General features: G+C 46.9%; 8 protein-coding genes and 1 pseudogene across 30 annotated transcripts; 6 read left to right on the top strand and 3 right to left on the bottom strand.

The window, feature by feature from the left end:
• The first annotated feature begins 2,509 nt into the window (after nucleotides 1-2,509).
• Nucleotides 2,510-12,549, top strand: SEMA4C (semaphorin 4C). Of its 8 annotated transcripts, none has more exons than XM_053925361.2 (16): nucleotides 2,510-2,874; nucleotides 4,984-5,025; nucleotides 5,199-5,351; nucleotides 7,077-7,225; nucleotides 7,569-7,631; nucleotides 7,822-7,920; nucleotides 8,010-8,106; nucleotides 8,230-8,346; nucleotides 8,439-8,590; nucleotides 8,674-8,849; nucleotides 9,144-9,288; nucleotides 9,377-9,599; nucleotides 9,730-9,842; nucleotides 10,578-10,735; nucleotides 10,824-10,894; nucleotides 11,025-12,549. In XM_053925361.2, the coding sequence occupies exons 3-16, from the start codon at nucleotides 5,243-5,245 to the stop codon at nucleotides 11,855-11,857; spliced, it is 2,505 nt and encodes an 834-aa protein (XP_053781336.1). In that variant the 5' UTR covers nucleotides 2,510-2,874; nucleotides 4,984-5,025; nucleotides 5,199-5,242; the 3' UTR covers nucleotides 11,858-12,549. The 8 variants fall into 8 exon arrangements, with proteins under 8 accessions (XP_053781336.1, XP_045060713.2, XP_045060712.2 ...); XM_045204776.3 differs by lacking the exon at nucleotides 2,510-2,874 and adding an exon at nucleotides 3,160-3,304 and having other exon boundaries at nucleotides 5,202-5,351; XM_045204775.3 differs by lacking the exon at nucleotides 2,510-2,874 and adding an exon at nucleotides 3,160-3,304.
• Nucleotides 12,550-14,001: 1,452 nt separating this feature from the next.
• On the top strand, nucleotides 14,002-33,152 carry ANKRD39 (ankyrin repeat domain 39). Its single transcript, XM_024571842.3, has 4 exons — nucleotides 14,002-14,134; nucleotides 19,601-19,704; nucleotides 20,313-20,516; nucleotides 32,755-33,152. The coding sequence occupies exons 1-4, from the start codon at nucleotides 14,047-14,049 to the stop codon at nucleotides 32,896-32,898; spliced, it is 540 nt and encodes a 179-aa protein (XP_024427610.2). The 5' UTR covers nucleotides 14,002-14,046; the 3' UTR covers nucleotides 32,899-33,152.
• Nucleotides 33,153-35,496: 2,344 nt separating this feature from the next.
• Nucleotides 35,497-41,415, top strand: ANKRD23 (ankyrin repeat domain 23). 2 transcript variants are annotated; one of them, XR_006657024.2, is made up of 10 exons: nucleotides 35,497-35,590; nucleotides 36,783-36,929; nucleotides 37,063-37,191; nucleotides 37,858-37,983; nucleotides 38,692-38,790; nucleotides 38,877-38,975; nucleotides 39,089-39,187; nucleotides 39,614-39,712; nucleotides 39,806-40,144; nucleotides 41,237-41,415. XR_006657024.2 is itself a non-coding variant. In XM_024571889.4 (9 exons), the coding sequence occupies exons 1-9, from the start codon at nucleotides 35,564-35,566 to the stop codon at nucleotides 39,899-39,901; spliced, it is 921 nt and encodes a 306-aa protein (XP_024427657.2). In that variant the 5' UTR covers nucleotides 35,497-35,563; the 3' UTR covers nucleotides 39,902-40,257. The 2 variants fall into 2 exon arrangements, 1 of the variants encoding a protein (XP_024427657.2); XM_024571889.4 differs by lacking the exon at nucleotides 41,237-41,415 and having other exon boundaries at nucleotides 39,806-40,257.
• A 9,593-nt stretch (nucleotides 41,416-51,008) lies between these two features.
• CNNM3 (cyclin and CBS domain divalent metal cation transport mediator 3) lies at nucleotides 51,009-67,714 on the bottom strand. 2 transcript variants are annotated; one of them, XM_024571828.4, is made up of 8 exons: nucleotides 66,226-67,708; nucleotides 60,047-60,190; nucleotides 58,926-59,075; nucleotides 58,358-58,527; nucleotides 58,090-58,186; nucleotides 57,556-57,689; nucleotides 57,002-57,140; nucleotides 51,009-53,467 (listed from the first exon to the last, which is right to left on the bottom strand). In XM_024571828.4, exons 1-8 carry the CDS (start codon nucleotides 67,559-67,561, stop codon nucleotides 53,403-53,405), a joined length of 2,235 nt encoding a protein of 744 aa, XP_024427596.2. In that variant the 5' UTR covers nucleotides 67,562-67,708; the 3' UTR covers nucleotides 51,009-53,402. The 2 variants fall into 2 exon arrangements, with proteins under 2 accessions (XP_024427596.2, XP_053781856.1); XM_053925881.1 differs by lacking the exon at nucleotides 51,009-53,467 and adding an exon at nucleotides 53,493-54,042 and having other exon boundaries at nucleotides 66,226-67,714.
• Nucleotides 67,715-69,971: 2,257 nt separating this feature from the next.
• On the bottom strand, nucleotides 69,972-109,055 carry CNNM4 (cyclin and CBS domain divalent metal cation transport mediator 4). 2 transcript variants are annotated; one of them, XM_045204691.2, is made up of 8 exons: nucleotides 107,553-109,055; nucleotides 79,614-79,757; nucleotides 79,158-79,292; nucleotides 78,042-78,211; nucleotides 77,687-77,783; nucleotides 76,064-76,126; nucleotides 72,769-72,950; nucleotides 69,972-72,502 (listed from the first exon to the last, which is right to left on the bottom strand). In XM_045204691.2, the coding sequence occupies exons 1-8, from the start codon at nucleotides 108,952-108,954 to the stop codon at nucleotides 72,305-72,307; spliced, it is 2,391 nt and encodes a 796-aa protein (XP_045060626.2). In that variant the 5' UTR covers nucleotides 108,955-109,055; the 3' UTR covers nucleotides 69,972-72,304. The 2 variants fall into 2 exon arrangements, with proteins under 2 accessions (XP_045060626.2, XP_053781855.1); XM_053925880.1 differs by lacking the exon at nucleotides 76,064-76,126.
• Nucleotides 109,056-123,795: 14,740 nt separating this feature from the next.
• On the top strand, nucleotides 123,796-150,292 carry LMAN2L (lectin, mannose binding 2 like). Of its 5 annotated transcripts, none has more exons than XM_045204736.3 (9): nucleotides 123,805-124,034; nucleotides 125,261-125,379; nucleotides 128,252-128,369; nucleotides 129,401-129,483; nucleotides 143,978-144,010; nucleotides 145,008-145,169; nucleotides 145,254-145,368; nucleotides 148,399-148,518; nucleotides 148,833-150,292. In XM_045204736.3, exons 1-9 carry the CDS (start codon nucleotides 123,842-123,844, stop codon nucleotides 148,973-148,975), a joined length of 1,086 nt encoding a protein of 361 aa, XP_045060671.1. In that variant the 5' UTR covers nucleotides 123,805-123,841; the 3' UTR covers nucleotides 148,976-150,292. The 5 variants fall into 5 exon arrangements, with proteins under 5 accessions (XP_024427634.1, XP_045060671.1, XP_045060672.1 ...); XM_045204737.1 differs by having other exon boundaries at nucleotides 123,815-124,034; nucleotides 149,815-150,292; XM_024571866.3 differs by lacking the exon at nucleotides 143,978-144,010 and having other exon boundaries at nucleotides 123,796-124,034.
• Nucleotides 150,293-151,036: 744 nt separating this feature from the next.
• Nucleotides 151,037-202,492, bottom strand: FER1L5 (fer-1 like family member 5). Its single transcript, XM_024571827.3, has 53 exons — nucleotides 202,408-202,492; nucleotides 200,837-200,889; nucleotides 200,136-200,227; nucleotides 199,307-199,415; nucleotides 198,098-198,152; nucleotides 197,551-197,660; nucleotides 195,562-195,690; nucleotides 194,830-194,892; nucleotides 193,810-193,860; nucleotides 189,678-189,708; nucleotides 188,940-189,055; nucleotides 188,616-188,736; nucleotides 188,151-188,203; nucleotides 186,884-186,952; nucleotides 183,642-183,685; nucleotides 183,466-183,548; nucleotides 183,293-183,387; nucleotides 182,314-182,442; nucleotides 180,477-180,654; nucleotides 168,842-168,966; nucleotides 167,877-167,977; nucleotides 167,035-167,212; nucleotides 166,805-166,960; nucleotides 165,579-165,710; nucleotides 164,527-164,690; nucleotides 164,087-164,201; nucleotides 163,148-163,250; nucleotides 162,424-162,587; nucleotides 162,154-162,306; nucleotides 161,774-161,918; nucleotides 161,573-161,650; nucleotides 160,468-160,649; nucleotides 160,136-160,297; nucleotides 159,772-159,873; nucleotides 158,590-158,736; nucleotides 158,350-158,512; nucleotides 158,207-158,229; nucleotides 157,566-157,616; nucleotides 157,355-157,456; nucleotides 156,899-157,018; nucleotides 156,209-156,370; nucleotides 155,889-155,980; nucleotides 155,298-155,468; nucleotides 154,951-155,099; nucleotides 154,593-154,732; nucleotides 153,443-153,531; nucleotides 153,095-153,190; nucleotides 152,754-152,895; nucleotides 152,457-152,556; nucleotides 152,188-152,381; nucleotides 151,917-152,026; nucleotides 151,480-151,627; nucleotides 151,037-151,369 (listed from the first exon to the last, which is right to left on the bottom strand). The coding sequence occupies exons 1-53, from the start codon at nucleotides 202,490-202,492 to the stop codon at nucleotides 151,142-151,144; spliced, it is 6,153 nt and encodes a 2,050-aa protein (XP_024427595.2). The 3' UTR covers nucleotides 151,037-151,141.
• LOC139440892 (ferritin heavy chain pseudogene) lies at nucleotides 190,810-191,357 on the top strand (annotated as a pseudogene).
• A 6,565-nt stretch (nucleotides 202,493-209,057) lies between the features above and the next one.
• On the top strand, nucleotides 209,058-250,426 carry KANSL3 (KAT8 regulatory NSL complex subunit 3). 9 transcript variants are annotated; one of them, XR_011651224.1, is made up of 23 exons: nucleotides 209,058-209,129; nucleotides 210,105-210,371; nucleotides 213,048-213,218; nucleotides 224,223-224,313; nucleotides 224,418-224,603; nucleotides 230,884-231,015; nucleotides 231,263-231,379; nucleotides 231,608-231,709; nucleotides 231,818-231,889; nucleotides 234,629-234,703; nucleotides 234,874-235,031; nucleotides 236,429-236,492; nucleotides 236,927-237,127; nucleotides 237,332-237,488; nucleotides 238,922-238,999; nucleotides 240,380-240,571; nucleotides 241,000-241,084; nucleotides 241,508-241,638; nucleotides 242,498-242,607; nucleotides 243,022-243,244; nucleotides 243,586-243,719; nucleotides 247,788-249,038; nucleotides 249,880-250,426. XR_011651224.1 is itself a non-coding variant. In XM_071221511.1 (22 exons), exons 2-22 carry the CDS (start codon nucleotides 210,157-210,159, stop codon nucleotides 247,806-247,808), a joined length of 2,715 nt encoding a protein of 904 aa, XP_071077612.1. In that variant the 5' UTR covers nucleotides 209,058-209,129; nucleotides 210,105-210,156; the 3' UTR covers nucleotides 247,809-250,426. The 9 variants fall into 9 exon arrangements, 8 of the variants coding, with proteins under 8 accessions (XP_071077612.1, XP_045060665.1, XP_071077614.1 ...); XM_071221511.1 differs by having other exon boundaries at nucleotides 247,788-250,426; XM_045204730.3 differs by lacking the exons at nucleotides 247,788-249,038; nucleotides 249,880-250,426 and adding an exon at nucleotides 243,992-247,768.
• The last annotated feature ends 6,632 nt before the right edge of the window (nucleotides 250,427-257,058 follow it).

Genomic DNA, 257,058 nt, shown 5'->3' with positions numbered 1-257,058 from the left:
TGGAAGGGGGTAGGGGTGGGAGTAGGGGGAGTTTCCAGGTCTCTAAGCTGCCCCATGTGGCTATGAGAAAGGGATGGAGCTGTCCTTCAGCAGACACATCTACAGCCCTGCTCCCCAGTCCCCGTTCTCGAGCCCTGCCTCAAACATACTCATCTCCCGGGGAGAAATAGACACCAAGGAGAGAGGAGGTGTTGGTGTCAACCCAGTCCCTCCAGAGACCTAGCTGTAACCTGAGCAGATGTGTGGTTTGAGGTCACCCAAGGGTGTACACCATCCCCTGGGACACGTAATGGGCCCCCTTGGAACTGGCCACGAGCAGACCGTATCTTTTAAAACTAGTCTGGGATCAGTTAGAGACGCAGCCTCCTCTAGGCCAAGAATTTCACAATGGTGCTGGTATCTTCACCACTTGCCCTTTCCAGCTACAGGCCCCTGGGGAAAGGCTGAGGGATATCCTGATTGAAGCCCCTGGAAAAGCAGCATCCGGGGTTGTGATGACGGATGTTTTCCTGCTTCCTTTTGGTGTGGTGGCAGGGAGGGGCTGGGAAGGGAAAAGCGTCCCAGGTGGGTGATTTTGATAACTCTCCTTCAGGAGGAAGTAGAGAGGAAGTCCTTTTCCTATGTCCCCATTGACCTCAGTCCCCAGGCCCTCAGAAAGATCCTTGAAGGGTGGCCCACCCAGGCTTTTTCATTTCCCCCAGTGGCTTGATAGCAGCTCTGGGCTCCCAGGGAAGTAGCCAGGCGGGGTTGGCTAGAGAACCCCAGTATGAAGCCTGGCCCCTCTGGTCAAAAACTGCCTCAGAAGAGCTAGGGAGCAGGAAGCTCAAATGAAGGCCACTATGGCATAGGATCGATATGTGGGGGAGAGAGGAACCTTGCTTTTCAGGTTTGACTCCTGAGCCCACCTCTAGGGGCCAGGCTCAGCTGCTACTGTATCCTGGAGCAAACCTCAGAAGGCATTTAACACCTCTCTGTTTTTCCTTGACTTGGCCTCAAGCAGCTGAGTAAGTGAGGCAAGCAGAAGTGTCAGGGCCTGAGGCTGAGGGGGGGGGGGGTACCTTCCACAGAAAATGCCAGACAATATGCCAGGGAGGTTGGTAGGTACAGGAGCCTTTTTATGGTGTGTGTGTGTGTGTGTGTGTGTGTAATTTTGTTTCCTAATTTAAGACCTAGGAATTGCATTTTCAACCAGTTGTGCTTATATTAAAAAGTATGAATCATAAGCAAGTAGTCATGCAGGAAACTTTATCCCCTGACCACCCACCCATGGAAAAGGCCAGTACTGGAAATGAATAGAACCCAGCAGGAAATGGGCACAGGTGGAAAAGGGGTGTGGAGAGTTGCAGCCTTATCTTTGGGGAGCCTTTGGAAGGGAAGGGCTCCCTTGACTCTGTTACTAGAATACAGAAGCCTGCCTTGAGGTATGGAAGACTGTCCCTGCCAATGAAACCAAACCACCTTTTTAAACTTTCCACTGGGGCCATCTTGCAGGTGGAGCCAGGAGCTCAGGTCTCTGCCTGGTAACCCTTACACCTAGAGGGTGGGGCTGGGGGGCAGGGCTGGAAGGTGAGGAAAACCTGCAGGAAATGGAACTTTTGGGTCCCAAAAGTTGTCAGGATCCACTGTGACTTAGTGTAAAGATGGTGGGATTCCCAGGGCCTGATTTAACATTCTCACCTGTTAATATACATGTGAGTTCGAGCAGTTCTCTCTGAGACTCATTTTATCTACAAAATGAGAAAAATAATACCTAGTTTTGCAAAAGTGGTCTTGAGGGTGGAGCAAAAGAAAATGTAGCGGAGGCAGGTTGCAGAGTCTACAGCGCAGAACAAAGGTGAGGGGATCTGAGTATCAGGCCATCTTCACCTAAATAGACACTGGGTGCGACTTTACCAGGGTCACACTCTTCCTCTTCCTCTCTGTCTGTTGAGGTACAGAGCCTACTGCCCACCCCATGCTAATAGCTGGCTCACTCCCTATCTCCAGTATGTCTAAGACCACAGCTTTTTCTCTGGTGGAAAGGAGCTGGGAAATGTGTCTTTGGCCAACGCAGGAGAAGGGGCCTTTATTTGCACCAGCAAAAATCTAGTTGTTACTGAATCCAGACTGGGCTGCCTCCTCAGTTCTCTCTACCACTCTCTGGTCTCCGCTCTCAGATGCCAAGTCTTAACTCAGAACAAAAGCTTCTGTCCGGACTGATTTATAATCCAGATCTGCTGCACAGGGCCCTAAAGCTTTTCTCCCCTGCTGGGCTGCAGGCAACCACCCGAGCCTCGGTGCCTCGGAGCCTCGGAGCCTCGGGGCCTGTCTCTTCACCTCTGCCCTAGCCAGGAGGTGTAATCTGTCTCCGGGTGCTGGCCTCTGTGCACCTTTCCAGTTCAAAGACAGCCCAGCCAGAGCTACCAGTTACTTCTAGGAGCGGCTGTGGGCGGAGACTGGAGGTTCTGAAGGTCGTAGATCTCCCGCATAGCTGCCCTCAGCCCCTTTCATCCGAACATCGGGGCTCAGGTCGCTTGTTATTCAGCCTACCAGTGGCACCAGGAGTTATTCCCTGGGAGGAGGCTCTAGGCCCAAGGGATAGAAGGTGGCCACCGGGAGCTGGGCAAGGGGCACTGAGTGGTCCCTGCGCCCGCAGAGCGAAAAGCAAGGGCAGTGTCTCGGCTGACCGGGGTCTTCCTGGTTGGGGAGGCCCGTGCAGTCTCACAGGCGCCAGTGGGCGTTGGGGCCAAAAGGCAGACCACTCTGATCTGCCCTAAGAAGACGGGTTTCCCCTGCGCCCCTCTCTCGGACACTCACCCCAAGGCCCTTCAGCCCCTGCCCGAGCCCGGCCGCCCAGGCGGCGGTGGGCCTGAGGAGACACTTCGGAAAGGCCGGGTGAGTCCGCTTCCTCCTGACAATGCCCGGAGTCCCTACCCTGCCGCACCTCCCGGCGCGGTGGCGCATCCGCGACTCCCAGGAGCAGGACGGCAGGGCCGGGGCAGGGACCGGAGGTGGGGGGACTGGACCGCGGGGACTGAAGCCGGGGCTGGCGTGTCGCAGCCCCCTCCTAGGCTGGCTTTCGGGGCCCGCCCCCGGCCTCCGCTCCAACACCCGCCCGCCGGCTGACGTCAGGGGAGGGGCGGAGTAGCGGCGGTCAGAGAAAGAGCCGGCGCCCGCCGCGGTGGCGCGGGGAGCCCGAGCTCAGGGGCGCCGAGTCGGACTGAGGGGCGGTGGCGCAGGGGACGCGGAGGAGGCGGGCGGGGGCGGCCCCAGGTCGGAGTCGAACGTGAGGGCGGTGTCCAGACACTCCAGCCGTGAGGAGAGGGTGAGTGAGGCCAGAGCGGCGCGGAGTTGCAGCCGCGGGGCACCAGCGCGCCCCTTTGTCCCCCGACTCTGGCAGGGGCCGCTTTAGGCGCGAGGGACAGGGTCTGGGGGCGCAGGGAAGGTCGGGGGTGGGACAGTTGTCCGCCCAACATCCTTCCTGCGTCCCCGGCCGTGGCTCGTAGTGGGGCAAGCAGTGCCCGCAGCCAGGGGGTGCGGAGGCGCGGACTGGTCTGGGGAGAAGGGCTAAGAGGAGGGGTCCCTCGGGTTTTCGGGTCTGGGGCCTGGATCCTCTCCAGGCCCCAGAGCTGCCCCCAGCTCCCCCACCCCCGACGGAAAGTTTGGGGCGGGCTTGGACCGAGGCCGATGTTGTGGGATCGGATTTCCCCGCCGTGGCCCCCCGCCCGTTCCGCCCGGGAGGCGGGGTGTCCTGGGAAGCCAGCTCCCGTACTCAGCTGCCCTTTCCCCGGCTGGAGCTCTCGCCCAGAGACCCCTGTTCAGGGTGGGCAAGGGTGATGGGCTACTGCTGGGACCCCGTGCCCCTGCATTAAACCCGGGGTCGCCCCGATTTCCCCGCCCTGGGAGGAGTTGGAGGTGGGGGCACCGCTGTGCGCGCACGTCTGAGCGGGCGCATCCGAGCGCGCAGCGGAGTCCGACCCGGCCTGCGGTAAGGGGCAGAAGGAGGGGTAGGGGGTGTTGGCGGACTGATAGGGTAAGCCTGCCCCCAGTCCCCCGCCCTTCCCGCGTAGGGTCCTGGGCCGGCAGGGGGCGTCGGCAGGCCAGGCAGGCTCCGCCACGCTCCCAGTGCCGCCGCTTTGTTTGCATTCAAATCCCCGACCTGGGGGAGGGGAGAAGGGGGGGCCAGGTTTTGGTGGGGGGCCCTTTGTTTTGGGGTGGGCAGGTCCTCAGCTTCTGTGTCTCTGTGACCGGTCTTGGAGGCCTGGAGCGGCGAAAATGAACCCAGATGGCCTGGCCGGGCGGGAGGCGCGATCCCTGAGTGGGAAGGCTCCTCAGACCCTGTGTGGGGCCGCTCTGCGGTTTACTGGGAGTCCCCTCGTGCCACCCCCGCCGCCCAGGCCAGTCCCCCTCCCCGCCCCACCTGAGTGCGCCGCCGGGGGATTCCCGATCGGACTAACTCGGCTGGGGTCCCACTGCCCCCAGCCCGAGGGCCAGTGCCTCTCGGAGGCTGTTGGAGGAACGGAGGAGGCGCTGGTCACTTCCACGCCCATCCCATCCACTTCCTGCCTCCCTTCTTGGGCAACAAAGGGGCCTCGGGAAGCGGAGCCCTTTCATCCGCAGGCCTGCTTCAGCCCTTTTGGTGTAGAGCGGGGTTTCTGGCTCTGCCAGGCCATTGTCTGCGCTGGGGGAGGGGAGAGGCTGGGGCAGGATCCCCGCGCCTGATGCATCAAGTCCCCTCCCCCCCACTACATGCCCCCTCACACTGCTAAGGGGGTTCACCTCCCAGAATGGACTGGCTGGAGCTCCAGTAGGGTCAAGTCCTTGCTTCCAGAGGTTATTTTAAGAAATCATCGAATCTGTCAGGCCTGAGTGTGGGGGAGGGGTCCCCTTTTTATTTTCTTAAATAACTTCCTGTTGAGGAGAGGGATTGGGGGAGGGACTGGAGGCCAGAGAAGGTGTCTTGGAGTGTCCACTCCCCCAGCTAACTCAGCTCCTCCCCTTCAGGGAGATTCCATGGTCCTTTGGAGGAGCAGGGGCTGAGGCCAGGTATGAGGGGACTCTATCTCTGCTCCAAGGATGGGGCAAGGGGGCTTGAGGGGCTCCTGGGGAGGCCTGCTGAGGTCTTCTGTCCTGTCATTGCCTCCTGGCGTGGGCCTGTGTGGGCCCCCTTTTGGTCTGTTTGCTCTGGCTGCTATTCTGACCCTCTTCTTTTTCCCCAGCAGGGCAGCTGGCCTGGAGCTTAGAGCCGGCGCGGGTGTGTGCCATGGCCCCGCACTGGGCTGTCTGGCTGCTGGCAGTGGGGCTGTGGGGCCTGGGCATTGGGGCTGAGGTGTGGTGGAACCTGGTGCCCCGGAAGACAGTATCTTCTGGGGGTGAGTGTCTGAAGTCCGAGGAAACATATACCACTTTGGGGAGAGGGGCCAGGAGGGGCTTCTGGGGGAAGAGAGATGGCTAAGGAGTTGCCCCTTAGAATGGGCCAGCTTTATTCTGCTGTCAGTCAGGCTCAAGGCTCCCCAATGCCTGTGACCCTGCTTTCTAAGAAGTGTGACTGAGTGACCCCAGGGACTTCGAACTGGTAGTCCAGCTCAGGACCTGGGCTATCCCCTGCCTCTGATGCTTAGGATCAGGCAGCCCCCGGTTATGCAAGGGAGAGGGACCATTCTGCACCACTCCCCCCATGCCTCACTCCTGAAATTGTTCCTGAGAGTCTGGTGAGAGAAACCAGAGCCATCATAAGCATAAAGTCGAGGGTGCCCCCTCCCACCAAATCTTTCCAGCTCTCTGCCCCTAGGAGCCTCCTTATCAACTTTAATACACCCCTCTACTGCCCTGATACCCTTGCCATCTGGTGGCCCTAGGTGGGTATGTATGTGCAGGGGCTCATGGGGAGGACAATGGACCTTACAACCCTCACTGTTCACACACACACACACACACACACCTGTATGAAGAGGTGATGTCAGGTGTTTGTATCATCTCTGCACTCTGGGGACCTGGGATGAGCTCACCTCCACAGGCTGTACTCGGGTGCTAATGAAGCACTCACTCCCTTACCAGCCTGTGTCTGGGCCCACCTTTGGCTCCAAAGACTACGTTGATTTAGCAGCTATTTTGGGAGTCAACATAGGGATCCTGCAACTATATGAGTGTTGCGGTGCCCTCCGTGGTGAATGGCAATGAGGCTTCCCAGCCCCCTGGCTTCAGCGCCATCCCTGGCCCCAGCCTTCATTTTCCCCTACCATCCCTGCTTGTACCAGTGGCCAGCTGTGCTGGTGTCTCTGGCAGCCTGGATTTTTGGGGGTGGAGTGGAGCTCTCACAACTTCTGTATGTCCTGCCCTGCTGGGTCAGGGGCCAGGGTCTGGCTGGATTGTGATGTGGACAGCTGGCAGCAGAGCGTAGAAAGAAGAGACAATGAAGGAAGCTGGGAAGGAAAAGTGCTCAGCTCTGCAGCCAGAGTTGCTGCTGGCCCTGAGAGTCAGAGCCATACGTCTGATGGCTTCCTCCGGCCGGAAGCTGTGGCTGAGATGTCCTTCCTTCCTTCCTTCCTTCCTTCTCACAGCTCAGATTTGCCCCTCCCAGGCTGGGAAGGCCTAGGAGGCCCGTAGGAGCTGTCAGCCAGGCAGCGATTCAGCAACTGCCCTTTATTGCCAGTCAGGGGGCTGGGCTGCATTGCTTGTGGGGTGCTATCCCTGGTGTGGGGAACAAGGATGGTTAGGCCCAGGAGACCATTGTATATAGCAGTGATTTTCAACCTTTTTCATCTTACGCCACACAAACTAATTACTGAAATTCTGTGGCACACCATAAAATATATTTTTTGCTGATCTGTCAAAAAAAATAGGTATACTTTTGATTCATTCACACTGGACGGCTATTGTTGGCTGTTGTCATTTTTTCATTTGACAATCTAAGGGAGAAGAAGTCAGTGCTCCTGACTACATAGTCAGGTATTGCATGTTTTAAAAATTCCTGTGGCACAGTGGTGGAAAATCTCTGGTATAGAGGAAGGCTGATTCAGAGTTGGGGGGTGGGTACCTAGAGCTCTAGTAAGGCCTGCCCATCCACAGCCATGCTCACTTCCATCTTGTCCCTGCAGAGCTGGCCACAGTGGTGCGGCGGTTCTCCCAAACGGGCATTCAGGACTTTCTGACGCTGACCCTGACTGAGCAGACCGGGCTCCTGTACGTGGGGGCCCGGGAGGCCTTGTTTGCCTTCAGCGTGGAGGCTCTGGAGCTGCAAGGAGTGGTGAGAGGTGGGGGAGCGGGAGGCACACAGGCGGGTGACCTCAGGGGCTTCTCTGGGTCAGGCTGCTGCTCAGCCAGGCTGGCCCACCCCACATCCTCCCCCGTGGGCGTCTTGCTGGGTCTGCAAGGCAGCCTTTGGTAGAGGGCAAGAGTTGCCTTCCCATCTGCAGCACTTACTGGGTTCTGCTGCTGTGGGGGGGTGTTTGGGGCCTATGTCCTCTACTGAAATAAGATCCCAGGGAGTGGGGACCATGTACTATCACTTGGTGTCTTCATGTGGCTGCCATATGCCATGCTAAGTCTGTACCTATGATGTTGCTGATGTACCCCCTCCTTGTCCCCAGATCTCATGGGAGGCGCCTGTGGAGAAGAAGACCGAATGCATCCAGAAAGGAAAGAATAACCGGGTGGGTGCTTGGACAAATGCAGAGGGGTGGGGGTGGGCAGGACCCTCTGCTTCCCCCTGGCTGGGCGTCATGGCTCACACTTTCTGCCTGGGACTCCCTTTGTCCCAGTACTGGTCTGGGACCTGGTCTTGGTCCCTGTGACCCCATTCTCAGGCTCTCGTCTTTTAACTGAATCCATTTCTCTCCCCAGACGGAGTGTTTCAACTTCATCCGTTTCCTACAGCCGTATAACGCATCCCACCTGTACGTGTGTGGCACCTATGCCTTCCAGCCCAAGTGCACCTACATCGTGAGTGCTGCGCTCTCCCTTTGCCCTCCTTGCACTGCTCTGGGTGCCGGGCCTTCTGCATCTCACTCTACGTATCTTCATTGTCCCAGGACATAGTCACCTTCACCTTGGAGCGTGGAGCCTTTGAGGATGGGAAGGGGAGGTGCCCCTATGACCCAGCGAAGGGCCACGCTGGCCTCCTTGTGGGTGAGTGGCCTGCCCTGCTATAGGCTGGGTTATGCCCCTAGGACTCGTTCCCATCTGGGGGTACGTGGCCTGAGTGTAGTACCTTCACTTCTCTCTGGCCTGGCTGACCCTGTTTCTCCGCAGACGGCGAGCTATACTCGGCTACGCTCAACAACTTCCTGGGCACAGAGCCCGTTATCCTGCGTAACATGGGACCTCACCACCCGGTGAAGACAGAGTACCTGGCATTCTGGCTCAACGGTGAGCCCCGAGGAGCTGGCATGGGGACTGGGAGAGCTTTGGGGGAGAAGGCTACCACTAGGGCCTCGCTAAGCCTCTTCCCCTTCCCTTAGAACCTCATTTTGTTGGCTCTGCCTATGTCCCGGAGAGCGTGGGGAGCTTCACGGGGGACGACGACAAGGTGTACTTCTTCTTCAGTGAGCGGGCATTGGAGTATGACTGCTACATGGAGCAGGTGGTGGCCCGCGTGGCCCGAGTCTGCAAGGTACAGCAGTCTGGGGTGGTGGGCACTGGGGTCCCTGCTGCCTGCTCAGGGCTGACTGCCAGTGTCCCTTTGTCATCTGCCAGGGAGACATGGGGGGTGCACGGACCCTGCAGAAGAAGTGGACCACCTTCCTGAAGGCACAGCTGGTGTGCTCAGCCCCCAGTCGCCACCTCTACCTCAACCAGCTGCAGGCCCTGCACACCCTGCAGGACGCCTCCTGGCACAACACCACCTTCTTTGCGGTGTTTCGGGCACGATGGTGAGCTGGCCAGGAGTCCTTGTGGGTGGGAAGAAGCAGGTCTTCAGGTTAGGGGTGGTTTACGGTACAGGCCTCTGGGCAAGTCCAGCTGGCCTTCCCAAGTTTTCTGGAAGCCAGGGAGGATGTTGGCGGGAGATGGGCCAGTGCGCTGCCCTGACAGCACACGACAGCCGACTTCACGTTGTGTGTGCCCATAACCGCTTTGTGCCGGGCCCTGCCTTCCCCCGCTTGTCCTGAGCTGGGGTAAAGTGGGCCCCAACCCTGACCCTTGGGGTCCCTCCCTTGCTGTGACAGGGGCGATGTGGACCTGTCGGCCATCTGCGAGTACCAATTGGGAGAGATCCAGAAGGTGTTCGAGGGTCCCTACAAGGAGTACCGCGAGCAGTCCCAGAAGTGGGGTCTCTATACTGACCCCATACCCAGCCCACGGCCGGGTGCGGTGAGTTGTCCAGGGAGGGGCGTGCTGCTGCCCTCACCCCAGTGCCGTTCCCATGGGCTGACCATTCTTCCCCAACCTCCACCCCCAGTGCATCAACAATTGGCACCGGCACCATGGCTACAGCAGTTCTCTGGAGTTGCCCGACAACACCCTCAACTTCATCAAGAAACACCCGCTGATGGAAGAGAAGGTGTGGCCTCGCTGGGGCCGGCCCCTGCTTGTAAAGAAGGACACCAACTTCACTCACCTGGTGGCGGACCGGGTCATGGGGCTTGATGGAGCCTCCTATACAGTGCTGTTCATTGGCACAGGTGGGCACGCGGGCACACGGGCCTGGCTGCCAAGGGCTGGCTGAAGGCCTCTGTGTCAGATAGGGTGATCTGGGGATGCCCCGGGGCCTTTGTGCCCTCCTTGATATCTGTCCTTCCCCCTCCCTCCCAGGAGATGGCTGGCTGCTTAAGGCTGTGAGCCTGGGGCCCTGGGTCCACCTGATCGAGGAGCTGCAGGTGTTTGACCAGGAGCCCATGAAAAGCCTGGTCCTATCCCGGAGCAAGGTAGTAACCAGGCCCCACCGGCAGCTGTTCCTCCACCTTCCCTAGTCCTGTGTGTGGCTCCTTCAGGGCTGGGGAGGCGCTCGAGGACACCTCACTTAGCTTGGGACAAGTTCCAGGAAATCAGAGTCCTAATGGATCTTGCGCTCTGTAGGCCTTGTATACAGCCAGACCCCTGCGTGGTTGCGTTGCCCCCCGCATCCCCGACCCCCATACCTTTCCACTTCCCTGAGTGCTGCAGGCATCTTACCTTTTTCTGGCCTGTTGTGACACCCTGAACTTCCATGAGCTCGCCTTTTACCACCTATTGTGGCTTAAATTGTTCCCCAGAATTTGGAATAATGGCAGATTGGCAATCACCTTCCAAATAGGAAAACAGCTTATGCTATGCTGGTACTATTTTGAGGGCTTGGTGGGCCTCACAGAAAACATACTTCCCGCGCTGTTTATACTGTGCTGGAGCTGTGTGTGGGTGTGAGTACCTGTGTGTGTGTCTACACTCAGCCCCACAGGACTGCTGTTCCTCTCCAATAAGGTCGTCTCCAAGGTGCTTAGGATGGCACCTGGCTTGTAGAAAGCCCTCCACGGGGTCTTTGGTGCTTGTATTTCCATCCTTGCTTCTCCCTTCTTTTGGCCTCTTTTGCCATGTGCTGCCCCCCAGCAGTCCCACCCATGAAAGACACTGCCCAGGCTGTGTCTAGGCCTGGCTGACCCTACTATGCCCACTGCTTCTTGCAGAGGCTGCTATTTGCGGGTTCCCGCTCGCAGCTGGTTCAGCTGCCCCTGGCCGACTGTGTGAAGTACCGCTCCTGTGCAGACTGCATCCTCGCTCGGGACCCCTACTGTGGCTGGAGCGTCAATACCAGCCGCTGTGTGGCTGTGGGTGGCCACTCTGGGTAAGCAGGGCTCTGGTCCTGTTGGGACCAGGAGGGGAAGGCCGGTGGTTGGAGTGGGGATGCTGACGGACCCTGCCTCCCCAACCAGATCCCTGCTGATCCAGCAAGTGACAGTCTCAGACACCTCGGGCATCTGTAATTTCCGTGGCAGTAAGAAAGGTGAGTTAGTTGTCTTCTGTCCTCCTCCCAGTGGGATGGGCCCTGGGCCAGAGCTGGGGTGTCTGTACCTCCCCTTGGCCCTGGGTTTCCTGCACTAACTCTGGACCTTCTCCTTTCCTGGCCGTTGCAGTCAGGCTCACGCCCAAAAACATCACAGTGGTGGCGGGCACGGACCTGGTACTGCCCTGCCGCCTGTCTTCTAACCTCGCCCATGCCCGGTGGACCTTTGGGGGCCGGGACCTGCCTGCGGAACAGCCTGGCTCTTTCCTCTATGATGCTCGACTACAGGCCCTCGTCGTGATGGCTGCCCAGCCCCGCCACGCCGGGGCCTACCACTGCTTTTCAGAGGAGCAGGGGGCACGGCTGGCTGCTGAAGGCTACCTGGTTGCTGTGGTGGCAGGCCCTTCATTGACCCTGGAGGCCCGGGCACCCCTGGAAAACCTAGGGCTGGTGTGGCTGGCTGTGGTGGCCTTGGGGGCCGTGTGCCTGGTGCTGCTGCTGCTTGTTTTGTCACTGCGTCGTCGGCTGAGGGAGGAGCTGGAGAAAGGAGCCAAGGCGGCAGAGAGGACCCTGGTGTACCCTCTGGAGCTTCCCAAGGAACCCACCAGCCCCCCCTTCCGCCCTGGTCCCGAGACCGACGAGAAACTCTGGGACCCTGTTGGCTACTACTACTCAGATGGCTCCCTCAAGATTGTGCCTGGACATGCTCGGTGCCAGCCTGGGACTGGGCCGCCTTCCCCACCTCCTGGCATCCCTGGCCAGCCCCTGCCATCCCCAACTCGGCTTCACCTGGGGGGTGGGCGGAACTCAAATGCCAATGGTTATGTGCGCTTACAGCTAGGTGGGGAGGACCATGGTGAGGGGCTTGGGCACCCCCTGCCTGAGCTGGCAGACGAACTAAGGCGTAAACTACATCAGCGCCAGCCCCTGCCAGACTCCAACCCCGAGGAGTCCTCGGTATGAGGGAGCCCCACCACGTCGGTGGGGCAGCCTGGGAGCTGTGGCTCCTACTTTTGCACAGGCACCAGCTACCTCAGGGACATGGCGCGGGCACCTGCTCTACTGGGACAGACGCTGCCCAGCACCCGCCCGCCCATGAGGACCTGCTCCGCTCAGCACGGGCACTGCCACTTGGTGTGGCTCACCAAGGCACCAGCCGCCCAGAAGGCGTCTTCCTCCTCTCTGTGAGGGGCTGTGAATCACAGATATATGGGACCCCAGCAGCCAAAACTTCAAGGCAGAAGTTGGAGATATGGGTGTGTTTGTGTATGTGTGTGTGCACATGGGTGTGTTGGTGTGACACAGTCTTCCTGTTTCTGTGGAGTCTTCCCTTGGCCTGGGGTCCTCCTGGTGAGTCATTGGAGCTATGAAGGGGAAGGGGTCGATCACTTTGCTTCTCTTACCCCCAGCTGTCCCCAGGGAGGGGCAGGGATGTACATATGGGGGTGGGCTGGGCAGGGTGCTGCACCCCTGGGGGAGTACAGGGCTCTGGGGTGGGCCTAGTCCTGCTCCTAGGGTTGTGAAAGTTTTCAGGGTTCTGGGGAGGGAGTGGAACCTCCTGTGTGTTTGGGGGTAAGGGGGGAGGGGCCTCCCACTTGGCCCTGGGGTTCAGTGATATTTTATACTTGGCCTCCTTCGCAGGGCTGGGAGAGGTGTGGGGGAGGGGAGAGAGGGTGGGCATGCTACAGAAACGGCATAACCTCTCCCAGCCCTGGAGGAGGGCTTCTGACTGTAACTTATTGTGTCCCCACGTATTTATTTGTTGTAAATATTTGAATATTTTTATATTGACAAATAAAAGGGAGAAAGTAAAAGTGATTGGGATGAGACGTTTGGGCTAAAACCTGGGTCTCAAGAGGGAAGGCTCCCTGTGGGCTGAGTCAGGCTGGACCACCCCACCTCCCCATAGTGGTGGGGCAGCCTCCCTTCTGTGGGAGGGGGACAGCCCAGGCTCCAGTGATTTCCCACAGTGCTGGCTGTGGGGCTGGGAACCAGCCCAGGGCCGAGGCCTATTGGGAGCCAGCCTTGGCCTCTGGCCAGAAGGAGAGGTCGGAATTGGGAGTCAAAACAGAAGAGGAACTGACTTCTCAGAACTCTGGGAAGGGAAAGTGGGAAGGAGGGTGGAAGGAGGGGAACTTCCTGGAAGCCCCTTAAGGTTGTGTGCATTGGCTGAGAGGCTGGGGCTCCCAAGGATCTTAGGGGGAGGAAAGGTTATTTCCAGCCTTATACTTGCCAGGAATGCTTCAGCTTTTTGGAACATGAGACTTGACCCAGGGCCACCCAGCGCGCACCAAGCCACTGTCTTATGCGATGAGTGGTACAGGGCACAGATATAAGAACAACAGGAACCAGCCTGGACTGTATAGATTGTTCACAGACAGGCCGTGGAAGTGAAGTGTCCTGTAAACATGACTGGTCTGGGGGTTTGCTGTGGCCAGAAGAGGCTATAGCCCTGAGTGTCCTAGGCGCCCACTGTGGGAAGTGGGGGGGCGGGGGTCCCACACAACCGAACGCCCTTGCTCTCGGGTTTATTACCATCGCTCTTGGTGGCTCCTGGCTTCCATGGGTTTTCAAGAAACAGGCCATCCCGGCTGGTGTGGTTCAGTGGATTGAGCACCGGTCTGTGAACCCAAAGGTTCCCCGCGGTTTAGATTCCTGGTCAGGGAGCACACACAAAAAGAAAAAGGGGCCGAAATGGGCCAGAAGAGCTGGAGGAGGGGATGATGTCGTGAGGCCTTTCAAGCGGCCGCAGTGAGCCGTCTTCCTGGGCCTTGGGTGCTGCGAGAAAGGTGGGGAAGGACCTGGAGGCGGTGTTTCCCTGCCCTGGAAGCCCCAGGGAAGAGGAGACACACCTGGAGGGCGGGCTCTAGAGAGCGACACTTAAGTGCTCCGCCTCGCGCCCACCCCTCCACGGCCTGCTGGCTGGGGGAGTTGGTCCCCGCCCCAGGCGCCGCAGCCACCGCTAAGCATGGGGCGCCCTCTTGCGGCCGTCTGGGGAGAGGCGCGCAGCCTGGGTCCCGCCTCGCCGCCCGATTGGCTCCCGCGTGAGAGTTGGGCGCCTGATTGGACATCGGGTTCGCAGACGCCAACCGGTCACGTCCTGCAGACGGCTGGGTGGTGCCCACCCTACAGCTGGACTGTGCCGCGCGGGCATGGCGGCTACCCGTCACTGTGCGGACGGTCTCTGCTGCACTCACTCGGGCGTGCGGCAGACGCTGGACGAGATGGATTTCGAGAGGGGTGAGGCGGGCGCGGAGCCAGAGGTGGCCCCGGGCGGTCGGGGACTGGCGGCCCCGGGTCGCAAAGAGGTCGTCGGATCCTGGCACGGGCTCGGGCACTGGAAACACGGACCCGCGCGCAGGGAGAGAAGTTGGGCCGCTCGGGTGTCAGAGAGGGGCGCCTGGGGATGTGCGCCCATGCTGGGGATGGAGCTGCTGGGCAGGCGGCAGCACTGTGCGGGGAACTAACCTTTCTGAGCGGCTGTGTTATTTATCCGTGGGGTCCGATAAATAACACTTTTCGTACCTGCGTTTTTTCCTCCACCTCTCCCCCACGGTTCCTTAACGGATGTCACGAGTACTGAGAACTAGTAGATCTCAGCTGGGACAGTTCTGCCCCTTGACATTTCTAGAGTCATTTAAGTTGTTACAACTGGGAGGGTGCTACAGGTCTCTAGTAGGTAGAGACCAGAGATGCTGCAGGCAGCCCGCAATGCACAGCACAGCTACCCAAAACAGAATTATCTGGCCCACACTGTCAGTTGTGCTGCTGTTGAGAAAGAAGTCTTGCCTTATGCAAAGTAGGGCACTTTGCCTCCACGTTACTCTGACAAATCACCTTGCTTTCATCAGAGCAATTTTTACAATCTGACATTATGGACACACCTCGGATATACTGCAGGTGTGATTCCAGACCACTGTAAAAGGGAGTCTCTCAATAAAGCGAGTTGTAATCTTTTGCTGATGGAGGGTCTTCCCTTCAGTTTGTAAAATACAAAACATCTGTGAGGCACTATAAGGTGAAGCGCAATAAAAGGTGTGCCTGTATTTTGTTTGCTCATTATTTTGCACACATGGAAAATATCCTTATCTTTTTTGTTGTGTGTATATTTTTCCTTCATATCTTCCTTCTGAGTTCATTTTTCTTTTTCCTGAAGTATATATATCCTTTAATAGTTTTTTCAGTGGGCATGCTTTCCCACCATACACACACACACAGACACAGTTGAAGGGTAGTTTAGCTGGTATAAAAGTCTAGGTTGACAGTTTTTTTTTTCACTCAATCCTTTGGAAATATTATTACTTTATATTCTTGTACGTGCCGCTGCTAAGAATTCTGCTGATAATCTGATCATAATTCTTTAGTGGGTGAGAATTTTTTTTTTGTAACTTTTTAATTCTTTTTTTAAAAAAAGATTTTATTTCTCTTTAGAGTGGGGGGAAAGGAGAGAGAAAGAGAAACATCAATGTGAGAGAGAAACATTGATGTGTGAGACAGACATCAATTGATTGTCTCTTCTACACACCCCAGCAGAGGACTAAACCCAGAATCCAGTCATGTACCCTGACCAGGAATCAAACCAGTGACCTTTCGATTTGCAGGATGACACCCCACCAACTGAGCCACGCCAGCCGGGGCTTTTTTTTACTCTTGATGTTCAGTCATTTCACCATGCCAGATATGTTTTTATTAATCTTCCTTGGCATGTAATGTAGTTTTTTATCTGATAACTTACTTTTGTCTTTACTTCAGGATAATTCTCAGGTGTTACCTCTTAAAACATTTCCTCTCTCCCATTCTATCCAGTTTCTCTCTGTGTTTTTTATTTTTTAAATCTGTATTAGACATATTTTGGTACATTCTGTCTTCTGTGTTTCTTTACCTCTTTAATGTTTTTCTCTTTACAATTTCTTATTCTGGGTGATTTCCAAATCATTAATCCTCTCTTCAGCTGGGTCTGCAGTACTGTCGAACTGTATTGTTTTATTTTAATGATTCTACTTTTTAATTTATTGACTTTTGTTTCATCTGCCTGCTCTTTCCCCCTAATGTTCTGTTGATTTGTGGATTCCATCCCTTCATCCCCATGAAACACTAAATGTTTTGAAGTCTTGGATTATACCATTATGGCCAGGTTTTGGAGCATGCATTTTCTCATTTTGCTGAATGTCTTGCATGGCAATGGATTGCTTCTTGCTTGCCACCTTCTAATCTTTGAGCTCACTGGAGGGGGTGTACCTCTTCTGTAAGAGATTCTCATAGATGACCTTTGCTGGCTAATGGAAGCATTCTTATGCGGCACTTCTAAAAAATTAATTTATATTTTTTATCCTCACCCAAGGACATGCTTATTGATTTGAGAGAGAAGGGAAGGGAGGAAGAGAGAGAGGGATAGAAACATTGAGGTGAGAGAGAAATATCAATCAGTTGCCTCCTGTACACGGCCTGACTAGGAACTAAATCTGCAACCCAGGCATGTGCCCTGATGGGGAATCAAACCCATGATCCTTCGGTCTATGGGATGTTGCTCCACCCAACTGAGCCACAGTGGCCAGAGGGCTTATAAGGCATTTTTAAAAGTTGCCTGTCTGGCCCTTCTAGGGTTCACTTGTCTGGATCAGTTTTATGACAGATTTTAAATTGGGGGTTTGTTCTTTAAGGGTATGTAAGTAGATTAAGTCCCACACCTCCAAGTTGTGTAGGTAAGAGCATTTGATTCTTTAGGTTTTTTTCTGCCTTTGCTGTCTTTGCACACGTATTCAAATGGTGTTTCTCATTGCCTATAGGTTTCTGTTCAAATGTCACCTCATCAGAGATGCCATCCCTGACCACTGCCTGTACCCCTTCTTTGCTTTGCCCATATTTTGCCATGTATTATGCGCTCCTGCATATAATGTGCACCCATGTTTTTGGCCCAACTTTCAGGGAAAAAAATCTTTCCTTTTATTTTTTTAATTCAATTATTTATTTATATTTAGATACTTGGTTGTTGGGTTTTTTTTTTTAAGATTTTATTTACTTATTTTTTAGAGAAGGGAAGGGAGAGAGAAAGAAAGGGAGAGAAATATCACTGTGTGGTTGCCTCTCGGGTGTCCCCTACTGAGGACCTGGCCTGCAACCCAGGTGTGTGCCCTAGACTGGGATTTGAACTGGTGACTCTTGGGTTCGCAGGCCAGCACTCAATCCACTGAGCCACACCAGCCAGGGCTAGATACTTGTTTTTTTGTATTATAAAGGAATTTTAGCATTTATTTTCGAATGTGTCGTACAAGAAATTTTATGTAACAAATAATTACAAAGCACAAGAACAGATAGAAGGTATTTCAGGTACTACTCATAAATAGTGCACATCATAGACAGCAAAATATGGTGTTCCTCTTCATTGCACTTAGCACCACCTGACTTACTTCGTGTGTGTGTGTGTATGTATGTTTATATTTTCCCTGTCTCCATAATTAAAATTAGAATACAAACTCCATAATTCCAAAGTTTGGGGGGAAGGTTTTTTTCTCAGCTTACCTTTAGTGTGCAGAATAGTGCCAGATGCATAGTAAGTATTCACTAAATATTTGCTGAAAGAGCAAAGGGCCTGGGCATGGCGACTTGCTTCCTGCTGGTACTCAAGGTAGGAGAATGGAGATTTTTCACTTCCAGTTTATCCACGTCGGGCCTGCTTCTGGCTTTGTGCAGAGAACCTCATCTAGTTCCCTGCCATGCACAGGGCGTGCAGTCTTTGCCCCTGACTCTGCTCCAGCGTGGGACCCAAAGCCTCTGAGGTGTGTGTCTAGTTCCGAGGACTCTTTGGATCTGACAGTCTCAGTGCTGGCTCACCACTTTGGCTGTGGTTTTCACCTTGTTCTGGCACCTGGCAGTGTCCTCTTCTTGCTTTTGCATTTGACTATATATTTTATTATTATTTTTTTAATGAAGAAGTTGAATGTTTTATTATTAAACTGTCTTATTTCCCTCAAGGCTGCTGCTTCACTGTATAATAATAATACCAGCAGCCCTGGCTGGTGTGGCTCAGTGGATTGAGCAGCAGCCTGTGAACTAAAGGGTCACCGGTTCAATTCCCAATCAGGGCACATGCCTGGGTTGTGGGCCAGGTCCCCAGTTGGGGATGCACGAGAGTCAACCACACATTGATGTTTCTGTCCTTCTCCTTCTCCCTCCTTTTCCCTCTCTAAAAATAATAAATAAAATCTTTAAAAAAATTTTTAAAATAGCACCAGCAAATCAGTATATTGCTAAATGAAGACAGTATTGTTCGTCACCTGACCCTGTAACAGCTAACAAAAACTTTTCTCCATTGCCAGTCATTTCCAATGGAAGTTCATTAAGTATTTTGACCCGAATCCAGAGACTGATGTAAGCAGGTTACAGTATTACATAAGGCTTAAGACAATGTTATCCTTGAAATACGTAATTTTTATTACAAGATTTCACTACAAGTAATTTTGGGAATTCTGAATATTATAACTGTAGCCTAGCCTAAAAATCATAGGGTATTGTAAAAAAAAGATGTAAATTGTGCTTATCTGCAATCATTGGAAAGTTAAGGGGTATTTTCTTCCAATAGCATTATTGTACTTTTTCCCCATTGGTAGGACTAAAAGTTGCTGTTTTAAAATTTCTGTCTACCACTAATGTAAGACACCAGTGCTGGATTAAGTTGTTTCACTATTTATGAGGGTTCCGTTTCCACGCCAGTAGATCTATGTATTTCTCATATGCTTCTTCATTCATTAGTTCATTACTTCTGAAGGGTCACTCAGTGTCATCTTGATCGGCCAACCATCTTCATGACAAGATTTGTTGACAAGTCCCGGATTTTCTACCAGAGCTTCATTATTTTCAGTTACTTCTATTAGAGGAGAATCAAGTTCACCAGCAGCTTTCACACTTTCCAAAGCACCAAACTCATCTTGTTTGTTCAATTTTGTCTCAATTTCAGGCAGACTGCAGTAAACCACATCTCCCAAATATTCCTGTACAAAATTTCTGATTCCCACTGTTCCACTTTCTGTTGTTACCCATTCATGTTTCTCTGTGAATTTACACACACACAGCAGACTGGGCCATCGCCAGAACCCGAGGGCAGCTCCTGCCCTCAGGCCCCAGGGCTGGGCTGGCGCGCAGGCTGCAGGCCAAGGCCCACAAGCTCCGTGCTGCTCGGAGCTCTGTGCTCCTCAAACGTGTTAAACATTACTCAACATTTGTGTGTTTAGAGTGAGGAGAAGGGATTTCTGTGTCTGCTCAGTCCTCCTGCCCTGGTCAACAAGCTCCTTGTCTGGTTCACAGCTGTGTCACCAGCCCCTGGGACAATCCTTGGCACATTGGAAGTGCTCAGTTAATAGTTGTTGAATGAATATTAGCCAGGAACCCATTTTTTATGATTTACTGGACGAAAACAATGGAGATCAAGGGGTAAAGGAAACATTGAAAGTCCTCATTCAGCCCTGGCTGGTGTGGCTCAATGGATTGAGTGCAGGCCTGTGTACCAAAAGGCCGCTGGTTGGATTCCCAGTCAGGGCACATACATGCCTGGGTTGCAGGCCAGGTCCTCAGTAGGAGGCGTGTGAGAGGCATCCTCACATTGATGCTTCTCTCCCTCTCTTTCTCCCTCCCTTCCTGTCTGTCTAAGAATAAATAAATAAAATCTTAACTCATTCAGCATCATTCTGTACTTTGGTTGTCTTTCCACAGGAATCTGGTCAGCAGCCCTGAATGGAGACCTGGGGCGAGTGAAGTATTTAATCCAGAAGGCAGTAGACCCTAGTCAGCCGGACTTGGCTGGCTACACCGCTCTGGTGAGCTGGGAGGAACTTGGGGTGAGCTTGGGGACCCCTGCATCACAGAGGGATTGAAGTTTACCTTTGTCTTTGTCTTCTCCCTTCCTTTCTTCTCTCTCAGCAGGGTTTCTCTTACTCTCTCTTTCTTTTTTAAGATTTTATTTATTTATTTTTACAGGGGGAAATGAGGGATAAAGAGAGGGAGGAAACATCGATGTGAGAGAGAAACATTCATCCGTTGCTTCGCACATGCCCCAACCAGGGGCCTGGCCTGCATCCCAGGCTTGTGCTCTGACTGGGAGTGAATGGAACTGTTGACCTTTCACTTTGCAGGACACCCAGCCCACTGAGCCACATCAGTCAGGGCAGGGCTTCTATTTTAAGTGTCATGTGGACCTGGGTTTTTAATTAGGATAAGTGCCTTACATTGGTTATTTACTTTCATTTTCATAGCACTCCTGTGAGGTAGAAATGATTGAGGAAACTGATGGCAGACATGAAGACATTTGCCCAAGTCACATAGCAGATGGCGGTAGTCCTTGGAGGACCCAGGGCCAATCGCCACCCGTCCCGCCCAAGTCACCTGCCTGCTTCTGCTGTCTGAGCTCAGCCTCTGTTCCCTGCAGCACTATGCCAGCCGCAATGGGCACTACGCAGTATGCCAGTTCCTGCTGGAAAACGGGGCCAAGTGTGACGCCCAGACACACGGGGGTGCCACCGCCCTGCACCGGGCCAGCTCCTGTGGGCACACTGAGATTGCACGGCTTCTGCTGTCACATGGGTCCAACCCTAGGCTGGTAGATGACGATGGCATGACCAGTCTACATAAGGTAGGCCTCCTCTCTGTCTTCAAACACCTGGTCTTTGTCATTATAAAGGTATAACATATTCACCATAGGAAACATGGGGAAAATGGAAACGCATGAAGTAGAAAACAAAAATCATTTCTAATCTCAGTGTTTACTTTCATACTTTGGGATTAATGTGTAATTTTCCAGCATTTTTTCTGTGCCTGTAGATAAAAAATATGGAACAATTCACAAATTTGCATATCATCCTTTCATGCAATGCATGTAAACTGGAATTAAATGTAGTGTCAACTTATTTTTCTTCCCTTTAGTGATATGTGCGAGTGCTTTTCTCCTTAATTGTTCCCTGAAACTTCCACCTACTCTCGCCCATCCCTGTAGTCCACTGTCCGTGCTACAGCGGGACTGGTCATTTCAGTACATTCTGACTAGAAATCCCTACGCGGGCAGACAGTTTCAGGAGTCCAAGATGGTATGCTGCGCAAATGAATTTCCCGTCAGCCCCCGACCCTAGTCTCTCAGTATCTCTTAAGGCATAATTTTTACCCATTTTTTTTGTTTTAAATGATATTTTATTGATTATGCTATTAGAGTTGCCCCAGTTTTTCCCCTTTGCCCCCATTACCCAGCACTTCCCACTCCCTCAGGCAATCCCCTCCCCTTTGTTCATGTCCCTGCTTCATGCATATAACTTCTTTGGCTGCTCCATTTCCTGTACTGTACTTTACATCCCCATGACTACCAATTTGTACTTCTTAATCTCCTCACCTCTACACCCATCCGCCCACACCTCCCTTCCATCTGACAGCCACAAGATGCTCTCTGTTTCCGTGATTCTGTCTTTTCTTCTTCTTGTTTGCTTAGTTTGTTTTTTAGATTGAATTATTGATACATATGTATTTATTGCCATTTTATTGTTCATAGTTTTGATCTTTTTCTTAAATAAATCCTTTTGACATTTCATATAATAAGGGCTTGGTGATGATGAACTCCTTTAACTTGACCTTATCTGGGAAGCACTTTATCTGCCCTTCCATTCTAAATGATAGCTTTGCTGGATAGAGCAATCTTGGATGTAGGTCCTTGCCTTTCATGACTTGGAATACTTCTTGCCAGTCCCTTCTTGTATGTAAGGTTTCTTTAGAGAAATCAGCTGACAGTCTTATGGGAACTCCTTTGTAGGTAACTGTGTCCTTTTCTCTTGCTGCTTCTAAGATTCTCTCCTAATCTTTAATCTTGGGTAATGTAATTATGATGTGCCTTGGTGTGCTCCTCCTTGGGTCCAACTTCTTTGGGACTCTCTGAGCTTCCTGGACTTCCTGGCAGTTTATTTCCTTTGCCAGATTGGGAAAGTTCCCCTTCATTATTTGTTCAAATAATTTTTCAATTTCTTGCTCTTCCTCTTCTCCTTCTGGCACCCCTAAAATTCGGATGTTGGAATGCTTAAAGTTGTCCCAGAGGTTCTTCAGCCTCTCCTTATTTTTTTGAATTCTTGTTTCTTCATTCTGTTCCGGTTGAATGTTTATTTCTTACTTCTGCTCCAAATAGTTAATGTGAGCCCCAGTTTCCTTCCTTTCACTGTATATTTTTCTGTATTTCACTTTGCATAGCCTTTCCCCTCCATTTTGCAACCATACTCAACCATTTCTCTGAGCATCCTGATTACCAGTGTTTTGAACTCTGCATCTGATAGGTTGGCCATCTCTTCATCACTTAGTTCTTTTTTTGGAATTTTGGTCCGTTCTTGCATTTCAGCCATGTTTCTTCGTCTTGGCGCACCAGGCGCACCAGTTAAGTTGTAAAGGGCAGAGTCTTAGGTAGTGGCCAGGGCAGGGCAACCCCCTTTGCTGCTTTGTGGCACTTATGTGGGGGAGGGGTCAGAGAGGGAACAATGCCACTTGCTCAGCTCTCAGGGCTTTCAGTCACTTCCCCTACTACCCAAGCAAATTGGGCCCTTCTGGTGCTGATTCCCCAGGTGGGTGGGTTTGTATACATTCTAGGACTCTGTGGGTCGTTCCTATGAACTCTCCTGTGAGGCTGGGAGTTTCTCCTGACGCTGCAACCCCCACAGGTTGTACAGCCACAAGTTTTGAGGCTTTATTCTGCACTGGAACCCTGGGTTGTACAGTCTGTCTCACTCTCCAGTTGTTACCCCTGGTTTTACCCACATGCAAATGTAGGAAGGCCAGCTGCCGCCACGCCGCCAGGTCTTCCAGCTGCCAGCTTGCTGCACATGCTCTGTGCCCCGGCTGCCAATCTCCACCCCCCCTACCAATATGGATGAATGTTTCTTCTTTATCTCCTTGGTCATCAGATTTCCACACAATTCGATTTTCTGGCAGTTCTGGTTGTTTTTTTTGTTTTAAATGTGTTGTTGTCCTTTTGGTTGTGCAAGGAGGCAAAGTGTATCTACCTACACCTCCATTTTGGCTGGAAGTTAGATTCTTTTTTCTTGTTGTTGTTCTGATTGGTTGTTTTTTCCTTCCTTATGTTCCAAATCATTGATTTGATTCTAGACTTCATCCATTCTATTGTTTATTTCCTGTAAATTGTTCTTTATTTCCATTAGTATATCCTTCATTTCTGTGTCATTCTTTTTTGTGCTGCCAAGGTCCTCACAAAGTTTCTTGAGCATCCTTTTTATCAGTGTTTTGAACTCTGCGTCTGATAGATTGCTTATCTCCATTTTGTTTTGCTCTTTTCCTGGGGTTTTGTTATGTTCTTTCATTTGGGCCATGTTTCTTTGTCTCCTCAATTTCGCAGCCTCCCTGTTTGTTTTCTATGTATTAGGCAGAGCTGCTATGACTCCCTATCTTAACAGTGTGCCCTAATGTAGTAGGTGTCCTGCAGAGTCCACTGGCAGGTGTCCTGCAGAGTCCACTGGCACTATCACCCAAGCTGGGTACTCAAGGTGCGGCCTTTGTGTGGGCTGAGTACACCGTCCTCTTGCAGTTGGTTCTTGATTGCTGCTGGCAGGTCAGTGGGAGGGATATAGCCAGGCCAGTCAGTTGCAAGGACTGGCCATGACAACTCACCACAAACCTCCACCCTCCATGGAGGATCAGTGTGCAGGGGCAAGGTGGTGGTGCTCTGACATGGCCTATAGCTGTCCACTTGGTGCACTGGCCCTAGGGTTTCCCAGGTGGTGCAGGCCAAGGTCAGCCCCCTCCTGTGTTCTCCCCTGGGCCACCCAGGATGAGCTACGAAGCAATCTGCAGATGGCTGCTATTTGTGGTGGGCTTGGAGGTTCCAAGGTGAAGCCCAACTGGGATTCAAATCTGGTTGCTGCTAGTTCCTGGCCTGGGGCCATTTAGCCAGAGGTACAGGTGGTGGGGACTTGCTGAGGCTGGCGGTGGTTTGTCTGAGAGGATTTAGGAAGATGTGAAGCCCGAACTGAGACTAACCATTAAGAGGCACTGCTTGGGAATCCAGTAGTTCCTTTCACCAACTCAAACCCCACTGGTTTTTACAGCTGGAAGTTATGGGGGCTTATCTTTCTGGCACTGGAACCCTGGGCTGGGGGGCCTGGTGTGGGGCTGGGACACCTCGCTCCTGAGGTGTCCCTCCTGAATTTTTATCCACCACACCTTGGTGTGGGGTCAACCTGATCTGCATCTCTGTGTCCCTCCTACCAGTCTGGACGGATGTGGTTTCTTTAGCTCTGTAGTTGTCATACTTCCACTCAACTTGATTTCTGACAGTTCTGTGTGATGGTTATTATGTAGTTATTTGTAATTTTGATGTGGTTGTTTGAGGAGGCAAGCCATGTTTACCATCTTGACCAGTTTTTATGCATCTTTGAGAAGTGGTTTATGCAAATTTATTGGATATGTATGTAAATTTCTTTCTTTCTTATTCCCACTTGGTTTTCCCCAGAGTGATATTTTTAAAAATTTACTTTAATTTTAGTTTTTAAATTAAATTTATTTTTTAAAAGATTTTATTGATTTATTTTTTAAAAGATTTTATTGATTTATTTTTAGAGAGAGGGGACGGAGGGAGAAAGAGAGGGAGAGAAACATTGATGTGTGAGAGACACATCAATTGGTTGCCTCTTACACGCCCCCAGCCGGGGACTGGGCCCGCAACCCAAGCATGTGCCCTGACTGGGAATCAAACCTGCAACCGTTCAGTTTGCAGGAGGACACCCAACTCACCGAGCCACACCAGTCAAGGCAAATTCGTTTTTATTTATTTATTTATTTATTTATTTTTGTAGCATATTTCTCTGGGTTTGGTATCAGAGTAACATTGGCTTCGTAGAATGAGTTTGGAAGCGTTCCTTCCTCTTCTGTTTTTTGGAATAATTTAAGATGGATAAATATTCTATACATGTTTGGTAGATTTCACCTGTGAAGCCATCTGATCTTGGACTTTTGTTTTTGGGGAGTTTTTTTGATGACTACTTCAATTTTATTGCTAGTAATGAGTCTGTTTAGATTTTCTATTTCTTTCTGGTTTAGTTTTGGAAGGTTGTATGCTTCTAGAAAATTATCCATTTCTTCTATGTTGTCTAATTTATTGGCATATAATTGTTCGTAGTATTCTTTAATGATCCTTTGTATCATTGCAGATTTGTTTACCTCATTACAAATTTGGTTGTAATGTCTCCTCTTTCATTTTTGATATTATTTATTTGGGCTCTTTCTTATGAGTTTAGCTTAAAGTTTGTCAGTTTTTATCTTTTCAAAGAACCGGCTCTTGGTTTCATCGATGTTTTCTTTTTCTTTTCTTTTTTTAATCATAATTTTGTTTATTTCCCCTCTGATGTTCATCATTTTCTTCCTTATTTTTACTTGGGGTTTTGTTTGTTCCTTTTCTAGTTCCTGCAGGTATAAAGTTAGATTGTTTATTTGGGATTTTTTTAATGTTCTTTTTTTAAAATATATTTTATTGACTATGCTGTTACAATTGTCTCAATTTTTTTTCTCTTTGCCCCCCTCAGCCAGGTACCCCCTTTCCCTCCAGCAATTCACTGCCCCTTAATTCATGTCCATGTGTCACATGTGTAAGTTCTTTGGCTTCTCCCTTTCCTATACTGTTCTTAACCTCCCCCATCTATTTTGTTCCTTGAAATTGTGCTTCTTGATCCCTGCACCATTTCTCCCTCTCTCCCCCCCCCTCCCAGTTAATCACCCTCCCAGTGACCCCCATACCTACTATTCTGTTCCTGTTCTGGTTGTTTGCTTAGTTTATTTTTGTTTTTATTTTTTAGATTCACTTGTTGATAGTTGTGAGTTTGTTGTCATTTTAATGTTCATAGTTTTGATCTTCTTTTTCTTAAATAAGTCCCTTTAACATTTCATATAATAAGGGCTTGGTGATGATGAACTCCTTTAACTTGACCTTATCTGGGACGCACTTTATCTGCCCTTTCATTCTCAGTGATAGCTTTGCTGGATAGAGTAATTTTGGTTGTAGGTCCTTGCTTTTCCTCACTTTGAATACTTCTTGCCAGCCCCTTCTTGTATGTAAGGTTTCTTTAAAGAAATCAGCTGACAGTCTTATGGGAACTTGTACGTAATCCTCTGCTTTTCTCTTGCTGCTTTTAAGATTCTACCTTTAACTCTTGGCATTTTAATTATGATGTGTTTTGGTGTGGTCCTCTTTGGGTCCAACTTGATTGGGACTCTCTGTGTTTCCTGGACTTGCATGTCCGTTTCCTTCACCAAATTAGGGATGTTTTCTTTCATTATTTTTACAAATAGGTTTCCAATTTCTTGCTCTTTCTCTTCTTCTTCTGGCACCCCTACGATGCAAATGTTGGACCTCTTGAGGTTGTCCCAGAGACTGCTTATACTACCCTCATTTTTTTTGGATTCTTTTTTCTTCTTGTTCTGATTGGTTGTTTTTTGCTTCCTTATGTTCCAAATCATTGATTTGATTCTAGGCTTCACACACTCAACTGTTGTTTCTCTGTAAATTATTCTTTATTTCAGTGAGTAAATCCTTCATTTCTGACTGGATCTTTTTTATGCTACTGAGATCCTCACAAAGTTTCTTGAGCATCCTTCTTACCAATCTTTTGAACTCTGCATCTGATAGATTGCTTATCTCCATTTCATTTAGCTCTTTTTTTTTTTTGGAGTTTTGTTCTGTTCTTTAATTTGGGCCATGTTTCTTTGTCTTATTTTAGTTTGTTCTCATAAATTAGGTACAGCTGCTTTGACTTCATATCTTAGTAGTGTGCCCTAATGTAGCAGGTGTCCTGTAGGGTCCAGTGGCACAGTCTCCCCTTTCACTGAAGCTGGGTATTTGAGGTGCACCCTCTGTGTGGGCTGAGTACACCCTCCTCTTGTAGTTGAGCCTTGGTTGCTGTTGGCAGATCAATGGGAGGGATTTACCCAGACCAGTCAGCTGCAAGGATTGGCTGTGACCACTCACACTTAACCTCCCTCCTCCATGGAGGATCAGCTGTGCAGGGGTAGGGCGGTGGTGCTCCAACATGGTCTATAGCTGTCCACTGGGTGCGCTGGCCCTGGGGTTTCCTGGGTGGTAGAGGCCAAGTTCAGCCCCCACCTCTGTTTTGCCCAGGGCCACCTTGCCTGAGCTATAAAGCAATCTGAGATGGCTGCTTGTGCTGGACTTGGAAATTACCAGGTGAAGCCAAGCTGTGAAGCTAATCTGGCTGCTGCTGGTGCCCAGCCGTTGCTTGTTTGAGAGAATTTAGGAAATTGTGAAGCAGAATCAAGACCAGCCATTCGTATGGAAAAGCAGTTTGGGTGGGCCTGTAAATTGGGTGGGACAGATGCTCTGGGATCTCCAAGGAGGGTCAAATAGTGTTAGCCAGGTTGACGAGTCTTGGGTATGGCATCAGCCTGTCGGCTCCATGGCTCTGCAGGGGGAGGGCTCAAAAAAGGGACAATAGCCTGTGCTTGCCCTGATGGCAGGCACTTCAGCCTCTCTCAGTATGCCTCTGGTGCCCTTCAAGCTGCCACCCGGGTGCTGGAGCTCAGAGGGAGTGAGTCTGAGTAAGTATGTGTGTGGGTTCTTTAAGAGGAACTGCTTGGGGCTACAGCGTCTCTTCCACTGACTCAATCCCCGCTGCTTTTTCAGCCAGAAGTTGTGGGGACTTATCTTCCTGCCACTGGAACCCCGGGCTAGGGGGCCTGGTGTGGGGCTGTGACCCCTCACTCCTGAGATATCCCTCCTGAATTTTTATCCACCACATGTGGCGGGGAGACTAGCCCATCAGTGTCTGCGCCCCTCCTTCCAGTTTCGATGGATGTGGTTTCTTTAATGCCATATTTGTCAGACATCCATACACCTCCATTTCTGATGGTTCTGAGTGATGGTTCTATATTTTAGTTGTAATTTTTAAAAAGATTTTATTTATTTATTTATTTATTTATTGAGAGAGGGGAAGGGGAGTGAGAAAGAGAGGGAGGGAAACATCAATGTGTGGTTGCCTCTCGTGCGCCCCCTACTGGGGACCTGGCCCACAACCCAGGCACATGCCCTGACTGGGAATCGAACTGGTGACCCTTTGGTTCGCAGGCCTGTGCTCAATCCACTGAGCCACACCAGCCAGGGCTTTAGTTGTAATTTTGATGTGGTTGTGTGAAGAGGCCAGCCATGTCTACCTATGCCGCCATCTTGACTGGCCCATATTTGGGAATTTTTGTTTGTTTTTTGGTGTAAACCTGTGTAGCTATAAACCTCCCTTTTGCTATGTTCCATAAATTTTGAAAAGTTGTGTTTTCATTTTCAATTGTCTTAAGGTAGTTACTGATTTCCTGTTCAGTAGCATGTTGCTTAGTTTCCACATATTGGTGTGTTTTCCAGTTTTCTTCTTGCTGTTGGTGATTTCTAGTTTCATGCCATTGTAGTTAGTTAAGATTCTTGATATGATTTGAATGAGACTTTATTGAGAATTTATTGAGACTTGTTTTGTTGCATAATATGTGGTCTATCCTGGAGAATGTTCCACGTGCACTTGAAAAAAAACGTGTATTGTGCAGTTTTTGAATGAAACGTTTTAAAAATGTCTATTATGTCAATCTGGTATAATGTGACATTTAAGGCCATTATTTCCTTTTGAATTTTCTTTCAGAATTATCTGTCCATTGATGTGAGTGGGTTATTAGAATCTACTATTTTTGTAGTAGATTTTATGCAATATAGATTACAGTATAGTACAGGAGATCACTGTATATCTCTCCCTTTATGTCCATTAATAATTGCTTTATGTACTAGGTGCTCCTGTGATGGGTGCACAGATCTTTATGACTGTTGTATCCTCCTCTTGAATTGACCCTTTTATAGTTATGTAATCTCTTTTGTCTTCTTTGTCTTTTTTTTTACACTCTCTGTTTTAAAGTCTACTTAGTCTGATATGAGCATTGCTACTCCAGCTTTCTTCTCATTTCTGTTTGTATGAAATATCTTTCTCCATCCCTTCACTTTCAGTCTGTATGTGTCTGTCAATTCCAAGTGAGTCTCTTGCAAGCAGCATGTAGATGGTCGTGGCTTTTAGTCCATTCAGCCATCCTTTGTGTTTTTATTGGCGCATTTAATACATTTAAAGTCATTGTTGATAACTAGTAGTTATTTCCTTTTTGTTGTTATTTTGGTTGTTTTTTTAGTTCCTCTCTATTCCTTTCTTCTTCTTCTCTTGATTGCTTCCCTTATGGTTTGCTGGTTTTCTTTATTCTTTTGTTTGGAGTCCTTTCTCTTTATTTTTTTGTGTACCTTTTGTAGGTTTTGGTTTGTGATTACCATGTCGTTTACATATATTATTTTGTATATATAGCTGTCTATTTTAAGCTTATAGGTGTATCAGTTCTCATTTATTCTTTTTTTTTCCCCTCACCCCCCAGTTCTCATATATTCTAAAAGGACTACAGTTTTACTCTCCTTCCCTCCACACTTTACATTTTGATGTCATATTTTAGATATTTTTGTTTTGTGTATTTTCTAACTACTTGTGGTTTTTGTTGAGGTTGGTACTTTTGTCTTTTGTCTATCTTAGTAGCTTTTTAAATGGTTGATTTGCTATGTTTATTAAATATTTGCCTTTACATGAAGATATTTTTCCTTTTTCATATTTCTTTGTTTGCGGTTATGGTCTCTCCTTCTCTGCTTAAAGAAAACCCTTTAACACTTCTTATAAAGCTGGTTTAGCGATGATGAACTCCTTAAGTTTTGCTTGTCCAGGCAACTCTCTCTCCTTCAATTCTGAATGATAACCTCGCCTGGCAAAGTATCCTAGGTTGTAGGTTCCTTTCTTTCTGCACTTTCAATGTGGCCTGTCCCTCCCTTCTGCCCTGTACGGTTTCTGCTGAGGAATCAGTGGGCAGCCTTAGGGGGTTTCCCATGTATGCAACTTGTTTGCCTCTTGCTGCCTTTAAGATTGTCACTTTAACTTTTGCTGTTTTAATTATAATATATCTTGGTGTGGGTCTCTTTGGATTTGTTCTGTCTAGAACTCCATTTCCTGGACCTGGATGTCTGTTCCTTTCCCAGGCTAAGAAAGTTTGATCCTTTCTCTCTTTCTCATTCTGGGAAGCCTGCAATGTGAACGTTTGTGTGCTCAATATTTTCCCAGAGGTCCCTTAAACTATTCTCTCTCTCTTTTTTTTTTAATTCTTTTTTTCTATTTGCTGTTCTGATTGGTTGATTTCCACTAGTCTGGCTTCCGGGTTGCTGATCCATTCTTCTGTGTTAGCTAATCTGTGGTGGATTACTACTAATGTATTTTTCATTTCAGTTATTGTATTCTTCAGGTCTGCTGGATTCTTTTCCTTTAAAAAAATAGAATTTATTTATTTATTTTTAGAGAGAGGGGGAAGGAGGGAGAAAGAGAGGGAGGAAACATTGATGTGCGAGAGAAATATTGATGGGCCGCCTCTTGCATGTACTCTGACCAGGGACCTTGCCTGCAACCCAGGCATGTGCCCTGACAAGGAATCGAACCAGCAACATTTCACTTTGTGGAACAACACCCAACCAACTGAGCCACACCAGTCAGGGCTTCTTGGTTCTTTATTACTTTTTCTCTATGTTGAAATTATCCCTAAGTTCCTCTATTTTACTCTGAAGTTTGGTGAGCATGCTTATAACCACTTCTTTGAATTCTTTTATCAGGTGAATTGTTTGTTGTGTTTCATTAGGGTTTTTTTCTGGAGGTTTTTCTTGTTCCATCACTTAAGAGATATTCCTTCATGTTCTCATTTTATTTGACATTCTAATTTATATAATTAGACAAAATAATTATCTTTTCCAGTCTTGAGAAAGTGGCCTTACGTAGAAGCAGCCTCTGTGTAGGCTGTGTGTGCTGGGTGGTTTTAACAGGCCATTGGAACCAGACGAGCGCTTATAGTACCCCGGGCACTGGCCTGCTGGGCTAGAGCAGCTCCAGATGGGGGGCCAGGTGCATGTGGTAATGCCCTGTGGATCCTGCTTGCTCCCTCGGTGCAGAGCTGAAATGGGCTCTGGGAGATGCGGTTGGAAACCTACTGCAGTGACCTTCCGTGTAGGCCAGAGTGCCTGGATAGAGCTCCTGCCTGCCCTGTGGAGGTGGAGGGCAGGGCAGATGATGGCACTCTGACCCCGGAGAGTTCCCACAGATCTTGGAGGGCTCCCAGGGTTCCTGAGCCTTCTCTGTACAGTTTCACTCTGTCATTTGTTATGCAGAAGCTGTTCAGTTGCCCTCAGTTGTATCTTAGGAGGAATTGCTCTCTCTATCTTTGGGCATGTATTTCAGTGTGCTTATGGGAGGGGGTGAATTCAGCCTCTTCCTATGCCACTGCCATCTTACACCCCTCATTCTTCCTTTAAAAAATTAACTACTTGCTCCCTGGCCAGCGTGCCTCAGTTGTTTGGAGCGTTGTCCTGTAGACTGAAAGGCCGCAGGTTCGGTTCCCGGTCAGGGCACATGCCCAGGTTGCAGGTTGCAGGTTTGATCCCTGGTCAGCATGCATATGAGAGGGCCTCTGATCGTGTTTCCCCCTCACATCGATCTCTCACGCTCTCTCCCCCTTCCTCTCTCTCTAAAACCAATGAAAAAGTGTCCTTGAGTGAGGATGAAGAAAGAAAATAATTTAAAATCCTGACTTTAAAAAAGAAATAAACAAACTACTTGCAAACACTGGGGTTTACTTATTTATTTATCTTTGGTAAAACATTACTTGGAATGTACCTCACAGTTGCTCACAACACACCACTGGCCGAATTGAGGCAACAGAATGGAGAACCTAGGTCCGTGCTTATCAAGAGTACCTGCTACAAATGACCTGGATGCAGATTTGTGTAATGGTTGCTAACAATATTAATTCCGATACCTTTCAGAAACTCCTGTCATTATCCGTTTGTCTGTTGGGAGGAGTAGGGAATACAGTGGAATACCAGTTGTTAGGAGTTCAGACTTTGAGGACAGACAGACCTGCTTTAGAATCCCCAAGCTGCCACACTAGCTTTGTGACCGTAGACAAGTCACTTAACTTTTATAAACCTCACTTTCTTCATATACATAATGGGAATAATGATAGTTCCCACCTCTGATGGTTACTGTGAAGGTTAAATAAGATAACTTGTGTAAATCACTTAACTCTTATTTTTTGGAGATAGGTTAGAGCAGGGGTGTCAAACTCATCCTCACTGGGGCCATATCAGCCTTGCGGTTGCCTTCAAAGTCGAATTGAATTTTAGGACTGTATAAATGTAACTACTCCCTACCAGTTAAGCAAGAGCTCAGCACTGCTATTGGGTAGAAACAAGCTGCCAGGCCAGATAAAACAAGGTGGAGGGCCAGATTCGGCCCGTGGGCCTTGTGTTTGCTACCTGTGGGTTAGAGATTGACATCCAGATTGGGATCATCTGTCTCAAAGGAGGAGAGGGGGAAGCTGGGAACCTTGGCCTATTTTTCTCTGCTCATCTGGAAGTTCCCAGAGGGCGGGGGCCATGCCTGATGTCCCTTGTGCTCATGGTGCCCAGCACCCTGCTGATGATCAGAATGTTTGTGAGAGACACTTAGAGGCTCCAGGTTCTGTACTTGTCTTTAATGTGCAGCCTGGACAAAGAAGAACAGCCATTGAACAAAGAACACAAGAACCAAAAACTTAAGCTAATTGCCAGAATATCACTAGAGTCCTCTAACCATCTGTATGCAAGTCATGGGATTTCATAGGAATTAGGGGAAGTCTACTCAAACAGGCAGTGTCTCCATTTCCATGAGGACCAAGAGAATCCCAGAAGTAGAGAAAGAAAGAGCAGGACCCAGTAAGGGTGCGACTTTTGATTCAGGCTGCTCTCTCCACAGGCTGCTGAGAAGGGCCACATGGACATCTGCTCCCTCCTATTGCAGCACAGCCCAGCCCTGAAGGCCATCCGGGATCGGAAGGCACGACTAGCATGTGACCTGCTGCCCTGCAACAGTGACCTGCGGGACCTGCTGGCCAGCTGAATCACCACCCTTCTGTCTCAGGCTGCCATGCAAGGATACACAGACTAGGTCTCTGGGCCTCAGCTTTGGTCAGCATCCATGCTGCTGGTTGGGAAACTGAGGCCTGAAGACCCAGGAAGTGCCCAGTTTTGGCCACTGAAGTGAGGGAGTAGATTTGGGGGCTGCAAGTGCTTAAGCCTGGACAGATGATCCTATTTTAAATTAATTCATGTGGAAACAGCTACTCATTTGGAAAAAATAAAGTTATAGTCTTATCTCATCCCATGCCAAAATTTCAATAGGTGAAAGACCTAAATTGAAAAACACGAAACTACGTAAATATTAGAAGAAACCATGGAAGAAGATACAACACATTAAAAGCTTCTGCCAGCTTAAGGACCTTGGTAAAAGTCACCTTCCCTGTTGCCATTCCCTCACCTGTAAGGCGAGAATAATTATAATGGGGCCATCTCAAAGGCACGGCAGGGCAGGTGCCTGAGTACATGGGGAGCACTGGACAGAGCTCCTGGCCTGCTGCAAGCAACATATTAGAACACCCACTTCCTCAAAACCTGATCAGCATGTTTTTATACCGTAATTTCATTCATCTTAATAATCTGCTAGATTTAAAAGTGTTCTTGCTTTGTTTTATTTTAAATTGCTGAGTACTAATGAGGTTGACACCTATCTTTTGTGAACTTCTGTCCATATCCTTTGCCCATTAAATTTTTCTCTTTTTTATTGACTCACGGGAGTTGCTTATGTATTCTGGATATTGATCGCACGTTTCATGTGTATACACTTCTTCCTTTCATGCTGTCATTTGTCTTCGTCGGTATCTGTTCATGGAGATCGGTACAGCCGCTGTAGACGGCAGTTTGGCAGTGTTCACTAACATTTAAATGAACAGAGCCAATAATCTGATTTCTCTATAGCTACTTAGACAAACATTCATCCATATCTACCAAGATGCTTATTTACAGAGGCATTTACAAAGATGCACGTTGGAGCCTGGGGTGTAATGTTAAAAAAGAAGACGACGACGACCAGGGTTCTCCCTGGTAGGGAGATGGTGACCTTCTAGTCCACACACGAGCTGAATGCAGCGCAGTGCAATGGTATATGCTGACGTGGGGGCGTGCGGAGCTGTGACCACGGTGTGATGCACCTGCAAACATGTCTGTAGAAACGCGCGCGTCCACAAAATCACAGGAACAAAGTCAGGAGGGAACAGGGCAAACGGGCCGCGGCTCCTGGCCACGGAGGTGAGAGTGCTTGTAGTGCAGCGCGTCTTCCTGGGCCGTACTCATCACGTGTGGGCTTTTCACAAGGAGCAATTTTATCATAAGGCAGAGTTAACGCCAGCTTGTTTCCTGGGGTAGAAACAGTTCTCGGCTGAGTTTCAGATGAAGCCCATCAGGTACTGCTGAGGGACGGGAGTATGAGTATGTGGCCGGCAGTGGAGCCCAGAGCCAGTCTGACCTTTTCTTGTCTGTTCACCTTCACTTAGGTCTAAGAAACCCTTTCCTTCTTCATAAGGAAAGGCAAGAAATCACCTTTGACAGGACACCCTGAAGCATAAAGACTGAGTTTCTTTAAAAAACCTCTGGTCTCAGAACTGGCAAGAACTGACAAATTAGCCAGCCAGCCATGGGTGGGGCCAGTGACAGCCCTTCAGGGCCGTGGGCTGTCCTTGGCCCGCATTTCCCCTCCCTCTCTTTTGGTCATCTCTGCTCATGTTGCTCCCAGTCTGGAGTCTTATTTACTGGCTATCACATTTCCTTTCAAAGGTTAAGGCATAATTAATTCAAGGCACAGCTGGTTGAAGGGCATGCTGGCACACTAGGGATGCTTAGTTTGACTTTGGGGCTTGTGACAGGTTGCTTCGTGACTGGGTTAATGGTTTCCATTGTGTATTTGGGCCTGGAGCGGATGTCAGTCTCTCCTTCCCTACGGAAAGACATGGCCTACACCAGGAGAGCACCTGGTAGTGACCTGCATGCAGGACGAAGATGGATCTTCCAGGGCCAAGGTGTCGATCACAGGCTGTACTTGGCCCCTGATGGTGTAATCAAAGATGCTGGCCCTCAGAACGGTGAGGGAGAAGTGGGGGCAGCCTTGACAATGGCTGGCAGCTGGGAAATCCCTTGATGCCTGATCTCTTCCTGCCAGTGCCATGAGGGTCCCTGAAGCAGAAGGCAGCCTCCAGGGCCTGCCCTTCCCAGGTCCCCTAGGGTTCCGGCCTCCTCTTTCACTAGGACACTTGGGCTGGGCCTTTCATGGTCTCTGGTGGCCAGATCTACAATAACATGGAGGCTCACATCTGACTTTTCAGATCAGGTATCTAAACACAGGGAAGTAGGAACCATCTCCCCCTGAATCTGGGCTAGGGGCCCAGGCACCCCAGGACACGTCTATGGTAGAAGTACTCAGGAGCAGGTGTGGGGGATGGCGCAGGCGCAGGATAGGTTCGAGGATACACCCGATTCAGCTCAGAACAGCCCCTCCTCCTGCCTGCATGGCTGTGGGCCATGCTGGTATTTTGGTGGGTGTTACAGAGCCACAAAGTCATCTGGGCCAGGTGCAAGCCTCGCCGCCCTGCCTGCCCCCAGGAGACAGCCGGCCTATAAAAGGGCTGACAGCTCAGCTCTTCTCACTGGGGGTTGGAGAGCGGGAGGGGGGGACCATGGACATCGTCAGTGTTCGGCAGCTGGTAAGGATGTGGGAAGAGGGGCGGGAGGTTAGGCAGTCATCTGGGACCCCCAGACTGTCTCAGCAAAAGGAGGGAAGGCAGCTGCTTCTGTGGTCTGAGGATCAGGTTTTCAGAGCAGAAACTTCTCATTTGCCTGCTGGTTCTTATGGAGGTGGCGAGGGTGGGGTTAGGGAGCAACAGAGGGAAACTGATGGTGCAAGATGTTGGGTGACAGTGACATGAAAATCCTGGAGTTTAGTAAGCTTTGCCCTGGGCTGTGATGGCTAAAGAGCAGCAGGAAAGGGCGGGCTCCCTTGGAAAATGTGACTAGCTGGGCCTTGGTTTAGCTCAACTGTCAGGATTGCAATTGCTCTGGAAATGGCCCGGGAGTCTAGATGCCTTGGTTGGGGATGGAGGACGGTGCTCTCCAGTTCCCTGGACATTGAGAGACATAGGAACACCGGTGACACTTTGGGGATGTTTTGGTGAAGTGGGACATAGGAGGCCCAGGATGTCACAGGGGCCACCTGGCCCCAGCCTGGCACAGCCTCTGCAGGAGCAGCTGCAGGGCCCACGTGTTGGGTTGCCAGCGTTTGCTTTGAAAGGGAATACGGTTCTCTGTGGCTAGAAGCCCCAGGCCCTGACTTCCTGTCATTCCAACCTTTTTCTCCCCTCATCATGTTCCTTCCTTGGTGCTCCCAGCTCCTAATGCCCTGGGGGAGGGTCTGGAAGAACAGGCTGGGTGTAGCATCAGGTGGTGGGCTCTGCCCCAGCACAGCAGTGTGAGTTATGTGCTCGTTGTACACCATTTCACTGATGAAGCAGTGCTGTGAAGAGCCAAGATTTGAACCCAGAAATTCAGGCTTTTACCCATGCGGCCCTCCAAGATTGGGGTCAGGTGGCAGTGTGGCGTGATCTGGTAGGAATGTAAGGGCAGCAACCCCTAAGGGAAGCTGAGGTGTCATGTGCCCAGGAGTAAAAATAGATGTGGGGTCACACTCCCAACCCTACGCCCTTGCTGACACGATAGGGTAGGTGGCTGCTGGTGAGAGCCAGCGGCAACCCTGGCTCCAGGAGTTTTGAGAAGGGCCAGGCCAGCCCTCAGACCAGGACACTGACCTGTGTTGGTCAGCTCTTGTCAGGACCCCCACTGCACAGCTAGGTTCTCCAAGGACTTGTAATTTCCTTCTTTATCCTTATCCTGTTCCCACAGGTAAGTGGAGAAAGAGAAGAAAGGAAAGTGTTGGGACGTGGACATGAAGTTCCTGATCCTGGAGTCTGGCCGAGCAACTGGAGGCTGGGACCCCATGATGCCGTGGCCCAGGAGAGGCAGAAACTGGGAGAAGAGAAGAGGAGGAGAGTGAGTGGTGCAGGGTGGCAGCCAGAGCAGCTGGTGGTTCTGCTCTGGGCAGGAAAGATGGGGCTTAGAGCAAGAGCCTGCCCCCAAGGCCCCAGCACCTGTGGCTGACAGCTGGCATGATCTTTTGCCCCAGCTTGAGAGATTTAAGAGTTCCAGACTTAACTTGGAGAATCTGGCTGACTTGGAAAACCTGGTTCAAAGACGAAGAGAAAAGAGACTGAAACGCAGAGTCCCCCCCAGGGCACCTGAGTCCGTGGTTAAGGTGGGTGAGAAGCTGGGTGGTGGGGGGCTCGGGGAAGAGTGGACACTGTAGCCACACCTGCACAGCAGCAACTGATGAGCTGGACAGCCATTCTGGAGCCCCCCACCCTGTGTTCAGTTGCCGGGGCCACTGGGGCTTCAACAGTTCTGGAGGTTGCAAGCCTGCGGTCCTGGTGTCAGCAAGATGGGCTCCTTTCGGGGCTGTGAGGGAGTCTGTCCAGGCCTGTCCAAGTTCCTAGGGCTGGTGGCAAAGCTTGGTGTTCCTTTGCTTGTGGACACATCACCCCAATCTCTGTCTCATGCTCGCATGGCGCTCTCCCCAGGTGCATGTCTCTGATTCCAAATGTCCCTTTTTTGTAAGGACACCAGTTACACTGGATTAGGGCCCACTCTGCTCCAGTATGACATCTTTACAGCTGCAGTGACCCTGTTTCCAAATAAGGTCACATTCTGAGGTTCTGGAGGTCAGGACTTCAACATATGAACTTGGGGGACACAAGTGAACCCATAACTCACCATAACCCAGAATCTCCTGGGGTTTTTAAAAAACCTATTATTTGTACAAGCTGACAGTGTCTCTGTGGGGACCACCTGGTGTAACTAGGGAAATGGTGACATCCCTGAGGCCCACCATTTGTGGATTTGCTCTTGTCCTTAATTTTTCCAGCCACAGCCCCAGGTCCAGCTGGAGCCTGTGGGCCTGGAGATGTTCCTGAAGGCAGCTGCTGAGAACCAGGAAGCCCTGATTGACAAGTACCTGACAGACGGAGGGGACCCTGATGCCCATGACAAGGTAGTGAGGGTGGAGTGAACTGGAGAGCAGCTCAGCAGCTGCAGGGGTCTTTGGGGTGCTTTCCTGTTTTATGGGACATAAACCCCTCGTGCCTCCGAGCCAGAGGAAGGGGCCCTTTGCATGATTCGGGAGCAGGCAGCTCTGTTCAGGGCACCAATTCGGACGGGATTAGAGGTGGGACCTCTAGTGGTGCCCATGTTCCATCTACTTACCGTATTTTGCCATATATAATGCACACTTTTTTGCCCACATTTTTGAGGGAAAGATCACCTCGAATACCTTGTATCTGTTTTTGTGTTTTGTAGTTATATAAAATTTCTTGTACCATAACATGTTCAAAAAATAAATGTTAAAATTCCTTTATAATACCAAAAACAAGTATATCAAAATAAGTGATTAAAAAATTAGCCGTGGCTGATGTGGCTCAGTGGATTGAGCTATGGCCTGGGGCGCTCCTGGGGTGAGCCAGGGGACTGCTGGTTCGATTTAGAACACATGCCTGGGTTGTGGGCTGGATCCTCAGTGGGGGCGCTGCAGGGGCAACCACATATTGATGTTACTCTCCCTCTTTCTCTTTCCCTTCCCCTCTCTAAAAATAAAAGCTTTAAAAAAAATTAAAATTTTTTACCTGAAAGTGAAGGCCAAAAACATGGGTGCGCACTGTACACTGTAAAACATAGTAACCCCTGCCCCGTCTCCACCCTCCAGCTCCACCGCACAGCCTTGCACTGGGCCTGCCTGAAGGGTCACAGCCAGCTTGTGCACAAGCTGTTGGAGGCAGGGGCCACAGTGGACACTCGCGACTTGGTGAGCATCAGGGAAGGCCCCATTCTCCAGGCAGAGGCTCTACCTGGCACACAGCGTGTCAGAGTGTCAGTGCTTTTGTTCTGCAGCTGGACAGGACGCCTGTGTTCTGGGCCTGCCGCGGAGGACACCTGGACATCCTGAAACAGCTGCTTAACCATGGAGCCCAGGTCAATGCCCAGGACAAGGTGAGGGCAACCACAGTGGGGCGGCCTGTTAGGAGCAGGTGAGCAGTCACGGGACAGAGTTTGTTCCTGGAGGAGACACAGCCCTTTGGACACATTCTCACTCACACCCTTAGATCTGGAGCACCCCCCTGCACGTGGCTGTGCGCACAGGGCACTGCGAGTGCCTGGAGCACCTCATCGCATGTGGAGCCCACATTGACGCACAGGACAAGGTTGGCACTTACTTGAGGCAGCTCCAGTGGGGGACAGTGACTGAGGGCACCTGAGCTCAGGGACAGCACCTGTCATCCCAACCCTTCCCATGGCTGGGGAGGTTAAGAGGATGACATCCCCCCTTTAAAAAAAAAAAAAAAAAAATCTGGGCACAGTGAAACCAGGGCAGGCTTAGGATAGAAGCAACAGGAGAATGCCTAAGTGGGGCTGCCTTAGCTCACTGGGAAGTCAGAGAAAAGGGGCCTTGGGGCGGGGTCAGGGGTCAGCCTGCGATGAGCTGCTGCTCCCATTGCTGCCCTGGTTGCATGTGTCATGGAGACCCTTAGACTTCAGGAGATGCACGCCTGTGGGGGAAGAAGAGGGAGCCGGGGCAAGCGTGGGCGGGCTCCCAGGAGGCGGAGCACCAACACTTCCTTTCTTGGCAGGAAGGGGACACAGCTTTACACGAGGCTGTGCGGCACGGCCACTACAGAGCCATGAAGGTGCTGCTGCTCTATGGGGCCCAGCTGGGCGTGCAGAACCAGGTGAGTCCCAGCAGGCCCCAGACCTGGCCACGGACCCAGGAGGGTGGCTGGGCCGAGCACCTGAAAGGACTGACCCAGCAACCTTGTTCTCAGGCTTCGGTGACCCCAGTGCAGCTGGCCCGAGACTGGCAACGAGGCATCCGCGAGGCTCTGCAGGCCCACGTGGGGCATCCCCGCACACGATGCTGACGACAGCAGACCTGCAGGGCCCCTCACAGCCACCATTCCATCCCCTTCTCCTATCCTCACACCTGTCTGTGGTTCTGACCTCACTCCTGAGTCCTCAGGCCTCCAGGGCAGCCCTGTCAGGACAGAAGCAACTCAGAGTCCAGGCCGGGCAGGTGGATGAAACAGCCTCCCTGGCTTCGCATCTCAGGGATGACCTGCTCCCTGCCGGGGCACAAGCTAGGAAGAACTGGAGTAGAGCCCTAGGTGAGCAGGAAGAAAGCAAGGTGGGCCCAGACAAGGGACAGCAGAGAGGATGGAGCAAAAGCTAAAGTGTCCTACACCTCAGGCACCCCAGGGTTGGTGCTGGTCTTCCCGTGTCCAGTGAGCCTCCATCTAGGCGACTGCTTATGTCTCAACCTCCACCAGGGCATTTCCTGCCAGGTGGTGACTTTGGCATGGCCAGCAGCTGCCATCCAGGCCAGAGACGGCAGGCATTTCTGCAACTGGCCAGTGCCCTTGGGCAGGGCTTTCTCAGGGACTCTACTCCTGCCAGCAAAACCCTGATGGTGTTGGGAGTGGCTCTAGACCACTTTGGTCTTAGGGACTTTGGTGTTGGGTCTGGAGGGGGCTGCCCAGCAGGTCTGAGGCCCCGCAGCACAAATTCAGTACCAACCTGGTTTCCACAGAAACCCTAAGACGAAAGAGCTGGAACCATACGTTAGAGAACCCCCTGCCCACTGCTCTCTACGTGGCCAGCCAGGAGCTCTCCTGGTAGTGACTGGGGTGCTGGGGTTGCCTGTGGCCCACTCATCTTTTGGGGCAGTGGCCCCTAACCCTACTTTGCCTCAGGCACTAACGCCACCCTGGTACTAGTGCTTGAGCTCTTGCCTGAACCCTGGGGCTATTTGCCTTCTGCAACCGCAGAAGCAGGACACGGAGGGGCTGAGCTCCACTGTGAAGGGGGGCGGAGGAACTCACCGGCTCCTGTCCCCCAGCTGCTAGCTGGGGTACATTTACGACCCGGCTTGGCGCAGGCTCTCCTAGAGGCTCCTCCTCTTTCACTGTCCTTCATACTTCAAGTTGTGCTGGTGCAGACGTGCTCCTGGCAGGGCTGGGTCCTTAAATGCCAGAGAGGGAACCTCACAGACCTCAGCCCTAAACTGAGAGCTGTAGGCCGAGGGACGGGCTGCAGGATGAATATCTAGCCTCCCTCACATACGTAAGCACTGGACAGACACCCATTCTACAGCAGTTATTTTTACCTAACATTGGGGGCCTTCTCAGGCCAAGAACAAGCCTATTCTTATTGTGTGAAAAAGCTGACTACAGCCCCATGTCTTCCCTTCCCACGGGCAGCTGCTGCACTGTGGACAGAGCCAGCATGCACCCAGACGCTGGGGCCATGGGAGAAACAGGTACTCTGGCCCATGGAGAAGACAACTCCCCATCTAGAAAATGGGGTTACTTAAGTGACAAAGTACCTTTTTATACGCATCAGTATTTTGTGTTCAGTATTAAAACTGGTTGGTTATCGATCACAGTCTACTTGCATGTTCTGGGTTGGAAGGGACCAGGCCATTACGCGCAGGGCCTTGTCTTCCTCAGCAGCCAAGTGCATGCTGGTTAACCATGCCGCCTGTCAGCAAGAGTGTCCCCTAGTGCCCAGGGGGCAGTCAGGGTACTTGGCCCTCGCGCTCAAGGAATCTTTGCTTGCTGACAGGCTCAAAGAGCAGTGGTTCTCAGCCTTCGCTGCTTATCAGAGTCACAAGGGAAACTGTTTAAAGTCCTAATATCCAGACAACTCGATCCAAGTTCCTGGGTTGGGACCCAGGTATCAGCATTGTCGTGCAGGCGACATCTATCTATGTAGGATCCTAAGGTATCTACAAAAAACCACCTAGATTATGAGAGTTTAGGGTGTAAATAAACATACAAAAACCTATTTCTACATCATTAGCAAGGACCATGTGAACACCACAATTAAAGTAGTACCATTTACAATTGCTTCTGAAATGAAAATGCTTAGGTGTAAATCTAACAAAACATATACGGACTTGTATGTTGAAAACTACAAGCACTGATGAGGTAAGTCAAACAGGGTTTTAAACAAATGGAGACTTACCAAATTCACGGACCGGAAGGTGCAACATAACAGAGATATCAATTCTCCCCAAACTGATAAACAGATTTAATGCTGTTCCTGCTGAAATTCCAGTGAGATTTTTTGTAGAGCCAGGTAAGATTATTTTTAAACTTATAGTAGCTCAATTAATTTTGAAAAAGAATAAAGTGGGAGGAAGGAGTCTACTGGATTTCAAAACTCATTACAAGCATATCTTGGAGATACTGCAGGTTCGGTTGCAAACCACTGCAGTAAAGTGAGTTGTAATCTTTTTGCTGTTGGAGGGCCTTGCTTTCCATTTGTAACCCGCGCTACACCTGTGAAGCCAGGAAGGGGACGTGCAGTAACATGAGGTCTGCCTGTGGACAGCTGCAGTAATCGGGACAGTGTGGTACTGATGGAGAGAATCTCCAATAGAACAGAATGTACAATTCAGAAATGGACACAAATATGCCCAAATGACTTTTTGACAAAGATACAAAAGTTAATTCAATAGAGGAAAGATAAAGGTGCTGGAGCAGCTTGACACCTATAGGCTAAAAAAAAAAAAAAAGAGTGATACCTGCATTGTAGTTACAAGTCAGACAACTATAATTCAACACACAAACACAGCTGAGACCTGCACATGGAGCCCTCCGAAGGTGGCACTGCAGCAAGCTGGGGAGGCAGGACAGGGAAGGAGAGATGGGGCTGCAGTTGCAGTCTGGTGCCCACCACGGCCCCAGCTGACGCAATGGAAGGAAGGAGTCAGGCTGCACCTCTCCACAACAGCAGGGGGCAGAAGCAACATTCTAGCCTGAGGGTAGAGCACTACTGCAGCTCAACCTGCAATATTCCTGTCTCAGGAATCCAACGGCACCTAAAATCCAGCAGGCTCCAACTGCACCTAAACTGGGCTGCGACACAGCACAGCGGTGTTGTGGCAACAGCATATTGGTGGCCACCATTACTAGCAAGAAGGCAAAGCTGCAGACTTGTAGACCGCCCCCTCCACGCCCCCAACTCACTCACCCATCCTCGTGGAACCAGGTATGGAGACACCTAAGATAGCACAGCATGGCTGGCAGCCTCCCGTTACAAAAAGGCGGCACTAGGAACTCACAGGCCTGGAGCCCCACTGTCTGCCACATCCCACTACAGGGGTGGTACTCTGAGAACGAGGTAACCCGGACACAAGGGACACCAACCTCCTTGGGAAATATGGGGTATTTTCCACAATTGAGGCAACACTGCCCTAGGGAGATCCCAGAGATGCTGGCAGAGCAGGTAAAATGAAACAAAAACTTGCACTATAGCACCATCTGCTGGAATACAAAAGAAAGACCAGAATCTGCAGTTACCTGAAAAAGAAGAGTTCACTACACCAGGTGCCCAGGCAGATACACAATCCATCAAGCACCATGAATAACCAAGGTAACAAGGAAGGTCAGAAAGAAAGTCTCCAGAAACTAAACTCGAAGACATAGAAGACTGATTTAGATGACAAGAGAATTCAAGATTGCAGTTATGAAAAAAACTCAGTAAGGCAGTTCAATGAGCTAAGGAATAGAATCAACAAACAAAAGAAGAACCTCACCAAACAGAAATTCTGGAGCTGAAGAACTCAAATGGCATAAAAAGGGCTGCTTTGTGACAACGGAAACATAAGGGGGGGGGGGGGGCTACTTAACTTGCACAGGTGAATGCACATGCAATCAGAGGAAAAAACTATTGTATGTATGAAACTTTTATTTTTACATAAACCTAAAAAAAATCTAGTGCTGAGACATGTACCATAAGAGAGAAAATTAAGGGGAAAAAAATCATAGAAAACCACCAATCTAAAATAGCAGACAGAAACACAAGGGAAAAGAAGTAATGGAGATACAGAGCAACCAGCAGAGAAAAAGATAAAATGGCTGTAGTTAAGTCCTCATACAGCAATAATCATCCTAAATGCACTGAATGCACTGAACTCACCAATAAAAAGGCACAGAGTAGCCCTGACTGCTGTGGCTCAGTGGGTTGGGCATTGTCCCACAGACCAAAGGTCGCAGGTCTGATTCTGAATTCCCAGTCAGGGCACATGCCTGGGCTGTGGGCGGGGTCCCCCATTGGGGCACATGAAAGGCAACCAAGCAATGTTTCTCTCGTACATCGATACTTCTCTTCCTCTTTCTCCTGCCCTTCCCCTCTCTCTATAAATGAATGGATGAATGAATGAATGGATCTTTCTTTTAAAAAGGCTTTAAAAAAACGGCACAGAGTAAAAGATGGATTAAAAACCAAGACCCAACTATACGTTGCCTTCAGGAGACACATCTCAGCTACAAAGACAAACATAGGTTCAAAGTGAAGGGGTAGAAGATGATAATCCAAGCAAAGGCGTGAAGAGAAAAGCAGGTATTGCTATACTTATATGAAACAAAATAGTTTTTTTTTTAAATAATGATTTTATTTATTTATTTTTAGAGACAGGGAAAGCGAAGGAGAAAGAGAGGAAGAGAAACATCAATGTGTGGTTGCCTCTTACATGCTCCCCACTGGGGACCCGGCCTGCAACTCAGGCATGTGCCCTGACTGGGAATCGAACCGGTGACCCTTTAGTTCGCAGGCTGGTGACCAATCCACTGAGCCACACCAGCCAGGGTGAAACAAAATAGATTTCAGGACAACAAAGATAATAAGAGATCGAAGACAGACAGACATAATGATAAAGGGGATAGTTTGTCAAGACAAAACACTTACCAATATATATGCACTCAGCCAGGAAGCACCAAAATATATAAAGCAATGCTAACAAACCTAAGGGAGAACCTGACAAAAACATAATTACAGCAGGGGACCTTATGAATACCCCATTGACATAATGGATCATCCAAACAGGAACTCAGTAAAAAACATCAGCCTTAAATGACACATTAGGCCAAACGAACACAATAACTATTTACAGAGCTTTCTCCACCAAAATGACAGAATATACATTCATCTCAGGTGTACTCAGAACATTCTCAAGGACAGACCGAATGTTGTGGCACCAAACTAGTCTCAATGAAGTTTTAGAATACTGAAATCATACCAAGCATCCAATCATAACAGTATAAAACTGGAAATTAACTACGAGAGGAAACCTGGAAACAACACATATTATGTGGAGATTACACAACATACTACAGAACAATGACTGGATCAAAGAATAAAATAAAAGAGATCAGAAGATACATGGAGAAGCCCTGGCCAGTGTGGCTTAGTTGGTTGGAGCATCGTCCCACAGACTGAAGGGTCATGGGTTAGATTCCCGGTCAGGGCACATACCCAGGTTGTGGGTTTGATCCCTGATTGGGGCACGGATGAGAAGGTAAGCAATTGATGTTTCTCTCTGGCATCAATGTTTCTCCCTCTCTCCCATCCTCTCTAAAAAAATTAATGAAAATAAATTTTTAAAAAGACTGAGACAAATGAAAATGACAACACACCAAAATTTGGGGGACGCAGCAAAGCTGTACTAAAAGGGAAGTTTACAGCATTGCGGGCCCACCTCAGGAAACAAGAAAAATCTCAAATAATCTAACATTACACCTTAAAGAACTAGAAAAAGAACAAATGAAGCCAAAAGTCAGTAGAAGAGAGGAAATAAAAATTAGAGAAAAAATAAATGAAATAGAGAACAAAAATAGGGTAAAATTGACAAATACCTGGCTTGACTCACTAAGGAAAAGAGAGACTCAATAAAATCAGAAATGAAAGAGCGGTTACAGCGGACATAGCAGAAATACAAAGGGTTGCGCAAGAATACTAGGAAAGGCTGTATGCTGTCAAATTCGATAACCTGGAAGAAATGGACAAATTCTTATAAATATATGTAACCTTCTTAGACTGAACCATGATGAACTGGAAAACCTAAACAGACCAACCACTAGTAATGAAATTGAAATAGTAAGCCAAAACCTCCCAAAATAACAAAGCCCAGGACCAGATGGCTCCACTAGGAATTCTACCCAAACATTTAGAGAATACTTAATACATATCCTGCTCAAATTCTTCAAAAAAAATTGAAGAGGGAATACCTCCTAACTCATTTTATGTAGCCAACATTACCCTGATACCAAAATCAGGCAAACACACCACAAGAACACTAAAGACCACTCTCTCTGCTGAGCATAGATGCAAAAATCCTAAACAAAATCCTAGCAAATCAAACACAACAAAACATTAAAAAGATCACATGCATCATGACCAGGAGGGTTTATCCCTAGGACAGAAGGATGATTCAACACATGCAAACTGATTAATGCAATATACTGCATTAACAAAATAAAAAAAATAAAAGTCATGTAACTGTATTAATAGATGTTGAGAAAGCATTTGACAAGATGCAACATCCACTAATGATTAAAACAGTCAAAAAAATGGGTATAGAAGGAAAGTATCTCACATTAAAAAGACCACTTTTGACAAACCCTCAGCTAATATGCTCAGTGGTGGAAAACTGGAAGCTTCTCTTCCAAGCTGAGGGACAAGACAAGGATGCCCACTCTCACTCACCACCGTTACTCAACATAGTACTGGAAGCCCTAGGCAGAGCAATTAGGCAAGAAAAAGCAATACAAGGCATCCAAACTGGGAAGTAACACTGTCACTATTTGCAGATGACATGACACCGCATACAGAAAACCCTAGACGCCACTGTTAAGATTATTAGGACCACAGCCAAGATGGAGGCATAGGTAGACACACTGTGCCTCCTCACACAACCAAAAGGACAATTTAAAAAAAAACAACCAGAACTGACAGAAAATCAAACTGTACAGAAGTCCAACAACCAAGGAGTTAAAGAAGAAAACATTCATCCAGACAGTAGGAGGGGTGGAGAGGACTCAGGGCAAGGTGGTGGCTGGCAGACCCAGCAAGGTGGCGGATTGTGGAGCTGGGTGGGCAACACTGCAGCTTGCCAGCGAGGCAGCAGCTGGTGGACCAGGTGACAGACCATGCACCCCAGAGCTCCAGCACGGGGAAATAAAGCCTCAAACTGTAACAGGGTGCAGTCAAGAGGGGGGCCCCAAATAGGGATTTGTAATGGGGTCCAGAACTCAAGGTGTCCAGGAAATATTAGAAAAAAAATACATAGGATGTCTTCACCCCCACAAGCCTGAGCTGGGGGAAGGGACACTTGGAGCAGGGCCATTCAGAGCTGTTTTATATAGCAACAGCTGTGCAAATAACCTCTGGCATGGTCATTTAACATATCTATAACCTTTAACTGGTTTCATAGATATTTTAAATAGCTATGGCCATGCTGAGCCAGGGACATGTGAGTGACTTCCACCCAAGATGTAACTGGGAAGCAACTCCACCTGGTTACAGTGCCTGCGTGAGAGCTTGAAGACTGGCTCCATCTTCATTGGCACACCTGCCCAGACTTACTATGGCAGCCCAGTAAAGCTGGAAGAATACGGGGATGCTGGCAGGTGTAACCGATTGTAGGAGGAGTCGGAAATAGGGCTGCAGAGGAAGACTGTCACTGGGATCGAAATTGAGGCGCAGCAGCCATACTGGGGGGAGGACCACACAGCTTTGGCAGAGTGGGGACCCTGTGGCAGCAACACAGTTGATGGTGCCGGGAGCCTGAATCACGGACTTGTACTTCTTCTCCTGATATGGTACCCCGGACTGGGCAAAGGAGAAAGGACTGTGTGCACCAGTGGGTGTTCTAAAGGACTTTAGAATTTTAATGAAGACATTAAGTCACTAAGTCTATATAACTTTTAAATAAATAATTTCTTTCCTTTTCACCAGCCTCTGGCATTGAGAGACGCTTTCCTCTAGCAGCAGGCAAGGTGAACTTAGTAGGTGCAGGGGGGACCCCTAGAGTGAGAAAAGGGGGAGGTCCTTTCCGTAATAGTGTGTTGTCCACCCTCCCCAAGTCTGTTCTGTAACAAAACTACTGATTGAAAACACACGTGGGGGCTGAGGCGGCACTGGGAGAAAGTCTCAGCCTCACAGGAGAGTTTGTTGGAGAGACCCACAGAGTCCTAGGACGTACACAAACCCACCCACTTGGGAAGCAGCACCAGAAAGGCCCAATTTGATTGTGGGTAGTGGTGGGAGTGACTGAAAACCGGCAGAGAGTGGAGCAAGTGCCATCGGTCCCTCTCCGACTCCCTCCCCCACATACAGCAGTCACAGTGCAGCTACAAGCGTTACCCTGCCCTGGGTAACCTAAGGCTCCGCCCCTTTACATAACAGGCACGCCAAGACAAAAAAATAGCCCAAATGAAAGAACAGATCAAAGTTCCAGAAAAAATACAACTAAGTGACGAAGAGATAGCCAACCTATCAGATGCACAGTTCAAAACACTGGTAATCAGGAAGCTCACAGAATTGGTTGAATTTGGTCGCAAATTAGATGAAAAAATGAAGGCTATGCTAAGAGAAACAAAGGAAAATGTACAGGGAACCAACAGTGATGGGAAGGAAACGGGAACTCAAACCAACGGTGTGGTCCAGAAGGAAGAAAGAAACATCCAACTAGAAAATAATGAAGAAACAAGAATTCAGAAAAATGAGGAGAGGCTTAGGAACCTCCAGGACATCTTCACACGTTCCAACATCCGAATTATAGGGGTGCCAGAAGGAGAAGAGGAAGAACAAAAAACTGGAAACTTAGTTGAACAAATAATGAAGGAGAACTTCCCTAATCTGGCAAAGGAAATAGACTTCCAGGAAGTCAAGGAAGCTCAGAGAGTCCGAAAGAAGCTGGACCTAAGGAGGAACACACCAAGGCACATCATAATTACATTAGCCAAGATTAAAAATAAGAAGAGAATCTTAAAAGCAGCGAGAGAAAAGGACACAGTTACCTACAAAGGAGTTCCCATAAGACTGTCAGCTGATTTCTCCAAAGAGACCTTACAGGCAAGAAGGGGCTGGAAAGAAGTATTCCAAGTCATGAAAGGCAAGGACCTACATCCAAGATTGCTCTATGCAGCAAAGCTATCATTTAGAATGGAAGGGCAGATAAAGTGCTTCCCAGATAAGGTCAAGTTAAAGGAGTTCATCATCACCAAGCCCTTATTATATGAAATGTTAAAGGGAGTTACCTAAGAAAAAGAAGATAAAAAATAGGAACAGTAAAAATGACAGCAAACTCACAGTTATTAACAACCACACCTAAAACAAAAACAAAAGCAAACTAAGCAAACAACTAGAACAGGAACAGAACCACAGAAATGGAGATCACATGGAGGGTTATCAACAGGGGAGTGGGAGGGAGAGAGAGGGGGGGAAAAGGTACAGAGAATAAGTAGCATAAATGGTAGGTAGAAAATAGACAGGGGGAGGGTAAGAATAGTATAAGAAACGTAGAAGCCAAAGAACTTATAAGTATAACCCATGGACACGAACTATAGGGGGGGAATGTGGGAGGGAGGGGGTGGGCAGGGTGGAGTGGAGTAAAGGGGGGAAAATGGGACAACTGTAATAGCATAATCAATAACATATTTAAAAAAGATTATTAGGAACAATAAAAAATATAGTAAAGATGCAGGACACCAAGTCAATACACATGTGAGCATCTGATTTATGAGAGAGGGCAAAGCAGAGCAGAGGGGAAAGATGTGCTCCTCAAGTGTGTGGACCCAGAATAGCTTGGTTATCCATTTGGGGAAAAATAAAGGGGACTGAACGGTGCACATACCTATCAATTTCTGGTGACTCTGACATTTAAAAGTGTGTCTATGTGTGTTTATAGACAGATAATGTAGCAAAATATTTTTATGACCTTAGGATAGGGAAGAATTTATTAAGGCACAGGAAACAAACCATGAAAGAAAATACTTGATAAATTCGACTGCAGAAAAATTAAGAATAACTATTTACCAAATGACTCAGTAGGCAGAATGGTAAGCTAAACAAACTGAGGTAACCTTTTGAAACACATTTATCCTACAAATTATGAGAATCCAGGATATATAAACTATTGTGAATAGGAAAAAGGGCAAAAGACATGAACCAGCATTTCCCAGAAGAGAAAACATGAATTGCCCATCAACATATAAAAAGACACTCAATCTAATTAGTAAACAGAAAAATGCACATTAAAAAAAAAGCCTGCCCTGCCCTGGCTGGTGTAGCTTGGTGGATTGAGGGTCAGCTTGCAAACCAAAAGGTCGCCAGTTCCATTCCCAGTCAGGGCACATGCCTGAGTTGCAGGCCAGGTCCCCAGTTGGGGGCATGTGAGAGGCAACACACATTGATGTTTCTCTCCCTCCCTCTCTCCCTCCCTTCCCCTCTCTCTAAAAATAAAATAAAATCTTTAAAAAATTAAAAAAAAAAAACAAAAAAAAAACCTTGGCCTGTGTCATACCTCACGCAAAAATTAACTCAAAATGGATCAGACATAAATGTAAAATTTATAAAGTTTAGGAAAAAAACATAGGAAATAATCTTCAGGATCTAGTGGGAGATAAAGAATTCTTAGGCATGACACCAAAAACATAATCTATAAAAGAAAAAATCAATAAATTGGACTTGATCAAAATTAAAAATGTTTGCTCTGTAAAATATCCTGTTTAGACAATGAGAAAATAAGCTAGAGTGGGAGAAAATATTTGTAAACCAAAACCTTGAGAAAAGACTAGTATTTAGAATATATATTAAAAACTCTTAAAACTCCACAGTAAAAAAAACAATCCAATGAGAAAATGGGCAAAGACATGAACAGATATCTCACATAGTGAAAGCACATGAAGAGATATACATTAGGCATTACATTAATGCAAATGAAAATCACAATGAGGTATCACTACATAGCTACCAGAATGGCTAAAATAAAATATAGTGACAGTGACAAATGCTGGTGAGGATTCGGAGAAACTGGGTCACTCCTACATTGCTGGTGGGGATGTAAAATGGTTCAGCCACTCTGAAAGTTTTTAAAAACTAAACACGCAACGGTCACATAATCTAGTAATTACAGTACTAGATACTTATCTCGGAGAAAGAAACCAATGTTTACACAAAAACCTGTAAAGAATGTTCATAGCAGCTTTATTTGGGAGAGCCAAGAACTGGAAGCCACCTAGGTGTCCTTAACTGGAACAATGAGCACACGCCACGGAACACTGTGCCACCACTGAAAGGGATGAACTGCTGACACACGCCAACCACCTGGATGAACCGCCACGGCAAGCGCCCAGAAAAGCCACTCCCAATGGCTGCACACTGTGTGATCCATTTATGTAACGTTCTTGAAATAAAACTATAGAGATGACAAACACATCAGTGGTTACCAGGGATTGGGGACGGTGGCCAGGGGCGGGGTGGGGGCAGCTCCGAAAGGGTAGTTGGAGGGCCATCCTGATGTTGATGGGACAGTTGTGTCTGGATTGTAGTGGGGGTCACACAAAGCTCCACGTGAGATGATACAGAACGATGCACCCTCCCTGCCCAGTGTCTGATTCCTGGCTTGATACTGTATTATAACTAAGAAAGATGTAACCATTGAGGAAAACAGGGTGAAGGGTACCTCTATCTTTGCAACTTCCTATGAATCTATAATTATTTCGAAACAAAGAGAAAAATAAGGCAATAGCTCTAAATGCAAATTGGTATCCTGGATTGGATCCCGTGACTGAAAGAGGACATTAGAAAAACTGGTAAAATCCAAATAAAGTGTAATTTAGTTCTCTTTGTACCAATGTTAATCTCTTAGTTTTACTAAAGGTACCGAGGTGATGTAAGATATTAACATTAGGGAAAGCTAGATGAAGGGTAGGTACGTGGAACTCTTCTACGAATCTAAAATTATTAAAAAAAATAAGATCCTGATGCTAAATCCTGGGGTGGGCCCAGGTCTCAGTGTTTTTAACTTGCCAGGTGATTCTAATGTGCAGCCAAGGGAAAGAACCACTGTTCTGGAGAAAGATGATTTTGAAGTACAGTAAGTCCTCACTTAATATAAAATAGGTTCTGCAACTTTAAGCAAGCTGACTACAACAAAATCAATTTTACCACAGGCTGACTGGTATAAGCAAGAGTTAAGTTCCTAGGGCATCTCATCCACATTAGAAGGAGACATTATTCAAGGACCTGCTGTGTCTGTTTCCCCCCTGGGAATTCGCTCTAGGAGTAAATTCCGTAAGAACAACTTCTCAGCAAGCATGCCACTGTGTTTGAGACCTGCATTCCCATTGATCCCAGATAAGGACCCAAATTCCTCTGAGAAATTTTCCAGGAATCCTCCTCTCACCCTACCCAATCTAAGATTCTTAGGTCCCTGTCACGCCCCCGTTTCTACTCAGCCAAAGAACTGTGGACGGTAAACAGAAGTAAACCAGAAGAAAAAGACATGCCTTCTTGTTCCTGATTCTCTAAAACTCAATAGCTAGGGATGGGAAATAGGCAAAGAGCTTAAAATGTTTCAGAGGTATAGAAAAGCTCTGATTTCATGGTTTGTTTTGTTTTGAAAGAAAGATGACGGTGACCCACCTGGTCCTCCTCCAGCCCTTCCCTCCCTTGCTGTCCTCCATGCATTCACATGCACGGCCCCCCACCAAGGGCCAGGAGGACGGTGTGACAGGGTCTAACAGTTGGTTACTCTCCCTGGATCTGACAAGGAAGGAAGGATTAGGTGCAGCAGAAGAGCCCTTCCTCTCATACATGACCTCTTATTAAAACACAAAGTGACAATACTGTTAATGGCCACCAAGCAGAACAGGCAGAGGCACAGCAGGAAGAGCAGGCCTTCTCAGTCCCCTAGGGGGCCAGCCGGCATGCTTGGGGCTCTGGAAGGGTCAGAGAAGCCACCTCCACAGGAGGGGCAAGACTAGTGGCACAGACTTGTGAAGAATCGTGCATCCAGGTTTGGCACATAGGACAGGCTGGGGTGTGCTCTGAAACGTGGCACTGTCAGGAAAGCCACAAAGTTCGCCATGGCCAAGGCCATGGATTTGAACCCCCAGACAAAACTGGTGCTCTTGGTTTGCTCGGACAGTGCTGCCAGCAGCAGAAGATTGGCAGATCAGGAGCAAAGTTGAGTAGAGGTCACGGCCACACAAAGGCAGTAATTGTGCACTCACATCCTGGGTTGGCCCAAAAGGTACAGATACACTGTACCGTCACTGGGAGGAGGCTGGGCCCGGAAAACAGAAATGATGGTGTTCCTCTGACTCCCTTCAGAAGCAGGCCTGGGGGGCTGTACCTAGCGGACCCCCATTTCCTAAAGAAGGCAGGACCTCCTGAAGGCTCCTGGCACTGACGCCTGGTTCTGAGAACAGCTCAGGACCCATATCTGTAAGGGCCATCTAAAACGTGGCCTGGAGGGGACGAGGACAGGCTGGTAGGAAGCTACTCCACAGCTGGACTCTCTCCATTCCCCACGTGCTTGTCTATTCCCCAGACCTGGCGCTGCCTGGCAAGCAGTTAAACTCCTGGGTTCCGCCCAGGGCTCTCCTCTGCTGGGAGGCTGGGTCTGCTGTGGTTGGACCCTACAGGAGAGAAGGAAAGGAGAATATCAGTCAGTAAAGTGTGACAACCCTCTTCGGGACACAAAGCATCAGGTCAGGCAGAGGTGCTGCAGCAAGTATCCTGGCAGCCTTGGGAGTGATTGGTTAGGAAAACAGTCAGCCTGACTCCACCTCACGGAGTCAACACTTCAAGGACAGGTGTCATCACTGAGAGGTGGCAAAGCAAGGGCTGGGGGTTCTGCTCACTGGAGGCCAAGGCCATAATGCTGGGCAAGGGCAGCCTGCCCTGGAAGGGAGCTTTAGGTTTCGTGGATGGGAAGGTTTTCCATAAGTCCTCCTATCTTCTAGAAAAATGAAATGAGAAGTAGCAAGAAGGGACAGGAAGGACCCAGGCCCATCCTCAGAGAAATGCCTCCCAGGCTGGGGAAGCAGTTTCTGTGCTCCTCCTAGCAGCTGAAAGGCTGGGAAAGGAAAGCAAAGCAAAAGAAAGATATTTACCTTGGGTGTTTTCTTAAAACAAAAAATGCTCGCTAGTCCAGTCAATTATCAAATGCAGTTCCCAAATGTGCCAAAGAGGGAAACATCTACTGGGCGGGCTGGAGAGAGCAGAGAGAAAGAGAGAGGAGAAGGCAGGCTATTGAGGCGACCCCGCAGAGCCTCTGCCCACAGCCCCGAGCAGACCGACACTTGCTGGGCAGGAGAGCCAAGGCAGACACACACAGACACTGTTTCTGGCTGCTCAGAACAAGAGGGTCAGGGCACACAGAGTCTTCAGCGGACTCTCCCTGGGAAATCCAGTTCTGTGAATGCTCGGTGTGGAGGTGTTACTTCAAATTTGAAATGGCAGGTCAGACGCCAGAAAACTGTTTCTGTAAAGGACTAATATTTTTAGGTTTTGCAAGTCATATGGTCTCTGTGACAATTCGACTCCATTGTAGTTCAAAGGCAGCCATATACAATCTGTGAATAAAGAGTTGGATCCTAATAAAACTTTATTTACAAGAATAAGCAGCGTGCCAGATCCAACACTTTGTCCACTTTGCCAACCCTGGTATAAGCAGTCAAAAATTATCATGCTTTCTAAGCATGTAAATACAGGCACCTCTCTGCATGGGAATCCAGTGCCAAAGTCACCCGGCAGAGGCTCTGACCCATCCCACTGAAGCAGTGCACGGTGAAACCTTCATGCGTGTAGCAACAGGAAACCCTCCAGGGTAACAGAGAAACTGCAGCGAGATGCCAGAGGTCCAAGGCCAGGAGCAGAAAGACAAGGGCCAAGCCTAAGCGTCAAGCCACATGCAGGAGGAAAGAACCCACAACATGACTATAGAAGGAGATGATAACCCGTTACAAAGAAGAAATGACCCACGGAGCAACTACAGGTTACTCTCTTACACAACCGAGCAGCTGAAGCCAAAAAAGGGTTTTAAAAACCTCTGAGGAGGCCCTGGCTGGTTAGCTAAGTTGGTTAGAGCGTTGTTCCAACACGCCTAGGTTGCAGGTTCAATCCCTGGTCAGGGCGCACACAAGAATCAACCAGTGAATGCGTAAATAAGAGGAACAACAAATCAATGTTTCTCTCTTTTACCTCTCTCTCTCAAGTCAATAAAAAAACAAACAAACAAAACCTCTGAGGCCCTGGCCGGTGTGGCGCAGTTGGTTGGAGCATCATTCCATAACCAAAAGGTTGCACATTCGATTCCCACCAGGGAAATATGCCTGGGTTGCTAGTTTAATCCCCCATCCAGGTGTGTACAATCCCTGAGGCGATTGATGTTTTTCTCTCTCTCTAAAAGCAATTAAAAAGTATCCTCAGGTGAGGAGTTAAAAAAAGAAAGAAAAACCTCTGGGTATCTGGTAAAAAATAAAACGAAGAGAAAGCCAGCACTCTCCGATTTACCCGGAAAGTGACACACGCAGCCTGGGCAGCGGACAGAGCCAGGAACGGCTCCCATGCAGGAAACCAAAACCGAAAGGCTTGCAAGCAAACGTCTTGGGTTTTGAGACACAAGTCTAGTGCAATGGGGAAAACCTCTATGCAAGGGGATGTCATGAAGTCAAAGGACATCACAGTGGTACACACGGGAGTGTCACCAGCCCCAGCAGACGGCAAGGATGTTCACCCGGCAGGGGTCCTGGGCCAGCCGCCATGCAGGACTGAAGGGCACAGACCATCTGGGGCCCTCTTTTCCCAGCACCCAGGGATGGGGCACTGGGCTAAGCCATCAAAGTGGCCCAACATGGGGTCCGCTGTCCCTTGCATCTGTGTATCACCTCTCAGAAAGTACCTTTCTGCTACAAGAACACACCTATGTTCTCAAGCATGGTTCTGAGTAAGCAGAGCTGTTCCACCACAGCCCAGAGACCAAGGGCACACACCGGCTCCAGGCCAGAGCGCCTGAGTCTGTCTCTGCCTCCAATCCTTCATCTGGAAAATGGGCACAACAACTACCCCTTCTCAAACTTCAGGGAAGTGCTCTCACTTGAGTGAGGATAAAGAAAGTGCTGAGCAGCGCCCAGCACACTAAGGGTTCACTAAAAGCCCAGTGTCCCCACTGCAGGTGTCAGGCCCTGAGGCCTGCATTCCCTCCCACAGCCTCTCCAAAGCCCCACATACTTCTCCAGGAACGCCAACCACTGCAGGAACTCTCACCCTAACCCAGGAGCTCAATCAGAGTAAAAGAACCTGATTAACAAGATCAAGGAAGTTCCCAGGCACTGACCACTTCTCCCCAAAGCCGACCCTTCACAGGCTGCTCTGCACCCTCCCTCCTTACACATGCAGGATGGGGCTGCTGTCTCATCACACAGTCTGAGCCTTCCAACACCCTCCTCTTTGTCCTGCACACACTGGGACCCAGGAGGAGAACTCGGGGCCTGCTTTAAACACGAGTGGGATTTAACCACAGGCCTCAGGTGCCCTTTCTAGCTGGGATGGTGCCCACCAGCCATCCACTTTCTGAGCCAGACCCACTGGTGACCCAAATCTTCATTTTCCAGGTGACCTAACCCTAAACCTAAATGGCCAACAGAGATTCTGAACTTGCTCTTATTCCCACTTAACAAGTATTCTTTAATTCAGTCAACCATCCTAACAGGCCCTCAAGAGAAAATGTTGACTTCATATACTCAAGTACCTGCTGATCTATATAGCTCAGTATCATCTGAGCTATCAAAAACAGCAAGAAGCCCTGAATGGTGTGGCTCAGTTGGTTGGGTGTCATCCCTTGAAGCAAAAGGTCGCCAGTTCGATTCCCAGTCAGAGCACATGCCTGGGTTGCAGATTCAGTCCCTGGTCGGGGAGCACATGAGAGGCAACCGATGGATGTTTCTCCCCTCTCTTTCTCCCTACCTTCCCCTCTTTCTAAATAAAAATAAAATTAAAAAGAAAAAACAGCAAGAAAAAAAGAGGCTGGGGACAAAAAAGGAGGAAGACAGAAGAATGCAGGGTGGAGTGAGGACAGAGAGAGCAAGTCTGTGTGTGCCAGCAGCAAGGACCGAGAAGGGCACACGCCTTCTTGGCTGACACATGTGGAATGTGGCATGCGGGCTCACCTGCTGCTGAGGCTGTCCTGTCACTGAGGAGCCTGGTCTGGCTGCCTGAAATGACCTGGAGGTCCAAGTTCTCAGGGGATGGTGGCAGGTTCTGGGCTCGGGTAGCCAGGAGCGCATTGAGGTACTGCAGTCGTGTGACCTGGAGGACAGAGTGCATTACTGGGCAGGTGAGGCATGTGCTCACGCACCCCCATGCCCACCTCCTGCCCTCAAGCACCTGAACCAGGTGGGAGAGTCACACTGGGCAGGATAAGGAGAAAGAACCATAGCCCAGCTAAGGGCAGAAGAGAGCATTCAAGCAAAGTGCCTTTAAGATCTCAGCTACACACTGGGTGCGCATGCCCAGAGATGGGACCAGATCAGCAGTGGTCAGAGGGGGCCTCTGGGGAGCCAAGGCCATCATTATGCATAGCAAGTTCAAGGTTTGCTCTGGGACATCCTCAGACTGATTCCACTGGAATTTATTCTCAATCCACATAAACTGATGACTAGGTAGTCTAGCCCCTTGGGGACACAAAGCTGATTAGAAGCCAGCACCAATGAGCTGCCCAAACCTTGATGAACTGCAGGTCAGAGAGGGCCCTCACGGTGTAGTCAGGACAATACGTGGACAAGTGGGTGCCGTCAGCTGGCTCGGGCTGCAGGTCACGGCGGAGGGACTGAAGCGAGGACACTGGGGACTGGTTAACTAGTGAAAGGAACAATCAGTGAGGGGGAAGCCATGCTGGGAGCTGGGCACGCCCCACTCTGGTGGGGACAACTGCACAGCCTCTAAGACCCACCCCACAATCACACCGGGGAGGGACTACGACCAGAACTTTGGAGAGTTGGCAAACATACTTCCTCTGGGGAAAGGTTTTACAGGGATGGGGGTGAGCAGCAAAGATGAGCCCTGAAAAAATGCTGCCCCTTCCTGCTGCATGACACTTAAAGAGTAGGAAATCCAGCAGGTCCTGAAGTAGACCACCTTGAAGGAGGCTCAAGCGCTGGAGGAAGAAAGGGCAGAACCCTGGCCCAGGGGCCCCAGCTAGAGCAGGGAAAGAGCCCCATGTCCAGTCCAGCCTTCACTCAGGAGGGTTGCAGCTTACCTGAGGACGGCACGGTCAGAGCAGACACGCCGTAATAGGTGAAGGCCCCATTCTCGAACTTCAGGCCCTCCTTCCCAATCTCCACCTCAACCCTGCCCTGAGAGGTGGGGGGAGACAGAGGCGCACACATTACCATTCCTGCCAGAAGGGCACACAAGCAGAAAGCACCCACTCTGGTTATGCAGGGATGCACCTAGATGTGCCTCCTTCTCTCAGACCCTTCCCTGCTTTCTGATCAGGTGGGGGCCTGGCCCAGGCTCCTGGTTACCTGCAGAATGAGGATGAAGTAATCCACAGGCCGGCTGCGCTGGTACAGGTAATGATGTGCAGCCAGGCGGTTGCTCTCATCAAACCTCACCTCCTGGTTGACGCTGGGGTGCCTCAGCAGGTGCAGTAGGACCTTCTCGGAGATTCGTAACGGGCTAAACACATCCACCTCTGCCCAGGGCCGAGAGAAGAGAAGTGGCCACTGGGCCCTGACTGGCCTGTGTAACCACACTGACTCCTGCTGCCCACCTGGAACATCCTAGCTGGCCCTCAAGCCAAGTCCCCTTCCCAACACGGGGACTGGGCAGCCATATACACCATAGGGGGCACCAGCCTGGCCCTGGCTTTCAGCTGTTTGACACAGAGGAGCTGCCCCCTCAGGCAACCGGAGTGTCCAGAAGAGTGTCTCTGCTGACAGGGCAGCCAGGAGAAGCCCCAAGGCTCTCCTGGATGCTCTCCTGCTTACTGGGGATGACACAGTCTATGTCTGCTCTGGGGGACAGGGGGGTCACCTGACCCACCGGATGGCTAGCGGGAGAGTGGGAACAAGGCACGCCCTTCACCCTCACCTCGGGAAAGGAAGCGCTGGGTGGCCAAGAGCAGCTGAGGCGAGATTTTCACTTTATACTCATCGTCAGACACCTTGAACAAGGAAAACTCCTCTTTCCGTCTGAGAGGGGTGCTGAGAGAAGCAGGCTTCTTCCTCACCGTGGTGTCTCCTGGGACGGTGAGCAGAAGGGGCTTAGGCACCCGCATGTTGCCCGCACCCCCTCCACAAGCCTGGGGACTCCTGGGGGACAGCTCTGATCCCCAGAGACACATTCTTGGCTCCCAGGATTGTACCCAGATGTCATTGCCACCACACAGTAATCCTGACACCAAGGACAGAGGGAAAGTAGCCTATTGCAGCCACACGCCGAGGAAGTACCAGAAAGGCTGTACCTCTCCTTGGAACTGGGAAAAGACAACGCTGACATGACACAAAGCAGCAGCAAAGTGACAGGCACCGGTGGTCTCTAGAAGACTGCCCCCCAGGAAGTAGGCACTGGAGGAACCCCGGTGCAACACGACGGCAGCTAACCTAGTGGCCCTGTGCCTGAGGCAGTCAAGAAACAAAACTAAAAGTGCTGCATTGTGGGATGCATGCGTGGGCAAAGCAGTTCACCTGACAGCACACACGGCTGGGTGGCCCAGTGTCCCAACTGCCATGAGAGGCCCCAGTCATGGAGCACGGGTTCCATGTCAACCCTGCAGACCTAAGCCACCATCCTAAGAGGCAGATGCTTCTAAGACACAACCATGGCCCCAGGAACATGTTTTGGGAAGACCTCCTTAGCAAATAACGGGTTCTTTGAGGAGACACTTCTGTAATATGCAAACCACGTAAGAAGCAAAAGGTGTGAGGAGAGTCTGGGAAATGCGCATTAAGGGCAGAGCCCCTCAGTCCTGGAGAAAACAAGGGGAGCCCCAAGCACTGGGACTGCAAGTGCACCAATGGATGGGCCACGACTCTGCATCCATGGGCAGGAGCGGGCCCTCCTGTAAAGGGGCAATACTGGTCCACGCAGGGGCAAGAAAAACAGAGATAACAGCTCTGATCAGAGACCCACCATCCCCTGAAATTGAAACACACATCTCAGTGAACCCAAAAGACCAGCTGAGCCACCAAACTGCAGGAGGCAAGACTCACGGTAGTCCTCAGACTCGTCCAGGATCTCGGACTTGATGATCTCCTCAATGACGTCCTCCAGGGTGACCAGGCCCAGGACCTCATAGAAGGGGTCCCCTTCACCCTCGTTATTCACCTTCTGCACGATGGCCAGGTGGGACTTCCCTGGGGGAGGGGAGGTGATGTTACAGTGTGCTGGAGGTGCCTATGTTTCTCAGCCCCATCCCGCACAAGCCCACCAAAAGGACAGATGCTAATATCTGTGTTCCCATGAAGCACCAAGCACTGGACATGACCTTTCTAGGATTTTACTCAAGATTCTCAACATGCTCATGAGGACTGGCCTCACCTAACATTCAAGGAACCTCAACCCCAGACACTACACTCACCTGAGCTGGAGTCAGCCCCGGGTCTGTGTGGCTCTAAGCAGTGAATATGGCTTAGGCATGGACACATCACACAAATTGCGGACACAAAGCACTAAATCCAGGAAGGCAGGTTCCTCGGAACCATCTAGGTGGGGGAGCCACCAGGGCCCTCCCAACCCTGGACTCACTCTCCTAGGGCAGTTTTCCTAATTCTGAAGGCTGCCCTTTATTTCTAGAAGCCAAGGTCTATGAAGATCATCCAGGGGATGAAGATAAATGGCAAATCAGCCCGTCAGAGCCCAAGCTGTATGGTAGGAAGAACAGCAGCAGGGAACTTCCCCCTTCTCCTGTCTTTCTCGGTTACCTTCTTAATTGTTTGTTTAATAAGGAAATGTAAGCTTGAAAAAAAAATCTCACACTTCTCAGTGCCGGGGAAACTTCAGGAATTTACTCTGCTTCAGGTAAGTGCTCTTTACCTATAAAACTTTATACCTATACAAAAAAAAAAAAAAAAAAAAAAAAAAAGACGGCACAATGCAAGCCACATATGTAATTTCAAATTTTTGAGTGGCTACATTAAAAGAAAAAAGATCCAGGTGAAATGAATCGACAATACGTTGTAATAACTCAACATAGCTAAAATATCACTTCAACATGTAATCAATATAAACATATGAATAGATGTTTTACTTTTTTGTGCCAGGTCTTTGAAGTCTGGTGTGTGTTGCACCTACAGCACATGTCAGTTCAGGCGAGTCAGTTACCTTTCAAGAGCACAGTAGCCACACATGGGTGGCAGCAACTGGGCTGCGCAGGTCGCGGACCTGAGAGCAGTCTGATCTCAGCCGCACCCTCCTCTGTTACTAGTGAAAACAGCTTAGGGGGGAAGCTGGCCTGGACCTCCCCATGAAGAGGGTACTTGCTTCAAGAAACTTTTGGTTAAGCAAGAAGTCAAGTTCCCTTCTTTGTGTGAATCAACATTTACATTCCGAGGGTTTAACTACAATGCAATGAGTAGAGCTGAGAAACACACTCTGTGGAACTCGATCTGGCAGGCTCGCCCCATTCCTACAGCATCCCCCACCCCGACCCCAGCAAACAGGTATAGGAAGACCTCTACTCCAAAGGTGGATGAAATGCAAAAGTGTCGAGACTCAACCAAAAGCTACTAGTGTATTAGTACTAGTAGTAAACCACTAACAGGATGACCAAGAAAGGAATGAGGCTGTAAAAGAATAAAAAGATAACATTTACTGTATTTTATCAAACCTGAGATGCCATCAACTGAAGCACAGCCTGACTGTAGAGAGGTTGAGAAGCACATTCTAGTGATTACTATGTGCTGGCCACCAATGGCTTTACTCACTTATTACCTGAGTCTTTCCAACAACTCTCCGAGGCATACAGTACTATTATCCCCATTTACAGTTTACAGAGAAAACAAGGCCCAGGGAGGTTCAGTAACCCACCCAAGTGTAAAACCAGGATTCGAACCCAAGCAGCTGGCTCCCGAGTTCATTTTCTTCACCACCATGCTTCACTGGCTTTCACTGAGAACAGACTGAGTCTTAGAACAGCCTCCCCTCAGGTGATTCCCACAGGGCCCACCTAAATAAAAGAAAAAAATCATTCTTTCTTTTTCATCTCAAAGATGCTCTAATAGGTTCAGACAAAAATTAAAGGTGGAAATGACACATTACATGTCTTGCCCTTTCCAAAGGAAAAGGCTAGGGGCCCCTGCAGGACCATCTGCTCACTCCTGCCGAGATGGGCACTGAACGGGGGTTGCAGCATTTCTAGATGCTTTCTTCCCCTTGGTATTTGTGTTGGGAATGGCTCACACCAGAAGGCAGGCGCTATTTCTAGAAGGGCCATGGGAACCCTGCCACATGATACCTATCTGTCAGGCCAAATCAGGAAAGCCAAGACACACGGTTTTGGCCAGCAGTCTTCTTGGATTCTGGAACCAAAGCTCAGGCTCTACATGGCCATCTAAGAGCACAGATGACCCATTTCAGCTCCCTTCTTCCAGGAAGCTATTTGCCTTGGCAGGTTATCTGCAGAATGAACGAACTTCTCTCTTGTCTTCAAACTTCTATGAAATAGGCACAAGTTTCTCAGTGACCTGCCACATGGAAGATCCCCTAAAACAGTGGCCATGTGATTTCATCAAGACAATGTTTGAGGGGACCCAAAAGGCAACTGTGAGAAAGCAGTGGAGGTACACAGAAAAAGGGCAGTTGGCAGCGTTATGTCTGTGTTTCATCTGAGAGGATAAACACTCTGAAAATATGGGCCCTGCCAGCAAACATGGCCACAGGCTCGCCTGTGCCAGAGCCACAGGCAACAGGCAGGTGGTGCATCTGAACATCGACCAGAAAGCCCTGAAAAAGCTCTAGAGTTTAACTTTAGTTAGTTAGCAGGTACAAGGATACTCATAAATTATATGCATGCTCGAGGACTCTTGAAATTCTCAGTTTCTAGGATATTCTTAAAAATTCAGTTAAGAGTCTAAACCCCTCTGCCCTCCTTCTTTTGTTTTTTAAAGCAACTGCTTGAATCTGTCCCATGAGAAAGAACACTGCTAACATTCCCCATGGGAGATCTGACTCTTCAGAGCTGTGGCTTTTGACAATGAACCAGAACTCAGGTGCTTTAAAGCAGAGACTGACAAACTCACCTATCCTAACCCCTCCCTGGCTGAGGTCCTTGAATTGTCTCATGGGGGGTTGACAAAGAAGGCAGAGGCTGATGACTTTAAAGGAAATACATGTTATTTACTCTAGGTCCAAAGTACTATTCCTGGTAATGTTTGTACAAAATAATTGGTGTCACCTTAAGTCTGCACACTGACTGAAGGCTCCTCACTGGGGAAGGAAAGTGAGTCTTCCAGACTATAAAACCCCAGAGACAGGGCTCTGGAAGCACAACAGAAACAGAGGCCAGCATGACAGCTGCCAAGATGCCAGGGATTCCACCTTCGGGAAATCCAGAGGCACCACCACCTCACACTCCTGGCAGAGAGGTGTGATGGGAACAGAGTTCTAAAAGCTCATCAAGACGGCAACATGCCTTTTGCTCATAAGCAGAATAAAGAAAGGGAATGGGCTAAAAAGAAGATATCCACCAAAGAACTGCACTGCACAAGAAGCAGAGAAAGCTCCAGGATTTCAGAGAAAAGATGAGGTTGTTCTGCCCTAAGAATGGCCCTCACTCACCACAGGAGGAGGAAGGCCAGGGAAGGACGCACTCCCTACTCAACCTCCAGGTTGCAAGTCGCCCCCACTAGCAGCAGCAGCAGCAGCAGCAGCAATAGCTAGTAGTAGTAGTAGTAACAGCTAGTAGTAGTTGCTAATAGGCAGCTACAGGGTTAGCATCAGGCTGCGTGAAACCTGCCTGGCTGCCTAGGGCTGCTCCGAGGCCACCCCCAGCACAGGAGTGGCCCACCCTGTGGCCATCCCTACCTACTGGCTCCTTTCCAACAACATCTAAACCTAAACCCACTTGCGCATCTCCATCCCCAGCGCATCCTCTCATGGCCACTGCTCTCTGGCTTCTGCAGTCATACTTCACGGAAAGCCTGTCTTTTAATACCTGTTGCACCTCTCATGCCTCACTCACTCCATCCAACTCCCTACACCAAAACACCCAGCCCACTCGTGCGAAGGTCAAGGGAACCCTGCTGGCTGGATCCGGGTGGCACAACACTGGCCTCCTCTTCTGATCACTCTCCTTCCCTTGGTGAGTGGTCTCTTCCCCAGCTTCCAGATGTTCTGAGCCACTGGCCCTTCTCAGCAGCCTCTCCTCCGCTGCCCTCACAAAACATGCATGCACCCTCAGGGTTAGGCTCTCTGCTCCCCTTCTGTGGTTGAGGGACCACTGCTACACCCAAGACCAGATGTTCACCTCCACTCAGGTCCTTCCAATTTCACATCACCTGCTCTCTAGGACTTGGCCACAGGGCCACTGCACAAACTCCAATGTCCAGAACAAACTCGTAGTCCAGCCCCACTCCCTCTCCCCCGACCTTGTTCTGCCTCAGGGAAAGTGAAAATCGAGGCCTCTTCCCCAGCTCCTTCCTCTTGCCCCCAAGCCCCTGACAACCACAAAACCCTCCCAATTCCACCTCCGAAAGCCCTCCTGGGACTCCTTTCCAGGCCCTGTTCAGCCTGCTAACCTCTCCCCCCTGCAACTCCCACCACCCATCCACTGTTCCCCACACCAGTCATGGCAACAAGCTCTGCTCACAGGCACCACCCTGGCGTCAAGTCTAGCCTCCCAGGGTCTCAAGCTGGGAGGTGGCAGGGGAGGGATGGAATGAACCCTCCCCAACTGACTCCAGGGCCACCTCATAGACCACAGTGACGCAAATGAAGTACTTACCACAAGCAGGTTCTGTCTGGCCCCTACCCTGGGCTCCCCGCCCCTGAGAAGGGCTGCATGGTCACCCCTCAGATTCTCTAGCAGGGCAGTCAGAGCTACCCATCAAAGCCTCCTGCCCAATATAAGGCACATTAATAACAGTAACCACCCAACATGCAACACTCAGGCCTCTCAAAGCACGAAAGGTGATGATGCATGTGCGCGCTCACTAGTCTGGCATACAAGCAGTGCTAACACAGGAGTAACACGGTCATTATCACAAAGCTGTCTTCTTGCCATCTGTCAAGGGCTCACAGAGCACCTCCCAGGCCAGCCTGCGGTGGAAGACCTCACAGCTTCCAGAAGATCAGGGGGCTTTGCTTACTTCCCGGACTCAGTCTTTAGGATCAAGCCCACCCAGAATCCTGGGGTGTCCCCTGTGTCCATCCTGCAGGAGTTTAAGCTGGCAGCCAAGGAGCAGCCAAGCTCTAAGGAGCACACCCAAGCCTAGCAATGGAGAGGACTGCAGAGAAGCACCCACACCTTCACACTTGGAAGGTAGGTCTTGGTTTTACCTACAACCTTTGAGTTGCTCATATATATCAAGGTGAAAGAGAGGGTGAAATATGTAGTTGAGGGAAAACTTGAGAGACCTTAGGGTTAAAAAAGGGAAAGTTTTCTAAAAGATGGAGGAAGTTTTCTAAAGACAGCTGAAGGGGAGGCTAAATCAGTATCCATGAAGTTGCTTCTGGCAAAATCAAAGTGGACACTTCATCCACACCTGCAGAAAGGTATTTGCCAATCACTCACTTTTCTGTAATCAAGAAGGCAGCAGCCCATTAGTGATAATGCTGACCTGGAAACAGGCCAAGCTATTTTGACATTACAGGTGTCCCTTACTTTACTGCTCTTCACCGATCCTGTATTTTTTACAAATTGAAGACAAGACCCTCCACCAGCAAAAAGATTGACTCACTTTATTGTGCTGGTCTGGAACTAAACCCACAATATCCAAAGTATGCCTGTCCATGTCTATAGATAATAGTTTCAAGTTATCTGGAGAACTAGTTTTTAAACTTTTTAAAGTTTCTACCCACGAGTTTGAACCTGCTTCAAAGCCAAAACACATAAAAATGACCTGGAAAGGGAAAGAGCTGCGGGTTGGAGCCTAGTGGACATACCTCCCAGAACTGGGGGCCTACCACGAAAAGGGAGGGTTTGCTATCTCTAGAAATGTCACCCTCTGAACGATAGCCTTTAAATAATATTTCAAAAAGTCACTCAGAGCTGCAAGGCCATATCTTCTTTAAAGGCCACATTAAAAAAAAAAAAAAAAAAAAAAGGCCACTTTGAGGTCTCGCTGCCCTCCACAGGACTGGGACCCTCTCCCCAAGGCTTCCATAACCCTCCATCCCATTTCTAAGGGAGGGCGAAGGCCTTCGGGTTCCCTCCACGATTCCTGGACTTTACCTCGCTTGAATTCCTCCAGAACAGCGTCTAGCTTCGTGTCGTTGAAGACAAAGTGGAGCGGGTGGTTGTAGAAGCGGGTGATGGTGCTGAGCGGCGTGCAGTCCTCGGGGTCCACAAAGGCCAAGTCCTTGAGGTAGAGCATGTCCACGATGTTGGAGCGCTCCTCCTCGTACACAGGGATGCGCGTATGGCCGCTCTGCATGATGCTGGCCAAAACGCCGAAGTCCAGCACGGTGCTGGCGTCTAGCATGAAGCAGTCCTCAAGCGGCGTGAGCACTTCCTCCACCGTCCGGTAGCGCAGCACGCCCTTGCTTAGGTCGCTGTAGGGGTCGCCACCGCCTCTAGCCAGCTCCAGCACTCGCTCTCGCAGACGCCCAGGTCGCGCCGCCAGCTCCAGCAGCTGCCCCACCGGCAAGGCCACAGGCAAGGTGAGCAGCACCGCCAGGCGGCTGAGCGCCAGAGCGCGCGGGGCCAGGACCAGCGTCCAGCGTCCGCTCACGGCGGCCGGCAGCACCTCGGCCACCAGGAACGCGAGCCCTGCGCTGCCCAACACAGCGGGCAAGGCGCGCTGGCCGGCCGCGCTGTACAGCAGCACAGCCAACGCCGCCTGCGCCAGGCTGGCTAACAGTAGCAGCGCGCCAAGGGCGCAGCCGGCCCAGCGCCTCGCTGGCTCCAGGCGCCGCGCCGCCGCGCGCTCAGCCTCTGAGCCGTTCTCGCGCAGCACCTGCACCTCGGCTGGTGCCAGCACCAGTGCGCTCAACTGGAGGCCTCGTGCCAGCGCTGCCAGCGCCAGCAGCCCCGCCGCCCCCAGGCCAAGCACCCACGACGGCACAGCCTCCTGGAACGCCGCCGCGACGCTCGGCTCCGCTGGCACGGCCTCCGCACGCAGGCGCAGCAGCGCACGCCACTCGCCCGCGGGGGCCGCCGCCGCGTCTCCAGCTGCTGTGCCGCCTGGCTCCCCGCGCATCGCCTGCAGCGTCGAGTGCGGGCGCTCGGCCTCGGCGCGCAGGCGCAGCAGCGCACGCCACTCGTCTGTAGGGGCCACTGCCTCCCCAGGCGCGGCAGCCGGCCCGCCCTCGGGGCAGCCCGCCCCCTCGGGGGCCGCCCAAGACCAGGAGCTGTTAGCGAAGCCGGAGCCGAAAAGGCGCAAGCGGAAGGTGGCCTCGGGCGCAGCCGGCACCTCCCCTCCGCGTGCCCACGCCGCGCCCGCTGCCCCGTCCTGCTCCAGGCAGACGCCCAGCACTCGCGGGCCCTGTGACGCCTCCCCGGCGGCGTGGCCCAGGCACAGCGCGGCCAGCAGCCAACCCAGCAGCCCCGCCGCCGCTGCTGCCGCCATCGCCCGCTGCCCCTCTCGGCCTCCGCGCAGCCTACCGCAGCCTCTGCCGGCCAATCGGTGCCGCGCTCGCACCCCCTGCGCCAATGGGCGATGCTAGGGGGCGTGACCAGGGTCGGATTAGGCTGCGCCAAGGCGTAAACAGGCGGCGCGGGCGGGGCGAAGCCGGGCTGGTGGGGTCGGTGGGCGCGGCGCTCTGGGCGGTAGTCCCGGTGCGGGAGACCTGTCTCGATCTTTGAAAAGTTCCGAGCGGGACTTCTGAGAAGTGCGGCTTTGGGAACTGCCGACAAGAGGCGAGCATGTTAAAGAGAGACCCGGCGCTGGGCTCAGGGAAACTAAGGTTCGGAAGATGCTTGTTGACGACGCCCAACCTCGCTGTAGTCTGGGGACGACGACATAGCCTTTGGAAGAAAAGATATAAACACACGAGATCACTATCCCCCGGGACTCCTGCCGCTACTTCATGTTGTTTTCTAGGAGAAAAGTAAAGCCCGACTCGGCGTGGATGTTGGATTTCAACGCCACCTACCTAATATGGCGTCACCCACCCAGGTCACCACCTAGCCACATTCGGAAACAGCGGCTCTGTCAGGAATGCATGGACCTGTCATTCCACTTGTACTTCTTCCTTGGTCTCAAGCTTCCTGGCGAAAGAACCTATCACTTAATTTTGTTGGGGAAACCTTTGGACAGACACTGAGCAATTTGGATCACACTTGGAAAGCACAAATGGTCATTTGAACTGTCAATATCCAAAGACAGAATCCAGAACATGACGAAGCTGCTCACTGAGTGCTTGATTCCCTGTTAACAGTAGAGGCCTCAACTGTATTTTCCCAGCTCTTTCCTCAGATCTGCGCCATTTCCCATCCTCTGGTTAGTCGCAGCACCAATGCCACTTGACCTTCAGGTCCCTCATTGACCCTTCATGGGCCATTTTCCCTACTGGTCATTTGGTTCAAGACATTTCCATGTTTTATTCAAATATTTGGTTTAAACCCATAGCTATTGTGACTTCACTGGCTAATTCCTGCTTGCTTCTTGTCTGCAAATGTTACTTCCTCCAGCTGGTCTTCCTCCACCATCTTGACTAGGTTGGGTCAAGATTATGAGAACTAGGTATCTCTCCCCAAGAGCATCCAGTACTTACCTATGGTGGTAAGTACATTAATTCAGCAAGTATTTCCTGTATGGAGTGCCTGCAATGTACCAGGTCCTGTTCTAGTTCTGGTACTAAGTGGAAATAAGAAAAGTTGCTGCTCTCCTACAGCTTAGGTTCCAGTATTGGGACAACAGGGAACACATAAATCGTATTTTAATATCTGGCTGTAACTGCTATGGACAAAAACAAGACTAGAAGAGACAGGGGCTGGGACCATGCTGTTTATGTAGGGTGATCTAAGAAGGCTTCTCCAAGGAGGTGACATTTGGACAGGGCCAGACCAAGCAAGGTAAACCTCGCAAAGAACTGGGGGAAGCATATTCCAGGTGGAGGAGACAGTGAATCCAAGGGTCCTTGTGTGACTATCTCCCTCTAGGGGTCTTCCTCATTAAACTCACTGAGGGGCTGGTGGCACCTGGCATGCAACAGGGGCTTTAACTTGTGGAACAAGTGGGTGGATAACATTTATTCTTCCCATCTATACACAACTTTTTGCATTTGTTATTTATTTTACCTGGAATGTCCTTTCTGCCTACACAAGTGCCTCCCTTTCTTTAAAGGTTCCCCCCAACTTGGTGGCTCTGTTAAGCCTCACTGGCTTGAGCCCCTGGCCTCAACCTAATCATGTACTATGGGCAAGGCACCTGTGGGCACTGCAGGAGTGGATGTGGTGAGGTCACTCTCAGGTGGGCTCCTCAGGAGAAGAGAACACTCACTCTGAGACCAGGAGGCAACTGCACATTATAAAGCAACTTGATCCTATCTCTGGATTAAGCTCCTTTCTCCTTCAGCCTCACTGGCAGAAGACCCTGAGGTGTCCATTTTACAGGGTTTCTAATTGTGGTAACTGAGCACATTTGCCAAGTATGTCTAGCAACTCCTGTGAGGCCAGCCTTGATTATACATATTTTGTAAATTGTATTTCTCCTTCTTTAAAAAAAGATTTTATTTACTTATTTTTAGAAAGAGAGGAGGGGAAGGGAAGGAAACAGAGGGAGAGGAACATCTGACCCGCAACCCAGGCACATGCCCTGACCAGGAATTGAACCAGCAACCTTTTGGTTCACAGGCCAGCACTCAATCCACTGAGCCACACCAGCCAGGGCTCTGCCTCTTTTCTACTGCTAAACTATCCCAGAATACTGGCCCCTTGCCCTGACACAAGTGACAGCCAATCACAGTCACTTCTATTTCTATGACAGGTACTGAATATTGACTAACTCAAAAAGGCAAATTTTAGACTCACCACGATTTCCTATTTCATTTTTTATTACCAATCAAAAATAAATTCCATATATTGTTTAGCAAATACCATTGTTTTGTGACAAAAGACACGAGTCATAACAACAAAACTCCCCGAGAGTCAAACTCATAACAATGCCAAAATAAATCACAAAAATATACAAATTAAAATCTTACGCAAAATAAATATGAGTTACTTGCTCTGGTGGCTGTGACCTGCCTACCCATTTGGTGGCCATCTGCAAAGGCCTCCCTTACACAGGAAGATGTGCAGGAATGGGCCAATTCCAGGGCAGACCTCAGCTCAGGAACCAGAGGTGGGAATAGGAAGCGAAAAATTGCACTGGGAAGAGGAAGTCATCGGACCAGGAATATTTGGAAATAATTATCACCCTATGCAAGAAGTGATTATAAAAGGGGAAGAGGAGTGGGTGGAGGAAGAGGGACCATCTGTTGATAGTAACTATGTGTGCAAAGAGGTAGCTGTGGAAGTATGTGCGCCTACTTTTACTTCACACACACTCACTTGGTTCAGGCCAATGTGCTTGGCCTCACCTGGCACTCGGGTCTCAAAAACACAACTCTGCAAGCTTCCATGTGGATCAGCAAGCTGCTCCTGTAGAAAACTAAGGGGTTTCCCCCACAGGGAACAAAGGTCCAGTGTCTTTTTTCCTTCTGGCTGAGAACCCATGGGTGTCACCACCTTCTCTGACTTTTAGGAATAAATTCTGTGACTGGCCAGGGGCAGGCATACTTGGTGCTAGACATTTCCTGGTCCCAAGACAGGATTCTCCAGGTACCTGAAGAGTAGAGCACTTGGGGTGACAGAACTCACTGGCTGAGCAAAGGACAGTACTCAGGTGGAAGGCCTGCAGAGTCTGCCTCGCCTGATCTCGGGCCCCAGCAACTGTTCCATCTGACAAAAGGGCCAACGTGGACCTTGGTCCCGCAGTCTCCCCAGCAGTGGGAAGCCTGAAGCTATCTATGTAGCAGGGACTGATTCATCCCCAGGGAAAAGGTGGTGGGGTAGGATTTCCTGTGGGCGTGGAGCTCCATACCACCAGCTTCAGCACAGGCCATGATGACATCTCACACTAGGATTACAGACATGGGGGAAATGTGGCCACCAATTGTGTGCCTTTAAGGTGGAAACTTTTCCTGGGTCCTAGAAGTGTATAAAGAGGACACATAAGCCTCATCTACGAGGGAAATAGCATGGGCATGAAGAACTCGTTTAGGCTGGCTTCCTACATGTTCTGTTCTCAATCTCCAAGAGACCTTGGGGTTTGGTCTAGAAGTAGGGAGTCTGGAAAGCAGAGTACAGGGGTCAGACCGGTCTTTGGTTGTGGGGTGGGAAGGGGATGGTATTACTTGCTAACAACGCACATACCCAAGAGATTCCCTCTTAGAACCTAAAGGAGTATCGCAGACAAGTCACCTCTAGTGTAGATGCTGTCCCAACACAGGGGGAAGCCTTTGGTAAAAGTGAGGGCAGCCTGGGGAGCAGGAGTGAGCAAACTGAAAGGTAGGAGACCCTGCCTAACCCATCAAGTCAGCCCCATTACAAGGGGACAGCTGTCCAAAGGGGCAGATATGAGGCAAACCAAGGGAGACAGTGGTGACAGTAGCCCCAACTCACCAGGAGAGCTTATCATCAGGGTTCCCAGAAAGTCCTGGATCCACCAAGTGACAGGAGCAGGGCTCCTCTGCTGTAGCTGGGAGTATCAGTCCCTGCTCACAGTTCCTCAGAATCCCCCAGCCTTAGCAACGTCAGACTAGCCTCTGTGCACACGTCCAGGCGGTTATCCTCAATGCTATTTGGTTCTTTCCTTCCTGGGAAGAACAGGGCCTCTGGGACCCTGCTGTCTTTGGAAGGCAAGGAGGAGGAAGAGTGGGCTCCCTGAGTCAGGGACATAGCCAGAAGGTTGCAGCTGGGAGAGGTAACGGCTATTGCTTCCTGGAGTGAAAAACCCTTTCAAAGTTTTTGTGGAAAAAAAATTTTTTTAAAATAAAGTTCCTTAACCCTGTCTTCCCTTCTGCATTCCCTTCCCCAAATGATATTTTAAAAAAGGAGCAATAAGCCTAATTTAGAAAGTCTCCAGTAAAAACACAGCCTTTCTTGTGGTGGCTGCTCCACGCCACAGTCCAGGGCTGGGCAGCCACTACTTCAGAGCTGTTCACAGGTCCCTGTCAGAGGCCAGCCTCCCCACAGGCTGGGGGCCACCTGGCTGCTAAGTAAGACAGGCTCTCTGCACCCCATCTGGCCTGACAGGCTCCCTCTCTTCAGCTGGGCCCACTGGGGCGGCCCCCGTGGAGCTGGCGGGGGGCCCCGGGCCCTCCTGTCAGATGGTGCTCTCAGGACCAGCTTTGTGCAGCGTGGCATTGCGCTCGTTGAGGAGAGTCGTGGTCTCGTCCACCACAGGCAGCTCAGGCTTGTCCACCAAGTTCTCCGTGCAGATGGTGCACCCATCCAAGGGAAACTGAGGGCAGTTGTCCATTCGTGAGGCCAGCAGCCCGTTCTGGTACTGCTGCCGGGTGATCTGCAGGAAGAGGGGGGAGGGTCACTAAGGGCAGGGCTGGGAGGCCAAGGCCACCAGAGACCTGGGGAAGCAGGACAGAGGCTGGAAGTGCAGAAGGAGGATGAGAGCAGAGTCTCTGGAAACCCATCAAGAGTAAGCAGCAAGACTAAGTACGACACTCATGTCAGGCCTGGGCCCTGCGTTCTGGGTGGTGGACGGAAGAAAGAGTTGCTGGCTCCTGAGGCAGTGATCCAAATGCCCAGACCACGGCCACGGGTAGCACTCACCTTAATGTACTGCAGGTCCATGAGCGCCCGGACACAGAAGTCAGAGACATACTGGCCCAAGACAGAGCTGCCAAACTGGTTGCTGCTGCCTGTCAAGGGGGCTGCGCTTGAGAGGTCCGTGCGGTCCGGGTAACTGAGGGAGGCTGAGCGGCTCAGGGGCGTGGGGTGCGATGGGGAGCGGTCTGTGGGGAGACAGAGGCTGTCAGGCCCCACCACCCTGCTGCCCTCACAGCCTCTTGTCTAGCCTTGTCCCAAGGATGCCCCAGGGATGCTGCCCCACCAGGAATGGGAACACTTCTTAAGGACAATAAGAAGCTCTCACCGCAGAAGCTCTGACCTCATCAAAGCAAGTGAGTTAGTTTGTTTAGCAGTGTTGCGCAATAACTATTAAAAAGTCTACCAAAATAAAACAGAAAACAAAACCAAAAACTCAGGAAGTTTATGGCTACAGAACCCAAACAACTGACCAATCAAGGGCAGCACAATGGTTACCCTCGTCTCAGTAGCGCCTCGTGTCAATGGACACAAACCACATACCTTTAAATTACATTAAAAGAAAGATTACACAATTTGCACTCTCACAACATACACATACACACACACACCTCAACATGACACCCTGCTCACAACTAAAAATGCTCTTAAGAGGTCAAAAGTTTGTTCTGCACATGACCTGTTCTGTGTGGACAGTCCTACCCACTGGTGTCTGCTGAGCCCCAGCCAGCCTGACAGGTGTCTGCAGGCAACAGGTTCCTTTCCCAGGAACTAGAGGCTCCAGAACTTCAGGCTTCCTATTCCCAGTTAGTTCCAGTCCTCCTCCTGGGAGGCAAAGCCTGGGCAGTGTTGGCGGTGCCTCTTCCCGCCACCAGGGGCAGCTCAGGCCTCATTCCGTTGACTGTAACCAGAAAAGGCGGATGATTCAACCTCAAATGAGGAAGGATCACACTCCTTATTTTGAAAAACAAACCGCACACATTATTATGCATCATTAGCTCTAATTTTAAAAACACTTAGAAAACAATAAAATCCACGAGGAAGTTAACTGTGAAGGCATGCTGGCTTGTTTCAAACAAACAGGAAGTAGACTAAGCTGATTTGCTTAGTTAAGTACTAAATTACTAATTACTAAATTAGTCATTCTATCAAATAGCTCAGTGAAGAGAGCAAACATCCGGGTGACTGAATGACCAGTAGCGCTTTAACAAAGTGGGAATGAATCAGTAATGTGCCATCTTAGCACTTCATTCAGAAGACAAGGGAAAGCTGTCTGGACATTCCACCACGGGGTGGTGCACAATCATTAGAGGGTCATGTGCGTGTATCTCTTACTGCGTTACTTACTCAACCTAAGTAACACCACTGATGAAGTTCTAGAAGAAAGCAAATACTGAGGATATCAATATTCCACATTAAGGGGAACATCTGAGATCTTGCTTCCTGGCAACTGTCATCAATTCAGTTCAAATAAACTCTTATAAAAATTCAAAAAATACGTCACATTAATCATTTGGGTCATGGAATGCTTTTAATTAATGCTTATTTACATTCCAGAACAGGAAGTGAATTTAAAACCAACACAAATTGGTGACATGGCCTATTAAAAATAGAGGCCCCAGAGAAAAATACAATGAAATATGAAGTGTTTGTTTCTGAATAATGAAATTACAATGCTTCTTAATTTTCTTAAGACTCTTTTCTATTTTCCCAATAAGCTATGTTACTTTTATGATTAAAACAAAACAATATATAGAAAGCAGGAACTTTTAATTTGGTAATTCTACTTCTAAAAGAATATTCCATGGACATAATCTCAAACACAGAAAACATTCTGCACAAAGCGGTTCACACCATGGTAGTATTTAAAATGCGCACCCCCGTGCGTGAGGGGGGTAACAAATGAAGGCACATCTGCTTGATGGGACCCTGTGGCTCTAACTAGAAAGCTTATGGAAAAGCATCTCTGGTCCCATGTCAGGTAAAAATATCAGAATTCAAACCGTGTATGCATGAACTCCTGGCCATATGTGAAACAAGAAAGTGCAGAAGAGGAAGAGGGAGGCTGCTCAGTGAAGGCCAAATGGCCCGTCTGTTCTCATCAGACGCCCCCTGCTCAGAGGCCATTACCGGCTTCCAGCTTCCTCTCACAGCCAAAGGTAGGTTGTGTTTGAAAGGGACCAGTGACTTTTTAGTCACCTTTTAAATTTTATGGTATTTTTTAAGAAGAGGATCAATAGAAAAGTGTGCTTTGATACAGTGAAGAAGAAAAAAAACAGATGTAGGAATGTAAAATGGGAAACAGTTAAGTAGGGTGCTAGGTCCTTACGCCTGTGGAGGCTCAGGAGCTTCTCTAGGTGACACACTGGGACTGGAGCTCAAGGCGCGAGCCACGCTCTCGACCTCCTCAGGGAGCACCAGGCCAGGCCAGGATTCCGGTGATAAGGCCAGCATCCCCTGCCACCATCTGGCGTCTGCTGCCTCAGAACATAGGGAACAGAGATCCCTCGAGTGAGCAGGAATAAGTCTGGCCAACGCAGTCCCACCAGTCCTGGAACAGGGCTCAGGAGTGCAACATACCAAAGGCCAGAAATACCATATGGCATTTGGCTTTTTCCTAAATACTTAAGACTGCCACATTTTAGCTGTAACAGAGAAAAAACAAATAATAATTGAGCTCTAACTAAACATTTACATCAATTCCCTCATTGCTCCCAACAATTTTAAGGGCGCATATGAGGAAACCAAGACTTAGGGAGGCTGAGTCAGTCCCTCAGATCATTTGCTGATAGCTGTGGAGATGGCGATCCCAGGACAGTCTGACTGTGGCTGCACCGCTAACTGCCCAGCCACTGCCGCCCCTGCTAGAAAGACACCAGCAGTCACAGAATGAAAAGCAAAGCCTGTGGAGACGGTTGGAACGTTTTTTAGAGAAAGCTAGTATGACCAATCTGTGAGTGGCCTTGATCAGGGTAGCTGAACAGCTAGGCGCATCTGGCCTGGCTAGGAGTAACCCTCCATCCTAGCCTATCACCTGAGAGACAGAGAGAGTGAGTGAGAGAGAGTTTATGTATGGCACATGCATGTGTGCACACCTTTTCAAAGACTAAAGAACCTTCAGGGAAGCCCTTCCAGGACCAGGGCAAAGCCACCTAGTAACTAGGCCCCAGGCCAAGCTGGCCCTCAAGTGTGAACAGGTAGGAAGAAGCCCCAGTGCCTAGTGGGGCAGGTTAATGCAGCTGCAGTGTGTGGGCTCAGGCGACAGGTGGCAGTGCAGAGTTCTCCAGCCATGCCATGTTACCTGAGAGCCAGGAGAGTAGGGAGTTCCGCTTGCCAGGCGGACACCCGACCTGGGTTGAAGGCACTGGAGCAAAAGAGGAAAAGGTCAGTGGTGGGAGGGGTCCAGGTCAGGAGGCAGGACATGGAGCCAACAGGAATGGGCTGGAGAAGCAGACCTGCTGTCCAGGCTCCCTATAGCAGCGAGGAGGCACAACGGAAAAGGAGACACGGCTTTGATAGGGAGGGTGCACAGGGGATGCTGGTGGACTGGGCCCAAAGTTCCCACAGGGAATCCAGAGCCCTGAGAAGTCATCTCCTTTCCCGTCTGGCCACTCCAAATGGAAACTGAGGGTCTCCAGGTCAAGGAAGAGAGCCCAGGGGCATGACCCGGGTCTCTGAGGCACTGCTGCAGAGAGAGTACCTGGAGGAAATGTCCCATAATTGTGTGCCCTTCTGAACAAGATTTCCCCAAGCTGGATGGCAAGAGGTGCTCTTAGGAGGGGCAGAGAAGTCCTCCCCAAGGCTCTGGAGTCTTGTCTCTCCTCTTCCCCTCTTCCCTCCCTCATAGTCCACTCATGCTGGTGGAGGGGCAAAGCTCTGTCATGCCCATGGATGAGCTGAACTGTGTCAATAATCATAGATGCCCCAGGTTCCCACACAGGGTCCTCTTTGTCAAAGGACAACAACTGGCACTGCCAAGGCTCCCAGGAGCTGCAGCACCCCCTTCACCGTGTAGCCTGTCCCCCAGCACCAAAGTGGGCTTCCACTCCCCAGCCCGCAGCCACAGGTGCCCATCTTTTGAGGCTTGGAGGGGTCCCAAGACGAGTGAGGAGCTGCGCTGGCCCCTTTAGCAAGGGGTATCCGAACCACCCAGGAATGAAGAAGCAGAGGGCACCGGGGTGGCAAGAGGCCCTTCCTTGGTCTTGCCAGAATCTCTCCTGGAGGTTGTGGCAAGTACTCTTTTTGCCCTCAAGCCCCTTTATTCTATCACAGCTGACACTTAACCAAGAGGCAGCAGCTAAGCCCTAAGAAATCAAACCTGTCTGCAACCTGCTCTGGCCTGGCTCCCAACTGCAGGCACCTTGGACCCCTTCACCCCCATCCCTTGGTTCCCCTCTCCCAGTTTTCATAGACAAAGCCCTGTAGCTTCCATCCACTTGCCTCCTCTCTCAACTCTCCACCTGCCATGATGGCCAGTGAGGGCCACCATGGCCTGCTTACCAGCTGGCCCATTCTACTATCATACTTCCCCTGCTCAAAGGCCATTAACAGCTTCCTGCTTACTATCACAACCAAACACCATCAACTTTCTGGGGCTCCCCAACTCATCCTTACTCCCCCGTTTTCCTGCCCTCTGGCAGGCCATTTTCCCCACTATCTCAGGACACGCTCTCAGCTCCTTCCAGGCCTTTGCTCAGAATCCCGCCCCCGCCCATCCCATCCTCTGAATTCTGTCCAAAGGAGCAAGTGACTGATCTTCCAGGCCACCTCTTCTAGGCCCCAGTGGTTCTAGCACTCACTGGTTTCCCTCTCCTCAAACCACCTAGGTTATGAACCATCTAGATTCCAAGGTACTGGGGGCCACTAACAGCCGCTCCACTCCAGGGCCACTGGAGGGCAGCACCGGGACAACCCAGCAACTCACCAGGGGGGCCCGAGGACAGGGCCATGGTCCCATAGTAGGAGAAGGCACCCGTCTCAAACTTCATGTTCTCCTTCCCAGCCTCCACCTCCACCTTCCCCTGAAAGAACACAGGGTTAAGGTTACAAAGTGAGAAAAAAAAAATGAGGCAAAGGGAGACATGAGGGGTAATGGCACTGTGAGCCCAAGGGAAGAGCTCAGGGGCCCTGACCTGAGGGCTCAAGGGTGGTCACTCTGAAGAGAACAGGCAGGAGGGAACACAGGCTCAGAGCAGGGCACACACATGGTCTCAGGGCAGGAAAGCCCTGCGTCCCCACCATCTCAGCAGTGGAGAGAGCAGATGCAGGCAGGCACTCACCTGCAGGATGAGGATGAAGTAGTCAGCCGGCTTGTTCCGGGTGTACAGATAGTGGCGGACATAGTATTTGTTGTGCTCATCAAACTTGAGTTCCTGAATGACGTCTGGGTACTTGAGCAGCCGAAGCAGGATCTTCTCTGATATCAGAGAAGGGCTGAACTGGGGGACCTCTGCAGGGGGAAAGAAGGGGATTTCATATGGGGCCAGGCTGGGCCCGCGGGGACACAGTCACTGCAGTGCAGGGACAGTTCGCTCACTGCCAGGCCCTTCCATTTAGTTCTGAGGGAAGGGAGGGCCCTGGGCTCCAGGCAGGTCGGACTGGAGTCTGTCTGCCTGCTGGGCTTGAACAGGGGCCCCTGTACTACCACGGTATGTATGACCTTGGCAAGTTACTTAACCTGTATCTCAGTTTCCTCATCTATAAAATGGGGATTAAAAACTTCAGAGTTGTTGTGAGGTTCAACAGGATAATAAATGTAAAGCACTTAGACACACTATTGGCATATGGAAGGTGTTTGATAAATGTAATTATCATGATCAACATCATCCGTATCCTGGCAGAAAAAAACAAAGGAGAAGGATTTACTGAAGTCAGATTGCTGTCAAGGGAGGGCATGAGCAGGCTCTTTCTCATCCATCGCCCAGGTCCCCAAAGAAGATGCGAATCCCGGGTGAGAGACGTGACATTGATCTAGAGGTCAAACCCTGCAGTCAAGCCAGCATATGCAGGTAGAGGGGAGGCAGGAGAGACAAGAACAGAGCCAGTACAGGCTCCTCAAGGGGATGATGCAGCAAGGACTGTGCACTGCCCCTGGGTGGGCCCACAGCATGTGCAAGGGCCTACTTCTCCCCCCTACTCAACGAGACTCAGTGAGCCTCTCAGGTCCTCCTGGGGCTTACTTATTTCAAAAGTAACTTGACGCTTCCTAGAAGTTTGCAAGAGGGAAAGCAAATCACAGGGCACACCCAAGGATGTGGGAGCCGCCTCACCCCATCTGGGTTCCCCCAAATCTTGCATCTGTATAGCCTCGTCCCACGGGGAGAGTAGCCAGGGACCCAGTCTTTCCCCCCCTATGACTGTCCCACCAACAATGAAGGCCATCCTTTCACTCTTACCCGTGGACAGAAAGCGGTGAGCAGCCAGGAGTAGCTGAGGTGAAATTTTCACCTTGAGTTCGTTGTCAGCATCCTTGAAGGCTGAGAAGTCCCGTTTGTTCTTTTCAGACACCCGTTTCCGGCTTCGGTTGTCAGCTGCAAGAGAATGAATCTGGAGCTGAGCATGCTGTCCCCACAGTGGACTCAGAAATAGACTGGAACCGGCTTGCCAGCTCTCAGCTCAGCAGTTCCTCCCTCCACACAGAAGCTGCAGTGCCTGGGCCAGGGCAGGTCCCCAGGCTGATGCTGAGACACAAAGGCCAGGAGGAACCAAGGCAGCCTCTGCTCCCTGGTCTAAGCAACATGCTTCCAAACCACCACAGCCTACATCCTGCACTGTGGGCTTACCACCCAGGACAGCAGATGTCAGGCCAAAGCGGGAAAGCACTCTGGGCCTGTGGGGAGGGTGGAACTCACTGTACATATCCGACTCATCCAGGATCTCGGACTTGATGATCTCCTCAATGACGTCCTCCAGGGTGACCAGGCCCAGGACCTCATAGAAGGGGTCCCCTTCACCTTCGTTGTTCACCTTCTGCACGATGGCCAGGTGGGACTTCCCTGGCAGACAATGCAATGAGTCAGACAAGAGCAGAGGAAACCAGTCATGAGACTCCTCCACCAAAATGTTAACACACTTGGGGTCATGAGTCATTAGGGTGGGGTCAGGGGTGGATTTTTTCTCTTTTCTGTATTTCCTGAAGTTTCTATTGCAAAAAGATACCGCTTTAATGAAAAATAAAACCAAAAGTATTTTTTAATGTTAGTGCATTAAGGACTATTGGTTTAAATAGAATGAAAATGGTCCTCCTGGAGAGGGAAAGACCCATACTGACAACCGGTGGGCTGAGAAGCCCTAGATGAGTGCCAGCTGGACAAGGGGCTCCTCAGAGGGCACCCACCTTCCATGGGGTTTCAAGGGCCATTGACAATGCTTCACTGGGCTCCTTAGCAAAACTGCCCTGCAAGTACCCTGGGGCCATGCCACTCACTGCCCAGTGCAAAGGCTCTGCATTCCAAAAGCCATTAACAAATTAGCCCGACATAATTAGGCCAGGCAGGCACTATAATTAAAGAAAGGCCACCGGTTCAACCTGAAGCAAGAGAAAGTTAGGAAGGGGGTTGGAGGAAAACTTTCCACAGAAGCTTTGTGAGGTGGTTGGGTTTCCCAGGCCCTCTTGGGTCCCCACCCTGCTCTTGTGCCCCTGAACCCAGTGTGTGACAATAGGGAGACAGTCCAGAGGGCTTGGCCCGCACTCCAAGTTGAATGAACAGTGGGACACAGATGTGGAACAGCCTCAGGGAGAAAGGCCTGGAAGAGCTGTGAAGGTCAGGTCAGAGTCTCCTTACAGCTTCCCCATCACAATCGAATCTTAGGGCCTCACTCTAAGGCTGTCCCTGTAGACAATGTTCTCTAGATTTCTTAAGGCCATAGGAACTTCCCAAACCCTAGCATATGCTCTTCAGAACTCCTAGAGGCCTCTTAGGGAAAATGGAGATGCCATTTCTTATATTTCTTTGAAAAAATATAGTAAAAAATATCTGAGTACACCCAAGTGATGGGGAGAAACACTGTCCTGTGAAACATTCTCACACACACAGGGCAGGTCACTATGATACACTTATTTCTATCTTTGAGTTGTGGTCGAAACACTTTCAGCACCTTGCTAGACAAAACCATGGCTAGATTCAATTTTAAAATTTCCTTCTGCCCCTGGGTGGTGTTGCTCAGTGGACTGAGTGCTGGCCTGCGAACCAAAGGGTTGCCGGTTCAATTCCCAGTTGGGACATAAGCCTGGGTTGCAGGCCAGGTCCCCAGTTGGGAGCGTGTAAGAGGCAACAACACATTGATATTTCTCTCCTCTTTATCCCTCCCTTCCCCTCTAAAAATAAATAAATAAATATTTAAAATAAAAATTTCCTTGTGTCTCCTACAGATAAGCCAATAAGAGCAACGACCTGCCAGGGCCCTCAAGCAGCAGCCAGTCCGGGCCAGGGCCTGGCCTCTGTGCCTGCTAGAGGCAGCCCATCCGGGAGAGCCCTCTAGGGAGGAAAAAATCGCTCTGAGGGGCCTGGGGCAGTCAGTTTAGCCTGTGTCATCAGGCAGGAACCAGAATTAGAGCAGGTAGCTTTTACCACCTTCCAGACTGATAACTTCTAGAAGCCTGGTGAGCCCAGTGCAGGTGAGACAGGCCTTCACAGGCACTCTGGTTGGTGGGCAGGAAAACAGGCACATTTCAGGAGGTTGATCTGGCAGCATGTCTCAAAACGAAGGGTTTCTAACCTTGGCCTGAGAAACTCCACTTGCAGGAACTTATCCTGCATTTGTAATCTTCACTAATGCAGAAAGACACAAAAGCCAAGGGGGTCATCAAAACATTTTTTCACAGAGCCTCAAACCAGAGACAACTGAAATCAATACCATTGGAGCAGGAGGGCTCAGCAGGGACTACTGCTGCCTGGGGGGAGACAGCAGGGCCAGAGGGACGAAATGTCGAACAAAACCCAAGACAGGCCACTAGTGGAAGAGCAAGTGATGGGACAGAATGTGTGGTGCCATCTGCCCACATAGAAATGGGGGTTTGGGGGTGGGGAACCTTGCAATGTCTGGAAGTAACAATGGTCACCTCTGGGGGCTTTTGAAGTTGAGGGGGTGCAATTATCACTTACTCTATATTCCTCCATATTATTCTAATTGATGGGCATGTTTTACTTCTATATTATTATTATTAATCCTTACCTGAGGATATCTTTACTGATTTTAAAGAGAAAGGAAGGGGGAGAGAGAGAGAGAAACATCAGTCCTGTTGCCTCCCATATGCACCCTGACTGAGGATCAAAATCGCAACCTATGCTTGTGCTCTGATCAGGAATCGAACCTGCAACCTTTTGGTGCACTGGACAATGCTCCAACCAACTGAGCAACCCAGCCAGGGCAACTTCTATACTTTTTTAATTGAGAAAAAATTAAGGGGAAGCCCTGGCTGGTGTGGCTCAGTGGATTGAGTGCCAGCCTGTGAACCAAAGGGTCGCCAGTTCAATTCCCAATCAGGGTACATACCTGGGTTGCAGGCCAGGTTCCCAGTAGGGGGCGTGTGAGAAGCAACCACACATTGACGTTACTCTCCCTCCCGTTCTCCCTCTCTCCCCCAACTCTAAAAATAAAAAAATAAATAATTTTTAAAAATTAAGGGAAACAAAGGAAACCGGTGAGAGAGTCTAGCGTGAGCAAGGGCCCTGTGCCTGTACTGCCGCACATGGAGCCCCAGGAATGGGGTGCATCTCTGAATGCTGCCCAGTTAGCAGCACCCTGCTCATACCCCAGAAGTCAGAGCCCCTGCAGACTCAGCTTCAACAATCTGAGGAAATGTCCACCCACTGAAACTTCCAATAACCCACGGTCAAGGGTTACACTAGGCCTCACCAGGAAAGGCTGGCAGCTCCTCTAAAAAGCAGAAATATTCCTCCTGTGGGTGAATTGAGCTGATTCCTTGAGCCTGATTAAGGCCACTCTCAGCCTCTCTGCTTTCTGAGGCTACTTTGTCTGTGGAACCCAGTGGTACATGTGGCGCCCTCCAGTGGCAACACCATCAAGCCGGGTACTGTGTAGATGTGCAGACCTGGGAAACGGCCTAGTCACCCCTACCCTGTATCTGAAAGAGCCTGGTGCACTGGCACTGACTATGGCTGGCCATTTGGGGGCCCCACACAAAGGACCACTCAGTCACTTTCTGCTGATCCAACCATCACACCCTAGGCTGTGTTTGACTTTTCTAATTTTTCTGCCCCAAAAAGGCAGGCAGGGGTTGGTTTGTTTGGGGAGGGGGGGAATGTGGGGGGGTTTTTTGGTCTTAGCAGAATGTTTCTCTTTCCAATGTCAGCAGTGACATCCAATAGTGGGGGTCTCATGCTCAGGCTGCTGCCTCTGATCAGGGCCACTCCTTCCCTCCTCCAGGAATCTCCTGGTGTTCTTCTGACCTCAGGGCCTGCTCCACCCTCTTAATGCAAGAGGACCCCAGGGCTCAGTCCTTGCATCTGGTCCCTTGCCTCATGACTTTAAATACAAACTATGTGGCAAGGCATCTCAAATAAATATTTGCAGCCTAGCTCTCTTCTGTGCCCTCCAACTCATATACCCAACTGCTCGCTGACAGCAAGATCCATGTAGATGTCTAACACCTTGAACTTACTACCAAAACCAAGATCCTGCCCTTCCCCCTGCCTTCCCCATCTTTCTCTATCCAGCTGATTAGCATGAGGAAGAAAACTTTGCCTCCTCTATTACTCTACCCTTCCACATCCAACTCTTCCAGCAGATCTGTCAGCTCTGCCTGCAAGAAGCACCCAGAATCCAACCTCTTCTGGCAGCCTCCACTGCTAGCATTCTGGGCCACATGTGTCTCCTTCTCACCCAGAGGGTAGAAACAGCTTCTTACCATTTCTCTGCTTCATCCTGGGTCCACTTTCAACACAGCAGCAAGGACCCCCTCACAGGGAAGTCAGGTTGCCTCATGCCTCATTCCACGCACAAGCCACAGTCCTCAGTGGCCAGGTCCCAAAGCCCCTCACGCACCTCCTGCCTCTTACTCCTCTCTCCCATGCTGAGGTCAGCCTTAGCCTTCTTGCTGTCAACACCTAAGGCTGCTCCCTTTACCTGGCCATTTCTCCTCCACACACCTGCATAGCTCACCCCCCCCCACTTAGGTCTGTTCAAATGTCACCCTCTTAGTGACAGCTTCACTTACAACAACCCATCCTCTAACACCCAAGCCAGTCCTTGGTTGATCACCTACAATAAATGATATAACATGTTTATTCACTTTATCCTTTATAGTCCCCCTTCTCCCATAAGATTGCGAGTCCATTACAGCAGGAGATTCGGTCTGTGTTCCCAAAACTCGGAACAGTAAGTGACATACAGGAAGCACTCAGTGAATGTTTGTGGGGAAATGACTTAGTCCACATGGGGAAGGGGAAAGGGACGGAGACTAGAGAAGGATTATTTTGAATTTTGGCAATTAAAAAGTTTCTGTAATTCAGAAAAAACTGTTAACTGATTTAGCATTTAAAAAAAAGATGATCAACTTAGGACTCACATGTTTATGATTCTTAATTTATGGAATATAAATCTAATATAGAATTTTATTTTTTATGTTACCTCATCCTTTTTTTTTTAAAGGTTTTACTTATTTATTTTTAGAGAGAGGGGAAGGGAGGGAGAAAGAAAGAGAAACATCAATGTGCAAGAGATACACTCATTGGTTGACTGTCACACGCCCCCAAATGGGGACCTGGCCTGAAACCCAGGCACATGCCCTGACCAGGAATTGAACCAGCAACATTTCAGTTTGCAGGCCAGCACTCAATCCACTGGGCCACATCAGCCAGGGCTGAGTTACCTCCTCTTATTATTGGTGTCCATTCAACTGGGTAACTGGATTTTGGAGGTGGTTGAATAGAGAAATGAAACATGAAAATTTAAATAATACATCTACTCTAAAAACTGAGAATCCCACATTGTTTCAAAGCAATCTTTATTCAAAGAAAAAGGACTGGGAAATATAGGTAAATGTTGATATTTGGCCTATCCATAGAAAATTGCTAATATTCAACTGTTTTTGACCAACAAAAATAATCTCATGAGATTTAACCTAACAGTATGAGGAATTCAAAATGGTTTTTGTTTTCTTTTCTGTACTTTTCTGAGTAGAAATTCCAAAATCTCCATAGTCAGTAGCATAAATTTTATCATCAGAAAGATGCACATACATTAAAGTAAATTTTAAAAGACTCATACTGCTTCCTCTGGGGACTGGGGCTTCCAGAGCCTTCAAGCACTGTTCAGAACCTGGCCGTGGAGAGGAGCGCCTTGAAGTTGCTGTCTCTTGGTCACCTCTGGGCCACACCTGGCTGCCAGCTTGCCCCAACACCCTTTGCCACCATGTGTCCAGCCAGTCTCCTCCAGGTCAGAGAAACCCCAGAGGGGCCAAGGAACCCAGACAGCAAATCCGAGCCTCTTCCACTGCCCTCTCTCACCTGGAACAGGGGCAAGGAGTGAGAGAACCCAGACCTGCAACCAAAGACAACCTCTCCCCTGACTCCACCCTACATGCCCCAGCTTGCGCCCCAGTTCTTCCTTTCCCAGAACTTGCACGGCTGTGTGGCTGGCTTGTGCCATTGGCCAACTGGCGTCCATGTCCCCATGGAGCAGGCTACAGCTTGGCCAGGCCTGCACTGTCACTTCGCTCCTATCTCTACTCCCCATCTTCACCCTCCCCACCAAGCCTTGCGCACAGCAGATGCTCCCGACTCTTTGCTGGATACATACAGGTGGCGATCTCCAGAAGCCACAGGAAGCCTGGTCCCCAGCCTCTGCTGTGCCCTCCTCCCTCATAAAAAGCTTTCTCTCTAAAAGACCATAAGAAGGACAAATCACTAGGTGATGGGTTTCAAAGTCCACAAGGGCACTCAGAGGGCCCTACTCACCTGTTCTGGCTGTATTTCTCATAGATTAGACCCAAAGGCTCCAGATCAGACATGGGTTCCACCACCCAAGATGCTGTGATCAGCATACTCCTTGCTGGCATCCCCAACAAGTCCTGCTTCCCAACATCCCAGGTCCCCAGAACTAGCCCTTAGCTCTCAGTCCGTCCGGAGGTGCCCTCCTTCCCTGAGAATCCCCTCCTTTCTCCTCCCTCCCCCCGGGCCACAGACAACAGCAGGATTAAGTGACTATTAATAGTGCTGACATCAACAAGTAGGAGGAGAGGATTCAGCCCAGCCAGATGCAGGCAGGGCAGGAGAGAACCCAGGAGGACACAGAGCCGCAGAAGAAGCCCTGCACAGCCCTCCCAACCCACACCCCTCAGCCCCAAGGTGGGAGGGTGATCCCCACAGAGAAGGCTGGGCTGAGAGGGGCAGGATGAAGATGTTTAATCAATAAGCAATTTAAAAGAACACCAAGGAGATCCTTCATTTTAACATAAATTAATATATATTATCAGACCATGGTGACTAAAACAGTACAGTACTGATGAAAACAAGAACATTTTTTCTTCAGGATTTGGTAGTATGTGTCAAAATGTAAAATGTCCCCGGCTTGTGTAGCTCAGCGGATGGAACGCAGGCGGTGGACCAAGAGGTCGCCAGTTCAATTCCCAGTCAGGGCACATGCCTGGGTTGTGGGCCAGGCCCCCAGTGGGGGCCACATGAGAGGCAACCACACATTGTTTCTCTTCCTCTCTTTCTCCCTCCCTTCCCCTCTCTCTAAAAATAAATTAAAATCGTTTTAAAAATGTAAAATGTACAAGATCCGGACTCAGCCAATCTTCCACTTCTAAGAAAAACCTTAATACAAATGAAATACCCTGACCAAGGTGCAGGGTGTGCCTAGGAGGGTCTGTCCAAGGTACTTTATGGCACAGTATTGCAGCCACTGGAAAAAGAGGCTGAGGCACAGAAATTTAAAGAGATGGTGCTCACCATTTGTGTGAACTCATCTGCTCTTTTAGAGCAGAAAAGTTGCAGGACAGTAAGAGCACTCAATAGTAGTTCCTTATGCATTGGCTTACTGCATTTTAAAATCAGTATGTATTTTTTTTTCCTTTTATAATCAGAAGAGATAAGAATGAGATATCTCGTTTTGAGAGGGGAAGAAAAGCAATATAGTTCATTGGTGACTTACTTAAAGAAAATGTACCAAAAATATTTGCATTTTGGATGGTGGAATAAGAGTGACTTTCATTTTTTAAAAATATTTTATTGTTTATACTATTACAGTTGTCCCAATTTTTCCCCCTTACCACCCCCACTCCCTTAGGCAACCCCCACACTGTTGTCCATGTCCATGGGTCCTGCATATATGTCCTTACACTAATCCCTTCACCTTCTTTCAGCCAGTCCTCCCTCCCCACCACTTACAACTCTCAGTCTGTTCCATGGTTCTATGCCTCTGACTGTTTTGTTCCTTAGTTTATTTTGTTCATTAGATTCTACTTATATGTGAGATCATACGGTATTTGTCTTTCACTGACTGGCTTATTTCGCCTAGCATAAAAGTCTCCAGGTCCATCCATGCTGTTGCAAAAGGTGAGTTCCTTCTGTTTTACTGCTGGGTAGTATTCCATAGTGTAAATGTACCACAGCTTTTTTACCTACTCATCTACTGATGGGCACTTGGGCTGTTTCCAGATCTTGGCTATTGTAAATAACATTGCTATGAACATTGGGGTGCATACGTTCTTCTGAATTGGTGTTTCAGGACTCTTAGGATATATTTCCAGAAGTGGAATCACTGGGTCAAAAGGCAAATCCATTCTTATATTTTTATTATTTTTTAAAAATTATTTTTGTTGTTCAATTACAGTTGTCTCCATTTTCTCCCCACCCCTCTACCCCACCCCAAACCCACCTCCCTCCCCTGCTTCCACCCTCCCTTCGATCTATGTGTCCTTTATAGTAGCTCCTGAAAACCCTTCTCCCCACTGTCCCCTCCCCACTCCCCTCTGGCTATTGTTAGATTGTTCTTAACCTCAATGTCTCTGGTTATATTTTGTTTGCTTTTTTTCTTCTGTTGATTATGTTCCAGTTAAACATGAGATCATACGGTATTTGTCCCTTACCGCCTGGCTTATTTCACTTAGCATAATGATCTCCAGTTCCCATGCTGTCGCAAAGGGTATAAGCTCCTTCTTTCTCTTGGCTGCATAAAATTCCACTGTGTAAATGTGCCATAGTTTTTTGATCCACTCATTTGCTGATGGACACTTAGGTTGCTCCCAGTACTTGGCTATTGTAAATTCTGCTGCTATGAACATTGGGATACACAGGTTCTTTTGGATTGGTGATTCAGGGCTCTTAGGGTATAATCCCAGCAGCGGAATTTCCGGGTCAAAAGACAGTTCCACTTTCAGTTTTGAGGAAATTCCATACTGTTTTCTACACTGGCCACACCAGTCTGCATTCCCACCAACAGTGCACTAGGGTTCCCTCTCCTCTGCATCCTCTCCAACATTTGTTTGTTGATTTGTTTATGTTGGCCACTCTGACTGGTATGAGATGGTACCTCATTGTGGTTTTAATTTGCATCTCTCTGATGGCTAGCGATGCTGAGCATCTTTTCACAGGTCTCTGGGCCCTCTGTATGTCTTCCTTGGAGAAGTGTCTGTTTAAGTCTTTCGCCCATTTTTTAATTGGGTTGTTTGTCTTCCTGGAGTGGAGTCATGTTGAGTTCTTTATATATTTTGGAGATCAGGCCCTTGTCTGAGGTATCATTAGCAAATATGTTTTCTCATATAGTTGATTCTCTTTTCATTTTAATGCTGTTTTCTTTAGCCATGCAGAAGCTTTTTATTTTGATGAGGTCCCATTTCTTTATTCTTTCCTTTATGTCCCTTGCTTTAGGGGACATGTCTGTGAAGATGTTGCTGCATGGAATGCCTGAGATTTTCCTGCCAATGTTTTCCTCTAGGACTTTTATGGTGTTACGACTTATATTTAAGTCTTTTACCCACCTTGAATTTATTTTTGTGTATGGTGTAAGGTGGTGATTTGAGTTCCATTTTTTTGCATGTAGCTGTCCAGATCTCCCAACATCATTTGTTGAAGAGGCTATTTTTACTCCATTTTATGCTTCTGTCCCCTTTGTTGAATATTAATTGACCATAGAGACTTGGGTTTATTTCTGGGCTCTCTTTTCTGTTCCATTGGTCTATGTGTCTGTTTTTATGCCAGTACCAGGCTGTTTTGATTACAGTAGCCTTGTTATACAGTTTGATATCAGGTATTGTGATCTCTCCTGCTTTGTTCTTCTTTCTCAAAATTGCTCCAGCTATTTGGGGTCGCTTATGGTTCCATATAAATTTCTGAAATGTTTGTTCTATATCTGTGAAATATGTCATGGGTACTTTAACGGGGATTGGATTGAATCTATAAATCGCTTTGGGTAGTATGGCCATTTTGATGATGTTAATTCTTCCAATCCATGAGCATGATACATGCTTCCATTTGTTTGTGTCTTCCTTAATTTCTTTCTTCAGTGTTGTGTAGTTTTCTGAGTATAGGTCTTTTACCTCCTTGGTTAGGTTTATTCCTAGGTACCTTATTTTTCTTGTTGCTATATCGAATGGGATTTTTTTCCTGATTTCTGTTTCTGATGTTGCATTGTTGGTGTACAAAAATGCCCCATTTTTAATTGTTTGAGGAAATTCCATACTGTTTTCCACAGTGGCTGTACCAGTCTGCATTCCCACCAACAGTGCATTAGGGTGCCCTTTTCTCCACATCCTTGCCAGCACTTGTTGTTTGTTAATTTATTAATGATGGCCATTCTCACCAGTGTGAGGTAATAAATCACTGTGGTTTTAATTTGCATCTCTCTGGTGGCTAGTGATGCTGAGCAATGACCTGATGACATATGACTTTGTATGTACTCTTTGGACAAGTATCTACTCAAGTTCTTTGCCCATTTTTTAATTGGATTGTTTGTCTTCCTGGTGTTGAGTCGTGTGAGTTCTTTATATATTTTGGAAATTAAACCCTTGTCTGATGTATCATTGGCAAGTACGTTTTCCCATACAGTGGGTTCCCTTTTCACTTTGATGTGGTTTCTTTAGCTGTGTAGAAGCTTTTTAATTTCATGTAGTCCCATTTGTTTATTTTTTCCTTTGTTTCCAATGCCCTAGGAAATATATTGGCAAAAATATTGCTATGTGAAATAATCTGAAATTTTATTGTCTATGTTTTCCTCTAGGATTTTTATGGTATCGTGACTTATATTTAAGTCTTTTATCCATTTTGAGTTTATTCTGGTGTATGGTGTGACTTGGTGGTTTAGTTTCATTTTTTCACATGTACCAGTCCAGTTCTCCCAACACCATTTATTGAAGAGGCTGTCTTTACTCCATTGTATGCAATTGTCTCCTTTGTCAAATGGTGACTTTTACTTCTTTCTTTTTTTTTAGACTTTATTTATTTATTTTTAGAAAAAGAGGAAGGGAGGGAGAAAGAGAGGGACAGAAACTTCAATGTGTGGTTGCCTCTCACACACCCCCTACTGGGGACCTGGTCTGCAACCCAGGCATGTTCCCTGACTGGGAATCGAACCAGTAACCTTTTGGTTCACAGGCCCACACTCAATCCACTCAAGCCACACCAGCCAGAGCTGGTGACTTCCATTTCTTAATCTTTTCTACTTTTCTGAAAGCTTCTACAATAAATATACTACTTTCTTTTTCCTTTTTAAGCTTTGTTCACCTCCCCTGTGGAGTATGACAGTAGTGGACGCCAGGATGGACTTAACCCTCCCTCCCTTTTACTGATATACACGATTGCTTCCAGTTTTTTCCTGCTGTTCCTGTAAGTCCATCATTTAACCCATGTGAGATGTCGATGTATTTCAACATGTTTTTACGTCAAAAGGTTTGTGCATTGATGAAGTTTTTAGAAACTTCCAAATTGTCTTCTGTTTATTAGGGGTCCCAGTTTGCACTCTCACTGGCACAAACTATATTCAGTGGTTCTAGATGTATTCCTCAACCACATAGCACAAAGGCTAAATATACAGCAGGTGCTCAATAAGGCAGCTATTCAATAAATACCACCAATGAAAGAACTTGAAAAAATTGCATTATAATTGGTTATGTTTTTAAAGGAAAGAAATAAAAATGGAAGGCGAGATGAAGAGAGTAAAGTAGAAAACAAGAGAGAAGGTGATAGGAGGGCAGCCACAGGAAAAGGAGAAATGGAAAAGCAAACATGGTAGCCCACTTGCCAAAACAGACAGAGGTCTGCAGGGAAAAGGATTTCTAGACACTTCCCGGGAGACTTGCCCCACCATCCTGAGCCAGCACCTCCCATGCACACCAAAGAGAGCCCTGGCTGCCCAGAACCTTTTAGAACAGTGTCTCCGATGGGGGACTCATCCAACACAAATAAGCAATTTTAGCTTTTGTTTATAAACAGGCTGCAGTGGGCCCTGACCAAGATCCCTGCAAGGAAATCCCAGAATTAAGCAAGCTCAAGGATGTAAGCGGCCAAAGGCCAACCGTCCGACCCCTGCCAGCCCTGTCAATCAGCATAGAGGAAACAGAAACCCTGGAGTCAGGGCACAAGGGTTAGCCAAAATAATTTAAAATTATTAAGAAAACTATTTGAAACATGGACTTACAGCCACTGTCAGTACTGACAAATCCCACCATAAGGGTATTCTGTGCCCTGAAAAAGGATATAAAGTATGTGCTAGAGATAATATGAATGATAACTATTAGCAAGACATTTAAAAATTATGGTTATTTCACCTCTACCTCTTTTTTATTTTAATCTTTACCCAAGGACATTTTCTCATTGCTTTTAGAGAGAGGAAGGGAGGGAGAGAGGCATGGGGGGAGAGAGAGAGAGAGAGAGAGAGAAAGTGAGAGAAACATTGGCTGGTTGCCTTCTTATATATGCCTCGATTGGGGATGGAACCCACCACCTGGGCATGTGACCTAACTGGGAATCAAAGCCATACATAACCTTTGGGCCTATGGGATGGCACTCCAGCCAACTGAGCCACACCAGCCAGGGCTCATCCTTACATCTTTAAAAAAATATGTGTTTGTTTCATAATATATGTATTAGAAAACAGTACATATATAACTTTTGAATGAATGGAGGTGCAAATTAAAAAAATTTTTTGTAATAACCACAAAATTTTGGAGAGCTCCCTTTAGAATAGCCTTACAAAGATGGTCAGGCCTTAGTTGTCCCTTCCCACAGCAGACACTCAGGTGTCCTCCTCAGGGGCCACCTTCCCCCGGCCATAGAGCAGTTAGGGTGCACACAGGGCAGCATGTTGTGGGGAGCATGGTCCCAGTGCTGCCCTGGATGCCCCTCCTCTGACTGACCCCACTCTTCACAGGAGAAAACTGAGGCTGGGAGAGGTTCTGCCAGGACCGCTCCAGGAAGGTGAATAAGCTGGGATTCAGGTAAGGAACTTCTCCAAACAGCCTCCACTCAACCAGAAAGCCCTAAAGGTTAAGCTGTTACAGACAGGATGTCAGGAGACCCTAAAGCTATCTCTCACTCTGGGGACCAGTCTTCATGCCTTTGATTTTTCACTTGGCCAGCAGTCACTACTTTTTAAATCTTTTATTATGGAAAATATCAAGCATATACAATCATATCTTCCAGGCCCTTCACCTAACTTCAACTAACTCCCTTGGCAAATCTGGTTTCCTCTTTCCGCCTACCCACTTCACTGGCTTATTTTGAAGCAAATCCCAGATTTTATCTGTGAACATCTATAAATTTTACAAGCATTTTAGTAAGTAAAGACTCTTTTAAAAAGCAAAACCACAATAGTAACACCACATACAATAATTCCTTAAGATCATCAACAACAGTGTTCTAATTTCTTTATAATTTTTTTACATCAAACTAATTTTTACATGATTTTTTTGATACTGGTAATAAAAGTAGAAAGAAGGAAACTAAGATCACTTATAATCTGGCCTTCCAAAGATAACTACTGTTAACTGAGTAGTACTTTCTTCGGCTTTGAAAATTAATATAGATAGATAAAATACTACAACGATATTTTTGCCACACACTGGATCATCGTGTACAGTCTTGTGCACCACTTTTTAAATGCTTCATATTCTTTGTCTTTCCTAAAAACATTTTAAAAACTGAATGGCCTCATCATATTTCACTATTCATATGTGCACATAATCCCAATCCCCACTAGGCTCTCAAATTGGGCTCTTCCCGTTTTGCTGTTACGGAAATCCTTGTGATAAATATGTTTGGGTTATATCTCCATGTCCTTCAGACCGATTTCTAGAAGGGGAATCACTAGGTCAAAAGACAGGGTTTGGTTTTGTTTTCTTTAAGTTTCTTAAATTACCTAAGGGAGGAGTTCAGACCTAATGCTGATGTCTGCAACCTCAGAGATGTGGAAAACTCTCCTGGAAGACACAGCCAGAGATGGCCCAAAAGGCAGAGAGGGACACACAGAACTCAGGCTCTATTTGGCAGCAGAAGAAAATGAAGTGGCGAAGTGTTGCTGGCCCCAGACTAACAATAGGCTAGGACGGGCGGGAGGGAGGAAAGTGATCAGGAGGTGCCCGGTGAGTTCCCTCCTTTTGACTTTGCTTCTCTCCCTTCCCACCCAGTCCTCTCTTCTCAGGACCCCTTGGCCCTTTCCCTAGTCATCCCGGCTCCTGGCCATCTGACCCCCACCACCCAGCAGGAGTCCTTTCCTTCTCATATCTCTGCTTACAGAGCCACAGGACCATTCCTTAGACCTGTGTGTGCAACCAGCTAGTAATCTACAGGCAAATCAACCTCAAAGCTGGACCACGATTGAAGAGCCCACATGTCCCGTGTTAGTCATGGAGCTGCAGCAGGAAATTCTAAATGCTTTGCTGACTGACATCAACCTACATTAAGTCCAGCTAGCTTTCTACTGAACTATACCCATCACACATACACACACACACACACACACACACACACACACACACAGAAAAAGCTTTATTTTTTCTTTGGTGAACCGAGTTGGTAACTGGTAATCACATAACAAATGTTCCCAAATTTACTACTAGTCATTCTAGGCCTTGATATCAAAACCTGAAGAGGGAGTAAAACTGCACCAACATCTGACCTAATGTGAGAGGCCTTTCTTTACAGGTTGTCACAAGCAGGTGTGTGTGTGTGTGTGTGTGTGTGTGTGTGTGTGAGAGAGAGAGAGAGAGAGAGAGAGAGAGAGAGAGAGAGAGAAAGGGGGGGGACCATAAAAAAAAGGGTGAGAATATTACTTGATGTGTTCAAACTTGCTCACCTAAACTGAGAGATTAGTTGTAAGAGGGAAAAAGACTTAATTATTAAACCAATTTTTTTTCTGCCACAAAAAATAGCAGGGACACCTGGAAATATCTTCCAGTGTTGTTTAGTTTTGTTCTTTTAATGGCAGGAAAAACAGTTACATAGACCTATCTCTCTCATGAAAATAGATGCCAACATTCTAAATAAAAATACTGGCAAATCAGACCCAGTGATGTGTAAAAAATGTTAATACATTATGACTAAGGTTTATTGCAGTCATGCAAAAATTGTTATGGGTTAAAATTTAAAAATATATGTATAAAGATAAATCACTCAATCATCCCAACAATCATTTTAAAAGCATTTGGTAAAGCCCTGGCTGAGTCGTTGGGCATCGTTCTGCAAGGCAAAAGGTCGCTGGTTTGATTCCCAGTCAGGGCACATGCCTGGGTTGCAGATTTGGTCCCCGAGAGAGATGCATACGAGAAGCAACCGATTGATGTTTCTCTTCCTCTCTTTTTACTTCCCTTCTCCTCTCTAAAAATAAATAAATAAATTTAAAAAAAGCCTTTGGTAAAATTCAACATATATTCAGTATGAAAACTCTTAGCAAACTAAGAAAAGAAGGAAACTTGGTTGATCTGATAAAGAAAATGTACCAAAAAAAAAAAGTCACAGCAAATTGCTAGAGTAGGAAGCTAAATATTAGTAAAGGAAGAGAATAAAGGGAATCAGACATTATTAAGCATAATCAACTAGGGAGCACAAGCCTGCATGCTTCCCTAGGAAGTTACAGCTGCACACACTCCCCAGGAAATCACTGGTGGGCTCCACAGATCACTGGGGGAAGGGATAAAACGAGGAGGAGGTAAGCACATATGCAGCAGGAGCCAAGAGGGCAACCACAGAAGCCTGTCCGTCTAGCCTGGGGAAAGGGTTGGATTGAATAAGACTCACAAACCCAGTAGATGCAGGAAACAAATGGTTCAGGGGGTGGCTCCATCAGAAGTTTGGAAGCTTGGTAAGTTGATTGGTTATTTTGAAAAAGAGTCTGATCCTTCCCAAGGCAAAAATAATGTAATCCCAGCTGACAAAGAGTTTTCTCTCTCTCTCTGACTCTCCCTTGCCCAATAACAAGCACTCGCCCTTTTCGTTGGTGGGTTCTCTTTCCTTGTCAACCATGTGGCCTTAGCAGCTGCACGGACTCCAAACACAGGCTCCAAGCAGAAGCTTGGGTACAGCAGCACAGTGACAGATCACAACCACAAACAGCACTAAGCTAGTTGGACAGGGTCAGAGACTACTTATGCCGAACTAATGGCACAGAATCTTTGGACACTGGCCTTTGTTTTGGCCTTGATGAAGACGAGGCTGGACTTTTTCAATAGCAGGATGAACAGAGATGAGACATGACATTCGGCACCCAGGGGCAGCCTTCTAACCTTAGCACGCCACAACCCCCCACGTGTAGGTCTCTTGGAATGCTTTCCTTGGAACTCTGTGAAAGAACGAGATTTCCATAGGCAGCCAAACCATGCAGAATGATATTTTTAAAAAAGATGTATTTATGTATTTATTTTTAGAGAGAGAGGGAAGGGGGAGAGAAAGAGAGGGAGAGAAACATCTATATGTGAGAGATACATCAATTGGTTGCCTCTCACACACCCCCAAATGGGGACCCAGCCCGCAACCCAGTCATGTGCCCCAACCAGGAATTGCACCAGTGACCTTTCCATACCCAGGCTGGCATTCAATCCACTGAGCCACATCAGCCACATTTTGACAAATTTTAAAAGCTTTTCCTTGAGACACAGAATGAGACAACGATGCCCACTGTCACCAGTTTGACATGGTCCTAGATGTCCTCACCAGTGAATAAGACAAGAACATGATATAAAATGTATACAGTTTAGCAGTAATTAAATAAAACTGTCATTATTCACAGGCAACATAATTATGTGTATAGAAAATCTAAAAACAATCTTCTTGGCCAAGTTGCTCAGTTACTCAGTTGGTTGGAGCATCATCCTATACACCAAAAGGTTACAGGTTCCATCCCCAGTCAGGACACATACCTGAGTTGCAGGTTCTATACCCGGTTGGGGCACCTATAGGAGATAAGCAATCGATGTTTCTCTCTCTCTCCCCCTTCCTTTCTCTCTAAAATCAATAAGCATATCCTCGGGCGAGGATTAAAAATAAATAAATAAAATAAACTATTAGAATTAATGTGAATGTAGCAAGGCCAATGGAGTCAAAGTCACTATACAAAAATTAACTATTATTTCTCTGTACTTGTGTGGTACAACAAAGAATATCTTTGGTCTTTGACCCTGGTTCCTGGCAGATTCAAAAGCCCTTATAATTTCCTGAGTAATTGTGGTATCTTTGTTATACGATGACAGGACTCTAGGTGGACCCCTAGATGGGGCTGGTTACCAGTAAAACCAAGCCAGGAACTTTCAGATGCCCTACTTCCAGGGAAGGGAGGGGGAGCTGGGGATTAAGTTCAATCAGTAATTTAATCTGCCCTGGCCAGTGTGGCTCAATTGGTTGGGGGTAGTGCTACAAAGCAAAAGGCTGCAGGTTTGATTCCTGGGAGTGTGCACGAGAGCAGCCGATAGATTTATCTCTCTCACATCAGTATTTGTCTCCCTCTTTTTCTCCCTCCCCTCCCCCCTGCTCTAAAAATAAATAAATAAAATCTTAACAACAACAACAAAAAAAACCCGAGTCAATCATGCACAGGCAATGAAATCCTGATAAAAACTCTAGACTCCAGAGCTCAGTGGAGTTTCTTGAATGGTGAACAAACTGATGTGCCAAGAGGGTGACATGCCCTGATTCCAGGACGGAGGGCAGGGAAGCTCTGCCTCCTGGACCGCTCCAGCCCTCAGCCCACGTTTGTCCTTTAAGATAAAGCTAATCATAAGGGTGCCACTTTCCTGGGTCATTGTGAATCATTCAGTGAATTACTGAACCTGAGTAGTAGGAGCCCCCAAATTTATAGCTGGTTAGTCAGAAGTGCACAAGTGGGGGGAACCCCACTTTTGGCTGGGGTCTGCTGGTGGAGGGCTGAGCCCCCAGACCTGTGGGATCCGATGCCAACTCCAGGTGATTAGTGTCAGAACTGAACTGCAGCCCACCCTAGCTGGAACAATCTGCAGCAAATGGGGAAAATAAAAATTTAAAGACACCACTTAAAGTCACCGAATACCTAAAAATAAATCTAAGAAAAGACGTGTAAGGCTTCTACACAGAAAATGATAAAACACTGAAAGAAATTAAGAAGACATAAATACATGGAGGGGTAACTATGCTTGTGGATCAGAAGACTATTATAAAGATGTCAAGCCTTCAAGTTGACCTCTAGATTCAATGTAATTCCATAAAATTCTCAGGAGAAAGGCTAAAAATAGTCAAAACCATATTGAAGAACAAAGAACTGAGTACTTGACATCACCAGATATCAAGACTTATTAGAATCTGAACGAGGATACCAAGAGCACTAACCATAACGGATGATAAGCATATGAAAACGTGCTCGTTGTTAGTCACTAGGACACTCCATATGAAAATCACAATGAGAGAGCAGCACACACCTACCTGATTTGCTAAAATGAAATAAATGAATAGTTGACAATACCAGAGCTGTAGGGATAGGAGTGACAACAGACACGAGCTCTCTGGAATGCTGTCTCATCTACGCCTGCACTGGGCCCTAGCAATTCCACTCCCAGAGATATTGCCAATGGAAATGCCCACATATAGTCACCAAAAGACATACACAAGAGTGTTCTTAGTGGCATGACTTGCGGTAGTCTCAAACTGCAAGCAATCCAAATACCTACTAGCAGTACCATCACGGTATATTTCTATCATGGAATACTGTTCCGCAACAAAACAAGACTGAACTACAGGTGCACAAAACACAAATGAAGCGCATAACCTTAATGCTGTGGCAGCAGGAGCCAGACACAAAAGAGCACATACTCTATGACTCACTTATAAAAGCTAATTAAAAAATTAACTCAGGATCATTTGGGGGCAGGGGAGCTGTCTGGGACAGGACAGTGGGGGGATTTCTAGGGCATTGGCAATGGTCTGTTTCCTGAGTTCAGTGGTGCACAAGGGCGCTCCTTTGTAGAAATCTATCAAGTTGTGCACTTACGATTTATGTAGTTTGCTTCAACAAAAAGTTCACTCTAAAGTAAATCTAGGTGTGATTGCAAGAGGTGGGAGGTGGTGGCAGCAAATGGGTGAAGGGGGTCAGAAGGTACAAACTTCTATTTATAAGGCAGATAAGTCCTGGGATATAATGTACAGTGTGGTGACTGCAGTTAATAATACTGAGTTGTACATTTCACAGCTGCTAAGATAGTACATCTTAAAAGTTCTCATCACAAGAAAAAAAACTTTATAACTATATGGTGATGGATGTTAATTTGACTTATTATGGTGACCAATTTATAACATATATATATATAAATATAGAATCATTATTTTATATACCTGAAACTTATACAATGTTATATGTCAATTATATCTCAATTTTAAAAATCTAGAAATGACAGACCGGACTGTGGCTCAGTGGGTTGGGCACTGTCCCACAGATTGAAAAGTCACCAGTTCGATTCCCAGTCAGGGAACATGTATGGGTTGCAGGTCAGGTCCCTGATTGGGGGTGTGCAAGAGGCAACCGACCAATGTTTCTTTCCCTCTCTTTATTCCTCCCTTCCCCTCTCTCTAAAATATAAATAAAATCTTAAGAAAGAAACCCAGAACTGACAGTAAATTTTCCAACCTGGAGTTATTGAAGAATCTGAATATTCTGATCTCTTTCATTATGTCTACAACCTCATTAGTAACAGCGATTAAGAGCTTGACTCTGGAGTGGAGCAGTTTGGGGTTGCCACTTAGTTGTCACCTGACTGAGGAAGATTCTCGGCTTCTCTGAGGCTCAGTTTCCCAACTCTAGCACTTGGAGGACTAGTTAAGTATTCAATAAAGGTTAACTATTAATGAGGACATCTTCCTTCCTTACGCTCTCTGCTCCGCCCTTCCAGAGCTCTGGGGTTGGCCTCCCGGGGAGTCTCTGTTCTCGTGGACGCCCTCTTATCTCTGCTGCTTTCACATCATAGCCTCCTCCCGCTCACTGGTATTCCAGGGAGGGATCAGGCAACTGGTAAATCCTGAACCAAATAAAGGTCCATGTGGCCAGGCCCTTCCCCGCCCACCTCCTGAGCAGCCATCCTTAGATTCTGTTCCTGCCCTTAGAACATAAATATGCTGGCAATCAGGATGGCAAGCTGAACTTTTTCCAATTTGCAGGAAATAAATTATTAAATAAATGAGGAGAAATGCCTCAGTTTTAAGTTTCTCTTCCTTACATTTTTTTCTTAAGCTCTGGCTTCTGTTACCCTTTATATACACACGAGGGTTGGGATAAGATAGTATCTAAATTAGCATGTAATTATATACTGGAGTGGAGTGGGCTCTTTTGACCTCAGTGTATTCATAATTCCAAGAAAGGCACCACGCCCAGACAGTGGGGCAACGGGCCACCTGAGCCAGTGTGAGAACCACCGTGGCCCAAGTTGGTGTCAATGCCAACAGGGGTGCCTTTTGGACAGTAATAACAGTAATTTTTAAAATAGCGAACATTTATTGCATGATGACATGGTTCCAGGCACTGAGCTAAGCACTTTCCGTGCCTTACTTCATTGGGTCCTCACCGCAACCTGAGCCGGATACCGTCATTAATGTGGACGACCAAACCACCAGCAACCAAACAGAAATTTTTCTGAGACCAAGAGCCAGTCACTATTGGGAGCCTTTCAAGAAATAAACACCACTGCATAAGCATTTGCTCACTCTTTAATTTGGGAAGTTTGATGAGACATGAATATATGTTTAAAACAGGACTCCAGGTGAGTGTGCACGTGTGCGAGCATATGTGTGAGAGGGAGAGGGAGAGAGCCTGCCTAGAGGGGGTAAATGTGTGTATGAGTCAGCCTGCCTGTGTGTGGGTGTGTGTTTAAACATGCCCATGAGGGGTGAGCCTGTGTGTGTGGGGTGAGTGTGTGTGTGTAGTGAGTGTATGTGGGAGTGAGCCTATCACTGAGTGGGGGGAGGGGGTGGTAAGTGTGTAGAGGAGACAGCCTATCTCTGTGTGGGAGGAGATAAATGTATGTGGTAGTGAGTGTGTGTGCAAGTAAGCCTGTCTCTGTGTGCAAAGATATGTGGGGAGATGTGTCAGTGTCTGTGAGCCTGTCTTTGTGTGTACAGTGGTGACTGTGTCTGTATGAACCTGTCTTTGTGTGTGTGCCCATCTATAGGGGGATGACTGTGTGTGCACACAGTGCACATGTGTGCGAGTGAGCCTGCCTGAGGTGGGGAGGGGGAGAGAACCTCTCTCCATTCCAGGGTCCTGGGTGCCTGCTGGCCAGGGACCAAGCATTCCAGACAGCCCAGGAAACCAGTCCGTCGAGAACCCTGTCCAAGTCCAGGTAAGAGGGCCCTGCAGCTGGAAAGACCCTGTGCCCTCCGGGGAATGCTCGGGCAACACCAGGTACAACCCTGGCAGAGAAGGCTGGGGCTGCACACCCCAGCCTCCGGGTTCACCTTGTCGGGCCCTTGACCTGTGGAAATCCTCCCAGGTGCCCCTCCCCAGAATCCCAGAGATAAAAAAAGAATGTTACTGCTTATCAGAAGAGAAATCTTAAGATCCAATCTAAACAGTGTTCAAAATTATAGGTAGACCATGATTTCAACATGAAAATACACACGGGCGCTAATGGGAGAGAGCATGCTATAAAAATGAAGATGGTTTTCATCTTGTTTGTGCTGTGTGTTTCAAGATTTTTTAAACTTAAAAAAAAACCCTTAAATTAAATTTCTAAAGGAGTTATTGTAGTAACTCAAAATATTAAAAGTAGTTTTTTCTGGGTCACAAGCTCATGGATTGTTTTGTAGATTTTTGTTTTTTCCAAAGTTCTGGCCAAGAGCTATATTTGTTTTTTGTTGTTGTTGTTTTTTAGTAATAACCACTAGTAAAAAGAAAATCACATAATAAGTGAACAGGAATACACTAAGGAGTCCAGACTCTGGCCTATGAAATGAGCTAGTAGTCCCTTAAGTAGCCACAAAGCCTTCGAAACAGGATGTCTCCACACACTCAGGTATGACAGGAGGGGTAATCTGAGGTTCAGGACAGGCCAGTTGTGCCCACAGCAGGCAGAATGGCTCAGAGGAGAGGATGGGGCTGGATCAAATGGCAGCAACAGCACCAGAAAGCTGCTCCCCAACCTGTAGCTGAGGACCATCTTAGGCACCTGGGGGAAATTCTGTAACCCTCACACCCTCCCGGCAAGTTCTACTGAGAGGTTCAAAAAAATCTCTAAGACAAAGGGGAGGCTTTGAGAGAGAGCCAGCTTAGGACAAGAAAGGCACTGGGTCCTCCCCATAGGCTGGGCTAAAAGAACCAGGTGACCATGCCAAAATCAGTCATCGTGACAGTGGGGCCTGGTCCATCTTCCCCATATCTATACACACGCTCCTCTCCCTGGCTGTAGTGGCTTTTTAATGGAGTCTGATAAACACTTCACTGCCCCTGCCCTCATGAGACCGAGACGAGAGAGAACCTGCGATTTGAGGCACCATTCCTGTCCTCAGGATGGCCCGGCTGTTCCAGTCCCCTAGCTCATCTATGTGATAGCATTAACTCACAGGAAGCAGTGGAGAGAGAAGCATGTGGTGGCCTGACTTCAAAACCCTTTTAGAAAGGGCTAAGAAGCAGTCACGATACATAGAAGCAGTTTACCATACATTGGCTTGATAAGCTCATTCCTCATCCTGTGGTCTAGTTCAAGTTCTTCTAGAACAAGAGGCATTGAGGTGGGAAAGGCTATGCCTATTCATCCTGGGAGATCCAGGTACAACGTCACCTCCTCTGGGGTGTCCAGACTTCCTAAGACAAGTCCCTGTCCTTTATCTATTTCTCCTGTAGGACATCCTACGGTTTTGTGTTTCTGCGTTCTCATCTATTTTCAAGGTTAAACATCTGTTCAGTGCCTCCCATCCTGACCAGAGGAGTCCAGGAAAACTCTGGAGCTGGGCTTTCCAATGAAAAATACATAACTGAGAAGTAAACACCACTATGATCTCGGTATTATCTAAGAAAAACTCTTATTAATGCATAGACATAAGACAGGGCCTTCCAGGACACAGAGCTTTACGACAGAACTGCAAACAGAGGACTGGGAAACAGCGCCCAGTCCTGGCTCCTAGGTAGAAGCTGCCCACAGACTGCACAATGCCAGCCAGGGGAAGAGGTGCCAAGTTCCCTGCCCACAAGTACCACACTAAAGAAAAAGTGAGGAGGAGCCTGGCCAGTGTGTTGTCAGCTGCCCCACTGGCAGCCCTGCCCTAGCAGGCAGCTCCTGTCACTCTCTCAGATACACTTGCCTCCAGGCAGCTTCTCGAGATCAAATCACCAGCCCAATTCAGACAGTTTCCAGATGGGAGTTGTCTGGTCAGGTGCACAGCTGCCTTCGAACCCCACCCTTGAGGCTGCTCTCTCCCAGCACCTTGTGACAGTTGTCCATCCCACCGTCTATGTTCAGCCCTGACCCTATCAGACCTCTGCAGGAGGCTCCCCAAACCATGACTGTTTGGCTCTTTCCCATCTCTCCCAGGAGCCACTTTGGCCACCACACCGTCTCCACATGTTTGGCCTACTCTCAGCTGATTCCAGACCTCTTCACCTGGTCCTGGCCTCACTCCCACGTCCCAGAAGGGCACTTCATCTATCTGCACACCTGCCAAGATGGGCTGCGCCTTCATACTGTTCAGTGGGGCCCACGACCATCAATGTAGGCATCAGCTGAGAACTTGTCAGACATGCGGCCTCTCAGGCCACACCCAGACCCACTGAGCTCAAATCTGCATTTTAACAAAAATGTCCAGGCAGCTCAGGTCCACAGTCACGTGTGAGACACTTGTGTGTACAAGGCTGGGCACAGAGATGTCCAATAAAGGGTCACACCATTATTATTTACCACTACACCCTTCCCCCAACCCTTATCAAACTGGCTCTGCTCCCTCCTCTCCCCACTTACACTACAATACATGACAACTACATGACAACACTGTCAACCTGAACCCAAGCCAGAAACCTCAGCTGTTCACACCACCTGCCAGCCCTGACTTCTCCGTGAGGATCAAGAGTCCTGCTGTCTGGACTTCAGAAGCACCTCGCCATCCTGGCCTTCCTAGGCCCTGCTGTACCTAGCTGAGCAGTACAGCTAAACTCCATCTACGTGTCTGTTTCTCCAATTGTTCTATGAACAAGGCTGTGTGAGTCCTCTCTGGTTCCTAACAGATGCAAAATCATGCAGTGTTTTTTCTTGACTTTATAAAGTTGTTTCAGGAATAAAAGTGGGGGAAGTGTGATGTGGCATACATGGAAATAAGGGAGGAGCTCTGATGAAATTATTTCTAGTATTTTTCCTCCATTATATAACCTACAAACTTTCTATGAGGAGCCTAATAGATCCAAGGTCATTTCTTGGGTCAGTGACTGAGCTGGGTGAAGTTTAAACCCAGCTCTTTACAGGGACTAAGAAGGTTATAAAGTAGGTGGAGAAAGATAGAATGACTAAAGAGGAGCTAAGTGCCTGGGAGGGGCAGGAATGTCACAGAAGGAGGGGCATAGTGGAAAGCTGGAAGGTAGGCTTCAGTGTTGAACTTGATCTCCTGACCTCATGGACCTCCTTGTGGAGAGTTCATTCACGCTTTCCATCAGGGTCTGGGAGAGCATCTGCGGGCAGGAAAAATGCGGCTGGGCCAGGAATAGCCCAGAGACCTTTTGTTCTAAGATTTCCAGTTAAAAACAAATTCAATCACAACACCCTTACTGCATACGGTTCTAGGTGAGGTTTAAATGGAAAGGCCAAAGTACAAACTGCACCAGCCTTTCTCAGTGCCCTAACAGCTCTCACCAACAAGAGGGTCTTAGTCCTGAGGTCCTGCAGCACCTGGCATTGTGTCTGGCACACAGTACTGATTCAATACATATCTAATGATAATTGCCTTCAGTTGAGAAGCAGAAGCAGCTGGAGCTGCTTGCCTTAGTCTAGGGGAAGCCCAGCCCCCATGCCTGTCTCTCATTGTGCAGGAGCATATTTATCATTTATTAATATTAATGCATGAAACTATGTAAACTCCTGATGGTCAAAGACCACTTATAGAGAAACTGAGGCATGGGGAAAGGGAACCATGAGTCACACTCAAGACCTCAAACTGTACTCCTCAGTCCCTGACCCAAACCACGAATACACATGTCATTGCAGGAGCTCCTCCTGTCGTCTTGGTGTAGCTGGAAAAGCCTAGCACCCATTTTTCTTTATCCCTTATCTGCCCCTCAAAATCCTAACACTACTGAAGTGGGGATAACTCTCTTTAAAACCTGACAGGTCATTCATTCAGTGACTTTTTATTGAGGTCTGCTCTGTGCCAAGAACCATTCCAGGGGCTAGGGAACATCAGTAGCAAAACAGAGCACCCTGCCCTTTGGAACTTATGTTATAATGGGAGGAGACGACAATAAACAACACGGTAAATTCATATATTACATGGCTGTTAGAAAGTCATATGTGCCATGAGAAAAAGAAAAATCAGCACAGGGCGGGGAAATCGGGGAGGTCAGGGTGGGAAGGGGGTTACACTTTTGAATAGGGTAACAGGAAGACCTCACAAAGAAGGTGAAGTTGAAGCAGACATTAGGGAGGGGAGACAGTGATGCACCTAGGGAAGAACATTCCAACTGAGGAAACAGCCATGGCAAAGGCCCCAAGCTGGGGGCATCATGGTGTATTCCAGAAACAGCAAGAATGCCAGTAGGGCTTGCCAGACAGTCATCCAATTATTTGTTGTTTGTTCATTATTTCATTCATTTGTTCATTCATTCATTCATTCATTCATTGTGTAACAAGCATTTACTGTTCCTCTCTTAAGGCACTGAGTGATGAAAACACTAATAGGATAGGATCCCTACTCTCGAGGAGCTTATAATGTTGGGAAGCAAGTAGGAATCCAAATGACTTTGTAAGATTCAGGTAGAGCTCAGGGCCCTCACCCAACTTGGAGGTGCTGAAAAGTCCACTGAAGCACAAGCACTCCAGCTCTGATTTTGATGGTGCTGACAATGCTGGCTCACTTGTTTTTCTCAGCTGAAAAAGATGCCTTCCAGACTCCAGATTTGTAAAGAAAATCTCTTAGGTCACAGGTGTACACTACGTTTGCCATGTCCTAGATGCCCTCAGACTAAAAAGGTAGATGCCAAATGGAAAGATGTGGAAGAGGCCATGGGGGGGGGGGGGGGCGGAGTTGGTCGTAAAGAACAGCATGGCAGTGAGTTAAGACAAGAAACCAGGAGGTGACAGCATGAAATCTAGGGTGTGCTCATTGGGCAACCATCCGTCCTGTCACACCCACATCTTCAGGGCTTCGTGCTACACTGGGCAGACTGCACCTGCGTTTTCATGGAATTATCAGCACATCTTTTGTTAAGGAGGAAAGCTGGCAATATGGAGAGTTCCACTCAGTAGAGCTCGGGCCTGAGAGATGTTAGCTCTGTTTTCCTAGCTTCATGAAGTGGCTTTCTTTTTCTTTTTCTTTTTTTTTTTTTTTAAGTCCGAAGATGATCCTGCTTCCCAAGACTCAGGAAGCTCCCACCCTGTGAGAGCTCAGCCCTACTGGTCAGGGGCTGGGAAGCCTAGCCAAGTCCATCCATTCTGGCTGGAACCAGAGCTGGGCTGAATGATTCAAACATGATTGTTGGGTGGGTCACCAGCAACAGTCCCAAAGACCATAGGGGTGCTCAGGAGCAAGCTGCCCTATTGAGTTCTAACCAGGTTCCTGATCAGGGACACAGGAGAAGTCCTCAGATGCCACAGGGTAGGGGGGAGCACAGAGCCTCACTTCTCTTCTGCTCCAGGTTCGGGTACCTGGGAGAAACAGGTTCTGGGGTCTACACTCCAAAGCTCTGGGGAGGCAGTACCATCACCACCAGCCACCTCCATCCCTCCAGTCCCCGTGCAGTCTCCACTGGGGCTTACATTACTCAAGTCCTCCTTATCTCTGGTACTGAGATGCAGTCTGTCAAACTGGAAAAGACTGGGTACCAATCTCCCGCCCTGGCAATGACCCAAGCATCTTTTCAGACCAAACCTGGCCAGGCCAGCTCCTTCTTATCCCACCAACATTCTGTTCTAGAAAAAAACTGACAACGAGGGTTTGGGGTTTGCTCCCAGCTAGGGTTCAGAAGTTGCTCCTGGCACACAGTGGCCTGGGAGGCTTAACAAAGTGCCAGGTTTAGGATGAGCGCCTCCCCTCCTCCATTCCTTCACAAAAAGCTTCCCTTTCTGCCTCCTCACTCCCTGTGGCCTAGGAGGGTTTTATTCCATAATTGGCTTGTTTACTGCCACTCTGAGTGCTTGAAGTAGCAAAGGTGGGAGGAAAGACTGTTGGAAGAAGGAAAGGGGTGTGTGCCCTGAGCTTCGAGGTTGGTGAGTAAACCCTCCAAGTGCTTGTGACAACCTGAGAACAGGTCAAGAACCCATGTGAGAAAAAAAAACACAGGGAATGCAAAGGCAGCTGACGATTCTAGCAGACCAAGGAGGGAAGCTTATGCTTGATGCCTGGGAAAGGCAGAACAATAACCAAAACTTAATCTGCTTGCTTCTGCTGAAGAGTCAAAAGCACTATTTGGCACTGTTCTGAGCTCGCAATCGGCTTCTGTGGGCCACTCTTTTTCTTTTTCTTTTAAAGTCCGAAGATGGTCCTGCTTCCCAAGACTCAGGAAGCTCCCACCCTGTGAGAGCTCAGCCCTACTGATCAGGGGCTGGGAAGCCTAGCCAAGCCCACTTCCAGTGATGCCACTCCATTGCTCACAGATCTCCCAAAGCTCCCCGCTCCTAGCAAACTTACTGTCCTGACCCTCAGGCTCTCCCCCACTGACCACTCATCATCAGAGACTATGTCCTCCCAGAACAGGACCACCTGCTGGACCACAAGTGTATCTTTTTTGCTCCTGGGGTTCTCTCTACCTCAAGTACCAAGTCTCTCCAACTTTTATGGCTGTTCTCAAACACTCCCTCCCCTGTGAAAGTTTTCCCAGTTCCCCAGCCCCTTCCCCACACTACCTCAACAGATTTGCATACTCTCTGATCTAATCTCTTTGACCCAGTGTTGGCCTCAGTAAGGCATCTGCCTTCATCTGGCCTGCTTGATAGCTCCCTGAGGTCTTGCTCCATCCTCCAAGTAGGCAAATGTCTTGCTCATCTTTGGTTTACCTGAAGCAAAGCACAGGAACTGGCCGACAGCAGATGCTTAAGAATTGTTTTTGCTGCCCCCCAAATAGGTCACCTCAGAAGTCTAGAAAGTCATGGGCAAAGGGACAGAGTCCCATTAAAGGAACACTACGATCGACAGATGTAAAACAGGCCAGAGTGTGACCAAAGTGAGCCAGGAGCGCAGCTCAGGCCTTACCTTTCTTGAACTCCTCCAGCATGGCATCCAGCTTGGTATCGTGGAAGACAAAGTGCACGGGGTGGTTGTAGAAGCGGGTGATGGTCTTGAGGGGGGTGCAGTCATCCGGGTCCACAAAGGCCAAGTCTTTGACATAGAGAATATCTACAATATTAGACTGCTCATCTTCAAACACAGGGATGCGGGTATAGCCACTCTCCATAATCTCGGACATTGTGTTGAAGTCCAGGATGGCATCGCTGCGGATCATGAAGCAGTCGTGGAGCTGAGTCATGATGTCCTCCACGGTTTTGGTCCGTAGTTCCAAGGCACCCTGGATCATATTTAGTTCCTCTTTCACGAGGTCGTTATAGGGCTCTGTCACCTTCAACATCTCCATCAGCTTCTCCCGATTGTAAACAGTGCGAATCTCCTGGCCCAGAAAAAAGTCCAGGAGCTTGCTGATAGGAAAGCTGATGGGGAAGGTGAGTAACATAAAGAATTTGGTAAGAATGATTGTGTTGGCACCCACAGCCAGCCCGTGTCGGGAGCACAAGGCCTGAGGTACTATCTCCCCAAAGATGACAATGCCAATGGTGGAGGAGGCCACGGCCATGAGTCCGGACCCGATGAGGTTGTCCAGAAGGATGGTGAGGGAGGTGTTGACCAGCACGTTCCCCAGGAGCAGCGAGCACAGCAGGTAGTTGCCCTTGCGCCGGATGGGCTCGATCTTTCGAGCATAGCGCCTCTCCTTCTCGGTGCCACAGTTCTGGACAATGCGCAGCTCCATGGGGTCCAGGGCCATCAGCCCCAGGTTGAGGCCAGAGAAGATGCCCGACAGCACTAACAGCACCAAAACGAGAAGTATGTGCAGCCAGAGGGGCAGAAACCTGCCCTCCTCCTCTACCATGAAGAGCAGTGAGTCCTTATCGGTCCACCTCTGCCAGGGCCCGTCCACGCCAGCCCTGGTGCACAGCGCGTACAGCTTCATGTTCTCGCTCCTTCGGAGGAACTTGGTGAGCACCACCAGCATCCCGGATGTGTTCCCGCGGCTCACGTTGACCAGCTGCTGGACGACCAGGTCCTTGGTAAGCTCGGGGCAGTGGGTGGAGTTGTAGAGGGCCTCGGAATTGTCCACCTCGGTGAAGGAGATCAGGTTGCTGGAGATGGAGCCCAGCCTATGGCCGTACAGCCTCAGGTTCACCGTGCTACCCTCGGACACAAAGATGATGCCATCCGGGTTCATCCCACACGATTTGTTGCAGCTCGCCAGCCTCATGCCAAGGATCGCGCTCCGCTGGGGGTCTCCCTGGCCCCGGGCACCCCGCGCCCACAGCAGCACCGGCAGCACCAGCGCCACCAGGTGGAGGCGCCCTCGGGCCAGCCCGCCGCCCGGGCGCCCGCCCCCGCCCGCCGGCGCCATGTTGCTCCGGCTCGGCCGCCGCCGCTCCCCGCGCCCCACCGCGCGGTCCGCTCGCGCCGTCGATCCTGCCGCTCCGCCGCCGCCGAGCCAACTGCCCGGGCGGCCGGCCTGACGTCAGGTCAGCGCCCGCCCGTCCCGCCCCGCCGGCCCACGCCCCGCCGGCTCACGCCCCTCATTTACATGAGAGGCCCCGCCCTCCAGGCGCGCGGCTCCGGCTCCAGGGCTTAAGAGATTCGGTACTTAAGGTGGAGCGCGGCCCGAGGCGCGGGAGCCTCCCGCGGGCACTGTCCGGCCCTCCGCCACGCCCCCTTACGCCCTTCTGACGTCCCTAGGGCCCCGCCCACCTCCGCCCCGCCCCCTTACGTCCAATCCACGTCCGCGCCAGGCGCCAGCCTCCGCCACCTCTGATCTTGGTCTTAGCAGAGCGTTTCTCTTCCGCCGCCTGGTCGGGTCTGGCGTGTACTCCGACCTCTTTCCGTGCCCCTTCCTCACAAGTGTTCGGTTCTTGGATGGGGGTCTTCTCTGCAGGAACCTCGAAAGCAGCACCGCTCTGTGCTCTGCCGAGAAAAAAGAAAAGGGGAACCTGGGGACTTAATCCTGAAAGAAGTTGTCAAGTCCGTGGCCTTACAGCCTGATCCTTGGAGGCTGTTCTGGCCTCGGTACTCCTGCATGTTTGCCGACCTTGCCCTAAGGCCAGCAGTACTTTCCCCCAGCCCAAGGCTTCCTTTGGCCAGTGGCTTCCCTAGGGTGGAGGGGAAGTCGGGAAAATAAGGCTATAGAGTCTAGAGTCTGGCCTGAACTTATTTCATGTAATTTCCATTTATAGCTCATTTATGGCACCTACTATGTGCCAGGCACTTGTTCTTGGTTCTGACAACATAGCATGAATATGCCAAAGTCCCTGCCTACTGGAGTTTACAATTAGAGTAGAAAACAGGCAAAAAACAATCACATACATAACATTCTTATCTGAGGTGATGTCATTATTTCCATATTACAGATGAAGAACTTGAGGTGGCACAAATCTGGGTCCTTGCAAATCGTTATCTGAACAGCAGGCTTGTGTAACTTTGGGAGGGTGAGTTGGAGTGTCTCGGCCCGTTTCTACAGCTTTGAAATGAGGGTAAGATGATGACGCAGAAGCACTGCACTAAGCTGTAGGGACACCTGGCCTAGGCACTGAACACCACAGGACATCTCCTTTGGCTGTGTAGTGTTGTTGTTGCCTGCCCTTCCCAGACCAAACCCCTAACCCCAAATTGAGCTGGTGACTGGCCAGCTGGGGCGGCTGCATGTGGAAACTGGAGCTGAGAGGCGGCACCAGGCGTAGCCCTAGCCCTAAATGATTGCTTCCTGGACAGCCCTGCCTTGGTGTCAGTCAGCAACTATGAATTGAGTGCCAAGCACTCAGGGTGTGCGGAGACAACAGTGGCTTCCACCCTATTAGGGGGAAGGAGACAGACAAACATCCTTATAATAACTGTAGAGATACACTGAGGGGAGGATCAGGTGCCAATTTGACCATTGGGTCTCAGAGCAAGTTTTTTCCCAGCCCTGGAGACACAGAATCCATTTTCCTCTGCGTCTGCACAAACCCTTGTGTTTATTTTTATTTTGGTATTCTATTTGCCAATAAAAGCAACAATCAATACCAGCCTGAAAGAGTCTAGATCATACAGGGCTATAGGAGGAGGCGTGGTGGCAGAGGCATGATTCAACTAATGGCTGTTAGCAGGGGCAGAGGGGCTGCATACTAGGCCAACCTGAAGTAGTCCCTTGCAGGTAGGTGCCTCACTTTATTTTCCACAGTGAGTGCCAGGTTTTCAGGGAACATGAGCCTCAAGATGGGCACTGGCCAAGACAGAACAAAAGCAGAAAGCAGGATCTATGCCCCACAGTTCCTTCCATCTCCCCCAACCAGGAGGAGCTACCTGCACAGGCCTGTCTCATAGCAAGCCCAGCTCTCAGGGAGGCTTCTGCCCACCCCACCTCCTTCCAGATGGCTTTAGGACTAGTGCTCTCCCACAGGTACTTTCCCATTCTATTATGGACCAACTGGCTATTTTTATTTTGCCTTTTTCAGACTGTCTGTACTTAGAAGCTCTGTACATATGCACTGAGTCCAGTGACAGAAGCCAACAAAAGGAAGGAAAAAATAAGCTTTTGAGATACTTCAGTGAAATACACCCATGCACAATTATATTCATGTCTGTGATTAGTGAATAGGGCAGAGCCAAAGAGATTTCTCTTTCCCTCCCAGGGCCTTCAATCTGGCAGAGGACACAAGACTCCCTTGGTAAAATATAAACGCAGTATGAAGCAGAGAGTGTCACAGGAGGTATTGGAGGACCAGGCTGGAGTTCAGATGCATTTACTGACAGACTTGGGTTCCTGGCTAGGTCATTTAACCTTTCTGTACCAGCAGAGTTGGAAAATCTCCCCACAGAATGGCGGGGACAACATGGAGATGGATATCTATTAATAGCAAAAGTCAGGAAGCCTGGAAGCAAGTGTGACTCCTATGAACCAGGCTGTGAAAGTGGCAGAACGTAACCAAATAAGAAGCCTCTCTTCTCTAGGGGCAGACCCGTTTCTCTGCCTCCAGGTGGAAGCCCTTACTCACCTGAGTTGCCTCCATTTGTAAGTAAAAAGTTTGGGAGTCTTTCTCAAAGAGATTCTGATATCTGACCCCTGGGCGTCTCCAAGCACTCCGTTCATGAGACCCTTGGATCTAACAGATCCTCTCTGGGTTTAGGCCCCGTGGCAGCATGTCTACACCTCCATGGTTGAGCCCATTCCTCCTGGTCCTGTGCAGATGGTCTTGAAGATCCATCGCCCCTTCTCCTGCACCTGGCGTTGTGCTGACACTGAGGTTCTAATGGTGAATGGGTGCTGACCTAGTACCTGGGATCTCCTGTCGCACTCCCAGGGACGGGGTCCTTCCAGCCTGAACTCTCCCTCCTTAACCACTGCGTCTCCAAGATGGGAAACTGCTGACAGAGACGTGCCTGTCTGCTGTCAGAGGTCAGAGCCTAGACAGAGTCCCTCAGGGGACACTGTGGGCCTTGGGGTCCCAGAGCCTGGATGGGAGCAATGAGACACCACTCAGGGTGAGACACAGGTCACTGTCACTACATTCAGTGGCCTATTCACCAGCCGTCCATAATCTACAATGAAGCTGAGCATTTGCAGGACACATACAAGCCATTAAATTGTCTTGGGAGGAAGAACCATCCCTCCACAGAGCAAACATGGGGTCAGCTGGGATGGTGCCAAACTCTGGTCATCCCATCAGGTGGAAGCATGAGGACCTGGTGCCACAATTTCTGCCTGAAACAGTCACTTCACTGAGTCAGAAGAGGGGATTAAAACATTCTGTCGGCAGGTCCAGGCCCATAAAATGATGCCAGAACAGCAAGGGGAGGAAGCATTTGTATTAAGTGGTCAGGCTTCAAGACTTCTGTGGCCATAGGACAAGTTGTTCTCCTTTGGGACAGGACCACGGGAAGCAGGATGCCTCACCATGGGGGTTTAGGCACAGCTCTAGAGGCACACTGGGGGTTTGGCTTGGCCATAGATTGCCTGTGTGACCTGGGACTCTGGGACATTCCTGAGTGCTGATGAGAGGATGCCTGGCCCTGGTAAGAGCCCAATAAACATGATCAATAACCATGACAATGATGTAAATGATGCAGCCGAGATTTTTAAGAGGACACTCAAATTCCCTTAGCTCCAATATATCTCTCTCCATCAAACTTTAGCCCCAGTGTTGTTTTCTCTTCCCTTTCCTGCAGAGGGAAAAAGTCAGTAGAGGATGATGGAGGAAGAAGGGAAACTGGGGGTGGGTAGAACTGGTGGAGTGAGGCAGGAGGGCTTTCACAACAACAAGAGGCTCAGGCTGCAAAGACTGGTGAGTGAGAAGGAGGGAATCCTGATGCCTGTGGAAGACAAGGCCTGCTGGGAAGCCCCTGCTGGTACCAAAGTCCCTGTGAGGAGTCCCAGGCAGCATGGGGTCTGATAAGCCCCTCCACCCCCACACAGGGGACCAGGACTCTGCTGTCTCTCCTTGCTGCTTCCTTCCTCCTCCCCTGGTGTACTGCAGCATCCTCCATCCCCAAGATGGGCTACCCCAGCAAGCTTTTTCTTCTGGCTCCCAAAACACGGAGACCCCCTTTTTTTTTTTTTCAAGGTAACAAACATTTAGTGTTTACAAAGGCTTAAGAACAAAGTTCTTGGAGTCAGTCTCTAGTTTCTGACCCTTTTTCTTAGTTGGCCTATGGAAAAATGCTGCAGCAGAAATGTCATGGACTCTGTCCATTACCAGCTGGTAAACTGGGGTAATACGCTTCACTCCTGGTGGCTTTGCATCCCTCCACTTTTAGGATGAGGATCAAGAGACCCTTGTAGCCCTGGCTGGCATGGCTCAGTTGGTTAGGTGTCGACCTGCAGGGTGGAGGGGCATCAATTCGGTTCTTGGTCAGGACACATGCCTGGGTGAGGGCCTCATCCCCTGTTGGGGCATGTGCAAGAGGTTACTGACCAATTTTCTCTCCCCCTCTCCCTACCTTCCCCTCTCTAAAATAAATGAATAAGATCTTTTAAAAAGAGAGAGACAGGCTCATCCGGCTGTATTGAAAAGATTAAATGAGACCGTGTCTGAAAGCTACTGTCTGCAACTCACGCCTTTTCCTTCTCCAGGGCCAGACTTTCACGTGACATTTCACTTATTCATTCATTCATGCATTTTTATACAATATTTTCACTGGGCTTTTAAAGTTGCTCACTTATATATGTTCATTGCAACAAATTCAAAAAACACAACGCATATAAAGTAGAAAATAGAAGGTTCCCTGACCCTTGCCTGATTCCACCATCTCCCTCTTCATTTTCTTCTTTTCCATGCTCTGGAGTAGAGGCCACTTCCCACTGGCTTGAGAGTCCCTTGAGGCCAAACTTGTGTCCTTGTCATCTCTGTTATCAGAGTTCAGCATTCCATCTGCATTTGTGGCATGAATTGGATTTCCCTTAAAAAGGGAGTAGGAATAATACTGTTGGGGGCCAGTGGTGGGAAATGAGGAGGAACTACTTAGCCAATAGTTTTATATAGAGAATTACAACAGAGAAAACTCTTTTCATGGGACTATATATTTTTTAAGATTTTATTTATTTTTAGAGAGAGGAGAAGGGAGGGAGAAAGAGAGGGAGAGAAACATTAATGTGTGGTTGCTTCTCACGTGCCCCCAACTGGGGACTTGGCCTGCAAACCAGGCATGCACCCTGACTGGGAATTGAACCGGCGTCCCTTTGGTTCACAGGCCAGTGCTCAATCCACTGAGCCACACCAGCTAGGGCTCAATAAATATTTTTTTAAATACAATTAAAAATCGTCTGATCTTGACCCAACTACATTGATTTCTTGAATCAATTTGAGAAATAATGGTTTCATTTGTGGCTCATGACATCCGCTGGAATTACCTTTGGAGGAAGCCTGGGAGGACAGGTGGGCATAAACCACACGAGGCAATGAATTACCTCAGGTCAGAAATTAGGCAAATTCCTGATTTCTGAATCGCATTTATCTCCCAGACCTACCCAGAAAAGGAGACAACCTTTGAGGTCTTTTTTCCCACGTGTTGAGATCCTTCAGGTTTGCCCCAACATTTGCCAAGGCACCAAATCCCTGGACAGCCTCTGGCAACTAGCTCACCTTGCTAGGCCTCAAGCCTTTATCTTTAACATGAGTGCACTGGATCAGAGAATCAGGTTCTATCCTAACTTAAATTCTTTGATGTATAATTCTTCCTAGGCAACCAAGGGAAGAAGGTAAATGAGAGATCAGCAAGCTCAGGTGTGAGTATCTGCTCTGATCTGTCTCACTTCCTGTCTCCTTCTTCTGAGAACAGTACCTTCCTTCCCTCTGGGAACCTGGCCCACCTCTACTTTCATGGTTTCTAGAGGGGATTGGCAACTGACCAGGCCTGGATAAAAGCATCCCAGGCCACAACTGACCAAGGGTGAGCAGGATACCAAGAAGGGCCAACCAGGAGTCGCGCCTGGGCTTTGATGTAGGGGGAGGGTCCCTAAGAAGAGGTTACAGAAACCTCATGCTGCCTGCTGCTCTGTCCCCTCTCCCTGCTGACTGCAGTACTTGCCCCACAAGGGAGGGTACCAGTATCATCTTCTCTTACAGATGGAGAAAAGGGGGATTTGGAAACCTGAAGAAAGCTGCTCGGGATCACACAAGAGTAGATTTCAATACTGTTCAAACCTACCTGGACTCCAGACCTTCTTAACTCCTGCACTTAACTCCTGCACCTCAGAGGGCTAGAGTTATAGGCATAGAATTATAATCTGTTGATTAAGGAATCTTGACTTGAGGGGCCTTAACATGGCATTGTTTTATTTCTCTTCCAATCAAGTCTTTTAACCAATTTCTGTCAATTTCCCTTTTCTCCTCTTTGAGCACTTGGCTGGATGTGACTTTTTGTGTTAAAGGTCCAGTCAGGTCCATGAAAAACTACCATCTTGTTTCTGATTTACATCATCTGCACCCCGACCCTATCATCCAGGCTGGGGGGCCAGTATCTGCTCCAGGGATTTGGAGTAGGGAAGGGCTTTGGTCAGCCTTTCAATCCTCCGATCTCTGCAGCCAGTTGGAGGGGTGGGGGGACGAGGTGTTTGTGTGTGTGCACATGTCTGGTGTCCAGCGAAGGGAGTCATGTGTTGGTTCTGGGACAATTCCCTCTTCCTTTTTAGGCCTGGCAGGGGAAAGAGGGAAACAAACATTTCTCTTTACTCACTCTCCCACAGTTTGAACCCCCCATTTTTGGTTGTGGCTGCTTGACTGAAATGTGGCTTGTGTCCAGTTATTGCTTTCTTGTAGTGGGAAGTTCAGCTCAGCCCGTTGGGACTCCCTACCCCCAGGTGCTGGTGGAGTAACCTTTGCCTGTCAGGTAGCCTCTTTTGGATGAGTCCACCCAGTGGTTGTAGTATATACCTTTGGACTACTGACCCCTGTCTCTGCCTCAGGTCTCTCTCTCTAGTTCTCTCCTCCCTTTGCTCAAGGAGTAACGGACAAGCCAGCAATTTGGCTACCTAAGCAGAGGTCTAATTGTGGTATTACATGCCAGTCTCCCTTTTTGCAGGAGCCCCCAAATGTTCTTAGAGCACCTCCTCCACTTGACTTTGAATGTTATGTTAGTTACTTATTACAGCATAATAAATTACCCCCATAAGTTACTGGCTTAAAATAATAAACTTTATTATGTCATGTTTTCTGTGGGTCAGGAATTAGGAAACAGTTTATCTGGGTGATTCCAGCTCAGAGTTTCTCATGAATTGAAGTCAAGGTGTTGGCTAGAGCTGCAGTCATCTGAAGGTTTGCCTGGGGTTGGAGGATCCACTTCCAAACTCACCCACATGTCTGTTGGCAGGAGGCTTTAGTTCTGCCATGTGGACCTGTCCATAAGGCTACTCACAGCACAGGAGCTGGTCTCCCCAGAGTTAAGTGACCCAAGAGTGAAAGACCAAGATGAAAACCACCTGTCTTTTATGACCTAGTCTTAGGTTTAACATGCTACTACATCTCCCATTTTCTATTGGTCATATGGACCCAAACTGACATACTGGGAGAGGAGACTACACAAGGGCACAAATAGCAGGTGGCAGGGATCACAGAGGCCCATTTGGAGCTGGCTATTTTAGGAGATGAGGGAAAATCCTCTCTACTGACCAAATGATGAACTTCCCTCATGCAGACCTCCAACACTTTCTTTCAAAGATTGGGAATTTGGTCTTATTGGAGTGATGGTTGGGGTTGGAGGGCCTGGTGTGTCCAATAGACACATAAATGAAAATTATATCACCAGCCCTGGCAGGTGTGGCTCAGTTGGTTGGAGCATTGTCCTGTACATCAAAAGGTTGTGAGTTCGATCCCTGGTCAGGGCACATGCTCAGGTTGCAGTTTCCATTCCTAGTTGGGGCACATGTGGGTGGCAACCAACTGATATTTCTCTCTCACATCAACACCCCTCTCTCTCCCCCTTCCTCCCTCTCTAGAAAGCAATGAGAAAATGTCCTCAGGTTAGGATTAGCAATAAAGTTATTGGTGAAAATGAAAAATGTGTCTTTTATAGAAGAAAACCACACACAAACTTTTGGCCAACCCAGTATTTAGTGAGGTAGGTATTATTATAATTCTCCTTTACAGGTAGAAAAACTGGGTCCCACAGAGTCTAATAACTTCCCCAAGGTCATATAACTAGGAAAGGTCAACAGGGCCAAGAATTGAAACCCAAACCTGTCTATGTTAACTGAATTCCAAGCTGCCATTTTCACTGAAAAGTGCTGAAACTAAAAGACATTGCGTAATAGAACCCCTGGATTCTATTACTCTGGGTTCCTTTTGCTTGCCATCAATAAGAACTCTGCCTCAGTGCCAGAGTTTGGTAAAAAGGAACTATTTATTCAAAAGTTATACACATTTAGAATAATGGCGGAATTCTACTGTTAAATCTCACTCCCTTTAGAAACAAAGAAACACCCACAAACACACAGTCCTGCCCCGCTTGCCAAACCAGGCCAGTCAGGGGTACCATCTCTCAGGAAAACAAATAGAAGTCTGTAGCTTAGCTGGGCAGAGTCCCATCTGTATCCTGGCTTCCTCCAGTCGTCCATGCTTGGCTAGCTAGGCTCCTGCTTTTAATCCAAAACTGCATCCTCACCATGGGCCGGGGAATTCTGCATTCTTTCAGACCATGTGGCCAAGACCTTGCACTGCTGCTACATGGTCAAGAGGCTTCTCCTTGCCCAGCCACATGGTCAAGAGTGTGAGTGCACAAGAGAGCCTCTTATGGCTCTTCTACTCTCCTTCCCACATGGTCCGGAGCTCTAGCATGGCTGAGAGAGCATGAGCCCCCTCTCCATTCCCAAACCACATTGTTCAGCCCCCTCGTGGCTGCCACGCCTGGGTTTAAATCCCAGTGCAGATCTTCCTCCATAAGCTCATTTCTAACTCCTCCCACGCTGGGTTACATCTGCCAGCACTCGGGTTTCTTCTGCCTTTCTCAGCTGCCATTGTTAGTCTGGGCAAGCAAGGTCCCATGACGTAGGAGCTGCCTTCAAGCCACTCTCTCAGGTACAGCAAGCCCCTCGGGCTACATCACACATTGCATCAGGAGTTAGAATCAGCCTATCCACCTCGCTGCTCCGTCATTGCCAGAACAGCTTTTAACATTACTGAAACACTGGCCAAGTCCTTGAGATATGCAAAGTAACTCTCAACGGCCCTGCTCTGGTTCTCCCATCCCCCAAGCAATAGCTGTGGGGGTTTTCTCCATTTTGGGAGACCTCTAGCTCGGCACACGGGTATAGTTGTACAAGTCTTCATGATAGAAAATATAAATCTTTATTACAAACAGCCATGCATGGGTCTAGTTGTTTAAAGAAATATCAAAATGGAATACAATTTAAAGAAATACAACCATATTTTTGCAATTAGGCTCCTTACACATTAATCTTCAGTTTTTATTCATTAATGCTTAGTCTAACCTTGACTTCTTGGCTTGCCCCTAGAGTCAGCAACCCTCAATCTGCATTTTTGGAAGCAGCTGTCTTCCTGCTAGCTCTGGACTTTTGGCCAGGTAAAATTGAGAGCCCCAAGGTAGCTTCCCTACACCCCATGTTTTCCACTTCTCCTGAAGAGCCTGCCATTTCTTGCGGTGATGGGCTCTGCCTGCTGCCAGAATAGGAATTTTCAACCTCATCTACCCTGTCCCTTTGCTTTTGCCATAGCTGTAGCTCAGCTGTACCCATGCACTTCCCCATCCACCCAGCTTCTGGAGAGGTCAGGGCTTCTTCGCCTGTTCATCTTCCACAGGAAAAAGGCAAATGAAGAAAATTATAACCACCAAATCCTTTTTCTTCCTTCCTCACCCAAGGATATTTTTTTCATTGCTTTTTATGGAGAGAGGAAGGGAGAGAGAAGCATTGATTGGTTGCCTCCCATATGAGCCTGGACTGGGGGTCAGATCCACAAGCTAAGTATGAACCCTGACTGGAACTGAACCCACAACCCTTTAGTTACAGGGCAACAGTCCAACCCACTGAGCCACAGCAGCCAGGGCCCAAAGTCTTTTCTTTGCTGTTTGATCTTTGAAGCTATAGCTTCCCATATTTCTAATTATAAACCCCAGTGACAGGATTTGCACATTATATACTTCCACTCTGTACCCCAGATGCCTCAGTGATATCCTCAAGTGAGCCAGAGGTTTCTACTTCATTTATAAACCTACTCCTGACACATGTACTTTTTTCTAAAGGGACCAAACCCACTTTCCCAAACACATTTCAAAACACAAGCAGGTAAGTCTTAACAAACAGTAGTAATTTGGACACATATAGAACTCTCTAGAATCTACAGTATGCCTGTGCATTCCTTATACAATCTTTCACGTAATGGCTCGCAACAATCAGGTGTGGTAGGCGTCATCACTCCCAATTCACAGAGAGGGAATCTGAGGCTCAGAGAGATTATGTAATGTACCCGAGGTCATACAGTAGAGCCGGGTCTCAAAAGGGCAGATGTTTCTATTCCAACTCAAATATTCGAGAGTTCTCCTCCCTCCTGCCCACTATTCTGCAATCCTTGGTGAACTTTCTGCCTCCACTCTGTGACAAGCAGGCATCTGGATGCCTAGAGGCAGTCCCTAGATTTTGGGATTTCTGCCACTTCATGGAGTCACCACAGATCTGAGATCTAGTCCTCAGGACATCAGTTTTTATCAATTCACTAAAGGGTGAAGGGACTGGGGAGAGAAAGTCACGATGACTAAGCAAGTAACTAAGTGATAAATCCACATGATTAAACTAAGTAATAAATTTCTTAATTAATATACTAATATTAGCAATAAAATAATATGCTAACACTAATTCCTTGATATACTGAGAAATCAAACTGCTCAGAGAGCTAGAACATTAAGTGGGAAGTCCTTACTAAGGTGCTAGGTGGGTAGGCTTGATGTGAATAACCAACACAGGGCACTTAGAAATACTTTGTCCCCTGGACAGAATTGACATGCTCTGACATATTTTCATCCTCTGACAGCTCTTCTAGATTGCAGACTCTTCTCTTTTTAGTTATGACAACTATATTGGATGGGTCACAATGAACTTTACTAGATTATAGTTAATTATAGTTTTCATTCCTTGGAGGAAATTTAGAAAACACCACAATGCACATCCAGCATATTTTCTAATCATCTCCAAGGGAGATTTTTAAAAGTTTTTTATTATGGCAACTCTCAAACATACAGAGAGCAAGAGGGACTCCTCATGTACCCATATCCCAGCTTCAACATTGATCAACAACCTGCTGCTTTCTTTCATCTATCCTGCCTGCCCCCTAACATGCACACAATCTTGCTCTAAACCATTTTAAAGTAAATCTCTAACTCTTATTTCTCAATTCAGATGCTGTACCCTGTTTGAAATTCACTCTCTGAGCTGAGGGTGAGTACAAATGCCCACCACACCAAGATATTGTGATGTTGAAATGAGATTTGCTGTTTATCAGATACTCTGGGGGGAGATTTTCAAAACCAAACCCCTGGGCCTTACGCCAGACCTATGAATCAGGTGTCTGGGAGTGGGAACCAGGCATCTGGCCATGCCAAAAGCATTCCAGGCTATTTAATTGTGGCTTTTTCGGAGGCCAGAATTTGTAAGTCACCCCTGGAAAGTAGCTAGTCAGTGTTAGAGCTACTGTCCCCTTCTATGCTCCAGGGTCTGCTCCAGGGCCACATTAGCTTCAACTTTAGGGAAGAAGATGGGCCCAACCTCAGGGCCCAACGTGGATCCCTGAGGAGGGACTAATGGTCTACCTAGCTTTGGGAGGGCTATTGGTAGGCTCTGCTTTGGACCTAGGCTTGGGGTGGGGTGGATTTAAATGGAATGGCATGGTTTAAAAGTGAAGAGTGTGAAGGAATGGAAAGGATGGGGTCAAGAGGCTGTCTTAGAGCCCCTGTCATGGGGGCGGGGGGGTGGGCACTAGGCTTTAAGGTGCTCCTAAGTGAAGATACTGGTTAGGCTTTAAAGACAGGGAAGTAGAGGAATCACACAGAACTGCTAGAATGCACAGCTCACATTGTATATAAATGACCCATACCCTGGTGGTATGCAGTCCTTGGTCATGGGAGATGATTCCATGGAGAAAAAGAGGGATATTAAGCAGCTGAAAGGATGGTAGGTCAAGACCTGACTGAGCTTTCAGAAGGTGCCCCAAGGTGTGTGTAGAGTGGTGTTGGTGGGGGTATGGCTCCTTTTTCTCTTTCCCTTCACCTCTCCTCAACACCTTGACAGTGTTGAGCTTTGTCTGAACCCCATACTTCTGGAAAGCAGGTACAGTCAAGATATCCCCCCCAACCCTTTTGTGCCCCCACCCACACACCCCATTTTGAATTCTGAGAAATGGCTGACCTTAAAAGACTATTCCAAGATAAGACCCACTTCCACCTTTCCTCAATGACTCAGATAAGACCCTCCATCTTTCCTTACAATGACTCTGTTGTTGACCTGCCTCCATACCAAGCCACCTTCCTTTTCTTTGATACATTCCTCATTAATGAGCATTCTCCCTATTGGAAGAATCTGAACAAAATCATTGAATTTATTGTCCTGTGCATTTTTGTCTTTCACATGCTCTCTTTTGTTCCCCCTTTCTTCATCATAATGAATTTTATAATGAGAGATCTGCTGAGATAATCTATTGAAAACCCAGTTGATATGTTGCATTATAGTTTGAATGTACTAATGCCTCTGAACTGTATACTTAAAATGGTAAATTTAAAATAATGGATATTTTACCACAATAAAAAATTCCAGCTGACCTAGAAATACAATGAAAATAATTTTATTCAAAACAATCAGAACCCCTACTACGTGCTGGGTGATGGGTTAGAGAGAGGGGGAAGTAGGTGGGGCCTAAGATAGGAAATGAGTAAGACCTGCTTCCTGTGGTCCAGGAGCTCCCAGACTTGCTGGGGAGACAAATACATAATCTGCTAATTGAGCTACATGATTCAGGGTGACATGTTATAATAGACATGTGTACCGCCTGATTTAAGCCAGGTTATGAATGGCCTTGAGTGCTACACTAAGGAGTTTGGATTTTATCCTTGGTAGTTGGGAGGCATGAATGGTTTTAAAACAAGGGTGTGACAACAAACAGATTCATTGCAATACCTAATGTCTTATCAACAAACATCTGCTCTGTGGAGTGTGTAGAAGATCAATGGCTGTGACAGCTTTAATTTTTAAAGTAGATTCCCTGTAAAACAAGCTGTCATTCCTGTTTCTCTTATTAAATATATTTATGCTCAGGAAAGAAAGAGTCAACTTTGGTTAAGTCTATTGGCAAGTGCTCTGTAAGAAATATGCTTGGGGCACATTGACTGCTTAGAGTGGGGCACTTGCCTGAAGGAGTCAAGGGAGGCCTCCAGGAGGAATGGGCTGGGGAAAAGAAGAGGGAAGAGGTGATGCTGGAGCACATAGGTGAGCACACAGGAGGGACCTGTGGGCAATAAAGCCAGAGGAGGGTCAGGGGCCAATGGCAGGGGGCTTTGTGTGTCAGGATAAGGGCCCTGAATTTTTCCCCCACAGGTGATAGTTAGCCAAAAAGGGCTCTGTTAATAATAATGATGATAATGATACAGTGCTTACTATGTGCCAGGCACTACTCTAAGAGCTTTACCAATTTCGACTTAAACCTTGACACTGAGGAAATAGCATGGTAGATGGTTTAGACTAGTTGGGTGGCCATGTGGATGATGGTGGCCAGGGACACAATACTAGGGACACATGCTGTGGTTCCAGAGAAATTGTAGAATGGACAGGATGTGATGGTTTTGCAAAATAGGAATAAAGACATCAAAACTTGATTCATTATTGGTTGCATGGTGAGGAAAAGGAGAAAGTGGGATGACTGTTGCTATTTTTGGCTTTGGGAACTGGGCGTATTATTGTGTTTACCCAGGTGAAGGATTGATTACTCTGTTCCATTTCTTGGAGGACTTGCTTAAGTCTTCTAGTACCTCCTACTCCCCCCTGGATTATTTAAAAGTGAGTTCTTCAATTTGCAAATATTTGGGATTTCTCCAAAATATTTCTGTTACCGATTTCTAGTCAAATTCCATCACAATAGAACATCATTTATGTGCTTTCAATTCTTTTAAGTTTGTGAAGGTTTTGTGTGTGTGTGTTTGTGTGTGTGCGGGGGCGGGGGGGGGGGGGTGGTGATGGTGGGGGGAGTTTGCTGTTTTTTGACCTAAACTATCTTGGCAAATGTTTCTTTTGCACTTGAAGAGAATGTGTTTTCTGCTGTTGTTGGGTGAAGTTTCTACTAAGGTCATCAGGTCCAGTTGTTTGATAGTGCTGTTCAAGTCTTTTATAAATTTGCTAATTTTCCTGACAATTTTCCAGGTACTTCCATTGTGTAATTTCTCTATTTCTCCTTTCAGTTCTATATTCTCCTGATAGTTCCGCAGTCAGGAGGGTACTATGGCAGAGAGGTTAAAACGTTTGTGTGGGACAGGAAGAAACATTTTATCTCCTTAAATTTTATTTAGATTGCAAAGACAAACTGAAAATCACTACATATACCAGTAGGCCTAGCGGAACTCAGGACAAAAGCAAATAAGGCAGTCTAGGCACTTGGCCACGCCCCCTTCTTGGGTTGGCAAGGCAACTGATATGAAGCCAGCCAATCAATGAGATGCTCACCTGCGGCGGCCGAGAATTGACGAGAGCCAATGGGACGCGGAGCAGATGGTACCATGGGCCAATGGCTTGTGAGGCGGGGCGGAGTTTTGGTGGAGGGACAGTGGTGAGAAAGATGGCGGCCACTTTAGGACCCTCAGGGTGGTGGTGGCGGTGGCGGCGGCGACGGCATTTGTCGGCTCGGGATGGGTCCAGGATGTTTCTACTTCTTCTTTTGTTGGGGTCTGGGCAGGGGCCCCGAAAAGTCGGGGCGGGTCAGACGTTCGAGTACTTGAAACGGGAGCACTCGCTGTCGAAGCCCTACCAGGGTGAGGCACCCGGGACTAGGTAGTCGTGCTCGGGGAGGGCTTCAAGACCTGAGCCCCTCGGTACAGACGGGCGGCGACTGGCTTCGCGGGTCCGGAAACTGCCGCCGGTGGGAGGGGGCCCATGGGGATTCCTGCTGCTTTTGAGAGCCACGGGCCTGCAGGGCAGGGGTCAGCCTTCCTCCCCCCCACCCCCTCAGCCCCGCCTCACACTGCCCCGCACTTAGCTCTGGGTGTTTCCTGCAGGTCGTAACTGGGCCCTCGGATGCCTGAACGGAGGGGAGCTCGGTGTTGGACAGGAGGAATGTGGGAAGGGGAGGGGACTGCGAATGGGGGGCAAGTGATGGAGGACCAGTAACAATGAGCCTGTCTCCGGATGGAGCTGTAGATGTACTAGAAATAAAGCAGGAGGCAGAACTGGGGTAGAACTTGGCTGGACTGAGACAGAAGAGAAATCTGTTGCGGTTTAAAAAACCTGTTCTCCAGCCCAGGAACCCTACTGATGAAAGAGACTGGTAGCTTTGCTCTGTTTAGGGTTCATAGGCCCTTAGGGATAGCTTATCAACCAGAAAATTTATATACTTGGCTGCAAAGAGGACCAAATCAGTGCAGATGGCTTGATACAAGCCTGTTTCCCCACTGGAGTGTGGATAGGGGGACAGCAAACAGACAAACACAAACTCCAAGTGCAAGAGCATTTGTTAAGCACCCTTAACACTGCTCTTAAGGGTGATTATTCACTTAGAGGGTGCATGGAGTGCCTCTGTGTGGGTCTCTGCTAATGCTGTGGGTTATACAGACACAGTTCTCATTCCCAAGGGGCTTATAGTCTGAGGTATCTGGTGAAGTCGTGCTTGGATTGTTTAAAGAAACAAGGTGATTAAGCCCCAGAGGCCTGAGGGTCAAGCTCTTTTTGGTTTAACTAGGGAATTTTTTAAATGGCGCTACAATTTACTCACATATAAAAAAGGGAAGAATGGATTTGAACAATGGTTAACTGTGGCATGGATAAAGTGATAGCTCTGATGTGCTTTGGGGTCTTTACCTGAGTAGGGCTTTGTGAAAGGAAGCTGTAAAGATCATAAGGATATGAAGTTTATGATAGAAGGTGGGAGACTAACATGGAAGGGGAAAAACAGATGATGACTCCAGCTTTCGGAGGACCTTGTGGTGGCTTTCTGAATGGATTGGTGTTGAAAAGTATGAACTGATCTACTTCCTCTGTGTAGGTGTGGGCACTGGAAGTTCCTCATTGTGGAATCTGATGGGCAATGCCATGGTGATGACCCAATATATCCGCCTTACCCCAGATATGCAAAGTAAACAGGGTGCGCTCTGGAACCGGGTGGTAAGAATCTTCCTCCCTCCTGTGTTGGTGACCCCCAAAATCCTAGAAAGTTCACCAGGGGCTTTTTGACTTAATTTTACTGTTCATTTCTAGTATTCTGTCTTCTGGGTATATCAGGGGTTTTCATTTCAGAGATTTTGATGACCTTCATAAAGAAATCAGACATTTAGGGAAATGCTGTCTATTGCCCTAATTATAGCAAATAACTCATTTTGACTCTGTTTTCTGAAATGTCTTCAATTCCTTATTGACTTGATAGTATGACTCCTTGAAGATTAATAATTCATGTTTAGTTACTTTGCTTTGTAAAGTAGAAGACTTGTCTTTTAAATTTATCTCAAATTTCATTCCAGTTTCTCTTTCCCTTTGTTATTTCAGTTTGAGGAGTCTAATTTTAAGTTTTATTTTCCTGTGAAAGCCACTTTGAGCCCTTGGTCATTTTATTTGTCCTTCTTAGGACCTTTTCTAGCTACATTGTCTTTCTTGAGGTATGACGACAAGAAGCGAATGCAGTATTACTGGTGTGGCTGCATTCTGATTGCGTACAAGTGTAAGATGATGCTTTCTTTTTGATTTCCAGGGCTCTTTCTAAGTCTTTTACAACCACTTTACTTTTGGGAATGACCTTGGTGTCATCCTTGAATACTTTCTCTTGGGTTCACATAAGCTAAGAACTCACTTTTCCATGGTTTTTTTTTTTTTTTTTATCATTAGGTTTAGATAAGTTGAATCTCAGAAAAGAGCACTATTTCTTCTCCCTGTTCATATTATGTGCAGAGAATACTGAAGGAGCATAGGGAGAAGAGAAGTTTCTGCATGAGCCATTTGCACAAGCTGGCCCCTTAACCCAGACTGTAGGGCGAGCTCATTCCTGGACACGGTGTAGGGTGGTACGTTCTGGTAGAAGAGGTAAAGGGCTGCCAGTTGAAAGACTCAGGTTCCAGATCTCGTTGTTTATCACACACCCACTGTGAGCCTTAGGGGGTTAGTTAACTTCTCAGTTTTCAGTTTCTCCATTTGTCAGATGCACTTCATAATTCTTGTTCTACTTGCCCACCAGGGTTGTTACAAGAATAGATATGAAAAAGCTTTGGAAAGTTAAAATCGTTACAGAAATGCACGTTGTTATGTTCTACATCCCTTATTAGGTTCATTGATGGAGGTCTCTCAGTTACTAAATGATTGTATCCAGGGCTTGGTACTTTGCTTCTCTCTTGCTAGCTGTCTCTACATAACTCTTAGCAGCAATTCTAGTCTAGTTTCCAGTATTCTTTTTTTTGGATTTTCTGCTGCCTGTATTTTTTGATAACTGGCTATCAGAAAGAACCTTGGGATTCGTTTCTGAGTTATGTGGATAGGAAGCACTGGTTTGAGCAGTGGTCCTCAAGTTTGGCTGTCCATTGGAGTTGATGCCTGGATCCCACCCCCAGAAATTCTAATTTAATTGGAATGGGGTGTGGTTTGGCCATTGGGATTTTTTAAAGCCCTCTAGGACTAGGTGAATCTAATGTGCAGCAAAGTTTCAGAACCACTATTAGACATAGTCCTGAGCAAAACTGTATAGCATTGTGCTACACGAGGCCAAGGATAAGTGGCAGACACCTGTTGGGTCAATGTGAACCTCTCTGGCCCTACCTTCTTTCCAGGGGCATAATGTCCACCCATTAGCTTCCTGCCACTGAACTTCACTCTTGCCCTGAAATATAAATGTAACAGCAGAAAGATGAGAACCTAGAATGACAACACAGAGGCTGAGTTCACCAGAGTAGGGTAACCTGGTAGAGATTTCAGGTTTCACTGGTGAATTTAGAAGTATCTGCACTCCTTTCATTTGGACCATGTACTCCCAATATTAACATTTTTTGGAAGATTTCCCCAAAATTAAACTGAAAACTGAAAATGATCTAGCAATATGTTGCTTGAGAGCCAGGACAATCTATTTGGAGAGCCTTTGGCTGAATCCTATTGGTCTAGCTGCTCTTCCTTCTCTTCTTTTTTCATGGTGAACTTTAACCAGGAGCCTCTCTAAACCAAATACCCACTGTGGTTTCTACTTGAAAGTGTTCAAAATAGTGTCATCAATAAAAATTTTTTTTAAATAATGAAAAAAAAGGAAGTGTTCAACTATTTAGAGTACTTACCTCCTCCATTTTTCCAAGGTTTGCTACACAGTTCAAAAATAGAATCAGGAGTCTGATTCACACCCATCTCCTTAAAGTTTTCCCACCAGAAGCTGTCCCTGTTGTGGGGGTGGAGTTGTTTTCTTTTGGTGCATTTATGCTTCCTGACCACAAGAATGAGATTTGGAGGGATCGTAACTTATACCTCCTCATGGGAACTCCAGCTTACCCCTTAGCTTGCCATAGAGCCAAGTCTGACTAGTTAGAGGTATGTATAGCGTCTGTTAATTATTCTTGGAAACCTTTGTAAAATGACTTTGTTTTTCTTATTCTTTCACAATGAATAGGGCTTTGACCTTTCTTTAAATTCAAGCTTTTTAGAGTATTTCTGTCAGAGAGGTGTTCATAAGCTGCAGATGAGATATTTTAGTCACCTGTATTCTACAGCCTAAGATGCTTTGCTGGATCTGTGTAGGATGATAACAGCCTTATGTGGTGGGCTCGTGTCTTTTCCCACTTCAGAGTACTATACTGTTTCTTTTGGGAGACATTGAAGAAAATGAGGAGGTTTATTTACTTTTTACATTAAATCTCATAATACAGTTGAATGGCTCTATTTAACTTTATGGCACAAACACTTAGCAAGTTTTAACCCTTAGCCTCATGTTACCTGCATGTATATTTCCCTAGACTGCTGACGAGGGCTTTCACATTCATGCCCGTTACTGATCCCAGTGCGTTTTTCACTTCAGCCGTGTTTCCTGAGAGACTGGGAATTGCAGGTGCACTTCAGAATCCATGGACAAGGAAAGAAGAATCTGCATGGGGATGGCTTGGCAATCTGGTACACAAAGGATCGGATGCAGCCAGGTATTGGGACCCTGGGTTGCTTTTGTGTAGGGGGTGAATGACCTGCTTTCTTTCTTTTTCTTTTTTTAAAAGATTTTGTTTATTTATTTTTAGAGAGAGAGTAAGGGAGGGGAAAAGAGAGGGAAAGAAACATTGAAGTGCAAGAGAAACATCCACCAGTTGCCTCTTGTACACCCCCAACCAGGGACATGTGCCCTGACCAGGAATTGAAATGGCAACCTTTTGGTTTGCAGAACGATGCCCAACCCATTGAGCCACACCAGTCAGGGCCCAACCTGCTTTCTCATGTGCCCTCTTTTTGAGAAGAGTACATCCCCACAATGCCAGCAATTTTTCCTCTCCCTTGATGTCTGTGGGTGAAGACTGGCCTGTCTAGTCTCTAGAGTGGGGTCTGAATCCTCATAAGGAGCTGAATTTGACTTATCCTGGGGCAGTTCTTGCTTATTAGTTCCTTCTGATTTCCTTGGGACCCGACCTGGCCTGTTGACTAGGTGCAAGCACTGGCGCTCCCGAACACTGATGACTGTGAGTGAGCAGATTCCTTCTGGGTGTTCACAGTGATCGATCTCAGCACTCCTGAGTTAGGAAAACAGCGTCTATTTTTCCCTGTTGTGTGGGAGCCCCAAGCACATGGCAAACTCCAGCTGATTCAGCCTGATCTCTTTTGCAACAAGAAGTCAGCCTTGGGAAATCAAATCTCTCCTAGGGGCATGGTTGTCACCAAGTGTTTGTGAAGCAGAATTCTTTAGGGGCGCCTTAGCAGCTAGTTGGGATCAGGAAGCAGATGTAGTGCTAAACAAGGTTGCACTGGCCTTTTCTCTTTCCCCTGCCTTCAGTAGAAGCTACAGCTATTTATTGGCTGCTTGTTACAGGCCCTGTACTTTTCTGGGTGCTTTTACATGCGTTTTCTCATCTTAATTGAGGCCTGAGAATCATTTGAATTTTGCTTTTTTCCCCATCGTAATGATATATTATTCTTATTTCAACTCTTGACTTTTTGTCATTGTTCATCATCTGTTCTCTCTCTCTAGGGCCTGTGTTTGGAAACATGGACAAATTTGTGGGGCTGGGAGTATTTGTAGACACCTACCCCAATGAGGAGAAGCAGCAAGAGGTAATGGCAAGTGTCAGAGCTTAGGTCAGCCACATGGACGTCCCTGTTCTCTGCTGTAGGAATACTGTTTAGAAGGGAACAGAGAGGCTAGGAAGTGAGGGGTTGACTTCTACTTTCTTCATCTCCCGAACTTCAAAAGTTAATGTCTTTGTCAGGGTTTTTACTAGAGAGAGCTGTTTGTGGTGTATAGTCTTCTGGGAATGGCTGTCTGAATGAGGGCTTTCTCTTCAGTGTTAGTGGTGTTCTGTCTTGGGCACAGTGGGTGGTTGCGGGAAGTGAGCGTGCTCGGCCAGCAGCACCAGAACAAGCTGAATTAATGTAACTAAGCTCCCCTGGTGACGTAATACATCACTGCTCTGTTCTGCAGCTTGCTCACCCTTTCCAGCATCCTTTTCTTCCTCCTCTTCTCAGACCTGAACAGCATTTCTCTTCTTCTCTAGGAAAGGCTATCAAAGGAAGTGGATAAAATCTCAGGATTTTGTGGGAACCCCGTACCTGGCTGTTGGCAGAAACTTCTTTCTTTTTGTTAGCAAATCCTAAGGGTTCTTTAGTACTTCCTTATGCTAGCAACAGAATGATGCTCTCTGCCCAATGGTCCTGCCATCAGATTGTGGGAAAATGATTATGACAGGTTGTTGCTGGACATCCTATAGCTGAAAAGTATTTAGCAAGAAAGGCAGGATTAGGAATGGAGGTAGAACTCACTTTATTTTTAAGCCCTAAAATTTTCAAACTTATAAAAATATTGCAAAAACAGATCACTGTATATGCAGCACCCAGATTCAACAGTTTTTAACATTTTCCACAGAGTTAGCCGGGGGAATGTAGAGAGTGAGACCTGAGTTAGAAGAATAAACTTTTGTTGTGGGTCAGTTACCAGAGTTGTTTCTGAGTCCCTCTTCACTCTGCCACCCCCAGGCCCTGGGAATCTTGAGCAGGACCAACATGATCCCCGCACTCAGTAGCACTGACGTGTGAGAATGCTGGTGGGGAACTAGGGGATGTGGAAGGAAGGCAGCAGCAGCTTCGGACTGGGGCAGGATTTTGTTGGTGGTTGTGGCTGTTGGGGAAGATTTTTTCCAGGAAGTGACACTTACATTGAAGTCTGCAGAATGAGGAACCAGTGTTTCATATTGAGGAAAAAGCATGTATTAAGGTGATGAAGTGAGAGAAGGGACAACAATTGTAAGGACAAAAAGGGGGACTCAGAAAGAGATGAGGCTAAAGAGAAGAACAGAGCCGGCAGCGTTGCCATGTTGCACAATTCCAGGGGCCACCATTCACATCGCATTCTTTTGTAGTAACACTGTTCTCTCTTGAGCGTGTTCACTGGCCACTGAGATTGAACACTGTCTGCTTGGGTGGGCAGTGGTTTGGCTATTTAGACCAGCACCAGAGCATTCTTCATGTATGTGACTTATCCTCAGCGTGCACAGTTGAGCCAGGTATTGAAGGGTGGTGTTCCCATTAAGGAGTATGGACTGTATTCTAAGCGGGTAAGTGCATTAAAGGATTTTAATGAGAAGCTTATCATGACTAGGTTTGCAGTTGTGCTGAGGAAGTAGTGGTAGTTAAAAGTGCATCTGAAGAAGAGGTCTGGGCTTCAGGGCCTAACTAGAGTTTTAAATCTGCCTCTGTTTCTCCCAGAAATTAATTGTTCACACTATTTTGGCTTCCATTTTACTGTCAGATACTAGTAATTCTGGTTTGAGAGGGCAAATCTGATTAGCTTATTTTGTAAGGATAGTAGCTGTTAATAAAAACAATTAGTTTCAGATGGTAAAAATCAGGCCGCCTTTTCTGGCTAGCTGTTATGGTTCTGACTCCCAGCTGCACATTGGAATTACCTAGATAGTTTTTAAAAATGCAAATGTCCAGACCAAACCTCAGAGAGTCTGATTCCATTTGTCTTGGGTGAAATTTAGGCAACCTTACTTTCCAAAGGTCTCAAAGCTCTCCAGGTGAGCCACACATATAGCCAGGATTGAGAACCCTTCGACCAACATCGGGTCCTTTTTCTTTATTGTTTGTTTATTAAACAAATTTTAAAATTAAAACTAATAAAAGCAGTTTTGTTTACTACTTTGGCTATCTTGTGCTGGGCATTTTACAAGTACTGTCTTAATCCTCATCAAGTCTCCTTATAGTCAGTGTTATTTTTCCCATTTTGCCAGTGAGTAAACAGAAGCTTGGAGAAGTTAAGTGTCTTAGAACAACCAATAAAAGATGGAGTCAGATTCTGAATATAGGTCAACCTGATTCCAGAGACTATGCTTTTAATTATGATGCTCTGTTACCTCCCACCCACAGTTTTCTTCTGCAGGGTGGATTTCCTTGAGAATGGAGGCATTCAGTGTTTTCATGTGATCTGTGCAATTTCAGTTCTTAGAGCTTCTACTCAGTGCAGAGAGCATAGAAAATGTATTCCGTTCCACATGCTAACAACCTGGACTATCTTAGATGTGTTTTGTTAGCAGCGGTTTACTATGATATGATATGTAAAGGTGCCAGGTATTGTCCCATGCACTTCTACAGGTATTATTTGCTTATCAAAATGATACTTTGGGGCATATATTATTTTTATCTGTACATTATGGATAAGAAACTGAAGTCCAGAAAGCCTAAAAAACTCATGACACACAGGTAGTGGGTTTGACTCCAGTGATCTCAGCCCCATTATTTTCTTTATTACTTTCAGCACATAAGGAGAAGGTGCCAAGTACAGTACCTCTTAAAAACTTGCAGATGTCATGTCATGTTTAGAAGATGTGCTGGATGAGGAGGACAGGGAGCTGACAGGAGGGGTGTGGAATACTTCATCAAATCCCTTAAGCTATTGTAGTGAAAATGTTTCTCTGGTTTCTTGTTTTCTTGTCACTAGACTGTACATGACCTTGTTGCCCAACTCGCTTGGTAGCGCGTTTGTTCATGAGGAAATACTGGGAAAATGCTAGCGACCAGTAATGCATCTCAGAAGAGGTGAAGGGGGTTCAGTATGTGAGCAGAGTTTTGGCTTAGTTATCTGAAATCAGGACAGATTGTCCAAAGTCACACAGTTTCCCCACCAGAGATATAGGAATTGCAGTTTAGGTGATTAAGTCAAGAGCTTCAGTATTTGGGAGTACAGGGTACTACCTGTGCTGCAGTGAGGTTGCCCGAGCATAAATGGTTGTTGAAATAATACCTGAAGAAATAGAACATCTGGACAGATCTATATAAGTAAAGTGATTGAATTAGTAATTTAAAATAATTCACAAAGAAAAGCCCAGGACCAGATGGCTTCACTGATAAATTCTACCAAATATATAAAGTAGAATTAATATAGAATTCTTCTCCATCCCTTACAAAATATAGAAGGAAGGGACACTAACAACTAATTCTTGAATTGGTATTACCCTGGTACTAAAACTAGGTAAGGATATCACAAGAAAACTATAGAACAATATCTCTTATGATTATAGATGGAAAATCTATACAAAATACTAGCAAACCAAATCCAGCAGCATATGAAGAGGATTATATACTATGGCTGAGTATGTTTATCCTAAGAATTAATGTTTGGTTTAATAGCTGAAAATTAATATGATAGACCGTATTAACAGAATAAAGGACAAGTCATTTGATCATAGTAATACATGTAGAATAAAGTATTTGACAAAATGTAATACTTCTGTGATAAGAAAAATACTCGACAGATTAGAAATAGAAGAGAACTTACTCAGCCTGGTAAAGGACATCTGGAAACCCCCCGATAACATTACACTTAATTGTAAAAGATTGAAAGCTTTCCCGCTAAGGTCAGAAAGAAGACAGGTATTCTGCTCTTGCCACTTCTATTCAACATAGTCCTGGAGGTTCTTGTCAGCACAGGTAGGCAGGAAAATAGAGGACATCTAGATTGGAAAGAAAGAAGTAAAACTATTTCTGCTTGCAGTTGATATTATCTTGCATGTCCAAAACCCTAAAGAACCTACACACTTAGAACTAAGAAATGAATTCAGCAAGGTTGTAGGATACAGTGTAACATACAAAAGTCAGTTATATTTCTATATGTTTGCATTGATCAGAAAATGAAAGTAAGAAAATTCCACTTATGCTATTATCAGAAAGGAATAAAATGCTTAGAAATAAATTTAAAGAACATATATTCTGAAAACTGTGATATATTGTTGAAATAAATTAAAGAAGATCTAAGTAAATGGAAAGACATACCAGCTCATGAGTTAGAATCTTAGTATTGTTAAGATGGTGACACTCCTTACATTAATCTACAGATTTGATGCAATCCCTATCAGAAGCCTAGCTGGCTTCTTTGAGAAATTGATAAGCTGATCCTAAGATCAGCAAAAATGCAAGAGAATCAGAATAGCCAAAATAATTTTAATGAAGAAGAGCAAAGTTGGGGGACTCACACTTTATGATTTCAAAACTTACTACAGACTCCAGTCAAGATGGCAGCATAGGCAGGCATGGCCCTCATCTTCACATAACCGCATCAAAATGACAACTAAAAGTAGAACAACCATCATTTGGGAGTGTCAGAAATCGAGCTGAATAGAAGCCTGACTATGAAATTAAAGAAGCCACATCCATCCAGACTGGTAGGAGGGGCACAGATGTAGAACAGGCTGGCCCCACACCCACGTGAATAAAAATTCGGGAGGGATATTTCAGGAGCGAGGAGTCCTAGACCCACACCAGGACCCCCAGCCCAGGATTCCAGTGCCAGGAAGATAAATCCCTATAACTTCTGGCTCCAAAACCCAGCGGGGATTGAGTTGGTGGAAGAAACTGCTAGAGCCCCAAGCAGCTCCTCGTAAAGAATCTACACATGGGTTCACTTAGACTCACTCTGAGGTCCAGCACTGGGATAATAGCTTGAAAGACATCAGTGGCATACAGGGAGAAACTGAAGTGTCCAGCATCAAGGTGAGCATAGGCCATTGTCCCTTTGCTAAACCTCCCCCCCATGCCCCAGAACCATTAAGCTGGTGGCATATCTGAGACTCCATCAACCTAGGTAACACTAACCCACCTCAGAGATCCCCAGAGGCTCTGCCCCACCCAACTCACAGGCCCACCCAAATTGCTTTTCCATAAGAATGCCTGGTCTTGGCTCCTAAATCCTATCCAACAGGCAACAGCCAACCTTCAGTGAGCCCTAGCAGCAGTCAGGTTGCTTTATAGCTCAGGCAGGTGGCCCCGGGCAAAACAGGTGGGAACTGACCTTGGTCTGCACCACCTGGGAAACCCCATGGCCAATGCATCCAGTGGACACCTACAGACCACATTGGAGCAACACCACCCTGCCCCTGCATAGCTGATTGTCCATGGAGGGCAGGGGTTGGTGGTGAGTGGTCAAAGCCAATCCTTGCAGCTCACTGGCCTGGGTAAATCCCTCCCATTGATCTGCCCACAGCAACCAAGACTCAACTACAAGAGAAGGGTGTACTCAGCCCACACAAGCCCACACAAAGGGTGCACCTCAAGCACCCAGCATGAGTGATAGGGGAGACTGTGCCACTGGACTGTGCAGTACAATTACATTTGGCCACACTACCAAGACATGGAATCAAAGCAGCTGTAACTAATACATAGAAACAAACAGGGAAGCTGCCAAAACGAGGAGACAAACAGCCCAAATGAAAGAACAGATTAAAACTCCAGAAAAAGGTAAATGAAAGGGAGGTAAGCAATCTATCAGATGCAGAATTCAAAACACTATAAGGATGCTCAAGGAACTTAGTGAGGACCTCAGCAGCATAGAAAAGATCCAGTCAGAAATGAAGGATTCACTAATTGAAACAGAGAACAATTTACAGGGAAACAACAGTAGAGCAGATGAAGCTGAGAATCAGATCAATGATTTGAACATAAGGAAGCAAAAACCAACCAGAACAAGAAGAAAAAAGAATCCAAAAAAATGAGGATAGTGTAAACAGCATCTGGGACAACTTCAAGAGATCCAACATTTGCATCATAGGGGTGCCAGAAGGAGAAGAGAAAGCAAGAAATTGGAAATCTATCTGAAAAAATAGTGAAAGAAAACTTACCTAATTTGGTCAAGGAAATAGACATGAAAATCCAGGAAGCACAGAGTCCCAATTATGATGGGTGCAAAGAGACTCCAAGACATAATTAAAAGACCAAAGGTTAAAGATAGAAACTTTGGTTTTTTTGCTAACTGCTTTATTTTTTTAAACTTTAAAATTGTTGCTAAAGTTAAAGAGAGGCTCTTAAAAGCAGCATGAGAATAGAAGTTACCAGGTGGTTGCCAAATGGGAGGAGGGAGGGGGAGAATGGGTGAGGAGGTGAGTATTAAGAAGTACAAATAGGTACCCTGGCCAGTGTGGCTCAGTGGATTGGGCTCCGGCCTGTGAACCAATGGGTTGCTGGTTCAATTCACAGTCAGGGCACATGCATGGGTTGCAGGCCTGGTCCCCAGTGGGGGCGAGGGGCACGTGAGAGGCAACCACACATTGGTGTTTCCCTCTCCCTCTCCCTACTCCTCTGTCTAAAAATAAATAAATAAAATCTTCAAAAAACCCAAACAGGTAGTTACAGAATAACCATGGGGATGTAAAGTACAGTATAGGAAAAGGAGTAGCCAAAGAACTTAAAAGAATGACCCATGGACATGAACAATGATGGGGGGATTGCCTGAGGGAGTAGGGGGCACTGGGTGGAGGAGGGCAAAGGGAGAAAATCAGGACAACAGTAATAGCATAATAAATTATAATTAAAAAAAACTTACTACAAAGCTATGGTAATAAAACTGTGGTATTGGCATAAAGACAGACCTATAGATCAATGGAATACAATTGAAAATTCAGAAGTAAATCCTCACTTTTTTGAGTAATTGATTTTTGATAAGGGGGCCAAGACAATTCAATGGGGAAAGAATCGTCTTTTCAACAAATGGTGTTGGGACAACTGGATATCCACAGGGAGAATAATGAAGTTTCCCCAGCCCCACACCATACACTCAAGTGGATCAAAGAACTAAAGTAAAAGCTAAAACTATAAAACTCTTGGAAGAAAATAGGGTTAATTCTTCATGACCTTGTATCAGGCAATGGTTTCTTAGACTTGACATCAAAAACAAAAGCCACAAAAGAAAAACAAATAGATAAATTGGACTTCACTCAAAAATGTGCTTCAGAGGATACCCTCGAGGAAGTGAAAGGACACCTCACAGGCTGGGAGAATATAAATGTAAATCATATATCTGATAAGGAACTTGTAATAGTTCTTTATGTATTCTAGATACAATGCAGTAATGAAAGAGACAACCCAATTCAAAAATGGCCAAAACATCTGAATATTTTCCCAAAGAAGATATACAGATGACCAATAAACACAGGAAAAGATGCTCAACATCTTAGCCAATAGGGGCACACAGATGAAAACCACAATGAGATGCCACTTCACACCCACTTACACGGCTAAAACAGAAAAATCAGATTATAACGTGTTAATAAATCTGTGGAGTAGTTGGAACCCTCGTGCACTGTTGGTAGGAATATAAAATGGAGCAGTTGTTTTGGAAAATAGTTGAGCAGTTCTTCAAATGGTTAAACAGAGAGTTTACATGACCCAGCAATTCCACTGCTAGGTATATACCCAAGAAAAATGAAAACGCCTACATGAAAACTTCCATGTGAATTTTCATATCATTATTCATATTAGCCAAAAAATGACAACCACTCAGATGACCATCAACTGATGAGTGAATAAACAAATATGATATGTCCTTACAATGGTGTATTATTCAGCATTAAAAGGAAACATTGATATGTGCTCCAATGTGGATGACCCTCGAAAATACGCTAAGTGAAAGAAGCCAGCCAACAAAAAGATGGTATTTTATGATCCATGTGTATGAACTGTCCAGAACAGGCAAATCTATAGGAACAGAAAGTAGAAGAGTAGATGCCTGAGACTGGGCTAGAGGGTGGGCGTGGGGAGAGTGACAGCTAGTGGGCACAGGGTTTCTTTTTGCGGCAATGAAAATGTCCTAAAATTCATGGTGGTAATAATAATCCTAACTCTGAATATACTAAAAGCCAATAAATCATAGATTTCAAATAGGTGAATGGTGTGGTGTGTGAATTATATCTTAGTATTGCTGTTTTGTTAAAATGTTGATTAAAGTATGGCTTGATCATCTTTCCTCAGCTCTGTGAAGTCATCAGCTGATGGTTATGGTTCCTCATTAGAGCCCAGATTTTGGTGAAAACTTTCAGGGAACTCTTGGAGGGGGGTGCCTTTTTCAGTAGAGAGAAGAGTAAGATGATGGAGACCTTCTGGAAGGAGAGCACAAAAGTACAGCCCTTTGCAGCCTTGGCCCTCATTCTTCCCAGAGGCAGACACTGGGGCCTCCCTCTGTGGAGGTGAGACAACCGGTAGGAGAGTGGGGAGAAAGCTCAGTGCTCTTCGCAGGTATGGCCAGCTTGGAAGTTTAGTTTGTGGCATACCCCATGTTTTTAATGTGATAATTTTTTCCTTCTTTGAAGCTGCAAGAAAATTAACAATACCGTGTCATCCAGTGTAAAAACACATTCCCTCAATGAAGACACTGATCCCTCTTGGTCTCTATTGTTGGCAGAGAGAATCTTTACATTATTAAAGGAACTTCATAACTTCTGAAATTCTGTTATCATCCAACATGGATTTGATTTACAGTTTTGTTTTTCTTTTTAAAGAATTTATTTATTTATTTTAGAGAGGGGAAGGGAAGGAGAAAGAGGAAGAGAAACACCAATGTGTGGTTGCCTCTCATGTGCCGCCTGTTGGGGACCTGGCCTGTAAACCAGACATGTGCCCTGGCTGGGAATTGAACTGGCGATCCCTTGGTTTGCAGGCCAATGCTCAATCCACTGAGCCACACCAGCCAGGACTGATTCAGGGTTTTTAGTCTCAGGTGAGGTAGTGTTTTCCAAGATACTCTTGGAAAATAGGTAGGGGGAATATTTATGGACTCTGATATGAGTAGGCATTGAGGCTGAGCTGTGGTAAGAGCTAGTTTTCAAGGAAAGTAGAAATATATGGCTTTCTGCTGGAATTGAGAGAAGATGAGAAGGTAATGTCTCTTCTGAGACTGAAAGAGGGAGTGAGGAAGGAGAAAGAAAGCAAGAACCCATGCTTAGCTCTGGGTGAGTTCTTTACCTTTGGGTTTTTACCCTTTTAAGAATATGACAAAAGTGGTTGGCCCACTGAAAGATACTGGTACACGGAGGATTTTACATACAATTTTAGGAGGTTCGGGAACTCCCCAAAATAGGACCGTAGACAAGATCTTCTCATTAACAAGATGTATTCACATACTATCAGGTTGATGGGCATCAGTGAAGCGGAGACGTACATATTAGGCTGGATTCTGAACCTTGGCAATTGTAATCAGGGCAGATGAGTTATGAACTTAAGTGTTTGGCATTTGGGCATACCTCAAGTTTAATGCTTTCTGATTTTAAAACACTCTTTATTGAGGTCCTCAAATTACATTATTTAGGTTTGTTCTAGTGGTCACAACTCAGATAAATGGGATTAAAATCATCCCATGAGTTTAAGAGACAATGGTAATGTTCATGAATGTGAGAGTCTTCCAGGCAGTCAGCTGGCTGGTTTCACCCCTTTCATGTGTCCTCACCTGAGGAGCTTTAAGACTTAGGCACAGAGTCCCTAGTATAAGTTAGCAGTAGTTTGGGGGCTTAGGGAGCAGGGGCCTTCTCATGCTGCTCAGTAATGCGGGAATCTCACTGGTCTCACTCTTGTAGGAGGAGTGTTGCTGAGTTAGTTATCCTGTCATCTTTGTATCCAGATTCCTGCATGAAGGGTATTAGGAGAAGATTGCTGTAGGACCAGCAACTTACAACGTTTTGAAAGCCTGAAAAATGTCTGTCTGTAGAAATGACAGTGCGTTCCGCTAGTGATCCGAGGGGAGGGTCAGACGGAGCCATGAAAGGAGATGCTATAGAAGAGGCATTTGTTTGTTCTTATTTTTATATAAAAGCTCACTATAGAAAAATCAGAAAAGGCTAAAACAAAAGCAAAATGCACAAAATCTTTTAAAAAATAAGACATTGCATCACATGAGCATACTGTTTAACTTTCATTTAAAATTTTTCAGATACATAGAGAAATTGAGAATATGGCAAATATTAGATTCAGATTAATCTTTTAAAAATTTTGACATAGTTTCATACTTAGAGGTTATAATACAGCAAAGAATTAGAAGTGCTCTTTACCCAGATTCCCCAAAATGTTAATTTCTTACTACATTTGCTTTGCCTTTTTAACTTCTGTGTGTGTCTGTCGGTCTGCATCTGTATATTTTTCTGAACTATCCCAATTCTTAGGGATTGAAGTAAATTGCCTTCATGATGTTCTCTTAATCCTAAATACTTTACTTGTTTTTCCTAAACACAGGGAATTCTCTTATATAACCACAGTACAGTGATATAATCAGGAACTTAATATTGATATCAATACTATTACCTACTCTACTGAGTTTATTCAGATTTTACCGGTTGTTTAAGTGTGGCCTTTAAGGTACCAGAAGATCCCAGATGCTGTGTTGCATTCAGTTGTTAGGTCTCTCTTTCCTTTAATCTGGAATCATTCTTCAATATTTCTCTGTGTTTCACAGTGGAGACCTAGGGTTTTTTGTTTGTTTTTGGATTTTGGGGTTTTTTTTTGGGGGGGGTTGGTATCTCACAGCACATACTAAGCGATTTTCCATATTGGTATATACAGAGAGCAGTGTAGTCCTCACTGAGTAACTGAGCCAGGACTCGGTCCAGACTATCTGTTTCCAGCTCTGGTTTCACTACTCATTACCTGTGTTCTCTTAAGCACGTTTTCTCACCTGTGAAATGGGGGCGCCAGTACTACAGCCCCGTGGGTTGTGACCATTGAAGGAATGCATAAGTGCACATTACTGATACGGTGCCCGTCGCAGAGTAAGCTCAGAAAATGCTAGCTACTGTTTTCACCACTAAGTGATGTTTACAAGGGGCATTCTGCAGATATGTTGGCAGTAGCAAGCGTGGCTCTGTTCTCTCCTACCCTGCTTTTCTTTATATCTGTCTAGGTTCAGAGAGCAAACTTGGCCAGCTTACTCAACTACAGGATGGTTTAGTTGGAAAAACTGCCCTAAAGAGTGGCTACCAAGTGCTCCCAAGTTCATGAGCTCGTATTGGTTTGTGACAGTTTCACTGGTCTTAGAGTAAGAACAGTGAGGTTACTTTTGATAGAAGCTAAATGTTTTATTATGACATTGTATAGGTACTTCTTTTGGGGGTATTAAATGTTCTTTTAGAAATGGTGTTCATAAAAAAATAGATGCTTATAAAGATGGTCGCTTATTTTGTCATTATTGTATTTAATAGGTCAGAAAAGTAACAAAGGCAAACCAGTTAACCCCCAAAATATTTTTGGAGATTTTACTGGTTCATGACAAGCCAGTGGTCTGGGAATTACTGTTCTAAATGATGTATGTTTGGCTTTGTGCTTATGTATGAGTACCTGTGAACAGTATTTCTATCTAGAAATTCATTAATTTAATTATAGATTGAATGAACATTTTTTGACTCTCTCCTGAATATGGGACACTGTACGAGATGCTTTTCATGTCTCATTTCATCTTTATAACTAACCCTGTGAGCTGTGTGTTATTTTCCCTGCTTCTGCTGAGGAGAGAGAATCTCAGAGATGACAGAGTTCACCCAAGGTTATGGAGCCAGGGGTGGTCTGACCACAGTTGGAACCCAGCTCTGCCTGGTGACAGAGACCATGTTTGCTTTTTTCTCTCCATTGTTCACAGCTTATGTACTTCAGACCTGTGGGATTTTAGTACATGGTTCATAAATCCACAAGTTCACGGGTCTCCTTTCAATCAAGATAGGCTGAGGTACAATTATATTTAGAGAACTTTTTTTTTTAAGTGGCCTTGCAGTACAAAAATAAGAAAGCGTTTCTCCACCCTACAGAGAGCTATTTCTACAATAGCAGGAGTTCCTCATTTTTGGGTGACTCTTGGGTTAGGAATGAAACTGACGCCTTTGCCTGAGTCAGTGTGATTCTTCAGCCTTCCATTCTAGCTACATGTAGTCTGCTTTCCAAGGAAAGGAAATTGCCACGGTGTGATATTAGTGGGTACCCTAGAAACACTTTGTGATCTCCTAACTGGGCATAGGAAATAAGATGCATTTAAATAATTACTAATAATATCAGGGGCAAAATTGAAAGCCAAGTTATGAGATGCTGAAGAAGACAGATTTCAGCTCTAAAGCTGTGGGGCTCTGTCTAGTGCAGTGTTTCTTAAATTTGGCTGCCTCTGCTGCTTTTTAAAAAATAAACCTGTTCCCTACTCTAGACCTACTGAATGAGACTATTTGACTGAGGGACACACATGTATGTGCAGCTGAAAAGCTCCCCCAGGCTATCCCGATGACCTAGTCGCCTCTGACTGCATAGTTGGACGCCACACCAGCCTTGGGAAGAGCAAGGCCCCTTTAGGTTAAGGATGGTTCTCCTAGGCACTTTCTTGAGTTGGTACATGAAGCAAGCCTTGGGATCATCAGAACTCCCCAGGACATTTTTAATTCCTTCCTTTTCCTCACTGGCCACTGAAGTTAGCTTTCTTGTCAAGCCCATTTCTGTAAAATGTTTGATAAGCACACTCATAAATCTGTTGTTCTAGATCAGCAATTTTCAACATTATTCATCTCATGGCACATGTAAACTAATTACTAAAATTCTACTGCACACCAAAAAATGTATTTTTTGCTGACCTGACAAAAAAATAGTTATAAGTTTGATTCATTCATACCAGATGGCTATTGTTGTATTGACTGTTGTCATTTTTCTTATTTGACAATCTAAGCGAGAAGAGGTCAGTGGCCCTGACTGCATAGTTAGGTATTGCATGTTTTAAAAATTCTTGCAGCAGAGTGGTTTAAAATAGCTCTCCTAGATTGTAGTTGTAGAAGAGTAGTTTTTGGCAGTTTGATCATCCACTGATTCATTTAATCTCTTGCTGTAGCCCTGTATGTATTCCACCAGCAGCCTGCAAGGAAAATAGCTGGGAGCTGCTCTGAGGGCCACCTTGAACTCCTTACTGTGGCCTCTAGAGCCCAGTGGGATCTGGCTTCTGCCTCAGCTCACACCAGTCTCTTCCTCACTAGCTTAGTTTCAGACACCCATGTCTTCTACAAATGTACCAAACTCATGCTGCTTTTGGGGGACTCCCTCTAACTAACTCTCTGGGTCTAGGCTTAGATGTTTATTCAAATCATCCTAATCAATCTCTGTTGTGCCACCTCTTCATCATAGTATTTATCACTGTTTATTATCGTTTGTCTCTTCCACTCTGTTGTCAGCTCCATGAGAGCAGGTACCTGTCTATGTTGTTTCCCATCAAACTCAAAGCATCTTGAATACTGCCTGGCCGGTAATAGGTGCTCAGGAAGCATTAGAGGAAGGAGTGCTTTGGGCTGTACACCCTCACGCACCTTTACTGCAGGGCAGGGCTCTGCTGACCCTCTATTGGTATCTCGTGCTAGAACTGTAGCAGTCTTCTGGAGCAAAACTAAATACCCTTGAGCAATCTGTCATGTTGCAACACTCCTGTGGAGCTTTTCCTTGCCCACATGTAGGTTAGAGTAACAACGGCTATTTGAAAATATATGTCCATAGGCCCAACTAGAGGATAAATGATCCCTTAGGATTAGTGTTAATTTCACAGTCTCTCCAGTCCTGGGCTGTATACATTCTGGGTATTAGCTGTATTCTGAAATCCTCCTGCACAGTAAAGGACATCTTTTTATTTTTTATTTTTTAGATTTTTTTTTATAGAGAGGGGAAGGGATGGAGACAGCAAGGGAGAGAAACTTTGATCGGCTGCCTCTCACACACTAAGTGAGGACCTGGCTTGCAACCCAGGCATATGCCCTGACTGGGAACCAAACCAGCAACCTTTTGATTTGCAGGATGATGCCCAACCCACTGACCCACACCAGTCAGGGCAAAGGACATCTTCACTTTGGAAGAATTGAGCCCTATTTGTCATTCTTGTCTCTCTCCTTGCTATAGAAATTCTGCTGTCTGGGTACAAACCTGTGGCCTAATCTCCTGACTCTCAGAGACATCATAAGTGGGGACTGTTTGGATGATGTAATGATGTATGTCTCATAAAGCTTCCGAAAGCTTCAGGATCTTAGAAAGGTTTTCCTAGAGGACCTCTGAAAATGTGGTGATAGTAACACATCCTCCCTCAGAAAATGTACAAGCACCAGTGCATATAGTTTTGCCTATAATTTTTAGGGGCATAAGGACTTGAATGCCCTTCATAGACCCTACATTTCTGTTTGGGGTTGAGATTGGTTTGCTTATCCACCACAGCTGGGCCTTGGCTCTTCCATGGCTGTTTCTTTCTGACTTGGTCTCCTGTCTTCTGTGCCCTCTTGTTTTTAACCCTGTTGGACTCTCTCAGGCTCAGAAGAGGCGATATTCTCCAGGAGTCCAGGTACTCAGTTTTTGATCCACCATGGCCACCCTTTATTCCCTGTGTGTTCATCCAACATTTGCTACTGTTAAGTATCCATGTGGCTACTGACTCAAGAGTCACGAGTCTCTGATTTTGAGTGCACCTTCTCCTTGCATGTTGACTGTTGGGGACAGTGTGGAATTCATTGAGTGGCATGTGTCATGTGACCTCTCCCTTCATCTATACTGCCTAGCACTGGGCTTGCTCTGGAATGGTTAGCTCATCATTTCTAAGGAAAAATTTGCTCCTACAACTCTGTTGGAGACAGGGCCTCTGAAGTAGGTGGGGAAATGGGTGGGATCTGGGGAAACCTGCAGTGGGAGAACTTTGCCCTGTGTATCATTGGGAGAAGTTGTGTGTGGCTGAAGCTTAAATGGGCCGGAAGTTATTTTAGCTAAGAACAGTCATCTTGGCTGGAGAACACCATCCGGCAGCCTGGTTCTGGCAGTGCTCTTTCTGAGTCTTAATCCATTCAGCATCATGTGCTTATAGGATTTTAGAATTTGAAAGGATCTATCCTGAATGGAAAGATTTCCCTGATCAAACAGGTATTTTCAGAATACCTGTTATGTGCAAAACGCTTACTCTGGGGGGGTAGGATCGGGGGAGATGGGCCAAGGTGGAGACATGTAAAGCAGCATAATAAAATACTGTTTTATTCAAGAAGTTGACATGGCAGTAGGCAGATAAGCACATACATATAAAAAGAAAGCCTCTAGTCTGGGGCAGAACACCAGTGCAAAATGGTGATCTCTGGAAAGAGATTAGAGTCAGACTCCAGAGCCTTAGAGGAGGGTTCCTGAAGTCAAGTACAGAGTTTAGTTGCTTACTGTATCCCTTGAGCGTGGGTGCTAGTGGGTTGTTAACGGTGAGGCCTGGCTGTTTGGTCACTGTAAGGTGCTCAGCTTGTATGTGCACAGGCATTCCTAGGAGCACTCCCTTACTGTCCTCTGCTTTTCCTTCCCTGCTTTCCTAGCGGGTGTTCCCCTACATCTCAGCCATGGTGAACAATGGCTCCCTCAGCTATGATCATGAGCGGGATGGGCGGCCGACAGAGCTGGGGGGCTGTACGGCCATTGTCCGAAATCTCCATTATGACACCTTCCTTGTGATTCGCTATGTCAAGAGGCATTTGACGGTGAGTCCCTGTTCTGGACCAATATGGCTGCCTGGCTCCTGCTCCCAAGGCCTGGCCTTGATTTCTCTCTTTTTAAAATTCTAGATAATGATGGATATCGATGGCAAGCATGAGTGGAGGGACTGCATTGAAGTGCCAGGGGTCCGCCTGCCCCGGGGTTACTACTTTGGCACCTCCTCCATCACAGGGGATCTTTCAGGTACTGCCACATGCACTTCTTATTTGCCCCAACTGAAGTCACATCTTGGTAGCCAGGCCTTGGTGAGGCTTCTCAGAGGAGAGAGTCAAACAGAACTCTGGGAAGCAGATACCCTGGGAGTGTTTATCTTCCTACATTCCCATACCCAGATTCCTTAAGACCCCAGGCTTAGGTTGTCCTCAGACAGCTGTCCCAGGAGATAGAGCTATGGAAAAGTACTTTGCCTCTTTGTGGAGCCGGCTCTCCAGCTTGTGTTTTAAGTTCTGTACTTTTCTGTTTCTGGTGCCACCCTTCTAGTCTGCTGCTTCTCTTTCCCCTCCTAATATACTCAGTTCCCCTTCTCTTAACAAGGCTTCTCCATGACCTGCCATCCCTCTTCTGACTGAAGGAGGGACACAGACCCTCCTTTGTGGCCAGACTTGTGAATGTCTTATGTGGAGATGCTCCTGTTTCCAGCCATCCCCTCTGAACATGCTGCCCTGGACCTGTGTCTCTGCCGTGCTGTTAGCACTCTTCGAGTGGAAGTTACTTCTGTGTGCTGGCCATGTGTGGCACTCTGTTCTCAGTCCTTGCTCTGTTTCCTCTTCAGGTCCTTTATTTTTCTTTAGTGACAGAAGGGAGGGAGAGTGAGGAAGAGAAGCATCGATGCGAGAGAGAAACATTGATTGGTTGCCTTTCATACGCATCCCAACCAGGACCAAACCCACAACCCAGGCATGTAGGTGCCCTGACCAGGAATCAGACCCGTGACCTTTTGGTCTATGGGACAGTGCTTCAACCAACTGGGCCACACCAGCCAGAACTCTTCAGCTCTTCTGACCATTTGCCCTGAGGGTCTTACCTGCCATGACAGTTGTGGCACTGACACTACCTGCTGCTTTTCCTTTCCCCGCTCTTTGGAACTTTTCTTCTCCTTGTCCAGATTTGTGGCCTCTCTTTTTAAAAAATTATTTATTTATTTATTTTTGAAGAATGGGGAAGAGCCCTGGCGGGTGTGTGGCTCAGTGGATTGAGCGCTGGCCTGCAAATCAAAGGGTCACCGGTTTAATTCCTAGTCGGGGCACATGCCTGGGTTGCTGGCCGGGTCTCCAGTGAGGGACGTGTGAGAGGCAGCCACATGTTGATGTTTCTCTCCCTCTCTCTCCCTCCCTTCCCCTCTGTCTAAAAGTAAATAAAATCTTTGAAAAAAAAAAAAAAAAAAGGAAGAGAGGGAGAGAAACTTATTAATTGCCTCTCGTACATGCCCCAACGCAGGGCACTGAACCTGCAACCCAGGTATGTGCCCTGACCAGGAATGGAACCCGCAACCTTTCAGTTTGTGGGACGACACCCAACCAACTAAGCCACATGGGTCAAGGCTCTATTTGTGGATTCTCTTTATTTGCTTGTTCTCCCCCTTGGCTTTAGCCCCAATCATACCATTATTTGAGAAGAGGTAAAGAATTGAACGCATGAGTTTTTTTTAATTCATAATTTATTATGAATAAAGCTAACATGAAACAGAATTTCCTTCTGGCAGAAAGGAAAGGCAAACACTCATGGGAATGGGCAGCAGCTGCTTGGTTCCAGCCGTCATTGCCAAGAGAAAATGTGGGCTCAGTCAGGCCATGCTTTAGTTTTTTAAGAGAAGCTGGGAACTTGGATCTCTAAAATGAAATCTGATTTTTAAAATTCTGTTTTTTTTAAAACTCAACTTTATTGAGATATATTTTCCATAGAATAGAAATACATAGTTCGAAGAGTTTTGACAAATATTTACACCTATGCCCTCACCTCCACAGTTAAGATACAGAGAGTGTTTCCGTCACTGCAAGAAGTTTCCTGTGCCTCTTTGCAGTGTTTGTCCCTCACCTTCTGCTTTGGCAGCCAGGCTCTAACTACCATGAGACAGGCTGAAGCTGTGGGACAGGGCTCACCTTGGCTCAGGGACAGGAGGCACAAGCTTTAGATCTTTGCTATGTAATCTTGTTACATGACTCAAGTCGAAAGAGGTATCCTTGTCTATTTGAATTTTCCTTTGAATGTATAGGTTTCTAGGGCCTGTCAGTTAACTTCCTGGTGTACTTTTCAATGGGAAGTTGTTTCCAACTGTTAGAAATGACCAAAGAGAATACCGTTAATTTTTGTTTATCCTAAGGAGTCCTTTGCTCAAGGTTTGGGGTGGTAAAGGTTTTAGGTTAGTAAGTCTGTGTTCTCTGCCCATGGGTTGTCCCTCAGTAGAAACTGTGTCTTCCTCTTAAGGTCTTCCTTGCTGATATCCTCTTACCGTTAATGCAGTGGATCGTTGAACATGCCGAGAAGGTTGGGACACGTTCCAGATGTCCCAGCCTTCGGTGCCCCACATTGTGAGGCACGTGCCCTGGCTTTTTATTCTGTCCATGGGTCAAACTCAGCCCTGACAGTAAAAATATCTGATTGAAGGCAAATCCAGATTTTTCTTTCTAGGGATTCTCTAAAGATTCTGAGTCCAAGCAGGTGTACATGCCATCCTAGTAATAGAAATGGCAAGAAATCCAGTCCCTGATAACCAACCAAGTAGCCATGAGCTAGCTCTATGGCATTCAGATCTGTGGTTTACAGAGTCACAGTTACAAGGAGCCACAAAGCATTAGGCCCAGTCACGAAGGGAAACGTGTTGTTCCGTGCCACAGCTGTGCCCTGCAAGCAGCCATCATACTGCCCCCACCAGGAGGCCCTTTCCTGTCTGGCAAGTGTGTCGTTCCCATCAAAGGGAAGCTCAGTGCTGCTGGTTCTCCTCTCACTGTCCTGGGACATTTTATGTGTCATGGGGGATTTCATTCTTGTATTATCTCTAAATTTGTAAATTATGTAGGTAATGCTTGTTAATAAAAACTTTCAATGTGGAATAATATAGAACATTCCTCTTCTTTATTCTTATTAGATGAGAAGACAGGCCACAATTATTCTTTCAAGGTTGTTGCTAGTTAGCTGTGAATCAGAAGCTTGAGCCAAGATACTCCAGGATACTTCTTTTTGAGAGGGCTTGAGCAATCCTTGTTTTCTCTTTAGACAACCATGACATTATTTCCCTGAAGTTATTTGAACTGACAGTGGAGAGAAGCCCAGAAGAGGAGAAGCTGCATCGAGATGTGTTCTTACCCTCGGTGGACAACATGAAGCTGCCAGAGAGTGAGCACAGGGACCCTGGGAAGCGGCCCATGGTGGGAGAGGAGCCGCAATACTGGGGATGGGCTGAGGGATCTGCAACCCTCAGCTCGCAGGGCCGTCTCCTCTCTGCCCTAGCCCCTGTCCAATATGGAGCGCTGTCTCCAGGTTACAGATGAGCAGCTGCTTCATTTCAGATTAAGGCATCTGGAAAGGGAGAGTGAGCTCTGGCTCCCAGAAATGGGCATGGGGTCTTGGGGCATTAATAGCTTGTTGGGTGGTCTTTCCCAGTAGGGTAGGCTCCCTGGTGCTGACTTTCTTCTCTTTCACTTCCTCAGTGACAGCCCCTCTGCCACCCCTGAGCGGCTTGGCCCTCTTCCTCATCGTCTTCTTCTCTCTGGTGTTTTCTGTATTTGCCATTGTCATTGGGATCATACTCTACAACAAGTGGCAGGAACAGAGCCGAAAGCGTTTCTACTGAGCCCTTCTGTGACCACCAGCCCTGTGCTGTCACCATGAGGTGTGGGAGGAGCAGGCGCTGTCCTGAGCACACAGCCCAGCAGTCTTCTCCAGTGCCTGGCAGCTGGTCAGGGACTCTGTTCTGTCACTGGAGCTTTAAATGCAGGGACGCTGTATTCCCATGGTCATCCTTGGGGACCTCTGTCTCGGTTCAGAAAGCCCACCCACCCCAGGGCAATGCTGCTGTGATGTGCCTTTCCCTGCAGTCTGTCTACTGGGAGCGCAGAGGGATGAAGATGGTACCTGCTGTTATGATGCCAAGATCACAGGAAAGAGCTTCATTGCCCAGGCTGCCTTGATGTGGGACTCAGGACCTTTGTCCTTCTCATTTAAATCTGCAAAGAATGGAAAACTGATAACTCCTCATACCTTCCTGACATTCATTCATTGGTTTTTGCTTTTTGTCTGAGCCTCTCTTTACCTGAGGAGCTCTCCTTGGAAATCTGGATGGAAACTTCTCCACTTTGCCTTCCTCTCCCTCCTTTTGTTGTCCTCTCCAAATGTAGCCTGAGCTTGAGAAGACATTTTATGCCCCTCTGTTGGGAGTCTGAGGCTGCAGAACAAACATATTTCACTGACCCTCATTAGGTGCCCACAGGTGAGAGCTTTTAGCTTTGGCTTGCTGTTCTAGCCTTTGCTTGTCAGTATGGATCCTGGTTCTGTTGGTGTGTTTGTGACTTTCCCAATTAGGTACCATTAGGCCCTTAGTCATGTTTGGCCAGAAGTTGGTGTAGAAGTTAAGAGAATCTTGGAAGATCTCATGGATGAAATAGGATTAATTGTGACACAAACCTTCTCCAGGTTTTGACACCAAAAGCAACGTTTGCTGTGTGATCTGACCACATGGAGATGCTTCTGGACCATCTGGAGCTTTCTTAGCTGCATGTTTTGTGTCTGTCATGATCTTCGGAATCCCACTTTGAGTGTTCAAAATGTAAGGAAGATTTCTTCGTATAGCTGTGGCCTGGATGCTGCCCGGAAGGAAATCTGGCTTCTTTTTCCTAATGGATAAGAAACAGTTGCTGTTCTCATGACGCAAACCTGCGGTCAATAGGCCCTCATCATCTGTGCCTGGAAGCGTTCATTGTCATGGAGCAACAGTCTGAGTGCATCCTCCAGGGCTCAGCCCTTATTCCACTGCCTTATTTGACAAAGGGGTCACACTCCGTTCTGCTCACCTGTCTGCCTGTGATGAAATCCCCTAGTAGAGGGCCCGGAACTTCTGTAGCCTAAGGGAAATTTGTAAAATGGCTGCTGGAAACAAAACACTAGCTTCTGACTCAGTGCTCTTCCTTCTAGGGGTGGGTTTGGGGAAGGGTCCAGGCCTTCTTCCTGAGCCCATAAGTCCTTGCTCTGCCTTCTCCTCTGTTGGGAAATCCTCAGCTCAACACAGAAGGAAAGGAGGGTCACCTTACCTGGGTATGGGTTTCTGTCTTCTTGGGCTTTTTTATATCCTTCCCAGGTACTTAGTTAAACCTCATGGGCAGTAATACCCTCCTGCAGACGGGATTAAGTTGGGGTCTTCCTAACACCTTCCCCACAACAGCAGAACACCTCCAGAGGGCCAGAGGACAAACAGATCTCGAGCTTCACCTTATGATCAAGTAGAACAGAAAAAGCAAATGGTTCTGTTGTCTTCTTTGAGTTCAGGAGGAGATTGGATAGAGCCCCGTGGCGAGAGGACCTAGGTGGGCTCTTGAGAAGACCTGGGCAGTGGTGCAAGAGGATCGGGGTATTCTTGTGGGGGACACATGTTAGTGAGAGAGCTTGAACTTGTCGGTTTTGTGTGATTTCAGCTCATGAGTGCCTTGAGGCTTCTTAAAGAACGCAGGGAAGACATGCAGTGCAGTCCCCACCTGGCCTGGGGCTGCCTTAGAGAGGTGTGGTATAGGAAGTGATCTGACCTTTACTTGGTGTGTCCTGTTGACCATACACGGTGTTCTTTGTTACAAAGTTTGTTTATTTTAGTGGAAAATTACAGCTTTGCCTTTCTTGCTGAAGTGGTTTCTGAACAGACTAGCCAGAATATCCCCAGTCCCTTGCTGCCCTAGAAGATAGAAACAAGGAATTGGCAGGAAGCTCCAGGGTAGGGCTGACAGTGGGCAAAGAAAAGCCAAACATGGGCAAATTAGCCTTGTGGGGCTGGAAGTTCTGGAAAAATATCTTGCAGGTGATTCATGGGTCCCCGCAGGATTTTCAGCTGATGGCCTGTTGTAGGCTCCAGGTTAGGATGCTGGATGGTGATATTGGAAGAGCTGGCATTACTGGTGTTCGGTGAATTGATGATATTGGTGAATATTTTAATGGGCATATTCATCCGAAGTGCAGGCTTGATCCAGCTCATGGCCAAATAGTTCTAGAGAGAAAAGGCAATGGACAGAGGTAGCAACCAGAAGGCTTTCTCTCTCCAGAGGCAGCCCACGAGCAACCAGTGCCATTGTCCTTGTCCCCATGGTCCTCACTCACCGGAGTTGAATACATGAAGCTGAACAGCATAAGCCCAACAATCAGTATGATTGAGCCGACTATGATTTTGAAGCGGTAGCGTTTCCAGAAAGCATGGCAGAAGGTTTTAACAGGTGACTGAAACCATGAGAGCAAGGTGTTGGTGCGTCTGTCCATGAGCAGAGTTGTCAGAGAATGGAAGGCAGAGGGGACCTTCAGGTCAGCTTTTCCAGAGCAAAGACCTTTCTTTTTTAAAAGCAGCTTCTGCCCCACCCCCCACACCCCATGGCTGTTCTCTGCTGATTGTGGCTGAGCATTGAAGCTGAGGTGGTGGGAAGTAATTACCCCTCCACTTGTAGGCTCACTAGGCACCACCCTGAACAAACTGCCAGGGCCAGCCACTCAACTTTATGAATAAGGAAGAAAGATTTGGTGCTTGTGCCCCATAGGACTCTTACAGGGGAGGGTGAAGTGTAGGGAATTGGTTGGGTTCTGACTGGCCTCGTCCTGCCGGCCTCATCAAGGCTTCCTTTTCTGACAGAATCTCCAGTGTCATCTTCACTTTACCCTAGAAACACCGCAGGGGGTAAGAGGCTGAGTTATGATAGCAGGAGCCTCTTCCCAGGATCCACAAAGGAAAGGGGATTTAGCTAAGGCCCCCAGGGGTCTGTTAGAGCCAAGGATGGGGGTCAGCAGTCTTGTGCAATAGACACCTTCCCCAGCTCCTACCGACAAGCGCCATCTGCCATCCTCGAGGACCTGGCAAGGCCACCAGCCAGTTACAGTCTTCTTCTGAAAGAGGGAGAAGTGCTTGTGCTGGAGGAAGTGGGGCCACTTGGGGTCAGCGTCCATCATCCTGATGGAACACATCTTTGCGTGTCGGGCTGGGAAGGGCATGTCAGACAGATCCAGCTCCAGGACGCCTGAGCACAGAGAAATGCTGTCAGCAAGAAGGAGCTGCCTGTCCTGAGGTCACAGGCCCTATGCCAGAATCTCACCTAGGAAGTCATCAGTGGAGAAGATGTTATTGTCCCAGACCTGGATGATGAGTCGGGCTGGAAGCTTCATCACTGTGGGGTCCAGGCTCCATACGTAGTCCTGAAGGATGGGAGAAGAGCTTGTTACTGCTACTCTCCTTTGAGAATCCCTTTGGCCATCTTAGGAGCCCATTACCCAGCATAATGGACTGTCAAGGAAGAGGGTTTCTGCCTGAAGCCTCATTCCAAGTGTTCTGGTGTAGCTTGCAAGTCTCTGAAGGGAGGGCAGGAAGAGAAGTCCACCTCCAGGCCTGTTACCTTCTGGCTCAGGACGCACACTTGCTCAGCCGCCAGGTAGTCCAAGGTGAAGATGAACCGCCAGTTAAAGCTGCTCTCCCCCGTCAGGGAGTGGTAGTGGATATCTGTCTTCTGCATGTCCTTCTCTAGCCCGAATAACCACCTGGGGTCAGAGTCCTCTCACCTGGGGTTCACGCACACTGTCCCCATCCCTGAGCTGGAGTCCTGTGGGGAGGGCTGCCCAGCAGACTCCAGGTGCAGTGGATGTGGAGAGATGTCACCCCAGGATGAGAAAGATTTGCAGAAAAGCTAGAACTGGGGAACTCAGGGAACTCTGCTAGAGCCCTGCTCCTATGCCTTACCCTTTGACGAAGATGTCGCTCATCTTCTCGTTACTTAAGTTGACACTCTTCAGGTCCACGTGGGCAGTTTTCCAGATGATGCAGCGCAGCTCATACCTGTGGCCATGGCTCTCTGAGGCTTTGCTGAGGACTTGCTCCCCAGCCGCAGCCTTGGTAAGGGAGAGAGGCCTGGGCGGCTGCCCTCCACGCCCACATTCGTGCTGCACTGGTGGGACTCAGGAAGGAAGCCCACCTAGATTCTCAGTAGGAGAAGGCATGCCTGCTGCTCCTTACTGAGAACACTGGTGCTCCGCCCCTAGGAAGACTGCCCTGGGAGGTACAGAGAGTGGGAAGTGCACCCACACTCACCTTTTAGGCTTCCTTGGTCTGATGTTGACTGGGGGGCCAGGAGGACCCAGTTTCTTGGGGAAGATGTCCACCCACATTTGTACCTTGCCCTAAAGCAGAGGTGAGTTAACTGGCTGGAGTTTGCTAGCCTCTGTCTTTAGTGTGTTGGCCTGGGGAGCCCTGTTCCAGGTGCTTAGTTCTGCCGAGGTCCTGCTCCCAGCACTGAGAGGTGGGGTACAGTATCTGAGTGGAACGCCCTCAGACAGGGCGAACAGTGCAGTCAGGTTGGTGGTGTGACAGTTTTGGGGCTGACAATCATGGGGCTGGGGCGTCGCTTGTGATTGAGGTCTGGAGGGTTAATGCTATTTAGTAGGTGATGCTTAGGAGCTCCTGGAAGGCTCCTGAATGGGGTTGGGGTTTCATTTATTAGCCAGTAATCTAGATGGCCAGTCCAGATCTCCAGATTGTCTTAGGGTGTGTAACCACATCCCAAGGATATGAAGCTATCCACAAAGCACAGAGGTCCAAGGGAAGGATGAAACTGGTGAGAAAAAGGAAAAGGGAGGAATTGCCCACCCTGGAAGAAAGATAAATATATTGTTTCAAGCTATCTGACCTAATTTTTATTTTTTGAACTTGATGTAATGTTTTTAAGAGGATAGTTTTAATAAGAATGTTTTTTTTTAAATGCTTGGCAAAAAACTTTGTCTAGAATGTGTATTAGCTTGAGAAGTGTGAAGGATGAAGTGAGCCATTCTGGTGGCTACAGGGTAGATGATAGGGGCCTGTGGGGTTTTCAGTTCTCTCTTCTGGGTTCCTGCAACTAACAGCCAAACCAGGTCTGTGACGTCTGCACACCGACCCTGGTGTTGCTGCTCCACCCTCCCTCTGGTGAGACTGAGGCCGTGTTGGCCTGGCTGCTAGGGCATCTCAGCACGTCCTGCAGTGGACAGTTGGCCTTGTTTCCTGTGCATGGCTTTTGCAGTTCTGAATCTCTCCGTTCTAGGTGGCATTACCGGAACTTCTTGTTTGTTAACATGCACACTGTGCATGTCTTCCATCTGTTTGCGCCCATGAATGCTCGACCCCTCCCTCCTCTTGCAGGCTCTGTCTTAGGTGGGTTGGGTATGCACTGCACCCGCCTCCCGACCCAGACCCTCTGGTCTCATACCTGGTCAATGCCTGGCTGGCTGTTGCTGTACAACGTGCGCGTCTCCACGTGCTCAGGTACCAGCCCCTGGGTGTGCAGGAGGTACAGCGCAAGGCGCTCCTTCTTGGGTCCCAAGTATTGAGCAGTAGGGGGCTTTGACTCTAGATTGGAGGGAGACAGGAGGGGATCTTGAGGTCATTAGCCTTCCTCTCTCCCAGGTAGCCCCCCAATTTCCTTGTGTCCAGCCTGGACAGTGGCCCTGGTTGCCCTCTACAGGAGAAAGGGGAAAGGGTTGCCCTCTGGCAGCTCTTCCGTCCTGGAGCCTCCCCGGTTTCTGAGGCCTGGGCTATGCTTTCTGGCAGTGTGCCATACTTCTCACCAAAGCGTTGCAGCTTGAACTTTTTCCCATTGTAAAAAACAGAGTCACCCTCAGGGTTGAACAGAGGTGGAGGCAATCCTTTCCGCTTGGCATGGTCTTCCAAGAGGAAGCTTGGGGGCACCTGATCCCGCCACCTAAAGGGCCCTGACCTGTGGGGATACGTGAGAGGAAAAGGTATGGGTCCTGGAGAACATGCCGCCTTCAGCTGCAGGATGACCAGTGGGAGTGGGGAAGACAAGTTCAGGCTCTAGATCCCCAGCTCAGGATGCAGGCCTCTTGGAATGGGGCTGTGGGCTCACTCCTCCACCCTTCTCTCTGCCCTTGCCCTTGGTTAGGTCCACTCTCACTGGCAGTAGGATTGGGAGAGCCCACAGCGAGCTCCAAAGCCAGACAGGAGTCGGTTTTCAAGGTCAATGACTGTGGTTCCAATCTTATCATCAGGTGAAAACAGGTCAAAGTCATACAGCTCAATCTCTAGGTCCTTCTCCAGAGGGATGGTGCAGCTCAGTTCAAACATCCTGGTGGGAGGGTGTTGGAGACTGCAGAGACCCATTGACCACGTTACCTACTGCTTCCCCTCCAGCATCTCTGCCCCGAGGGCCATGTTCCACCCTCTGGTTTGGTCATGTGACGATGGACAACATAGCCTGGATGGCTGTTGTCTGCCAATAACCATCCCCCAGTATGGCTGGAAATACTCTTGATAGGCTGGGTGTGGAACTGAGCTCCCATCCCAGACAAAATGTGTGAGAGGGAGGGTAGCACTGGGCTGACCCTCCCATTTATCTTCTATCTGTTGAGCACCTTCGGTGTGTATAAGATACCATGCTGGGAATTGGGTGGCCAGAAAGGAATGCAAGTTCTTTGCTTCTGGGGCTTTCCCCTGGCACACATGGATGGGGTGGAGAAGTGGGGTTGGGCAAGTCGGGGCAGCTTACATGCCAAAGATGGGGTCCAGAGTATTGGGCTGGTACGTGTCCCGATTGCCAAGTTGTGTTTGCCCCACTTTCAGGATCACATAAGGGTCACACTAGGGGTCAGACACAGTGAGGAAAGGACAGGAAATGGAGAGTCAACCCAGGCAGGTCAGGCAGAAACGAGTCAGTTGCACCAGATGGAGCTTGTGGGGAGGTGGCAGTCTAGGTGGCAGCAGCCTGAGGGAGCTCCAGGACACAGGGTTCAGGGCAGGGTGTGGGAGGTGCCCGGGCGGGGTGGGGCCCCGGAAGATGCGCACTGCAGCTTTGGGGCCGCTCCTTACCAGGCCATTGTAGTCTTGGGGCTGTAGGTTGATTGCTCGTACAACATACACCCGTACCAAGCATTGCTGAGGGAAGTCTTCTTTACCAGGCCAAACTGAGAACTGGCGGGGGGGCTGGGGGGCTTCTGGGTTCTCCGGAAAGGGGTAGACACGGAAAAGGCCCTGTTTGTGTGTTGGGAGGTGTTGGCAGTTCTAGTGTACAGAACCCTCCAGGAGGTGCCCTGGTCCAAGCTTAGGAGGTGGGTTGTGTGTGGGTGGCAGGGGCAGGAGGCCACAAGGACAGGTAGAGGCAAGTGCAGCAGAGATGCTGTACAGGTGTACCTCTGTTTAGGAGGGCGCTAGGCAAAGGGATTGTGCTTGTTAGGTGATTGCGAGTCTCTGCTGATGTGAAGTCCCATCTTAGTCCCATTGCCTTCAGGTTTGAACTCGTTCTCTAAGGCTCTCAGGCCTTGGGAAACTGGCATAAGCCAGAGCTGAGATGCAAAGGCCCTCACCTTCCTGTGTAAGGGGAGGTCATTCTGAATCCCTGAATAGTTCAGTCTGTGTTTCCCCACTCCCCAAGTGATTTTTCAAGCCTTCCTTTCCCCATCCTATAAGGAGCATATAGAGCCAATGCTTTAATTAGAGTCCTTTGGTCACAGAAGGGGCATGAGGAGACAGGGCAGCTTAGCTGCTGGGCTAGACACGCACCTTGAACTCCCCTACCACAGGGCTGTCCGACTTGGGCTGTTCCTGGTAGAGTTTGAAGGTCTGGCAGAAGTCCTGCAGGCCTTGGAAGGCTGGCACGGCCTCCAACTCGCAGTCATACACCTGTAAGAGGGCACATGGCTGCCGGGGAGCAGGCCTGGGCTTGACCAGAAGGAGACCTTTCCTGGGATCAGGGGATTGAGGGATCATCAGCTCCCAGGTCTTGCTTCCAAGCGTCTCCTCACTCAGCAGCCCCAAGGGCAGCACTGCCTGCTTTGGCTGGGGTAGCTCTGGTCCCTAAATGGGTGCAGCCGGTAGAGGTGTGGCCTGGAGTAGGGTGACAGTGAGAACCACCCCCTCCCACCTTGGTGGTTCCCAGAGGAACCAAGGCTAGGTCTGCTGGCCTTCCCATCAGGTTTTATTCCACTTCTGCAGTCTTCTTCCTGGGAACTTCCAAACCTTCAGGGTGTGGTAGTCTTTGTCCTTGTACTTCAGTGACTTGGGGTTTCCTGTGGCCCAGAACAGCTTGCTCCACCAGTCCACTTCATGCTCGTATTCATCCTGGCCAGGAAGAGGGGCAGCTGGCCTTCCTCTGCCCAGACTCGTGCTACTCCCACCCATTAAGCTGCCTGGAGTTGTTCCATGTTCCCCAGGGCTGAGCCCATATCACCTTGTCTTTGCTGGACTTGAACCAGAACTTTTCAAAGAGATAATCTAGGAGCTGAGAAAGGAGAGGGGGTGAGTCAGGTACAGCTGGGCATCCCATAGCCCACTCACCACCAGCTCCCAAGAGGAGTGGGTGGAGGCCAGAGTAGACCTCATATGGGCCTTTTCATTCAGGGGTCTTTAGACATGGGATTGGGGCAAGAAGGAGGGTGAATGCAGTTCCTTGTTCTCATTGCCCACAGCTTCAGACTGAATTTGAAGGCCTCAGAACTGCAGGACCTCAGGCCCCATACCAGACCTACTGAGTCTGCCTTTGCTCAAAAGGTACCAGGGATTTCTGTACATTCAACTGTAACAAGAGCTACTCTAGAGTGTAATTCTGAACCTGAAAGCCTTGTTACCACCCAGGGGGGTTAAAAAAAGTGCTGATGTCTGGGTCCTGCCCCCAGCGATTCTAATGGAGTTAGTGGCCTGGCTCTCAGAATTTCTTAAAACCCTCGGGCAATTTCAAACGTGGATTCTAGGTTGAGAATTTGCTGCTTTAGGGTCCTTTTGTACAATTAGGCCTCATGCAGAGGGCACGGGACAAGAGCTGTGCCTTGGAAATGGTGTGGGGGAAGGTGGGATCTCAAGCCCATTACTTACCTGGTGCTTGTTCACTGATAGCTCTGTGGAGAAAGTGTAATCATGAATCTCAGGAGAAAGGAGAGGGTGGGGAGGGAGACCTCATCCCTGCCCATGCCAACTTGTTGGTGAGGCCTGGGGAAGGGCCAGAAGAAAGGGCGTACTTGGAAGCTGTGGGGGCACATAGTCTGAGGCCCAGGGGTCACAGAAGTAGGGCTGCAGGGAGTCGATGTTGGCCTGACCCACCATGGTCTGCTGGCTGAAGTCCTGATTGTCCACTACCTTCAACACGAGGGGCAGCGCATAGGCCTCTTCTGTCGGCATGAACTGCAAGCCCAAAGAAAGGCCCTGTGAGGCCTCTCTTGAAGAGGGGGCTGTCCAGCTCTTGCCTGGGCCCCTCGTACCAGTGTGAGGAAGAGGACCGACTGGGAGAAGTTAGGGTTGGTCCGGAAGTCCGCGATGGGCTCTGTCTGCACGGTCTCTTCCCAGCACTCCACCAGCAGCCAGGGGGAGCGCACCTGCTTCATGTTCCGGAGACCCCAGACCAGGATCTGGCAGAAGAGGTAGCGGGGCAGCAACACCTCTGTGAAGGGGTCCTGGCAGAGAGGGGAGGTGTGCTGGCAGTGGCAGTGACAGTGCATCAGGGAGCACACAGCGCCAGGAGATCAATGGTTCTTCTCAAGGCCTGGACACTGCCCTCACTCCATGAGGGAGGTGCCTTCTGGCCACTGTGTGACTATCCATCACTGACCTCCACTGCCCCTTATTGCCCTTCCTCGCCTGCTGCTCTGTCTGGCCTCTTATCAGTTTCCTCAGGAGTGAGTCCCTGAGGCTGGCTACCTTGAAGGCCCCAGGAGTGGGGGTGCCCAGGTTTCTAAGGTGTCCCTACTGTCAGCTAGCTCATTGCTGGCTTGTCTTCAGTAAAATGCCATGGCCATTCAGTGGCCCATGTTCTATGATAGCACTCTCAGCTGGCAGGCACTGGGCCCCCCAGGAAATGTCCATGCCCCTACTCATCAAGCCCTTCTTAGGGACCAGAGCAGGAACCAGTCTGGAAGCCTCACCTTGGGAAGAATCCAGTGCCAGCAGGCCCTGACCATCTTTTGCTCTTTGCCAGACTTGTGGCCAGGTACACAGGCTCCCACAGGGGGGCCTCCATGCTACTCTCAAAGGGAGGTGAGAAGCATCCTAGCGCTGGAGTCAGGCAGGGCCTGGCCCAAATTCTGGCTCTGCCACTTAGCCCCATGTCACCGTCTCTCAGAGCCTCATTTCCTTCTCTGAAAAGTAGCACTGCCACAGGGGAAAGCGCGAGGCTCAGGCGTGATCATGAATACTGAAGCCCCTTGCCTACTCCTCACTGCAAGATGTATGATAAAATAATTTGATATATTCTCTCAGCTTGTGTTCTTCATTCTCTCCTATCTCCCTCCATCTCAGCTTATATATTCTTCGGGTGCAAGCTTTGGAGTAGGTGGTCAGGATGACCCCCAGGAGGATCAGCAGAGACCTCCACAGTGTTCCACTGCCCTGGGTGAGGCTAGCTCCCTGCCTGCCCTCCCGCCCTCCTCACCCCACGGGGTCATCACCTCAACCGCCATTTTCCTTAGCGTGGGCTGCATGCTCTTGGGGAGTGTGTAGACCCCATTCTTCCAGGGAACACTTAAGATTGGCAGCTTCCTTCTGAGACTCTAAAGGGATAAGTTGGGGGAGCAGAGAGCATGTAGTCCCGTTGGGCTGGTCTTGCTGTCCTCAACCCCCAACTCAAGCAGGTCCCTGAGTGCTCAACTGAGGAGGCCTCCGAGCCCAGGAATAGGTGCTGGCAGGGAAGCTGGGGAGGTGTTGGGTGGGCTGGCCGGTAGACCAGGTCCCAGGCCTTTCGTGAGGAGCGGAGTCAGGGGCCGCTGGCAGTGAAACTTGTGGTAGGGGCATGGGGGCCTCCCTTCTTAGTACCTCAGTCTCGAGGATCAGCTCACAGGATGCCAAGATCTCACCCTCTTCCTCCCCCAACTCTTTTCCAAGGGGATGCCACCTCATGGGGGGCAGGATCCGATGTTGAACATCCAGCCAGACCACCGGGGGCCACATGCTCCGTCCCCAGAAGCTCTCTTTGCCCTGGAAGGAGGGGAACTTTGCAGAGCATGGTGGCTAAGCTTGTGGGTTCTGGGTCCTCCCCTGGGACCCTGACAAGTCTAGGAAAAGGGCTAACATTTATGCATACACGATGTGCTGTGAACCAGGCTCACTGGAGCACGTCCCACTCTGCCCAGCCCAGCGCTCCACACCTTGGGGTCCCGCTGCCACAGTTCCAACACCACAAGTGGTGGGCTGTCTCTGGTATCTTGAGGGTTCTCGTACAGAAGGAGGTGCTGGAAGATGAGTGTCTGGGCCCATGTGGGGGCTGCAGAGCTCCTCAGGGTTTGGGTGCACTGGCTATGGTTCAAAAAGACCAACCGAATGAAGGGCCCTGGAGGGTGGAAGGAAAGGGGAGAGTCTCACCGTTGAGTTAAGTTAGGCTCTCCTTTCCTCTGGCTGCCACCACCACTGGACCAGATACCCAGGGAGGTTCCAGGCTGGGCAGCCCAACCACTGCCTGCTGAGCAAAAGACCACCTCAGTGTAAGCCACAGAACAAATGGACAGATGACCAGAGGCCAAGGGTCATTTGGTTCCACCCACATCTGTTTTACACTACCATGGTTGAGGTCTGGGCATCACAGAGATAGAGGGCTGGATGACTCCTCTGGAGTAGTTCTGGGGACCAGGCTACATGTGACTGCCTTTTCAAAGTATCAGCAAGTGACTTAGGCACAGGGAACATCAAATAGCCCTGTGGGTGCTGAGGCCCAATGGACACTGCCCTGGCTCAGTCCCTCCTCCAGCAACCTGGTTCCCTACACAGTGGCACTAACAGGACAGGGCAGGAGCATTCACTCACCTGGAACCTTCCATGGGTCCTCCTCACAGGACAAAGGACAGGATCCTAAACAGGGCCAGAAATCGCCACCCTTCCTCCCTACCCCTCATTTTCTGTCCAACATAAGGGGCATGTGATTTTCAAAGGTGTCAACCTCTCTTTTGCCTTCATGTCTCATCAGTACTCTTCCACTAAACTCTCCCTCTTCAAGGCCCAGCTAAGTGGTCCCCACGAAGTGATGCCTCCCCAACTCCTCCTCACTGACTCCACAGTGCTGGGGACACATCCCTGGAACAGCCTTGCCTTGTGTTCCTTGTTTCTGCGTCTTTTCCCCAAACCAGGGCCATGAGCTGCTGGGGCTGGGAGATGGTCTGCATGTTTGTCACCCTCTTCCTTGGCCATACTTTTCATACTGCGAGTGACTGCATCACAGGGCCCCTGGGGGCCATGGGGGAAGAGGTGCCTGCCACCTACCCTGGAATGTCTGGATCTGGGTAGCCGTCAGGTTCCGGGCCTGGTAGATGTAGCAGAAAAGCTGGTAGTAGTGTGGCTCTGGGTAAGGGAGGAGCCGAGTCAGTCCATCTCCTGCCCCAGACCTCCCCCACCCCTCCTCACTCCCTGCCCTCAGACATGGGGCCTCAGGGACCACCCAGACTGACTCAATTAAGTGCTCACTGTTGAAGATGCAATAGATGAAGGGCAGGTGAGGTGGCTTGGTGTTCTCTGGGGCAGGCCTCCAGGAGTCCCTGAACGTTTTGCTCAAACTCCGTGATGACGTCCTGTTCTCTTCCTTCTCAGCCTGCTGTTTCAGATCAATCCCCTGCCCCCATGACAGTCTCCCTGAGGCTTTGGGTGCCCAGGCTCATGTTGCCCTTCTCCCCTTCTGGGCTCCACCTTCCAAAGCCAGATGATGTAGATCCAGGGCCCAGACTCCCCACCCTCCTGCTGTGAGCACCCCAGCCTAGGACATCTGCTGCTGCCTGCCACGCCTACATTGGCCCCAGCACCAGGAGGTGGGGTGTGGGGAGGAGGTGTCTAGCCTGCTGAGGCTTTACCAAGGATCCCTCCAGAAGGAATATAGGTGCAACGCCCTTGTCCTTGTTGGGGGCCAGCCTGCGGTGCCAGCAGCGGCGGCGAAACCGGCTCTGGGGCTGAGGGCTCAGGTTGAACTTGGAGCCCATGGTGCCGTATTCCCATCCCTCCTCCTCCTGGATTGAGCCAGGGTGGCGCTGCAGAGAGGACAACAGAGTCACTCTCCTGCTACGACACAGTGGAGTGGACACAGCCAGTGTTCCTGCCAGTTTCCTGCCAGGTGGCCCCCTCACCAGCTGCAAGAAGGACAGGGTCTCCTGCTCCAAGTTCAGCTTCCCATGGTTCCGCCAACGTACACGTGCCCAGCGCCGGCGGCGGCGTGAGTAGTAGGTCTTCTCTACTGAGTTCCAGACCAGGGGTAGGCCCGAGGGCTGGATCCCCACACCGTACTCCCAGCCTGCAGAAGTAGGACCATGGCCTGTGGGTACCCATATGCCCACAGGCTGGGAGGCATAGACAGGCCTGAGAGATGGGCCAGAGAGGGAAGGCTATGGGGGCAGCTCTTTCCCTCATGTCCAGGCCTCTCTGGCCATGGGAGGTGTGGTCACACTGTGTCACCTTGGTGGCCTGGGCCCAACTGCCCACCTTACAGTTGAGGAAGGTGAGGCTCATTGATGTCATGTGACCTATATAAGATCACACTGTTTATAAGTACCAAGGTTTGCATTTTGAGCCCAGATCTTCAAACTTCCTGCTTGTGGCACCTCTCCTGGAGCCACATGGGATGAACCCAGGCTCCATAACTCGGTCCTTGCTCAGGTGCTTGGGAGGCGCTTACTACCTGCCCTGTCTCAGAACTGGGGCCCATGTCTGTGGAAAGGGTGAAGGCTGTTCTCTGGAGGCTGGGAGACCTCCAGGAACTCAGGCCCTTCCCGCCCGAGAGCTTGGCTGCTTTCAGGATGTGATAAGGGTTGGAACCTGGCCCTCGTGCCCGAAGCTGGTGAGCAGAGGACTGACCCTCATTGTCCACCGCGTGGTTCAGCTCCACAGTCCAGTTCTTCTTCACGTGCCAGCCTGGGGGGCACTTCACATTCTCCCGGGCCTCTACAGGCTGTCCATTCTGCGGGCAGAGAGGGGGCAGGCTGAGGGGTGTTGGAGCTAGGAGGCCGCCTTCACTCACCTTCCAAACATTTGTTTGCCTCCCATGGCCACAGTAGCCTCCTCCTCTTGGGAGCAGAGAGCACTTGCTATGTCTGATGCCACTCTCAGAGTCTATATGCTCTTACTGACTCACCTTTTCACACTGTAAATAAATGTCTTTTTAAAAGGAAACTGTATGTCCGCTATCAGTGGAAAATCAATATCACTCCTCATAAATGGGAAATAACCATCATAACGACTGTGAAAGCAGAAGTTTGTGACTGGCTGCCACCTGGATGTTGCTGCCTGCCCAAGCCCAGGCTGCCAGTCCGTGGGGAGGGGAGCCCAGCTTGCACGAGAGGGGTTAGACCAGCCCTGTCCCATGCAGCAGTCACCAGCCTCCTGGGGCCACTTATATTTAAATTAACTAAAATGAAACAAAACTCAGAGTTCAGTTTGTCCCTCTCACAATGCCACGTTTCAAGATCTCAGTAGCCACACGTGGGCAGCGCAGGTAAAGAACGTTTCCATCATCATAGGAAACTATTGGACAGCACTGCTTAGACCAGCCCCAAACTGAATTCTCTCCCTAGGGGAAGCCCGCCCTCTGAAGCAGCCTGAGAAGAAGAAAACATTGCCCTGTGCTGTTCTTTGCCATCTGAGTGAAGGCCTCTCTACTCGCCACCATCAGTGCTAGCCCAGGGCCCGGGTGGCAGGCTCTGGTCCAGTGCTCTTTCTGTTTGGACAACCCAGCTTCCAAGGTGCCCATCTGGCTGCGCTGTTCCTGTATCATGAGATGGCTTTGCCCCTGCTTACCACATCTGTGTTGGGGATGGCTGCTGGCACCCAGGCCCCCGTGATGTCCCGCTGCTGGTTCTCATACACCTCCTCTAGCACCTGGCTCTTATTGATGTCTGTGTCCAGGAGAAGTCTGGGGACAGCGAGACCCCAAATTCCCAACACATCTCTCCAAATTTCCCAACCCCTTGGGCCCTCCTCTGCTGGCTAAGTGGTCCCTCACCGGGCAGCCCCACCTGCTCTGGGAAGGGCTGGGCAGTGGGCTGGCATGCAGGGATGGGCGATGGGCGATGGGCAGGCCTTCTGTCTGGGCACCCCAGCCCTAGGACTGGGCTCCGGTGGCTGTGTGCCTGCCTGTCTAGGCTGCTGCTGACCGTCCTCCCGGGTGAAAAGAAGGGCTGACTCCAGGGCTGCATGTCCAGGGCACACAGGCTCCACGCCCTGCACCCCAGACTTACCTCCTTTGAGGCTCCACCGTCCACTGCCCCTGCCAGTGCCATCCTGGGGGCTCCTTGAAATCCTCCTTGGGGAGAGCCTTTTGCCCCAGGACGTCAGAGAAGTTGGGGCAGTGGTACAGCCTGTGCTGCCCCCACTGGTCTTTATATTTGGCTTGGTTCTCATACTGGGGTGGGGGTGGGAGGGAAGTCTGTCAGTGCCGGCTGCCTCCCCAACACACAGTAGGACAGCTTACAGCCTGGCGGTGCCTGCAGTGTGGTCTCTCCACTGTTACTGTTGACCCAGGGAGCCCCAGTCTTGCCCCACCATGTGCTACCTCTTTGCTGCCTCTGGGCCTTTCTTCCCCATTCTCCTGCTGGGTGTGCTGTCCCTGCACCTCCTCCTGCATCTCCACTCCTCAGCATCTCCAAGACCTACATACAAGCTAGTTATGCATATTATTATTCACCTGCAACACGCAGCTTAGGAACCATAAAAATGGGTTTTAATTCAGTAAATTACAAAGCCTGAAACGCAAAACCTATTTTCCTTCTGCTCTCACAGCCTTCTCCCAAGCCCTGTCTGCCTGCTCTCCCATCCCTGGATTCTAGAGCCATCTCTGGCTGGCTGCTCACACACCCCCTGGGTTCATTGCTCTGTGGGAAGGTGCCTTGTTTCCTGCCCTCGGACTGGGACCTTCCCCTCCCTGGGACCACCAGACTTTCCTGAAGGACCCAGCTGGGGGCTTCAGGGGCCCCAGGCTGCCCTCTTGGTGATGGACAAGGCCCTCGCAAGTTGGAGACTTGCTCCCCTCACATGCTCTGAATAGGCAGAAACTCCCCATAAACCTCCACCAGGGAGAGAATGACTGGCCCCAGAGGACCACTCAGCTGGCCCTTCTGTCACCACATGCCTATGGCTTTTCAGCTAGGGACCCCAAGCTGGTAGTGTCTGAGGTAGCTCTAGTGTCTGCTGCCTTTCTTTGTCAGACCTCCATCACAATCCCAGCTTCTCCAGTAACATTTTCTTGGTGCTGGGCCGCTGCAGCTCCCCCTCCGCAACCCCAGCTACTCACCGTCTCTGCATACACAACCACCTTGCCATCTCGGCGCAGCTGCAGGTTCGCGCTGTCAGCGATGTTGCCCAGCCACATGCAGACCCGGAGGAGGGCCGGGGGCGTGTCCTTCTGTCCTTCACCCTCTGGGTACTGAGCCAGAGCCAGGTCAGCCCCACAAGGGTGTGGGTCCCCCAGGGGCAGAGGTACAAGTGAAAGAGGGGCACACATCCTGCCCCTTCACCCTGAGCCCAGGGAGCAGGGGCCTCACACTGAGCTGGGCTAGCAAATGATTGTACACGTGACGCCACGCTGGTGGGACCTGGGCGGAGAGGGGCAGTGCTGCCGAAGGAGACTGGGAGGCTCCCAAAAGGAGCAGTGATGATGGTGACATTGACAATGATCCCTGCGATCACTGATTGCATTCTCGCAGTGTGCCAGGCACAGTGCTGAGTGCTAAATGTACAGCATGTGCTCTGACCCTCACACCAGCGTGAGCTGGACACCATCGTCACCCGGCCCATTCTACAGAAGAGCAGACGAAGTGGGCTGGGGACATACAACTCAGTGAGTGGTGCATCCAGGGCTCAAGTCTCAGGGCTTCTTACAGGATGAGAAGGGCTCAGAGGGCACAAGAGGGGCCCTCAAGATGGCAGGAGGGCAGGGGGCAGAGGGTGGGCAGGTGTGCAGGGAAAGCCCAGCATGGCCTGACCATTGAGTGTATGGGGCTTGAGAGGGCTGAGAAGGAGAGGTGGCTGGGGCCAGGCCAGGGAGGTTGAATCTTCTCCAGTCTGCAATGGGGAGCCAGGTACGTGTCCCCCACTTGCCTTCTGGGGGAGGGTTGGAAACGGGCTGTTATAAGGGCAGGGGTGATGGTTGTCAGCCTTGTTTGTGGCTTATATCTGATATGAGAGGCTGGTGCCCAAACCTTACAGGCATTAAATATTTTGGATTGCACCCAACCGTGGTCAGGGGAGAGATAACAAGGGACTGAACCAAGTGTGGTGTGAGGATGACAGAGGAGTCAAATCTGAGGAACATTTAGTAGGGATATGGATTTGGCATCAGCCCCATGCTGACAGAGCCTTCCCCTGGAGACTGTTTATACCCCATTCGCCTGGGAGGCAGCGGGAGGCCCTCAGGGATGCTCGTGGGGGCTGCCCCCAGAGCTCAGGGATTCTCCTGAGGGTGTTTCTGGGCCTCTCCTCCCAAGGACTGGGGCTGCCCGAGGACTCCCGCTTCCAAACCTGTAGGAGGAGGGTCTGTGTCTTTCCACAGAACTTGCCACAGTACAGGGCCCCCGTCGGGGAGAACAGAACGCTGTGGGCGGGCACCTGGGCATAGGCCACTCTCTGCTCTTTGGCCATCAGCCAGATCATCACGTCCGGGAGGCTCACCTGGGGCTGCCAGGGCAGGAGAGTCAGGCCTGTGCGCAGGCTCCAAGTCCTGCTCCCCAGCCAGGGTGTCCAGTGCCCACCTCCGGGAGCACAGCGTTGAGGCGGTATAGCCAGCCCTCCACAGTGGCCATCATGTCCCTAGGCTGGACTTCCTTGGCCTTTTGGGCCAGTTCCTGCAGGAGGTGGTTACGGAGCTGCCACCTCTTCTTGTCTAGGTCAGTGGCTTTGGGATAAGTGGTCATGCAGGGCAGAGGACGCCTGTGGCCAGGACCAGAAAGAAGGGGAACGGATCATTTCACAACCTCCAGCCCTGGTTTAGGCCAATGTGCCCTTCTTAGACTCAAGATCCTGAGCATGTCCTGCTGGACTGACCCAAGGAACCCTTCCCACCTGCTCCTGAGGAAGCCTGCTCACTGCGGGCCTGCCCCCAGTTTCTCATCCACTCCCCACCTGCCCCCATCCTCCCAGTCCCTGCAGTGAGCCAGGCCTGTACTCAAGAAGCACTTGTTAGAGAGGGGTGTGAGCCAACCAAATCCTAAGGTGTAGGAGTGGGGATCCATGTGGGGTGTGGGCTGGCAAAGGCCTTACAAAGAATCTTCCAGAATAGTTAGCGCCCTGATAAAGGCATTGTGGAGAGAAGAAACAGCAAGGGAAAAGTGTGGGGCTGGGATGCATAGAGCTTATCTGGAAACAGAGAGGCTTGTTTTGGTCGGAGCGCCAGGTTGAATATGGAGACAAGGGACAATGCTTGGAGTAGGGTGGAGGAGGTAGGGAATGTCAGGGCCATTTTCTGCAAGGCCTGATGGGAAAAAAGAAGCTGCTCTGTTATTTGGGTCTTAAGCCAGGGAGAGATTTGAGGAGGTGGGGGTGGGCAAGAGCACTGGTTTGAAGCCCCAGCTCAGATGTGGCACCCCGCTCCTACTTGCAGTCCTCCACGAGCTCCCTCAGCAGTTTCTTCCACTGGAGGAGCAGGGCAGGGTCCCTCGGGTTCCTCATAGATTTCAGGGTGTCCAGGTTGGCTTTCTGCCCAGCACGAAAAAAAGAGCAGGTAAGTGTGGGTCACCCAGGCAGGCTACTAGGCTGATTTTCCCAAGACATTTTTAGTGAGCACTTGGGAAACTTTGACAGACATCCTGGAGATGCCAGTCCGAAGCTGTCACAGGCCCTTGCAGGGTTAGGATCGCACACATACTCCCCACTACCCAACAGAAGAAATGGATAGCAGGAAGGAACCAGGATAGGTGGGACCATGGAGGAGCACAGATCCCGATGCTGGGCTTCCCTTCGTATGTGTGAGAAAGTCATATCTGAGGTGGAGGCACCAGGTGGCTCTCCTGCCTGAAACCGTGCAGTGGCCTCCTTCTTTGACAGACACCTAAGACCTTTTGTGATCTGACCCCTCCCAGTTTCTCTGGCCTTATTTTCACTCATTTCCATGTGCCCACCACCCCTGAACTTTTACATCACCATGGCTTTGCACATTGTCCCCTTCTCCATACTCCAACACACCCCCAACAAACTCCTTATTCCTTAGGACTGTGCTCAAATGCCACCTCCTTTTTGAACACCTCCTCGACTATCCTCTCATCTCCCCTCCCCCACCCCAGTCTCTGCCCTGATGGCTCCTAGTGCCTGTGTGTCCACTGCAGCCCTGGTTGTACTGCACAGTAACTATGTGCATCTCTGACTTCCCTAGGGGTGAAGACAGGGGCTATGTTTACTCATCTCCACGTCTTCAGAGCCTGGCCCGGTGTCAGTCACTTCCATCTCAACTGCTGTTTAAGGCATGAGTGAGCCAAGTGACCGATTTCCTCCAACTTGACTCGTTATCCCAAGTTCCCCATCACTGACCTGGGTCCTCCCTGCACCCACTCCTGCACCACTTACCAGGCGGTCCCGAGTGAAGTGGAGAAGGTTGAGGCAGTTCATGCGGAAGCTGACGTCCTCCCAGTAGGAGGTCACAGCCACAACCGGCATGGTGTTGTACCAGGGCACATAGTGGTAGATGTTCCCTGAGACACAGAGACACAAGGGGGATTGTCCGAGGGTCTCTGGGGGTCTCCCCTCAGTATGTCCCTCAGAGGACCTTCTCTGAGCTACTTTATTCCTCAAAAATGCCATCTGCTAATAATTCTAACTGGACACTTTCCACCAGTGGGTGTGCTGGCCTTGCTGAGCATTCCTCGTGCTCAGTGTGTCACACAGCCTCCCAAAGCCCCCAGTGCGCAGGTTGGAAAACCGCAGGCTATCGGTGAGCAGTAGTTCGCCTGAGGTGGCACAGCCAAGTGGTCATAACGCTGGCATCTAGTGCCACAGTCCCACCCCCTTAACCTCAGGCAAGATGTCAAGGCAAGAGGCATGGCTTGAGGTGGGTACACATCTGGGTGGTCTGCAAGGCAGGGGAGGAGTGGGCCCTGGGTTCAGGGGAAAACGCGGGGTTTGGCTGGGGTGGGCAGACATCTAACATGAAGGTCCTGGCAGTATGGAGGAGTGGGGTCCAGGGCAAGTATAGATAAAACCCATGATGGTGTGGCAGGCTGGGTTCCCTGGCGATGTTCGTTATTGAAATGAAGGGGTAAACTTAGAAGAAACGTAAGAGATCTTTTTCTGAAGTGTATTGTTGAGCTGACATAAAACCCACAGAAGCCAAAAATAAAGTAAAAGCCGAAAGTCTGAGGCAAGCAGAAGCAAAGCTGGCTTCTATCTGCTGAGTTTCTGGCCAGTCTTGGAGAAATTGCACTTCTTTTTGGCAACTGCCAGGGCCCAGTGGTCAGGAGAGAAAGCCTACCACTGCCCAAGGTGGGCAGGCTAGCCGGAGACCCCATGTGTTATGAGGTGACTTGTGTTTTATATAAGGATATGTTGAAGTCTTAACCTCCAGGACCTCAGAATGTAACCTTATTTGGAAATAGGGTAGTTAAGATGAGGTCATAATGGAGTACGCTGTGTCCTTAACCCAATAAGATGGGTGTCTGCATAGGAAGAGGAGAGTCACACAGAGAGATGATGGCCATGTGAAGACACAGAGACAGAGGGAGACAGAGGCAGTGATGAAGTGTTGGGTCTGCAAGCCAAGCAACACCAAAGACTGCAGGCAACCACCAGAAGCTGGGAGAGAGGCCTGGAACAGATTCTCCCTCAGATCCATCAGAAGAAACCACTCCTGCCAACACCTTAGTCTCAGACTTCTGGCTTTCAGACCTGTGAGAGAATGCGTTTTTGTTGTTATAAGCCACTCAGTTTGTGGTGCTTGGTTATAGCATCCCTATCAAATTAATATGCCATGCAAAGCTGGCATTTTAAAAACTAAGCCCTCAGTCAGTGAAAAACAATCTACCACACAGAAGAACACATGGAGAAAACATACCTGTCTCCAGCATGGCTCTGGGGGAAGGGCACGGTAAATTTTCTCAAAAATTTGTAACCACAAATGGGGCCTCATGCAAGTTTCATTATGCATTCATGCCACCTATAAGGTCTGCAGAAAATTTAAAGTGGTCTCTGCTTGGCAGTGCCCCAGGTAACTGGAGGAAAAAAAGACAAACCCTCTCTGGGACGTGAAACTGTAGTCAAGTCCCAAAGGATTCCACAAATAAAGTTCCAAGAAAAAGGAGCAGCTTAGAACCAATACACAATCTCTAACCCAACAATTCCGCTCCTACGTGGACACCCAATGGAAGGGCATAAGCAGCAAAAAGATGTGTAGAAAGATGTTCATATCAGCACCATTCTTAATAACCCCAAATTGAAAACCACTAAAATCTCCCTCAGAAGAAGAAGGGATAAATTACGGTATATCTGCACAATGGAATACTACACAGCAATGAGAATAAGTGAGCTATGACTGCTCCCAACAACATCTAGGTCTGTGAATATTTTATGCACAAATAAAGCAATGAGCAAAAGATGGCAGACGCATGAGAATACATACTATATGATCTCTTTTATATGAAGATAAAAACCAGACAAAACAAATTGGAGGCTAGGAGAGTGATTGCCTTTGATGGGGTGGGGGTTGGGAGTCTCAAGAGGCCTCTGAGAGGTTGGGACTCTTTCACAGTCTGACATCTTTACATGGGTATGTTTGCTTTTTGATCTGGATACTTTGGTTTGTGTACTTTTCCGTAGACATGGTATACTCAAATACAAAATTTACTTAAGAATTTTAAAAATAGTAGGGGCAAAGAACAAAATACATAAAATATAGTGTGTCAAATGGTGGAAAATGGTATGCGGAACAACTGTGAAGAAGGAAGACAAGGAGATGCTAAAAAGCTTTAAATAAAATGGCTACCTGAAGCCTTTCCTAGACGACCCAGAAGAAATTATGCAGAATGCAGCCCACAGAGATGACAAATGTGGAAGAGAGATTTAAAGATATGAAGAATAAAATAAGTAGTTCCACAGATGATAGAGTGGATTCAAGAAGGAGATACAAGAGAAAAGGGGAAAAAGTAATTTTCAATGAAAAATATCTTATAATGTTTCAGAACTGTTGCAAGACATGAGCTTTAGACCCTGGCACTGAGGGAGCAGTTAGAATGATAAGTAATCAGAGGTCTGAGACTGGGGTTGTCAAACGGGAGCATGAGGACAGGACACGGCAATTTTCTTCTTCTACTCTTGGATGGCATACAAAAGCGACAGGAAAAAGAAAATAACTCCATTTTCAGCAAAACAAGGAGACAGATATCTTCAGACTCAAAATATACCTAAGAACTGCCAAAAGCAACTGTGATTTGCTTTAGGAGCCCTGAGGGCTGAAGTGCAGCAGAAGTCACCTGCAGAGCCATGAAGACCAACTCGGACAGCAGGGAGCCCAGCTTGACAGGAGCAGAGAGCAGAAAGTGCCAGCAAAAACACACTCCCAGAAGGAACTCGGGAATCAGATGAGGAAATGTGAGCCGGCAAAACTTAGGACACAGCAAAAGAAAAACAGAAGTATAAAAGAAAGGAAAGACAGTAGAAAAAGAAGTCCCTGGGAGATTAGACCTTGCAGATATGCAGTGAGAAACATAGAATTAAGAAAAGGGACCAAATATAATGAGAATAAAGAGTCAAAAAGGATCAGGGAGAAAATGACAGTTATAGAAGTAAACCAAGGAGAACTGAGAGACCCATAAACTGAAAAACTGAACCCCTAAGCAGAAAACCTAAACAATGAAATGATGGGAAAAGGATAGTCTTTTTGACAAATGACTCTTTAAAAAAATGGATAGCTACATGCAAATAAATTAAAAATGGATCATAGAGCTGAATGTAGGAACTAAAACTGTAAAACTTTTAGAAGAAAAAAAGAGGAAGAAACGTTCATGACCTTGGGTTAGGCAAAGAGTTCTCGGATATGACACCATTAAAAAAATGTAGCAGGGATAAATGGTAATGGAAAAAAATTCAATAAGAAAAAGAAAGAAAGAAAGAAAAAATGGACTTTTTCCAAGTTAGATGTTTGCTTATGAAAAGACACTATTAATAAAATGAAGAGAAGCCACAGAATACTTATACTATATATGAAAAATAATATATGTGATATTATATCAAATAATATATATGATAAGAGACTTGTATCCAGAATATAAAAGAACTCTTACAACTTAATATTAAGAAGACAAACACCCCAATTTAAAAATGGGCAAAAGATTTGTATAGATATATCACAAAATAAGTTTTATGAGTGCTTAATGAGCGAGCACACAAGAAGATGCTTAGCATCTTTAGTTGTTAGGAAAATGCAAATTAAAACCACAAGATACATGCCCACTATAATAAATATTATAAAAATAAATAAGAACAAACATTGGTGAGGATGTAGGGAGACTGGATCCATTACATTTCTTTGGAAGGAAATGGAAAACAGTGCAGGCATTACAGAAAATGTTAGCAGTTTTTTTTTAAAAAAGCCATTTTATTTCTCAGTATCCACCCAAGAGAAATGAAAGCATGTGTCCACACAAAAGCTTTGCACAAATGTTCGTAGCAGCTTCATTCATAATAGACAGGAGTATAAAAGTAGAAACAATAGTCATCAACTGATGAGTGGCTTAACAAATGATGAATGCTACATCCTTTTTAAAAATATATATATATTTTATTGATTATGCTATTACAGTTGTCCCATTCCCCCCCCACTCCACTCCATCCTGCACACCCCCTCCCTCCCACATTCCCCCCTATAGTTCATGTCCATGGGTCATACTTGTAAGTTCTTTGGCTTCTACATTTCCTACACTATTCTTACCCTCCCCCTGTCTATTTTCTACCTACCATTTATGCTACTCATTCTCTGTACCTTTCCCCCATCTCTCCCCCTCCCACTCCCCTGCTGATAACCCTCCATGTGATCTCTATTTCTGTGGTTCTGGTCCTGTTGTGGTTGTTTGCTTAGTTTGCTTTTGTTTTGGTTTTAGGTGTGGTTATTAATAACTGTGAGTTTGCTGTCATTTTTACTGTTCCTATTTTTGATCTTCTTTTTCTTAGGTAAGTCCCTTTATTTAACATTTCATATAGTAAGGGCTTGGTGATGATGAACTCCCTTAACTTGACCTTATCTGGGAAGCACTTTATCTGCCCTTTCATTCTAAATGATAGCTTTGCTGGACACAGTAATCTTGGATGTAGGCCCTTGCCTTTCATGACTTGGAATACTTCTTTCCAGCCCCTTCTTGCCTGTAAGGTCTCTTTGGAGAAATCAGCTGACAGTCTTATGGGAACTCCTTTGTAGGTAACTGTTTCCTTTTCTCTTGCTGCTTCTAAGATTCTCTCCTTCTCTTTCATCTTGGGTAATGCAATTATGATGTGCCTTGGTATGTTCCTCCTTGGGTCCAGCTTCTTTGGGACCCAAGGAGCTTCCTGGACTTCCTGGAAGTCTTATTTCCTTTGCCAGATTAGGGAAGTTCTCCTTCATTATTTGTTCAAATAAGTTTTCAATTTTTTTGTTCTTCCTCCTCTCCTTCTGGTACCCCTATAATTCGGATGTTGGAACGTTTAAAGATGTTCTGGAGGTTCCTAAGCTTCTCCTCACTTTTTTGAATTTTTGTTTCTTCATTCTTTTCTGGTTGGATGTTTCTTTCTTCCTTCTGGTCCACACTGTTGATTTGAGTCCCAGTTTCCTTTGCATCACTATTGGTTCCCTGTACATTTTCCTTTGTTTCTCTTAGCATAGCCTTCATTTTTTCATCTAATTTGCGACCAAATTCAACCAATTCTGTGAGCTTCCTGATTACCAGTGTTTTGAACTGTGCATCTGATAGGTTGGCTATCTCTTTGTCACTTAGTTGTATTTTTTCTGGAGCTTTGATCTGTTCTTTCATTTGGGCCTTTTTTTTTTTTTTGGTCTTGGTGTGCCTGTTACGTAAAGGGTGGAGCCTTAGGTATTCACCAGGGTGGAGTAAGGCTGGTCGCTGCACTGTGATGCTGTGTGTGGGCGAGGGGTCCAATAGGGAGCAATGGAGCTTGCTCCACTCTCTGCCAGTTTTCAGTCACTCCCTCCACTACCCACAATCAAATTGTGCCTTTCTGGTGCTGCTTCCCAAGTGGGTGGGTTTGTGTACGTTCTAGGCCCCTGTGGGTCTCTCCAACAAACTCTCCTGTGAGGTTAGGAGTTTCTCCCACTGCCGCCTCAGCCTCCATGGGTGTTTCAATCAGTGCTTTGAGGCTTTATTTCCCAGAGCTGGAACTCTGGGTTTCGAGGTCTGTCATCTGGTCTATCAGCTGCTGCCTTGATGGCCAGCTGCAGCTTTGCCCACCCCACTCCACAATCTGCCACGTTGCTGAGTCTGCCAGCTACCACCTTGCCACAACTCCTCTCTGCCTGGCTGCCCATCTCTGCCCCTCCTACCGGTTTGGATGAATGTTTCTTCTTTATCTCTTTGGTTGTCGGATTTCCATACAGTTCGATTTTCTGTCAGTTCTGGTTGTTTTTTGTTTTTAAATTTGTTGTTGTCCTTCTTTTGGTTGTGCGAGGAGGCACTGGGTGTCTACCTACACTTCCATCTTGGCCGGAAGTGAATGGTACATCCTTACAATGGAATACTGTTTGGCAATATAAAGGTATGGAGTGCTATTAGATGCTACACCTCAAGGGATAAACCTCAAGACATTATGCCAAGTGAAAGAAGACAGACATGAAGACCACATATTGTGTGATTCCATTTATATGAAAGGTCCAGGAAAAATAAACATACAGAGACATGAGTAGAATTGTAGTCGTGTGGGCCTGGGGGTGCAAAGGGGAGAATGACTAGCATGAGAGATCGTGGGGTGATAGAAATGTTCTAAGACCAGGCACAGTGATGGCTGCCCAGCTCTTTAAATTTACCAAAATTTTCTGAATTGTACAAAACAAGTAAATTTTATGTAATGTAAATTATACCACTAAATAAATTACTAATAACAACCAAAAAAGGAAGACGACTCTATGTATTGAGAGAGTACACTACATAACAGAGAAAATTGACTTAGAAGGATCAACAGGTGGACGTATCCTAGCGATGTTATTTAACTTACAAGATAAAAGAGAATCTCTGGGCAGCTAGGTGAAAAGATCAAGAGATGATAGGAAAAAAAATCAGAAAGAGAAAAGGTATCAATTATGAAACTTTAAGAAACCACAAATCTAGAAGAAAACACAAGATAATTCTTTAATAAATCTGGAGTGGAAAAAACCTTTCTAATTATGATTCAAAAGCCAGAGCCATAAAATAAATAATTTGAGTATGCATGAGGGAAATGGAGGAGAGGACAACAGTATGTTTACTGCCTGGCAAAAGAGTCTGGAACACGGACACGGAGTTTGCAGGTGTCTAGCCCCTGAGAACCAGAGTGCGGAAGGGCAAGAATGAAGCTTGATGAAGACTTGTACAAGAATGTTCATAGCAGCTTTATTCATAATCCAAAAGTTGAAACAATCCAAATGTCAATGAAGAGGTAAACAGGTAATTAAAATGTCATATTCCTACAGTGGAACACTATCAGAAATAAAAGGAACAAAATACTGACATATGCAAATACACAGAAGAATATTTAAAACACTGGCTGAATCAAAGAAGTCATAAGGCAGCATATGTATAGTTTCATTTATAAGTTATAGAATAAGCAAAACAAATTTATAGTGATAGCTATCACAACACTCTTTGTCCCCAGGGGCTGGGAGATCCACTGAGAAGGGGAACATGGCAGCTTTCTGGGGTGATTAATTTTTTACCCATGGTGATTACATGGGTGAATGTATTTGTCAAAACTCATCTAACTGTACACTTAAAATCTTATTGTTTGTAAATAAAGAAATAGTCATCATTAAGAGAATGAAAAGTCCCAAACTTAGAGGAGATATTTGTGATACACACACGTCTAACGAAAGATTGTTCCTATAAAAAATAATGTACAATAAAAAGAATACAGCCAAATAGAATAATGGAAAAAAGATATTGATAGGCTTTTAGAGATAAGGAAAAACATATATATATAAACATATAAAAAGATGCTCAAATTTCATTTTTAATCAGGAAAACAGCAAATCAAGATCTTATGATATTCCATTTTACATCCACCGGATTACTTGGGGTGGTGAACACACAATACAATATACAGATGGTGTGTCATGGAATTGTACATTTGAAACCTATATAATTTTATTAGCCAATGTCACCCCAATAAATTCAATAAAAAAGTTAAAAAATGAATACATCCATCAGACTGGCAAAAAGAAAATTAAAAGGCTGGGCAACACCAAGTGCTGGTAAGAATGTAGAGTCATAGGAATTCTCATACCATGCTGATGAAAGTGTAATTTGGCATAATTACTTTTACTTTAAATTTCTCTTCTACTCCTGGGTATGCAATTTAGAGTAAGTCTTGCTCTTGTGACCAGGAGACATGTACAAGAATGTTTATAAAAAATTATTATAGCAGAAAAAAGGTACAACCTAAATGTGCATGTATACCACATTAGAGGTAAGTTGTACCAAACTTTCAAGGGAGGTTATAATTCTACAGTGGGATATATACAGAACTAAAAATGAACTTCAGCTATGAATACCAATATAAAAAAATTTAATATTGAGCAAAAGATGAAAAAACATATGAGTACAGACTAAAAAGTTCCACTGATTGAAGATGAAACAATAGCCCTGGCTGATGTGACTCAGTGGATTGAGTGCCAGCCTGCAAACCAAAGGGTCATTGATTCGATTCCCAGTCAGGGCACATGCCTAGGTCAGGTTCCCAGTGTGGGTCACATGTGAGAGGCAACCACACATTGATGTTTCTCTCCCTCTCTTTCTCCCTCCCTTCCCCTCTCTCTAAATATAAATAAATAAAATCTTTTTAAAAAGTCCACAAAAATTTTGTTAATAAAGCAAATACAACAATAACATGCTCTTTAGGGCTACACACATAGGTGGAAATTTTTTTTAAAAAAACAAGGGTGTGAATATCACAAGAGTCAGAATTGTGGTTGTTTCTTGGGTAAATGGATCTGGAAAGAATATGGGGGGATGTCTAAGAGACTGACAATTTTCTCTCTTTTAAGCTGAGTGGTAAGCTCATGGGTACTACCTTTTTTTTCCTTTATTAAACATTTTATTTATTTATTTTTAGAGCAAGGGATAGGGAGGTAAAAAGAGCAGGAGGGAAACATCAGCATGTGAGAGAAACATCCATCAGTTGCCTCTTGCACATGCCTGCCCCAACTGGGGACCAGCCTGCAACACAGGCATGTGTACCGACCAGGAATTGAACCAGCAACCTTTTGTTTTGCAGGATGATGCTCAACCAACTGAGCAATGCCAGTCAGATCCATGGGTACTACTTTTATTCTTCTTCTTTAAAAAATATGTATGTATTTATATATTTTTGTATATTTATTTTATAACTTAAAAACAAGTAGAAGGTATGACTGAATACTTCCTTTAAATACCATGTTCATGTGAACTTCCGGGCAAGATGGAGGTGTAGGTAGACACACTGTGCCTCCTCGCACAACCAAAAGAAGGACAACAACAAATTTAAAAACAAAAAACAACCAGAACTGACAGAAAATCGAACTGTATCAAATCCGACAACCAAAGAGTTAAAGAAGAAACATTCATCCAGACAAGTAGGAGGGACGGAGACGGGAGCCTGATGGAGAGGACTCTCAACAAGGTGGCTAGTGGAGCAGGTGGTCCCACACTTGAGTGCAGATAAACCAAGAGGAACAACTGGGGAGCGAGACAGACCACACAACACAGGGTTCCACTGCAGGGAAATAAAGCCTCAAAACCTCTGACTGAAAAAACCTGTAAGGGTTGCAGCAGTGGAAGAAACTCCCAGACTCACAGGAGAGTTCATTGGAGAGACCCATGGGGTCCTAGAACGTACACAAAACCACCCACCTGGGAATCAGCACCAGAAGGACCCAATTTGCTTGTGGGTAGTGGCAGAAGTGACTGAAAGCCAGCAGAAAGCAGAGCAAGCAGCATTGTTCCATGTTGGACCCCTCCCTCACAAACAGCCCTGCAACACAGTGACCTGAGTTGCTCCACCCTGGTAAACACTTAAGGCTCAACCCCTTACTGTGTATAAGGTGGTCAAGACAAAAAAAAAAAAAAAAAAGGCCCAAATGAAAGAACAGATCAGACTCCAGAAAAAAATACAACTAAGTGACAAAGAGATAGCCAACCTATCAGATGCAGAGTTCAAAACACTGGTAATCAGGATGCTTATGGAAATGCTTAAGTATGGTCACAAAAGAGAGGAAAAAATGAAGGCTATGAAAAGTGAAATAAAGGAAAATGTACAGTGAACCAGCAATGAAGGGAAGGAAACCAGGATTCAAATCAATGGTTTGGAATGGAAGGAAGAAAGAAACATCTAATCAGAAAAGAATGAAGAAACGAGAATTCAAAAATATGAAGAGAGGCTTTGGAACCTCCAGGACAACTTTAAACATTTCAACATCTGAATCATAGGGTGCCAGAAGGAGAAGAGGAAGAGCAAGAAATTGAAAACTTAGTGGAACAAATAATGAAGGAGAACTTCCCCAATCTGGCAAAGGGAATAGACTTCTAGGAAATCCAGGAAGCTCAAAGAGTCCCAAAGAAGTTGGACCCAAGAAGGCACACACCAAGGCACATCATAGTTAAATTACCCAAGATTAAAGATAGGGAGAGAATGTTAAAGCAGCAAGAGAAAAGGAAACTGTTACCTACAAAGGAGTTCCCATTAGACTATGAGCTGATTTCTCAAAAGAAACCTTACAGGCAGGAAGGGGCTGGAAAGAAGTATTCTTCAAAGTCATGAAGTATTCAAAGGCAAGGACCTACCTCCAAGATGACTCTATCCTGCAAAGCTATCATTTAGAATGGAAGGGCAGAAAAAGTGCTTCCCAGATAAGGTCAAGTTAAAGGAGTTCATCATCACCAAGCCCTTATCATGTGAAATGTGATAAGGCACTTACCTAAGAAAAAGGTGATGGTCAAAAACTATTAACAGTAAAATGACAACAAACTCACAACTATCAACAACTGAACCTAAAACAAAAACAAAAACAAACTATGCAAGCAACTAGAGTAGGAACAGAATCATAGAAATGGAGATCATGTGGAGGGTTATCAGTGGGGAGGGAGATGGAGGAGAATGTGGGAAAAGGTACAGGGAATAAGAAGCATAATTGGTACGTACAAAGTAGGGGGAGGTTAAGAATAGTATGGGAAATGGAGAAGCCAAAGAACTTATATGTACAACCCATGGACATGAACTAAGCGGGGAATGCTGGAGGGAATGGAGGTACCAGGTAGAGGGGGATATGGGGAGAAAAAAATGGGACAACTGTAATAGCATAATCAATAAAATACACTTAAAAAAACAGGAAGAGCAAAGGAATGCATGGAAAGCCTCTTAATGGGTGATAAAATGGTGAAATTGGTGAGGATGAAAGGGAAACCCTATTCCTTCAGAGCAGTTATTCTCAAATTTATGCACACATCTGAATCGCCTGGAAGTCTTGTTAAATCACGGATTGTGGGGTTCCATCCCCAGAGATTCTGATTCTTTAGGACTGGGGTGGGGCAAGAATCTGCATTTCTCACAGTTCCCAATTGCTGCTGTCCAGACACAGCACTATGAGGACCATTTCTCTCTAGGGCCCAGTATGTGTGTCCAGTAGGTAGATATTGGATAAAGAGACAAATGGATGAATAGCAAGCAGGCAGAGGAGCAGTGGATGGCAGTTGCATGAATGGATGACAGAGGTTCTGAGTAGTAAGGAAGAAGATGGGGTTAGGGAAGTTGTAGTGTGGAGGACTTGAAGTCAAGACCTGGTTTCAACTCTTGTGGGCTCACCATCCACTAGGTGTGTAATGTTTGGCAGGTGACTTCACTTCCCTGAAGCTCATTTTCCTAATGAGTGAAATGTGGGTTAACAATGCCTGTGAATGGGTTAACAATGCCTGTGAATGTTCCATGAACTATAACACCCTTAAAAGGGCACAGAGCCTGGCATGCAGTGGATGCTCTCCACCTCCTGGCTGGATCTGACTATTACCATCATATATCACTGGGCTATACTGTGTAGTTGAGATGAGAGGCTTGTAATTCAGGTCCATCTTGTTTCCATAGTGGCCGATGCTGACCTCGAATTGGATCAGGTCCTTAAAGTTGGGCATCATGGTACAGGAAAGGAAGATGACGCACAGCCCATACTTTTGGCGGTTCTGTTGCCTCTAAAACAACAACCCCCGTGCCCCAGCACATAAGACAAGATGAACAAGGCTATAAAGACAGGCAGGGGGCAAAGATCAGGTGTACTGTTTCTATCAAAAGCCATCTTTGCTTCTCTTCAGGGTGAGCTAGATCATCACTGAACCCCCACCCTCCCTCAAAGCCTTGTCTTGACTTCCACTCACCTGGCTGATCAAGGAGGCAGTACCTTCTAATGCTTCCATCACCTGGCCCCCTCCATCCAGGCAGCCCTGGTTCCTTCCCTTCCTGAAACTGAGCAGGAAGTCTTCTCTCTGCTCAAGCTAGGCTCTGGGTTGGGCCACCCACCTCCCCCCACATTGGGCCATACCACCCCTCTCCTTTTGGCCTACATATCCTCCTCAGATGAGACCGAGTGCAGGCAGGGGTGCAGAATAGAGGTTGCACAAGCTCACACATCCTCTCTTGGCCCTTCTCAAGCCCCTTCTCCACTATTCCTCACATCTGCTTGGGGTCTGCTGTCCATCATGTTAACCTCTCTCTCATTTCTGTTGCCAACTTCTGCCCTACTCTTGCATGTTCCCAGTCTGTTCCCTAGCTCAGGTCTCCCCTGTCTTAAACATAGCCCTCCTTCTCCACTGTGACCCTGTTTAGCTACCACCTGCTCTTGTCTCCCTCTACTTTCCAGCCAAGTTGCTATGCATCTGTCTCCACACACCTTCTGCAATTTCTCCCTCCTCACCTATGGCACCTGACCCAAAGTTACTGGTGCTTTCCCAATAACCAGCGGATACTTGTGAGTCCTCACCCTTTCTCTCTGACACCTTCAGAGAGCTGATGGCTCCTTTCTGCAGCTCTCCCTGTATAGGCTGCTCCAGTGCTCCCCTTCACAAATCCCTCCTCCTCCTGCCTCCCAGGTTGTGGCATCCTTATAGGCTCCAGCCTCAGCTCCCTTCTCCTTTCACTTCGCCTACTCCCCCTGGGCAAGTCCTCCATATGAGTCCTCCATGGTTCAGATCCTGGTGTGCTGATGGTATGCCCATCTGTCCAGCAGCCTTGAGATTGTTCTTCATGGATGTCTCACAAGCGCAGGTCAAAGTGGGGTTCGTCACCTCCCCTAGACCTGTTCCTCCTTCAGGGAGCTGAGGTTGATGTAAGCCACCCAATCACCTTGCCTCCCAAGCAGAAAATGGGTGTTAGCTTAGGAGATTTGGCCTCACTTCTTATGTTCTATCAGTTGGTGGCTCTGATCATTCTGCTTCCAAAGGGACTCTGGAACCATTCCCTTCTGTCCAGCTCTCTTCCCCTGTGACTGTACCCCATTTCTTTAGTATAAGTGAGTGGCTTGCCTTATTCCCTCCTGACTATTCGTAACACTTTCCTGCCTTATGGTCCTCCCCTGCCTTCAGAAAGAAAGCCAAATTCCTTAAAATGCTCCTTAGAATGTTTTTCCTTAACTAGATGGCACACTTCTTAAACCAAAACCTTATCTTGTTTTTACTGGGTCCCCTGGCCATCTGGGATTTGGCACAGCAAGAAGCTCTAGTGGCTCAGTAGAGACTCAGGCAGGTTGACCACCATCCTTATGCACCCATCACCGCATTCAGCTTGTGGCCAGGGCCAAAAGTACCCTGGGCACAGTGGATTGAGGCAGGCAGAGCGCCACTTTCTTCCTGGGTTACCTCTACACTGGTCACGTCCTGGGAGAGGTCCTTCATCCTAGTATCTTGGTGAGACTTGATGTGGGTGACTAACTCCAGGAAGACCCGGCCTCGATACTCCAAACCATCCTTAACAGAGCTGGGGATACTCTGAGGTAAAAGGGAGGAAAACAATGAGAAGAGGGTTGAGAGATTCAGAGCAGGCTAATCTCCCAACACCCGTGCAGCAAAGACAGTTGTCCAGTAACTTCAACCCCAGGGAGGAATTCCAGACCCCAGAAACAGTGTTGCTGGAAACCTCTAGGCCCTGACCCCTCTTCTGCACCCCTCAGCCTGCTCCTCCCCTTCTTGCACTCTGCCTTTAGATCCTCATAAATCCTTCCTGCCGGCAGAGGACTGTGATAACTAGTGTGGTCTCTCTGCCTGGCCAATCAGAGCTCGTCCTGCGTCTAGGATGCCAGTGAGAATGCTTCTGTGCATGGCCTTCCCTGTTAGAAACCCTGGGGACCATATTCTCAGCATGGAAACCTGATTGCAGTGGGGAAAAACGAGGCCTGGGCTAGAGAGCAGCCGAGAAGAGAGATCGAGAGAGGGTAAAGTCTCCTGATGGCACTGAGGTTCTGCTGCCTGCCTCTTCCTCACTCAGAGTCCTTCCCAGCCCCATTCCCTGGATTTGGCTTTCTGGCGTTTGTAACCAGGCCTAAATAACCCAGTGCTTTTCTACATTTACCTGTGCTGCTTCTTTTGCCTCACAGGTCCTTTCGACCTGTTGAAAATCTTACCCATTTCTATCTGAATGTCCTCCATCTGTTAATTTCTTGTACCATACCACACATCCCACACGTCCATGGCCAATTACATGCAGGCTTCATGTTCTCTACCAGCATGTGGTGGACAAACACCAGGGCCACATCCTCCCTGGGTATCTCCCAGGCCCCAGTTCCTCACATATGGTTGGTTTTACCTCTTCTGTTCCCTAGAGCTGACATAAGAAGCTTACAGAGCCTTCTTCTTGGATCTGGAAAGGGGCCTTTTTACCCCCATGGAGAGTCAGAAAGCTGGGGCCAAAGCAGGGTAGAAAACCAGAGTATGTTCCTACAAGAACAGAGGGTGAGAGGTGGGCCAAGTGGGGGAAGCACGGGAGGGGGTAGGAGTAGTGTGGGGATTGCTTGCCTTCCATTTCTGCTCCTGTGGATGAGATCTGGTTGAGAGACAGGCTGACAGTCCCAATTTCATCCCTGCAGTTGCTCTTGGCACTGCAGAGAAACAGAGACTGCTGTCTGAGCCCCTGACACATTTCTGATTCTCTCCTCCCTGCCATGTTTTCCAGCCCCCACCCAGTTGCTCACCAGTCCAAGACTCTGAACTTGATGTAGCTGGAGAGGCAGGGCAGCTGCAGGGGGAGGCAAGAGGCACAATGGGTACATTGCACTTGTGCTTGTACCCATGTCTGGTCCTTGTGGGAACTGTAAGCACTTGGAAGTCCTGGGTCCAAATCCAAGGCCTGGCTCAGTTATCAATGAGCCATTTAACTACAGCCAAGGTGGATTTACCATGGGAGCTTCTAGGCCCTAAGTTTGAGGTCCCTCACTTGCCTGGGTCCCTTGCAAGGTCTTAAGAGAGACTAAGACTGTGTCCCATGATCATTTTGTATGCTTTTTTATTTTTAAACCTCACCCAAGGACATGCTTATTGATTTTAGAGAGAGAGGAAGAGAGGGAGACAGAGAGGACGAGAAACACCGATTGACTACCTCCTGTATGTGCCCTGACCAGGAACCAAACCTGCAAGCTAGCCTGTTCCCTGACTGAGAATGGAATACGCAAGCTTTTGGTTTATGGGACGATGCTCCAACAAACTGAGTCTCACTGGCCAGGGCCATTTCGTATTCTTGTTCTTCAAATGACCCCCTAACGCATAAGCTCAGGACCCCTGAGAGCTGGGTGCTCCCTGTCTGTGGATTTCAAGTCTACAGTTTTCATACAATCCTGCACAGTCTAAATGCATGTTTATCAAACCCTCCTGTGGAGGAAATCATGAGCCTGAATGTCTTCCTCACATTAGCAGTTAACTTTCAAGCAGTCAGTCATCTATCTCCTCAAAGAGTAGATAATAATGGCTACCTGTCTGGTGAGGAGTTCCATGTCCCCTGACCTGTGCTGAATGATTTACCTGTACCAACTGAGTGATCCCTCCCAACAACCCCATTAGCTAGGTGCTATTCTGAGTCCCATTTTCAGACAGGAAAACTGAGGCACAGAAAAGTTGAGTTCCTGAAGTTCTCCTGTTACACTCAGGGACTGATGGCAGCCCCAGAGCTCCTAACCACACTGGCAAAGTCCAGTGAGGGCTGAGACTGTCCCTATTTGCAGATGGGGGATGAGGCACAGAGAAACGGAGAGACGTGCTCGAGGTCACACCGTAAGGGGTAGAGTCAGGATTGGAAGCCATGCTTCTGAGTCTTATTTCTGCTCTGCTACAGGGTAATTATGAGAATAAAATTAAAAATCCATGTTTAAAGCAGAGCTTCTAGCCCTGGCTGGCGTGGCTCAGTGGATTGAGTGTTGGCCTGCGAACCGAAAGGTTGCCAGTTTGATTCTGGTCAGGGCACATGCCTGGGTTGCAAGTCAGGTCCCCAGTTGGGATTGTGCAAGAGATAACCGATCAATGTATCTCTCACACACTGTTTCTCTCCCTCTCTTTCTCTCTCCCCCCTCTCTAAAAGTAAACAACATATTAAAACAGAGCTACTAGATTAAGGCCTGAGTCGGACTCCCATCTTCTCAGCTGGGACCTCTTCCCTCACAGCATTTCCTGCGGCCCAGCCAGGATCCTTCCAGTTTTCCATTCTCCTCATCCATTCTCCTGTTGTCGTGCAGGCTGGGGACCAAAGGGAGGTAGGGAAAAGGCTTTCCAGTTGAGCAGCTTGGTGTTAAGAACTGAGGAAGCCATGGTTCAGTTGGTAGGTGTGTTGTCCCATAAACTGGAAGGTCATGGGTTTGATTCCCTGTCAAGGTACATGCCTAGAACAGGTTTGGTCCCTCATCAGGGTACATATGAGAGGTAGCCAATTAATGTTCCTATCTTGCATTGATGTTTTCCACTCTCTCTTCCTCCCTTCCCCTTTCTCTCTAAAATCAATAAGCATGTCCTCAGTGAGGATAACAAAACAAAAATAAAAGACATTTAAAAAAATAAATGAGGAAATTCCCCAAGTTAAGGAAGGATATTGGAAGTGGAGACATGAGCACTGTCAGGGATCCAGGTCTTCCAAAATTATGAACCCTCCAAATTCAAATTCATGGCTAAACCACCTTTTTATCTACCATGTCGAGAATCCTCCTCCCTTTTCCTAGTTCCTTGTCTTGACTCCTGTCCCGTCCTGGGGCCCCTGGACTGTACACTGGCACACCCCCATTTTCAGCAGTTCTCCCCTGAAGCCTGCCTTGCTGGGGCCCTGACCAGCTGGCCTCAAATGCTACCATCTGTGTGGCCATCCTGCCACATCAGAATGAGGTTCACATCTGCCTGCTGCATTTCCAAAGGACTAGTAATAATCAAGCTTGCACCCAACTGGTCCCAGTCCTGGACACTGTGTTCTGACAGAAATGGGTGAGGGTCCAGGGGACCTGTGGACACCTTCAAATGTTGGGAGGCCTCTTTCAGGAATGAAGGAGGGCCTGGCCTGTGCCACTGGTTCTGAACCTGAAGACAGCTGAACATTTGAGGGTCCAGGCCTCATCACTGCCAGGGCCAGGAAGGAGTAAGCTGGGCAAGGGTGGGGGATGAACTTGACCTCCTCTAAACTCTCTTCCTACTTTAAGAGTCAATAAAGTCATCCAAGAAGGTAAGGAATATGAGGAATGGTTAAAAATGATGACTCACTAGGGGGCAGAGGGGAGCTCATTAGCTATTTTCACATCACACAAATGTAAGAAACGAGGAACCCAAACACACTCTGGGTGGCCAAATAGATGGCACCCAAAGTTCTGTGCACTTGCACTCATGAGAGCGCTCAAGTTCTCTTAGAATTGTCTCCTCTTATTTTGCACACAATCCTTAGAAGCCTAGCTTCCAGAGCTTGAAGAGAACTGGCATCCACACCATTGACAAGTGACTGAGAAGGAGTGCAAGGCTATAAAAATCAGACCACAGAACCCCACAAAGAAGGGCATCTTGGGGCAGTTAGTGTGGGAACAAATAGCCTGACCACATGTAGCTCAGAATAACTACAGGCTCATTGTACCTCTAGGCCATCAACAAAGAGCTGTCAATCTGTTCAGGGCATTTGGCCTAAGAGATAATTCATAATACAATTTAGGATAAGTCTTTAAAGTGATTGTTTTGTTTTTTAATGTAGGTGAAAGGACATGTTTAAGTTTTCTGGAAAGTTGAACTGTATGACCCACTCATTAATAGTGGATACAGTAAGATTTTCCATAATAGTCCTGGGCTTCCTCATGCTCCCTATAGGCAGAGCCCTTGCCCTTGCATGCTTCTTTGTCCATCCTTCCATCCAGACCTCTACACACACCAACACCCAAACATCCCTTCTGTTTGTGGGGCAGGGAAGGCGATGGGATGGCAATACCTGAATCTGGAAGGTCAGGATCTGGTTCCAGATTGGATTCTCTGTTTGGCTCTTCACCTGTGTCTTAAGCTGGGAACATCCCAAAGCAGTGTCAGTGCCAGCCTGTCCCCTCTTCCTTCCACAGACCTCACCTTCCAGCCCTTCCACTCTGGCCCACAGAAGGATGCTGTCTGCAACCCAGGGCTGATCATGGGACTCCCTGGTCTAAAGACACTTGAATAACTTCTAAACAGCTACAACTTTAGTCTTCTGTGCATCTACCCAGGTCCAGATTGCTTAATATTTGTCCTCAAGTCAGCTTTTAATAGACTGCATTTTTAAATAGATGTAGGGCTCTAACTTTATTTATATGAATACATACACATAGATTGTGTTGGCGAAACTCTTAAGATCTAACAGAAAAGTGATCAAAACAACTCTGGCAGCAGCAGCACACGTGGCATCCCCTTCTCAAAGCATCATTTTTAAATCCAACCTTAATCTAAGCAATCACGTCAGTGAGATCAAAGGTTTGTTAGATTGGTTAAACTTTCTAATAGACACTCAGAAGAACACAGAAATATTAAAAATTTGGAGAAATTAGGTGCCATCTACCACTCAAGATCATCTCACTAGACTGGGAATACAAACCACCTTCAGTGTGTTGGTTCTAAGGTCTGTCCACCAATCCTTTGGTACTCTTTCCTTCAAAAAGTGTACACTAACCCCTCTTCCCTTATGTATAAGCTGCATTTAATAATTTCTAAGAGGTAGAATGTAGCAAAAATGATGGTTTATAAATTCTGAGACTAGCTTTAGCCAAGCATTCCCCAAATTTGAACATAGGATTCTTTTTTTGCACAAAATATCCATCAGCACACTGAAAATGCTACTCTGTTCATAGAGGTTCATGGAATGTCAGCAACTCTCTTGCCAGAACCCTCAATTTATGGAAGAAGAAAACGAGTGTAGAGGGGACGTGACAGTTTCAGTGGTGTTCATTTGCTGGGATGTCGCTTCATTCAGTCATTCACTCATCAAGCATCTGTGTCTCTGGTTTTCAGAGGGCATCTTCTCCATGCTGGGCACTGCACACAGCTCTAGGACACAGTGGTGAAGCCATGGCCTCCAGCTTCACAGAGTTCGTGGTCCAGTGGGATCACATGGCCCATTAATGGATGAACTGGGAGATGATTTCTGGAGTTCTGCCTACCAACCCTGTCTTAAGCCCATGCTATGTTTTTCTAAGTGACCATTTCTCTAAGCCACATACCCTTTCTGCACTTACCTTTTCCCCAATCAGTTCCACCTCCAACATAGGACTCACTAAGTGGTGTTTCTCTGTGAACAAGAAGTTAAAAGATTTCTGAGAAAACAGCATTTTTTTTCTTGAGAAGGAGGAAAAGGAGAGGTGACAGAACAACTTAAAACCCTCCTCCATAATGTGATTGGGTGCCCCCTGGTCAGACCCCTCCCATTTTCACTCTCTCTGTGTGACCCATAATGACAGCAGGGGGCTGGCATAGGGAACCTCTGCACCTGAGCATCAAAGACAGGCCAGGGACATATGACCCATTTTAAAGGGTGTCTGTGGGGCCTCTATAAAACTACTCTTAGTGGATTTTTAGTTTCACCTTTCCCCTCCGCCCTGAATCTTAGGTTAGTGTCCCCATGGAACGGGGAAGCCCTAGCGGACCTAGGGTACCACTGTGTAGGGCACCTGAGGGTCACACCCTCCCTGCCACCCTCTCACTGAGGTGAAGGTCCTCTGCGCAGTAGATGAAGAACTGTAAGTAGGCCATGCTGATGGGGACCATCGTTGACTTCAAGATCTGAATATTGTCATCAGCTCCATAGGGCATCTTTTGATCTACCTGGAAAGACCAGAGAGCTGACAGGGTCAGAGTCATGGGAGGTCACAGCCAAGGCCACCGAGGGGGAGTGAGTGGACAACCCTGAAGTGACACAGTGGACAAGTGAAAGCATGTGAAGATCGATGGCCACTTGGAAGGCTCAGGGGTGCCCTACAGAAGCAGCCAAGGTAGGAAATGTTACTGGGATGTGGGGGTAGCCTCACCAGTGCCTGATCTCCCACACCGAGGGCACAGATGGTGACCTTCAGGTAGCCTCTCACACCGCTGCTGGGTTCATTTGGCTGGCAGAGGCCTAACCATTTCCTTAGTAGTGTGTGACCTGGAGAGGCAGAGGGCCCATGGAACACCAGCTTCCAGTCTCCCCTGAAACCAGTCTTTGTTTGTGTGGGAGAGGGATGTGGAAACATGTCTCATATATTCTGATTGCAATCCAGTAGTATTAAAATGAGAGTCACTCTTACCATTAAGCCAAGAGAGTGTACTCATCAGGCTGTCAGCTATTGCCTTTAGAAAATAGGAACCCCTCTTTCCCATCCTGGGAACCTACAGTTGTTACTGTCCTGCTATGAGAAAGACAAGAATTTCCCCCAATTTTAAGTCCCAACCTCAACCTGGTATGTATATGGTGACCAAGTCACAGAGGAAACCTCTACTAAAACTTCAATTCCCCAACATTGGCCTCAAAAATAGAAAGTCAGCCCAAGGCCTCATTAAAAGATTAGTACTCGATCCAAAGGAATGTCTTCAGTTTTGCAGAGAAAGATGTTCTTATAAAGCAAGATAAACTACCATAAAGTACAGTAAAATATTATCAAGTACAGAAAATAATTCATACCCTTGAATACTCTCCCCATGTGAACACACATGGATTTTGTGATGTTTTGACACCTGGCCTGGGTTTTCTCAGAAGATACACATATTTGCAACAACTGTTTACTTACCTGGAGAATGGTAGATAAAACCAATATCTGTCTAAAAAGACAAGAGTGGAATAAAGATTAGTTAGGACTTCCAGCCAAGATTTGTAATACCAACTAAGCTGATGACAGTAGTAGCCACTTGCCTGCCCTAACTTTTTAGATCTTTGCAACAAGATAGAAGTTTGCCCGTATCACCGCCCCTTTACAGAGGAAGATACTGAGTTTGGGAGAAGTGCTCAACATCTTACAGTCAGGAAACAGGGAGGCCTGGATTGAAAGGACACTTCACCACCACTTCCTGGCCTACATAACACTGACTCTTTTCTCTGCCTGGGTATGGGAGGGGCTTCTCCTGTCCTGGGAAAGAGGATGACCAAGGGAGGAGTTGGCAGAGAGACTGAGTTTCCCCTTTACCCTGGGAGAAGGGTTCGACTGAGGCCAGAGAGATGTGGAACAGTATTGAAGTGGCGTTGGGGCAAGGTCACTCTTGTGACTCACATCTGAAAGGTCCACAGAGCAGTCCCCAGATCTTGTGCATTGGGGCTGCTTTGGGACCAGTTACCCTCCTGGATTAGGTAGTCAAAGATTTCTTAGATACAACAACAAAAGCACATCCATGAAAGAAAAATCTGAGAAATTGGGCTTCATCGAAATTAAAAGCTTTCAGTATTTGAAAGACACTATTAAGCAAATGAAAGGACAAGTTATATACTGGGAGAAAATAATTCCAAGCCATATATCTGATAAAGGACTTGTATGCAGAATATATAAGAAAATCTCAAAAGTCAACAGTGAGTAAACAACCCAATGAAAACAGCAAAAAATCTGAACAGGCGTTTTGAACAAAGAAGATATATAGATGGCAAATAAGCACATGAAAAGATGCTCAACATCATTAGCCATCAGGGAAGTGAGTAACCATGAGATACAACTACATAATTAGAATGGCTAAAATAAAAAAGATTGACTATAGACAGTCTTCACGGAGAGTTGTCATGGTTTTCTGCTTCAACAGTGCTTGTATGGCTCCCGGCACTCGACTCTCCATCCCAGCCGGCTGCCCAGATCCAATCTTCTCACAGTGCCCTCGGACCGCCCCAAAGTACCCACCACCACTCCAGAGCTGTGAAGCTGCCTGTCCTCAGCCGCCATCATGACCATGTCCATCTGGCAAGTGTGCCACACCTGTCACCAGGACTCGGAGGCCACCATCAACCGCCAGATCAACCTGGGGCTCTACACTTCCTATGTCTACCTGTCCGTGTCTTACTACTTTGACCATGATGATACGGCTTTGAAGAACTTTGCCAAGTATTTTCTTCACCAGTCTCATGAGGAGAGGGAACATGCTGAGAAACTGATGAAGCTGCAGAACCAACGAGGTGGCCGAATACCAAGGATATTCCTCCAGGATATCAAGAAACCAAAACATGATGACTGGGAGAATGGGCTGAATGCAATGGAGTGTGCATTACAATTGGAAAAAAAGTGTGAATCAGTCACTACTGGACTTGCACAAACTGGCCACTGAAAAAAATGACCCTCATTGGTGTGACTTCATTGAGACTCACTACCTGCATGAGCAGGTGAAATCCAATGAAGAACTGGGTGACCACGTAACCCAGATTGGGGGCACCTGGGTCTGGCATGGCAGAGGATCTCTTTAACAAGCACACTCCGGGAGGCAGTACAGAGACCTAGGCCTTAAGCTGCCTTCCCACAGCCATGGGAGTGACTTCCCTGGTCACCAAAGCAGCGTGTGCATGTTGGAGTTACCTTCACTTCTTCTATAACTTGTACCAATCATCCATTTATATCTTCTTTTATTTGTACCATTCCCTCAAGTAAAGTTTGGTACCCCCCCGCAAAAAAAGATAGACTATATCAAATGTTGATGAGAATGTGGAGCAACTGGAGCTCTAATATACCTCTGATAGGAATATAAAATGATAAAAATTGTTTAGAACTTTTGGGAAAAAATCATTAAGAATTTTCTTTAAAAGTTAAACATACACGTACCATGTGAGTTAATCATTCCGCTTCTATGTATCTACTCAAGAGAAATTAAAGCATATGTCCACATTAGGATTTATGCTCAATGTTATAGCAGCTTTCTTGTAATAGCCCAAAACTGGAAATAATCTAAATGTTCATCATCAGATGAATGGATAAGCAAACTCTGGTATATCCATACAGGTGAGTACTACTCAGCAATAAAAAGGAATTATATTTGATACATGCATCATGGATAAAACCTCAAAATAATTATGCTGAGTGAAAGTAGCCAACAAAAGAGTGCCTGCTGTATGATTTCATTTATATAGAGTTCTAGAAAGTGCAAAGCAGTCTATAGTTACAGAAAGCATACCATTGGTTGTCTGGGGATGGGAGGAGGCAGGATAAGAGTTAGAGGGAAGAAGTACAAGGGGCACAAGGAAACTTTTGGGGGTGATAGATGTGATAGATATGTTCATTATCTTGACTATGATGATGGTTTCAGGTGTCTATACATATTTTTAAGTGTATCAAATTATATATTTTAAATATGTGTAGTTCATTGTCTGCCAATTATACTTCAATAAAACTAGACGAAAACAAAACAAAACTCAGTCACCCCTAAAAAGCCCCAACAACCTTAGTCACCCCTAATGAAGCAGTAAACCTAGGCAGTGGTCATCAGTAGCTGTTAACAACAGAGACCAACAGACATTCTGTGCCTCCTCCTGAAGTCATCTTGCCAAATAATTGACCCAAGTCGAATGGAGCCTCTAGATGGAAATATCTTGGCAGGGAAACCTGTGAAATGAGCCCCTGGAGATGCAATCAGCGAAATACAGACTAGGGGAAACTCTATAGGACAAACAGATTTGTTTAACAAATAAATTGCAAGGAAAAAAAATGGAATGGGACCAACAGAACAGAAGAGACCTGAATTCACAAGACAATTAGGGGAATTTGAATACCAAATTAGAAAGGGTTTTAATTAAATGTGATAGCCATATTTGGTTATGCTTAATAAAATGATTTAGAATAATATGCTGAAATATTTAAAAATAAAGTGATATCATGTTCGAGATTTGATTCAAAATAATCCAGTGGGGTTGTGGAAATGGGCTGGTTGTGGATAAAAACCTGATTGGCAATGAATTGGTGAAGCTGAGTGTTGAGGAATTGGGAATTTATACTATTCTTTCTACTTCTGTGTATGTTTAAAATTTTCCAAAAAAGTAATATATTTTTTAAAAAGCTTAGGTTTCCTCTGCCCTCTGTATTTTACTCAACATTTCATATGGTTGGTCGTTGTCTGAAAACTGTGCCCTGGCCTTTGTGAAAAGCTCAACGTTTCTGACCTCCTGCCATCTACATTCTCTAGAATCTTAATTTCTCTTGGAGGGTCAGATGTGGGGAGGGGCAGTTCATGACTGTTTATGTGCTTATCACAAGGAGTGAGAAAGTAACTTAACTTTAATTGGTCCTAAATTTGCCTTTTCCAAGGGTGGAGACTTTTGTTGTGGGTTGTCAGATTTAGGAAGTAAAAATACAGATGCCTGCTTAAATTTGAATTGCCCGTAAGCAATGATTACTTTTCAGTACATATTTATCCCCTGCAATATTTCCTGAGGAGCCATGCAATATTTGGGACATACTTCTATTTACAAAGTACCTGTTGTTTAAGATTCAGATTTAATGGGACATCCTGTATTTAACCTGGCAACCCCACCTTTTCCTGATCTTCCTGGATTTGGGAAATCTTCATGTAGCCCTTCATGAAGCAAGCTTTGTCTGGATTTCTCCAACAATTAGGTTGGTCTTTTCTGAGTGCTTTGCTTCCATGTCCTGGAGGCAGAGGCTTGAACTGTGTCTATCAGATCATAAGTGCGGGGACTTCAGCAAGGCATCCAGCGCTTTCATGAATGTTACACACTTTAATCCTCACGACAACCGTGGTTGAGTAAGTTATCATCCTCCTTTTACAGATGAGGAAGTAGAGGCTCAAAATACTTGTCTAAGTCACCCAGTTGGCAGGTGGATCCAAATCTGGATCTTCCTGCATGCAAATTCAAGTCCTTCCCCCAGGGCTTGTGCATGGAGCCCAGGGTGGGTGGGTTTCTATGACCAGTTCCCCAAACCTTCTCCTTTCTCCAGTACTCACTTGGAATCTCCCGATCTCTGCATTGTATCTCATTACTGAGGAATTCATCACCTGAGGGAGAATTCCAAGAAAGAGCTCAGTTATTCACAGTCCAGTTTCCCCCACCCACACGGAGGAACTAAAACGGCACGTTCAGAATTCTCTAAGGTTTACTCCATGCTTCCTAATGGCCCATTCTGAACACCCACATAGGTTTTCTCCTTTAATTCTGAGAGAAATCCTGTGAGGTTTAGGTTTTTAGTTCCATTTTCCTGATGAGAAAATTGATTAGAGAGGTCAATTCACTTGGTCAACCCAAAGCCAAGGGTTGCACTTGACTCATGGTCTGCTATCTTGGTTGTTTCCTATGTGCTTGTGTTCTCACAAATGTGGGAATTCTTCGAGGGAGAGGCCTCCTCCTTCTCCTCAGCCCTGTACTGGGCACATAGGAGGCATATGATAAACACATTTTCACCACTGTTACCAGGCTCCCTCTGGTAGGGGAATGGAATGTGCCACGTCGAGGGGACATTAGAGGGGTCCTCTGGCACATGGGAGGAGACCACTTTGTTCACCTCGGTGTCCAGGTCAGGGCCTAACAGTTGGCATTCTATATTTGTTTTTTGTTTAAAAAAGTGTTTTTTAATTTATTGATTTGAGAGAGAGAGAGAGAGAGGGAAGGGGGGGGAGAGAGAGAGAGAGAGAGAGACACCAATTTATTGTTTTACTTATTGATGCATTCATTGATTCTTATATGTGCCCTGACCAGGAAGTGAACAAGTAATCTTGGTGCCTTGTGACAAAGCTCTAAGCAACTCAGCTACCCAGCAGCCAGGGCACCATTCCATATTTGTTGAATGAATGCATGAATGTGGGTCTGGGCTGCCAGGGAGTGAAGAAGGTGGTGGAGATGCTGCCTTGGGGTCAGAAAAACCATATGAAGTGACTCTGGCTCTATGAGTGAGGCTGGGGGAAAAACTAAAGCGCTTCCCAGAATTGAGGTGGGACAAGAGAGTGGACCTATCTTGTCTAGTTCTTCACCTGGATTAAGATGGTGTCATCGAAGAATTTTGCAGGAACCTCATGGAAATTCTGGAAGAAGATCTGAAGGACAGGATAGGGGTGGGAGTAGACAATGTTTCTTCCAACACTTGACCCAGTAAACTCAATAAGCCCAAAGGCTCAGAGTGGTGGGCTTCTTTCCATCATTTGCCCATTTCAATAACTCTCAGTTTATACTGCCCTCACACTCCTCCTCAGGAAGCAGAGGCCTGACAGGTTCCTGAAGGGTTTTCTGCCTAGATAAAGGGCAGGGATAGGGGATTACCAGAAACCTGTCGCGAGCAGCTCAAGGCCCAGCTAACCACCCTGGGATGGAGACTGGAGCCCCTGTGTCCTTCTAGATTTCACTGTCAGTCTACCACCTGCAGCAGTCGAACTTCCCTTCCCAAATGCAAACCTGGCTCTGTCACTCTCCTGCGTCAATCCCTCCGTGGCTCTCTAGTGTCATCCGTGACTGGCCTCAGTGCATTTTGCAGGCTCCCCTCCCCATGTCTACAGTTCTGTCAATAATTCCTGCAAATTATCCATCTGGATTCCCGGTGCCAAACACAGTGCTCTACCCTGTGCAGGTGCTCAGTAAGTGCTCGTGAAACACATGAAAACACCCTAGTCTAGAGGCAAGCTGGCTGCCTGCCTACAGAAAATGCCCAGCCCGACTGGGCCACGTGGCCAAAGTGTCCCATTCAGCCCTGAAGGGTACGTGTGGCCCACCTCATTGAAGAAAGGGTTGTTTCCCATCTTGGTCCGTGTGAAGTACTGCTTGCCTCCAATGACCACCTTCACCAGTGGCTTGAGGTTGTTGCCCATGAGCTGGCGGGCTTCAAACACCTTCACTTGGACCTACCGGCAACAAAATGAGACCCCGATGTTGGGGACCTGCGCTCCCCTTCCTTCACAAGGACTTTCTCTGAAAGAACCAAATAGGGTGATGAGAAACATCTACTGCGCACAGATGGAAGGAGAGCCCACAGGGAGAAGGCTGGCAGGAGCTGGATCCGCCTGCTTGGAGACAAGCCTGGGGATGGCCTTGGCCTTGTTTCTTTCTGGGAACTGTCACCTCTGCTGCTTTGCCCTTTTCATCTAGTGTGGACTTAATTTTTCTTTTCCACTGGTATGGGCTGGCTACAGAATAAGAAAAAAAGTCTAATGTTTCTGTTTGTTGATTTTTATCTACGACATTTTTAAGGAATTGAAAATGTTTAAGTTCCATGCAGTTGCATCTATAATCTGTGGTATAATCTCTGATTTGTGATTTCTTCTGCTGCTTTTATGTATATACTTTACTGAGACTCAGTAAAGGGACTGTAACATATGAGCCTAGAATTAGAAGGCAGGAGGGAGAAGAGCCGCTTGGAGCCACAGAAGATCCAGGCTGGCTGACCCTGGGGGAGAAGGAAGTAGTGATAGAAGTGGTGGCATAGTCATGGCAGCTTGTCGTCTGACTATGGGTTGGGTAGTAAATAGCACACAGCACTCCCTGACCAGGCCGTGGGTCCAGTCATTCTCTATGTGGCTTCCTGTGCCTTCTCAAGTCCAGAAGCCCTTCAGACACTGACGCATGAGCATCACACAAGAATGGACCAAACCAGCCTAACAGCCCTCATGTCAGCATTTTGTCCTAACCACTACGACAGAGGAAGGGGACCGACATAGGCACACTGACCTTCTATCTTGCAGTAAACTAACCTGGTGAAAAAGGATGGGGCAGAGAGGGAAGATATTCCGAAGGTAGCATGTACAAAGGCCTGGTGGCTAGAGAGAGCCTTGAAAACGGGAACTGTGAGTGGTCCAGGATATTAGTACAGGGTGGAGAGTGACAGGGACAATGGAGAGGGTGGCTTGGAAGGGCAAGGCTTGGGGTATCTAGGGCCTGGGAAGCCACTGTAAGGAGTTTGGCTTTTGTCTACAAACATTGGGGTGTTCTTACTTTTAAGAACATCTTTAAGCAGGTGTGTGGCATGACAAGAATGACATCTTTGAAAGACCACTTTGACTGAAGAATGGACAAGAAAGAACTGGAAGCCTGGAGTTTGGGAAGAACCTATCAAGGTGGTCCACGTAAGTGATGGTTCAAACCATGGAATGGAAGTGGTGATGGAGAAATGGGAGCAGTCAGGTGATATTAATAGTTGGCCTTGGCCAATGGCTGAATGCAGGGGGTGGGGTGAGGAAGAGGAGTACTCAAGGATGACTCTAAATTTCCTTAGCAACTGGCACGCTGAGGCATGCAAAACCATGGCAGAAATGTTAGGTCACAGGCTAGAGATCAGAGGGAAGTTAGGGGTTCCAGAATTCACAGTGGAACTGTGAACCTTCCCAGGATCCCCCTCAAACTTCCCTCAGCATCTCCCATACAGCTAATTTAACCTTGTATGTGGCTAGCCTTGTGTTGTCAATAATTCCATGGACTCCTGCAGGCAGGGCCCCGGCCTTCTGCTCTGTCTCTCTGGTGCCCACCAGGACCTGCTTGTGCACAGCCCACAGCACCTCCTATTGTCCCACTGAAACAGTCTCTAGCTTCAGCTATGTGCATAAGTGCCCCCAGAGTGGCCCCTGGACCAGCAGGAATGCAGTGAGAACCCGTAGCCCTGTCTGCAGCTCCAAGACTCTGCCATGACCTTGTGAAGAGGCAGTGATAACCTGGGAACACTGTGAGGTGCCAGGCAAATTACATAAGCTTTCCACCTGGAAGGTCCTCACCTGAAAGTGCTGAGGCTTTGAAGACAGCTCCTTGTGTGCAGCATAGCTGGGAACCATCAGTTTCTGCCTGGCTACTTCTCCTGCAGTTATGCCCAGGAGGTCTTTATCCCCTGGAGAAACATAGTCCAGGGTGAGCTCTCAGAGGCTGGGGCTCAGGACATTTTGAGGCATTTCCCCCATTTTATCATTCTATCCCCTGACTGAAAACATGGCCAAGACCTGACAGGGGCACGTGTCTGCTCAGAACATTCCATAGTCCCCCTATACCTTCAGTAACCCTAGGTCCCACTCTCCACACATGTGGGCTCTTGGAAATGGCCAACCTTATCTCCCTCTGCCACTCATTGGAGGTTGCATGTCTAGAGATGACAAATGGCTATTTTAAGGAGACAGATAGCCTCAACTAAGTTTCTGGACATCTGGCCTCTAGACCTTAACCTGATCACAATACTTCTATAGCCCTCAAGGATTGGGTCTTGATGGTCCCAGAATGCCCATCCAGTTATGCTTGGGGAAAGGCAGGGGTAAGCCCCATGAATAGATATACCTGTCTTCTCAATATCCTGGTTGGTCATGTGGGCCACATGTAGGGTAATAGTGCACTAAAAGGCAAAGAGAGGGGAGCTATAAGCCAGACCATGCAATCCTTGACTAAGTCACAGCACCAGAACCCAGCCCGGACTGGTGGGATCATGCCCAGTTCTCTTGGGTGGAATGATGCTGGCCATATTGCAAGGCCATACCATGGAGGCCTGTGCAGTCTGGGATGCAGGGAGGTTATAAACTGGTGGTTATAAACTGAGGAATTGTATAGACAAATGGACAATGGCCAGAGTGTGTATGAAAACAGAACTTGGACCCACGATCTGCAGCACTCAGCCCAGGAAACCGACTTACAGTAACCAGCCCAGGAAACCAGTGTGTTGTAAATCAGACTTATAGGAAGTCAGCCCACCAGCCCTAGCAACAGTCCAGGAAGCAAACAATAATGATTAGCCCCAAATGGCCAGAACTTGATTAATAACTGCAACTTCCCTCATTTTTGTTCTCACTTATAGCTTAGGACCAACCACAGAAAGCTAAATGTGCACCTTACCCAATCAGATAGGATGACTAGCTTCTAGTGAGATCGCTTACAGCTTCCCCAGGCCAGCAGCCTCCCATCCATATACACCCGAGCCTTCCCTTTTCTCTGCTATGGAGTTTTCCTTCTCCTCTGCCTGCATTTGAGTCTCTGCCCAAACCAAGTGATGGTTGCTGACTCCTTTTCTATAGACAATTCTGAATACATAGCATTTGCTGGCTTTCATCTGGTTGGTCTTTGCTTGTTTTTACACACCTTAATCACCTCCTGTGTAAAGCCTCGCATGACTCCCAAGAAGAATTATTCATTCCTTCTTGACCGCAGTGATCTAGCTCTCTTCACCCTTGCACATGTGTGCACTTGTCAGTGTCAGTGGTGCCTACTCCGACAGACTGTGGGTTTCATTATAGTACCCCAGGCCTACCACCATTTTAGACACCCACTGAATAATCAACTAAATAGTCTAAATGGGTAAGTAGGAGGAAGTATGGGTGAAGGGATGGGTGGGTGGAAGGGTGGGGAAGTCAGGGAGATGCTGACAGTGTGATGGGGCCCCTGAGGACAGGAAGCGCTCTTTCTGGGTGAGGTCACAGGGGCTCTGCTGGGGCAGAGTAGCCCAGTTTCTCTGGCTGTCCTCAGTCCTCCAGCCACCCTCCCTGGGGCCCAACTCACGTCTGTAGGCTTCATGGAATGGTTGAGTAGGGCCAGGTCTTTCACAAAAAGGACCTCTCTTGGTTTTTTCACCAAGGGCTTCAGCAGTATTGTGGCCAGGCCAATGAACCTGTGGAGATGAGGAGCAGGTATGGGTGCCTGAGCCAGAAGAAGGGGTGTCTTTCCCTGTCTCAATCAGGACTTTATGTAGAGATAGTTTCTCTCCTATAGGCTGTGTTGTCCACAGAGGGGCTGAAGGAAGAACAAGGTGATGGGGAACATCCACCAGAGGACACAGGGCTTTTGAGTCTCTGGTAATTGGCTTTGGGGATGCCTGGGCAGTGGGTACCCCAATTACTGGCTCTGCTTGCCCAGCCCCTTTCCAGTAGCTCTGCTCCCACACTCCTCCTGAATGGGAACTGTGCCAAGTTAGAGCTGATTCGACCAGTGGGTGGACACCTGACTGAAATTGGGCCAGATTCCTCTGTCTTAGGAATTTTGATCTAGGACACCATAGCTTCCATCTCAGTGGATGTCAGTCTCAACTGAATGGGGCCTTGATGGGAAGCAGGGACAGGCAGAGAGAAGCAGAGATTTGAGAGTCTTGTGGCTCCAGAAGAGACGGAACTGCTCCTGGGCTCCTGGGCTCCTAGTTCTAATTGATCTGTACTTCTAGACTCACTACCCTTCCACAAGTGCCTCCTGCCTACCCCCCCCCTTTTTTTTTCAGTAGCTGGATGGAGTGGATTCTGGTCCTTGTGTCTGAGTTATGGATTAGAGACAAGGAGATGCAGCATTTGCTGTAGCTTTAGTCAGAGAGTCAGGCTCCTCCTGCCTCTCTCTGTCTCACCTTTCTTTCTTTATTGAGCCCAAATCCTGAAGGATGACTTGCAGGAAAGAGTCATTCTGTAAGGGGCGGTTCCAGAGGTGCCAGATTAGGGTCTGTGGAGGTACAGAGAGATCAGTATCCCTCCTCCACTTTTCCCTTCCCACCCTCCTAGAAAATGAGGAAAGACGCAGACAATGGGCCAGCACTCTATTTCTCTTGAACTGAGGAACCTCCCTCAAGTCTAATTTCCTCAGAGGATGGAATAGCATTTGCTACCATCCACCAAGGTGCTGGGCATCCTACCTAGGCCCCCACAGCTTGAATGGCAGTATTGTGGGCATGTAAGTTAAGAGATTTGGGGACCAAGATGGGGGGGGGCGTGTATGAATGAGAAGTGAGAATGGATCCTGCACAGGGAGGCCTGTCTCTGCTTCAGATTTCTGGGGATATCAGGATGGTCAGGTTGGACAAGGTGAACCATACCTTGGTCCATACCCAGAGTTGGGGAGAAGGGCCAGGGCAGCGATGGGCAGATGTGGCTGCTGCAGCCCTCAGGTCTTCATAGCCTTGTCAGCTCAGAGGCCACTCCCAGCCAAAGATACCCAGCCTTGGGAAAAGCTTGTGAGGCTCCATGTTCTCTCCCTAGACTTATGAGCATGTTCTGACCCATCCTCGCTATTGGATGTCATTGCCTCTTCTAGGCTTACCCTGGTACATTTTACCTCATTCCATGTGGGGTCATTTCCCTCCACCTCACGAGTTTTCTTCTTGACATCTGCAAAGACACCCAGGGGGTGGCACTGATGACAGGATATATTTCAAAGTGTAGCTCAAGTTGGGTAAAGAAAGGTGGGAAGCTCTGAGATAACTCCAAGTCTATAAAAGCAGGTGTGACATGGCACTGATTCCTTCTTCTTCAGGGGGTTTCAAAATTTCTCACTTTTTATAAGAGTATCACCCCACATGACAGATAATTTTGGGGGTTTGTTTCCTTTTCTTCCTGAGTGTACAGTTTCCAGCCATCTTGCAGCCAGTGGGTGCCATGTGACTCGATCTGGCCAAAGGGGCTTGGGAGGGATTTTCACCACTGCCAGGCCTGGCTCCTAAAATCTCCCATGAGATTCTCCATTCTCCTTCTTCCCACTCTCCACATCCACATTCATGATCTGCTGGCAGGGTGGTGCCAGGGGGCTTGGCAGCCACAAGAAGCAAGCAGCTGGTCTCTAAACCACTCAAGAGAGCTGCCTGACCAGCACCATCCATGCAGGGCTTGGTATAAACAAAAGATAAACTTTTATTGTGTACTGGCACTGAGATGTAAGGGTTTATTTATTCTCAGAGCAAAGCCTAGTGTACCTGAAGAGACATCCCAAAACATCTAGAATGAATTAAAAGCTCTTTATCTGCTAAAATCCTCCTCCTCTAGAAATATCTTTAAAAAAAGAACAGCCTGTAGCCCTGCAAAGAACCACTAAACTGTTGAATTACTTTGAGATTCTTCCCAAGGAAAGAGTGTGTGTGTGAGAGAGAAGAGAGACTAGTAATAAAACGGCAGGGTTTGCATACTTAACTCATGTCTCTCATGGAAAGTACTTGGAAAACCTCACTTGCCTATAGCTACCTTCCCATGCTCTCCGCCAACAGATGGTTTATTTTTCCTTCTCTTCTTCCCCTTTGATCCCAGCTCTTTGTTATGAAGACATACCTAATCTCTTTCTTTCTCTCTCATAAACACTTCAACCCCCTCCCCACCTTTCTTGGACTTTTTACCTTATCTATACAAAATGGAGACAAAAAAACTGGCCTCATTTGCTTCATGTAATTGTTGTGAAAAGCAAAAATCATTATGTTTACAAAAATAGAAATTGTTGATTGTAAAAGTAATTAATGTTCTTGGGCAATTACTACAAGTTGTAGAAAGAGTTGTACATATATTTATTATCTCTTAAAATCTTCACAGTCATCCTATGGAGCAGGTACTTTTTTTTTTCTTTTAACCTGAATTTGTGGCACAGCCCTAGTTCATAGAATCTTGAGATTAATAATTTGAGAAAAGTATTAATCTTCTCTTTTTCTCATAACTATGCCCTGGAAAAAATGGGGGCAGAAATGTCACAATAAAAGAAATAATAGCAATAAAGATAACTTTTGAAAGACCTGAAGGTATATATGCCCCCACTTTCTGTCAGACAGAGTATCTTTCACATAATAGGACATCAATCATCTTATTTTTTCATTGAATACATGCTGCCTCTTGGGGAACCTCTCTTTCATCCAGGACCCTGGTGCTCACCTCTGAAGTAGGCAGACACACAGGGTCTGGGTAGGGGAGTTAGGGGTGGATTAATCTTTGCCGACTCCACGACAAGCCGCAGCATGTTAGCAACCTTCTTCCCTCTGAAGCTTCCTTCTTGGAGCACCTTGGTCCAAGTCTTCTTCCAGGGCTCCTGAGTCTGTTGCTTAGCAATAGAGATGATGTCACAAATGTGGGTGGTTCCTGGTTCTTGGGAGGAATGGAGGGGAATGAGAGGAAGAATAAATCAGAGTATGAAGCCTGTGGTTTCAGGTAACTAGGTCCCTAGAAATGAAACAATATGGTTGCTTCTCATTTCCTCTTTCTGAAACCAAACCCAAGTTCAGCTGCCTGCCACAATGAAAGCCAAACTTGTGAGACAGGGGCTGGTGAGAAGGAAAGAGATTTATTCAAGTGCTGGCCACCTGAGAAGATGGGGGACTTAGATCCTTAAAAACCCATCTTCACATCTCAGTGCAGGCAGAGGTTTCTATAAGGAAGGAGAGGGAAAGCAAAACAAAGAGATCAAGTGGAGGGGGTTCAGCCATGACTGGTGTTGCTCAGTGGGTTGGGCATCTTCCCACAAACCAGAAGGTCACTAGTTCCATTCCTGGTCAGGGCACATGACTGGGTTGCGTGTCCCTGGTTGGGAGCATGCAAGGCAACCAATCGATGCTTCTCTTGCACATTGATATTTCTATCCCTCTCTTTCTCCCTCCCCCCTCTCTAAAAATAAATAAATAAAATCTTTTAAAAACGGTAGGAGGAGGGGGTTGAAAAGTGCTCTCTGTGCAGACCAGCACAGTTCATTCCAATAAGAATATTGAAACTGGTCAAGCAATGGTCTGCTGTGCGTCATCCTGGTTTTACAACCAAAGGTCAGCAGATCTCCCAGAGCTGGGATGATGGAAGGTTGGAGTCTGTATCAAGTTAGTTCCTAGAATTCTTACACAAACACGCTTGTGAATCTATAAGCTACATATTAGTCAGAGCCAGCATGCAGAGAAACAATGTCAAAATAATGGTGGTGTGGGTTACAATTCACCACTGTTATATTTCTTTTCTCCTTTCTCTTTTGTTCTTGCTATCCTTCTGATTTCAAAGTCAGATATATGTTATCTTTATACAAACAAGTTACCTGGAGTTAACTGTTACCGAAGTCATACAATTTAGATAAGAAAATAGGAGAAGTGAGGCAATCTGAGAAAAGGAAGAGGAAAAGTAAAGGATGATTTCAGTGATATTTTAGGAGAAGTCCTGCCTAATGTGCAAGCAAACATTTAGGTCTTCTTTTTTCTGAAGGAAACCTAAGTTCAGATATGAGTTTCTCCTTAAGAAAAGAGGATGTGAGGGCGATCTGGCTGCGACATCTGTCACCCCATTGATCGCCAGGGTTGATTCGGCTGATCTGGCCGGCTGGGCGGGTGTTCCCTTCCTCCCTCACAGATCCCTGTGCGTCCCTCCCGAAGCTGCGCGCTTGGTCGAAGGGGACGACCTTCCCAACTAGAGGGAGCACCAGTCTTCGGTCAAGGGTATACGAGTAGCTGCGCTCCCCTGCTAGAACCTCCAAACAAGCTCTCAAGAAAAGAAATTAGCTTTTTATTAGTAAAGTCTTATGCCCTAATGTGACAAGAAAGCTAAACTCCATTTTAAGAAAGTCCCGCCGAACCCTAAGCCGCCGCGCTAACTTCTGCCTTCTGCTTCTGTAAGCCCCTGCTCCCCGCTTGGTGCCCTGCTCCGCCCCACATTCCCGCGCCGATAGTAACGGTCAGCCCCCTGCCTGTAGGAGCGGGCTTTCGTCTTGCCCCGGGCTCAGAATGTGGAGTACTCCTCTGAGCCCCCGCGTGTAATAAAGGGTCTTGTTCCGCCATCTCTACCGCGTGTGAGTTATTCTTTCCCGCAACACTCTGAGTTTGTAAAGCTTTAAAAAGTCTCAACACCTTTGCAATTTTGCTGTGACATCTTAACTGCTCTGCAGGCATCTAGGCACGAGGGCAAAGTTGGGCCGTTTATTCTGCCATCCCATAAAGGCTTTTTCTGCTTGAACATTATATGTTATATCTTATCCAGTAATTACTATGAAAATTAATGCATGTCTAAAAAATGCATAGGAGTTGATGAAACTATTTGAGCCTTTGAAGGCCTGTATAAGTCTTCATTCTGCCCTTGCACTTGATTGATAATCTGGCTGGATAATATGATTGATGTAGCAGTCAGGATGGACTCCCTTATGCTGAGTTAACAAACAAACCCAAAATCTCAGTGGCTCAAAACAATAAAGCCTTTAAAAAAATAGCAGCGTTATTGAACTATAATTCAGATACCATAAATTCTGCCTTTTAAACTATATAATTCAGGTTTTTAGGATGTTCACAAGGTTGTGCAACTATTACCACTAATTCCAGAACATTTCATCATGCTTAAAAGAAACTTCGTATCCACTAGCAATCACTCCTCATTTCTCCCTTCTCATAGCCCATAGAAACCATGAGTCCATTTTTTGTCTCTAGATTTGTTGATTCTGGACATTTCATATACATGGAATCATACAATATATGGTCTTTCTGAGAGGCTTCCTTCATTTAGTGTAATATTTTCAAGCTTCATCCATGTTGTAACATATACCAGCTTCATTCCTTTTTATAGCGTAATAAATCTATTGTATAAATGCACCACATTTTGTTTATCCATTCATCAGCTGATGGACCCTTAGGACACTTTTTGGTTTTCATGAATAATGCTGTCTGAATAGTTGTATACTGGGACATACGTTTTCAATTATCTTGAGCACATACCTTAGAGTGGAATTGCTGGGACACATGGTAACTCTATGTTTAACTTTTGAGGCACTGCCAGACTTTTCCAAAGTGGCTGCATGATTTATGATCCAACCAAATACATATGAAGATTTTAATTTCTCCACATAGTTGTCAACAATTTTTTATCATTTATTGTTGTTGTTGTTGTTGACTATTTAGCCATCTTAGTGGGTGTGAAGTTGTAAAGATTTATTTTTCATCTTACTTCCAGCCATGATGGAGGCATAGGTAGATACACTTTGCCTCCTCACATAATCAAAAGAAGGACAACAAATTTAAAAACAAAAAACAACTAGAACTGACAGAAAATCGAACTGTATGGAAGTCCAACAACCAAGGAATTAAAGAAGAAACATTCATCCAGAAGGGCAGGAGGGGTGGAGGTGGGAAGCCGGGTGGAGAGGACTCGTGTCAAGGCAGCGGCTGGAGCACTGAGTGAGGCGGCAGCTTTCAGACTGGGCAGTACCACATTCGCGTGCTGATAAACTTAGAGGAATAACTGGGGAGCAACCCAGGGTTTCAGTTCTGAGAAATAAAGCCTCAAAGCCTCCGACTAAAAACACCTGTGGGGGTTGATGCGGCAGCAGGAGAAACTCCCAGCCTCACAGGAGAGTTCGTTGGAGAGACCCACAGGGTCCTAGAACATACACAAACCCACCCACCTCTGGGAATCAGCACCAGAAGGGCCCAATTTGATTGTGGGTAGCAGGGGAAGTGACTGAAAACCAACAGAGAGCAGAGCAAGTGGCACTGTTCCATCTCGGCCCCCTCCCCCACATACAGTGTCACAACGCAGTGACATGGGTTGCCCCACCCTGGTGAACACCTAAGGCTCCACCCCTTAATATGTAACAGGCATGCTGGGACAAAAAAAAAAAAATGGCCCAAATGAACGAACAGATTAAAGCTCCAGAAAAAATGCAACTAAGAGATGAAGAGATAGCCAACCTAGCAGATACACAGTTCAAAACACTGGTAATGAGGATGCTCACAGAATTGGTGGAATATGGTTGCAAGTTAGAGGGAAAAATGAAGGCTATCGAGAGTGAAATAAAGGAAAATGTATAGGGAACCAATAGTGATGGGAAGGAAACTGGGACTCAAATCAATGGTTTGGAACGGAAGGAAGGAAGAAACATTCAACCAGAACAGAATGAAGACACAAGAATTCAAAAACAATGAGGAGAGGCTTAGGAACCTCCAGAACAACTTTAAACATTCCAACATCTGAATCATAGGGGTGCCAGAAGGAGAAGAAGAAGAGCAAGAAATTGAAAACTTAGTTGAACAAATAATGAAGGAGAACTTCCCCAATCTGGCAAAGGAAACAGACTTCTAGGAAGTCCAGGAAGCTCAGAGAGTCCTGAAGAAGCTGGACCCAAGGAAGAACACACCAAGGCACATCATAACTAAATTACCCAATATTAAAGATAAGGAGAGAATCTTAAAGCAGCAAGAGAAAAGGAGACTGTTACCTACAAAGGAGTTCCCATTAGACTATTAGGTGATTTCTCCAAAGAGACCTTACAGGCAAGAAGGGGCTGGAAAGAAGTATTCAAAGCCATGAAAGGCAAGGACCTACCTCCAAGATGACTCTACCCAGCAAAGCTATCATTTAGAATGGAAGGGCAGATAAAGTGCTTCTCAGATAAGGTCAAGTTAAAGGAGTTCATCATCACCAAGCCCTTATTATATGAACTGTTAAAAGGACTTATCTAAGAAAAAGAAGATGATCAAAACTATGAAGAGTAAAATGACAACGAAGTCACAACTATCAACAACAGAACCTAAAAAAAAAACAGCCCCCCAAAACAAAAACAAACTAAGCAAACAACTAGAACAGGAACAGAATTACAGAAATGGAGATTACATGGAGGGTTATCAGCGGGGAGAGGGAGGGGGAGAATGGGGTTAAAGTACAGGGAATAAGACGCATAATTGGTAGGTACAAAATAGATAGGGGAGGTTAAGAATAGAATAGGAAATGTAGAAGCCAAAGAACTTTTATGTATGGCCCATGGACACAAACTAAGTTAGGGGAATGCTGCTGGCAGGGGGGTGTAGGTCAGAGGGGAATGAAGGAGAGAAAAAAATGGGACAACTCTAATAGCAGAGTCAATAAAATATACTCAAAAAAAGAAATATTTGTGAATAAATGAAGGCCAAATGTATCTTGCAGGATATCAGAGTAAAGAGAGGCAATGTGGAGGAGAGATGACCAACTCTAATCTATTGGACGTCTTGGATGGAGTAAATGATTGTGAAGTTGTATGTGGGTTCAGAGGGAAAGTGGGCTTTATTAATTAATCATGTCTGCCATGGGCACAGGTAAAGAAAAACTTCAGGACAAGCACTACAGTTTTAACCTCCTCGCTGTATATAAGACTTTCTGTCATGTTGGAAATAATCTAGAGTTGTTTGCCTCCTTTCTCTACACTGCCTAACCGGACTCTTACCCCTAATCTTTCCTCTGTACACTCAGGACTCCCTGCGGCATTGCACAGGCTATCTGGGGCACTGTGTCTCTTCCTTTGGGCTAGTTTTCACTCTAGTTCCATCAGCATTACAAGTCGTGAGTTTCACTCCTGCCCTGGCTGGGTGACCAAAATGAACCAATCCGCTAATCACCCTAAAATGATGGACTTTACCACTGATGGCGTTTGCCATCCCAGGGACATCTGCATTAAATTCTAGCCTAGGGATGTTGTGTGAGAGTGTGTGTGTGTGCAGGGGTGGGTGATGAATCAAATCCTCCAGGCACCAGAGCCCAGTGAGGCTGCCTGGAGGGAAGTCATATGCATACCCCATGCCTGCCACACCAGAAGGTGAGTCCAGTGCTGCCAGACTCCAATTTTTCAAGAGAATTGTAAGTTTGGATGTTTACATGAAACCTCCCAAATTTAAAATGTTTGTAGATAAATAATTTTAAGAAAGTAATATGAAGGCCAAAGACATGGTGTTGCGTAGTATTTGGCCCATTTGTAACTCTACATGGGCCTCAACGACCTTCCCAGTCCCTCTGCAATGGCCTGATCCTACCGAGCTCACCCTCAGGTAACTTCCTTTTCATGACCACCCCAACCCCCTCATCAGGAAATCTTTCTTCTTCTGGAACACTTTAAGGTCCCTCATGGTAATAACCATTGAAGTCTATTCGTGTTCTTTCCAGGTATGGTTATTATCCTGTTTCAACAGCACTCTGGTCAAATGTTTCTTTTCTTTCTTTATTTTAAAAAAGATTTTATTTATTTATTTTTTAGAGTGAGGGGAAGGAAGGGTAAAAGAGGAGAGAAAAATTGATCTGTTGCCTTTCATATGTGCCTCCACCAGGCCAAACCAGCATCCCCAGGCATGTGCCCTGACCAGGAATCAAACCGGTGACCTTTTGATTTGGGGGACCGATGCCCAACTAACTGAGCCACACCAGTTAGGGCCTTTTATTTTTAATAGGCTATTTTTTAGAGCAGTTTTAGGCTCACAAGAACTTTTTTGATTTATTTTTATTGTGGTTGTTTCTTAGAAGTAAAATTCCCAACGAGCCCATTCGGGGTTCTGGCAGAGGTGGAGGGCGAAGAAACAACGAACGGGGTGCGGACAGCAAGACTGGCGCGGCAGGAGCCAGCCTCCTCCTTGGCCCTCGTATTCCCGGTGAAAATGCAGGAGAGGGATCCCGGTCTCCCCGCGGACCTGCCTCCCAAGATCCGCGCATTTCCGACTCTCCGCTTCCCGCCTCTGCGAAGCAGGGTAATCCACTCCGGGTTTTATCGCTTCCCACCCCTCCCTTCCCAGGCTGTTGACCGCTTCCGCATTTTGCTTGGAGCCCTGAGGGACGAACGTGGGGGCGTTAACGCGCACGCGCCCTGAGAGCCCGTCCGGGCTGAGCGCGCGGCCAGCGGATTGTGGGTAAGGGAGGGTAGGCCCACTGGGGTGGCGGGCCGTGGGGGTCGCGGCCCGGGGCGGGGGCGGGTTGGGGGCATGCTCGGCGAGGGCTTCGGGGCTCACCGGCAGTCAGGGATTAGGGGCTGGAGCTCTGGCCGCTCCTGACTTGTTGGGCCGCGGACACACCGCCAGGCGTGAAGGCGGACGGGCGGGAGGCGGGTGTGAGGAGGCGCCTCTTGGTTGCGAACTCTCGGGGACCTTAGCCAAGTCCTTTCATCCCTTCCCCCTCCTCGAACTCGCACCTTTTGTAAAGTGCGAACGATAAGCCCCGCCTACTGGATGGGGCCGATTGGAGGTCCGGTGACGAGACCCCCAGGGGTGGTGGGAGTCCTGGGCGGTTTGTGGGGACCGCCCACCCCGGGTAAAGAAGAGTTCCTCCTAGGGTGGTACTTTGTTACGGGTTCGAGAAGGAGCTCTCCTTTGTATGTTTTAAAACTGCAGACTGTTATGAAGTTGTTGCAAAACTTTCATTTAACATCAAACTAGAGACTTAAAGGTCATCCTTGGGGCCCACGTTGCCCCGCCGCTACTACGAAAACCCTGAAGCTTCAGGGAATGGTGAGAAGCAGTAGAGATCCTTACTTAGCTCGAGAATAAAACTTGTGATAACTGTTGTTCGCCAAAAGCCTTTTGGCCCACGTAGGGAATCAAGGCACTGGCTGAGCAAGTTAGTATCTGTCTGAGGGAGGCCTTTGCGGCCAGGGAAGTCATTCAGCTCTCCGGTGAACGAATTTTGTAGAGATTGAGTATGAAGGAACTCATGGTGCCAGAGCCTTTTGGGGCGGGGTGAGATCTCAGGAACCCTCCCTGCGGTGGGTGAGGGTGTGCAGTGTAATGGAGTTTCAGTTGTGAATGATAGGTCACAAAGGTAAGAAGCATATGAGATGTTTCACGTTGGAAGAAATTTAGAATATTTGAATTGTAAACTTTCCACTGCAGGTGACTAGCATGCAGACACACCTGTTCTTTGACTTGCTGCCCCGCCAGTGACATGGCCCACCGGGGTGTGGAGAGGGACTTCCAGACTTCAGCACGGCGCATGGGCACCTCACTGCTCTTCCAGCTTTCAGTGCATGAACGGGAGCTGGATCTGGTTTTTCTGGATCATAGCTATGCCAAGCCATGGAGTGCCCACCCAGATGCCAGTAGTGCCCGGCCCACCCGCATGCTCTTTGTTACTCCCCGAAGGCAGCATGAAAGTACCATGTGAGTTTGGGCTCCCCTCCTAGGGGCTGCGGTTGCCCTAACTGGGCAGTGTTTAGATAGTGGGGATTCCAGACGACTTGACTGTGGAGGATTGTGTGGGGGTGGGTGGCTTGGATGTTTATTACTTAGGGCGTCTCTGGTAAGCAGTGTGAGGGTATCGGGCCCATCTAGACATCAACATTCAAGACATCTGACAAGTTAGGAAAGGAAGGATGTTCAAAAGAAACCAAACAAACTATTCCATTTAGGTAATAGGACTTGTATGGAAAGAGGAAATGGAAGAGGATCATTTAACTGGTGAAGAAAAAGAATGAAGAATTGACTTAAAAATTGCCACACAGGTTTAGACTCTTTCCTTTAGTCTAGCGTCTGGCTTGCCAAACACTGGCAACAATACCATTTACTGGCTTCATCTGAACAGTTCAGGAGCATATCCACAAGACCTTTCTTTCCTTCTGCCTTAGCTTGTTTCAGAACTCACCCATGGGTGATGTAAACCCTTCTTAGGTCTGATTGTATTTTCAGCCAGCCTACATTATAGGGTAAGGATTTTTTTTTCATAAATTTAGTATGTAATAGGTGATACAATTACATTGGGCTTAAATAAAACTGTTTAGCAATTCTTTCAAGCTTTAAGGTGTTATAATTATTTATATTTCAAGATTTGTTGATATATTCTATTTTAATGACCATACCCTTATGTAATTTTATAAACTGCTTTGGGGAGGAGGCTTTTTGTTTGTTTTAATATGACCTAATGTTTAATCTTTCCTCTACCACAGGTTATAGGTTTGTTGGGTAATCGAGATCTTATATTTTGTTTCTTATATCCCCCATTAAGTCTTAATGAGCTAGAGGTACATGATATGCGTTATTTTAAACACATACAGAATAGTGGATTTTATTTCATTTCCTAAGGAGGGCAGCATTTTGTTGGCTTTTTTTGGTTGTACAGGGCACAGGATCTCTGACTTTAGGGAATTATCCAGCATAATCCTGATGCCTCTGGCCTAGGACATAACTGATGAGCTCCTGAAATATAGAATTTGAGATCTTTTTCTCTAGTTATGTAAGCTTCTTACTAATATTGAAACTCCTGTGCTTGTATCTCACATTTTTTAAAACTGAGATTGTGTAGACCGTCCTTAGGAAATTATTTCCTCTATACACCATCTCCATTTGTAGGTCTTGAAAATGGGAGTTTGGTGTGTTCTATGAACTTATTTTAGGCTATTGTGTCTGGAGTATGGTTGTGATGAGGGGATATAAGTGGGAGCTAGAAGAGAAGTGAGTGAGGCTTCATATAAGAATTTGATTCTAAGAGTCATGAGAAATTGAAAGATTTTAAGCTAGAGATTGGATTTATTTTTTAAAAGATCACTTTGAATTTTTGCTGAATAGATTATAGTACAGGAGTTGAATAGAGAAGACCTGCTAGGGGGCCTCATTGTCATGGGGGCCAGAGATCATGATAACTTGCATAGGGGTGGGAATAGTACAAATGGAGAAAAATGGATGGCCTTGAGATATATTTTGTAGGTAGAGTCAACAGGACCTGCTGCAGTGAGTTAGAAAGGGCCCAGGAGTAAGGGATAGGTGAAACTAGGATGACTCTTAGATTTCTGGCTTGAGCAGCCAGTTGGTGCTATGAGTTGGGGAAGACTTGGGGAGGCTATATTAGAATGATGAAATCAAGAGTTCTCTTTTAGGCACACAGGTCTAAGTGCCTCACCCAGTGTCTGGTCCAGAGAAGATAATCAGCTCTTTCACCCACCACCCAATCTAGCTACATATGACTTCACTTCATTTCAGAATGATGTCATTATTCCAGACATTGGGAATGGTTGCAATAAAATCACTGAGGTCAGAAAGTTAAAGTGATGTTTGTTAGACAGCCAGTAGACCAGTTTGATTAGCATAGTATTTGGGGCGACAGCCAGTCCAGTATCCTTATGGCACTAGGATTTTCTTAACACTTTAAAATATGAAAGATCCTTCAGATGTCCGTTTCTATTTGTTTCTGTTCTAGGCTCTTTTCACAGTGAGTTAAGTAGCTAAGGTGTCTACATTCCATGCATTCTGTCTTAGACAATCAGAGGCTCTATAATTAACTACTAGTTGACTTGTAGTGATGGGGAAAGTTAGTATGAATAGTTAAAACTCGGGGTCAGTACTGTCCAACAGAACTCTCTGCAGTGATAGAAATGCTCTATACCTGTGCATCCAGTATGTGGCCACCATAACCACCATATGTCTGTTGGGTACTTGAAATATGGCTAGTGTGACTGAGGAACTGAATTTTTAATCTAATTTTTCTTAATTTAAATAATTTCATGTGGCCTATAGCTGTTGTATTGGAAATTACATATAGGCAGTCAACTATTTGCTTATGGAATATATTTGTCTTTTTAAAAAATAACCATTTTTCATTTTTTGCATACAGTCATTCCAAAATGACTGTGTCCCCTAGCATATAAGAGTGTGTCAGAGGGCAGAGGTCGCAACAAGTGTTGGAAAGATGACTTTAGATCATAATTTTCTTGTGGATTTAATGTGCTTGTGAATATTTTAAAGCTGGTTATATTAAAGAGTCATTTTTGGCAACCAGATGATTGTTTAACACCTGTGTTGTATAAAGTACATGTGTCCTTGTCCTATCTTCTCACCTGTGTACAGTGAATCAGATGTCCCAATAGATGTGGAGACAGTCACATCAACCCCTGTGCCACTCTACGACAATCAGAAGGCACGCAGTGTGATGAACGAGTGTGAAAGACATGTCATCTTCGCCAGGACTGATGCAGATGCCCCTCCCCCACCAGAGGACTGGGAGGAGCATGTCAACAGGTAGGCCACTCCTCAGGAGGACTGATCACTATAGCATTAATGTTCACTGTGCTGTAAATATTTTGTATCATCTGCAATGAAACACATTTATTAGGTGCCTATTCATTAGCATCCACACACCTGTTCTCCTAATTCTGCATTATAAGTCTTAGCTCACTCTGCAGTGAGCTCCTCAAGACAAGGGCTTGCATCTCAGTCCCTTTGCATCCCTGACACACAGGAAACTGCCTGGTACCTAGTAGGCATATGATAAACATTTATCAAATAAATAAATGAATTAAATTTAATAGGTATGACTAACGCTGTAGCTTATATAGTACAACATCTGATATAGGAGTTACCCAGACTATTAAAAAAACCCAAAACTCAAAAACATTAGATATAAATTTGTAAGATACTGTTTTATATCGTCTGTAACTAGGCATGAAAATATTTTGGAGTCACATGAAAAACTAATAGATGTTTGATTTGAGTGGCTTCTAAATATAGATTTGCAGTCCATGGTTTTGAGGGACTACTTCAGCCCATTTTCATGAGTCGGCTGACTTGCTACTATGCTTCTAACTGACCCAGGGACTCCACTGTCCTCTCCAGGTCATTCGTTTGGAGAACATTTATCTTTTACTTACTGCATAACAACCTTATGAAGATAAAATTTACATACCATACAACTCAGCTATTTCATGTGTACATTTTAATATATTCATCACCACAGTCAGTGTGATGAACATTTTTATCACCCCCAGAAGAAACTTCATGTCCGTTAATAGTCGCTTCTCATTACCTCCCAACCCCTCCAGCCCTGGCAACCACCAGTCTCCTTTCTGTCTCTTTAAATTTGCCTATTCTGATTATAAAAATGGAGCCATACAATATGTGGCTTTTGTGTCTGGCTTCTCTCAGTGTAATGTTTTCAAGGCTCATGCATATTACAGTATGAATCAGTACTTCATTCCATTTTATTGCCAAATGATGTTGCATTATATGGATGTACCACATTTTGTTTATCTGTTCTCTGTTGATGGATATTGTGGTTGCCACTACTTACTGGCTATTATAAATATGCTGCTGTGAATAATCATGTTGTTTTTGTGTGGACATATGATTTCAGTTTTCTTGCATATTTACCTAGGATTGGGATGGCTGGGTCATATGATAACTCCATGTTTAACTTTTGAGGACTTTCTAGGCTGATTTCCAAAGGTACTACACCATTTTATGTTCCCACCAGCAGTGTAAGAGAGTTCCAATTTCTCTACATCTTTGCCAACATTTATTATCTGTCTTTTTCTTTATTATCAACATTCTAGAGGTTGAGAAGTGACATCTCAGTGTGGTTTTGATTTGCCATTCCCTGATGGCTCTCTTGTTTATTTACCTGCCATTTGTAAGGGGATGTTAAAATCTTACACAGGATTTGGTAGCTGGTACACTTGCTATAATGTTGGAGAGATCTTATTTTATAATAATGGAAGAGAAGGAAGACATTCGGTAGGAAGAAGGGTAGGAAAGTTTGAGGCAATTGTCATGATTTATGAGCCTGGTCGGAAGTCGGGAATGATATTGAGCAGATGTGCTTGTGTGATCAAAGTGGTGGTTGTTAAAAGTGGAACAGCTCTGCACTTTGATTGAATAGCTTGTGAAGAAATTGTTTGGGATCTTGAATTGGAATTAACATTGAGCCCTAAGAAAGGGAAATACTCTCCAGGGCTTTGGATAAAGAGGAAAAACTGCTATTAGTGAAGATCAACTGCTGGTGTATTACCGGAGTCAATGGATTCAGCAAAATGGTTTATCATTGTTGTTATAGTTAATAAAAAATAGTAATCAGTGCTAGTAACAAAAAAGAACCACCATTTGTCAGGTGGTTTCTAGGTGCCTAGCATTGTGCCAAGCTCTTCATGTGCGTGATCTCTTAATCCTCCAAGCAACTCTTCGAGGTGTATCCCTTCTTCTTCCCTATTTTACAGGGTGGAGGAACTGAGCTCAGGATGGTTAAGAAGTCTTAGGAAGTGATGGAACAGGGGTTTGTTCAAAGCAGGCAGTCCACTTCCAGAGCCCAGTGTTCTCATCTCCTCTACTCACTTCTTAAGGGAAGTAAAAAGGGCCTAGTGGCTGAACAAGGTGAGCCTTTATCCTGCACTGGTATCCTCAGTGCAATTGCAGAAGCTGCATGGGACTGCTGCACGAAGTGTTTAAATCAGTTCACCTATGCTCATGATCAAGAGGTTTTTGGGGACCCTTATACTTAACAAAGTCATCAGAAACTTAATAACACATATGAATACCAGTTTCTTAATTTACAAGGACAGGTATAACTATAAAGCATATGAGACACTGGAATGGCCTGTCCAGAGCATGAACTCTCAGTAGGAGAGTGAGAAGCCATTCTATTCCAGAAGTGTGGAGTCTGCCCTGGAGGCTTCCTCCTTCAACAAGGTAGCTAGATGCACCCATCTTTCCTCACAGCAAAAGGGCTCACACAGTAGGCCTCACGGGCTCAGCTTCGCCTGCCCGGTCCTGCAGGGAAACACTGACAGAGGCTTATCTTTCTCCATGGGGACCTCCATCCTTCTGTTATGACATTGCCATAGATTGATATGATTAATTAGTGCTCAGTTTATCTCAGATTATTTGTTTTTTAGTGTCTGATGAGATTTTGGAGGCGTCCTCATTAGCAACAGGCTTACAAACCATCTTTTCAGGTAGGTCACTTTTGCACACAGCTAATTTTATTTGATGATACTTACTGGCTTCACTTTCAGAGGTCACCATATTACGACTCTGTCCCCAAACTCTGGATCTATAATCTGTTTGGAGATTGCAGTTAGTTCTCTCTGCTCTGATTATAATCATCTTGTTGCCATTCTTTCCCTTGACTTGATTATTAAATTGCTGCTTCTTTTCTTCCTGTATAAAATCATGTAAAATTACAGTTTCCCACATCAAAAACTCATGGGCTATAGGACTAGAAATTTGTTTTTCCTCAGAGATCTTTCAGTGGAGTCAGAAACTTAATTTTCTTTGTTAGTGTTTTATTTTCCCCTCTTCAATTATTTCAGTAGTAACTGCCTTCAGATAACTTTCTATGTAATAGAAAATGAAGCCCTCTCCTCCCTCAACTGACTCTGACTTTCTGTAGTAATGCCTGATAATTTGTGAAACAGTTTAAATCTTCTTCTCTGATTGGTTGAATTGTTTGGATCAGGGATTAACAATCTAGGGCCCATGCACCAAATCGGGCCCATTGCTTGTTTTTGTAAGCCCATGAACTGGGAATGGTTTTCACATTTTAAAGTGGTTGAAAAAATATCTAAAGAAGACACATGAAACTCGGATTTCAGTGTCTATGAATGCAATTTTATTGGACCAAGGTCATGCCCACCCTTTTAGGTATTGTCCATGGCTACTTTTGCATTGTGATTGAAGAGTTGAATAGTTGTGACAGAAACCATATGGCCCGCAGACTCAAATATTTACTATCCAGTCCATTGTGGGAAACATTTGCTGACCTCCAGTCTAGATTGTTTTCCTGTGTCTGCTTGCCAGAGTTGTACGACTTGCAGAACCTTTGAAAATGATTCACTCATTGGCCAAGTATCTCAGTTGGTTAAGAGTGTCATACTGATATGCCAAGGTTGCCGGTTCGATCTCTGGTCAGCACATATACAAGAAGCAACCAGTGGATGGATAAATAAGTGGAACAACAAATTTATGTTTCTCACTTTCTCTCTCCAAGATTAATTTAAAAGAAGAAAAAACTTTATTTAGAAAAATAAAATGATTTACATTTTGCTGGAGTAGTAATGTTGCCCTAAAGAAGTTGGATCAGCTTTTTTCCCCTCAGATGTTTCTCAGATGTGAAGTTCAATTAGATGCACAGCTTTTGAAAGACATTCAGTAAAATACTCCTGATACATGATATGTCTCAGCATTGCTCAAATGGATTTTAGGACATTTCCAATATTTCAGTAAAAGAGTCTAGTGTCCTAAAGCAGGTTGTCTTATCTTAGAAATCAGAACTTCTCTGAATTCAGCCAAAAGAAAGCCATTCTCCTTTTCTAAATATGCTCTAATAATCTCTCTCAATATTGTATGTGTCTGTGTATTAATCTTAGATTCAATATCTGAAATTTTGAGTCCACAGTCTTTGCGTTGTTTATTTCTCCTCTCTCCTAGTCTCGCTCTCCTCCCTCTCTCTCTTCCCTTCATTCTTTCTTTCCTTTCTCTTGGTGTTTAAGCAAAAAAAATTTATAATCTGAAAAAGTAAGTGTGACCTATTTCATTTCTCTGGATGTTCTCTGTCTCTCCCTGTTTGGTTTCTGTTTAGAAAAAATCCTTTAGACATTTTAATATTGAATTAATCTCTCTTGAAAAACTTGTCTCTATCAGAGAAAGAACAATTACCTTTGAAAATATTAGGCTTTTCTAGGGCCAACGTGACTTTTGGCTGCTTTGGATAAGATGATCCAGAGGTCAGAACATCATTCAGGTTCAGTCAGAGCATGGACAACATAAGATTATCTGATCTCATCTAAGAAATGAAGAAGAGGCATTTCGTGCTCTCGAAAATTAAATAGATTTAGGTAGGGGGACTATGTTGACTCACCGCAGTTCCCATCAGCTATTTAACTGTTTAGACTTGTATTTAAATTTCTGTCTCCTGTTTTTAAAATTTTCCTTAATTATATATTTTGCATGCTCTTAATCTTAGGTTAGATCTTTTTTCCCCTGCCCACTTAATTTTCCAGCCCTCCACGAAGCTGACAAAATACAGAGAACGTATTTCAGTTCTTGGAATCACTTTGTTGTATATCCAGCAACAATCCTAAGAACTTTTTCTGGGACTTTAGACTCCCACCATTGTGGTTCTTAAATTTAATTTTAGCTGTCATCGATGTATAGGAGTAATTTCTAAATAGCTTTCTAACCCCTTTCCCATTTTGTTCATTTCATTTTCCTTGCTGCCATCATTTTCACTTTCAGAATAGAGTAAGAAAAACAAATGGAGAAAACATCCTGTTTTGTAATTAAAAACAATAATTTTTGAAATACTCTTGGTGCCTCATAAATAAATTATGCCTTATTCACTGTCCTTGGAATTAAAGTCTATGACACGATCAATATGCTTTGAGAAAGCTTAAGAGATTTTTGAACATGAAGAAATTGTATTTGTTGCCTAACCTATAAATGAGCTTCATTGCTGGAGGTAAGGCTGCAGTGTAATACTGCTTTCAAGATGTCACAGGTTCCTTATACATTTTTCCACAGAAATGGAAATTCAAACATTTTAACACAGAATAGGCTTTGATCTTTCATTTCCACCTCAAGAAATTTATCCTTCAGAGATACTCGCACAGCTATATAAAGTTGGAGATAGATGCGTGCATGTATGTGTTATGGGGAAATGAGAGATGGTCACTGCACCTGTTCATAAGAGCAGTAAAAGGGACATAACCTGAATGCCCACCGATAGGGCAGAACCAGCTAGCAAAAACAAAGAGATGTATTCACATGGACATACATCTTAAGTATCTCCAGAGAGCTTTTATTTTTTTTCTCTTTTTTTAAAATTCATAACTAGATCTCTTTTTATTTATTTAGTGATATTTGCAAACAAGTATATAGTACTATATCTTTTCAAAATTGCTTCTTTGAAGGTAGATTCTTTTCTTTCTTTCTCTCTCTACTTTTTATTGTTGTTCAAGTACAGTTGCCTCCATTTTCCACCCCCTGCAACCCTCCCCCACTCACCCTCCCTCCCACCTCAAACACCCCCCACCCTCAATCCTGCCCCCCACTGGCTTTGTTCATGGGTCCTTTATACATGTTCCTTGACAACCCTTCCTCCTTTTTCCCTGTTATACCCTCCTACCTCCCCTCTGGTTTCTGTCAGTTTGTTCTTTATTTCAGTGTCTCTGGTTATATTTTGCTTTCTTGTATGTTTTGTTGATTAGGTTTCACTCGTAGGTGAGATCATATGGTATTTGTCTTTCACTGCGTGGCTTATTTCAATTAGCATAATGCTCTCCAGTTCCATCCATGCTGTCACAAAGGGTAGCAGCTCCTTCTTTCTTTCTGCTGTTTAGTATTCCATTGTGTACCATAGTTTTTTGATCCACATTTACTGAAGGGCACTTAGGCTGTTTCCAGCACTTGGCCAGTAAGTTGTGCTGCCATGAACATTGAGGTGCATAGGTACTTTTGACTTGGTGTTACAGGGTTCTTAGGATATAATCCCAGCAGTGGAATAGCTGGGTCAAAAGGCAGTTCCATTTTTAGTTTCCTGAGGAAATTCCATACTGTTTGCCACAGAGGCTGCACCAGTCTCTACACCCACCAACAGTGCACTGGGGTGCCCTTTTCTCCACATCCTCTTCAGCACTTGTTGTTTGCTGATTTGTTTATGATGGCCATTCCGACAGGTGTAAGTCATTGTGGTTTTAATTGGCATCCCTCTGATGGCTACTGATGCGGAACATCTTTTCATACGTCTCTGGACCCTCTGCATGTCCTCCTTGGAGAATTGTCTATTCAGGTCCTTTGCCCATTTTGCAATTGGGTTGTTGGTCTTCCTGGAGTGGAGTCCTGTGAGTTCTTTATATATTTTGGAGATCAAACCCTTGTCTGAGGTATCATTGGCAAATATGTTTTCCCATACGGTTGTTTCCCTTTTCGTTTTGCTGATGTTTTCTTTAGCCATGCAGAAGCTTTTTATTTTGATGAGATCCCATTTGTTTATTCTTTCCTTTATGTCCTTTGCTCTAGGGGACATATCAGTGGAAATATTGCTGCGTGGAATATCTGAGATTTTCCTGTCTATGTTCTCCTCTAGGACTTTTGTGGTGTTGCAACTTGCATTTAAGTCTTTTATCCATCTGGAATTTATTTTTGTATATGGTATAAGTTGATAGTTGAGTTTCATTTTTTTGCATGTTGCTGTCCAGATCTCCCAACATCATTTGTTGAAGAGGCTATTTTTACTCCATTTTATGCTTCTGTCCCCTTTGTTGAATATTAATTGACCATAGAGACTTGGGTTTATTTCTGGGCTCTCTATTCTGTTCCATTGATCTGTGTGTCTGTTTTCATGCCAGCACCAAACTGTTTCTTTTTAAATTTTTTTAAAAGATTTTATTTATTTATTTTTAGAGAGAGAGGAAGGGATGGAGAAAGAGAGGGAGAGAAACAGCAACATATAGTTACCTCTTGCATGCCCCCCCACTGGGCACGCACCCTGACTGGGAATCCAGCGACTCTTTGGTTTGCAGGCTGGCACTCAATCTACCAAGCCACACCAGCCAGGGCCAGTTCCAGACTGTTTTGATTACTGTGGCCTTGTAATATAATTTGATGTCAGGTATTGTGATTCGTCCTACTTCGTTCTTCTTTCTCAAAATTGCTGCAGCTATTTAGGGTCGTTTATGGTTCCATATAAATTTTTGAAATGTTTGTTCTATATCCAGAGAGCTTTTAAAATTATTTGTGAACATCCTATCTCCTGCCACCACCATCAGATCCCTGAGCTCACTCGGAACTCAGTATACATGAGAGGTGCTACTCATGTGAGTGCTTTGTGCCTTCAAATAATGTGAACCAGCTGGTTCCCACAAGCCTTCTGATCACACAGTGTCCTGTGTCCCATCACTTGAATTGAAGCTCCCACTGCCCACCTCCTAAGTCCAAAATTTCTGACGCTCAAACTACAATAAAACCTGACAAGATCCAGTGAAGTAGCAGGAATAAGTCAGGAGAACTAAGGGAAAATTAAGTAAAAGGACATTTCTCAGAAACCCGAGACTGCTTCTGGTACCTCACAACAGTGTTAAAAAGGAGGTTTGGAGGTTGAAAAGGGAGTTAGTGTAGCAAGGAAAGCTTCTGAAGAATTCTGTGATTGTGGACTTCTGCTCTCTTACAACTGTTGCTTCCATCGGTAATTATAGCTAACCCGAGTTTTTATTGGTAGAGAAACCTAAGATCCATGTCTGTTTTTCAGTCAAGGAGACTGAAGCCACACATCTGGCTCTTCATTGCAGAGCTGGGTAGAGTCATGGCTCCGAGTTAGTGTTTCCCTGGACTGTGGAACTGGTCAGTTGTAAAACATGCAGGTGAGATTTATTTTACAGAAGGAAAAGAAGTTGGACTGTATTTTCCTCCTTTCTAGAGGGTGTTTACTCCTTCCAAGGACAGTGGGACAGATGTGCAAAGGGAATTACAAAGGATATTTATCCTCCTTCTTCACAGTGCCTGGGCCATGTTATTGGTGTTCTTAGAAAGATAAGCTGTAGAAAATAGGGTACCTTCTTGGTGGGGTGTCATGGGAAGGATGCTGGTGTGCAGTCAGGTAAGAGGTTTTGAAATTGTTTAACCACCCTGGTATGGTGAAAGGCTCAAATTACTTGTACCTATGTTAGGTTTCAGTGTCTTCTGCTGCTCCTCAAGTGCTTAGTGTGGTGAGGAGTGTGAAGGTTTGAGTTTGTGCTCAGATGTTTACAGGACTTAGAATGTTGTATATACACAATTTATCCATTTATTTATTCAGCAGATGTCAAGTCCCTACTATGCATCAGATACTGTTTTATGTGCTGGGGATCTAGCACTTAAACAAAACTAATAAAAGTCCCTGCCATCTTGTCCTTTACATTCTAGCAGAGGAAGACAGACTAAAGAAGTAAAACGGATAGAATGTGAGAATGTGATATGGCTGGAAGGGAGATAGGGAATTCAGGGTGGGAGTGTGGTGCTGGCAGTTTCATAAATAGGGGTGAGTCAGGGAAGCCTTGGTAGAGGTTACATCTGAGCAGTGACCTGAAGGAGGTGGGAACAGAGCCATTGTTCAAGGGAGAGGGCCTGGATGACCCCAGGGCCCTAGCTATGATATGGGAGCATGCAGATTGGGGGACAGGGGAGCAATGTGGTGAAACACAGAGGTCAGGGCAGCTGTGGACGATGATGCGGCTTATTCCTGCTACTTCATCAGGGTCTAGTCAAGTTTTCTTGTAGTTTGATATTCAGAGATTTGGGACTTGGGAGGCAGGGAGTGGGATCCAGATAGCCCATGGCAATAACTTGGACTTTTAACAGATGAAATGGGGCCATTGAAGGGCTTTGAGCAGAGTGACATGATATGACCTAGGTTTTTTGATTGATTTCTGTCCAAAAGTGATTTTCCAAATTGACTTTACAAAAGGTTGTGCTAATTTATATTTCCATCAATAAAGTAAGGCGAGACCTATCTTCTTACATCCTCACAGCACAGAGTACTATTAAACTTTTAAATTTTACCCATTTGATAGGTAAAAAATAATATTTTTTATTTTAATTTGCATATTTTATTTTAAACCGGGTTGCCTATACTTTTTGTGTGTGAATTGCCTTTCATGTTCTTTGCCTTTGCCCATTGTTTTTGTTTTGAGTATTTTGTCTTTTTCTTAGTTTTCTAGCGGCCTTTTCTATTTTAATGAAATGGCAGGTGTTTTGACTTTATGATACTTCACTTTTTTCATTTACAGAAGTTTGAAATACTTACGTAATATATTTATCTTTCTTCCTTTTAAAGTTTCTAGGTTTTAGGTTGCACTTAAAGGCTTTACTTATTCTACAATAGATAGATAGATAGATAGATAGATAGATAGATAGATAGATGTCACTATCTATGTGTCTTCTAGTACTTTGTTAATGTTATTTGTAAAAATATTTTATTTATTTATTTTTAGAGAGAGGGGAAGGGAAGGAGAGAAACATCAATGTGTAGTTGCCTCTCACGCGCCCCCTACTGCAGACCTGGCCTGCACCCCAGGCATGCGCCCTGACTGGGAAACGAACCAGCGACCCTTAGGTTCACAGGCCGGCACTCAGTCCACTGAGCCACACCAGCCAGGGCATGTTTTTGATATTTAACTTTTTATTCCACTTGAAATTTATTTTGTATGTAGGGTTCCAGGGTTCCTTTTTCCATTTGACTACTAGTTGTCACAGCCCCACTTCCTTTATCCCCACTGGTTTGAACTACTACCTTGGTCTTATTCCAGGTCCTTATTTGGTTCTGGCACCTGCTTTAAAAAAATTCTTTAAGGTAATATTATTATCGGTTTATTTTATGGCTAGGGGATTTGGTAAACAAATATTAATTGGGCATCTTCTGTTACATTTCTCTCAGTGTCTTTAGGAAGAATACTGCCCAGAGTTGGGGTATCAGAGTAATTAAGATCGACTGGAGTGGAGGAGGACTTTAATAAGTGCCACTTCTCTGTGCAGGGTATGACTGGTGGGGACAGGGTAGTGGGACAGGTTTCTTATTGCAGGGGTTCACAGCTGAGTTGGAGGAGGACACATCCTGCCATCCACAAACAGGGTAGAAGTGTGTATGCTTGTGTCCCGTGCTGATGACACAGTGTTAACTCACGTGGAACAGATATTCGAAAGTGAATTTGTTAACTGGGTGATATACAGAAAAAGTAATACATGATGGAAAGGGAGAGAGGTTAGTGTAGGGTCGATCAGGGAGTGGGAGAATAGCCACTTCATTTGTTACATTTCTGTTCTATGTTTGTTCCTGAAGCTAATTTAAATAGGCCTTTTATCTTAGTCTGGGGTTCCAGTACACTGAAAGGCTTGCTCATCTTGTCTGCCTTTTTGTGTGAACTATTAACCTTGTGAAATTCAAATATGTCTGTGCAGTGCAGCCATTCTTTTATGTACTAATGGATTATTTTAGCCACTACTAGGTAAATAATCAGCTTGGCTAGCACTAAAAAGACTTCATTTTGACTGATTTTGACTAGTAGTGTATATATTAATACGACTATATGCTGAGGTGTCTCACTGGCAGAACTGGGACCAGAATCGTGGTCTGTGCTTTAGTTTGGTGGTCTTAGATTAAGCTACTTTGAGTCATGCCATTTTACAGTAGGAACAAAAGACACGGCATAATCTTTGTACAGTGTACATGCATGGGGAGTATTCCTAGGGTTTGACTTTAATTCCTCGGAGTTTCCTTTACAGAACAGGCTGGACAATGGCCCAGAACAAACTATTCAACAAGATCCTCAAAGCACTGCAGTCTGACCGGCTTGCCCGCTTGGCCAACGAAGGGGTGAGACTCCTAAAGCTGCCCACAGTGCACACATGTGTGCCTCCCCACCCCCAGTTGCTGACAAGATGGACCTCGTGTTTTATTGTTCCATGTTTGTCTTTCAGGCTTGCAATGAGCCAGTGCTACGCCGTGTTGCCGTGGACAAGTGTGCGAGGAGAGTGCGGCAGGCCCTGGCAAGTGTGAGCTGGGATACCAAGCTGATCCAGTGGCTGCACACCACCCTGGTGGAGACCTTGAGTCTGCCCATGCTGGCGGCCTACCTGGATGCTTTGCAGACACTGAAAGGGAAGGTAAGGCTATGATTGGTGTCTGCCTTGTGCTGAGGTAGCCAGCCTCTACTGTGGGTTCAGGAAGTGGGGCTTGGCAAGGTCATTGCTTGGTCAGCCAGGAGGGCATGATTGAGGCTGCCAAGTTTGCTATTAAAATAGGAGACATAGTATCATTTCACATTTTCGTCTGGTGTAAATGTCTTCAGCCTCTGGCTCCAGATGGGGTGTGGGCTTAAAAACCTGAGTATACATGTAGCCTCTCCAGCCCTGCAGCTTGTGGTTTGAGTCATTTCTGAGGTGAGCTGAGAAAGGAATTGAATTATCAGGGAGAAGATGAAAAGTTTACCAGGCTGCAGTGTTGAGAAGCAGCCAGAAACGGATCTGTGAGCTCAGAGTTCAGGGGTGGGGCGTGAGGAGGTATGCATTTGTGCCTCAGTCTCTCAGTGAGCCTTCAATAGCAACACCTTGACTTTAATAATTCTCAAAAAAACGTATCTACATTTTTCTGCTTCCTGACTGAGACAGTATTGCACAAAGTTAATCTGCTTTTTGGGGGTTTTTACATTGTATTTTATTGTTTATGCTATTACAGTTGTCCCAGTTTTTCTCCCTTTCTTTGTCCCCCTCTACCCAGCACCAGCCCAATCCTTTAGGCAGTCCCCACACCGTAGTCCAAGTCCTTGGATCATGCATATAAGTTCTTTGGCTACTCTGTTCCCTATGTTGTACTTTAATCACCAGACTGTTCTGTAACTACCAATTTGTACTTCTTAATCCCTCACCTTTTTGCACGTCTCCCCGACCCCCATCCAGTCTGGCAACCATCAATACGTTCTCTGTAGCTGTATTTCTGTTTCTGTTCTGCTTGTTTGTTTGTTTTGGTTTTTAGATACAATTTTTGACATATATGTATTTACTGCCATTTTAGTGTTCATAGTTTTGATCTTTTTCTTAAAGAAGACCCTTTAACATTTCATATAATACTGGTTTGGTGATGATGAACTCCTTTAGTTTTTTCTTGTCTGAGAAGCTCTTTATTTTCCGTTCAGTTCTAAATGACAGCTTTGCTGAGTGGAGCAATCTTGGCTGTAGGTCCCTGCTTTCATCACTTTCAATATTTCTTGCCAATAACTTGTAGCCTGCAAAATTTCTTTTGAGAAATCACCTGACGTTCTTATGGGAACTCCCTTGTAGGTAACTAATGGCTTTTCTCTTGTTGTTTTTAAGATTCTCTCTTTGTCTTTAACCTTTGGCATTTTAATGATGATGTGTCTTGGTGTAGGCCTCTTTGGGTTCATCTTGTTTGGGACTTGGTGCTTCCCAGACTTGTATGTCTATTTCCTTCACCAAGTTAGGGAAGTTTTCTGTCATTTTTTCAAATAAGTTTCCACTTTCTTGCTCCATCTCTTCTTCCAGCATGCTCATGATGTGAATATTGATACTTTTGAAGTTGTCCCAGAGGCTCCTTACATTATCCTCATTTTTTTGGATTCTTTTTTCTTTTTGTTGTTTGGATTGGATGTTTTTTCCTTCCTTATATTCCAAATCGCTAATTTCATTCTCAGCTTCATCCATTCTACTGTTGATTCCCTATAAATTGTTCTTTATTTCAATTAGTGTATCTTTCATTTTTGATGGGATTTTTTAATGCTATTGAGGTCCTCACTAGGTTTCTTGAGCATCCTAATAACCAGTGTTTTGAACTCTGCGTCTAGTAGATTGCTTGTCTCCATTTTGTTTAGTTCTTCTGGAGTTTTGTTCTTTTCTTTCATATGGACCATGTTTCTTTGTCTCCTCATTTTGGTAGCCTCCTTGTGTTTGTGTCTATGTACTAGGTAGAACTGCTACATCTCCCAGGCTTGGTAGTATGGCCTAATGTAGTAGGTGTCCTGTAGAGCCCAGTGGCATAGCCTGCCCTATTACCCACGCTGGATACTCAAATCATACCCACCATGTGATTGGGTACATGTTATAGTCCTGTTGTAGTTGAGCCTTGATTGCTGTTGGCACATCCAAGGTCAGCCACCGCCTGTGCTCTGTCTGGGGTCACACAGCATAAACTACAAACATATCTGTGGGTGACTGTTACTTGTGCTGGATTTGGTGGTGCCCAGACAAAGCCAAGCTGTGAACCAAGGCTGGCTGCTGCTAGTGCTGGGCCTGGGGCAACTTATTGAGAGGTACAGGGCTCACTGAAGCCAGATGCTGCTTGTTTGAAAGAATTTAGGAAAATCTGAAGCATGGGTCAAGATAAGCCATTCTGTTTGGAAGAGCTACTGGAACTGGCTTCGGTGAGCCTGGAAGCTGGGTGGAAGGGCCTCAGGGAATCACTGGGGTGGAGCAAACAGTGTGAGCCAGATTGATGGAATCTTAGATATGGCACCCGACTGCCAGCTCTGTGGTTCTGGGGGGCAGGGCTCAGAAAAGGAACATGGCCTCTGTCACCACTTGTGTCTGGGAGAAAGCAACCTCTCAGCTCTTGCCCTGATGCTGCACATTTCAGTTCTTCCCGGTATGCCTCTGATGCCTTTCAATCTGCTGCCCCCATGCTGGAGCTCAGAGGGAGTGAGTCTGAGTAAATCTGTGTGGGGGCCCTCTAAGAGGAACTGCTTGAGACTCCAGCAATTTCTGTCTTCCACAGCTTCAATCCCCACTGGTTTTTTAAAGCCAGAAGTTATGGGGACTTTTCTTCCTGGCACTGGAACCCTATGCTGGAGAGCCTAATGTGCGGCTGGGATCCCTCACTCCTGAGATCTCCCTCCTGATTTTTATCTGCCATACATGGGACCAGCCCCTTCCTCATCTCCAGTCTCAGTGTAGTTTCTTTTTTCATTTTGTAATGGTAGGACTTCTGCTCAGCTCAATTTCTGATGGTTCTGAATGATGATTGTTTTATAGTTTAGTTGTAATTTTGATGTGGTTGTGCGAGGAGGTAAGCTGTGTTTACCTATACCACCATCTTGACTGGAAATCTCCCCCTAAACTGTTTTCCCCCACAGTTCCAGTTTATTTTAATTTATTTGAGTTCAGTTACTGCCCTGGGCTGTGGTCAGTGTGGTACAGTATGAGTCCTGGGGGCATACTGCCTGGCTCGTCTCATCATGATCACTAAGGAACTGTGTCATCTCAGATTTGTATGTCAGTTTTCTCATCTGTAATACATAGCTAGTGATAATACCTGTGTAGGATTTTTGTGAAAATTAAATTAGGTAATCCAGAGAGAATGTTTGGTACAAAATTTGGCCAAGTAAACCCATAGTGACCGTTGACAATTATATAAATTCATAGGTTCTTGAAATTTTTAGTGTTTTGCTCTAATACAAACATCCTTAGGCAATTTGGATTAATTTTTGACTTTATTTTTTCCTTAAGTTTTTATTTCCTCTTTGTGGCCCATTTTTTTGCTGTAGTTAGCTTGGCCAACGGCTTCCCCCAGCCATACCCTCAAATTTTCAGACTCATTGTTTCCTACCTGTTTTTCAGTTCAAGGATGCTGAGTTTGTTTGAAAGCAAAAACAGACTAGTTTAGTGCAGAAATAAAATCCAGGACTAGATGCAGTAATGATATTCATGGTAGAAAATTTGATATGAATTCATTTCCTCAACAAATATTTTATTTTGTACCTATAATGTGCCAGGCACTGGAGTGAACAAAACAGAATGCCCCCACTCAGATAGAACCTATTTTCTAGTGGAGAAAGAGACCAGTGAAAAGATAGCCCCAGACTACCCCTTTGTTGCTGCTCTGCAGAAGAATCCTGAGCCCAGGAGGTCCATGGTGGGTGGTGTGGGGCCAAGATAGACACAGCAGAGAGTGGCAGCCTGAGAGTATTTTAAATGTTGTCCGCAGCACTCTACCCACGGTAAAAGTATAACACTGGTGCGTGTGCTCTGTAGATGGGTGCTGGCAGTGCCCAGAGGCCCATTTCTCTAATGATTCCACCTTACTCTGTGTGGCTAGCATGACTGCAGCGCAATTCCGCTTGAAAGGGAGTTTGCACTGCTTCCTTATTTACCAAGTTACTGTCTGGAAATTCCCAGTTGATGGGGTGGTGTCCAGGTCTGTGAGTGTGACAGACTTTTGGGGGGACTCCACAGGTGTACACAGTTGCTGCTGCCAGGTCATAGCACAGATGAGTGGGAATGGCTGAGGACATGGTAGCACATCAGCCCCCAAGGGCCCCAGACTAAGCTGCTGTCCAATCCAGGTTGTACTCTCAGCAGTGCTCTGGTTTCACTAGACTCTTAGAATATTTTCCCATAACTGTCACAAGAAATACTTTGGTTGTTCCCCAAACTTTCCATGTTACCTGCTGAATGAATATGTAGGTGGATGATATGCTCTTGGCCCAGCTAGTATCACCATTAGATCCCTTATGAAGGCAGCAGAGAAGGTATAGCCCAGCCTCTGAATTGTCTGTTGAGAGAGATGCAATGCTGGAATGACTGGGAGCTTGGCCTAGAGAAGTTGGTCATTAATTAGTCATTTCTAAGCATTCTATTTTGACAAAGTGAGTTTCAAGGCTTCATTGTTTCAGGGGTGTATTTTACTGCCAAGTTAAAGCTTTTAAAGTCTAATGATCAGATCAGATCCTTTGCCTCAAGGTGTTAAGTGGCTTAGAGTTATAAGTTACAAAGAAATGGCCAGTTTGGGGTGAAGATCCTTTTCATTTTAGTCCTAGCCTTTGTTATTAGCCCTGTGTCCTCCTTCCTTACTAGAATCCTCAACTTTAGGCCATCTGTGCCTAGAATAAGCCCTTCACATTCTTTTTTGTTGTTCCTGTTAACTATTTTTTTTTATTATTTTAAAAAATTATAGTTGACTTACAATATCATATTAGTTTCAGGTGTACAATATAGTAATTAGACATTTATATACTTTTCGAAGTAATCACCCTGAGAAGTCTAGTACCACCCATCTGACACCATACATAGTCTTTATGATATTATTGAATGTATTTGCTATGCTGTACTTTACATCCCATTACTGTTTTTATAACTGTCAGTGTGTACTTTTTAATCTCTTCCGTTTTTCACCTATCCCCAATCCTCTTCCCATCTGGCAACCATGAATTTGTTCTGTGTATCTGTGAGTTTGTTTCCTGTTTGTTTGTTCATTCTTTGTGTTTTTTAGATTCCACGTATAAGTGAAATCATATGGTATTTATCTTTCTCTGACTGACTTTTTTCACTTACCACAATACCTTCTAGGTCCATCCATGTTTTGCGAACGGCAAGATTTCATTCTTTCTATGGCTGAGTAATATTCCATTGTGTATACGTACCACATCTTATTTATCCATTTGCCTATCAGCAGACATTTAGGTTGCTTCCATATCTTGGCTATTTTAAATAATGCTGCAGTAAACATGGGGTGGTATGCATTTATCTTTTTGAGTTTGTGTTTTGGATTTCTTTCGATAAATTCTAAGAAGCGGAATTGCTGGATCATATGGTAGTTCTGTTTAATTTTTTGAGCAACTTACATACTGTTTTCCACAGTCACTGCACCAGTTTACAATTCCACCAACAGTGCCCAAGGGTTCCCCTTTTTCCACATCCTCGCCAACACTTGTTTGTTGATTTGTTGATAGTAGCCATTCTGACAGGCGTGAGGTGATAATCTCACTGTGTTTTCGATTTGCATTTGCCTGATGATTAGCGATGTCGAGCATCTTTTCATGTGTCTGTGGGTCATAACTTTATAAGATCACTATTAACATTTTGACATTAACATTTTTTTCCCTATGTAGAGGTAATTTTTACATTTTCTGCTTTATCTTTACCATTTCTGCAAAATTACTTCCTTATGTTATTACAAATTTTTAAAAACATTTAAAATTAACCCTTAATGTTGAACTATGTAGATAATTTGCTTAACCATTCTCTTGTATATGTGTTTAAATTGATTCCACTTTTTGATTGTTGTTGAGAATGAATTTGTGTTTTGTTTAACCCCAGTTCCATGTGTGTGTGCATGTGTGAGTGTGCATGCATGAGTGCTGCACACACATACGTATCTCTGATAAAATTTTTAGGAAAGGTTCTTAAGGGATAGGAATAAATTTAAGTTTTTTGATACATATCACCAGGTGTTTTTCCAAAGGATTGTACCCATTTACCTTTAATGGCAGGAGGAATACTTTTTAGCCATCTACTTTGTATTTTTGTTCCTGAGTGAAGTTCAGAAGGCACAGTTGGAGTCTGTCTGGCTCATAGTGAGGCTCTGTGGCCCACCTGATTGCCGCTTGTGGTCAGGTCTCCTGCTTCACACTGGAAGCACCTTTGTTCTTCCTTCCAGATCCCTACCTTGATTGACCGGATGCTTGTGTCGTCCAACACAAAGACTGGGGCTGCAGGAGCTGAGGCCTTGTCCCTCCTGCTGAAGAGGCCCTGGGACCCTGCTGTGGGAGTGCTTTCTCATAACAAACCGGTAAGTTGGGTGGCTCAGGACTTAGCTGTGGCCTGTGGAATTTTTAGAATCTGGTCTTGGAACTTTGGCAAGAGGATAGTAAGTAGCTTGTTTAACTTTTTTAATTGATAATTGGTTGTATATAGTGCTTAACATAGTTTCATAGGCTAGTCAGCATTGGTTGGGATAAAAAGGTATGGGGACACTTCACATTTTGTAGAGAAACACCTCTTACTCCCTGGTTCTCTGGTGGCGTTCTTTTCCATAGAGCAAACTCCCTGGCTCTCCACTCATTCTCATTGCCTCCTCCGGGCCCTCCAACTCTGCATTTCCCACCTCACGCCGCCACCGCTTCTGGCAGTCTCAGCTATCCTGCTTGGGCAAGGTATGTATGGGGATAAGAGGAATTCTGTCATGGTTAGGAATATAAACAGAATGCAGCAGGGGGTCAAAGTGAATGAACTTAAATGTGGAGCTTCCCCAGCTCTGTTTTCGTTTTGAATTCAGATAGTGCTTATCCAGGGTGATGGAATCTAGGGTAGGTTATGCAGATGTGAGAGAAGACTTGAAACTTACCTCTGCTGGCATGGCTGCCACTTCCTCCTTCCTTTAGGTCATCCCTGTAGCTACCCATCTGCTGAACAATGGAAGTGGGGTAGGAGTTCTTCAGTGTCTTGAACATATGATTGGGGCAGTGAGAAGCAAAGTGCTGGAGGTGAGACTGCCCCTACTTGAGTTCACTGGGGGATACCCAGCCTTCTGGGCTTTTTCTACACCCATCTTTAGCCTCCTATCTAACTGTCTTCTTTCTCTTTCTACAAAGATTCACAGCCATTTCCCCCACAAACCCATTATCTTGATTGGCTGGAATACAGGAGCTCTTGTGGCCTGTCATGTAAGTAACACCCACCTTACTTGGAGGTTATCCTGGGATAGGATATTGCTGCTGCTGCTAATAGCGTCTGTGGGGTCCTCTTTTATGTTTCAAGCATAGTGTTAGATGCTGGACTTACATAATTAGATTTTATACTGTAAAATACAAACTTTATTTTTAAAATTCATTGCAGAAAAATTTAAATATGACTGCAATCCGGTAGAGAGTGGAGCAGGCGCCATTGCTCCCTCTCGGCCCCTCCCCCACGTACAGCATAGCGACCAGTGTTACCCCGCCCCAGTGAACACCTAAGGCTCCGCCCCTTTAAGTAACAGACGCGCCAAGACAAAAAAAAAAAAAAATGGCCTAAATGACAGAACACTTCAAAGCTCCAGAAAAAATACAACTAAGTGAGGAAGAGATAGCCAACCTATCGGATGCACAGTTCAAAACACTGCATTTTTAAGTGTTTTAAACACTGCATTATTAAGACGCTCACAGAATTGGTTGAATTTGTTCGAAAACTAGATGAAAAAATGAAGGCTATGCCAAAAGAAACAAAGGAAAATGTACGGGGAACCAATAGTGATGCGAAGGAAACTGGGACTCAAATCAACGGTGTGGACCAGAAGGAAGAAAGAAACATCCAACCAGAAAAGAATGAAGAAACAAGAATTCGGAAAAATGAGGAGAGGCTTAGGAACCTCCAGAACATCTTTAAACGTCCCAACATCCGAATTATAGGGGTGCCGGAAGGAGAAGAGGAAGGACAAAAAATTGAAAACTTATTTGAACAAATAATGAAGGAGAACTTCCCCAGTCTGGCAAAGGAAATAGACTTCCAGGAAGTCCAGGAAGCTCAGAGAGTCCCAAAGAAGCTGGACCCAAGGAGGAACACACCAAGGTACATCATAATTACATTCCCCAAGATGAAACAGAAGGAGAGAATCTTAGAAGCAGCAAGAGCAAAGGAAACAGTTACCTACAAAGGCCTTCCCATAAGACTGTCAGCTGATTTCTCCAAAGAGACCTTACAGACAAGAAGGGACTGGCAAGAAGTATTCCAAGTCATGAAAGGCAAGGGCCTACATCCAAGATTACTCTATCCAGCAAAGCTATCATTTAGAATGAAAGGGCAGATAAAGTGCTTCTCAGATAAGGTCAAGTTAAAGGAGTTCATCATCACCAAGCCATTATTATATGAAATATTAAAGGGAGTTAGAAAAAGAAGATCAAAAATAGGAACAGTAAAAATGACAGCAAACTCACAGTTATTAACAACTACACCTAAAACCAAAACAAAGGAAAACTAAGCAAACAACTAGAACAGAAACAGAACCACAGAAATGGAGATCACATGGAGGGTTATCAATAGGGGATTGGGAGGGGGAGAGGGGGGTAAAGGTACAGAGAATAAATAGCATAAATGATAGGTGGAAAATAGACAGGGGGAGGGTAAGAATAGTGTAAGAAATGTAGAAGCCAAAGAACTTATAAGTATGACCCATGGACATGAACTATAGGGGGGGAATGTGGGAGGGAGGGGGTGGGGAGGATGGAGTTGAGTGAAGGGGCAGAATTGGGACAACTGTAATAGCATAATCAATAAATATATCAAAAAAAAAAGAAAAATTTAAATAGAAACTTAAAGGGTCCTCATTCAGCTTTACCAGTGATCAGTTCACAGCTAGGATTTCTTCATGTTATCCCTGCCCATTTTCTCTCTCTGCTGATATTTTGAAGAAAATATCAAATATCATATCATTTCATTCATGTATATTTCAGCATCTATGAAAAAAAATTCCTTTCTTTCCCTCCAAACATAAGTACTATTCTCCCACCTAAAGCAAAACAAAACAATTCTTGTAGGCAAAATTTTTTAAAAGTTCTTTTTAAAGATTTTATTTAGAGAGAGGGGAAGGGAGGGGGAGGGGGAGGGGGAGAAAAAAGAGAAACATCAAGGTGTGGTTGCCTCACGAGTGCCCTCTAGTGGGGAACCTGGCCGGCAACCCAGGCATGTTTCCTGACTAGGAACTGAACCTGTGACCCTTTGGTTCGCAGACCAGCACTCAGTCCACTGAGCCACACCAGCCAGCACAGCAAAAATTTTAATAACTCTGGAATTTGCTGTTGTGTTCATATTCTACCCCTTTCTAAGACATCAAGGAAGCTTTTTATTATTTTACATACCATTTGTGTGAATATTAGTTTGCATGAGTGTCCCTGACCTGTCCAGAGCCCCCATTCTCAAGTGGATCAAGTAAGTAAAGTCTGTGCTGCCTCCTGTGGTCTAGTCAAACACGACATCTCGGGCCATGAGAGGAGAAGGTTATCTCCTCATTGCCCTGGTGCCAGGACAGTGAATTCTCTAAGAAATTTGGGGTGTCTGGGAGCTACCCAGTAAGTTCAAGATGGGGAGATTTTCTTCACTTATGGCAGAAGAAGAGCATTTGTGTTCTCCTGATATTTGCTGTAAGTGGGGTGGGAGCGAGCAGGAGACCTCTAGTCTAGGGAATTGACAGGATGGAAATATTAAATCTCCCATCCTGTGGTTCAGCTTCGCTAGGGTCCTCTGAGGGCCCTAGTTTTCCAGGTGGTGGCTGCTTGTAGAATGGCACACCTTTGTTCTACACTCTTACTGCTGCCACCGTGGCTAGTATTCCTGGGGGGTAGATGGGGCTGGCTGGTAGATCTGGGCCAACTCTGGGTTCTGGGTAGGAAGGCAGTTGACCTTGAGACAAACCATTCCATTTTTTCTAGGTGTCGGTGATGGAGTATGTCACTGCAGTTGTCTGCCTTGGGTTCCCTCTGTTTACTGTGGATGGTCCCAGAGGGGTAAGTATGGGGTGCCACTGATTGCTGGGCAGGTGAGAGAAGGGAGTTCGTGCCTCACCCAAGTTGGTGTGCAGTGACTGTGGGGGCCCAGCCAACCTCCTGAGTGGACTGGCCAGGGCAGTGCTCAGTGAATATGAACTAGCTGATTGTAAACCCTCTACCTGTTTTAGGATGTGGATGATCCCCTCTTGGATATGAAGACTCCAGTCCTCTTTGTTATTGGTCAGAATTCCCTGCAATGTCACCCCGAAACCATGGAGGACTTTCGGGAGAAGATTCGGGCTGAAAACAGTTTGGTGGTGGTTGGGGGAGCTGATGATAATCTCAGGTGGGCAGTCCCATTCGTGAGAGGTGGGGAGGCAGGTAGCTATAGGCTGATCTGGTTCAGACTAAATCTGAAAAGGGGCATTAAAAACATGTTTTTTACTTTTAACTAATTCAGATTTATAGAATTTTGCAAAAATAGTACAAAAAATTCCCATATTCCCTTCATTTGGATTTCCCAAATATTAACATCTTAAATAATCAACATATAATTATCAAAGTCAGGAAGTTAACATTGATATGATCCTATTATCTCATCTACAGACTCAGATTTCATCAGTGTCTCTGGTTCAGGATCCAGTCCAGGATCACATGTTGCTATTGGTGCCATGCCTTCTCTATCTTACTTAATTTGATACTGCTCAGTCCATCATTGTCCTTTCATCACCTTGACATTTTTGAAGACTTTTGGCCAGTTATGTTGTTGACTGTCCCTCAATTTAGGTTGTTGACATTTTTTTATGATTAGGTTGAAGATACATATTTTGGCAGTAACGAATGCCCAGAGGCAAGGTGCTGTCAGTGCACCCCCTCAGAGGATACATGATGTTGACTTGTCTTATCACTGGTGATGTTGACCTTGATCACAGGTTAGGGTAGCATCTGCCAGGTTTCTCTACCATAAAGTTACTATTTTCCCTTTGTAATTGGTAGTTACCTTGTGGGGAGAAGACACTTTGAGACCCTGTAAATACAGTCTTTGTCATCATGGTTTCACTGGGGTAGGCATTTCTTTAGATTTTGTTCCTTACTGAGGATGAATATGAATACATGTTATTCATGTTAAACACCTTGTATATATTTTGGAGTATAAACAGCCAGAGTTTGAGAGGGTTTTGTAAACGCACCATTAGTTATTGAGACAGCCTCTCCTCTGTTATAAGACTGGTTACCTGTAGAGCCTTTAGTTACATTTCTGTGAAATATACTGAAAAAGAGGTTGTGTTATTTATGGGGCCTCCTTTTTTAAATATGTTCATTTTTATAGATTCAGCAGTGGGTGCTTGCTGACATCTGCCTTATTGTTTTCTTATCCAGAGACATTTGAGAGAATTCCTTCTAGTGTTGGTTATTCGACAACTTCTTGGGGTTTGGGCCTCTGTTGGGGGACTTGTGAGATCTTCAGCCTGTGAAGCCATAGGTATAGGACTTTGGGAATGTGCAGTTCCAGCACTTCCCATATGTTCTTTTGTGTGATCATCCACCTCTACAAGTGAGGCATTATGGTTCCTTATTTTGCAGATGTGGAAACTGAGGTTCAGAGAGGTTGCAGTACCTGCCTGAGGGCTAACATAGTCTTCTTTCCCGGGCCTACCAAGTAACCTACAGAAGAGAAATTCATTCTTATCTCCATTTGATGCCATGAAATATTTAGAAGGTTTCCTCCTTCTTATCTTTTAGAATAAGTAAAGCAAAGAAGAAATCAGAAGGGTTGACTCAGAGCATGGTGGACAGGTGCATTCAGGTACACAGTTTTGTGTGTTTGCTCAGCTAGGCTTTCTTTCTGCAGCCTTTTAGGCTTAGGCTTATCAGCAGTAGCCTCTTTGTCTCTAAAGGGTGAGGGGTTATCCCCTGGGGCCTCTGGTTGGTAACCTTTTATCATAAGCAAAGAAAAAGAGAAAAGAAAGGGAGAAAAGGGGGAAAGGAGAGTAATGAGCTAAGATGTAGGAAAAGATTTGGGGTGAATGGGTTCACTGGGGGAATGGTGGCACATAACCACCCCAGGGTGCCACCTCACAGAGGTTCCTACTGGTCTCTGATGCCAGGTTTTATGCACATTGGGAGGGCCTGGCACCTCTGACGCCAGAGCCAAGGTACTTACTTAGTCTTAGTTGGAACTGTTGGCAAGATTCCTATTCTCCAGCCAAGGACTCAGGCATTGGCCCATCTTTACACCAGGATGAGATTGTGGACTTTCTAACTGGCGTGCTCACTCGTGCTGAGGGGCATGTGGGCGCTGAGCCTCGGGACCAGGATGCTGAGAAGAAGAAGAAGCCTCGGGATGTGGCCCGCAGAGACCTGGCCTTTGAGGTCCCCGAGAGGGGCAGTCGACCCGCCTCGCCAGCTGCCAGGCTGCCTGCCTCCCCTTCAGGCTCTGAGGTAATATGGGCAGGGAAGGGGCACTTTTGCTGGGGAATGAGGACCACATTGGCTTCTTGGGGACTCCCGTATGCTGGGCCAGTGCTGTAGGCCTTTGAGTTCCCTCAGGGAGAATTCCTGACCAGGGAATTCTAGGGGACATGCTGATTGGTGGCCAAACCCAGACAACACTGGCTCAGCTCCTGTGTTCCTCACCCTGCTCAGGATCTCTCCAGTGTGTCCAGCAGCCCTACATCCAGTCCTAAGACCAAAGTGACCACTGTGGCCTCTGCCCAGAAGTCCAGTCAGACCGGGAGCTCTCAGCTGCTGAAGAGACATGTGCAGCGGACAGAAGCTGTGCTAACCCACAAACAAGCTCAAGGTACAGGTGCCTGGCTCAGTGGCCTCTCTTGGAATTCGTCCTCTGCAGTTGACATCATGTGGCAGTTGGAAAGTACTGGCATTTGTAGCTTTTTTCAGGGGCATGTGAGAGGCACCTTTCCCACATTTCTGTCCAGCAAAATTAGGTTGAAATGAATACCGAGGGCTGTTTTTAGGATAGAACATCACACGAGGTCTGCGTGTATGGGGCTGTAACATCCCACTTGTTACAGCTTTGTCTTGGTGTTGTGGGCATTAAGGTTCTCTGAGCTGACTGTATGTATACTGGCCTCAAATATTTTTCTAACTCACAGTTGGGGAAGCTACAGCTTCTGTTTCAGGCCTTCCCAGACACTCCTGCAGTCAGGGAGCTCTCCAGGTCACGTTGGCGGGGTGACTGGCTTATTCACCCGATTCTAGGGCAACTTAACTGGCATCATGCCTCTTCTTTGTTTTGCTCTTAAGAGTTAAAATTTCCACCCTGGGACTTTTGGCAAGGTTTATTGTGGTCTCTGCAGATAGGTTTTAGATTAGGCTGGGAAATACATTGGTATGATTGAAATTAAAGTTTGGAGGTCAGTGATTGCTATGTTAGAAGCTCCAGCAAAGGGAGAATTTGGCGGGTGGGGAGAGAAGGAGAAACATTGACTACCTCTCCCCCAACTTTGATTCAGTTGGGCAGTGCCGAGACGAGGTCTCTTGGGCACTGATGTTTGATGATGTGTCCAGGAGCATGTATCCTGAGGTTCAGGGAAGAGGCAGCAGCCAGAGCTGGCTGTCGAGTAGAAAAGGGTGGAGGTGATGGGGCTGTTTACTTCCTCTGGGTTTCCTTTAGTGGAGCCAATGGGCAAAAGTGGAAAGATGAAGGCAAAAAAGAGGCCAGGCCCTCAAGGTCCATGTGGATGCCTTGTGACCTGGGCTTTCTTAAGTGGTGACCAGAGCCAAGTTCTGGGTGGGTGGTGTCCCCTTAGGCTTTTGATGAAGAGAGAGCCAGCTGTGTGCAATGGCTCTAGAGGAGATAATTACTCGAGAATCTAAGGAGTCCTGGAAGGCTGATTGGTGAGTTGGTTCAAAAAGGGACCCAGAGAATCATGGGGGAGCAGCAGCCAGAGCCTCTGGCTTTGCTGAGCTCACAGGCAAAGGGGACAATGATAGCTAACATTTATGGAGCCCTTACTGAGTGCGAGGGTCTCTTCCTGACGCTTGACTTGCTGTCGCTAAGTGAATCTTGGTAGTGGCTCCATGAGGCAGGTGCATCTATATTTTCAATTCATAGGTTATTCCATGGAGCTGCTGAAAACAAAGTCAGTTCAGTAATTCCAGAAATAGCCCCTGTTTACCATTTTCTAGAACATTTTCATATCTTTTTCTTACTCCTTTTGTCTCCTTTCTCTGGCTGGCTATGATTCTATAATTCTTTCTGATTCATTCCAGCACAGTTTGCTGCTTTTCTGAAACAGAATATGCTGGTGAGGAAAGCTCTTCCTCCCGGCACCTCCTCCTGTCTCTTTGGTGAGTATTGCTCTCTGCTGCTTCCCCACGCGGGTCTCTCATTTGTCCTTGTTTGGTTTCCTCCTGTTCTTTTGTCTCTGCCTTTTTCTATCTTCTGATTCTTTTTGTTTTTGCTGACTCCTATTGCTTACTCTATTGTCTTTGCTTTTTCTCTGTTCTTTCTATTTGCCTCTCATGGTGTTTTTCTCTTTTTGTCTCTTGTGTGTGTGCTTCTTGGCTTTGCTTCTCTGTGTGTGCCTGTGGCCATTGCCTCTGCGCCCGTTTCCTTGGTGTTTTTCTCCTTGCCTCTGGTTTCCTCCCTCCATCCTGGCCACTGCAGCCACTTACCAGCATAAAACTGTAACTCCTTTCCCTTTTATTACCTCTTTCTAATTCTTATTTTAGTCGATGCCTTTATCCCCTAAACAATTCTTCCAACTAATTATCCCCTCAGTGTGGTCTAGAGCAGCTCCCTGTGGCCCATGCCAGCTGCCCCCTACTCTCATGGGACTGCTGCCTTTCCACCCACCCCACCCCTGATGGCCTATGCTAACTAGAAGGACTGGGGCCTGGGAGCTTCTGGGTTTAAGGAGAAGGGAATCTATGAGGAAGCCTGAGTGATAACAAGGCTTGGCCTTGTGCAGGATGAGTCTGTTTAATTCAGCAGAGGGTAAAGCCTATGTGTAAACAGGCAGCTTTTCTTTGCACTTAGTACAAGGGACCTAGGGACTAGGTTGTGACATGTACCACTGTTGCCCTGTTACTTTGGGGCAGGAGCTGTAAAGGTACCTTGGCTGAGGCATCCTTTGCCTAGGAGCTCTTAAAGCTAGCCTGAAGTCCTGGTGGCAGTCCTTCTCATTGCCCCCGTGTGGCAAGCAGACCCTCAACCCTGGGATCCTAGGGCAAGGGAGACGCAGAGCCCTATGAAAACCTCCCATGTAGGGAAGACTGCACAGCCTGCTCCTCCATTGCTTTTTCCTAGAGTGTTTCCTCCCTCCAGCTGTGTCGTGTGGGGGAGGGCTTAAACAGGAAAGTGATCACATCGTTTGAGTCTGGGGAGCACTGTTGAGATCCACTACAGTGAGGCCTGTTTTGGTTGGCCTTTGCTAGACTGGGTTTGGGTGTCTTGGATTTTTTGTTTCCACAATTCAGAACCCCCTTCCTGACTCCAGCACAGAATGAGGAATGGGTTTGGCACCATTCTTGGAGAGGGGAGAGGTGGAGTTCCACCTCAGGTGGGGCTGGACGAGGTGCACTTATGCAGTGACCATTGTCTTCGAAGTGTGCTCCATGAGTGGCTGGTACTCCTGTGTGTCCCCATGCACAGCTGTACTTGTACTGGTCCCGAGTCTCACTGTCTGTTGGGACAGTGGAGGACCTTACCCCAACTCTATCTCTTAGTTCCCATTTCATCAGAACAAACAGAGGAAGCAGAGAAAGAAGACGTTAGGGTCCAGCTGAAGCGGCACCATCCCTCCAGTCCTCTGTCTGGCAGTAAGACCTCCAAGCGACCCAAGATCAAGGTGTCCCTTATCTCCCAAGGGGACCCAACCGGAGGGTCTTGTACTCCTTCACAAGGAGGAACCCCAGAAGGTGAGTTTCCCTTGACCTGTTTTAATAGACACTGACTGAGCTCTCCCAGGGCACACAGCATTGCCCTCTTGAGGCTGCTTGCTGGGGGCTCCACCTTTCCTTTAGTGCAAGAGGCACCTGGAACAGAGGCCTCGAGGTGGCCCATGGGGAAGGTGGGCAGTGACCTGATCTGAATCAGGATCAGGGAGGCAGGATGGAGATCGAGGAAGCTCTGGGGTCATTCAGTGCATCATATATTTGGGGTTTTATTGTTTGTTTCAATTAAAGATAAAATATTCCAGAAAGTTTAGAAAGTGGAAGGAAAACAATAATTCTAGCTCTCCTTAGTCTCATGTAGTTACTCTTCATTTTTCATCTTCTGATCTTTGTCCATACTGCTTTGCATACCAAACAGGACTAACTGGCAGCCTTGGGGTTTTGTTTTGCAGCCATGGGAGGGAAGCCCATCACGATGACACTGGGGCAGGCGTCAGCAGGGGCAAAGGAGCTCACAGGGCTTCTCACCACAACCAAGTGAGTCCATTTCTTGGTCTGTCTGTCTGTTTTCCCTTCTCTCTCTTCATCTTTTTTTCCTGGTTCATTTTAATGCTTTTGGGAAGATGATAGATTCTGGATTCTGTCAGTTTGGGGAATGTGACTTCTTTTTGGGTGGGACCTTTATTTTTCTTCTGGGCCAACTCAGAGTTCAGTTCACTTTTACTTAAAGTTTGCAAAGCATCCCATAGCTCTTGCTTCAAGGCTTGAAGTCTTTACTTTTAGGCATAACTTCTAAAAGGACTAGAGGCTGGATTCAGAAGGTGGGATGAAGAAACCAAAGGTTCTAGCCTTAAATCCATTGCTGAAACCTTGCTGGGCCCTGCTCTGGACCTTCCCTCTGTTGCCAGGGTCTGCTGCCCTCCAACCTTCAGATAATGGAGCTCCTGTCTTTGTGTCCAGGTCCAGTGCTTCTGAAGGGGGTGTGTCAGCCAGCCCAGCCTCCGCCGTGGTCTCCAGCACCAACGCACCCAGTCCCTTGCACACACTCCAGAGCCGCTTAGTGGCCACCTCCCCTAGCAGCTCCCTCCCAGGTATCGGGGGGCCCCTCAGCAGATTCTGGGACACTGCTGTGGGGCGGTCCTGGGAAAGCAGCCTGGAGCTGAATTTGGAAGACACTCTTTGGGGTCTTGGGCTTGTCAGGGAAGCTCCACAAGAAGCTGGAGTTAGCTTCAAGGAGCATGAAGTTCTTGGCCTTAGTATGTCTAGTGAGTAAACAACCCAGTCTGCGGGCAGTGTATCATGTAATGTAAGGAGGAGAAATCACTGATGGGAGATGTAGGTATTGTGTTTCATTTCTGTGTTTATAAACATATCTGGTTGAATAAAACTGGAAATGGTGCTATACTGGACATTAGTAAATGAGACATTTCTGCCTATGCATGTCTCCTCACCTTCTCCACCCACACCTGACACTTGAAAGGCTAGTTGCCTGAGCCCAGCAGAGCCCTTCTTCTTCAAGAGGACCTTTCTCTTTGCTTTGAGGACACTGGGCTATGTGCAAAATGAGGTGTACATCAGGTACTTGGGATTCTCTTGGCTTAAAAAGTCCTTCCTCTTCCCTGGAAAGAAGTGAGGGAATTTAAGAGTTCTGAAAAGTGGGATTGAAGCTCTTTTTGGTTTTCCTAAAACTGTCCAAACTGTAGGGTGGGTGGTTTGCAGCAGTTTGGGATGTGCAGAGAGACTCAAGGCCGTGGATCTGCATAGACCCGACCGTATGTGGGTGATCAGCAGCTGTGCTGGGGAGAAGTCCTGGCTGGCCTCCACTAGGAGCGCTGGGAATGTCCGAGGGAAAGAGCATAGGCATTTGCCTGATTGTTGAGGTTTGATGGGCATGACTGCTCTTGGATAAGTGGTTGAGTTTGTGCTGATGTCTGTCATATCACCTCCTAGGGGCCACTTCAGCCAGCAGCCTCCTCCAAGGCCTCAGCTTCAGCTTGCAGGATATCAGCAGCAAGACCTCTGGTCTCCCGGCAAATCCCTCCCCAGGACCATCCCCACAGGTGCATATCTGCCCTCCTCTGGGCCAGGCAGGGTGTGGGGAAGAGACCTCCTCAGCTCGGTTGGTTTTGGTAGGGAGTCTGGAGTCTGGGTCAAGCTCAGCCAGCCTCTGACTTCCCAGCAGGGAGCTACCAAAGGTTAAGGCTCCATTATTTACTGCTCTGTGACACTGGACAAGTTTCTTGACCTCTCTCTATCTTTATTTCCTTGTCTATAAAATGAGAATAATAGTCCCTCCCTCATGGAGTTGTTTTGATGACACAGTAAGATAATATATGGAAAGTGCCTAGGAGAGTACTCACATGTGGTGGGCACTCAGTACATGGCAGCCTTTAATAACATGCCGTGGGCCCTCCACAATTGAACATGGCTCTTGGGCAACACCTTCTGATCACTTGGGCTTGTGTGTCCCACAGGCCACCAGTGTGAAGTTGCCTACCCCCATACAGAGCCTGGGTGCCATCACCACAGGCACCAGCACCATTGTCCGTACCATTCCTGTGGCCACCACTCTCTCCTCCTTGGGTGCCACTCCTGGTGGGAAGCCCACAGCCATCCACCAGCTGCTGACCAATGGGGGCCTCGCCAAGCTGGCAAGCAGCCTCCCTGGCCTGGCTCAGATCTCTAACCAAGCATCAGGTGAGTTTTTCTTGAGAGCCATGGGGACTCCCAGATAAAGGATCTTCCCCAGAACTTTCCCTTCTCACATGGGCAAGGCATGCTGTTGGACCCAACCATGGTCTTGGCATTGACCTTCAGTAATTCAGCTTGTGGGGGTCCATCCCCTAGAGAGGTTGAAAGAACATGGGCTATTTCCTTTTGGCCTTTCAGAATGACTGGTAGGGTGTAGATGATCTAGCTGGGGAGGAGGCCAGGGAGGGGGGGGTCGGAGGGAGATGTGTTAGGTAGGGAAGAAACTCCCAAGAAAGGAAAGTGGAGATGTGACAAAAAAACGATCTCTTGTGCTTGCTCTCTCTCAGGCTTGAAGGTCCCCACCACCATTACTCTGACCCTACGTGGGCAACCAAGCCGAATCACCACACTGAGCCCCATGGGCCCAGGAGCAGCTCCGTCCGAGGAGTCCACCTCCCAGGTGCTGCCCTCGAACTCACAGGTGAGTCTGCCAGGGACACAGAGGACACAGGCTCCAGCATTGGGAGGTTTTGGTGCACTGGGTTTGTAGGCATAACAGATTCAAATCCAGACTTGGGGTTTGTAGTTTTGGAACTGTTAGCAAGTCATGGACCTCTTTGAGCTTCCTTTCTGTCACATGCCCTGGGCTGTTGTGAGGATTAGCTACGTAAAGTGTTCCTGTGTGTCACAGTGACTGGTGTTTGATGTGTTTGTTTACTTTCCCTCTCCATCCCTTTTCTCCCCGCTTTCCAGTGTCACCATGCAGAGGTCCTGGCAGAGGCTCTCCAGCATTGAGCCCTTCCACATCTTGGCACTCACTGCCATCTTTTGGGGGCACAACTAGGTTTTTGATAGCTCTTCCTCAGGAGTCACCTTCAGTTCCTCTCAGCTGATCTGATTCCCTTTATGATCTTTTGAAGTGAAATGTTTCTAATCTTAAATGGTGATCTGAGAGCCACGCAAAGATCAGAGATTACGGAAAACAGTTGTTGTGTCCAGTATGGAGTGTGCTTTCCTTCAGTACCCACTGTTTCAGCCAAGGCCTTCCATTCAGGAAAGGTGCTGTGCTGGCCACTGTGGCGCAAGGCCAGCCCTGGTGCTGGCGTTGCCACCGCCAACTCTACCTGGGAATGTGGGGCTGGACATGATTGGCAGGAGACAGTTCCTGACTGGGCCAGAAGTTCCTCTGCACAGAGGTTGTTTCCTGGCACTCACGGGGGTCGTAGCCACTCCCCTTGCCATTTTGAGGAGAGGTGGAGGTGTTCTCATTTTTTTATTCTGTTGATTATTTTTTTCAATTACAAAAGTGATTGTGCTTATTTTCAATAATATAGATATTACAGAAATAATGTAATCTAGTACAAATTTCCCATGAGACCACTCCCAGAGATGATAAGCACTGATAGTGGCTTGACAATGCATCCTTCTAGATTTTTCTTATTTTTTGACAAAAATGGGATCACAAAATACGGAGTTTTGTAACTAGCCTTTGTTTAGAAAATATGTTGTGGCATGTTTCTCTGTTGGTCACAGAGAGACCTACCTATGTCTTGTTGGTGACTACCGGACAAGGCACAGTGTAAGAAAGCGGGTTTTCCCCACCTCCTGATGGGTAGTGAGTTAGGTTAGGTGTTGTTTTCTGATACCACAAATAATGGTACAGTGCACATCCTTGTCATGGTTTTTGTGTACCTCTGGGAGATTCCTACAGGCTGGAGACCAGTAGGTAGAGGGTATATGCATCTGCCACCTGGAAGCTGCTGACTAATTGTCCTTCAAAATGTTTTGCTGATTTGCTGTTCAAGCCACAGTGACGAGAATATCTGTTTGTCTACACCATTGCCAATTGTGCAAATCAGTATTTTTAATTTTATTGATTTGATGGGTGAAAATGAAATTGTTTCAATGTGCATTTTCCTGATTATTTATGATGTTGTATGCCTTTTATGAATTGCCTGTTATGTTCTGCACCTGTTTATTTTATACCAGCTTTATATAGTCAAGTCACATATACTTTATTCCAGTCAGTTGTTTTTTTTTCTTTCCATTGAAGTATTAAGTGTATGTCTTTTAACTTTTGTTTCTGTATCTTTTTCATACAGACATTAAAATTTTTTATACAGTGAAATCATCGAATCTTTTTCTGTATGCCCTTCCTACTTCAAGAGTATAATCATTTTGCTTTTTTTTTATATTTTATTTTTAAAATTGTGGTAAAATATACATACGTACAATTTACCGTTTTTACCCTTTTAGGCTTACAATTCAGTGGAATAAAGCATACTCATGTTGTTACGCAGCCATCACCACCACCCATCTGTAGAATTTTCCCTTCATCCCGTATTGAAACTGTGCTTTCTTAAAGTGCTTTTGTTTGTTTGTTTGTTTATTTGCCTTTAGCTTTTCAGGCTACTTGGAATTGATTTTTATGTGCTAAGTGAAAGGAGGATCTACCTGTCAAGTCCATTCATCCTTCCTTCATTTGCCATCGCTGCTCTCATACTCTAGATTACTGTGCACATAGTCAAGTGTTTCAGAGGAAAAGCACTCTTCTGATTTGCTTTTATTTCACTTAGGATTTTGGCTTCTGTGTTAATGAGTGAGATTGGCCTGTGGTTTTCATTCAGTCACCCCTACTTGTGTGTGTGTGTATGTGTGCTTTCCTTGTCCAATTGTATAAAGGGGGTAATTCTATCCTTATAGAATGAGATGGGAAGTATTTTGTGTTTTCCTCATATTCTGAAATATTTATGTAGCACAGAAATGACCAGTTCCTTGACAGTTTGATGGAAATGACCTGCAAGCCGTAGGGGCCTGTGTTCGGGCTGTTGTAACCTCGCTGATGCACATTGATGCCCGACTAGAACCAGGTCCCCACCACGTGGCACCCTGCTCTCTGTTCAGTGGACCTTTGAGCCTGCTGACGCCTGGGCAAGCTGGTTAATGCTGAGAAGAGACTAGAGGACATCGAGAATCCTTCTTCCTAGCTCAATGGAAGCATAAAATAAAGATAACATCTGACTTCTACCTGAGGGAATTAACTTGAGAGCTTCGTTTTTATCCCAGTAAAATAGGTGTGTAATTACTAGGAGGATTCTAGTGGTGATTCTTTTCTTACAGACAGAGGAGGTATTATTAGATTAAGACTTGCTAATTTGAAACCTTTTAACAGTTTACCTTATGGTGTTCAGACTGCCAGACAGCGTGATGCCATGGAAAGCACTGGGCTATGGTCAGGCCCTCTGTCTTCAGCCAGCTGTGTCATTTCAGGCAAATCACCCAGCCTCTCTGGGCTTTGGTTTTCTCACCTAGTTGTGTGAGTTGGCAATTTTTGTGGTGGTGGGATTAGTAGGGGCTGTCTCAGAACCTCCGCAGGCTTTGGGAGATGAATTTTTAAAGGTTGAGAAACAAACCTCCTGTTTATGACATTTATAAGACATTTGGAAATTTGAACACTGACTGGATAATTGTTGATATTAAGGAATTATTAACCTTTTTATATGTGACCATGGTATTTAAAAGTTTTAAAAGATAATCCCTTCCTATTTTTGGGTTACATATTGCAATATTTTGGACAGAATGAATTTAAAAATAAAAACAGTTGTGAATACCGACTAGACATCTCTTGAGGTCTGTGCAAGTAATTAATTAACCTGTTTTCTTTCTGGCATTGATGGATATTTGCTGTGTGTTTCCTTTCTGGAGCTGAACTATTATGTCCTCTTTACAGCAGAGAAGCTGAGGAGGAAGTGGGGGCAGAGACTGGTTTGCCTGTGTCAGGGTCCTGAGAACGGATCCTTGTCTTTGGTCACCTATAGCAGCCCCTGGGGAGTAGGCTCTTTGTCAGGTGTAATCCTAACCAGGACAGAGTAAGCACCTATGCACAGTGCACAGCCTGCCTTTGGGCGGGGCAAGCACATGGGAGGAGCCCCTTTTGAGTTTTGATTGTCAGACCCTCTTCATTCCTCCTCTCCTGGGCCCTCCATCCTCCCCTCTTTACTGCATTCTCACAGACCTCAGGAGTTTTCCAAAGGTGAAATCTAGAGACGTGGGGGAACCTTGATGAAAAAACGCCAGCTCTCTCAACTTCGCTTCCTTCTTCCTGAGCTGCAGGGCTCAACAATTCAGGGCACCCTCCATAACCCCTAAAAAATGGATAGACCTAAAGAATGACAATGTCGCACAAGTATGGAAAACCTCCCTTCAACAATGTGAGCCTTAACATTCACCTGGTTCCTTCTCCTGCATTTTCTCCCTTTCCTCATGTATAATAGGAGCTCACCTTTGTAGTTAAACAGATGCTGTCATCTTACAGATGAGGAAAAGGAAGCTCAGAAGCCACTGGCCCTAGAAAATGGTAGAGGTGGGTCTCTGAGTGCAGCATCCATGTTGCACTTGGCTGCTGGAACACACATCCTTGCACACCCAGCTTTTTCCCTATTGAGAATTACTTTAGTATAAATCTCAGGAGTGGGAGGAGGGGCCAGAGGATCTGGATGTGTTAACCTGGCAAAGTTCTGACCCTTGTTCGCTACCTCTCCTGCCATAGCGCCTGCCTCCAGCTCCCTGAAGATACCATGCGATGGTCTTCCTTTACCAGATTGGCGATGGCTGCTGCAGTGAGCCCAGGGTACATATGCTGTCCTGCTGAGCTGTCCACTTGTCTGAAGACATCTTTAAGACACTCATTTTTGTCTCCCCGCCAAATGTCTTCGGGGTTGGGCCTCTGGTCTTGTGAAACCGTTAGGCTAAGTGATATGGTACCAGCAAGGGGAGCATCATCCTCCAGCATCTACAGGTCTGGTTCCCAGAATTCCCAGGCTCCTCAGAAGATTTGGCTGTTAATGGGTTACTAGCACTAGCTGTGACTTCCCCAGGTAGCAGTGTTGGACCACTCATTGCATTTCATAAAGGAGCTCCTTTTGGAAGTGTGTGGTGCCCCTGTGCCAAGTTTGGAGGAAACATCCACATGATCCAGGGCTGCTGGGGTTCAGACTGAGAGCCCTTTTCTGAGGACCAAGATCATCCTGGCCTACCAGTCGTCTGGTCAGTATTGAAAGGGCTTGTTTGGGACATTGCTGCTGCCTTCATCAAGTAGCATGAGAGAGTGCTCCACATGCAGCTTCCTCTTAGGAACCACATCAGAGTAGCCTGCTGAGACTGAGAATTCCTACTTTCAAATCCATGAGAGAGAAAAGAGAACTAATTGGGCTGTCATCTCTCAGTCCCTTTGGCCACTGTACATGTGAAGAGCAGCAGTTGCTAGGAGATGAGTGCTGGACTCCCCCGCTTTTTTTTCCGTCATGGTTGGCAGAAAGCCTGCTGATCCAGGAAGGTTGAAGAAGAGCAATGGAACAACAAATGAAGTAGCTTCAAGGGTGTATCAGTAAGTCCTGCAGTGAAAATGGTTTGGGTTTGAGGCTTTGCAGCTAGAACCTAAGGAACTGCTCTTCCACTGGAGATGAGAAGAATTTGCAAGGTCAGGGGGGTGCAACCCTCACCACTAAAATCTCCCCCTCCAGTTCTTGGAGGTGAAACAGGGAAAACCAGCTAAGTTAACATCTGGCCATTCCAGGAAACTTAAGCATCAAGATGACGAAGGTCATGCTTCATTGTTTCTGCTTCTATCCTATGCGACTTGTCTGCTTGCTTACAAGTGGGAAAATCATTGGCACCGACACTACTGCACATGGCTCTTGGCGCCATCCTGAGTCTGGGAGGTGGAGGTTCCTGAAGAAGTAATCACTGACACTGGAGCTTGGAGTCCCTCTTTCCCTCCTCACAATACTTGTGTGCAAAGGTAGTTTTAGATTTGGAGTAGAACCCGTCATCCACAGCAGCCTCCCTTCCCTTCCATACTCTAGAATGTTTCCAACTGTGGTGATAAGTCAGGCAACCCAGTGGACCCAGTTCAGTATCTCTAGGCCAGGAGGGTCCATAGCATGCCATGGCTGGAACTGTGGTCCAGGGTCCTGACCCATGTTCAGTGTATATCCAAACCAGGCCACCTGCATTCAGGAGCCTCACCTTCTGGTCTTGAGTGGCAGCTAGGAGGGATGCCCAGTGTGCAGGAGTCTCAGACAAGACAGATCTGGGGATGTGTATGGTAAGAGTGGAGAGGGCATCTTACACATACCTTTCCCCTCCCTGACTGCTTCAGAGCTGGTTTCAGTGGTGATGATTCACACAGAATTATGCTGTATTCTTTTTTTTTCAGATTTATATTTTATTATTTTATTTAATCTTTATTGTACTTTTTTTCTATTACCATTTAGTCCCCTTATACTCCCCACTTCCCTACAGTGTGTTCTTGCATTAGCTGGTGGGTAAACTGCTTCCTGAAATTCAGGAGGCAGTAAGTTTGAAGAAGATAGGAAATCTGAAAGAGGCATCAGTGGGTCAGGGGATCAATAACTTTACAGGCAGAATAATAACAACAGGACCCGAGGAAGGGAGGACTGTGAGACTGTGAAGCTTTTAGGAATCATTTGGGACAGGCAGAGGGCCCTAAACAGCCATTCCTAACTCAGGAGTGCAGCCTAGACAGCGTTGGCAGGACTGCTCCTGAAAGATGCTGGCTCGGTGTGTGCTGGAGCCAGAGGAACAACTAACGCATCTTCCTGCTTTCGTGTAAATCCTAGTGTACTTCCCATGGATGACTTCCTGAAGCTTGAGTTGTACACCCTGAAGAATGCCACACTGGAGAAGGAGAGTCGTGAGAACATGGATGCCTCACCTCAGAGGGACAGACTAAAGGTGGAAGTCGTTGAAGTCCATAGAATCATGTTGCCCGGTTTCACATGTCTCCTCCAACCACACTGTTTGGAATGTAGAAGGAAGCTTTCCTCTGTCTATCCCATAGCATACCTGGAGTCTGTAACCTTAGAACGGGATACTGCTGGCCAAAATGTTGAAGGATAAACAAAGCTTTAGTTAAATTATTGGACAACAGATACATGTTGATGCCTTCTGGGAGATGTCCTCATGCTTTGAGAAGATGGAGGAAGACCTGTCCGTTCTTGGCCCCATCACAAGAATAGTCCTGGGCTGGATGGGTTACAGACTGAGCTGCTGTGACGGTTGTGTTTTTACGTTAACAAAAACAATTGAGAAATAAAAGCAAATTTGCATCACGCCAACTTATTTTCAGCTGACTTCTCGTGTTTATTCTGGTAACCACCCAGTGAAGTGGCTCAAAAATAAAAGCTGAGATACTGTGATAATTCCTGTGTTCATCTTTGATGCTGGTGCCATGAAGTAGGTACTATAATTCCCTTTTCACAGGTGAAGGGACTGAGGTAGAGGGTTATCACACCATAGAAAGTGGCAGAAACAGGATTAGAACCCAGGCAGCCTGATGCCAGCGTCTGTTGTTTTACTCTGCACTTGCTGAGGTTCTGAGGTGGGAGACCAGAAGTGGAGATTAACCCAGGAGGTGAGAAAATGGTGGGTTGGCCTTCATGTGACCCTTTTCAGTTTGTGTCCCACTGGGCTACCGTGATTCCTGCTGCCATGGTGGGACTCACCTGAGTCAGTAAGTGGGGGGGTCCTGAGAAATTGAAATCCCATTACATATCCTGTATCTCCACCCCCTCTGATAAATAAAGAGGTGAGTGAATGAATTCCAAGCTCTAGATTATTTGTGAACTATTCAAGAGGATCTTCCCTCCTATCCTTAAATTCCAGGCCCCTGTCCTTCATACTGGAACCTTCTGTGGGTAGAAGCCATAGCTGTGATAGACTGCTTGAGTGTCCTGTACAAGCGGGCTCATTTAGCACCATCTGTAGTGCAGACTTGACCTGCTCTTTCTCTCCCTTCCAACTCTACTCCCACTGGCTTGGGGGGAGTCAGATGAATGAGAGATGAGAATTAGATGGTTCAGATGATAGCTGCCTTTAAACTTCAGGAGTATCCAGGGCCTTGGGAAATTATAATGCAGAAAAATCTTTGGTACCTTATTAGCTCTCTTTTTGAGGATTTGGGTGAATGGTTTCTACAATGGAAGCAGAAACCACCCAAATTCCTGTATTTTGCCATGTATAATGGGGACTTTACCCATATTTTTGAGGGAAAAATAAGGATGTGCATTATATATAGGTAGCACCTGAAATACCTTGTATCTGTCCTTACGTTTTGTGATTATTTGTTACGTGAAATTTTTTGTACCATAATATGTTCAGAAATAAATGCTAAAATTCCTTTGTAATACAAAAAAAGTAACTAATTATAAATAATTGATTAAAAAATTAAAAGATATTTTTCCTGAAAGTTTGGGGCCAAGATGTGGGTGCACAGTATTCACAGGAACACGTTATACACGACAAAATACGGTAGTTTGTAAAGGGAATCCTCTTCCAATAGGTGCTCTCACGGGTGGGACCTGACGGTTTCTGCTACTTGCCTCATGACCTCAACTGACTAGGAACCAGCTTTGGTCCTGTTACAGGACTTTCCAGCTTCAGCACCCTCTGCGGATGGCGGATCTCTGTCTTCCAGTTCAGATTTTGCACCCAGTGACCCTGATTGCCTCAGCCCGCTTACAGTTGATTTTTCTTGCTGATTCTTTTCCGTCAACTTCTTAGAGAGGTGTAGAAATTTCTGACAGTAATTGTGGGGTTGTCTGTGTTTCCTTTTAGTTTTGTCAACTTTTGTGTCACATATTTTGCAGTTCTGTCATCTGGTGCATAGACATTTAGAATCCCTGTGTCTTTTTGGTGGATTGCCATTATGTAATGTCTCTTTACCTGCTAATTTTCTTGGCCGCGAAATTTACTTAGTCTGACATTCTGATGTCAATCTCTGTCATTTAATTGGTGTGTTTAGACTGTCTCCACTCAATGCAATTACAGAGGGTGGAGCAAAGATAGGTTTACAGTTGTGAGTCCACAAAACACTTTGTTCTTGCATTATTATTTAATTACTGTATTACTTTTCCATACGAACAACTGAACAACCTACTTTTGCCCCACCCTGCAGATACATTAGGGTTAAGTCAGCCATTGTAGGTTTTCTTTTCTGTTTGTGTTTGTGCTTCTTTTTCCTGCCTTCAGTGGGTTGCTTGGTTTTTTTTAGGATGCCATTTTGATTAATCTGGAGTATTTTTAAGTGTGCCTTTGTATGGATAGCTTTGACTGGTTGCTGTAGATGTTGCATTATGAATACACAAAACACCATAGTCTGCTGGTACCAGTGTGTACTAGTGTGAAGTGTAGAAGCCAAACCTCTCTTTATATGCCTTTACCTTCCTCCGTTTCTGATATAGTTGTCTATGTGTTCAGGAACACATTAGTATTTATCAGTTTGGTTTCAAATGCTAATTTGAAAGCTCAAGAGAAGGAAACTCTATTGTGTTTACCCATGGTTTTATTCTCTTTTTAATATGTTTTATTGATTATGCTATTGCAGTTGTCCCATTTTTCCCCCTTTATTCCCCTCTGCCCTGTACCCACCCTCATCCCCACACCACTTAGTTCATGACCATAGGTTGTACATAGAAGTTCTTTGGCTTCCCCATTTCCCATACTATTCTTAACCATCCCCTGTCTATTTTGTACCTACCATTTATGCTTCTTATTCCCTATACTTTTTCCCCCATTCTCCCCCCTCTCCCACTCCCTCCCCGCTGACAACCCTCCATGTGATTTCCATTTCTGTGATTCTATTCCTATTCTAGTTGTTTGCTTAGTTTGTTTTTGTTTTTGGTTTTTTTAGGTTCTGTTGATACTTGTGACTTTGTTGTCATTTTACTGTTCATAGTTGGGTTTTTTTTTAAGGTTTTATTTATTTATTTTTAGAGAGAGGGGAAGGGAAAGAGAGAGAGAGAAGCATCAGTGTGTAGTTGCCTCTCATGTGCCCCCTCCTGGGAACCTGGCTGGGAACCCAGGCATGTGCCCTGACAGGAAATCGAACCATTGACCTTTTGGTTCTCAGGCTGACGCTCAGTCCACTGAGCCACACCAGCCAGGGCAACGGTTCATAGTTTTGATGTTCTTCTTTTTCTTAAATAGGTCCCTTTAACATTTCATTTAATAACGGCTTAGGGATGATGAACTCCTTTAATTTGACCTTCTCTGGGAAGCACTTTATCAGCCCTTCTATTCTAAACAATAGCTTTGCTGGATAGCGCAGTCTTGGATGTAGCCCCTTCCCTTTCATGACTTGGAATACTTCTTTCCAGCCCCTTCTTGCCTGTAAGGTCTCTTTTGAGAAATCAGCTCATAGTCTAATGGGAACTCCTTTGTAGGTAACTCTCTCCTTTTCTCTTGCTGCTTTAAGATTCTCTCCTTATCTTTAATATTGGGTAATTTAGTTATGATGTGCGTTGGTGTGTTCCTCCTTGATCCAGCTTCTTTGGGACTCTCTGAACTTCCTGGATTTCCTGGAAGTCTTATTTCCTTTGCCAGATTGGGGAAGTTTTCGTTCATTATTTGTTCAATAAGTTTCCAGTGTCTTGCTCTTCCTCTTCTCCTGGCACCCCTATGATTCTGATGTTGGAAAGTTTAAAGTTGTCCCAGAGGTTCCTGAGCCTCTCTTCATTTTTTTAAACTTTCATGTCTTCATTCTGTTCTAGTCAAATGTTTATTTACCTTCCTTTTGTTCCAAATTGTTGATTTGAGTTCTGGTTTCCTTCCCTTCACTGTTGGTTCTCTGTATATTTCTTTATTTCTCATTTCATAACCTTCACGTTTTTCTCTATTTTGTGACCATACTCAACCATTTCTGTGAGCATCCTGATTACCAGTGTTTTGAACTCTGCATCTGCTAGATTGGCTGTCTCTTTGTCACTTAGTTGTTTTTCTGAAGTTTTGATCTGTTCTTTCACTTGGGCCATATTGTTTGCCTCAGCACACCTATTATGTTGTAAGGGGTGGAGCCTTAGGTATTCACCAGAGCAGGGCAACCCACATCACTGGGTTGTGGCGCTGTATGTGGGGGAAGCCCACTTGCCACTTGTGGGACTTTTGTCTGGCTTTCAGTCATTTCCCCCGCTACCCACAAGCAAATTGGGCCCTTCTGGTGCTGATTCCTGGGTGGGTTGATCTGTGTACGTTCTAGGACCCTCTGGCTCTCTCCAAGAAACTCTCCTGTGAGGTTGGGAGTTTCTCCCACCGCTACAACCCCCACAGGTTTTTACAACCAGAGATTTTTGAGGCTTTCTTTCCCCATGCTGGAAACACGGGTTGCATGGTTTGTCTCACTCCCCAGTTGTCCATCCCGGTTTATCCACATGCAAATGGGGAACTGCCAGCCACCACCTTGCCAAGTATCCTCTCTGCCCTGGCTGTCCCGTCTCCACCCCTCCTACTGGTTGGGATGAATGTTTCTTATTTAACTCCTTGGTAGTCAGACTTCCATACACTTCGATTTTCTGGCAGCTCTGGTTGTTTTTAAATTTGTGGTTGTCCTTTTGGTTGTTCAAGGAGGCAAAGTGTATCTGCCTACGCCTCCATCTTGGCCAGCAGTCTGTTCTTTATATCTTGTAACACCTTCATTTGTCTCAAGTGTGTTTGTAATTGCTCATTGAAACATTCTTAGGACAACTGCTTTAAAATCCTCATTAGACGATTCTAATATCTCTGACAGTGTTGACGATCTGTTGATTGTTTTTTGTCATCCAAGCTCAGATTTTGATGGGGGGGGGGTTTAAATCCTCACCTGAGGATATGTTTATTGATTTTTTATGTTTTAGAGAGAGAGGAAGTGGGTTGGAGAGGAACATTGATGTGAAAGAGAAACATTGATCAGTTGCCTCCTGTACATGCCGTGACTGGGGATCATACCCACAACCCCTTGGTGCATGGGACAACTCTCCAACCAACCAAGTCACCCAACCAGGGCAGATTATGCTGTTCTTGGCGTGTTCTTTGAGTAGTTTTGATTGAAACCTGGACATCTTGGATGTCTCCTATGAAACTATAGATCTTATTTAAGTCTTCTGCCTTAGTAGGAGTTACTTGCCCTTGTTACTCCTGAGCAGTGTGAATGTTCTGACTTTCTACTAGATCTTTGCTGCCAACACCCCCTCTGGGGTTGGGGGTGCCTTGTTACCTCCAGGTAGGGGTGGGTGTCCAGGCTAATCATATGGTCTCCAATGGTACAGTGGGAATAGGGTTTGGAGGCCTCATTCCCATTCATTGGGATGAAAGTTTTGGTTCCCCACTGTCCTTCTTTGACACCAACCCCCAAATAACTAGACATTTAAAGAAACAATCACGTCATAAAAAGGCAAACACTGAACAACATATACCTTCTGAAGCAGAATCATTGGAAGAGATGGACCAAGAAGTCCATACATATCCATATATGGTGAATATATGGAAGGAGTTAATGTTAGAAATTAGATAAAACAACAATAAGAAAACTAAAAAAGAACCAGATAGAAATATTAGTTACTGAAAAAATAAAATTAAAACAAGATAATGATGGTATAAAAGTAGAAGAGATATGGCTAAAGAATTAGTAAGTTGGAAGGTTGTAAGTAGAGACTCTACCAGAAGGCATCAAGAAAAACCAAGAAATACGGAAACTGGAAGTGGAAATGGTACAACAGAATTAAGAGTCTTTTATTTATTTATTTTTAGAGAGAGGAAGGGAGGGAGAAAGGCAAAGAAACATCTATCAGCTACCTATTGCATGTGCCCTGTCTGGGACAGAACCCGCAACCCAGGCATGTGCCCTGGCTGGGAATTGAACCAGCAGCCTTTTGCTTTGCAGGATGATGCCCAACCAACTGAGCCACACTGGTCAGTCAGTCTTGGAGAGAAAAATAAAATAAAACTGAGATTATTTTAAAAGAAGAAAATTTCTAGGAATTAAGAGAAAATAGGTTTCAGTTTGAAAGGGTTTGCATGGACTGCCGAAAGGGAGCAATAAGGAAAGCCCACATCTGGGCACACAGTCAAAGACAAAATCTTAAAGGAGCCCCTGGAGAAAATGCACATCCACCGCAGAGCTTGAAGCAGCATCAGATGGACATGAGACATCTCAAAATGAATCTTGGGTTCAAGAAGTTGTTCATTAATGGTTTTTATGTATTGAAGGAGAAAAGCAAAGAGTTTAAATGTGAAGGTGTGATAAAAATGTTCTTGGGCATGCAAAGCTTCAAAAGCCTCACACCCAAGACCCAAAAGTATTTAGAAGTACTTAGAAATGAATCCAGACCAAGTAGCAAGAAATACAGGAAGTGAGGGTGATTAAATACCTTTCTAAAGTTTATTGTTTAAAATAAAAGACACAAAATATATCCCCATCTAGAACTAAAATTTTAGGTAATACTAATGGTTGGGGCTGGGGCAGTGAGATGAAAGAAAATGTAAAGCAGGCTGAAGCTCTTGTGGGAAGACACTGAGAAGCCGATGGTATGTGAACCTCAGAGTGGATTAAGGCAATGGTTGCCACACTAAGAACAAAAAACCATACTCAGAACAAAAAAAATCATATGAAGTATGATTACTGTTTAAATTTGTCAGAATAATGATTCAGTTGTTAAACATCAATTTTTCATAATCTTAAACGTTAAATAGAAGTGATGCTAGCTTATCTGATTAGTAACCCTGTAGAAGTCTAGAAAGAGCATACCCAAACCGAACAAAATGTAAGCTGTACTGTACTTAATGCTGGTAACTCAGAGAAGACATAGCTGTTGTCAAAACTGTTAAATTCACCTCATTTGCAAAGGATATACATTATGGGATATTGAATTCCTAAAACATTTGGGTTAGTTTGTATAAAAATTCCTTTTTTCCACATTGAAAAAATTAGAGGTTCAATTTCCTTAATTTGCAATGATTTTAGGAATATTCAATTTATATAAATTCTT

The sequence above is a fragment of the Desmodus rotundus genome, chromosome 5 (genome assembly GCF_022682495.2).
Source record: "Desmodus rotundus isolate HL8 chromosome 5, HLdesRot8A.1, whole genome shotgun sequence".
Classification (NCBI taxonomy): Eukaryota; Metazoa; Chordata; class Mammalia; order Chiroptera; family Phyllostomidae; genus Desmodus; species Desmodus rotundus.
Note: the sequence above shows the minus strand (reverse complement) of the source record. Positions and strands in the feature narration are given on the sequence as shown.

What these genes read in the sequence shown, in the direction of transcription:
- ANKRD39 (XM_024571842.3), top strand. Translation starts at nt 14,047, where the DNA reads ATGGCGGCTACCCGTCACTGTGCGGACGGTCTCTGCTGCACTCACTCG. An exon ending in CGAGATGGATTTCGAGAGGG is followed by an intron (nt 14,135 to 19,600) that starts GTGAGGCGGGCG and finishes GTCTTTCCACAG; the next exon opens with GAATCTGGTCAGCAGCCCTG. An exon ending in TGGCTGGCTACACCGCTCTG is followed by an intron (nt 19,705 to 20,312) that starts GTGAGCTGGGAG and finishes TGTTCCCTGCAG; the next exon opens with CACTATGCCAGCCGCAATGG.
- ANKRD23 (XM_024571889.4), top strand. Translation starts at nt 35,564, where the DNA reads ATGGACATCGTCAGTGTTCGGCAGCTG. An exon ending in CACCTGAGTCCGTGGTTAAG is followed by an intron (nt 37,192 to 37,857) that starts GTGGGTGAGAAG and finishes TAATTTTTCCAG; the next exon opens with CCACAGCCCCAGGTCCAGCT. An exon ending in AGCTGGGCGTGCAGAACCAG is followed by an intron (nt 39,713 to 39,805) that starts GTGAGTCCCAGC and finishes CCTTGTTCTCAG; the next exon opens with GCTTCGGTGACCCCAGTGCA.
- FER1L5 (XM_024571827.3), bottom strand. Translation starts at nt 202,492, where the DNA reads ATGCTGCGGCTTGTCGTGGAGTCGGCAAAGATTAATCCACCCCTAACT. An exon ending in AGATCCAAGAAGAAGGCTCT is followed by an intron (nt 182,443 to 183,292) that starts GTAAGCTTCTTA and finishes CTTTTACCTCAG; the next exon opens with AGTATCCCCAGCTCTGTTAA. An exon ending in GCTTCATGTATTCAACTCCG is followed by an intron (nt 151,370 to 151,479) that starts GTGAGTGAGGAC and finishes TTTTCTCTCTAG; the next exon opens with AACTATTTGGCCATGAGCTG.
- CNNM4 (XM_045204691.2), bottom strand. Translation starts at nt 108,954, where the DNA reads ATGGCGCCGGCGGGCGGGGGCGGGCGCCCGGGCGGCGGGCTGGCCCGA. An exon ending in CCTGTCCTCGGGCCCCCCTG is followed by an intron (nt 76,127 to 77,686) that starts GTGAGTTGCTGG and finishes CTTTTGCTCCAG; the next exon opens with TGCCTTCAACCCAGGTCGGG. An exon ending in TGGACCTGCAGTACATTAAG is followed by an intron (nt 72,503 to 72,768) that starts GTGAGTGCTACC and finishes CTCTTCCTGCAG; the next exon opens with ATCACCCGGCAGCAGTACCA.
- SEMA4C (XM_045204778.3), top strand. Translation starts at nt 5,243, where the DNA reads ATGGCCCCGCACTGGGCTGTCTGGCTGCTGGCAGTGGGGCTGTGGGGC. An exon ending in GAAGACAGTATCTTCTGGGG is followed by an intron (nt 5,352 to 7,076) that starts GTGAGTGTCTGA and finishes TTGTCCCTGCAG; the next exon opens with AGCTGGCCACAGTGGTGCGG. An exon ending in GCGTGGCCCGAGTCTGCAAG is followed by an intron (nt 8,591 to 8,673) that starts GTACAGCAGTCT and finishes GTCATCTGCCAG; the next exon opens with GGAGACATGGGGGGTGCACG.
- LMAN2L (XM_045204736.3), top strand. Translation starts at nt 123,842, where the DNA reads ATGGCGGCCACTTTAGGACCCTCAGGGTGGTGGTGGCGGTGGCGGCGG. An exon ending in GCTGTCGAAGCCCTACCAGG is followed by an intron (nt 124,035 to 125,260) that starts GTGAGGCACCCG and finishes TCCTCTGTGTAG; the next exon opens with GTGTGGGCACTGGAAGTTCC. An exon ending in ATGAGGAGAAGCAGCAAGAG is followed by an intron (nt 129,484 to 143,977) that starts GTAATGGCAAGT and finishes GGACTCTCTCAG; the next exon opens with GCTCAGAAGAGGCGATATTC.
- KANSL3 (XM_045204730.3), top strand. Translation starts at nt 210,157, where the DNA reads ATGGCCCACCGGGGTGTGGAGAGGGACTTCCAGACTTCAGCACGGCGC. An exon ending in CTGTGGATGGTCCCAGAGGG is followed by an intron (nt 234,704 to 234,873) that starts GTAAGTATGGGG and finishes TACCTGTTTTAG; the next exon opens with GATGTGGATGATCCCCTCTT. An exon ending in CCCTAGCAGCTCCCTCCCAG is followed by an intron (nt 241,639 to 242,497) that starts GTATCGGGGGGC and finishes ATCACCTCCTAG; the next exon opens with GGGCCACTTCAGCCAGCAGC.
- CNNM3 (XM_024571828.4), bottom strand. Translation starts at nt 67,561, where the DNA reads ATGGCGGCAGCAGCGGCGGCGGGGCTGCTGGGTTGGCTGCTGGCCGCG. An exon ending in GGACGAGTCTGAGGACTACC is followed by an intron (nt 59,076 to 60,046) that starts GTGAGTCTTGCC and finishes TCACCGTCCCAG; the next exon opens with GAGACACCACGGTGAGGAAG. An exon ending in CTGACCTGCAGTTCATCAAG is followed by an intron (nt 57,141 to 57,555) that starts GTTTGGGCAGCT and finishes TCTGTCCTCCAG; the next exon opens with GTCACACGACTGCAGTACCT.